General features: G+C 49.6%; 10 protein-coding genes and 2 long non-coding RNA genes across 17 annotated transcripts; 7 read left to right on the top strand and 5 right to left on the bottom strand.

The window, feature by feature from the left end:
• Positions 1-17,808: 17,808 nt before the first annotated feature.
• LOC122380454 (pre-mRNA-splicing factor ISY1 homolog) lies at positions 17,809-25,425 on the top strand. Of its 3 annotated transcripts, none has more exons than XM_043363612.1 (2): positions 17,809-18,055; positions 24,207-25,425. In XM_043363612.1, exon 2 carries the CDS (start codon positions 24,220-24,222, stop codon positions 25,105-25,107), a length of 888 nt encoding a protein of 295 aa, XP_043219547.1. In that variant the 5' UTR covers positions 17,809-18,055; positions 24,207-24,219; the 3' UTR covers positions 25,108-25,425. The 3 variants fall into 3 exon arrangements, with proteins under 3 accessions (XP_043219547.1, XP_043219548.1, XP_043219549.1); XM_043363613.1 differs by having other exon boundaries at positions 17,869-17,998; XM_043363614.1 differs by lacking the exon at positions 17,809-18,055 and adding an exon at positions 23,882-24,047.
• Positions 25,426-26,016: 591 nt separating this feature from the next.
• Positions 26,017-34,369, top strand: LOC122380453 (E3 ubiquitin-protein ligase RNF170-like). The gene is made up of 3 exons (XM_043363611.1): positions 26,017-26,477; positions 26,668-26,799; positions 33,349-34,369. Exons 1-3 carry the CDS (start codon positions 26,271-26,273, stop codon positions 33,610-33,612), a joined length of 603 nt encoding a protein of 200 aa, XP_043219546.1. The 5' UTR covers positions 26,017-26,270; the 3' UTR covers positions 33,613-34,369.
• Positions 34,370-40,516: 6,147 nt separating this feature from the next.
• Positions 40,517-80,650, top strand: LOC122380451 (SET and MYND domain-containing protein 4-like). 2 transcript variants are annotated; one of them, XR_006256335.1, is made up of 15 exons: positions 40,517-40,690; positions 46,165-46,263; positions 46,870-47,086; positions 47,372-47,552; positions 47,774-47,945; positions 48,191-48,346; positions 48,621-48,939; positions 49,235-49,524; positions 49,813-49,999; positions 50,302-50,461; positions 50,771-50,917; positions 51,296-51,452; positions 51,841-51,982; positions 79,155-79,269; positions 79,808-80,650. XR_006256335.1 is itself a non-coding variant. In XM_043363608.1 (14 exons), the coding sequence occupies exons 2-13, from the start codon at positions 46,211-46,213 to the stop codon at positions 51,974-51,976; spliced, it is 2,175 nt and encodes a 724-aa protein (XP_043219543.1). In that variant the 5' UTR covers positions 40,517-40,690; positions 46,165-46,210; the 3' UTR covers positions 51,977-51,982; positions 79,808-80,650. The 2 variants fall into 2 exon arrangements, 1 of the variants encoding a protein (XP_043219543.1); XM_043363608.1 differs by lacking the exon at positions 79,155-79,269.
• Positions 80,651-80,856: 206 nt separating this feature from the next.
• LOC122380452 (vascular endothelial growth factor D-like) lies at positions 80,857-96,527 on the bottom strand. Of its 2 annotated transcripts, XM_043363610.1 has the most exons (9): positions 96,134-96,483; positions 95,708-95,807; positions 94,481-94,528; positions 93,792-93,818; positions 87,448-87,638; positions 84,585-84,698; positions 84,027-84,208; positions 82,945-83,081; positions 80,857-81,943 (listed from the first exon to the last, which is right to left on the bottom strand). In XM_043363610.1, the coding sequence occupies exons 1-9, from the start codon at positions 96,287-96,289 to the stop codon at positions 81,849-81,851; spliced, it is 1,050 nt and encodes a 349-aa protein (XP_043219545.1). In that variant the 5' UTR covers positions 96,290-96,483; the 3' UTR covers positions 80,857-81,848. The 2 variants fall into 2 exon arrangements, with proteins under 2 accessions (XP_043219545.1, XP_043219544.1); XM_043363609.1 differs by lacking the exon at positions 82,945-83,081 and having other exon boundaries at positions 96,134-96,527.
• A 3,022-nt stretch (positions 96,528-99,549) lies between these two features.
• On the top strand, positions 99,550-101,564 carry LOC122380450 (farnesoate epoxidase-like). Its single transcript, XM_043363607.1, has 2 exons — positions 99,550-99,741; positions 100,131-101,564. The coding sequence occupies exons 1-2, from the start codon at positions 99,559-99,561 to the stop codon at positions 101,358-101,360; spliced, it is 1,413 nt and encodes a 470-aa protein (XP_043219542.1). The 5' UTR covers positions 99,550-99,558; the 3' UTR covers positions 101,361-101,564.
• A 186-nt stretch (positions 101,565-101,750) lies between these two features.
• Positions 101,751-116,728, bottom strand: LOC122380443 (exportin-5-like). Of its 2 annotated transcripts, XM_043363601.1 has the most exons (12): positions 116,452-116,728; positions 114,002-114,274; positions 108,119-108,340; positions 107,698-107,973; positions 105,557-107,329; positions 104,733-104,921; positions 104,258-104,496; positions 103,815-103,922; positions 103,262-103,394; positions 102,802-102,930; positions 102,343-102,485; positions 101,751-101,997 (listed from the first exon to the last, which is right to left on the bottom strand). In XM_043363601.1, exons 2-11 carry the CDS (start codon positions 114,272-114,274, stop codon positions 102,348-102,350), a joined length of 3,480 nt encoding a protein of 1,159 aa, XP_043219536.1. In that variant the 5' UTR covers positions 116,452-116,728; the 3' UTR covers positions 101,751-101,997; positions 102,343-102,347. The 2 variants fall into 2 exon arrangements, with proteins under 2 accessions (XP_043219536.1, XP_043219535.1); XM_043363600.1 differs by having other exon boundaries at positions 101,751-102,485.
• On the top strand, positions 113,255-155,979 carry LOC122380449. Its single transcript, XR_006256334.1, has 4 exons — positions 113,255-113,421; positions 114,032-114,294; positions 136,584-136,710; positions 155,828-155,979. It is a non-coding gene; the product is annotated as an uncharacterized LOC122380449 (long non-coding RNA).
• Positions 118,811-120,933, bottom strand: LOC122380448 (protein C1orf194-like). The gene is made up of 3 exons (XM_043363605.1): positions 120,586-120,933; positions 119,723-119,949; positions 118,811-119,208 (listed from the first exon to the last, which is right to left on the bottom strand). The coding sequence occupies exons 1-3, from the start codon at positions 120,589-120,591 to the stop codon at positions 119,019-119,021; spliced, it is 423 nt and encodes a 140-aa protein (XP_043219540.1). The 5' UTR covers positions 120,592-120,933; the 3' UTR covers positions 118,811-119,018.
• LOC122380446 lies at positions 121,804-125,529 on the bottom strand. Its single transcript, XM_043363603.1, has 2 exons — positions 123,966-125,529; positions 121,804-122,131 (listed from the first exon to the last, which is right to left on the bottom strand). Exons 1-2 carry the CDS (start codon positions 125,009-125,011, stop codon positions 122,068-122,070), a joined length of 1,110 nt encoding a protein of 369 aa, XP_043219538.1. The 5' UTR covers positions 125,012-125,529; the 3' UTR covers positions 121,804-122,067.
• On the top strand, positions 125,565-129,360 carry LOC122380447. Its single transcript, XM_043363604.1, has 2 exons — positions 125,565-127,198; positions 129,033-129,360. The coding sequence occupies exons 1-2, from the start codon at positions 126,153-126,155 to the stop codon at positions 129,094-129,096; spliced, it is 1,110 nt and encodes a 369-aa protein (XP_043219539.1). The 5' UTR covers positions 125,565-126,152; the 3' UTR covers positions 129,097-129,360.
• Positions 133,731-155,840, bottom strand: LOC122380444 (ras association domain-containing protein 10-like). Its single transcript, XM_043363602.1, has 2 exons — positions 155,647-155,840; positions 133,731-135,860 (listed from the first exon to the last, which is right to left on the bottom strand). Exon 2 carries the CDS (start codon positions 135,858-135,860, stop codon positions 134,538-134,540), a length of 1,323 nt encoding a protein of 440 aa, XP_043219537.1. The 5' UTR covers positions 155,647-155,840; the 3' UTR covers positions 133,731-134,537.
• Positions 155,980-156,901: 922 nt separating the features above from the next.
• Positions 156,902-163,453, top strand: LOC122380442. Its single transcript, XR_006256333.1, has 2 exons — positions 156,902-157,093; positions 163,219-163,453. It is a non-coding gene; the product is annotated as an uncharacterized LOC122380442 (long non-coding RNA).
• The last annotated feature ends 40,429 nt before the right edge of the window (positions 163,454-203,882 follow it).

Here is a 203,882-nt window from a genome sequence, read left to right as displayed (position 1 = left end):
AAAGAGCGTCAAAAATAAGGACGAAAACACTTCGGTCATTTTTTGGGTCAGGTCAAAGGTCAGGTCACCAGAGGTCACCAAAGGTAAAATGTTGACTATTTCAACATTTTGGAAACTGCCAACGGCTATCTCGGGAACCGATAGAGCTACAGCGCCGCGGAAAAGCGCATTCGATAGCCCTTTTACAGACCTTTCTGAGTAATGTTCTCAGATTTGACCTCAGGTCAACGGTTTAGCCTCCAGAGGGCAAAAACTCCAAAAATAGCCGTTTTTACGAAAAACGTTTTTTCGTCAATAACTTTTGACTCATAAGCGCCATGACATTACTTTTGCCAGCATCGTGTTCCTCTCGTCGAGACGCGTCGAATGAACTATTCGTTGACCTTGAAAGGTCATTTTGAAAATTTGACCTCAGGTCAAGGTCATGACCTGACCGAAAAGGGTCATGTTGCATATCAGTCGATCCGTATCGTCGAGCTGAACACATCTGACGTGTTTTCACCGCTCTAGCACGTCTCTATCAAAAGTTATAGCCAAAAAACTGCTGGCGACCAATCATGACCTGAGATGACCTCAGGGGCACACAGAGGGGTCACTGGTGCATTTTTCCTATTCAGTGTGTCATGTTTACCTATGAACCGATGTTTGAGAGCGTTTTGAACGATATTCGTCCAAAAGAGGCGCATTTCAATTTTCTCCCATTGACTTATAATGGAGAGGTCGCAAAATTGACCTGACCTTAGGTCACAGATATCAAAAATCCGAGATATACATTTTATACATACTGTTACTCATATCAATCGCTGAAAGTTTCAAAGTGATCGTTCAGTCGGTGTAGCTATAGCGAGCCTTTGAACTTTTTCTGAGGTAAGGTCACTTGACGTGACCTGGTGACCTGACCTTGAACGGCCTAGGTCTGAAATTTTCACAACATGTGCGGAAATGATGTAGGAACACGTGTACCAAAAACGGCGGCGCTGCGCGCCGCCGTTTTTGAGATATTCGCGAAAAACCTGAGGGGGGGCGTAAAAACGCCCCCCCCCCCAGCACGGCGCGGGTTAAAGTGTCCTACATATCTGGATATTTAATTGGCTTCTGGCTTTCAAATATGACGATATGGGAAAGAGAGGCTTCGTCAGTTTACGGCCGATGTTTCCAAAAATTGGGGGAGTCGTTTCACCATTTCACAGCTGGACGCGCTCAACGCTCGAGCTCGCCCCAGGAGGCCGGCCGTACGGGTCTAAGAAAGACGCGGATGAAGCTGCCCGCACCCAGTCTTAGGGCTTCGCCGTAAAACGCTGCAATGGAAGGCTGCGTTAGCTGTTAACAGGGAAGCGAAGTGGAAGTCTCTGCTGAATAGCGATGGTGTTACATAATTTGAATTGCATCACCCACCAGTTCGCGTGGGCGGCTCGGGTGCGAGTGACATAACTGGCAGGCATAATCTTTGTTCAACACCGAGTGGAACGTCAAAACGTGACGAACAGCAGAGACAGCTCAAGGGCATACTAGAAAATCGGCTGCATATTGTATTAAAAAGTAAATATTAGCCGTTTTCACGACGGGCTATCGGGAGAATGCACCTAATTTGAACAACCAAATCTCTTTGTGATGAAATGAAAATGTTTTCATTTATAGGTAAATGCTTTTCCTACCAGAACCAACATTTTCAGAAAACATCGACGAAAGCAGACCGATGGCTTATGGAGTCATAGACAATGCACATGCTCATTCAAGTGAACGACGAGCCTTACCACTTACAAGTTTTTAAGTTTAACATAGGGAATTTGCGTTGATTCTTATTTTTTGTTATTAACTTGATTATTTCAATTGGCTAGCTTAGGCCCATTGTTTCAACCAATTAAAAACGCTGGGATAAGAGGGGAAGGGAAGGCTTAGAAAAGGGATCAGGCGCCACAGCGCCTGAGCCCGTGGCCCGTTGCGAGTTGCGACTGACGTGCCCACGCGTTGTATGTACAGTGCGACAGGTTACCGAGCATTGCGAGCGCTCACGACGGAGAGAAGTGCTGCCATCACCGGCTGCGTGGTAAAGATGGCCGCCTGGTTGTAATAGCAGTGAATGATGAAGGATGGTAATGATTGTATCCTGCAGCTTGCGGTAAACTTGCAAGGCTACGCTTTTTACCTATAAAATACACTCGCTCTGAGAAACGCCTGAACAAGGACATATCAACAGGTAATGCGAAATCTGAACCACCGAACTTGAAAGGGAGAAACGGATGAACCCATTTCTATTCGGTTTTTCGCCAGTAGCTTGCGTAATTAACGGTCGTTCGCGACGGACCTTTTAGTACTCTCGAACTAAAATATTTTACGCCTGCAATGCAAGTTTCATGACCCTGAATCAAGCGAATAGTGACCTAAAAACTTAAAAAGATTAGTATGAACTTAGTTAGCGAAATCCGAATTTTGGAAGCTATGAGTTCATGTGTTGAATTGCTTGTTTCGCAGCTTCAGGCTTCTATATATATATATATATATATATATATATATATATATATATATATATATATATATATATATATATATATATATATTTGTGAAGGTAGGGAGCAGATTCTCTTTGATACATTGTTCATTGAATCATTGTTACATTGTTACATACATTGTTCATCAATCACTCGTACGCTGTATTATTCAATGAACAATATATATATATATATATATATATATATATATATATATATATATATATATATATATATATATATATATATATATATATATATATATATATATATATATATATATATATATATATATATATATATATATATATATATATATATATATATATATATATATATATATATATATATATATATATATATTTCACGATATATATATATATATATATATATATATATATATATATATATATATATATATATATATATATATCCAAACATGGAAACCGGGGCATTGAATCATTCATATTTCAGCATGTAACGTCTGTAGACGGCTGGGCAGTAGATCGTGAAAAATGCAAACAGTTCGTTCGACTCGCTATCAACATGCCCAAAACATACCTACTCACTGCCCACAATATTTCTTTTCTTAAATAAATTTCGCGGTCTTGGTGTGTCTACTGGGCCAAGGAAGGAGGAACACATGCTAAGCAGGGCTTGTCGGCCTCTTGGTCAAAGCAGGAGTTTACGGGTACACGGCAGAATCTACATAGAGTGTGTTTCAACATGCTCACTAAAAGCGGACACTGTCCAGTTAGAGCTGCTTGTATGCATATAAACGTACAAACCAGCATCGGTCCTGCCTAGCATTTAAATACCAAACACCCATTTTCCTTTAATTATTTTCTATGCATCTTACCCAAAAATGTTGTGAGCTGGCTGGTATAGTTCTAAGAAAAGAAGAAAATAAACATTTGACGGCGTAGTATACTCTGTTCCGTTTCAAGCTTGCAGTCGAAGTGCCGTGCTGAAAGCAGTGCGTGATTTCTGTATATACAGCTCTTACATTTAAAGACGCAAATTCTTGAGCGGAGGAGCGATCTGCCGAAGAAACTCCGACTGCAAGCTTGATATCGAACAGACTATAGTCATAAACCGTTTAAAAAAATACATGTAGATATAGTCTGGCAAACCTAAGAAAGAACGGAGTTAAAGCGCCTGAATCACTTTGCACGTGTTTTGATCACTCGCAATGTATGGTTCGGAAAAATTTGTGTGAAAAGTTGTGAGGGAAAATATCGAAAATATGCTCTTACAATATAAATGCACATGCATAAACGGCCGTGGCACTTTAAAGGTAGTGTGCCAGCTTTCTTGGACCGTATGGAGTTAATGGCCCAGATAAGGAGAACCGGATTTTTAGAACTTATCCATAACTTCAAAACTCATGGAAACGTCTTAAATTCTTCAAATTTTGAGTACCCCAGTGCGAAATTCGCCCCGACGGGTTGTCGGTCGTACCCCAACCACATTTCACACCACTATGAACAATAAATGCACACACTGAAATCGCTATTACCGATATGCTCATCCAATCAAGTTTCGATAAACCCGTTCATCATCATCTCCTGCGGTTTCGAACACGCCTGTTAGGTGGCTTCTGATGCTCGTCGAGGTCGGAATTTCCAAATACGCGTGGTGCGTCGGGCCGCGCGCTCTGACTTCGGCCAAGAAAAATGCGTCAGCTGTTCATTGTCATTTCTGCCACTTGCGTGTGGTGAAATGGGGTCATAACTTATAAGACGGCTTTTTCATTTCAATTATTTTACATAAAATCATATTTCAAACCATAAATAATGTTCGACAGCCAAATAAAAGAAACAATACAATACGGGCTTACAGTTTAAGGCTCGACATTGTGTTGTCTACGATTAGACAGCTGATAACTCACTCCCGTACGTCGTATGGTCGTAACACTATAATGACCTTTGCTTATTGTCACAAGTGCGCCGCATTCGCGATTGTTGCCCGACGCCTGTTTGCAGGTGAGCCCACTACAGTTGTTACACATATCTAAAAACCGAAAAACTTTTAGGCGAAAAAGGCACTATTCCAGGCCCATTTTTGATTTTTTTTGCGATATTAGGTAAAAACAGAAGCTTCTTATCCTAGGAAAAATAAAATGGGAAATCTTTCAAAGGTGGCACACTACCTTTAAACCCGTTCTTTCTTAGGTTTGCCAGACTATAGTTATAAAGCTGTTTACGCATCCTCATGAGCCACATGTAGCCTGAGATACTGCATCTACACTCCGGAGCCTTTATGGTGTTCCTGTATCGGTGATTCACATAAAGGTCAGCTGTGGTTGGGGTCAGGGCAACGGGTGGAAAAACGTCCAGAACCAATGCCTGGCCACCCCAGGACACGTCCCATCCATGCTTCCATCATATTGTCAGCCCAACAGTTCTGCGCCGGCAGAATATAATCCAAACAACAACGTGCAAGTCATTTCGCTTATACCTCAGGTCCGGTGGTTAGGGCAGGGGATGAACCATGAGACGGACGGCCGTGTCTGCACCTCAGTGCTAAGGAGCGCCCCGGGCCGTCACCCGCATCGACACAGCGCGATGCAACAACAGGCGTGTGTGGTGGACGGCGTGTGGCGATCTGTTGCGACCTCCAGTGCTGGGTGGCTGGTCCTCAGTCACCCGACAGGCTACCAGACTCGTGAGATATAGTACAGTGATCCCGGGCCGCCAGTCTCCGCCAAATAGACAGGCTGCCAGACTCGTGAGATTGGCAGCTGCATGATCCGAGGCTGCCAGTCTGCGCTAAATAGACAGGCTGCCAGACTTGGCGAGATTAGCAGCTCCCTGATGCCTGATGGGTTCAGGCCCTGGCCGGCGCCGCGCCGGTACCGCCTTACAATGCGCCCCTTCACCTCACCCGTCTTAAGCGCGCCACAAATAATGCAGCCCGGCAGCCGCGCCGCATTTATGAATCATGCGCACCTGCGCAATCTGAATGCCATCCACAGCGACAGAGCTGACAAACGGCCGGTGGTCTCTGGTTTTTGGTGCAAGATAACCATCACCAAACTTTGACACTGGACCGGTAGAATTTACGCTTTTGTGGTGCCTGACGTTCCGCTGCGACGCTGCGCCATAAGTTGGCCTTCCTCATACGTTGCAATGTACCCAGTGAACCCTTTGGAAGATGACCTTGGTAACTGGCCATCGGCGACATGTAAATGTAAAAAATCACTGCCCGGAATCTTGGAGAACCAAGATTATTGACTGGCATCCTGGCATGTAAGAAAACGACAGCATGAGATGCCTGTCGGTCGAATACACCGAAATGCGGGCGATAGTATGGCTTAGTTTCAGTATCGGTTCAGCAGTCGGTGGGTGGCGCATGGCGTAGATAAATCCCCAAGAACACATGCACCACCAGCTTGCAGAGGGAGACTCACGAATTCGTGCCGTGATTTTGCAGCTGATGGATTTGGCACATCTCTCAAACATCACAATGATTTCTGCACGCCGGCTGCTGATTGAAAATCAAGAGCCTCGAGACTTATTTGCTCGTCTGCTATACCTTGTGATACCCACGTCAGTCCGTGGTGGTTGCATGATGCGGTTGGTATTCAAAGCGTTTTTAGCATCTGAATCGTGATTCATCGTCGGGTAATTGCAAGTTACTACGATTAACTGAACTTACATTACGAGTCATCAGCAGTGAGCGCACGTACATAGTCCAGACGACCTTGGTGTGAACACTGCTGCGGCTAATGACCACGTGACTGGAGCAGCCCGGGTGGCACTGCACCGCCCCGGTTACCGGGTCGTGTCGTTTTTAGGGGTCACTGGCGAGGTGAAGCAGCCTGTGGGATAAGATATAGCGCTTCTATAAAGTTATAATTTAAGGTAAATTATTAAGTAAGATGTATTAAATGTACTTATCATTAGCTCCCCTGCACAGATATTTTATCCCAGATAGGTCGGAGCTTTATCAGTTACGCATTACGCATAATTACGCATAAGTAGTCACGCATAAGTACTACCTATCGTACGGTCTTACAAATAATTAAAAAAAGTAGATGTATCACTTTTTATTAGGTGAAGATTGGACAATCAGAATTCACAACGCCTTTGATCTGATTTAACCCTCGCCGGATCAGGGGCTTTCGCAAAAAAACGTAAAAGCAGCGGCGCATAGCGTCGCCAAATTTGGCATAACCTCTGGGGCAATTTCTTGGCACCTTCCTTGAACATTTCAGGTCTCTGTCATTTCAGGTCAGGTCACCAGGTCGCCAAAACCAGTACAATGTCAGAGTAAAATTGGACTATATTAGCGGCAACGGAATCGCTGAGTGTATCTTTTATAGCATACAAGCAGTTTACAGACTTAGCGCCACCAAATTTAAGACAAAACTTGGGGCAGCCATTTGACATGATATGGAATTTTAATGTTCCAGTGGCCTCAGGTCAGGTCACAAGGTCACAAAAACCGGTACATGGTCAAAATGGCACTAAAAATACGGTATTTTGTCAATGAAATCAAGAGTTTTCATCCATTTGATTCAAACTGGCAAGGTATGCTAAGATTACCGAGTGATATAGGTACCTAACCTATAATCCCAAATTCGGGTGGGCCTGAGGTCATCTAGAGTTCACGACAATTTTTAAGAAAAATTTTCCGAATAGCTCAAATTGTAAAAACATGCACCATTTCAACATTTTTGTGTTGTTTTAGCTCAATTGAAGATGAATTTTAGTGTTTTCTTGCTTAGCAAAAAAAAAAAAAAAAAAAAAAACACTTAAGTCACGTCATCTGATGTCAAATGAAGTCAAACTACGTTTTTGCCAATAACTTGGCAGACAAGGAAGCGAGAGCTTCAAAAATGGTGTCATTGTGTTCCTTGTGATCAGCCGAATCGAACGATTATAATGCAATATTGTTAACTTGAACTTAATTATTTATTTAAGTTCACTTAAAATTAGAAAAAAAATAGGTTCACTTAAACTGGTAAACCATACCATTCGATGCGCGTGGACGTGATGAGTTCACTAGTGCTTTTCTTTTTGCTCCATCTTAACTGTATCAAAAGTTATAAGCGAAAAACTTTTGAGCTGTTTTAGCGGAATTTTTACATTCATACCTACTCCGTTACCAGGGATGCGGAGCCGTGGAAATTTCAGACAGCTCCGTCTCCGGCTCCGGCTTCGGAGAAAAAAATCGGCTCCGGCTCCGGCTCCGGGCGAAATGTGCCGGCTCCAGCTCCAGCTCCGGCCCGCACCCCTGCCCCCAACCCCCCTAAATATTGACTGAGAGCAACCAAATTCACACAGGGGCGAGATCTCCTATGGATCTATCTAACCTGTAAGTTTGGTGTTTCTAAGTGCCATAGGAGCCAACTGCCAGGGGCGGGGGGTTGTAAACCCCCCCTCCTGGCTGTCCGCGTTATGAAAAAGGCCCTGGCCTGGCGAGGGGATAAGATCAAGTTTTTCCGATAGACCGTTTCTGACGATTCACTTTTGCGACATGAACTCAAAATTGACAATTTCCATCAAAACAAAAGCTAAGCCCAAGAAAACTTGACTTTACAGGTTGTCCGCCATAGCGCATTTTCAGGTTTATTGCGAAGAAATTATCCCGCAGTAGATACCTTTTGACCGCGCTCTGTTTTTTTTTGTCATGGCGTTTTTTTTTTTTTTGCTATTTTTTGCCCCCCTCCAGACTTTTCGATATATCTCCAGAACCGCTGCGCTGATCGTCACCAAACTTTCAGTACGCTCCCGGGCATCAATTTTACACATTGTGACCGAACAATTTTCCAAAGGCTATGATAGGTTGACCGCAAATGACGTCAGAGTGACGTCATGTTTTGCCGTTTTCGACCGAAAAAAGGTTTCGCGGGAAGAGCTGTCAGGCCTATAGCTTTGAAGATACAGAAAAACACTTTGGACAGAAAAGGTGTAGACTGTAGAATTATCATGGCTATAAACTGCTATCTCGGATTTTTTTTTGCCCCCCAAAATCAAAAAAGTAATTTTTTTTGATATACTAACCAAAAAATCCTTAAAGTTTTTTTTTGAATTTCGAAAAACGAGGTATATGTGATAGCCCTTACCGACTTCTATTCACACACCAAATTTTAGATCAATACCTCTTTTTTTGGCCAAGTTATAGCGAAAAACACTGTTCAAAATTGATGAAGTAAAATTTTCCAACTCAAGTTTTAGCAATTCTAGACCACGTAACGCAAAACAAAGACCACCATTAGACTCGCTGTGACGAGCTGCATCGAATCAATACCCATTTTATGCAAAATATAAACTTTGAAATTTGACCTTTTTTACTTGACATTGACCTGACCTCCACCAGGAACTAGGAAGTGACCTAAACCGTTCCTGATGGTCTTATAACTAACACCATTGAGTTTGAAATGAAAAATTGACCATAAAACATGCATCACACTGCCCTAGTATAATTGGATTCATGTGCGACCTGACCTATGACCTGACCTGGTATTATCAGTGACCTCTAATAGCAACATACGTACTAGGCAACTGACGCCCTATCGCTGATTTTCGATCAAATGCGTTTTACTCGATGTTACAGCGCATTCCCTAGAAGACCCGTGACCGGCAAAGCATTTCATCTTTGAACTGACCTGACGTCCTCGGTAACCCCGAGTTCAATAAAATTAATTTTCCTCGACAAATTTGACAGGGCTTTCGAACGCCGTTTGAATTTTGTGGTTCCATCCAGTAGTTTCGGAGATACGAGGGTGGGGGGGGGGGGCAAAAAATAGCCCCCCCCCCACCACCAGGTCGCGTTATAAACAGACCCCACCAGGCCGCGGTTTAAATGGTTTTGACTTTAGGAAATATTATTAGAATCATAGATAACAGTAGAACTGGATTTGACACGAAGTTCGATGAACTGCAATAGGGGACCCCAAAATATGATGTAACTTTTGGCAGCAGTTGAAAAACTGAAAAAGCACGTGCATTATGCCTATTTACCAGTGAATCTCATTGGAAACTTGGAAACGGCCACAAAATTCACCAAAAATTTGCGACATTTCGGTTTTAAACGTTTTGCTATGATTTTGTTGATAGCTTCAGTTTTACACTTATTTCATAATTTTACCATAGTGCTACTGTTATCTATGTTAGAATATATGACTTTCTCCTCGGAAAATGACGAAATGAATGACGATGATTATTTATTGATGAATTTGGTCTGCGACCGAAATATAATCAATTTATCAATAAATACCTAATCTAAATCTGGTCATTCATTTCGTCATTTTCCAAGGAGAAGGTCATATATTCTAATGAAATTTCCTACATTTATCATGCTCCTCGCAGCAGCTCTGAACGATTTACGAAGGCTTTGACTTAGTTGTAGCATTACCAACATCGTCTTTCTGCTATCGTAAATGAGCCAATTGATTGCGAGCGAGCGAGAGTAGTGAGCGTAGCGAGGTCGTCTAGATCCGTTTCGTCGACGCATCTGACCAGTCACCTGCACGGCTATCGTAATGAAACAAACGGTCGTGTGTTGTGGTTAAAGGGACCCTCCCACCTTAACATTAGTTTTGAGTTGAGATAGCCAAGTTTGCGGCCAGGCTCAGAAACCACCATTTATCCTGGTCGCAACCCCCGCAGCTTTATGGTGTTCAAGAAATTTCTTCCCTTTACTTGCAGGGTGGGACCAGCGTGGTCCCTATCTCTTAACCATTACGGGAATCTGATGACGTCATCAGGCTTTCGAACGTCCGTAAAATGTTTGACTAAAACGTTTTGTAGCACGCGGTGGTATATGCTGCTTTGCGCGCAACAAATGCCGCACTTTCAAATAAAGTCGCTAGGAACAGCGGAGATCCCAAAAAGTAAACAAAAGTAAAAGTCTAATATCTTGAAAACCGGTGAATATTTTTCGATGAAATTTGGTAGATATTCGTTTTTGCTCTTTCTGAACCGAGCGACATCACTTTCATGCCAATTCATTAACTTTTTTGAAGGTGGGAGGGTCCCTTTAATGGTTCTACCTCTATCTACATGCGTCGGACGTATAAGCCCAAACGGAACGGGATGGCGCCGCTGTTCGGCCGTGGCAGGTGATCAAGCCCGTCAGGCATAGGCGTCGCCAGAGATTTTCGGTTGGGGAGGAGGCAAAATCCAATTTGGTCTTAAATAATGCCTTTCTATAGTCATTACTCATACGTTACCATATTCGAAACGGCTGATGAAATCGCATACGCTGATTCGACTGGTGGTGTTTTCGTCGCGATCGGCCCAATAGTTCCTGAGTTATAGAATGGCTGCAAAATAGGCGAAAACGTAAAGTTGACCTTTTGAGGTCACCGAGGTCATTTGAGGTCACCATATTCGAAACACGTGATGAAATCGCATACGCTGATTCGACTGGTGGTGTTTTGTCGCGATCGGCCCAGTAGTTCCTGAGTTATAGAATGGCTGCAATAGGTGTCAATGCCAAGTTGACCTTTTGAGGTCACCGAGGTCACCTGGGGTCACGATTTTCGAAACTGCTGATAAAATCGTACCCCCTGATTCGAATGGTGTTTCGTTCGTTCCGATCGGTCCAGTAGGCAGTAGTTCCTGAGTTGAAGAATGGTGCAAAGGTGGCAGTCTTTATATTGCCGCCAGAGGCGGATCCAGCTCAGAGTTTAGGGGGGGGGGGCAAACCATAACAATTTATCGATTCTTTCCATGCATCGTCCATAGGCGTAATGCTAAAATTATGCCGTTTGGGGGGGCAAATGCCCATTTTGCCCCCCCCCCCCTGGATCCGCCACTGATTACCGCCCCTGTCGAGTTTCGAATGGGGGGGGGGCTTTAGCCCCTGCCGCACCGTGGATCCCCCAGTGGTTATAGCCATGTTTCCAATAATCACCCAGTGGCGGCGGAATAGGGGGTGCAGGGGGTGCAGCTGCACCCCCATCAAAGAACATGGGGGTGCAAACATATCTTTTTGCACCCCCAAAATTCGTACAAGGGGCCCATCGCACCATCCAATACATTTTCTCCTGAAAACCAGTGATCGGGAAACGAACACTGATGTGGAATCATCCGGGATGTCCAATTATGGTCAGGAGCGCCCCATGCTAGTCTTTGGGGCCCCCACACCGGCCTAGAAGTGTCCCGAGCCGCGTTTGGTGCTCCACGCGGCATCTGAGGGCCCACGACGGCCTCAGAGAGCCCTTTTATGACGATCTCTGAGGGCTCCCACGACGACCTCTGTCCCCTGGGGCCCTACAACGGCCACTTAGGGCCCTCATGACGACCGCTGAGGGTCCCACAGGACTCCAGGGGCCCCACTGGCCTCTGAGGGTCTCTACGACGGTATCTGAGGGCCCTCGTGACGGCCCTAGACCCAACTCAAGTCTGAGGGCCCATTTGGCTTCAGATGGCCCAGCGACGGCCTCTGAGGGCCCAACACAACCAGGCTGCAGGGGCTATGCTGGCATCTGAGGGCCCTACAACGGTCTATTGAGGCCCTAACAACGATGGCCTCTAGCGGTCTTACCAAGGCCTCTGAGAGCCCTGCAAAGGTATCTGAGGGCCCATGAAGACCCTCACTATGGTCAAGGACCCTCATGACGACCTCTGATGATCCTCTCGAAGGCTTCACAACAACTTCTGAGGACCCCAGGACGGTCCCTGAGGGGCTGAGAGCCCTGACGACGACCTCTCTGGGCCCTCACAATGGTCTCTAAGACCCAACGCAAGCTCCGAAGGCCCACGCTGGCGTCTGAGGGCCCCACGACGGCCTCTGAGGGCCTCGACGCAGGCAGGCTCCAGGGCCATGCTGACCTCTGAGGGCCCTCTTGACGGCTTCTAGGGCCTAACGAAGGCTTCAAGGGCCAACGCTGGCCTCTGAAGAACCCTACGACGGCCTCGGAGGGTCTCAACTCAACGCAGGCAGGTGCCAGGAGACATGCTGGCCTCTGAGGGCCCCACAAAGTTCAGATTCAGAGGATCCAACGACCTTTGTGGACCTTACGAAATACGAAGGTTTCCGAGAGCTCACGCAGGCTCCTGGAATTCCACACTGATTCTCAGGCCCCATGTCGGCTTGTTGAGGCACTTTATCTGCTCTTGGTGCCCCGTCGCCGGCCTCTGAGAGTCTCAATGTCGGAACTTATAGGGCCATGGGCCCTACACCGGCTTTTATGGTTCCTACATACATCGACTCTTGGGACTCATGACCCATGAAATGTGGGTCTAAGCGGCTTCTAAGAATCCCCATGCTGGTTCTAGTAGCCGCCAGCCGAATATATGGGCTCACACGCGAGCTCCTGGGACCCCGTGCATACCCCAGGGGCCTACCTGCCTCTAAGACCCCACACATACTTTTGGGGCTCAAAAGTTTGCCCCCGAAGGCCCCACTGAGACCCCTTTCCTCTATGTACTCAGTCCTCCATACCGGCTCTTTAGGCTAAACATCGGCTCCTGTGGCCTCCACCCCGGCTTTGGAGGGCCTCCATACAGGCTTTTTTGGGTCCGATGCCGGTTTCTGAGAGCCCTCAAAAGACAAAAGACAAAAAGACGAGCCTATACTGTCTTCTGAAACCTTTCAGCAACTTTCAAGGGACCGACTGTGATCGGAGGGCTCATTCAGTCTGGGGAGTCATGTAGGTCTTTGGAGGAGTCTCTATGTGGTCGGTTTCCAAGGGGCATCTAAACACGGTCTTCTTGGAACGGTCTCGTAGGGCACTCAATGGTCCACTGCGGATCCAGAAAAGTGGTTTGAGACGCTGCGGGTGGTGGCTAGACTAAAAGATTAGCCGATAAAAAACTAGCTGCATTTACTTCTTTTCTCATTATTTGAGATAGGTAGGTACTATATAATACTGAACGAGGCCGGTGTAAATAAATTTTCAAGACCGAGGTCCTTACTGAATTTTTGAACGAGGCCGAAGGCCGAGTTCAAAAATCAGTAAGGACTGAGGTCTTGAAAATTTATCACCGGCCGAGTTTGGTATGTATTCTACAGTATGCCAACGATAAAATAATTGTCTATAGTTCGTTTTTTTAACCCGCGCCCCAGTGGCGGTCTCAGCCAACTTCGCCCTAGTGAGGGGGGGCATATGTTACCACCCACCTTTAACTCAAAAACTAAGAGGGCTAGAAAGACGCGGTAAAAAGTGGTCGATAGCTCTCAATGCGTACGTTTGAAAGTATTTCGGTCATTTTTCACCTTAGAGCAATATTGGGGTCACCAGAGGTCATCAAAGGTCAAAATTTGCCAATTGTCATGATATTTTTCAGAAAACATGCCGCTATCTCAGGAACTATGATAGCTAGGAAAACGCATGGAACAGCAATCGGTAGCTTTTGAACTCTTCTTTTGAAAAGGTCATTATCAATATTGACCTCAGGTCAACGGTTTAGCCTCCAGAGGGCAAAAACTCCAAAAATAGCCGTTTTTACGAAAAGTGTTTTTCGACAATAACTTTCGACTACAAAAAGCCACGACATTTCTATTGCCAGAATCGTGTTCCCCTCGCCGAGACGCCTCGAATGAACTATAAGTTGACCTTGAAAGGTCAACTTGAAAATTTGACCTCAGGTCAAGGTCATGACCTGACCGGAAAAGGTCATGTTGCATATCAGTCGATGCGTCTCAACAAGACAAACACAATGAAACCATCCCCAGCGTTCTATCTCTTTCCAATCGCGAGTTATTGACAAAAAACTGTTTGTAGCCTCAAATGACCTCGGATGACCTTTTTAGAGGCTATCAGAAAAAATGACCCCTTGGTCGTCACGAGTGGACTAAATCATTGTGATTCTGAAATATTTGGACTGTTCCGATGCGTACACACGGATCTAGAGGCATTTTCATTTTTCTCCATTGACTTGTAATGGAAAGGTCACGCCACTGACCTGACCTTAGGTCACGGATATAAAAAATCCGAGATATACAAATTGTAGGTGCCCATAACAGCATGCAATCCACCAAGTTTAAAACCTTTCTGACAAACATTGCAGGCTGGACATGATTGCAAACTTTTTTAGGCTTGGTCAGTTAACTTGACCTGGTGACCTGACCTGACATGACCTGGGGTCAAAAATTTCACACATTGTCCAAAATTGATGTACCAAAAGCTACCCCAAGCGGCGCGGCGCTACGCGCCGCGGTTTTTTATTCACACGCAAAAAACGCGACAGGGTGGTAACATATGCCCCCCCCCACTGGGGCGAAGGTTAAGTTCGACCCTCACTGTAATCGTCTCTTTGAACACAGCACGAGAATTGCTAGCTGAATTACTGAGAAAACTGGTTGGCGCACATTGATTTCACAGACGATTAATTTTACTCAAAATGATTTGTTCCTGGCTCTTATTTTCCAGGCTCATAGCTCGTATTTGTCTTTATCTACAGCCTCACGGGGATAGACGTCTTGTCAGAAATTATAACTGAACTGATCAATAGATCGCACGGCGTTTAACAGAACGGTATATCATCGGCGATAAAAAGTTATTTGGAAAATATTATTTATGTCTCCAGTACAATGTGCGCTAACCAGTTTTCTAAGTAATTCAGCTAGCAATTCTCGTGCTTTGTTCAAAAAGATGTTTACAGTGAGGGTCGAACTTAGAAAAAACGAACTATAGACCGAAGCTCTTAGCCGTTTTTTGAACGAGGCCATCCCAAAATGTTGACTTGGTAATGCATTTTTGACCGTGGTCACTTTGCTTACACCAGTTATTACCACACCCCTCAGGCTAATGTATTTGAATAGGCCAGGCATACAGTAAACTGCAATTTCAAACCTTTTACAGAACTTGTGTGTATGGGGATAGTTTTCCAAAATCTTAATTTTTCATGAATCAATAACCCGCGCCCCACTGGGGTATGCGTATAACACGCCCTACTGGGGGGGGGGGCTATTCATAGCCCCCCCTCCTAACTCCGAAACTACTGGGCCGATCGTCAAAATTCAAACGGCGTCTGATAGCCCCGGAAAAACTGTCGAGCGAAACCTAATTTCATTGACCTCGAGGTCACCGATGACGTCACAGGTCAGGTCAAAGTAAAAATTATTAGCATTTTGGTTTGTTCACGTTTTGGGCTCTGGCCGCCGTCCTACAAGTCAGATCAGGCTCATTTTTGGTTCACACACTCGTGAACAGATGCTCTAGATACCCTGAGGGTACCAAACTTGTACTTTGATTTTCAGGTCAAGGTCAGGTCATCACAGGTCACGAAAATATTATATCATGCGTCGGTCACGTGACACATGTTTTATGGTCCATTTAGGCCAAAGATTTCGAATTTGATGTCGTCTGTGTCATTCGAGGTCATTTTGAGTCAAATTTAGCTTAGGTCAGGTCACTTTCAGGTCAAAAAAGGTCAAATTTTGAAGTTATAATTTTTCAACAGAAAAGGTGTCTATTGGATGCAGTTTGAGCTCAGGAACACGATGGTGCTATTTATATTGGCGTACGATGTCAAATACGTGGTGAAAAATTGATTTGAAAAATTAATAATTGTGAATTTTTTGCAATAATGCGTATAACTTGGCCATTTTTGAAGATATTTAGCTGAAACTTGCTAGAGTTAGTCATAATAACGCGTTCTATCACATATATTCCGGGTTTTTCGAAAAGTCAAAAACGTTTTGGAAAAAATGTAAAAATGTAAATTTTGAATTTTATTATATAAAATTTTCAAAATTTTCAAAATTTCGAAAATCCGAGATAGCAGTTTGATAGCGCAGTCAATTCTGAGTCCTCTCATGCAAAGAAATTGGATCTAGCTTAAAAACTGAGCCCTTGGGAGCGATTGCCGTGGTTCGATGTTTTGCGTCGAAATCGGCCGAACATGACGTCACTCTGACGTCATTTCCGGCCGACCTATGGTAGCTACGAAGTTCAAATTTTGACACAAGGTGTCAAATTAATGCAGCCGAAGGTACTGAAAGTTTGGCGGCGATACGTCAAGCGGTTTGGAAGTTATTGCAGAAAAACGGGAGGGGGGGCTATAAATAGCCCCCCCCCCAGTGGGGCGCGGGTTAATGATCACTCAAAAAAAGAAAAGAAAAAACACTGGAGGGGGCCCAAAACTTCCAGAGGGGCCCCTTGGGAAAACTTTGCACCCCCATCCAAAATTACCTTCCGCCGCCACTGTAATCACCCTCACATGTTCAACGGCCGTCCAATATGTATATGTTGCAGGCACTTTAGAAAATCAGTCATTTTGTAAAATGCCTAGGTATTTTGCAAAATGCCTGATTTTCCAGGCTTTTTGCAAAAAGCCTAGGCATTTTACAAAATGACTGACTCTCCAGTCATTTTGCAAAATGCCTAGGCATTTTACAAAATACCTAGCCATTTTACAAAATGACTGAGCAGCGTGTTGTAGATACGAGTATACCTAATTATATACGTTTTGGTAGCGTGTAGGTGGACCGAGGAGTCCAGCATTATGACCAGAGGAGTCCAGCAGTGAGAAGTCCATACCTACCTCTATTTTGAGAAGTGCAGGCCCGCGACATTTCCAACCCCCTCTTCAGCGACGCTGCTGGATTTAGAATGATCAATCTGGAGCGTCAACCAACGACTGGCCCTATGCCGGCCTGTATTTGTGAAACTATTAGAGGTCGCGAGGATTCGATCCCACACACTCAGGCGTTAGTGTCTTCTGAAACCAACGCTCTCGTCCTACGCCAAGCGACCTGATGATTCTCCCGATGTGTAGCTTGATATTTTTAACTGGGACCATGCAAGTAGGTACTCAAAGCTGTCAAACAAAGACACAATGAAACAAAGACTACACTCATTTGTTTACATGTAATTGTACATCAACCGGGCCTGCCTATTGACTAGGGCCGGTCTCCGGCTGGTTTTGTTAGGTCTAGTTTCAGGCAGAACATGAACGGCGTTGATGTACTTGGGAGTTTTTACAGCGTTAACTAAACAATGCTTTATGCTACAGCCGAGTCTGCAACTCAACCTGGTCGTTACTCAGCATTGTCGTCATCACAGAGCTTCAAATCGATCAGCTACAGGCTGAACACGTACCTATAGGGTGTAGGAAGACGTCCAAAAACTGTTGGCCATAGTATCTGTAGTGGGATCTACGTTCCATGCTGGTCAGGCAGTTTGCAAAATGCCTAGTCATTTTGTAAAATGGCTAGCCATTTTGAAAAAAGCCTGGTTGCGTTCAGTCATTTTTCAAACAGCCGTCTTTTTGTAAAATGCCTAGGCATTTTACAAAATGACTGATTTTCTAAAGTGCCTGCAACATATATTTTTTTAAAAATCAAACTTGGTTCGACAATTGCATTGCCGATGTTAGGAAAGGAAATCAGCTGATGGAATCTTTCTAAGACAAATATAGCGCAGATAAAATATGTCTCTTCACTGTTTTGAGGGATCACAAATACTCGCAAAAGCGTTTGTTTCCATAGTAATCCGCTTACTAGCGAATCAAAAGCATCAAATTATTCTGCTAGCGTGCTCCGCCTTACCTCAAGAACACGGTACAGATGAATTTGCTAAGAATCCTAGAAGTTGCTGTGTCGAGGTAAATAATTTTGAACGTGATATAACTTTGGCATAACAATAAGTTATAAGGTATAAGGTAAGCAGAGGCAGTATTTCACTTCTGCGCAATGATAGTGGGGGCTCAAGTATACATGGTGTTTGCGCATACATCTCTGAAAGACTTCAAGTTGAGGATGTTGATTCATCTTACCCCAATGTCATCATATTTCATCTGTCCGCCCTGGAATTGCATGTGGTTGCAGTATACAGGCCACCCTCGAACTCACCGGAACAGAATGACATGCTAATGGCATTCCTGCGTCAAATATGTACTGGCAAAGAACTCATTCTCATTGGAGATTTGAATCTACCGACCATCACTTGGTCACTTGATTCTATGAAGCCCATCTCTTCATCAGACTCGAAGTTTTTGGACTTGTTTGACACACTTGGACTCACCCAGTGGATCCATGAGGCAACATTTCCACGATCAGGGAACATACTGGACTTGATTTTGACAACAGAATCAGACAGGATAAATGAAGTAGAGGTGAGGCCCCCACCACCTGGCTGTGACCACTGCAGTATCCACTGTCAGTACACATTCGACAAAGAAATTTGCTCATCATCACACGCACCTGGTCACATACTCTGGCACAAAGGACAATACAATAATATCAACAACGTCCTCAGCGAGGTGGATTGGGATGTTGAACTTGCGCACCTGAACGCAGAAGAGGCCTTCAACAGGCTCCTTCAAGTCCTACAGCCACTGATACGCCAATATATCCCCATTTCTAATCGCAACAAACCAAAGAGCAAAGTCCCCTGGAAGACTAATCCTCCGACATCTCTCAAGACGAGACGTACCAGGGCATGGCAACAATACAAGCGTGCTAGATCTCTACATGGTCGTAAATCGCACATCACTCAAGATCTCCTCTCTTCATTTATGCGAATCAATAAGGAGCTTCACCTCTTCACTTTCTACTCGCAAGTGGAATATGAAAAGTCGCTACTTCTGAAGATGAAGGAGAACCCAAAGCTACTACATGCTCACCTCCGCAGCAAGAAGAAGTTCCGCTCCTCAGTAGGACCAATTCGACTTCCTGACAGCACCACAACTGACAGTCCAACTGAGATGGCAGAATGTTTTGCCGAAGCTTTCGCCAGTGTGTATCGACCTGAAGTGCCGTCACACCCAGCACCTCACCAACAGTGTGATGGAGCACTTGAATCCGTCGATTTCGACTCTGCGGAGGTGAAGAAGGTGCTGATGGATCTCGACGTGAATTCTGCTATGGGCCCAGACGGTCTTCATCCCCGTTTTCTGAAAGAGTGTGCAGCTCACCTGGCTCGCCCTCTATCCAGGATATTTCATCTCTCACTGGAAGAAGGATCACTCCCCTCACTCTGGAAGCTATCGATCGTGGTACCAATCTTCAAGAAGGGGTCTCACGTCGATCCCTTGAACTACCGGCCGATCTGTTTGCCATCAGTCCCCGCAAAATGCCTGGAAAGACTGATCTCTAATGGTTTGAACATCTTCCTCAATGAAAACAACATCTTCATCGATCACCAATTTGGTTTTCGACCAGGGATGTCTACGGAGGACCAGCTTCTGTCCACTTACGAGTATATATCAAGTGAGATCGACAAAGGGAAAATAGTTGATCTTATCCTCTTCGACTTTGCAAAAGCATTCGACGTTGTCTGTCACCATATTCTGCTAGACAAGCTTGGGCACATAGGCATCGGGGGAGACCTTCTAAGGTGGCTCAAAGAATTTCTATGTGACAGATCGATGCAAGTGGTCGTCAAAGATGCGTACAGCGCACCAAGATACGTCAAAAGTGGTGTACCCCAAGGGTCAGTCCTCGGCCCAGTTCTTTTTCTAATATATATTAACCACATCGCGACAAACCTTAAATGCCACTACAAGATATTCGCAGACGATCTCAAAATATACACATGCATTGATAGTTCGAACATCGGCCGTGACACTGCAAGTCTGCAATCTGATATCAACCTTCTCCACGCAACCGCCAAGTCATGGGGATTACACATGAATTCAAAGAAGTGTGTCACTCTTCGTTTCAAGAGACGCTCACACATCTTGGATAGACCCAGCTATACCCTCGATGGACGTCAACTTCCCGATTCAGTCGCCCAGGTTGATCTTGGAATACTCGTTGACGACCAACTGAAGTTTCATGAACACAGCAGAACAGTGACAAGGAAAGCCGGCGGCGTAGCCCACAACCTCCTGAAAGGCACAGTATGTAGAGAACCTGAATTTATGATACACATACTTAAAACGCACATCAGGCCTATTCTGGAATATGCGTCGCCTGTCTGGAACACTGGATATGTCCAGGACAGGAAAAGGCTGGAATCAGTGCAAAGGCTATGGACCCGCCAGATAAAGGGACTTGAAGGCAAAGAGTATGGGGACAGGCTACGAACGCTCGACCTTTACTCCATAAAGGGACGACTACTGAGGGCTGACCTGATCAAATGCTGGAAAATCTTCAACGGAAACTGTCCAATACAACCTGCAGATCTATGGGATATCTCCCGTGACACTCGTACAAGAGGTCATCCGTTCAAAATCCGAGTGAGCCGCAGTCAAGTTGACGCCAGAGCCCGCTTCTTCTCCCAGCGTGTCGTCCAAGACTGGAACTCCCTGCCGACCTGGGTGGTCACATCCAAGACACTGAAGGAGTTCAAGTCTGCCTTGGGAACCTGTCTCGGAAGTCGACTATTTGATTATCTCCAGTAGCTGAAAAAGAAACACACCCAATCAATCCTGCCTGTCCCTGGTAGGCGCCCCCTCTTATCAAGCAAGAGTGGGGTTATACGCGCCAGGGACTCCCATCCCCGCCCTTGTTCCTAATTCCCTCCCCAAATCCTCACTATCTTGTCTATCCATTCTGATCCATCTCATTCTCCATATGTTACTCACTTCATCGCACATCTTAGTCAACACTTCTTTTGTTGTTGCAAATTGCACAAAGACTACCTCCATCAGCAACAACTACACCCAAGCAGACGTACCATTCCAACCCTTAACAATTGCACAGTCCAGTTCTGAATGTCCTGCTTATCTATTGTCCGGGTTGGCACGTCTCTCTTCGACACGGTTTCCTGTCTCTAATAACCCTACCACCATCTGGGCAATGAGCAAGGAAACCTAACAGGTGAGTTCAACAGGTGAGTAAGGTGAAGAAGCCAACCTACTTAAATTACTAGGAATTGCTCCCTTAATTTGCAAAGTGGTTTGGTTGGCCCAAGTTCGGTAAAAGTATACATTGAGTCCGAGTGACTGTAAAAAGATAAAGTTTTCATATTCTTACATTATTTGACATCCTGAATCCAAAAATGATACTTATATGTCCTGGAAATAAAAGAAAAAACATAATCAAACCTGACCTAACCTTTTAATTAATGATTAATGACCTTACCCTCGTAGTTTGAAAAAGTTAGATCAAAACACTTGTTTATTAATAATTTCGAGCACAGCTCTTCATCAGAATACAAAGCTAATCAGAATACAAAGCTTTGTATTCTGATGAAGAGCTGTGCTCGAAATTATTAATAAACAAGTGTTTTGATCTAACTTTTTCAAACTACGAGGGTAAGGTAATTAATCATTAATCAAAATGCTTTAATATGATCCTCGCACAAGCACTGAGAAACTTAAAGAACTGACCTAACCTTACCTATTTACCTATAACCTACCAACCTACAACCTAACCTAACCTAACCTACAAACCTACCAACCTACCAACCTAAAACCTAAAACCAAAACCTAAAACCTACAACCTACAACCTAACCTAACCTAAAACCTAAATTTTTTGCTGTTGCATATTTGTATCAACTGCGTCACAATTGTCCACTCGGACCTAATATATACTAATACCCCAAGTTCTTCAGCGAGGCATGCTTGCTAAAACAGTTGTTTAATCTGATTCAAGATGCCTAGGTACCACTTTATTCTTCAAACGGTCTTGTACCGGAGTTGCGTTTGGTTAAGTTAGTTAAAAATATTGCTGGTGAAAAAACCACAGTCCACACTATGTGTTACCATGATAGGGCATAATATTAATAGGTTAATATTAATAGGCTCAGAACCAATAATGTTAATAGGTTTTCTTGAAGTCAAATTTTTGCAGTTTTTTTCTGTCATGTGAATAATTATTAAGCTTATCTTTGATAAAGATTCCTGCTCATGCTGGATATTGGTTGTTTTCATTTCTATCACAATTTATCAATTTCATTTTGATTAATCATGAAACCTGCTAATTTTGGCATTAGTAGAGCAGATGTCACATGATGGTTTTCCAATCAAGGAGAGGTGCTGCAGGTTTGCAAGTTGTATGTTTGTAGGTTGTAGGTTGTAGGTTAGGGCAGGTTAGGTTTGGTTTGGTTTGTTTTGGCTTGGTTAGAAAGAAGCATCTCTATGCATAGTGCCTCTCCTTGGTGGGAAAACCTTCATGTGATGTCTACTGTACTAATACCCTAATTCTATGTATTTTTCATGTTATTTCATTTTCCAATTAGGCTTGCTTAGTCTTAGTTTTGTATAGTATAGTCTTGGCGGTGCACACAGTTCAAATTTGTACCGATGAAGGGTGCACAGTACACACATTCAAAATTAATACTATGGGGTACATGGTAGCAAGGTGTGATTTAATTCCATGAACCTCTTGATTCTCTGGGTAGGTCTCAATTTTTAGTTATGCAAATTGGCAATCCAACACCCATATATTTCTTTTTTTTTTGGCTGGCTCAACTTTGCAGGCTATGGTTATCTCTCTAAGCAGCTCTATTATGATTACTGGAGATGGATCACAGCCCAGGGTATCAATTAGGACAATACTTTTGCAATCCCTACAAATGTCATCAAACCTGATTGATGGAAATAGTGTGCATGCTCCATCTGAACTTCAACCAATTATTATTATTACATGGCTCCTGTGTTAATTTGGCATGAGATATTTTTTACTATTGCCCGGCATCAGGTTACTGACCTTTCAGTGTCAGGTTACTGACCTTTCTGAAGGTGAGAAGCGGTTGCCATGTCAACGGTCAATAGTAAGTTGCTCGCGCAGTGGTGTTTGAACAAAAATTCAAATGTCGTAATTTTATCGTCGTTTTCTCAGACTGTTCAGTTTGATTTCGTGATTGGCTAGTCAAGTCATCTAGAACTGGGCCGTCATTTGAACATGTCCGTTCAAATGCCCCGATTTAATTTGTTGGAGCCGCATGAATTGGATGAGCTATTTTCATCGCGCAGGGCTCAGGGCACTAAAAAGGTAATTAAATCAGCAGAAGACGTCTTCATTGAGTTCTTACAAGTAAAAGGCATATCTGTTGAAAGCTGCATGCACAGCAACGATGTCCTGGACAACGCTGTGAAGGAGTTCTTCATTACTGTAAAACGCAAGGACGGCGAACGCTACAAATCGAAGAGTCTCCACACTCTCAAGTACGGCGTGAAACAGAAAACAGAAACAGAAAACAGAAAACAACTAAGTGTGTGCCGTAGACATGTGACGTGGCTATGATTGTATATCCAATACATTCAATTGTACCATGATATTTGTGTTTGGATATTTTTTTATTACGGGATGAATGAGTAGGTACTAAGTAAAGATTCCGAGAGTTGGCCATGTAATAAAACGAATACTGCATGGGGGAGCGGGCAATAGCAAAAATATTGCCCTCTGTACCGTCACTGTCGCCCTCGGGTGAAGACCTCCACAAGTGCTATTGCCCTCGGCTTCGCCTCGGGCAATAGCACTTGTTTCGGTCTTCACCCTCGGGCGACAGTGACGTCACATCGGGCAATATTTTTGCTATTGCCCGCTCCCCCATGCAGTATTCGTATATTGTAATCCCAGTCCCACTCATGGTTGAAAGTTTTCTGGGCCCAGTCAGCCACATATACAGGGTGATTTTTTTTAACTGTTTACAGATGGTAGAGAATTAGCCCTGCCCAGCACCTACTCACTATGCATCAAGAAAGAATCAGCACACCAGTGGTGTCAGTGTTCTGAGCAAAATGCTGGTGCAAACTGACTGTGTAGGTCAGGTTTTTACATCAGATTGAGGATGACTGACTACATTGTACTTACGTTGTCATGTTCACCTGAACTTTTGTTTAGTGGAAGATACAGGGAGTCAATAGTACATCAATACAGCGTCACAAACATCCTGTAAATAATTCCTGTTTTTTCCACAGATAACCTGTTGTGATGGCGCGAAACGCGGAAAAGGCGATGACAACGCTGGCGCGCTGGCGGCAGGCGCACTCCGAGGACGCGCCGGAGCGCGCGCGGCGCCCGTACCTGGCCTCCGAGTGTGACCAGCTGCCCGACGCCGAGCGGTGGCGCAATCAGATCGTGCGCGAGGTGGCGCGTAAGGTGGCGCAGATCCAGAACGCCGGACTCGGCGAGTTCCGCATCCGCGACCTCAACGACGAGATTAACAAGCTGCTGCGCGAAAAGGGCCACTGGGAGGCGCGCATCAAGGAGCTGGGTGGGCCCGACTATGCGCGAACCGGACCCAAAATGCTGGACCGCGAGGGTCGTGAGGTGCCCGGAAACCGCGGTTATCGTTACTTCGGTGCCGCGCGAGATCTGCCCGGAGTTCGCGAGCTGTTCGAGCAGGAGCCACCGCCGCCGCCGCGCAAGACGCGCGCAGAGCTGATGAAGGACATCGACGCCGACTACTACGGCTTTCTAGACGACGAGGACGGCGTGCTGGTGCCGCGCGAGCGCCAGCAGGAGCGGCTGGCCGTGGCCGCCTGGCTGGCCGACTGGCGCCGCCGCAAGGAGGCCGGCCTGCTGGGCGACGACGCCGACCCGGCCGAGGTCGAGGAGGCGCCGCTGGACGCCGACGATAGTGACGAGGAGGCTGAGCGGCACGCCTCGGCGCCGGCCCGGTTCGTGGCGCACGTGCCGGTGCCCTCCCAGCGCGAGGTGGAGGCGGCGCTAGTGGAGCGCAAGAAGCGCGAGCTGCTGGCGCGCTACGCCTCGGACGCGCTCAGAGAGGAGGAGGACCACGCGCGCCAGCTGGCCGGGGCGGCGCCGGCCTCTCCCAAGGTCGAGAAGACTGAGACGGAGACTGAGGCTGAGGCGTAGCACCCAGCCGGTGGGTGAGCCATCTTGGGTGGTCCGTGTTTGGTAGGGAGGGAGGGAGGAAGATGGGTGGGTGGGTGATATAGGGGGAAGTGTCCGTTTTTTATGCTGTGTTGTATGGAGAAATGGAGTATCGGCAAGCTGAGGCACGAGGAAGTGCAGCTTGCGGTCCGTTGAACTGCTCATTGTTTCCATGATCACTGAACGCATTGTTGTCGGTGGTGAAAGACTCCGATGGGCGAACCTGGCGGATATGTAGACATCATCGTGTCATGACTTGTATGAATTTTGCATCTAGTTGTTAATAGACGCTCATCTTCAGAAATGTCTGTGAAACGTATACCTCTGGTAAAATTTTTTATCCGATACAGTCTGTCGTGAAAAGGTTTTCACATCATTCTCAATAAATAGGTATTTCGGCACGCGCACGTATGTGTTTCACGTGCATATATTTCCTACGATTCCGTTAGCAACGGGGTCGCAACTTATTAGGATGGAAACACGAAAGAATGAGATATTGCTCAGGAAGAATGTTTGATGTTTGGTATGTTCCAACAATTAGTGTGGCCTCACGCTGATACGTTGCTCTCGATCGCTTTTCTTGCGATACTTCCTTGGCTAAGCGTCATCACTCTTCTATCGGTGACTCAGTTGCCGTGTGACGGAATTTGTTTTTTTTTTATCTGCTGGATAATGGATATTATACAACAGTGGACACAATATTAGGCACGTTGAGCCGCATTTTTCATTTAATTTGACGCCAGACGACTCACAAATATGAGCAAGTCGCTCACTGTTACGCCATCCGATCCAACTCTTGTGTGTGTCTCAGAAGTGTGTGGTGAGATAAAGACCGTGCAGCTGAGCGGAACTGTATCAGTATTCAAGGCGAACGCAAACCGCAATCAAAACATTTTTAGCGTCCATTTCCGGTCTCTAGACCTAATTCGCTATAACCTGCTCTAGGTCCGTTTTCATCACTTGAATAGTAGAACATGCTGTTATGGTGCTTAAACGCTCTTTAATTCTAACCTGCGTTAATGTAAGCATTTAAGATGCACCGAAGAATGGAACTGGTTTACTCCGTAGTCTCGATGTCGAAGGTCAATGTACTCTATCGGTATGGCCCCACGCGGTGTCCCTGAAGCTCGCTGGGCGCTGCTCTGATGCCGGAGCGGGCGGCCTCGTCCGGCGGGAGGCGTCGCCGCTCCAGTGTGACCGGCAGCGACCCGCTCTGTCCCATCTGTCTGGAGGGGCGCCGCCACGCCGTGGAGACCAGCTGCGGCCACCTGTTCTGCGCCAAGTGCCTCCTCGTGCACCGCGAGCAGAGCGAGCCGCTGAGACCCATGCTCTGTCCCCTCTGTCGGCAGCAGGTGAGCAAAGAGGCGAACACTAGGGCGAGCGCACTGACAAATAGCGTTGTGATTGATGGTGGCTCGCCAATGGATATTCGGGATTTTAATCGCCTTTGAAAGTTATATGCGCTAACAAGGATACCATCACAGGCCTGCAGTGCTTCAATTCGGGTGGCACTTTTCACACACGGACACCTCACCTGCACAGGTGACTCTGCTGTTCCTCTGCTACACTGACACCGAACTGGCCTGCACAGAACCGGAGGCGGTCTCGGTGCGGTCGGCGACCCGGCGCACCGTAACAGAGTACAACCGGCGCTTCTCCGGCCTGCCGCGACCGGTGAGTGACTCCAATTCACACCGGACCGGGCTCGAATAGACGAGCACGTCCCCGGCCCGGCCGGTGCAGGGCAGTGCCAGGTGCCCGTCGTAAAGGGGTGTTTGTTGTCTGTTGACTGTTGACCATGTTGACTCTCCAAAGTTGCACATGCAATAGCCCGGCACACCCTAGCAAATAAGGCAATAGCCGATGCAAGGCGGTTAGATACCCATTGCCCAAGCCACAACAGCCGTTGCCCGTGAATCCATAGCCGAGAAACCGAACACTGCACTGACCATTGGCTGTCGCGCAGCAAGGTAGTGGTGTAGTTACGTTGCCTGGTGCGCCACCTGTCTGTCAGGAGTATGAACGCACCCGGTCTTGCAGTAGGTGGCTCTCGTGTACCTGTGACTCATTTGAGATAATAGGTTTTGCCAGCTCCGAGCTCGTGCACATTTAACGCATTATGCGGTCTTGCCGTATAATGCTTTCAAGGTAAAGTCCACAGCAGAAGTAATGTGCGGTTTCAGTCATGGGTATGTCCACAGTGTATATATGTATTTATATAATTATACACTGTGGGTATGTCCTGCTTCTGAAGCTTAGGAGCGGTTAGCCAGATTACAATGAATGTAGGTCGTCACCCTTGCAGCTGCAACGCAGCAACTTTATCTATTGACGTCTTCTTATCGATCACTCAGCATTAAAATATCGCCAGTCAAAGCCATCCGTTGAGATTGGTAAAACCGCACTTACTTTAGCGGTGGGCTGTAGCTATGTATGTACATACCTAATTTGCTGAAATCAAAGCTGAAGGCGTTATAGATGTTTACGCTAAATCTTGACTTTTGTTACATAGATCTTACGGTGAACTTATAAAACGTTCTCCAAAGCGTCTAGCAGCTACATTCGTCTTGGTTTGTATATCCAACACTTTCATCTCCCCGGCTATAAGGCTTGCCGTTCATCTTAGTTTACGACGGCTTTCGCAATGGACGCCTAATAGATGCTGTGCCGCACGACACGTACTTACATTTCAGCCCATAGATGGCTCTCGCGTAGAGCGCCTGGTAGATGCTGTGCCGCACGACACGTGCTTACATTTCAGCCCATAGATGGCTCTCGCGTAGAGCGCCTGGTAGATGCTGTGCCGCATGGCACGTGTTTCCATTTCTTCCCATAGATGGCTCTCGCGTAGAGCGCCTGGTAGATGCTGTGCCGCACGGCACGTGTATCCATTTTTCCCGTAGATGGCTTTTACAGATGCCGTGCCGCAATGCACACTACCCATTCCATCCGTTAGATGGCTTTAGCCGTAATTTTTCAGACCGGGTGGTGCATGCTCTCAGTGAGCTGTACAGTAATGATTATAGATAGCTATATTTGAATGGAGGGATTCACAACTCCAAGCAAGTGAATGGCGCTCCGCCGACCTGTTTCATGACCCCATGGATGCAAATCTGTCGACGATCGGTGAGCTTTCGTACGTAATCGGTGTCGATGCCAAACTCGGGATTCAGCCCAGAAATGGAGTAGGGACTATGTCGTGCTAGGTATAGTGCTGTCGCACAGACACAGTTCACCGAGAACGGTAATATGTAGTCTCGTTGTCTCAATGAAAAGCAATTGTCCTAGCACAGCGCTCACTGTAGGTAAGGACAGTGGATTATATGTACAATTTTGAGCGTCGGATAGTAATGAGCCTGGTAGTGAATAAGGACATACAGGGTGCTCAATAAAGAATGACGTAAAGTAAGCCCCTGCGGGACACACAGTATATCTTTCAACCCTCGCCGGCCGAGGGGGAGGGGCGGGTGCCGCCCCCCCCCATAGGGATTTTTCGCGATAGCTCCCGCCGGCGACAGAGAGCTGAAACTTGGCATACCTGACCCTTGATTCAAGCCGGATCTTTTGACACCAATCGCATTTTCGGGTCAAGTCAGGTCACTGGCCTATGACGTCATAAGTAAACCTCTGCATGGTCTTCAGATGTCGCAACTTCGCAACGCCCTCACTGCCAGAGGAGTTTTCACAGGGAAATGAAACTTGCAGGACCTACACCTAGTATCCACTAGGAGTCTCACCACTTGTACATCTCGGATTTTTCCTCAAGGTCATATGAGGTCAGGTCATTTTCGTGACCTCATAATCATAAGTCAATGGGAAAAATGAAAACTGCTATTCTGGCGCCGCGAACGAACTCCAACTATCTCATGCACACATAATCGTGATTTCATGCACTCCTTGCAAGGGTCGATGCGTTACTCTTGCAATGTTGACCTTGCGTGACGTCATTTATGATGTCATTAGGGTCATATAAGTTTTTCGTCAATAACTCCCGATGAAATTCAGCTAGCGGGCCAGGAAAGCCACTAATGGACTCAGGAAGACCTGCCGAATCGAATGATATGCGACATGACCTTCGACCAATTTCGTGACCTGGGGACACTGACCTGACCGTGACCCGAGGTCAACACCCTAAGGTGACCTCACCCAAACAAAAGTATATCATTCGACGCGCCTGAGCAAGGCGAACACGATGCTTCCAAAAGCGTGGCTCTGCGGCCGTTTTTTTTGCGAAGTTATTCACCAAAAACGGAACCCTACCTTGGGGCACTTAACCTGACCCCAGAGGTCACCGGGTGACCTAGGACATTTAAATTGGTTATCAATCTCTGCGTCTCGTAGCGGCGCACACGCTCCTTTTTCCGCGACGTGCTAGCTCCACCAGGGGCGAAACGGCGAGTGGGGGGGGGGGGTGTCGTACCCGTCCCCCCCCCCGGCCGGCGTGTATGTAGAAAACCAATAGGTCCGGCGAGGGTTAACGCTCTCTCGCGTCGCTGTTTTGCCAGCCGCGAATGTACATATATGTAGGAGGGGGTCCGTTGGACCTCCTTGCCGTTTGGCCCCTGATCAAGCTAGAGTAAAAACGAGCGTATTGCCCGTGACGAGAGGAAGCCGATGCTACCCAATTTTAAGGTCCTAGGTCATTGGTTGACCTTCCAGGTCAGGTCAACGACCCATAAGTCAGGAAATTGGGACCTGTTAGAACGTCGTTAAGTGTGGCTGCTACTCGTATGAGGTTCGGCGGCGCGGAAATAGCGGAGCTCCGTGCCACCGTTTTTGGCACACCTGTTTATGCATCTTTCCGCACATGTTGTAAAAACTTCAGACATAGGTCTCTTAAGATCGCCAAGTCACGTTAAGTGACCTCACCTCAGAAAAGGTTAGAATCTTCGTCATAGCTACATTTGAACGATCTATAGACCTACACTAGAGACTGAACGATCGCCTTTCAGTCTTTTTTTTAACCTTTCAGAGATTGATAAGAGTAACAGTTTGTATGAAATGTATATCTTGGAATTTTGATATCGGTGACCTAAGGTCAGGTCAATTATGCGACCTCTCCATTATAAGTCAAGGCCTCTTTTGGACGAACGTCATTTCAAACACTCTCAAACATCGGTTTTCAGGCAAACTTGACAAGCTGAACCGAAAAATGGCACTCTTGTCCTCTCTTGGTGTCCCTAAGGTCATGTTATGTCATGAAAGGTCCCCAGGAGTTTTTTTTTTTACAATAACTTTTGATAGAGACATGCTAGAGCGATGAAAACACCTCAGATCCGTTCATCTTGACGATACGGATCGACTGATATGCAACATGACATTTTCAAGTCAGTTCATGACCTTGATCTCAGGTCAAATTTTTTAAAATGGCCTGTCAAGGTCAACTAACAGTTTGTTCGACGCGTCTCGACGAGAGGAGCACGATGCCGGCAAAATAAATGTCCCTTTCTGAGTCAAAAGTTATTACAAAACGTATTACCATAAAACTGCCATTTTTGAAGCTTTTGTCCTCTGGAGGCTAAACCGTTGTCTTGAGGTCAAATCTGGGGACATGTTTGCAAAAGAACGTTGAAGGAGCTATCGAATGCGTTTTTGCGGCGCTGTAGCTCTATTAGTTCTCGAGTTATGCGCCGAGTTTTCCAAAATTGTTGGAGTAGACAAAATTTGACCTTTGATGACCTCTGGTGACCTGACATTTGACCTGACCTAAAAAATGACCGCAGAGTTTTCTTCATTATTTTTTTTACGCCCTTTGGAATTCCGCTTACCCCGTGTCACTACGTGGCCCAGGAGCCGAGTTAGACGAGCTGGTATTCAGACACCCCACCCACCCCCGGCCCGGGGCAGTTGGCGCCATGTTTGCGCCGTATACCGGCACGGCGCGGGTTACAGGTGTCCGTGTAAGCACCACGCCACTGAGCCTCTGCCGGCTGTGGTCCCTTACCATTTTCCCCTTCCCGTCTGCACTAAGATGCTAATGAATGTCTTCCTTGCCTCGGAGGCTCAGCTCCCTTTGTGCGGGTCCAAGGGGACCCGGCCCAGCAGAACAATTTATTTTGTATCGAGACGCAGGAGAGTCAACATGCCCTTCCGAAGCCCTCCGCTGACCCCGGGGCCCGGCGTCACCATCGCCGGAGTTGAGGGCTCCGCCTCCGGGGACACTTTGTCATCACATCAGCGACCGCGGGGTCACCGATCCCGCGTTATACGCCTGACCCGCCGCTCCCAGATCATTGGGATGTGATCATCGACGAGCAGCGCCAAGAAATCACGAAAATCCAGGTTGACAAGGTGAGTTACTTGTTTGTTGTTGTATGTTTGTTGTTGGTCGATAAAGTTCTCCTGTTTATGTATTGTTCCAGAGCCTCCCATTCAGGATTTCCGCTTTTTTCTTGTTAAGCGCTAAACCTTTGCCCGACAGCTATTCTTATTTTAACGTTTTTAAATGTCTTTTTTTCTTTGGCTCATTCACTTGAGATATGTGGTCGATTTGTTGGCTCGGTACTCGGTTGGTGCCCCCTACCCTGTGTTTCTTCGCATCTCTTCCTTACCCGTAGTTTATTTATTTCTCCCGTTAAGACGCTGTGCAATATTAACCAATATCCTCTCATTTCCAGGAGACCACCAGGCGAGAGATCCCGCGACTACGTCTCGAGGCAATGCACCTGCGCCAGGGGCTGGTGTCCGTGGCGGCAGACATTCAAAACCCCCAGCCCGAGGATAGGCCGTTTATGCGTTGGGCCGTGCTGGACGGTGTTTGCCCGCGGGGCACTTGTCGGGCTGTTTTTTTTTTTACGTGACTTTTGACGTACGGAGTTTGGCTGATGTACCAAATACATAACCGAACGTGAGCTTCTTTGAAAGCGTTTTGGCTGGGATGGAGGAGAAAAAACGTGCGCGGAACGGAAAGGGAGGAAATGGTTGGTACAAAATGGTTGGTAAGCGAGGGAAGGGGGATGGATTCACACCCAACAAGAGAGGAGAGAGAGGGGGGAGAGAGATAAAGAGAGTGGAGAGAGAGAGAGAGAGAGAGAGAGAGAGAGAGAGAGAGAGAGAGAGAGAGAGAGAGAGAGAGAGAGAGAGAGAGAGAGAGAGAGAGAGAGAGAGAGAGAGAGAGAGAGAGAGAGAGAGAGAGAGAGAGAGAGAGAGAGAGAGAGAGAGAGAGAGAGAGGAGAGAGAAGGTAGCAACTAGCAGTTTGGTGTCGGGTGGAGAGAGCAGTTTGGTGTCGGATGATGACCAGACAGAGGCCATCCCAGCCGCGAAAGATCACATCATCACAGATGATGTAAACTGCACATGCACCATGCACATATTCCACAAAGCACCGTGTTCCGCCGGGTTTTCGGCTCTCTGACGCTTGGATTACAAACACTTCCCAGTTGGGGAGAGTTCGGCAAACAATCACGTGATTCCCGGGCTCCATCACTCGTGTGCTGTTTGAGGGGCCGCCCGCCACCTAACCTCCCTGGGTCACCTCCACCTGCCGCCCGGTCACCCCTCTCCCAGGCCCTACCCGGGGCAGCTGGTGTTTGTCGGGACGGCCTCGTCCGACGCCGGCTATAGCGGCCATTTCCCCTCTCCTCCGACCGTCTCCGGCGCTGGAGACGGATCTCGTGCTCTGGTGCTAATGGCCGTTAGCAGTGAGCTGTGACGAGCCGGGGAGTCGGCAGCGGGCGGCGCGTCGGTGTTATGTGCCGGGCAGGCACAGGTGCCCCTGACTACCCTCTGACGGACGCCGCTCGCCGGCCGTCCCACGGTACCCGCGCCGGCTTGACACGGGTCGTGGAAAGGAAGGATTGTAACAGTCGCTGGGAGTTGGCGTTGATAAAAATACAAAATTTAGATCTGGGTATAAAAGTAACAGCCACAATCGCGCAACTGTTTTATTTGTAATGACTTTTAGAAGTTCTTCCGTGCACATACTATCCAAACTTCGTCAGTTGTCAAGTCAGATCATAAACATTTTATGATGTTTGTGACATAAACATGTGATGTTACGTCCTTGGCGCGTGGCTGGAGCCTGGAGCACATCGGTGACGTGCTGTCTTTACGTTACAGTGGCTGGAGCACATCCGTGACGTGCCGTGTTTGTGTAACAGTGTTTGGAGCACATCCGTGATGTGCCGTATTTGTGTAACAGTGTTTGGAGCACATCCGTGACGTGCCGTATTTGTGTTACAGTGGCTGGAGCACATCCGTGACGTGCCGTATTTGTGTTACAGTGGCTGGAGCACATCCGTGACGTGCCGTGTTTGCTGCGCCACCTCTGGCGCGAGGCGGTCAGTCCCGGCGGCGTGCTCCTCCTGCTGCGTGTTCGCGTCGTCATGTGCTTCCTCATGGCGCTGGTGTACCTGGTGCTGCCGTTTGACCTGCTGCCGGAGGCCGTCTACGGCGCCATCGGCCTGCTGGACGATCTCTTCATAGTGGTGGCGATGCTCATGTATGTGGCGGTGCTGTACCGCTGGTATCTGGCCGCACCGGACTGACCAGTGAGGGGTGAGCGTACCGGACTGATTGTAATGGACTGATTGTACCGCGGTACCGGACTGGCAGCACCGGACTGACCGTATCGGACTGGCCAGTGGCCGTATCGTACTAACCGTACTAGACTGACTGTGACGCACTGACTGTAACGGACCGATTGTACTAGACTGATCCTACTAAGACTGACCGTACTACAGGCTGTCCGTACCGGACTGACCGTATGAGACTGACCAGTAAAGACTGAGCGTACCGTACTAGCCTTACTAGACTGACCGTACTGACCGTATCAGACTGACCGCACCGTATAACTGACTGCACCGTGTAACTGACCGCACCACATAACTGATTGCACCGTATACTGACTGTACCGTATAACTGATTGCACCGTGTAACTGACTGCACCGGACTTGATGTACCGGAAAGATAGTATTGGATGGTCCGTTCTGTTCTAACCTATGACTACATCCTATTGAACAACAGACTGAAACTTCTGGCTCCCTAGCCGTCAGTCTCTATACGAACGGCGGTGAATGGCGATCCAAAAGTGTCAACGTCGGAGGGGATGGTCAAGGGTTTCAGGGTTTGACCGTGCAGTGTTCGGCGAGTGGCCTGTTTTATCTACCGCTGGATATTGTTTTATTGAGAAACACTTTCGAATATGTGACAGTTCCGTCCTTGGCGCGTGGCAGCTGTGCTTTTTGCTGTGTTAGCCTGGCCGTCATGTGTCAATATTGTATACAATTGACTTAAAGGGACGCTCCCACCTTAACATTAGATTTGAGTTGAGATAGCCAAAATGGGGTCCCTGGCTCACAATTACCGGTTTCGGCACTCACAACATCGAGAAATGCCTTAAATCGGAAATATTGAATTTCAAAATTGCAGCATTTTGATTCAGAGGGGCTAATGCTTAGGAATACCCCTCTGAATGTGTGACGTCAGCGCAAATATCCAACGATTTTTAAATGTTTGACTAAAACGTTTTGTAGCACGCGGTGGTATATGCTATTTGCGCGCAACATTTGCCGCAAACGCCGCACTTCTAAAATAAAGTCGCTAGAAACAGCGGAGATCCCAAAAAAGTAAACAAAAGTAAAAGTCTAATATCTTGAAAACCGGTGAATATTTTTCGGTGAAATTTAGTAGATATTCGTTTTCGCTCTTTCTGAACCGAGCGACATCACTTTCATGCCAATTCATAAACTTTTTTGAAGGTGGGAGGGTCCCTTTAAGGGAAGCAGTGTCTCAGATCAATAGGAGGCAAACTCATGCCTGCTTGCCTCAGAGCGAGGGCGGTTAGCAACAATGGACAAATAAAGCCACGGAAAAGACTCAACCGCTTTGCTCGCCCTCTGTCATAACCATTTTAGTTTGCCGTGTCCCGCTATTCATAAATTGATGGTCAGGACAACGGCCATCCTATGACATTTCCTAATTCATTTTTATTCTCGTGCGGTGTTTGTGGAAACATTTTGTAACGTTTGGATATAACGTTTGTGGAAAACGTTATTTCCGGTGACAAATGAACAAAAAGCACGCATTAGTGTTCACATTACGGCCACGTCTGATCGTTGCCCATAGGCGTAGGAACAGGGGGGGCCGGGGGGGCCATGGCCCCCCCACTTTCGGAGGTGGGGGGGCCAGCAATGTTAACTGGCCCCCCCACTTTTTGCTGACTTAAGTGTCTGTCTGTACCTACCACCCGGTACCCTAAACACCAGAACTTGACAACTATTCAGCTTGCCCTTTAGTGAAGATTCCCTTTTGTTTCTACAGCGTTATTGACCGCAATTGCCTTAACTAAATGAAGAAAACCATATCAGAGACAAGACTGTGAGTCCTAGTGCCGCAGCATTTTGTTGATAATGATGCGCGGGACAGAGAGCACTGAAAAGGTATAAGACAATACTAGCACGGTGCAGGAGAATGCGTATACAAACGACCAACGCTTGACCAGATCTGCTTGGGGTCGGCATAGTTCGTCAAAGGCGTACTAGCTGGGGGCCAGGGTGACCGTGCCCCCGCCTCGGTTCAAACAGGCTGGGGGCCAGCAATGTCTGTGTCTGCCCCTCCATTTGCCCCCCCCCCCCAAACAAACAATGGGCCCCCATGGGCGTATGGGGCTCTGGCACTTATTCGATTGCCACGAGGCTCAAGAATCCAACGCCAGCTATTAACAGCTCCCAAATCAGCCTTTGAGGGTCCTACACTGATCTCGGAGGGCCCTTCAGTGGCGGTCAAGCGCCCACATTGACCACTGAGAACCCACATTGATCTCTGAGGGTCCTCCACTGGCGGCATTTGAGGGCCCCTAAACCGGCCTCAAGGGCCCAGCCGGCGTCTGAGGGCCTCACATCGGCCTCTGGTGGCCTCATTTCTGTCTCTGGGGTCCCAAGACTAACCTTTAGGTGCCTCTGAGGGCCCCGTACTGAATTCTGGAGACCCGATGCCGGCCTCTAAGAGTCCGCATCGGCCTCTGAGGGTCCATCTTGGCCTTAGGGGTCCAACGCCGGCCCACGCCGGTCTGTTACGGCCCCACACTGACCTCTAAGGGCCCATGCTGGCCTGTAAGGACCCACATTAGCCTCTGAGGTCCTTGCACTGGATTCTGAAGACCGATGCTGGCCTCAGAGGCCCATCTTGGTTTTTGAGGGCCTTCTGCTGGCCTCTGGGGACCAACGCCGGCCCATGTCGGCATTTTAGGGTCCCATACTGACCTCTGAGGACCCATGCTGGCCTGTAGGGACCCACATTAGCCTCTGATGGCCCAAGTCGGCATCTAAAGGTCTCAAACTGCTCTTTGCAGGCCCTGTACTGGGGTCTCTGATGGCCTTAACCCTCGCCGGCCGAGGGGGGGGGGGAGGTGCCGCCCCTCCATAGTTTTTTTTTGCGATAGCTCCGAACACGCCGGCGATAGAGAGCTGAAGCTTGGCATATCTGACCTTTGAATCAAGCCGGATCTTTTGACACCAACCGCATTTTCGGGTCAGATCAGGTCACTGACCTATGAGGTCATAAGTGAACCTCTGCACGGTCTTCAGATGTCGCAACTTCGCAACGCCCTTGCTGCCAGAGGAGATTTCACAGGGAAATGAACCTTGCAGGACCTAGTATCCATTAGGAGTCTCACAACTTGTACGTCTCGGATTTTCCTATAGGTCATATGAGGTCAGGTCATTTTCGTGACCTCACCATTAGGTATAAGTCAATGGGGATAAACTGAAAACTTTTTCTGGCGCCGGGAACGATCTCCAACTATCTCAAGCACACCGAATCGTGATTTCATGCACTCCTTGCAAGGTTTGATCTGTCACTTTTGCAATGTTGACCTTGCGCGACGTCATTTATGACCTTATAAGGGTCATATTAGTTTTTCGTCAATAACTACCGATCAAATTGAGCTAGCGAGTCGGAAAAGCCACCAATGGACTCAAGAAGACCTTCCGAATCGAATGCTATGAGACATGACCTCATTCGACCAATTTCGTGACCTGGGGGCGCTGACCTGACCGTGACCCGAGGTCAACACCCTAAGTTTACCTCACCCAAACAAAAAGCATATCATTCGACGAGCCTGAGAGAGGCGAACACGATGCTGGCAAAATCGCGGCTCTGCGGCCGTTTTTTGCGAAACTATTCACCAAAAACGGAACCGTGCCTTGAGGCACTTGACTTGACCTCAGGTCACCGGTTGACCTAGGACCTTAAAATCGGGTATCGATCTCTGCGTCTCGTAACGGCGCACACGCTCGTTTTTCCGCGACGCGCTATCTCCACCTGGGGCGAAATGGCGAGAGGGGTCGTACCTGCTCCCCGCCCCCTCGGCCGGCGCGTATGTAGAAAACTTATAGGTACGGGCCGGCGAGGGTTAAACTGGCCTCTGAGGGCCCAGACCGGCCTGTAAAAGTCCCACACCGGCCTCTGACAGTCAATCAGCCCAGTTGCAGTGGTCGCTAATATAAAATCTCTTAAAAACGTTACAGGCCTGGCTGAGCTTAGCTGGGCCGTTCATGCTAATTTTTATAGGTATATTGAAAAGACTCGCTTTACACATTTCACGCTTGCTCGTAATAAAAAGTTGCTGGATGCCTATGGAATTTCTATGGGTGCCAACGGCTGCGGAGGACAGGGGAACGCGTTCATCAGTTTGAGTTTATGGACGGGAGTCTCCCTGAAATTTAACCAATTTTATTTTTGTATTTGTCTCGATTTTTTTCTTTACCTCTGAGCATGTTTGCGAAAACAAAGTGGCCGAAATCCGAGGAGAAATTGGATTTTGGGGGTAGGTTAGGTTTTAGACCTCTGGGAGCCTGGCCCCCCCACTTTCGAAAACGTTCCTACGCCTATGTCGTTGCCCAAACGGTGAACATGTATTCAACCGTTTACCCGAAACTCGCAGTCGCATCTCGTTTGTTTATTTTAGTTCGATTGAATTGAGATTGGCTATTTTTAAAACGTATGTATGTATGTATGTATTGTATTCATAAAAATCTCCACATCGTGGCTCTTCCGATTTCAGAGTCAGTACATTAGTTAAACACAGTGAACATGTTCATAAAACACGAAAAAATGATGGTTTAAAAATCACTATAAATTGCTAAAATGCGATAAAACTGAGCACATCTACTCCCCATGTCTCGCGATTCACCTCCGTGGGTGACACAGTAAACGACTCCTCCTGAGCTCGGCTGGCAGGCGGTTCCAGGCGGTGGTAGCCCGGCACATAAATGCACGGCGAGCGAGTTCTGTGCGCACGCGTGGCATTTGCAGCAGCATACTCTCCGATCCCCGCGTGGTCCTTTCTGATACATCTGAACGGGACACAATCATCGTGCGGAGATGCTCAGGCGACTCAGGTGACCCCAGAATCCGACAAAGTGCCGCCAAGTCACATTTAGTAATCAGCTCATCAATTTTGAGCCATCCCAGTTCTTTTAAAGCGGGAGTAATATGCTGAGACTTCTTTAGTCCGGTGATGATCCTGGCACCAAAATTTAGAACTTTCTGGATCCTATACTTTTGGGTTTTGGTGCAGCCGCCCCAAACGGTCAGACAGTAAGTGATGTGGGGATAAACAAGCCCTTCGATGATAACTTTTTTGGTCTCGTGTGGTAGTCGGTGGCTCAGCTTTGCAAGTCCCACCAACATGCCATAACAGCGCCTGATGACGGCAGATATCTGGAGGTCCCAATTGAGATAAGAGTCCAAAGTTATGCCAAGAACCTTCACAGAAGGAGAAGGACTGATGAGCTGTTCCCCAAAATGAATTTTAAATGTTTCGTTGATTTCTAAGTGAATTCGCTTAGACTTCACGACCAAGAGATCTGTTTTTGAGGGATTAATTTTTAAACGATTTTGAGTAAACCAATTCAAAACAATTTTGAGCGTGTTCTCTACTCTAGTACGGAGGTCACCCACGTTGGCCGGAGCATCCGCATCGATAAACTGCGCGTCGTCGGCATACATGATGAGCTGTCCGTGGCGAATAAAAGAAGGTAAATCGTTGGTAAATCGTAAAAACAAGATCGGTCCCAAAGTACTCCCTTGGATCACGCCATGTGTCACCGCCACTGGCGTTGTACACCCCGCCACACGCTGCGTTCGGCCTTCGAGCCAACCGCGGAACCAATGGTCATCCACACCATACCATCCGAGCTTTTCCAGGAGCCGGCAATGCTGCACGCTGTCAAACGCTTTGGACGTGTCTGTCGTCGTCAACGTGGAGACGAGGCCACGGTCCATGCTGCTGACAAGCCTGTCAACAGCGCACAGCATCGCCGACTCCGTGGAGTGGCCCGGGCGGAAGCCATGCTGTTCAGCGCAAAGTATATGATGTTCGCTTAAATATGACATTAACTGATTTCCAACTACACGCTCACAGAGTTTACCTACAACGGACAAAATCGAAATTGGCCTAAAATTATTTGGCTCAGAACGGTCACCACCTTTGAAAAGTGGAGTAATGACGGCAGATTTCCACGCTGTCGGCACCGTGCCGGACACAAGCGAGTCGTTCACAATATACAGCAAATGTGGCGCGATCACAGGGAAGGTCAATCGGATCAACTGCACAGTGACACCATCCTCGCCACACGCCCTCGACGAACCCAGCTGGCTCAGCGCAGCCGACAGCTCGGGCAGAGTCGCCGGTTTGACACGGAATGAGCCGGCGCACACCCTCGGAGGTCGGGGCGGTACCGTCTCACCCGCGTCACAACGCTGTTATAACCATCCCATGGTTAAATGATTAAATCAATTGACATCTCATAATACGGTAAAATCTCATAATACGGTAAAACAGCATTCAGCGTTGCTCGGACAAGTATATCTGATATTTCTTTTCTATAGTACAAAGCAAGCGCTTTTGCTATTGGAACCGGCTAAGTCTGTCTCAAATCGAATAGTAGCTCGGCGTTATTAGGTACCGGGAGCCGGGCTCCGAGAAAGCTGTTTGGGTCAGCAGCGGTGGACCATAGAAAGGGACGCTTTACCCATTGGCGGCGCTAATGGACCCCATTTGGCTGTACAAACGCCCCGTTGACCAGCTCACGTTCCGCAGCGGGATCATTAACACCCCTAGGTCGCACATATCAAAGGGTGCCGACGTCTGCGTCAGGAGGCTCGATGGTCGGCTTTGTGAGCAAATATCTCTATGTGCTCTGTGGCAGAGGCACCGGCACAGTTTTCAAAAAAGCGGCAGAACCCACCAATTAGGTACTGGCACTGAGAACCGGGTGAGACCGAGACGGCTGCTCCGCGCCGGTGCCTGGAGACGCCTCTGCTGACCGGGGGAGCGAGTCGCCCTGCGGCGGCCACGGGCGCGTCAGCGACCGAGCGTGGAGGAGCGAGAGAGCCAAGCCCGAGAGGCTTCAGGGGCTTCAGTTGGTGGAGGCGGGGCCGGCCGGGTGGTCCAGTGTCGGCGGGGGGATGCCGGTCGGCCCAGGGAGCCATGCTGGCCGGAATCGTGGAGAAGACGGCAGCTGCAGAAGAGCACAACCTCGGCCCGAACGCCACTGAAGCCGTCAACGAGATGGACGAGCCCCGGCTGAATAGCAATCTATACATCAGATGATCATACAGGTGCGTAGGATGGTCATCGTACATTGGTCCACTAACGTCGAACGCATAGTTGGTAGCCTTGTGTCGAACTACTCTGTAAAAATTAGCGCTAGCCGCTAATAGCTAATAGCTAATTAGCGCTAGGTAGCGCTAATTGGCAGAACTGGCTTTGGCAGAGGAGTCTAGTTGATCTCACCAAGGTCACAGAAGTTTAATGCATCAGCCTAAATAGCAATTTAAAAACCAAACTCAATGAACTTTCTTCAATTGCGATTTCTCGTTTCAGCGATCTGTCGAGGCCCTCTTGCATCGCAGGACTGAAAAATGGCAGTTGAATAATCTCGACCATTTTCAGACAGATGCTGCGTCAATGCGACTTTTGATGGCGCGGACGCTGCCAACGACCGCGTGTTTTCGACGTTCGAATAATTGCATGCAGATTGATATCAATCTCGTACATGCAGATTCCGGACAATTTCAAATCGGCTCAAAATGGGCATATAGACCAAACAGGATACGCTGATCACGAATCCGAAGTCCGTTCCGCGGCACATATGAAACTTTTCCCGGAATTTCCGAATTCCGAATCTGCATGCAGATTCCGGACAGTTTCAAATCGGCTCAAAATGGGCATATAGACCAAACAGGATACGCTGATCACGAATCCGAAGTCCGTTCCGCGGCACATATGAAACTTTTCCCGGAATTTCCGAATTCCGAATCTGCATGCAGATTCCGGACAATTTCAAATCGGCTCAAAATGGGCATATAGACCAAACAGGATACGCTGATCACGAATCCGAAGTCCGTTCCGCGGCACATATGAAACTTTTCCCGGAATTTCCGAATTCTGAATCTGCATGCGGATTCCGGACAATTTCAAATCGGCTCAAAATGGGCATATAGACCAAACAGGATACGCTGATCACGAATCCGAAGTCTGTTCCGCGGCACATATGAAACTTTTCCCGGAATTTCCGAATTCCGAATCTGCATGCAGATTCCGGACAATTTCAAATCGGCTCAAAATGGGCATATAGACCAAACAGGATACGCTGATCACGAATCCGAAGTCCGTTCCGCGGCACATATGAAACTTTTCCCGGAATTTCCGAATTCTGAATCTGCATGCGGATTCCGGACAATTTCAAATCGGCTCAAAATGGGCATATAGACCAAACAGGATACGCTGATCACGAATCCGAAGTCCGTTCCGCGGCACATATGAAACTTTTCCCGGAATTTCCGAATTCTGAATCTGCATGCGGATTCCGGACAATTTCAAATCGGCTCAAAATGGGCATATAGACCAAACAGGATACGCTGATCACGAATCCGAAGTCCGTTCCGCGGCACATATGAAACTTTTCCCGGAATTTCCGAATTCCGAATCTGCATGCAGATTCCGGACAATTTCAAATCGGCTCAAAATGGGCATATAGACCAAACAGGATACGCTGATCACGAATCCGAAGTCCGTTCCGCGGCACATATCAAACTTTTCCCGGAATTTCCGAATTCTGAATCTGCATGCGGATTCCGGACAATTTCAAATCGGCTCAAAATGGGCATATAGACCAAACAGGATACGCTGATCACGAATCCGAAGTCCGTTCCGCGGCACATATGAAACTTTTCCCGGAATTTCCGAATTCTGAATCTGCATGCGGATTCCGGACAATTTCAAATCGGCTCAAAATGGGCATATAGACCAAACAGGATACGCTGATCACGAACCCGAAGTCCGTTCCGCGGCACATATGAAACTTTTCCCGGAATTTCCGAATTCCGAATCTGCATGCAGATTCCGGACAATTTCAAATCGGCTCAAAATGGGCATATAGACCAAACAGGATACGCTGATCACGAATCCGAAGTCCGTTCCGCGGCACATATGAAACTTTTCCCGGAATTTCCGAATTCTGAATCTGCATGCGGATTCCGGACAATTTCAAATCGGCTCAAAATGGGCATATAGACCAAACAGGATACGCTGATCACGAATCCGAAGTCCGTTCCGCGGCACATATGAAACTTTTCCCGGAATTTCCGAATTCTGAATCTGCATGCAGATTCCGGACAATTTCAAATCGGCTCAAAATGGGCATATAGACCAAACAGGATACGCTGATCACGAATCCGAAGTCTGTTCCGCGGCACATATGAAACTTTTCCCGGAATTTCCGAATTCTGAATCTGCATGCGGATTCCGGACAATTTCAAATCAGCTCAAAATGGGCATATAGACCAAACAGGATACGCTGATCACGAATCCGAAGTCCGTTCCGCGGCACATATGAAACTTTTCCCGGAATTTCCGAATTCCGAATCTGCATGCAGATTCCGGACAATTTCAAATCGGCTCAAAATGGGCATATAGACCAAACAGGACACGCTGATCACGAATCCGAAGTCCGTTCCGCGGCACATATGAAACTTTTCCCGGAATTTCCGAATTCCGAATCTGCATGCAGATTCCGACAATTTCAAATCGGCTCAAAATGGGCATACAGACCAAACAGGATACGCTGATCACGAATCCGAAGTCCGTTCCGCGGCACATATGAAACTTTTCCCGGAATTTCCGAATTCTGAATCTGCATGCGGATTCCGGACAATTTCAAATCGGCTCAAAATGGGCATATAGACCAAACAGGATACGCTGATCACGAATCCGAAGTCCGTTCCGCGGCACATATGAAACTTTTCCCGGAATTTCCGAATTCTGAATCTGCATGCGGATTCCGGACAATTTCAAATCGGCTCAAAATGGGCATATAGACCAAACAGGATACGCTGATCACGAATCCGAAGTCCGTTCCGCGGCACATATGAAACTTTTCCCGGAATTTCCGAATTCCGAATCTGCATGCAGATTCCGGACAATTTCAAATCGGCTCAAAATGGGCATATAGACCAAACAGGATACGCTGATCACGAATCCGAAGTCCGTTCCGCGGCACATATGAAACTTTTCCCGGAATTTCCGAATTCCAAATCTGCATGCGGATTCCGGACAATTTCAAATCGGCTCAAAATGGGCATATAGACCAAACAGGATACGCTGATCACGAATCCGAAGTCCGTTCCGCGGCACATATGAAACTTTTCCCGGAATTTCCGAATTCCGAATCTGCATGCAGATTCCGGACAATTTCAAATCGGCTCAAAATGGGCATATAGACCAAACAGGATACGCTGATCACGAATCCGAAGTCCGTTCCGCGGCACATATGAAACTTTTCCCGGAATTTCCGAATTCCGAATCTGCATGCAGATTCCGGACAATTTCAAATCGGCTCAAAATGGGCATATAGACCAAACAGAATACGCTGATCACGAATCCGAAGTCCGTTCCGCGGCACATATGAAACTTTTCCCGGAATTTCCGAAGTCCGAATCTGCATGCAGATTCCGGACAATTTCAAATCGGCTCAAAATGGGCATATAGACCAAACAGGATACGCTGATCACGAATCCGAAGTCCGTTCCGCGGCACATATGAAACTTTTCCCGGAATTTCCGAATTCCGAATCTGCATGCAGATTCCGGACAATTTCAAATCGGCTCAAAATGGGCGTATAGACCAAACAGGATACGCTGATCACGAATCCGAAGTCCGTTCCGCGGCACATATGAAACTTTTCCCGGAATTTCCGAATTCTGAATCTGCATGCAGATTCCGGACAATTTCAAATCGGCTCAAAATGGGCATATAGACCAAACAGGATACGCTGATCACTAATCCGAAGTCCGTTCCGCGGCACATATGAAACTTTTCCCGGAATTTCCGAATTCTGAATCTGCATGCGGATTCCGGACAATTTCAAATCGGCTCAAAATGGGCATATAGACCAAACAGGATACGCTGATCACGAATCCGAAGTCCGTTCCGCGGCACATATGAAACTTTTCCCGGAATTTCCGAATTCCGAATCTGCATGCAGATTCCGGACAATTTCAAATCGGCTCAAAATGGGCATATAGATCAAACAGGAAAATTTTCTGATGATAAAACATATAAGATAAAGCCTATGCCGATGCCTATGCCAATGCATTGTTTACTAAACAATAAGCATTGCTGTTATTCGTATTTAACTCTGAACTCAAATAAAAATTGTGCTAATTTGTTGTTGAAATACAATTGCTAATTCTGATTTCAACTTAGGGACAACCTAATACAAAGTGAGAAACGCATATTTGAATTTAACTTGACATTTTCTGGTGCTGCAATGCTGGATAATGGACTGCTTTTAAAGGAAACAGTCCACTTTACTGAAATCAGTATTTTGCTATTGATTTATGATTTTTTATGCTCAAAATAATCATGAAATAAAATAAAACCTTTTTGTAAAAACAATTATTTTCTATATTTTAATATAGGACGAACTATATTCTATGTAATGTATGACTTAAGAGTCATGTTACCTTTTCCTCAAGTTATAATGAATATGAAATAATATTTTCGGAGTTTCTTGATATGATATGAGTGATCTTGAGTGATATTTCTTGAGTTTCTTTTTCACTCGCATTGAAAAAGGTACCACTACGAGTATCGAAATATTTGCTATCAGTTTTTCAATATATATCACTCAAGAAACTCCGAAAATATTATTTCATATATTCTATGTAAAATAATGTTTGACGCGGAAGCTTATTACGCATTGACCAATCATATTGCGTAGCTCAAACCTACGCATACTGCATTGGCTGTAAGCAGCACGCTGATTGGCTGACGATGACGTGGCTGCATTCCTGTGCAAGGCACGCATTCCTCTACAAGGCACTCTTTTCGGAACGAGAAATGGAATATCTTCGTCTAGGGTGATCGTTGAGCCGTAAAAGCTCCTGATTTGTGCTAGTCTCAGCTCAAGCTACGAAACTGCTATTCCAGCTCAAAACCCCATGTTAAAAGTGAACTATTTCCTTTAAAGGGACCCTCCCACCTTCAAAAAAGTTAATGAATTGGCATGAAAGTGATGTCGCTCGGTTCAGAAAGAGCAAAAACGAATATCTACCAAATTTCATCGAAAAATATTCACCGGTTTTCAAGATATTAGACTTTTACTTTTGTTTACTTTTTGGGATCTCCGCTGTTCCTAGCGACTTTATTTGAAAGTGCGGCATTTGTTGCGCGCAAAGCACCATATACCACCGCGTGCTACAAAACGTTTTAGTCAAACATTTAACGGACGTTCGGAAGCCTGATGACGTCATCAGATTCCCGTAATGGTTAAGAGATAGGGACCACGCTGGTCCCACCCTGCAAGTAAAGGGAAGAAATTTCTTGAACACCATAAAGCTGCGGGGGTTGCGACCAGGATAAATGGTGGTTTCTGAGCCTGGCCGCAAACTTGGCTATCTCAACTCAAAACTAATGTTAAGGTGGGAGGGTCCCTTTAAGTATCTAAAAACCATGAGTGCCCAATGATGATAGATAAACAATTGTTTTTATGGTTCCTCTCATTCATAAGCTCTCCTTTGCTGATTTTCAGGCAATGATTGGTTGATGCTCATCCTTTATGTGAAGCTGATTTTAAAATGATCACTGAAGAAGACTACATAGTCAGGTTTTTCCAGGATGCAGTGATCAGGTATGCTTGCTGACTGCACTGCTGCCTTAGTCTGGTTTGCTTTTCATATTATTGAAACACTAATGGGCAGTTTGGTATGTGCTTTTAACATAGCAACACAATTGTTTCCATCTCATGTCTGAACATGTCAATGAAAAGCATTAGGTGTTGTACCTATTTGTTTTACACTTAATGGGCACAAAAAAATAAATGATATCAACCCCGCGTTCGATGTCTCTCGGACGACGAAGATTCTACGTCGTGCGGCCAATCCCGTCCAAGGTCAGCGGGGGCTCGGCTGCGGTTATGGAACGTGATTGGCCGGACGGCGTAGAATCTTCGCCGTCCGGGAGACATCGAATGCGGGGTAAATGATACCTAACAAGTATTTGCCCAGGTGAACGATTTCAATGCCTCTTCTTCACTCCTTTGGTTATGATGCATACCTAACGAAGAAAATATGCTCAAACTGAGCCCTGTGGTCATCAATCTAAAACTAATTCAATATCATTTAGCTGAATGTCAATTGTAAGACCATGTGAAGTAGCTCAGCCAATCTCTCCTTGAAGCTCCAGTAAACAAACAAAGTGAAATATGACCATCTGACAATAGCTATTCATCCCACAGAGGGAAGCTGAGCAGCTGCCAGTCAGCGCCGCGGCGGAAGGACGATTCCCTGGCGGTGTCTCACCGGGAGCGGGGTAACGCCAGTTTCCGCTCCGGCCGGTTCGCGGCGGCGCTGCAGCAGTACGGCGAGGCGGCTCTGAATGCCGACAGCGCCGAGACGCTGAGCGGCGCGCTGGCCAACCGTTCGGCAGCGCTCCACCGCCTGCAGCGACACCAGGTGCGGACCCGGCCGGCTTCACGATCTTCTCGTGCATTTGACCGTGCACCTTGTGCATTTCTTGTTTTCGTTTTTCTTTACTTATCAACTTAATTCGTTTTTACTTACCGCTTACTGTTAAACTGAAACTGATGTTTAAACGAGCTAATCTGCAGCTGTCCACATTTTACTTTCTCTCAGTTTGCTATGCAGCACCCCCTTCTTAAAGAAGATGGAATGAATTGAATCTATTCAATATTCATCCTCCCTGAACTGTGTGCATGGCTGCTGCACCGTGACCTGCAGGACAGCCTCGATGACATCGCCCACGCGCTCGAGTCTGGCTACCCGGCGGACCGGCACCACAAGCTGCATGTTCGGCGCGCCCGCTGCCTGCTAGTGCTGGGGAGGCTGGAGCAGTCTCGTGCCGCCCTGGCCCAGTACCGGTCGGCCCTGGACAACATACGCCTGGGACCGTCCGCCAGAGGTCAGTGCGGCAGCGTGAGCTGGGAGTGCTAGCAAAGTTTTTTCTTCTTCTCGAGATCCAAAAGGTCAGAGCTACTAAGTTAGCCTTTTTTATTTTTAATCAAGTATGTTGCGAAAGTGCTCAACGCTGATGCCTTTCAGAAACCTTCAAGCCGGCCAAACATCAATGTCGTGTCTTTAAGGAGCCAGTTTACCCACTTTTGATGATGTCCTGCCTCGTAGATAAGCTGACCGCGGAGGCGGACGCTCTGTCGGCGGACATTGATCGGGCGGCGACCGGAGACGGCCCTGACCGGTGTGCTGAGACTGGGGAGGACGAGAGCTCCACACCGCGGCCGGCGCTGGAGGGCGGCAGCGGGCCGCTGGTTGGCGCCTCCAGCTCCCTGCAGCTCAGGTGAGTGGAGTTTAGGACATTTCTGATCGAATCCTGTATTTTAATCATGTGAGAAATACCCGTATATTTCATTGTTCCAATTTTTTTTTAAATACATAAATAAAACGATATTGATGTCGGTTTATCAAGCTCAGTTTTAAAGTACCTTGATTTCATTATTCAGCTTGCCATCTCATCATCTTGTGTTGAGACTAACTCTCACTATCTGAGCCACTGAATACGCTCCCGTACCGTTCCCGCCGCAGGCAGAGCGAGCGGAAGGGGCGGCACGTGGTGACAACTCGCCCCGTGGCCAAGGGTGCCGTGCTGTTTGCTGAGGAGCCGTACGTGTGCGTCCTGCTGCCGGAGCGGCGGCTGGACCACTGCCACCACTGCCTCCGACACACACACGCGCTGCTACCGTGAGTACGATGGCAGACTGGAGTCTGGAGAACCGAGGTCGATGTAACTGGATGAATGTGCGCGGAGATAGTGCGCCCATATGTATTCATTGACCATAAATGTGCTAATTACTGGATCTAGAACAGAAAGTGGCTCTGGAGCTGATATATCGATATGCACCAGCATTTTTTCAATTTGATATTGCCCGCTAGTCATTGGTTCATAACACTCCTTCAGTAAGAGTGTCATTGACTGCGTCTGGTTTATCTCCAACTGCGTCTGACCGTGCCACAGGTGCTTGCGGTGCCCGGACGTGGGTTTCTGCAGCGCCGCCTGCCGGGACGAGGCCGGTGCCGTCTACCACGCGGCCGAGTGTGGCCACGCCTCCTTTCTGGAAGCGTTCGGTATCGGACGGGCGGCCGTGCGCGTGCTGCTGACTGCCGGCTGGCAGCGGGTGCTGGCGCTGCGGACGCAGCTGGCAGCTGTGGGCAGCAGCTGCCGGGCCGACATCTGCAGCTGCTACCGGCCCGATGGGGACCGGTACCTGTCGGTTTTCCACCTGGTGCATCACCTGGCCGAGTGTCACACAGAGGACGCCTACCACTACGGACGGGTACGCGGGCGGCGGGAGGCAGGCGGGAGGTGCGATGGAGACCAGACTGGGGTGTCACAGTGGGTGCACTAAAGTCGATATTACTAGATCCATTGGTGCTCTAGGCTTGTTGGACGGCACTATCGCTAAGTGCATAACGTGCGACCTGGCGATCTAGTTTTTCTTTCGCACAATTTGCGATTATATCGGCATTTATTTTCGACTACTTTTCGTTTGTCTAGCGTCGCTGTGTAACGACGCTCAGACTTACCTTTCGATGTCTTCCTTGATTGCTGACTGACTGTTCTCCCGGCAGGCGGCCGCCACTCTGGCCGTGTTCCTGGCGGAGCGGACGGCGTTTTTCGGCGCCGGCGCCGGGTCGGCCGGTCCGCCGGACTGGGCGCTGCGCTGGACGGCGGCGCTGCTGCTGCGACACATCCTGCAGCTGGTGTGTAACGCGCACGCGCCCACCAAGCTGGTGCCGCTGCCCAGCGATGGTGATGGTGACGGAGGGGTGGTGCAGCTCTCTGAACAACGTATCGCCACGGCGATCTACCCGTCGGCCAGCTATATGAACCACAGCTGCGACCCCAGCATCATTAACAGGTAGGGGGATGGCCAGTGGTTACTTGTCGCGCGCGGCAGGTCTCTGGACAGTTATAGCATTGCGTGTGTTCAGCTGATCTCTGGCTCGTGGACAATGGATATTGCCTCTCGGCTTTCTGATCTGCAGGACTTGACAAGAAGTGGTATCATGTGGTATCAAATGCCAATGGTACTAAGCAATGACATTAATTTGGAGGACATAGCGTTTATGACCAGCAACGTCTCGGATGGTGCTTTTTGATTACGTTTGCCGCAGTGTACCGATGTCTGTACTCCTTTCTCCGTCAGTTTCTGGGGCAACACCCTGATCGTGCGCAGCATCAAGTCGCTATCAGCGGGCGCCGAGGTGTACCACTGTTACGGACCCCACTATGCGCGCGGTGCGCCATCCGAGCGGCACCGACAGTTGCTGGAGCAGTACCACTTCACCTGCGACTGCGAGCACTGCACGCGGCCAGAGCTGGCGCACCACCTGGTGGGTAGAACCGTGGGCTACTGCTGATTTGTGGCTCTGCACTCAGCTCTCGGCGACGGTCTAGACTGGCATCCCGGTTCCACTTAGCTTTTTGTCTGTCATGGGACTCAAACAGAGTTGGATATTGTATTGGAGTTGTGATACTGAGTGAAAAAAAAAAATGGTGCAGGGTTACTAAGGTATATGCCAATCTAGTTTGATGGTTCGGTCTAAATCTAATGGTTGTCATTTACATATGCTTCATTTACCGAACTACCACTGATAGTCATAAGAGTTATCTGAGCACTTGTCTGTCTGTTCAGGAGCGGCTGAACGCCCTCCGGTGTGCGGACTGCGGTGGAGCGACCCTGCCTGTTGGTGAGGCCAGCGGGGAGCGGCGCCGCTGCCTGAAGTGCCGCCGCACACTCTGCTACAGCGACCGGCAGCAGCGGCTGCAGCGGATCGAGGCTGAGGCTGAACAAGGTGTGTGCGACTTTGGTCATTATATGTACTGTGTGTTAGTTTGCCATGTGTATACAGAACATATATGTTTACTGGATAGTTGCGTTAAATGAATGTTTCGCTTGGCTTTCCATTCTGTCGGAGCTGTTGCGCTTAGCTTTCTATTTAGCTTAGCTTTCCTTTCCGCTTAGCTTTCCATTCTGACGGAGCGGAAGGCGTGTCGTTGCTCAATACTTCTCGTCCGATCAGATCAGCTCCACTCTATTCCTAATCGAGGTCTCTAAATCAAGTCCCGTCCCCACTAATCGCGTTCACCCGACTGACCGACAGTGGCGAGTTCCGGCGGAGACTCCGGCGATCGCCAGGTGGTCTGCAGACTGGACGAACTTCTGAGGGAGGCGGCCGCACTGGCCCAGCCGAGCCACGAGACTCTGTATATTCTGCACGACCTGCGTGCCAACACCTGCACCAGAATCGGTTAGTTTGGGCGCTGGGAAACATCTGGTGCGCCTGCTAGGTCATGAGAGTTGAATGGTATAGTATGTAAATAACCAGATGCTCCTAGTGTAAAGAGAAGTTAGGCCTTGACATGTATGCGTGGCTTCCTTATTGCGTTATACGCAAAATATGCACCTACTTACTGTGAACGGATATTCGAATTTTATCACAGTCGATGTTTTATGGGCCTTGTGGCACGTGTCAGTACCATCCTATTGGCTGTTTCTGGTGTATCCTATCTCAGACATTGCTGCTTTTTTATTTGTCCAGACTTGTCCGACTATTTACTATTTACTATTTACGACTATTTACTGGTCGGCCACACCAACTAACCGCCCGTGTCTCCGCGGCCTGCAGGTGATCCGACGCGGGCTCTGGAGAGTCTGCGGCCAAACATGGCCAGCGCAGAGGCGCGATACGGCGCTGACAGTGTCGAACTGGGAAACCTGCTCCTGACTACCACCGATGTGCTGGTGCTGGCTGTCCGCGAGGCCCGGACTATAGAGACGCGCAGGTAGGGCAAAGGTGGTGGTCGCTCAGGGGTGGGTGGGGTACGCTGAGTCCGGCGGCCGACCCCGTACGGCTGGGTGGTGCAGAGGAGAGGCAGGGGTAGCTAAGGCTGTTGCAATAAGAGGACTTGACGGTGCTGCTCTCTTTCATGCTAGTAACGTGCTAATATGTTTGCTCTACATGCTCATAACAGACTAAGCACTAGTTGCCAACCTAACTGTATGCTTTTTATCCAAAATCGCCTGATTCTGCGTCCCCTATATTTTTCCATTTCTGGATTAACTCCATAATTTTCTATGACGAGTGAACTGCGTGGGGCAGTGAGAAGTGATGTGTCTGGGCGGGTGTCCTACTGGTTGTTTGACAGCCCTTGCGTCTGCGTTGTTTTACAGAGAGCTGTCTGACGAGCTACAGCGGCTCGCCGAAAACGGACTGGGCATTTTCACCATCCACTACGGCGAGTGGAGCCCCGCCTACCGGGACCTGCGCCGCAAACTGGCAGACGTCCGCCTGGAGCAGCCCACCTGAGCCCAGGTAACGGGCAGACAGCCCGCCTCCGCGCTGCTCGGGCCGAGCGTATCCGGGCGAGAAATCGGCCAGGCTGGGTGGGATCGGACTTAGGCGAAGCCAGACCCGACAGTCGACACGCTTTATTTAATCCACCGATTGTACTCGCACCGAGCCCTTACTCTGCTTTGGGCCATACCTGCCGGCAAGGAACAGTCCATCGCAGGCAATTCGTCGCCTCTTACACGTGAGGCTTTGCGTCTTTCTTGGGAACACTTGGAGTATGTTTTGAATGTCCTCCACAGTTTATCTTCGCGGCACTTTGAGTCCAATGAACATGTGGCCGCCCATCGCCGCTGATCGCCGTGTCACGTTGAAGGCACCGTGGCGGGATGGTTACCTGATCTCGACACTACTTGCCGAGTATATTTGTGACGACACAACAGACGACTCCCCCCTCCCAACTAATTGATGCATTCACCGACCGTCAGCACTGCAATTCGATAATATGTAAGCCAAAATACTGCGCATTTAAAGGGCTTTAGGGTGTCACCATGAGGTACAGTTTTGCCTCCTCGGCGATCTCGGCGGCCTTTTCGTTGAATGGCAGCCCACAGCGCCCCAGCACCCGCTGCGGGTGAACGGCCTGACCAGGCGCGCTGACACAGTGTAGAGCGCTCTGCATCAACACGCAGCATGAAAGCACACTCGTTTTATTTTTCAAATGCTTCAGCCTCCTTCTCGATTGATCTCAGCTGGCTCTGGGAGAGTGTGTGTCTCGCACAGTTTGTTCGTGTGATTCGTGGTCATTCACGAAGAGTCTGCGTATCTAATCAAATCGTTTCATGAACCGGAGGACTAAAAGAGTTATTTGATGAATGTCTATTTTTTTATTGTTCGTCACACAATGCACGTCAATCGTATTGTACGAGGGAGCCGCGCCGTCGTCGTCGTTTCGCCGCGAACTGCCGAGCCGGCCGGCTGCGGCCGGCCCGGCGCGTTGGGGCTGGTCAGCACACATATGTGCTCCAGATGACCCCGCGGGCCCCAGAGGACCACGTGGACGGTGAGGCTCGGCTGTGCCCGCCGCGCGCTGCCGTCGCTCCACGGCACGGTACGTTTTTTCTCGAACACACTTTCTCTTTGTTTTTCCTTTGCGAGTGAGCGTGACGTCTCGCATCTTGGCAGCACTCAGGGTCTTCCGAAACCGAAACTGTCTGTTCCACTGACAGGCTGTGCTTGTAGCTGAAGTTTGTTGAGACCCAGCAACATAGCCACCCGTGCCTTGAAGAGCACTGCTGTGGCTGTCTCGGGCTGCCGTCGGTATTGTAAATTCCCTCGTACTGTTGGATGAACGGATGCATTCACGCTGGGCTGAACAGTTTCGCGCGTGTCCGCCGCGGTCCGTCGTCGGTGCCGAACTGCTCTGGCGGGCGCGACGTCGGGCTACGTGCGCGCCCTATAGCTGCCGGAACCCTGTCTTAACTCACCGTGATCTCTGAACCTACCTCTGAACCTGACCGACTGAGGGGGGGGGGGGATCCGCAGGTATTCAGTTTGCCAAACAGACCAAAAGCGGTTTAGTCGTCTCTATCTCACACGTGCCCTGTCACAAAGCATCTTGGCCTTCACTGCCTCCGGATCCTCGAGCACTCTCGACTGAAAGCCTGTGCCGCGTCCCGTCAAAAAATGGGAGGGCGTCGGCGGACTGTCACCCTTCAACGAGTCGGTCATCGGAGTGAGCGGTCGGGAATTGATGCAGGCCTCAACCTCACCGTGTCGCCAGCCGACAGTCGAGTAGCAGCGCGGTATCCGTAGCTGCTTCAGGAAATCAACACCTCACAGCCAATCTGAAAAGATCTGACTACGGTCTGCCGGGATGACCTGATCCCAGGCGAGCCCCAGTTGCCAAAGCTCTTGGAACAGACTCTTGGCCACTGCCCACTATACGGAGCCACAAACTCCAGCGGGTCGAAAAGCCGAGCTATGCAACTGGGCACTACACGTTTGGTCGGCGTTACATCAGCGGGGACTGTGAGGCCCTCGTACGAGAACACGTCCTCTGGCCATTCTTATAAAGAAAAGAACGGAGGGACGCTCCGTCATTTCTGAGATTACTCGTAGATGGAATTTGGTTATCATAAAAGGACGAAGACGCAAGACGGAACCCATTAAAAGAACGAAGCCAGATTGACGCTACCCCCACCCAAAAGGACGCGTTTCCGTATCATAAAGAGACAAAGACGCCTCTGGTGACGTAAGACTTTGCGTTGTTCGTGAAAAATAACGCATCAGAAATAGCGCTGCTCTTCACGGCATTGGTACGACTTTTAGCTGTTTGCAAGAGCAAGTTGTGCGAAATATGTTTCAGACTGCATGCTAATCGATATGTGAACTGTATGACATTGGTCGGGAGTTATTTCACACGAAAATTAGTCAATTTGACATGCAGACCAAGTACCTATAGACCGCCACCTTATCGTTCTGCAGCTATCGTTGTTTATCAGGCATACACATGAACAGGCAGGATTGGACACATTGAGATGCAATATCCAGTAAGTGGTAGGTGTTTGCAACTGCCTCCCAGTAGCTCCACCCTCACCTGGCCTGTGTCCTGTGTCCGCCTCGACTGATATCACGGTTGGAGGTCTGAATCACGTGGCACTACAACTTCTCGTTAGCACTTAAAGTTCTTGTTTGCACGCAGAGAAATTCGTATACACTCCGCCAGGCTCAAGCGCTCTCGCTGGACTGTCCTCGCTGTCCCCACACAGAGATCCACAGGCCATTTTTCCCCTACTCCCCCTCCCCCCTCTTTAGCGTCAGGTCGTCAAAACAACACCTGCGCCACCCGTCTCTCTCTACCTACTCCTTCCCTCTCTCCCTCCCTTTCATCCCGAGCCGCCGCGCGCGTTCGCCGCGCGCCGCGTCGTCCCCTAGCTGATAAGATGCCGTATCAGTATCCCCTCCTCTTTTATCTCTACCGCCTGTCCCGAGCCGCCACGCTAACTCAGGGTGTATGCGTTGTTCCCTTACGGCTTATTAGACACCCTATCACTGAGTAAGACATAGGCATTACCACATTTATACGCAAAAAAATCTGGTGGGTGTCAGCCTAGAAGGAAAGACTACAACATATTACATACTTCGCTTATCTATATTATCCTTGATCGTAGCCAAGGCTATGTATCGTAGCAGACAACAGACCCCGGTCCCATAAAAATTCAAATATGATCCCAAATAATTGCAGGTTCTCATTTTATTATACCTATATAGCGATCACACAATATTTTCTTAGCCTTATTGCATTCTTTGTGACGAAATTTATAAGAAAATATTGCAGGAACTAGTTCCTGTTTCATTTACTAAAGCTCTTGATCATTTAGACGAAAAACGCATCCTAGCAAAACAACGGAGGGGGAGGGATAGAGGGACGGAACCTTTATGATAACCAAAAAAGACGGAATCGCTTAATTCATTGAGTTCTTTTTTTCCTTCCGTCCCTCCGTCCTTTTTCTTTATAAGAATGGCCTCTTACCGCTGCGCCACATGACCCCTAGAACCTTAGCGCTGTCACGCTCGCCTGAGCCGTTAGCGGCGTGAGTCTTGTTAATACAACTGCGCTGTTAGAGACACACTTTGTCAGAGTCATTCTCGCTCCAGCCATCATGTCCTGGGCCTGACTAAGCAGCGAGCTGGCCTGGCCTCCTCCCGGGTTTCGGCACCAAAACACTCCCTCCCGGGCTTCGGCACCAAAACACTCCTCAGCCGAGGATAGCCAGAGTATAGGGCGGCATTGACCCGCGTCGCCAGTGGCGGCCGCACCCGGGACGCACCACCCACAGGCCGACGACGCTCGGCAACATGATCGAACGGCGACGCGAGCACGTCCGCAGTGACGTCATACCCTGCACGGGCGCACCGTCGCCGCACCCCACCGCCGACCCGCCGCCAGCTCTAACCAGCTGTTCAGTCAGCAGCCGGCAAGCTTCTTCTTTCTATCACCATTGGCGATCTGATAGTATGGATCAGGAAGCCTTCTTTCGTATACGGTGAGCTTCTCCTTATATCGCAGCTAGTCCACTTCACAGATAGGCTCGATGCCATGCCCTTGAACAGCCGTAATGCCTTTTAGCAAGGCGATATCCATTCCAAACACCACCGAAAAATGCTCAGTCCTCAGCTCACACCAAACTTGCGATTCTCGCCCTTGACCTTACGACGCCTGTCGCTATCATCACTCTACCTTTTTTAATACAATTATGGTGCAGCGTGCGTCACGATTGCCTCCTTTAATGACGTATTCTAATAACACTTCAACGGAGGGCTCCTTTCCACCGCTGGAGGCATGTTGACTGTTGAGCCCAGCTTCCTTGCTGATAGCGGCCGCCATGGTGCTGAGCTTAGCTCAACCTTCTTTTTGAACTTACAGTTCCATTCGCATGCCCTACTGGTGCAGCTCTTTTCTGTCCGGCCCATTATCACTGCCGTTTGGATCTTGAACAGAGTGGCAGCGGCATGACTGCACACTTCACCAAGGCCTGCTTTGCAGGAGCGGTGCGCAGCCCTCACGGACCTGTCATCAGTATAGAACACTCAAATAGATATTTCACACTGGCCTTCTGACTCGCCCTTACCAGTGACACGAAATCTTTGTCGGCATGAACCATATCACGGTTTTCGTCACCACCTAGAGGTCTGCACCGGCCGGCTGCAGCCGCGGCTGGCTGCAGCCCCACGGCTGTGGGCCGGGGCGGCTGCAAATATCTCCAAGAACACGGCTACGGCTGTGGCCACGGCTGTGATATTTCAAGCTCAATCTTAAGTACTCAAATATAAAATTTTAAATCCTTAATCTTACATTCTGATAAGCAGTCTAGCCTGTAAAAATCATGCAAAGGATGCCCAGCAACATTGAAAGTGGTGAAGCCTTTGAGAACCTGTAATGGTTTTACCATTTGCTGTAGGGGAGTTTGCACTCTGGTACAGAATACTAATAATAGAAAAACACGGAACAAATAGTGCATGGACGCGTTTCGATTATTAAATCTTCATCAGCATGACATAATCACAGAGAAAACAAGATATCTTGTTTTCTCTGTGATTATGTCATGCTGATGAAGATTTAATAATCGAAACGCGTCCATGCACTATTTGTTCCGTGTTTTTCTACTTGTCTATATCAATATACTAATAATAGGTACCAATTGTTCCTTCATCATCAAGAGCTTGACAGTTTCAGAAAATGCAACATGTTGCATTGTCACATCCCTCTCAAATCAATCTCACCTGGTCACTAGGAGAGCACCTTACAGCTATTGAAGACGAGCGTTCAATAATTCTTTCAGGTAATAGAAAAAGAAATCATGCCTAGGTAAAGGCAGGTAAAGGCTTTACTACCGAGACTACCTTTACTACCGGCAAGACTACCGACACTGCTCGACCACAGTGGTTATCACTCAACAAGGAATCTCATGATCGTCGCCATTTGCAGTGTCCGTCCAAGCGCGAGCACCTCGGAAACACACGCAATCGATCGAGAGCCGCAGCAGAATGTACTTTTTCCAAACATGGCATCGGCACGCTAAGGTACAACAGTGGCGCGATTGCCACAAAGTCTGGCGGGCTGGCGTTACTTATTGAAGCCGTTACGATCGCGTGCACTACACTCTGTGCTCGAAGAGTGTTTGAACCGTCTGAGCCCATCTACCTTCTTTGAACCTTGTGTTTGAACCTTGTGAACCTGTTCAGGATGTACCGATACCATTGATTTTTTCCCAGTGGTTTCGAAGCGTATGCTCAGGGCCTCTTGTAACTCCTTCCATGTCTTCTCCTTTCCTTCTGCCTGGAGTTGCTCGGCATGTTGTCCCGCCTCCCCTCGGAGCCGTAACATAGCTGCCTTATAAGTAGCCTCTTCTGTCCATTCTGCCAATTCTGTGGCTCACCCAGTCATCTGAACTCTGAATCAGGTCCTTGATACTTTGCCGTCCGCTGAAGTTGTCGATGGACACGATGATTCTAAAGCGTTCCATGGTCCTGGAAGGCTCACAAGTTTTATCAGAACTTTATATTTTTGATTACACCATCATGTTTACACTTCTGTCATTGATCTTATTTTTGTTTTCGTCTGGGTGCAAGCCGAAGTGTCAGGTGTGAGACAGGGAGCGCTGTCGTGGGCATTTCTATGATCGACCACATGACCACATTAAAAAATTTCAGGTCAGTTAGTTACTATTGCTTACTATTGCTTGGGTGAACTCATCCACACCCAGCTTCTCCTCGAGTCTCCGGAATTCCTCCATGGAGGTCAGAGGCAGGGCAGCTCCGCCTGGCAGCCTTTCCGCCGTGGCTGGGACGGTGCCGCTGCCGTTTAGTCGCCGCTAGATGGTGTGCGGCAGGGCGCCGTGGATCTGCTGTGTTTCCTGGATCTCATTTTGCCGCTGTTGATAACCCTCGAGTATCGTAATTAGGTGTTCGAATAATCCACGAACTGAAGACTGGTCTGAAACGGCATGAAAGCAAGGAACGTATAACAAGTTGCGCAACGCTTGATTCCTGCTAGCTGGTCAGTGTTCATGAGTTAAAAAAATATTTATGCCATCGATTGGGGACGACGTAAGTGACGTCCGTAACCTTGTCTGTTACGTTTGGGACTAGGTTCTGCAATTCTCAATGTGTCCTGCCCCTGAGCATTCACAATAAGTCACATTCATCGCTTTGTCCACTCGTCCACAGCCGGAGTCGTCGGACAAGCTGGGCACAGAGCCGGTCTCGGCTGGTCTCGGCCTCTGCTGAATAAAAATTTATGAATAAAGAATGTCAGAAAGGGCGAGACAGGTCAAAGAAATAAACAGGAAAGGGAGATCCCAAAATGGGAAAACCAAAGACCACTACAACTAACAGGAGGATTGCTTCAACACACATACAAGCATACCTCACCTTTCAACGTGAAGATTCAACATTCCCCTCTCTCTCCCCTTCGCTCTCGTCGCTTAGTCTCCGATCCTAGTTAATCCTCCCTGGCGCCGGTCAAAACACTCAAGGGAGCCGCGTGGGTATTTATTGAAGCCGAACCGACATGATTAGTACGGTTAAAACCCGCACGCCGGGGCGATGTCCGGCGCCGTTAAAACTCCCCGACAACGACCCGGGCGGGCAGATGCCGCCCAGCACCGCCCAACGGAGGAGGGGCCGAACCCCCGGCCGGGGGTTGGGGATGTCGGCGGCGACGTGTAGTAATATCTGCCGGATCCGCAGCAAGTCTAGCCGCAGCCGAGCTACTTCTTTCTTCGCCGACTCCTGGAAGAGAGGGAGAAGGCGGTGAGGGGTGTACAGAACCTAACACAAAAAAGGCAAGGGAAAAATTAATTACGGAAAAGAATGGAAACCCAAGGGTAAATATGAACAAACCCAGCTGAATAGGACTCTTGCCCAGGCATCCTGTTTTTAAGACCTACAGGCTTCATCGATGAGAACAACAAATTTGAGCTGCGCACCTGGATGTAGGGCAAATTAAACAAATAAATGGAGTGTTCAAAGAAATTCTGCAAGGTTAAAAAAAGTCAATAACATTACTTCAGCTTTGAATCGAAGCCGGAAACCCAACTGAGGCGATCTGTGCGCACAACCCTGTGAGTCTGTGACCAGTCCCAATACAAATACTTACGAACCAAGAGTTATGGCGATGAGAGTCGGATCAAATACCGAATTCATATCGGTAACGCCACCCAATCTAGAATGAAAACTAATAAATTTCCACAATTATCACCGAATCCACGCTGCGGCGAACCCGCCCATAATTTCAGGTCTCTTTCCTGTTAACCGACCACGCAATCCACCCCTCTTTCGATATCTTCCCGAATCCACTTGTCCGGCAGACCACCTTTTTCCGAATTCCATTAGGGTCAAATGCCATTTGATTTGATTCAGGTATATTCGCCGACTGAGTCCGACCTATCAAACAATTCAGCACTGTGCACGAGTAGAACATGTCAACAGTCATAACAATCAGTGGATGATTGCAGCCCTCTCCTCTTCGGAGTCGCTATCGGCTGCCATATCGCGCGCGAGGCGGGCTAGGCGGGCTGCGGTCCGGGTGGCTCTCCTCCAGTTCCTTCGAGCTTCCTTCTCGGCGTTCTCTGCTTCTCTGAGTTGAGTCTCGGCAGTCCGCAGGGCGTCGCGGGCCCGCTCCAGGTCACGGCGGGCGATAACCCGGACGATCCCACTTTGTCTCATAGCTTGATAGGCCGCGAGTGCGGCAGCTGAGGCGTGGTGAGCCGCCTGGCTAACTTCGAGTCCGGGGGGCTGTGGTTCATCAAGATATACCAGCCGGACACGATTTGGTAGCCGCGGTCTGCGATATCTGCCGGGCGTAAAGTTTTTCCTTCACCACACAGTTGAGTAAATTGCTAAGGGTCTCACCTCCTTTATATGCAGTGAGGTCTCCAGCTCCAACACCTTGCGCCGCAGTTCTTCGAGTTGTTTCTCCCGGGGGTCCGGGAGCGGCGGGTCCGGCGTATACCGGGGCAGTGACCCCGCGGTCGCCGAAGACATGTTGCTCGGCGACCTCGGCTCCGGCGACGGGGATGCAGGCGCGAGGGGTGGGGTTCGGAGCGGCATGATGCTTTGTCGACATCTCGATACAGAATGAATAGATCTGCCGGGCCGGGCCCTCTCGGACCCGCCCAAAGGGAACTGAGCCCCGGGCAAGAGAGCCATTAACACCTCGGTGCGAACGAAAGGGGAAATGGAAGGAGGCCACGACCGACAGAGGTCCGGTGGTACATGTCAGACTCAGTCACAAATAGTAACTACATACACCCCACCGCTTCCAGACCCCCTGGGGGCATCACACCTATTTATGTTGACCTGCAAGTTTTCGAGCGCAACTTAGAATAAATAACGCGACCGGATTAAGGTACAGAACACGGGATTCAAACTCAGTAAGGGGACTGAGGAACAATACAAACAAACAAACAATAATTTTTTTTTGCCAACAACAAACTACCAAGTGCCTCACCTCCCTAATCTGCAGCGCTGCTTCCAGTTCTAGCACTCGGCGCCGCAGCTCTTCCAGTTCCGCCTCCCAGGGGTCCGGGGGCGCCGGGTCTGGCGTATAGCGGGAAAGTGGTGACCCCGCTGTCGTCGATGACAAAGTGTCAGGGGACAACGGCTCCGGCGATGGTGACGCCGGGGTCAGCGGAGGGCTGCGGAAGGGCATGTTGACTCTCCTGCGTCTCGATACAAAATGATTTGTTCTGTTCATTTCAGACGATCAGTTCAGAAGGGCATAGGCGTACGGAGATGCCCGGTCGAAGCAAACATCCGTCAAACGAACCTGTTCATCCTTCCTTTCTGCCCAAAGACTGGGCCAGGCGTTCCAAAAGGTCCAGCTTCCGCTGCCAGTTCTGTTCACTGTTTTGGTCTCTCTCTCTCTCTCTCTCTCTCTCTCTCTCTCTCTCTCTCTCTCTCTCTCTCTCTCTCTCTCTCTCTCTCTCTCTCTCTCTCCCTCTCTCTCTCTCCTCTTCATGACATCCTTCATCTCCCGCAAGGCGTCTGCGGTCTGATTGGCAGGAGAAGTCTCGGAACGTTTGCGCTTCTGGCCACTTGTGCGCGTTTTCTGCTCTTCGCTTCCTGTCCGTTTGGAGGCATTTTCCTGAGATGTACCCTCTGAGCCATTGTCCTCAGCCTAGTTAAGGCTGCGCACAGCCAGCGACGCTTTTGAAAGAGGAGTTGATGACATTGAATGCTGTGGTGCGACTGTGGGACATTTTCGCACGAGGTTATCGAGTAACTAAAAAACTTTTATTTTTTGCCCCCAGCTCCACTTTTCTTTAGAACATCTTTCAACTTGTTATACGTAGCCACAAGTCGGTGCCATTTCGCTCGACACATCCCCCAGGACACGTCGTAGCCATAGACGGCCATTTCGTCACGCCCCGCCGCCCATTTTGAACGCAGGTCCCCTTTAGATGAGGATCCACCCAGCACGTGCTTACCATATGCGTTGATAAGCAGCAGTGTTATCATACAACCATGTCACTTGGCTACTCCTCTCACTTGGGCCTGTGCCACTTTGAGATCCTGTTTCTTCATGTTGACCCTCGGGCTTCGCCGCCATATCACCAACTCTTCATAGCTCTGCTTGACTGTTTCTCCACATTTATGTACCAGGAGGGCATCTTTTACTCTACTTACGTTCGTTCTCGGCGGTCGGGCCGTCCACACAGCACGAGCTCCATCACCAGATGTGTGTATTCCACTAGAGATGGCCACGTCACTTTGTCTTTGGCTCTCTCTGTCTCTGTCTCAGTCTCTCTCTCTCTCCCTCTCTCCCTCTCTCTCTCTCTCTCTCTCTCTCTCTCTCTCTCTTCCCTCTCTCTCTCCGTATCCCTCGCCGCCCCTCCCTTGGTGTCTTCGCCGTTTCCCTCCCCGTCCCCCCTCGTGCCCTGCCAATCTGTCCCCCCGCCTCCTCTTCCCGTCCCCATCACTCTCGCTCGCACTCCCCCATCTATCGCTCTCTCCCTTCCTCGTCGCTCTCGCCGTTCCTCTCCGATCCAAACCATCCTCGGTACAGGTCAAAACACTCAAGGAGCCGCGTGGGTATTTATTGAACCAACCAGTGAAGTCAATTACGGAAAAATTCGGAATACGGATACCAGACCGAGCACGAACATAAACCGTGAAGAAGTGATTGACATCGTTAAACCGAACAACCGTTACGCCGGGACAGAAAAAAAGAAACACCAAAAGAATCCGCCCGCCGGGCCGGTGTTCGGGGCGATCTAAAATTCCCCCGACAGCGATCCGGGTGGGCAAATACCGCCCATCACCGCCCACTGTAACATGGGCCGAATCCCCGGCCGGGGGCTGGGGATGTCGGCGGCAACGTATACCAGGATCTGCCGGATCCTGGTTAGTTCCAGACGCAACCGCGCCACTTCCTTCCTTGCCGACTCCTGGAAGAGAAGGGGGAGACAGTGAGTGGTGTACAGTATCTAACACAAAGACCACAGAAATTTAATTACAAAGAAGGGAAAACAGGGGTAAAGCCAGACGATTAGGGCTCTTGCCCAAAACTCCTGCTTGTAGACCCGCAGACCTCCTGAGCACCGAAAAGAATAACTAACGGGACCGGACGGCAGTATCAACAGGGGAAAAACGGGAGGGTTAAATACGAAACGCACACAAACATTTTTTTTCTTCAAATTATTCTTGCCCAGTAATAAATTACTGAGTACCTCACCTCCTTCTTTTGGAGCGCGGTTTCCAGCCCCACGACTCGGTGCCGCAGTTCTTCGAGTTGTATCTCCCGGGGGTCCGGGAGCGGCGGGTCTGGCGTATAGCGGGGCAGTGACCCCGCTGTCGCCGAGGACATCTCACTCGACGGCGACCACGGCTCCGGCGACGGGGATGCCGGCGCGAGGGGTGAGCTTCGGAGCGGCATGATGCTTTGTCGACGTCTCGATACAGAATGAATAGATCTGTCGGGCCGGGCCCCCTCGGACCCGCCCAAAGGGAACCGAGCCCCGGTCAAGAGAGCCATTAACACCTCGGTGCGAACGAAAGGGGAAATGGAAGGAGGCCACGACCGACAGAGGTCCGGTGGTACATGTCAGACTCAGTCACAAATAGTAACTCAGCCCTATGGCGCATGACGAAGCATAATAGCTCCTGGCGGACTTCAGTGCTGAATTGTTTGATAGGTCGTGACCAGCTGACCAGTGCTCACCTCCATCGCTAGTCTTTTTCGATTCTGTTTGGCTGCTTGGCGTATATTGTGGTAGGGCGACCCTGATCACAACGTCAATGACTACAGCGTTGCAAACCACTTCAGAAGGCAGGCACATCATCAACGCATCGGTGTTGACCACACCACACATATGGCGGAGCGGAAGGTCCACTTTGACTACCTGATCTCGCGTAAGAAATATTTAGCAACCCCGGCAACGACGAAACATAGGCTCTGCACCCGACAAACTCAGTACGTTGTGAAAAGTGTGACTTTTTCCGGTTGTGGCTTTTCCCGTGTCCTTGTGTGCAGCAAACGCTTCCTCCTACAACAGCCCGAACCCAGCCCTACAGCCCCTTCGCTTGAGATCAGCACTTCGCGGCACGGCGAGTACACACCTAGCCATTTGGAGGCTAGAGCTGATCCTCGCGCATTGCTTTCCGGCAGCTCCTGTTGCGTGAGGTAGGTAGTTCCTGAGAACGGCTGCTTCAGCTTCATCATGAAGCCCTCGTAGGGGAGCGCCGAGACCGCCCACAAGGGGCCAAGGCTCCGCACGCACTCTCAGAGATGCAGCAGCGAATGCGCGTTGCTGCTCATGTACTCTTTTCCATACAAGTTCTCAGTAGGTACCTTTCACGAAAGAAGTAAGTGCGCGCTCCGTTTCAACAACGCTATCAACATGGATATCGTCCAGAAGGAGAGGATACATGGCACCGACAAGCAAGCACCAGTGCTCCACGTACTTGGATGGCATGATGCCCAGCATCGTAGGGACGCTGTAATAGAGCAGCCAGTCTCGACATTCGGATGCCTTCCACTGCTTGAAGTCCGACACGGTTCTCGGAGTTCTTGAAAGGTCATGTGGAGGTCTGATGTCCCCTTTCGTCGACTTGCGTCAGGGATCCTCTAATGGAGAACGGAGCGGCACTCCACTTAGGCCCAAACCAGAGGTCCAAGAGCATTCTTACGGCACAGAACAGCATGCATGTAGTCTACAGTGAAACTGCGTACCACATCAGCCTCACAGCTGTCCGGTAGCAGCAGAAGAGGAGTTGCCTTTGTGGTGCGTCAAATTTTGTTCCACGAGGGTTTTGGCAGAGGCCTCAACATTTGCATGGGTACGTCGGGGCACGTCACGCTCTTACTTGTGTACGCGGCAAATGCCATTTCCCTTGAAGACAATAGTGCCCTTTTGGAGACACCATCCACATTCCACACCCAAATGCACCATTGAATTGACGATGCCTTGAACCATACATCTAGCTGGAGCATCGCTTGTGATGGTATGCGGTGACGGAAAGGAGAGTAGCCGGTCGCCGGTAGGCGCGCGCTGAGGACCAACTGAGGACCATAGGGCACCCGACACCGAGCTGATCACGTCACCTCCTTCGCTGGTGTGACACCTTCTCCTTTGTTTCTCCCTCGAAGTCAGGAAGACAAACTAAAAGTCACATCCTTTACAAATCGCCCGACAACGCCCCGGCTGACAAATGCCGCTCAGCAGGGCCCAACGCATGCGAAATTTTTCTGCAGGGACGCCACCTGCTGCATATGGCCTATGAGGCCCGAGGCGTCCGCCGGATGGACGGCAGGGTGGACGGCGGCGTACCGCAGAGACGCGGTGCACCATGCGCCGAAGTGTGGGACGGGGCGGCGCGGAGCAGCGGCGGGCCGGAGACGGCCGTCGACCAGGCTGAAGGTCGGGCCGGCGCCGACACCGAGGGACTCATCGTCCAGGAGGGACCCGATATCTACATAGGCATGGCTTGTGATTAACGCCGCGGTCGCCGCCGATACCGCCGCGCGCATGGCGAAGTCGGGGCCCGTCTCAGGCGACGTGCCGACGCCAGCCGGGACCGGCGGCGGCGACTCAACGGGCGTGGCAGCGGCGGCGCCCGGCACGGCGAGCGCTGCCGGCAGCATAGGTAACCGTACCGGCGATAGCTGGAGCGGGCGCCGGCGGCGGAGGAACTCGGCCGCAATATCGGCCGCCACGAACACGAGTTCCTGGCGCATATGCATCAGCTCGAACCGCAGACGCGAGATCGCCCTCTTAGAGGTCTCCTGGAAAGAGAGGATAATGGTAATTGAACAGTGTCAAAAGGGGAAACTACGGGCAAGGACGGACGCTCAGGAACACAGAAGGAAAGGGGCATTTACCGGCCCAACAGATTGAACATCTTCTCAAGGGAAATATGACATTTACAAAACTCACACCGAGTGTCCAGGAACCACTCCCTCATTCCATCACAGGTGTTCAGGAACTGGCCCACCGGCAGTCGCTCCCTGAAGGTGTAATCTTTGGTTACGTTGTTCAGAGACTCCAGTCCATTATTCGTGGACGGCGATTCGCTGTCGAAACCCTCGTACCACGAAGAGTTCTTTAACAGCCACTGGCGCTGAACATACCCGGGGAACTCCGAGCCGGGCCAGTCCCGTTCCCACTTTATCAACATTGCGGCGCTCGCTTTTCGGAACTGGTCTTCGCCCTCTGCCAACTGAAGGATTGATTTCCTGATTTCCTTTAAGCACGCTTTTTCATCGCTGTGTCGTTCCTAAGGTGACTCTCAACGCTCTTCTTCACATGAAATCAGCATACGCGTCGAAGCGTCCCATACTCTCAGAGAGCACAGCCTCTGCTGCCAGAGTGAGGAGGGCTTTGGCAGCATCAGCTACCAACGGTCTTGGATCGAAAGCTCCTCCACAGACTTCCTGTTTTTTTTTTTATGACATGTCAATCATAAAAGCCAAGTGTTTATGGACCGATTGCACGATGTAAAAACATACATAGATACAGATAGACAGTCTGGATGCCCTCGTTCATGGCACGAAGGACAAACTCATATCCTTGAAGGCGTGAGGCAGACGTCGTTTGATGGTCCCTGGATCAGGCCAGCGCACGAGTCTCCGCAAACAATCAACCATCACCGGGACGAGACGAGCAAACATCTGCTCACTGCACTTTTATCCACGCCAAATACGTCAGCGACCGTGTCATGTGGTATGTGCCATGTATCTGTGCGAATGCGGTATAACACTAGCATAACTGCTTTTTTTGTTAAGCCATCCGTCTTCTGACGGAATGAAAGATCTAGCACAAACATGTTACATGGAGGAATTCCTGAGTTCATCAGCACTGCCGGAGTCCGGCTCATAATCACGACTATTTTCAGCATCATGACCCTCGCCATCACTATTATCACTCACTGTGTAGTGCCACATGGACATTCTTGGGCTGTCTTCCGACTGCAGCTCGCATACTGACCACCGGCTGGGGCAAAGGGATCATCACATTCATCAGTGTAAAAAAATGATATTTGCCACACTTCTGAAATGTGAATTTCGTGTGTGACTAATCACCAAGTTGACACGTGTTTTTTATCAGTAAGCCCACGGATCATCACACAAGATAAAAACATGGCAAATCTGGCATAAATCCTGAACGTTTCATAAAAGCACCGAACACATCAGAGATGCAGCAGATTGTTCGTATCAACACAGATCTGGAACTCAGCAAGAGCAGAAACACACTTTGCGTTAATATAGGTAATAGGTATGTATGCTCAGTAACGACAAGAATCTGGCGACAGTAAGGATGACAAGAATCATGAAACAGCAATACAATTGAGCGCAAGACAAGACCATACAACCAGTGTTATCCAGTTATCTTTCTCTACACGTGACACATTTTAATGATGTAAAAAATGCTGACTTACCTTTAGGGTCAGAACTCTTTGTTGAAATATAGTTTTCAATGCTATTTTCCGTCGTGGACGAAGGGGAAGACCGGGATGCCATCGCTGATATGGCGAGCCAGATGTTTTCGCAGGCCGTTGTATGAACAGCCCGGATAGCCGCATATAATCTTGTCTTCATTTTCTTGGCTACTTGAGTTGAGGTGCTGACCTCCCTAAAAGTGAACATGCTCACTTTTGACCTTTGACATGACCTTGACCAGTCACATGACATCTAATGTCAAATTTTAAGAATGCTTTTGGTGCGTCTCGGCGGGATCTTTCCAACGCTGTCTCGTGCGTCTCGATGCGATGCTTAGTTTCGGAGATAATCTGGGGGACAAAAAAGCCCCCCCCCCTCAATCAATGGCGTTCAGCTGAGGGCTCAGTCAAGCGCGGGTTAAACTCACTTTGTCGAGCAAAAAGACATATTCGATGAACATTGACGTGCTGAACATGATGGTACCTTTAATTTTGCTCTATTTGATATATAAAGAAGTAACGAGCAAAAAGAAGAAGAAAACTTTTTGAGCAAAACAGTGACCCTGCGACCTTTCGTGACCTTTGGAACTTGATATATGAGAAATAAGCAAAATAATCCCATCGGCAGTCGCTCCCTGAAGGTGTAACTTTTGATGACGTTGTTGAGGGACTCCAGTCAATTATTCGTGGACGGCGATTCGCTGTCGAAACAGTTGTACCACAGAGTTTTTTTTTTTTTTTACCAGCCAAAGATCTAGCACAAACATGTTACATGGAGGAATTCCTATGTACCGCATATAATTGTTCAGGATGAGTTCATGGACAATGCGTGCAGCCATCTTCCTATCAAACTCGAGTTCCTCATCAGCACTGTTGGAGCGGCGGAGCCCGGCTCACAATCAGGGCTATTGTGGGCCGGCCATTTCGGCCGCCCTCGTCGGAGCCGGGGTCCGCGGATGGTGTTGGCGTCACAGTCGGTAGAGGAGAAGTGAGAGAGTGTATTTAGAGAACATAGGTTTTATGGTGGGTGTCGGGACGCAAGCACGTGACCGGACGGGCAGCCGGCCAGCGAGCCGGCTGTCCCGTGTCGCTATGCGCCCCAGACACCCAGACAGATACAAAAAATAGGGACAGACATTTGGGGCCTCCATCGGGAGTGGGAGGCATGATTTCCTTCTCCACATATCTTTCCTCCCCCAACAAGCCGACAAAAGGAGGCGACCAATAAGCAATCACGATCCTAACTGCATAGATCCACGTATGACACCGCGCATGGAACGCCAGGTACGACTGCTGCTGCTGCTGCAGGTACGGCTGCTGCTGCTACTGGTACTGGTACGCCTGTTGTTGCTACTACTGCTGCTGCTGTTGTCGCTGCTCTCCGATTTGGTTGTCTCGTCATTGTAGTCGTCGCTGTTATCATCGCCGCGATGGTGTTCCGTTGTCGATGCGTGGGACCAGACACCTCTGCTTGTTGGGTGCTGACGTCTGAGCTGGTTGTGAAGGGGCAGCGGCCATGGTGCGCCGTGACGGTGTGGCCTTTACCGTTCACGAGGCGTTGGCTGCCGCCGCACAGCACCGATACCGGAGACGTCAGCGTACCGGAAGCTGGTGGAATTGGCGAGGGTGTTGGTGACCTCTTTGATCGACAGCGCGTTGATGGCGGCGATGGTGCGCTCAGCCATGGTGATGGCGGCTGGCATGGGCGACGAGAGTGACGGACGAACGGACGGAGAACAGCGAAGCACGATGAGCAGATGAAGTAGCAGCGACGGCAGGCGGCCATGTGGGTCAGCCAGGCGTTGGCTTTGGACCTAGGCCACCTGCTGGTTGCAGTTGCAGCCGTTGCAGGCGGTGATGGCGTCCGCAGTTGCAGTGTGTGATTCGTGGATCAGATGCAGAGTGACTAAGACAGCCAGACGGGTCGGCGATGAACGTCCGATCCCATCATGACTATCATCAGCCAGCTTTTGCAGACCGTGATGCGTATCGGCGTTTCTCCGTAGTCGATGCTCGGGGAGTCAGATAGCGGCCACTCCCAGATGGGTAACAGAAACGCAAGGTCTGTGAACGAAAGAAAAACGGATCAAAGTATGCCAAAACGATGCCCCATACAAACATACATCATACAGCAAATCAGTCATTCATTGGCATTATATGTACAACATATTTACCAAAAAGCACATACATAACACTGGGTAACAGAGGGAGAGAGAGAGAAAGGCAGCTCTCTGTACGACACCTCTATTGTGTTGGTTACCCAGGTGTGCCACGGACCCATTGACTACGATAGTCACAAACATTCGGATCCGTCAACAGTCAGAACTACTTTCCGTAAGTCTGTAAACAAACATCCACATTCACACACATGTAGTTTTTTTTAATGTTGTGCTATCGCTGTGTCACCAATATACATTTGCCGTTGCGTTGTAACATACAGTCATGGTAACAGTCATGGTAACATAGAAATATACATTTGTAGAGGCGGAAGACCATGGAAGACGGTGTGACAGAAATGACAGAAAAGACGTTTTTGACACAGCTGATAGCAAAACATTGCGTTGTAGTTAAAAACGGGCAGTACTTCCGGTCAGTCGATCAAAAGATCGTTAACGTCTAAGCAAAGTGAGTAGTAAGGAGAAAATAAAAATCGCGGCTAATGAGCCAATGACTAGCAAAAGACCGGTTTTGATAGTACTGCCAATTGATTCAGTTGAAGCAATGAAAGAATCGAAGAGTCCAGAAGATTGTAATAGAGCAATGGACTGAGCTGAACTGGTGTTGAGTTGCGACAAAGAAATAGAGGGTGCATCCAGACAGAAAGAAATTGGTTCGCAACTTCTCAGCTCATTGTGAAAGAGGCAAAGACGTTCTTCGTGACATGGGGTAGAAGTAACAAAGTGAATAGTCACATCAGAGACGTCAGTATTCAGATGAACGGAACGCGTCGATAATGGAATGTTATTGAAAGAGACTGACGCAGATCCAGAAAAACACAATGATTTTGCTCTGATGGTAATTTTGGCAGCTAGATGACAAGAATGACATCCTGTTACCGACTCTACAGACACAATTTGTGGGCAAATTTTGGTATGATGCAGGGAAATGCGCATGTTTTTGAAACGGAGATGAACAACAACAGGTGCGCTTCTGAGAAGGGTGGATTCTAACGTGCCGTCCGTGTTCAAGTAGAAGTGATGATTATGGATGGCACGTGGAAGAACGTTAGGCTTCTGCTGCTGCAGAATGTTGATGTAGCTCTGCGGAATATGACAGTGGACAGTAGTTTCGTAATTAGTACAGTGTACCATATTCGGATTGTAGATAAACGATGTAGTGTCAGCAGAATGGCCTTCGTCATTACTATTATCGCTTACTGTGAAGTGCCACATGGACACACTTGGGCTGTCATCCGACTGTACCTCGCATACTCGTTAATCTTCCATCAAATCGTTTTCTGTGTTTGAATGTTTCGACTTTTGTACGTTTCCTCTGCAGCGCATATTTGGAGATCGCGCCATGCTGGCCTTGGCCTCACATACACCAAATATGGACCATGCTTTTGATGACATTGCGCGCATTGTTTGCTGACCTCGTCTTGCTGGATTTGTTTTCTATTTCTGTTGGAGTCTCATTCGTCTTTTTTACACAATACACATGGCTGTTTGATTGATACCCACATTTTTTGCCACTTACAAAGTGTTTTCTTGTGACAAGTATCCATTGCACGGTGTTTTTGCTTACACTGGCAGTTAGTGTGGTGCTGAAAATTCAAAGTTTTTCCTTTCTTCCAGGCCAGTGCCTCATTTTGTTCCTTTTGGAAGATAATCACTGTGTGCAAAATTTGAGAGCCTTCGTGCTTCATTAACCCGTGCCGCACAGCAATCAAAATTTTCCCTTATAAACATATATTTGCATACAGTCACAAAAAGCGAAATTTCGCAGCAAAGCCTACACACATGGTAGCGACGCTTGGCGCTCAGCAGTAAGTGCTATCGTAGAACGTTGGATGAGAAGTCTGATAAGAAGTCATCAGTGGACGACAGAAGTGGAAGTGGACGCGGCGGCGACTGTTGACTTGTTGGCATTGGGGAATCGCTTCCGGTGCTCCGTCACCACATGGAGAAGTGCCTGCTTTTGGCTCTCGTCTTTGGTGAGGAGCGCGTTGTAGTCTTGGATCAACTTCACGCCGCGCTCGGCCCTGTCATTGACCGTGACAAGGGCAGACGCAACCTTCTTTGCAGTCTGGAAGGATACATCGTCCACCCAGTCGTCTGGCACCTTCTCCATCCACCCCACTTCGGTTCCCAGGATCTCGAAGAATCTTTTACTTCTTGCCGTCACGAGATCGGGGAGTGGCAGAGAGGCGGGATCCCCAAGCTTTGGTCTCTTGGGCGGACGACCGTCCATCTCCGTCTTGAGGGCTGCTGCCATCTCCCTCTTTGTCTCTGAGGGAACGCGAGGGTCAAAAAAGGCGAGGGCCACGGACTCCTCCCCAAGATACCATGTGTGGCGTCCCATGGCCTCTGCTGCTATCTTTGACGTTTCCGCGTCGATAGCATAAAAAGATCGAATCTTCTTGAAGAGGTTCAAGTCGTTGAGTGGGGCTTCCAGAACCTGGGGAGCACGGAACCAGGCCTCAGTGTACACCAAGGTGACGAAGAGACTGAAAACTCTCAGGGCCGTGGTCTCCTTCACTGTCAGCTTGAGTTGGCTCCGGAGCAGGAAGATCTTCAATCCGTAGATTGCTTTGGCCATCCATCGGGCCTGGTGCATGGCTCCGGGTGCCATGATCCGAATGCCTCTGGGAGGGACTCCGCCAAGGTAGACGATCGTGAGCTCCAAGAGCTCGCGGAAGTCGTCGCGCTGGTGGTCCTGCTCCACAGTCTCCATGGCATACTCCAAAGCAGCAGTCTTGAGATCCTGATGTCCAGCGAGGATGACGGCCGTTTCTTTATCCAGCGCACCCTCCTCCGGTCGATCCCGACAGACAAAGGACCACTTTTCCTTGAAGCGTTTGAAGATGGGGATCTCCGGGCCAGAAGTTGGCCCGAAAAGGGACTTGAACACATCCGCCAAGACGATCTCCAGAATATGGTGACGACAGGGGAGGAACAGCAGATCTCTGCCCAGCTTCCCTTCGATCAAGACAGCTGCACCTCCCCGAACTCCCGAGTTACTGGCGGTCGTGTCGAAAGACATGGCCTTCACGTGATCGGTGAGACGCCAGCTCTTCAGCGAGGCTACGACAGCGTCCGCCATTGCGTGACCAGCTGCGCTTGGCAGCTTAGGAACGTTGAGCAGCTGCTCCCGACTGGAACTGGAGACGATGATGGGGAGACGATCCACCTTCTCGTGTTTTCCGGTTCCCATAAGATCAGGAAGAAGCTTTCCGTCCCAATGTACGACCAGCGGACCATTGACAGTTTCAGCAAACTCAGCTTGTAGGTCCTCCATGACTTGAGTCCTATGAGCTCGCCTGCTTCGATTGATGGTCCACTTATTTAGAGCTAGCTCTTCGGGGTTCACTCCCTGAGCTCTGGAGATGGCTGCGATGGTGTGCACTGCCATCCGATCTGTTGTCTTTGTCCTGTCCAGACTTGCGGCCACTTCCGGGAAGATGATGTTGATGGGACGTTTCTGCTTAGGCGGAGAGGCCCCTTCGTACTCGGATGAGGAAGAGTTGGTAGAAGATGCGGAGTCGGAGTCCGAAGACTCCGCAACAGCCCCGAAACTACTGAATGACTTCCTTGCTGCTTCTTTCTTCTTCCGAGCATCCTCGGCGGCTACCTTGTCAGCTTTCCTCTTCATCTTCTTTTCAAACGTTTTGTCCAAGGCACCAATAGTTGCCCTTCTTTCGGAAAACTGGTCCTGAAGGAAGACCCGATCTTCTTGGCAGATCACCAGAGTCCTCCAGTCCTGATGGCGGAGATCCAACGTCTGGTTGAGAGTGGCCTGGAATTCCTCTTCCTTTTTCTTTTGCGTCGGGCCTCCTCTCTTGGCTCCCTTCTGCAGCGTCCTCCAGGACTCGTAGAACTTCTCCACTCGTGTGATGCTATGCTTCACCTGGCACATTGGGAGATTAGCGCGTGTCCATGTCTTTGCAACCTCTTCTACCGTTGCCGCAGCACTTCCCCGGACGGAAACTTTGTCTTCCTTGAGTTTCCAGTAGAAGAAGGATAGAGCCTGACCAACAGTAGGAAGTTTTGCTCCAAGGATTGCTTCACCAGTCACGTTTCCCAGTAGGTAAACAGTATGGCGCGATCGAGTTTTGGCATTAGCAGCCATAGTTACCTGTGGGAGAAACAGAAGCGGAGCAAGTTAGACATTAGTAGCCTACAGCTGATCAAAAAGGCAACTGTGGTATCAAACAACCTTCTCAAACAAACCTTCCGTTATTATTCACAAACGGCATCTTCAACCGAACCAAACCGACATAACTGACCGACCGACCGACCAACACTTTCTCTCAAATCCACATAACCGACCGACCGACCGACCGACATCACACACAAAATTCACCAACCGAACCGACCGTCCGACATCTAAAAAAAAACTCCCCTAATCTCTTAATCCATCTCTGTTTCCCTCCAAAAAGTATAAACATTCAGCTGACGACGAATTCTACCGGTTTCTACTGGCCGCGTCGCCATGACAACGGTTCTCTACCGTTCCGCCGCTCCGTAGTATGGCGGAGCCGCCGCTCCCTAGTAAGTTCAAGACAGGCCAATAGATGGCAGCACGCAAGGCCCTATAACAACGCAGCACGTACCGGCGCGGCTCGGCGGTAGCGGCAGAGTCCGCGACAGCAACATCATTGAGGTACTCTTGAACCTAGAACGTGAATATAAACGGTTATGGTAGCCTTTTGTGCTGCTGTTGAGAAAGGAAACCCTCATTCAGGGAAGACTTCAGCCAAGGTTCGATGCGTACCGAAAAGGTCGATGCGGCAGGGGTAAACAACTGAATATCGCAGTGAAATTTCTGTGACACACTCACGTTAGGGAAAGGAACAAAATTATCACCTGGCCTGACAAAAATTACTAAGTTGATATTTTGCCTACCACCCTACTGGCAGTACTTGTGATGCCATTTCTTATGAGTTCATCCCTTCATCGAGAACCAATGTTCCGAAATATACGGACAAGTAAATCACACACCTTCACGGCGGGGCGCGGCAAACAATGGCGATAACATATCTGATTATGCCTACCCTTGCACAAAGAACACCGAGAAGCACAGCGCCTTGCCCTATAACCTGCCTTTAAGCACACAAAACAGAGACCTGACACTCTAATCTTAGTTAAACGCTCAGGGATGGTGAAGCCACCCAAAGCGGGACACTCAGCTGCAGGATGATGCTGGTCGCAGAACGGGCAGCCCCCGGAGGCCCGGGAGGCTGACTGGAGAGCAGCTGTAGAGCCCACTGCAGGCTCTCTGGCCCCTGCAGTCTTGTCTCGGCAGCCAGCACGGGCACCAGTGATGCCTGATTCTTAATCTTCGGAGTCGGTGTCGGCGGCCGTTTCTCGTGCGAACCGGGCTGAACGAGCCGCCGTCCGCGCAGCCCTTCTCCAGGATTTTCGGGCCTCCTTTTCTGCGTTCTCTGCCTCTCGTAGTTGGGTCTCGGCTGTCCGCACAGCGTCGTGGGCCCGCTCCAAATCGCGGCGGGCGATAACCCGGGCGATCCCACTTTGTCTCATAGCTTGATAGGCCGCGAGTGCGGCAGCTGAGGCGTGATGGGCTGCCCGACTAACTTCCAGTACGGCTAACTCCGGCTCGTCCTGATCTTCTGCGTTGTGAAATAGATCAGCCAGGAGCTATGCTACTTTCCGCCTCCCTCCAGAAGCTAGCGTATCAACCCCCTTGAGACATTTTATGATCAGCACTCGAATGATACCGCACTTAATTTTAACAACCAGCGGCAATCTTACGTTAATTGTCAATATATCTCGAGAAGTGAGTATTCATCAATGGCAGTTGATACCGTGATGCTGATTTAATTGACGTCACCATAGGCTAATTTGATAGGCCGGCAGTCGATGAGACGAACATTCGAAATAAAGTTTTGTTGATTTTAAGACTGGGACTAGCCGACCAGCCAAGCGCTTATGGCTCCGTCATGGTGACCGTCGATCTTGCCCAGACCTGACCGACCGTTCAGCACAGTACTGGTCAAATTCTTAACTGGTGAATCGCGCTCGAGATTGCTAGCTAGTCAACCTCGGTTCTCACTTAAACCCAGAGTGACGTTATGGGCGCAAAATGACCTTCGCAGTCGGCGCGCCCTAAAGCCCCAATAAACAAACAAACAAACGTAATGTAGAAGGGAAAAGGGGAAAAGTAGAAGGGAAAAAGATGTATATTTGTCATATTTGTCGACACTGAAACTAACGTCAAAGGAGCCTCTCACTGTGAGGCATGACAGAATTAGTGTTTTGAGCCTATTGGAGAATGATGGCCAATCGTAATGCAAGGGAATAGCAGCACGGGCACACCATGTGCAAATAGTTTCTCCCAGAAAGTATTTCTGGCATGGTTGATGTCCATATGAATAATGGTGAGTGAAAGGACATAGACAGCTCCTGACAGAAACAGCTCCTAACTCATGTAAGGGTACTTTTTAACATCACGCCCTAGGAGTAGCAAGTAACTTCCCCCTTTCGACAACTCGCTGATGTGCTCGGCTGCTGGTTCTCTTCATCTGAGCTAATCACATTAGCTCTTTTCTTCTTCCTCATGCCAGGTCTCTTCGTTCTCTTTTTCAGACTCAAGGTCTGCGTCGATGCTGTCAACTGCTGTCTCCATTTTCTCCTTGCACCCTGCTTAGAGCCAATCCATAGATATTAGTATAATTGGTCAGCACATAACAAGCTTCCTCTACAGGGTGCGCCATAAAGATTTACCCATCGTTTCTTTCAATTTATTCGCAAACAAATAAAGGTATAGAAAAATGGCCACGACCACACATTCTGCCATCCTTCCTCGGTCGCTCAACACGATTACTTTTCGATGTGTCCGGCCTTTGCCCTGACCAGGGCCTTCAGTCGTGATGTGACTGATAGGCATGAGCGCCGCACCGTTTCTTGGTCAACATTTGACCAAGCGGTGGCAAGGGCTTGCTTCAGGGCAGTGACAATGCTGTGTGAGATCTTTGAGACATCGCTCTCCAAAATGGACCAAATAGAAAAATCCATTGGGTTAATGTCTGGGCTCGAGGGAGGCCACATGTTCTTGTCCCAGAATCCTTGGAAATGTTCCTTGCACCACTTTTGTGAAACATTCGAAGTGTGTGCGGGCGCACCGTCTTGAGTGAAATTAAAGTAAATTAACAACAACTAAGATAACTAAGAAACTAAGAACAACTAAACAACAACTAAGAAACCAGCCTCTCCCATACTTGGCCGTAGCCGTGTCTCCGACCGACACTGACGCATCTTCGACAGCATCAATACTTTTTATAGGAAGGACATCCCACTTTGGTGGGTCCTCGCACCACCGGACGGCTGCCTAAGCCATCTCGAGTACAAAACACTGATGCAAAAACAAACGACCTCGCTTTAAGACGTCGTACGCGGCAAAATCGGTAAAATATCCAGAAGAATTCATAAATTTAACACCAACAGCAAACGCGACCCAAGCCTGGTCCGGGAAGGAAAATGGCGCCCTAATGGTGAAGATAACTGGAATCTAAGCGATAACAATAGCGTATTTCTCAAGGAAAATATTTATTAAATAAATGCGTTTGTTATTTGTAATTTGGTCTATGTCAAATATTGTGTGTCGCAGTAACATCCTTCATGTTACTGTGCAGAGCCTACGATAACCTTAACGCTAGCTTAATTTAGTGACAGCACCGCGCCGCATCGAGTGACACATGGTCAAAGAGGGTTCGTTCGCTGCCGGCGCTGGCCCGACGGACAGGGACCGGGGGCCCTGTCCCCCGGTCAGCCCTGTCACTTGACCCGGTTCTCCTCCCACGCCCCATCATCCACCGCGATCGCGTACAAGAAGTGCAAATAACCCACACATGGTCCCCGCTCCTATACGAAATTGTAAACTGAGCCCGCGCCACTCGCTAGCGAGGCGGGATACGGACGCAGTAAAACCATTACTCTGACCCTCTGTTCTCAGCTGTCCCTAGTCATTCCTGACCCTCCCATTATTCTATCCCAATACCCACTCCGCTGCCACGGCGGCACCAATGAGCGCAAATGGTCTGACATAGTCCCACCAGCGCCGGTACAAGCGAAATGGGCCATTGCCGCACTCTGGCGCGACGGCGTGAAATACGAACGCCGTCGAACCATTACCCTCACCCTACGCAACAGCTGTCCCTATCCGCTACTGGCCGCGCTTTCCCTACCCTCTAATGGTGGCAGGACTGACGCTATGGGACGGCAGAGCGAGGTTTGAGGGTAGACGGCCGTTAGAAATAGCAGAGGGGAGAGAATGTGTCCGTGGTGGGCATGGTGGGGAGTTAGACGAGCAGCTTTCAGAGCTGAGTTAGACGGGCACTGGCAGCTGTCAGCTCTGACAACTCACTTGAGATTATCTGGTCGGAGATGGAGATTCTTGCTGGCTCTTGATGGTGGTTGCACTGGCAGACAGAGAAGAGAGGGCACTCTGGTCCAGTCTGGCAGAGGCTCCCCGGGTGTTTTATCCCTCTCCTCCTCTGTGGCCCGGTTTTATTCTTTCGTGATACAAATTACCGGTACCGGAGCGGAGGTCGGTTCTTGTGACCAAATCGGCATCTAGCAGGTGTATCCGGGGCGGAAACGCGCCTGTCGTCCCCCGGTGTGTCTCCTCTTAGCTGTTACCTTGCCGGACGTGACGTTTTCACAGTCGATATCCGCTGGGGTCGGTCCTTGGCTGCACCAGACGCGACGTCCCCCTCCCTCGGCATCGGCTCTTCTCTCCGGTGTCCGCTCGAACCTTTCAGGCAGGATGTCTAGTGCCAGAGGGTCTGGGACTGGCTCGGCATCGGATACAGGTGTTTCCGAGGCGCGCCGGGTCTGTCGGCGGCGGCTGCCCCGGCACCGAACGGCCGTATTTGTACTCCTGTCGGCGGACCTTTGATCTCTGCGGCGTCAGCCGCTCAATAGGGGCAGCTGTTCGGCGGGCTGTGACCCAGCTGCTTTCTTGGTTTAGACGTCCCAGCAGATTGATCGCTATATGAGAAGTTTACGTATGAAACGATATGATTTTGGGGTGTGAAAAAATGTCAGCGCTCAGCTGATACAGCAGGAGGCAAGAGCGTTGGTGTCACTACGCCTTGCTTGGTATGTGCCATCGCTCGGCCGATTGCATGACCTCGTGATGAAAGGTCATTTGCTAAATCATCCCTCGTGGAAGCGACCTGGCGGACTGGTTCACCTCTTTCGCCGGTCTTCCCTCACGACCTGTGTCGGGTCGCCTCACCGGCGCGCAGCCCACAATCATTGCTCCCCCGACCCGGACGGGGTCACGCACACTGTTGGCTCTGCATCCGAACTGTAGTACCCCCTCAACAGTCAACACATAATAACCATCGTACCACCGAACACTGACGGTAGCAGCCACCCAGCAGACAGCTGGCAACAGAAAGGTTTATTGGACGCTCGCACTCCTACGGCACATTCTGTCAGAAGTCGCACACAGTTCCGTGCCTTGTAATTGCCCACGTAGCCATCCTCCCACTCTTCGCTCGTCTGTCATTACCACCAGACTGTCCGTGCAAGCAGGCCATGTCCGCGGGTAGCTGACACTCCACCAGCCGTCCAGTCAGGTCACCAGACGAGGGGGAGTGACACCACTCGGTCTCACTAATCCCGCCACGGCCTGCTGCGCTGGAGACCAGCGCAACGTCCAGCGCAGGGGAGGCTTTCAAGGTAGGTGTGATACTGAGCGACACGGTTACTAGGCTGTTTTGTTGTGACTTTGATTATTCATTTTTACCGGAATACGGTGTAGGGTGTGATCTCCTCTCCTCTCGCGGTCGCGGCCGCTCCCCGACTGAGCTCCCCATGCTATTGCCCGCCCGTCCTGTTTGCGCGCGTCCGTCCCCCGGCTCAGTGCCGCCGTGGTCGCGGCTGGAGCCCTCAACGGGTCTTATCGGCGGCGGCCGATAAGACGGTCATTCATTTTTACCGGAATACGGTGTAGGGTGTGATCGACATAATGAATTTTCATAATTGAGCTTCATAGATATCGCTAAACGTAATTGTGAATTATAATGAGTCACCACAGCATGGTCCCAAATTGTGTTTTACGTGCTCATCTATAAATGCGTGTGGTTCCGCTGGACTTTGTTTCTGTAAATGTTCTCGTTACGTCCGGTCAGGATCACTGCCCAGTTTTTTCGTTCTGTCACTCTGTCTTTTGTGCACGAAGTGTTTCTCTGACGTAACCACCTTTTTCTGTCCGCAGGTGGGTCTCGGAGTCCCGTACTCATGGCCCAGGAGATCAAAACCATCCGGGAGCTCCTGAGCTCGGCACATGAGATCCAATCGGCCCATTCGAGTGCTTTTTCTGGGAATCAACGGCAAATACACAGCGTGTGACATTGGTGGAAACTTTCATCAATGCCCCCTACATGTGTCGAAAAGTCTTACTGACCCCCCACATGTGTCGAAAAGTCTTACTGACGAGTTTGTGGATTTAGCCTTCATGGATACAGGGTGTGGCTATTTTCGTCAAGAGGTGACTAATTACAAGCCTTTCTTCTGGTCCTGTTGTTTGTTCAATTTAGTTTCGGTATGTGTTGTTCGAGCATTCTCTCATACCGAGACTGTTAGTCGATTTAGATGCGGTGAGCTTCATAGATGTCGCTGCGACGACATTGCCAAAGGCTGGACTTTACATTATAGTGTTCATACGTGCCGTTTTGATTAGTTGACTTGTGTAATTTTTCCTCTTATATGCACACATTTTTTTTGCACTAAACAGCTGTTTTCAGTGCATAAGTTTGGGAGCCGTTTTTTTTTTTTTTTTTTGGTGTGTAAAGGTGTGTCTCGAGACGATGTTTCTTTCACTCAAGGATTGTATTTGTATGTCAACATGTTTGCGTTGTTTTCGAATCGAGTAACAGGTCATGACACCGAGCTGCAAAGTGTGCTCGAGTTTTTCATATTTGATGTCAAAGATGAATGTAATTGTTAAGGTTCTGCTTATCTTTTGTTACCACTCTTTGGCCTTGATGACTGATTTTCATCCTGTCATGAGAAAGTGCTGGGCCATCTGAAATACGTGTCAATACACGATCCATTTTGACCCCTTTTGTCTATGCGAGATCTTGATGGCGCGGTCACAGGCACAGAAAAGGCAGAGACAAAGTGCTTCGAATTGCTGCAATTTCTCGTAATAATCGTCATTAATTATGCCAAATAATGGAAAGCATGACGGAGTTGAGTAGAATGATTTGTGCGGGCTACAGTTTTTGGACTATTGCCTGTTTTTTTTTTTTGTAAGCTGTCAAAGTCGTCTGTACATATATTTACATCACATCTTTACCAAATAAACTATCATGCAAACCCTCGTTTTCAGAAACTTTCAACATCACATAAGCATTACGAGTACATGCATACAACAAAGCTAAATCGCAAAGGCTCCGTATCCGGATCTTTGCCGAGAATAAACGGGAAATGATCATATTTGCTAAGATCTGTTTCATTAACTGATAACTGTTTATTTATTAGCTTTCGGGAATTGCTTCATCCTCTTGCAGCGGACCAATATTACGAACGCTTGTGAGGGACCCATTCGGTCTGTTTTTTTTTTCATCACACGAAAAGCCTACCATCTAGCCACCCTGGTGGATTCAGTGGAACCCAGGTGGTTCCCGCCGAGTGCGCCTGGCACTTCGCCGGGCGCACTGCTTGCTAGAGAATCCAGTGTCTAAGGACCCTCTATGAACGACTAACCGTCCTTGTACACGGTACACACAGATCAACTGCGTCTCCTCTGGGTCAACTATCTCGACCCCGACGGCAGTTCAACGTCCGCCACTAGCTGGCGACACTTGACGCACACGGCATGTCCTCGACGGTGTTCCAGACACTCTATATCGTCAGGCTTGGCAAATAAGCAGACACTCTGCCACCTGGCGCTACACAAGGTACTTTCAGCAGCATCACAATCACCCGGCGTCAAAGTCACGTGACCGCAGGCTACCTTACAATTGACAGACACCATAGTCACATGACATCAGGCCACACGCCACATATCGTTTCAAGTATCACTGAAGTTCAATACCGCCTCCCGGAGCGTCCCTGCCAATCCAGCCTGTCGTCGTCGTCGTCCCACTCGTCCCTGTCCTCCTCCTCGTCCTCCCGTTCCTCTCCGTCGTCCTCCCGTTCCTCCGGGTACACCGCGTCAAAGAAGCGCCGCAGCGGCAGCTCCTCGGCGTAGACGGTCTCGACAAAGTCGCCCCAGCCGTGGCGCCGTCTGGGGTAGGTCTGCGCGGGCCGGCTCAGCCGAGCTGTTGCCCTCTTCGCGCCCGCTGGTCGTACCGGCTGCTGCGCTGGGGCCCGCGCACGCGCACGGTCGGCCGAGAGGTTTGGGCAACTGAAAGGGACAACGCTCGTCAGATGGGCTCACCGGGAGGCAGACGCTGATGGGTCTTGGGAATTTAAACAGAACGTTTGACATTAATCTATAGCCAGTCTGATGACCAGTGAGGTCACCCATGCCCATGCGGCTGGATATGACATTTGTGCTGATATTTTGAGACTCCTAAATACACATTTCTCCCTTGTTTGCATGTCTGTATGTTAGCCATAACTTTTCAAGCTATTAGAATGTCTAGAATCATGCTTTTGGGAAAAGATCGCCACGATAGATATCTGATGAGCCAATAGTAGAAGATGCAAATACGATATCTGATTTGAAGCCTTTACGACTAGACATTGTAGTTCAACGTATACGTTTTTTCGGCTACGTCGTTTGTTTTCGTTCCGAATTTTCGACCATCGAGGCTCGAATTTTCGACCATCGAGGCCGTTGTCAAGAAACATGACAATGATGTTTCTTGACAACGGCCTCGATGCGAAGGTCGAAAATTCGAAACGAAAACAATAAACGACTAGTAGCCGAAAAATCAAACGTTGCACTACAAATACGATATGATACGATGCAAGAATTATTCATGCGTCAGTAAGTTCAGTTCAGGATTAGTAAGAAGGCATGCGGACAACATTCATTTGGGAAGAACTTTGCGCAACCGTTTTCGAACTACCTACGTATGTTTGGGGTTAGTTGAGGTATTTTAGGTTATTTATGCTTTGTCGTCACATGTGAGTGCATATTCGAACCATCATATCATGCATGAGTTTTACGATGGTGGTATTTGGTAGGCAGCTACTGTTAATCTTTCTGCTATGATATTTAGTAGTTCGGTGTCATCGACTATCGCTGTGATAATGCATGCTCGGTTAGATTTTGTTTCTGAAATGTCATATGTTAATTGAATTCCCAAAGGTTAGTGCATGTGATATCAGACCGGTTTGGGATGCGTATGAAAAAAAAACCCTCCATGCAATTTAGTCCCGCGTGTTCTTGTGGGTTACCTGTCGGCCTGGCGTGTCTGGCCTCCTGGACATCGCTAATGGGCGTGCGGTCGCTGCTGTAGAAGTTATGGAAGGACGAGAAGAAACGGGTGCCCTGGTCGAAGGGTCGGGCTTCTCGCGAGGGCAGTGCGGTGCATCTGGCGGCCACAGGGGTGGACCGAGTCAAACGCCGGCGCTCATGGCTAATCCCATAGCAGCAAAGAGTCACTAATCCCACAGTCGGCAACTCTGTGCAATGTGCACAGTGCATGACATGGCGCTTAGTCGTGCTTTCCGGCGAGTTACTCCTCAAATGTCACGCTGAGATTTGGAATGTTCCACACCTAGGTCCAACGGAAACAAGGGATATACCAGTGAAATGCGAAGGATAATGATCCTGAGTGATGATAATGTATGTCAGCAACCGGTGATCATGAGCCCTAAAGTAAAAATCCGCTATAAACTATGATCTGTGACCTTGGTTGAGCTGTAGGGTCGTGTGTCACTTCATTCCGCAAAAACTTTGACGATGTGCAGTACTGTAGGTACAGTGATTTGACTGAACCAGATGGCAAAATGTAGTGAGTTTAAAATCAGTGTGTCCTTTGCCTGGATTCGATTATTTGGTAAGAAAAGAACAAATATTGCTTTCAGAGTCGAGATGTAGAATGAACTTCGGTGATCGGTAATGCCATTGCCAAGTGCACTTCAGCAGATCTCTATAGGATCCTAACCAACACTTAAGCCGTGACGGCAAGAGTCGCCTCTCCAAAGGACTGATGCGTGCCCTGCAGGGGCTCGATCAGATCTTCTGACCCCTGGGTGCTAGCCAGGGACAGTGGCTGCTGCTTTTGAATCAGGTTGAGCCTTGTAGTTGTCTGCTATTGGCCAGCAGATTATCATTACTTTGGCCTCTGCATATCCGTGGGTGCTGACCATGGCTAAAACAAATACTGGATCCAACCAAAGACGACATCTAGCCAAGTATTAATTTTAATTTTTGAGCATACGAAGGCCGACAAACTTGTTTGAAAAAATGTTATGATTGTGAAACTGGTTTATGATAAATCCGACACAGATAATCGCCTCGCCGCTGGACTTACGAGCAGGTGTTGAGATCGAAGTAGTGCCCGGTGCTGCACTCTCGCTGCTGCTTGCACTTGCACTGGCATGTGCTGGGCTCCCAGAGTTTCTGGCTGTTCTGCGAGCACTTGACGTAGTCGTCCTTGTTGACGCACTTGCAGCGACACTCGCTCTCGACGTACTCCTGGAACTGGTTGCAGTCCTGTGGGAAAGGGGGAGGGGTTCAGAGTCGCACTGCGACATTTGGGACTGTATGTTACTACAAGCGAAGTTTATTTATGATATTTTTTACAAAATATCTAGAAAGATTGTCAAACACCTTGGTTCGAAAACTTTCTTCCTAATTAAATAATAGGGATTCGTGGGAGTTAACTTCATTTCACAACCACCAAAGGAATCAGCGCATACCACATGGATGTGTCACGCTGCACTGTAGTACTGTCATCTGCTACAACCCTGAGACGTTCCACTCATTCTCTCACAACGTGGGAACAAACTATTTAAAAATCGACACTTAATCATACACTGCGGTCTGGTCGCAGACGCTCCTGGTGAACCGGTTATGCGCGCCGACTTACGTTGGCGGTCAGCTTGCAGCCGCACTCGCAGGCCGTGTGGATCTCCAGGGGTACCATGATGGTGTCCGTGTAACCCATTCGGCTGGAGCCGTCCTGGTACCCCATGCTCACCACCTGAAAGGCATACGTGGAGCTCGGTCAGTAGTGCCGAAGGGTCTCGGTCAGTAGTGCCGAGCCGTCCGGTCAGTAGTGCCGAGCGGTCTCGGGTCAGTCGCGGAGCGCGCGGTTCGGCTAGGCCGTGAAACGGTCTCAGTGCGGCTGGCCTCGAAGATAGTGTGGTTTTGTGGTTGGATTAGTTTGTCTTATTGGGATAGCTCAGATCACATCGATCAGAATTAGGATGGGTCAAGAGGTCAGATCGGTCTGATTCTGAGCGGTTGTGTTATTTGACACGGTCATTGGCTGCACCCTTGCAGAAGTTGACAGTCGATCTGAGACCAATACCAGACGAGAGATACTTCTCCACGGGCCTCATAGCGAAATTTTCCAAAACTGCTGCTAAAAAAACGGGACCAGATTTGCAGCTTGCTGCGGTTGAGCGGTTTGATCCAAACAATGGAGCCGGGTGTCCCGGGTTATAGGTCTGGACTGCATCAGACCGACCAATCAGTGAAATCCCCGGGTCACGCCGTCCCTGAGAGCAGCCGGGCCTAATCCGCGTCCACTCCCAGGCGGGACTCTGGCCCCGCTGCAGCTCTCTCCCACCGCCATGACTGCAGCGTGAGAACAGGAAACGTTCTCACACGGGACTGGACGGGCAGGGCCCTGCACAAAATCGCCTGATTCAACGGCCCCGCTCGACTACGTCTGAGCGAGCGGGTGCATTGCTCATCTCCACCGGCAATCTGCAAATTCTTTTGGGGCTGAATAATGCAGGCATGATTCAAGTCTCAAGATGGATAAGAAGTATCTTCTTATGAAATCTGACGGGTCCGAAAATTGTCAACTTTTGCAAGCCTACTGTCAGGTCTGCCCTGCCTCTCGTTCAATAAAATGAGTAAGCATTACGGGTTTAGGCCACATCCCGGCATTCCTAGAACTAAAGCAGGTCGCATTTCAGCAAACAGTCTTTCATGGAAGATGTTAACCCTCGCATGTGTAGGGGGGGGGGGGGTCGGATGGACCCCCCCCATGGTTTTTCGCGAATAACTCGCGTAAAAAGCGGCCGATCGCGACGAAACTTTCAGTACCCTCACATTGATCAATTTTACACCTACCCTGAAAATTTCATGACCCTGAACCAAATGACCTTTGACCTGTGACCTCTTTTCCGAGACCATGTTTGGCCGGAATCGCGATTCTGCGTATGTCGGCTCGCATTAGCCGCGCGTTTGCAAGCCTTTCGTGGTTTCAAACGTTCAAACATGTGATTTGATGTTGCTTCCATGCATTAAGGTGGGTGTCAAGGTCACCTGAAGGTCAGGTCAGGTCATTGACCTTTGGTGACCTCGGGTGACCTCGGTTCACTTTTTCGAGCTGTACATGTTTCTAGGCTAGTTTTTGGAGCTGAATTCGAATTTAGCAACCATTTGAACATTTACGAAGTAGTTTTGGTGCCTTCGTAACATGTTACGAAGCTGTCAGAGGCGGTTGACACGTACTACGAATACCCGTCACGATGCCTACTGGTTGACCTGACCTGACCTGACCCGACCTGGTCTAAATGCTTAAAGACATCATCTGTGGTCAAAACTAACACGATATTCGTGATCAGCACCCCGAAAAACCCCTTAGCAGCCACACTTTACGACTTTCTAACAGGTCCCGATTTTCCCGACTTTGGGTCATTGACCTGACCTGGAAGGTCACCCAATGACCTAGGACCTTAAAATTGGGTATCATCGGCTTCCTCTCGTCACGGGCAACACGCTCGTTTTTTCCGCGAAGCTCTAGCTCGATCAGGGGCCAAACGGCAAGGGGGGGGGGTCCAACCGACCCCCCCCCCCCCCCTACACATTAGAAGCTGGCAAACGCCGCACACATGCGAGGGTTAAATTTGTAACGCAAAAATTATCGCTTAATAAAACCAAGGCCATATATTGGCCATAAACCGTCAATTATGGTGCAGCCTCCAAGTGAAGAGCCGCTTCCGATGTACTAACCCTGACAGAACAAGTGCAATGTTTTCCTCTATTTTCTCCTAGCGTCTGTACTGGAATGTGCCCAATTTGCTTCCACAGAGCATTACGCAATGTTTTCAAATTGCAGCGCATTTGTGAGAAGGCTTTCGCTGCGAGATGGCGTGATTGCGATCGAGCGCTTCAACTTCTATTTAATTTGCTGGGCAGGAAAAACAAAATGAACGCATGTAAATGCATTGAGTGGCCATACTTTATTGCAATCTGCTTGATCAACAATGTAAAACAAGTCAGTCGACCTGATGGTTTTGGTTTTGATGCGCCTTTCGGCAGTTTCTCTCAATGGGCATTTAGATCTGCCGTAAAATCCTCTCTTAAATGTAGTCACCTAACCTAAATCGGTAATGTTTGAGTGCCTACAGGTGTCAGTAAACGTTGTTTTCCACTAATTTATGCCTCCTACGCCTGCAGCATCTCATATTGTGCTGAACATTTCAATGGCACGTGGCTAGAATATGGAACTGAATCTCAAGGATTGTATAAAGGTACTTCTGACAAGGTAAATTGACTTTAAGGGGAACCACATGATTATTCAATAAATATTCATGAAGTTTCGCTGCCATGTCGAGGATGCAGGCATTGCTAAAAATGCATCGATGCATTCATCATTTTTTGACTTGCAGCCAATACAAACGTTTTAGTCTTAATCATGAACCAATTCCATCAAATGCGAAAACAATGCATCAAAACACATAAGGTCACCCCGTTCTCTGGCGCCACCTCACCTGCACGTGGATGGTCTTGGTGGCGGTGGGCTTGCAGGAGAGCAGCTCGTGCGAGCAGCAGCCGCCGCAGCGCTCGACGCGCGTGCACGACGGCCAGTAGATGGTGTTGCTCTTCTTGTTCTCCTCGGCGATAGGGACAGTGGTGAGCTCCGGCTTGCAGACGGCCGCCACCGCCATTTGGCCGTTACGGTCTGTGGGGGAACGCAGATGGGGTTACTGGGGTCTGTACGGAACGGAGGGAGTTACGGGGGTTTGTAGCAGACGGAGGGGGTTACGGGGTTTGGAGGGAACGGGAACGGCATGCGGCTCTCTTAGGACAGAGCATGTCACAAGATAAATGGAAGGGAATGAATGGGCTGTATATGAAGTGTTTAGCTGTAGCCGGTGGAAGAGACGTACTATTGGTCTCAAGATAAGGGTCCAGGCGACCTGTAGGTTTGATGCGGTGAATCCCCCCACCTCCGCCACACTCGCTCGGTGCTACGGAGCTCCGATCTCGCGACCGGTCACCTGTACTTGTAGACTGTGCCGCATGACATAGCAGTTGGGCGGGCCAGCGGAGCTTAGGCGGAAACTAGCGCCGCGTTTGACAGAGAAGGACGCTCACCATTCCGGCGGGAGGGCCGCTCGCCATTTTTACCCTCGCATGTGTGCGGCGTTTGCCAGCTTCTAATGTGTAAGGGGGGGGGGTCGGTTGGACACTCCTTGCCGTTTGGCCCCTGATCGAGCTAGAGCTTCGCGGAAAAAAAACGAGCGTGTTGCCCGTGACGAGAGGAAGCCGATGATACCCAATTTTAAGGTCCTAGAGCTAGGTCATTGGTTGACCTTCCAGGTCAGGTCAATGACACAAAGTCGGGAAAATCGGGACCTGTTAGAAAGTCGTAAAGTGTGGCTGCTAAGGGATTTTTCGGGGTTCTGATCATGAATATCGTGTTAGTTTTGATCACAGATGATGTCTAAGCATTTAGACCAGGTCGTGTCAGGTCAGGTCAGGTCAGCCAGTAGGCGTCGTGACGGGTATTCGTAGTACGTGTCAACCGCCTCTGACAGCTTCGTAACATGTTACGAAGTCACCAAAACTACTTCGTTAATGTTCAAATGGTTGCTAAACTCGAATTCAGCTCCAAAAACTAGCCTAGAAACATGTAAAACTCGAAAAGTGAACCGAGGTCACCAAAGATCAATGACCTGACCTGACCTCCAGGTGACCTTAACACCCACCCTAATGTATGGGAGCAACATCAAATCACATGTTTGAGCGTTTGAAACTACGAAAAGCTTGCAAACGCGCGGCTAATGCGAGCCGACATACGCGGAATCGCGATTCCGGCCAAACATGGTCTCGGGAAAGAGGTCACAGGTCAAAGGTCATTGGGGTCAGGGTCATGAAATTTTCAGGGTAGGTGTAGAATTGATCAATGCGAGGGTACTGAAAGTTTCGTCGCGATCGGCCGCTTTTTACGCGAATTATTCGCGAAAAACCATGGGGGGGGGTCCATCCGACCCCCCTCCCCGGCTGCACTCCTGCATTGCACGGTCCTGGCCGCAGAACATGAGGTGACGAACGGACCTCGGGTCACGGATCACCGAGCTACGGCCAGCTTCACAGATATTGTCCACCTGAACGGCTGCATCGCTACATAAAGGGAGCATCCAAGGGAGCATTTATCAAGGGAGCTGAACCAGACAGTCGGCATGCTCCAGGCCGAAATGACACAGCGTGTCATAGCTGATTGGTTGGGACATCTGCCTGTTGTTTTTGTTTGCAAGTCTTAATTATGGACGAACTGCCTGCACAGCCCGGTGTTGGTGGGATAAGCATACGGTTGCTGGCAGTGTTGCTGATCGTTCCAGTTTGCCAGCGTGCGCCTACCATTTCAAACGTTACATAAATCGCATTGAAAAAGGCGGCCGGGAAGAGGGGCCAGTAGTTATCGACAAAATTGGCCAAGCGGCTCGCGCTGAAGCGCTATCACATCTCCAAACAGGACCGTGAGACGCTATTGGAAGAGCTCTCCGAGGCTCATTACCTACCTTCGGCCCAATACTAAGCCAACGCATGGTCAATGACATGTTGACATGCATTTTCAATCAGGACGGCGCGCCAGCTCATCGCTCTGCCAAGGGCTAGCGGTGGTGCGAATTGAACGTGTCAGACTTCTGAAGGAAAGAGATGCTAGCCGGCTGCCATTCGGACCTCATCCTGATCGACGAACTGCAGGCTATCGTCCAGCAGGACCTGGACAAACAGAAGCCGGCGGCCAGCCTCGGCGCCTTGTCGTTACAGCTCAAACGGGCATGATATTAAATCCAGCCGTATTTACTGCACAACCTAGTTACCAGCATGCAAATTTGCGTTCGTATGTAAATCCCTGTTCGTGGGAAATAAACTGAGCGCTAAAGAGAATGGCTGTCCCCTATGTAGCAACTTAGAGAGAACATTTTTTTAGAGGATAAAACTTATGCCGGACCATGTAGCTCACACATCGTTCATTGCAGTTTCACGTTCGACTGCAAGACGTGGCAGTTTGTTTAGGACGTAGCAATCAATGTTGTCATGATCGGCAAACCGCCGACAACGTCACTAATCACTATTTATATCATTATCTTAACGGTTGCATATTTCAACCTTCATAACTTTTAATTTCCTAAGTTGTTTCATATCATTTCATTTATTGCGCTGAACAACTGTTGAACAGTTCATTTCAATAACTGCATTGTTAAAGCTTCGGTAGGGTTAACCAGTAAACAATATGTTAAGTGTTACTCTCGCCCCGTTCGCTATGTGTTCGCTTTATACTTCTATCGAACGTGATATCATTCCAAGAAAGCACTAATAGTGTAGAGTATAGAAGCCATTCCCACCGATGGGACTCGAAGCGATGCAGCTAGGTAATGCATAAGGCTGATTGGCGATTTCAGCTTATAGACAAGACAAGGAAACGTTCTCAAAAATCAAATCCACACGGAACAAACATATTTCAAGAGTGCACGTGTCTCTTTGTCGTTGTATCCGTTATTCCTCGTTGGACCTATCGGCCTTCTGAATACCGGGAGGGGTCTGGAGTGGGGGGGGTGCTTGACCCCCGCCGCCGTTTCACCCATACTTAAGCTAAAAGCCTTGCAAACAAAAAACAACACCCAGCGATTCACAATCAAGTTAAAAGTGTCAGAGCAACATGTGACCTCTGAGGTCAGGTCACGTGCACAGGTGCAGGGTGTTCATTAGCGAATAGTAAGCCCCCGCTGGAGGCCCAAATGATCGCCGGCCATCGTGCAGACGAGGCCTTCGACGACACACGGCAGCGTTCAGTTCATCAAGGGTCTTGGACTCTTGAGTTCGCTCCGCAAATTGAGTTGCTTGAGGTTAAACGGTGAAGTCCAAGCAGGAAAAATCCAGACTGTAGAGTGACCAGGGGTGCTGGGATCTTGTTCAGTTGCTCGAAGGAGATGAGAGTCTGGCAATTCTTTAATAATCTGTCCAGTATTCACGCTCGCGATGGATTAAGAAACCCTGGGAATGTATTTTTAATATATGGACTAGTGATGTCAATTACAGAAAGTCGTGATACCGATACCAAACCAAATACCAACAGGAACCGTGGGAAAATATCAAAACCGAACCGACTTCGGAATATCAGGGAAATGCCAACTTTTTACCAAAGTCACAGTCTCTTTTACATTAGCGAGGACTCACAATACCTACCAACAAAATACCAAATGTGTTCGAAACGCCAATACCAAGTTGGTATCGGTTTGGTATCGGTATGCCAAAAAGTTGGTATTCGATTTGACATCTCTAAGATGGACAATCATCCACAAGAAGAAACTAAACTGGAAACATTATCGCCCGATCCTAATGACCGTCATCTACCCTGACAGCATGGTGTCGAGGCTGGAAGCGTGCACCTTTTGGCTCACGGCTCAGTGAATCGGAAGAATGGTTCGAAAGGGTGATATTGAGTGACGAAAAGTGGCTCGCGCTACAGCAAGCACCCGCAAGAAGAATACAGGCTCCTTCGCCGAAGAATCCACAAAAGTTGATTCCATACAAGGATGTGCACGGAGCGAAGGTCTTGGCCGAGGTCTGCCGCACGGAGAAGCAAGTTTTCTTCGAGCGACACAACTGATTTCTGTTTGTGCGATGTAAAATGTCTAAGATTTATCATTCCAGCTTTTGCTGGAGTGAGCTGCTTTTGCATTATGTCTTATGCCTCTGGCAGGACTGACTTTATGTCATCCCTTATTGATCACCCTGTAATTTAGAGGATAGCGCGTGGATGTTTAAATGCGGTTATCCCGCACCGTAGACAGCGTTTACAATTGCTTTACGTGAGAGAAAATTATCAGATGTCGTGTAACTGATTTGTTAAACGTCTAGAGATTAAGAAACTGTTAAACGTCCAGGCGCGGGGGGGGCCATGGGGGCCATGGCCCCCCCTTGGCCGATTTTTTTCAAAAATAAAATAAAAAGTTAAAAAGCTGAAAAGGGGGCCTCCTGAAAATAAAGTGGCTATTCATGTTGAGATGTTGCCTGAACAGCTAGATAAGCTCAATAGACGCAGTTTTTTTGGGGGGGCCAACAAGTGGGAAGATGGGGCCTCCAACAGGTGGGATTATGGGGGCCTCCTGGTTTCTAATGGCCCCTCCCTTGGAGATTTTCTGGATCCGCCCCTGTAAACGTCTAGTAGACATTTCGTCTAGTCTGAAATGTCGTATTTTTATATAAAATGAATTCTTTACCATTAAGCATCCGAAAGATATCGGCGGTACGGGATAAAATTATTAAACCGCTCGTAGGTGGAAAAAATCTTTTGAACGTCGAGACGTTAGGCGAGACGTTTAAAAGATTTGTTCTAATTAACTACTTGAGGTTTAATATATGTATTTCAGTAAATACCGTTCCCTGTATTTCAGTTGGAACAGTAGTTAATGACAAAAAAAGCTCCAATATCTATGTAATGTCGTTTATGACGTTGCACATGGCTCAAAACGCAAAAGTTGAGCATCTATCTTGAACGGAGTGAAGCGATACGAGCAAGACTCCATGTGCAAACGATAGTCTTAAATCATTTTTTGTCATCAAAATAAATTTTAATGTCCCTTGTTCCTTGTTGAATTACGATGGTGAGGTCACGTCATTGACCTAGATTTACGTGAACTTTATAGAAAATTACGAAACAGAAAAGTTGCAAGGTCTCGGAAGAATATGAAATCATGTGAATTTTATTTATCTGCAGAAGTGGACCTAGCAATGACGGAGTTGCCAAGCCGCAATATTTTAGGACCGAGTGAAGTCTTTTATGACGTCAAAGGTCAGTGACTCGACGAGAATTGAAAATGTAATTGGTCGTTGGTGTCACCAGAGAATCGGCTTGAATCAAGTCAGTAGTACTATTGTTGAGAGTTGAGAGCAAGCGCAAGAATTCTGGGGTAGGTAACACCCGTCAACCTCAACCATGGAAAGCTATGCTTTTGCGGAGTGAGCTTTAAAGCTAGTGCGCCCCATGCACTGTCGTTTTTTTTTCCGCTTGCTGTCGGTTTTCCAATATATGGAAGCCAGTTACAGGCGTCTCTTAGTCTCTCATTGGTCAATCGCACACACCACGTGTGGTTCATCAATGACCAATGAGAAGATGAGAAACGCCAGCAAACTGACAGCATGCTGATTTGGTGATCAAACAGCGCCCTGACCACACCCCCTCCCATCTATCGCTGACACCCTGCTCGGTAAATCGTCTCGAGACGCGACTGAGCCAGGCCCTTCGACCGGTTACCGCCGCCGGCATAATTCCGCCTGATTCCGACTGCACCGCTGGACACCACACTGTGGCGAGCGACCCCGCTGTCAGACTCGGGCCGCACGCACCCCCTCCCCTACCCCCACTCCAGCTGTGGCGAGGGTGAGGGTATTCACCGCATCAAACCTACAGGCCGCCTGGACCCTTATCTTGAGACCAATAGTACCTAATGCGAGCCCATTGGGGACTGTCTACTTTCTGAAATGGGTGGATGTGAGCCATGCCACTTGCAGGGTAAGGGAGAACGGCAAAGTATCCGAGGGGAAGGCGGAGGGTCCCATGGTCTGTATATATGTTGTTAGTACTGACTACTGAATATGAGTCAACTGTAGGCCGTAGCCATAGAGTAAGTAGGAACTATAAGGGACGTCGTGACATAAGTTTTTTCGCCATTTAAACGTTACTGTGTATGCTACTTTATTAACCTACATAGATAGTATGTGCTGCCATTTCTTTGCTTCAGGAATATCGATACACATAGTGTCAACTCAGATGTGCCATGCACGTTTGGGTCGATTGATCTGCTTGGTATGAGATACTTACTTCCCGATTTTGTGTCCAGATTTCCGCCTGAAAAAGAAAGATAACTGTTAGTTAACAATTAACATGATAACGGATACAGCCATAGCTGTTAATCCTACACAGCTATTTAAGTATCAAAACTGATATGTTCTGCGTGTTTAGAAATTTCTAGATTTATACTGAAAACCGTGGTGAAAAGGCAGGAAAACACCGTCCTAAGTTAAGTCGAACTTCACACTGTATGTACCTATCTGTATCCAAGCATCACGCAAGGACACACACTAACACCGAAACTTATCGAGAAAGATAATGATAAATGACTCATAATTTGCTGATGCTTAATGCGTCAAATTATATCGACATCTTATAGCTTCTGAGTTTACAAAAAAAAATGAGGGCATACGTGCATTTTGCATTAACGTTATTGGCGGCTCCAACATTTCGTCATTAAATAATGACTTAATTCACGTAGCTAGAGAAATACAATATGGATTAAGACTCCAGCGTGCTGTGCAACCTTTTCAACAACCAACTCTGTGGGTACATTATACATATATGTATACCTGTAATAAATTATGTAAACAATAATGAACAATAAATGAATTTGTAACGTGGCTTTGAGCGTAATACCAAAATAGCTTAATACTTAATAGCAAAGTACTTAACGTAGCTCTGAAAGTTAATAAGCGAATGATCATTTACGTACTTACCACCAAAGCGAGTAGCCAATCCACCAGTGTCAGCGTTTCTTGCCATGGCTGAAACGAAGATTATTCTTAGTCAAATGTCCGTGTCAAAGCTCAGTTGAGATTCCCCAGTAAACAAACAAGAGCCTTGGAATTTCGCTGGTATAGCCCAGATTGGAGCCGTTCTGCAGAGCTCGACGTATTGATGTTGATGCCGACTCAATAGAGGGGACAATGGAGTCATATGGTGTTCCATCCGTCAGCCTCTCAGACGTCAGTTGACTGGAATGGTAGACTGTACCGGCATACCGCTTATTGCGCAATTATGCACGTCTGTTCTGTGCAGAATGTGGGGTCACAGCAGAAGTTGTGTCATTTGAACGTTAAGTTTTAACCTGCGTGATGAGCGACACAGCTTGTCGTTCCAGTCAACTGGTTTCTTGCAAATGGACTGAACATCATTCGCAGTTGATCTATATACGCATTATATTACAGGACGTCTTTATATTACGAAACGTTTATTGCTGCTTTTCACTAATTAAGTTCACTAATAGATTTAGTTGGAAAGGGGGACTGGGCCAAATCGCCCTGCTGCAGTGTCCAAAGTTAACGATATTATGTTGTTTTCTTCGAATCGAAAGAAAACGTAAAATCTTGCATGAAAAATACTTAAAATTGCCCCGAGTTTTTTAATTTGAATATTTTGAGGGAGAATGGCTCAATAACACCTGCGGGAACATCAGTCCCAGTGTTGCTATTGCGTTCATGTAGATTACGGATGGTTACTGGCTAGATATGTTTTACAACTTATGTACTCCACACAATTGACGGTGAACAATCGAGACGAGCAGTAAGTTCTACATATAATGAGAAAAGAGGCAATCGAGCTGTGGCTCATCAGTCATCATTTGAACACACGCATGGAATATCACAAGCGATAGTTATTCGGAAATGGCGGTCCGATCTGGCGGCGCACACCACTCTCCAATGTTTATACAAGTTTTGACGTCACTTGCCGGGTCCAGACGCATCGGGAGACGTCACAGAGTGGCAGGCGCCGGAATCTTATGTCTAGCCTGACGGAAATGTGCTGAGGGAGGGAAGTCTGCAGGCTCATATGAGCTATGTAGATAACTAAAATATGCGCAATAAAATGGGTAGACAGCTTTGTGCCTAAGCTCTGAAGCTCTGAAGTTTGAACCATACGGGATAAACCGATGGCATAAACAAACGCTGGATTGTTTTACTTACTTTGAACGTCGTATCGGAGACGGCTGGGCTGGTCGACCAAGCGCTCCAAGTCGCGGATGTTTTTGGCTTTGCTCAACGCCTCAGCCATGTAGATCGGAAGCTGGAAAATCGCGCAACGTATTAAACAACCGTGTAAACAAACGTTTAACTGTATTGTTAATGATATTTAAGGTATTATGAATTCGTTTCAGGATAAATGACAGAACGATAGATGACAGATGACACTAGGTACTTACACGGAAGCTAGGCGGTACTTAAACTTAAGTTGGAAAGTAAATTGCCTAATTACAAATTCTTCTTTTCGTAGTTCAATAGTTTGGTCTAGTATCCTAAAGATGAAGCACTTACACGCGCAAAGCCTCACTTGAGTTGTCTGATACAACATACGTATTATATTTTTGTCAATGAATAAGAGCTTGTACTCACCCCCTCGAGCCTGTTGGATCTGTCGAACTCATCCCCCGGGTAGTTGATGGATTGTGACGGCTGCCAGGTGGAGGACCCGTACCTGGTACGGGGGTCACCACAGACGGCACCAATCACCAGCACCAACACCGTCGAGCGCACCATCGCCGGTCTCATATCGACTGTCTGCCGCTCTGAGTAGATCCAAATCTACCTCGCCTCTCGCCTATATCTACCTCGCGTCTCGATCAGCCTGTCTATCTCAGTCCCAGATCCGAGCCTCTCGCTCTCGCCTCCACTGCGGTCACGACTTGCCAGCGATCACTGAGCCGCCGGCGCCGGCGTGCAGACTTTTGGTCCGAGTGAGAGGGGGGACGGGGTCCGGTCGGGGAGGGGGGGGGCTCGCTCCAGGCTCTCAGCTCGCGGCGGTGCGGGGTCTGTGTTTACAGTGGTCGTGACGAAATGCAGAGCACGACGCAGTGCCCCCTGGCATTTCTCCGAACGGCGGGTGGAGTCAGGGCGCCACGCCGCGCTGCTCGGGTTTCGGCCATCCCAACCGAGCCGCTGCCGGCAGGTCGGCCGAAGGCCGGGACAGAGCCGGCGATGACGAACCCTCTCAGAGCAATGACACTCGTTTCCGGACGCATTGAGTCAGGATGTAGACAAGGGCCTCGGGCGGGGGCGGCGGCGGGGGCGGGGATAGGGAGGATCAAGACAGCTAAAACCATCCGCTTTTACGGCGCGATTCACTGCAACGGCACGTTTTCCTTTCCGACACGTGTGACACGTGCAACATGTATCTACACGTGTCTACAAAGACCCACCCGTCCGTGCATCGGCCCCTCCCCTCGGACGTGCCCGCCCGGTCCCCCCATATTACCCCAATACACCATGAAGTGAGCTGACGTGACGCCCGGCCGGTGACGTGACAGCAGCCGACACCGGGGTGACGGCGTCATTGCAGCGTGCAGCTTGGACGTGCCGTAATACAAAGCCGAGGGGCAGTCGGACGCGACTCAGACTCACACCGACTCAGCAAAGTGCGGCTGCATAAACCAATAAGCGCGATCAAGTGCAGGAAAATCCGCGTTCCGTGCGCGTACGCGCGGCCGCCGTCTGACATGCCTGATGTGAACCATTCCACGTTCCGACGAAGTAGACTGGCAGCACCCGGAAGACGGTGACCAATCGAGTTACGGTGAACGCAACTGGGCCGGAAGCGGCACGCGGGAAGAGCTCTCCCGATAGCACGGGAAGTCGACCGACCGCGGCCCGCCGCGGTGTTGCATCAGTACGGTTATACGACTGCGGTACGGTTGCGGGTTCGGGGGATGTTCTTTTCGGGAATGTGGGCGAGTGGAGAACGGGTTCGGATGTGTGTTCGAACACCTTGTGGTAGCTGTGAGGTAACGGGTTGATCGATGTTATCTCTGAGAAATGGGGGCCAGAGGAACCTGTTTACTTTGCAGAACATCCCGTTTTCGTATGTAGCATAATTTTGTTGGTCGGGGCCTGTTTGAAATTCACCGGTTGTGTAAATAATTGGGACTGGTTTTGCGTCTCCCGTTTGCGACCAAACAAACCCGTTTTATGATTCAACAAGTTCAGACACTGTTCGCAGAATTATATTTCTAGAGACGCCCTTTTGCGGAATTGCTGTTAAAACATCCGTTTGCTATGTGACTCACTTGTATATGCGTACATCACATTCGGCTCTTGACTAATGAGGGTTGAAATGGGAGTCTGTCATAGATCAGTGGGGAACCGCAGTACGATGCTCAGGTCGGGTGTTTGCACAATGGTGATTATGCCACGGCACCGAACGATTATCTTTGATTATGGGTTAGATACGAACTTGCTGAACCGGTCGAACGGACGAGAATGCGGTTTTACGGCGCAGCCTCGTTATTTGTACTGTTTTACCCAACAAACCTGTTTTGTTCTTAGGGAGGAAAGGCCGCTTTGCAGATAACTATTCGGCTTATAGCGAATATCATGAATCTTGCTTTGCACCTTCATAATATTGTCGTTACTTCATTGCGAATTGCTCTATTGTGGGACAGGGCTATGATATGATCATCGTTAGGTAGGCAGAGGATGTAGGTATGCAGAGTGATTCGATGCACTATAAATAGCTCGACCCACCAACCGTGGATAACTCGTTTTATGCGAACTTTTATCCCAGGTAATAATTTGGTTTTTCTTCAAAGTTCAAACCACTGATCTACGACTTTCCCAGTCGAGAAGAAAACCAAGATGATGGGACAATGGCGACCTTTATGCTTATAAGCGTTTCCTTCCGAGTGGCGACTTTATTTCAGAGAGCGCATTAATACATTGCTCCATCTCCTGACGCACCCAGGGGTACGTCACCGCATATTACCCTGCGTCAGCGCAGTCCTCATGTGCCGGCCGTATTAGACCAATTGGGACGGATTAAGCTAGTTGTGGAGCTGGAATTGTGACAAAGCCGAGGGCTTTTACGCGAATGACGCCATACGGCAATAAGGTCAATGAACTAAGTGAGTTACAGAGTGTGGGGGCAGGGCTATACTCGTGTGCTACAGCTCGCTTTTGTTTTATAAGGCGCACGAAAAAAGCTACTCTCATGTGTACATGACTCATAAGTGTCATGCCTATCTAGATATAGGTATGGGTGCTGTGATGTAATTGAAGGCACGAAAATAAAATGCAAAGCGAAATAAAAGACGGAATCTGAATCGTCGGAAACCGAGTAATCCACTGATATCATTTATGCGTATACATACCTACCGTTACCTACTTATTATGTTCTCCGTCTTGCGGTATCGTCTAGTTTAACCCCGCGAAAAACATTCCCGACATCCGAATCACAGTCTATGACCACCAATTTAGCTCTATTTTGAGCGCTACCGGCGTCGGCGTTCACCTGTGACCTGGCCGTGACCTGTGGGTCAGGAGGGGGACACCTCAGTGTGGGCGGTGTCCCGGTGTGTCCTGCAGCGATCAACACCTGCAGTCAGTAGAGGCTCAGAGGCCGGTGCCGTCGGTGGTCGGTGGTCGGTGCCGTTCCCGATCCCGGTTCGACGCACGCTCCCTAGTGACGGTGACTTGGCGAGGTCGGACTCAACACACAGCCCGCTGGCGCTGTATAAAACCGGCCATGCTGCACCTGCTGGTGGTCCTGGCTGCCGTTCTGGGTGTCGCAGTGGTAGTGAGAATATTTCTGGAGAGCAGGAAAAATTATGCACCCGGTAAGATCTGCTAATTCCGCAGTTACAATAAATGTTACGAAACGCTTGCGCTCATCAAATTAACATCCCTTTACCTCTGTGCTCAATGAGCCAACGAGAGATCGTCATTTGAAACCTACGCAGTCTTGCCACATACTCTTCTATCCGTAAAAACATAAATTCATGAGGTACAAGCGGGTATGGTGAATGGTCGTCCACATTTGAAACGTTTCCATGGCTGATTTCGCAGGTCCGTTCAGCTTTCCATTTCTGGGGTACTATGGCCAGGGTAAGCTCATCAACAAGCTCCTTCACAAGGAGTTCGAGACCTTGGGCACCAAGTACGGCAACCTCATCTTCTTCAAGCTCTTCATGGACCAGCCGGTACTGGTTGTTCGTGGATATGATTTGGTCAAGGTGAGCTTTACACCCGGGATAGCAAATCAACGTTTCCGACCAACGGAGCTTTGCAAAAATGTTTTGTTAACATAACCCCTGGGTCCTCAGCTTAGTCATAAACTCGCATAGGAAATGTCAGCAAAGAACGAAAACGAGGTGTGGAACAGCAACTCATTAGAGATGTATCGCAAGCGAAAAGGATTGTAAATTTCGTCCGCTGCCTATCATTACACGCGAGGCGAGAGTAGGATCGAAGAATGTACATGTATAGATACTAGTATAAGGATGCTCAATACGGGGATCAAATCTCAGAAGTGTATCAAACCTGATCAGTAGAGCCTGCTGGGCTTCCAATATACCAGAGCACCGTTCTAACACCACATCCCCCACCCCCCGCCCCCTGACAGGAGGCGACGTCTAGCCGCGCCTTCTCGGGCGTGGGCCAGCCACTCATGTTTCGGGAGGCGGCGCTCCACCGGCGGCTCGGGCTCATCTTCTCGGACGGCGACAACTGGGGTCAGATGCGCCGCTTCACCGTCCGTGCCCTGCAGGAGCAGGGTTTCGGGCGCAGCCGGCGCTCGGACAACATCAACTCCGAGCTGGGAGAGGTACTGGCGCGGCTGTCGGCGGCGGCAGGCGGCGGGGGAGGAGTCCGCGTGCGCTACCTGTTCACGGCCCCGGCAGCCAACTCGCTGCTGCAGCTAGTACTCGGGGAGAAGATGCCGGCGGACGGCCGACTGCAGCGCGCGCTGTACCTCGTCGACAGGAACACGGCCGCCTTCAGTCCGTCCTACCTGCACCTGGAGCTGTTCCCCTGGCTGAGACTCGTGGCGCCGCGGGCCTCCGGCTTCCTCGAGCTCCGACAGAGCATCCTCGAGTTGGTACACCTGTTTGACCCGCAAATCGAACGCCACAAGGCTGCTTTGGACGACGCTAAACATCACGGGCCGCCCAGTGACCTGGTTGAAGCGTTTTTACGAAGACAGCGCGACTCCGTACCGCCTCACGCCTTCTCTAACGACAACCTCAGGGTTCTGGTGCGCGACCTGTTCGTCGCCGGTATGGACACGGCCAGCACGGTGATGGAGTGGGTGGTGATGATGCTGGTCCAGCACCCTGACGCGCAGGAGCGAGCCGCCGCTGAGGTCGAGGACGTGATCGGTCGGGATCGCGCCCCATCCATTGACGACATGCAGACGCTACCCTACGTCGACGCCTTCATCGAGGAGACGATGCGGATGAACCCGGTCCTTCCTGTGATCCAGCACTCGACGACATTCGGCTCTGCTTGGCTGGGTGGTCACCACGTACCGGCCAACTGTCGGGTCATCTTCGACTTCCGCAGCGTGATGCACGAGCGGTCCTTCTGGGGCGACCCGGACCAGTTTCGACCGGAGAGGTTCCTGGGACCGGACGGGCCGCGGCTGAGGGGGAGGATGGCCGCCTTCGGGATGGGTCTCCGGCGCTGTATCGGAGAGACGCACGCGCGACAGGTGCTGTTCCTGTTCACGGCCGGGATTCTGCAGCGGTTCAGACTGGAGTGTGTGGATGTGGGGCGGTGGGAGACGAATGGAGATCAGCTGAGCCTGGTACTGAAGCCGCCGGATATCGCGGTCACCGTGGAACGCAGGAGCTGAGGATTGGGACCCTTGGGCGTCGAGTCAGAAGACTCATCTGATGTCTACCCACGGCAGAATGCTCTTTTCTTACCACTAGATCGCTAGATGTGAGGATTATGCGGCACAGTACGCGAGCTCCGAACCAGTCAGATCAGTGTTGAAAGGTTGCAAAGTTATTTGTTCAACGGTGACGGGCTTTCACGATGAATACACCATGATCTTTTAAACCATCATCAGCTTGTATATAATAAATAATTCTTGAATTCAGGAAAAGCGCTTATCTTGCCTTGAAATACAATTTATGATGTTTCGAAGGTCAATCCAACCTAGCAGATCTTCGCCTAAAAATTACGGTACTGATAAGCACTTATTAGAAGCAACATTCCAACACATCACAAACATCTCACGTCTCATGACAGCACGTGTATTGGACCACACTTCACAGCTCGCTACAGAGATGAACGCTGGCACTTGGGCAGCCCTGGGGGCCATATCAGCTGTTGCTCTTGAGTGTCCCACTGGGCTACATCAGCCTTTATGTAGGTGTGCAACAGGCCCGGCCGGCCGTAAAGAGTCACACAGCGGACGAGAGATCAGAAGACGAAAGCCATACTGCCCACCACACAATTCATCGCTCAGCACGTCATAGGAACCACTGAAACACTCGAGAGAAGAGGGAGGCAGGGAAGAGCGTCAGCGGACTGGCAAGGAATACAGATCATGATTCGACTGTTACACGGTTCTGGACCAAACACATGATTGTTCCGGATCGATAGATACCCGCAGCACCCGTCCTGTCCTGAGTATGCGTTACTCGTTGTATCTGTTGCGCCTGACGCCGCTCAAAAGGCCCGGGAGACTGGTCGACTTGACTGTGAGCCACCCACACTGACTCTCAGAGTTCCTGTGACCACCCGTGGCACTTCCCTCCCGTTTATCACACCATCACGATATGTAAGCGCATCTGCCACGTGTCACACGTGTGCCACGTGTCACTTACACGTGTCACGAGTCGCCGAATAGATCGGCCAGCGAGACCATGTCGACGGCGGCCCGCTCCGGTCTCGTCTTGTTCGGCAGGGGCAGGAGATTCCTGATGGAGGCCTTCTTCTGGAAAAGCTGACTGAGACTCCGACTCACCAGCTGACGGAAGACAGAACGCAGAGTGGTGGTCAGAGGTGTTTGATCGCAGTGGTAACAATATTCGGTACCTACCGAATCAACAAGGGAAATCAAGGTGAATATAACTCCTTGGCAACCATTACGTAAGAAATAGTACAGAACCTGTACTATTACGCTATTTAGCTAGGATATCTGATATCCTTGCTAAATAGCGTATCAAGTTAAGAATATGTATTGTAAGATGAGTGGTTGGCAAGACAGGTCATACTGGCATGAGGCTCACTCTCTGAGGCGTAATTACTGCCGTATGAGCAGGGTCGTCAAAGCTCTGACGTACCGGTTTGATGACCCGTTTCACCTCTTCTTTCTTCAGTTTGTCGCTGGCGGCGATTTTGGGCGTTCTGAACACCCTCTCCTCGAGCGTGCGAACCATCTCCGGGGTCACCTCCGGTATCTGACTCATCACCTGGGAACGTAGGACGAGACGTTAGCGTGGTGAATGCAGGCATGTATTGAATCTATCATGTAAACAATCCACCGTTATGAGTGCCGCGTTCCCGCCCGATTGCACCATTCGCCGGTAGCTAAAAAAAGACTTTTCATTCACTAATGCACAACGACATTCCGCTTCCTCTATGCACATATACATTGCACATTCTTTAAAACTAGTAATTAAGTAAGTAAAGTAATTCGTCGTCCAACTTTATCGCTTTATAGCAACTTTACAGCTAATTATGACTTGTGTCACACAGTCGTTAACCACACCACACCGCCGAAGTGCGGACACAGTGACTGACCGTGTCGACTGCAGTGGTGTGGTTGGGCCGCAGCCGCACGTAGGCCGCCGTGATGGACGTCACCAGGCTGGTAAAGTTGGCCGTGTGGTGACCCTGCACCTCCAGACCGTGCAGCAGCCAGTACAGCACCTGACTGAAACGGCGACACACGGGGTAGGGGTCAATGAACGATAAAAACTGTAGAGATGAGTTCACAAAAGGGCGTGCATAGACACATTGTTTATTGTTTATTGTTTATTAGGCATTGTCAGCCCACATAACACCAGTAGACGGGAGAAGCGCTGAAGAGGGGACCCCAAGTGACAATCATGACAGGTACGCAGTCGTACCTGTCATGACCCTTCGTTAACCCTGACGTCATGACCCAGCGACCAGCAGTGACCTCAACTGACCCGTTCAATAATCCGACGTAACAACGCCCGACCCCAGCAATGCTCCTGACCTCGAATGACCTATTCGTGAGCTCTGACTAGCCCGAACGGTGACCCGCAAATCAGTGACCCCGACCGACCCTTGCCATGACCTTCACCACACTCAGTGACCCCTGACTGACCTGGCGGCGGCGTCATCGACCAGCTCGGCGTCCGTCATGGCCTTGACCAGCAGCAGGGAGAGGTCGGAGGCCTTCTGGGCGGCTACAGAGTCGCCCCAGCCCACCGTCCTGCCGACACAATCGCCGAACAGTCAGAGAACGCGGGTCAAACAACAAATACCAATCTTACCAATGCCGTAAATAGGATTTGGCAGCACTGACCGGAGTTACCACACTGCACTGCCACAGCCAACTGATACACCGTAAAAATAAAACAGCGAAACAGTAAAGGTAAAAACGGTCACAAACATCTAAGAAACTCGGGGATCATGGGATCGAGTCCCAAGGTCCCCGAGTCCCCACAATAATACATAAACGAAATGTCATCAATAAACGTGCCATAAAACCGAACGGTGACCATCATACCTGGTTACCATACCTGGAAGCCATCCCATCCCGCTCACCTAAACACCAGTGTGAGCAGCGGCCGGGCCAGCTGGGGGCACCGCAGCGCCGCCAGCCCCGCGGCCGAGACCGCCGCCTTTCCCGGGGCCGCCGGTGCCGAGGGGGCGTCCTCTTCCATAGTATCATCGTCAGCGGAGGTGATGGTGGTGGCGCCGGTCCCGGCGGCCGTCAGAAGACAGGTGGCTAGCTGGACCGACTCGCGGGTCACCTGACGCAGCAGCAGCTCGGCAATCACAGCCTGGGGTGAGGCAGGGGAAGGGGAGCGTCAGAAGCGGAACAGGAGGACGGTATTTGAGCGAAGTGAGTTATGTGGTATTCTGCGTTAGATGAGAAATGAATATTGAAGTTCACATAATTTGTGAGGACTTTTGTCTTGCTGAAAAACTGGACGCAAGATGTCCTACTCGTGTTCCATACGTTTCTCGGAATTATGGGCTTGCAATGTCTCAACTCCCTGCGTTTCGTATTATTTACCTCGGTATCTTCCTCCTCCTGTTCCTCTCCGGCGGCGGGCGCGGCGGCGGCGGCCGCCTGGACGGCCGCCCAGCGCGTATCCAGCCTCTCCACCAGGTGGTCCAGCAGCACGGCCAACGGCGGCAGCAGCTGCTGCTCCAGCAGCTCGGCCGGACAGCGCAGCAGCAGCGTGCGCCACAGGCTGCGCAGCTGAACGACATAGAGACACACACAGTGTCAGGCACGATGGCAGGGGGTGCTGAGAGCGTGCATCGCTCAGCTATTACAGATGGCGGTATACAACAGATGACAGAAAGTCACAGCTATTGATAGCGGTGAGCCAGACTTTGTGCCTATTCAGGGTACTTCGACAGAATATGCCTTCATTGTTCGACGATTGCAAACAAACATATGTACGCCCACGAAGGTCAAGGGCATCAGTGTCACAGAGAGGCAAACAAAAACAGTTCGAGGGCCATCAGATGGAACAAACTTGGCACGTTACATGAAAAGATGACTGGTGTTTTTTTGTGGCCACACCCATACAACTAGTCGCTGTTCAATGGCCAAATGCAAATGTCCTCGCATAGACGGAGCGGGCTGGGGACCAAAATACACACCAATAGATAAAACCAAAGTAAAAATCGTACAGTGAATACATTAAAAGAAAATGGCAGGTGGCGAGGAGACCACAAAAATGAGCAAAACTTTTCTAACCTCCAGAAGGTATTTGATGCTCTTTCTTCTGTACCCTAACTCTAGCACTAAACTCTACCTTAAGTTTCTAACACTAATCCACTCAATCCTTTAGAACAGCGCCCCCTCCTCGCGGTTCCTCAACTGACCTGCACCCTCAGCCGATGGTCGGAGAGGTGCGGCAGGCAGTGCAGCACGCTCCCCGCCAGGTAGTCGGACAGCCGAGGCACGGCAAACAGCTCCGCCGGCAGCGTGTTGGCCGCGTTCACCAGCACGCCGTGGCAAGTCTCGTACAGGTAGCTGATGAATCCCTGGATCCGCTCCAGCGGCGAGCGCTGTCCGTTAGAGCCGCTGTCACCGGGCGCCTTCTCTGGCTGAGCAGAGAGCAGCGCGAGTTTCACAGGCGCCGACAGCTGCAGAGCGCCGCGCAGCTCCGGGTGTAGGCGCGCCACGTGCTCGGGAGAGTCGAGAGCCGACAGCGCGCGCAACAGCTGGAAGATGAGCGGCAGGCGAGGGAGGATGTGCGGCGCGCACGGGTTACGCACGGCGCCCGTGGCCGGGTCAAGGAATCCGCCGTCTCGCCGCTGGTCCGGGTCGTCAGGCACGCGGCAGCGCAGCAGCACGCTGCTCAGTAGGTTCACCAGTAACGTCAGCTGAGAGCGCGCCTGCTGGCGCTCCACGTCCGCCGGCGTCTCGGCAGAGCTCAGCAGAGGCGGCGGCGGCGCGTCCAGCCCCACAGCAGTCATCAGCGCGGCCGGTGACCGGCACACCTCGGCCAGCGCCTGCCAGGCAGCCAGGTGCGGCTCCAGCAGCGCGCCGATCAGCTCACTCTGCTGCTGGTAGTCGCCGATCCGGGCGTGCACCAGCACCAGCAGCTCAGTCAGTGTGACGCCCTCCTGCGCACCCAGCCGGCCGGGCTCGGCCAGCAGCTCGCGCACGCGGCCGGCCAGCAGCGCCCAGTGCGCGGCCAGCGCCGCCGGCTGGCGCACGGCCAGCGCCAGCAGCGCGTTACAGCCGTGGCGGCGCAGATCGCGGCCGGCCCGGTCCGTCTCTGACTCGGGCGGGAAGGTGACCGCCTCAAACAGACGCTCCAGCACGGCGGGCGTCTGGTGCGGGCAGCGCGGCAGGAACGCCGTCAGTGAGGAGACCAGCGACACTAGCAGAGAGAGCACCTGCGGGTCGGCGGAGCGGCGGCCCAGGCAGACACCGAGCAGCGCCGAGCCGCGCTCAGCCTGCTCCGGCAGCTCGGCGGCGCGCGGCGACACGTGGTCTGTCAGGTAGACGGCAGTACTCCAGTCTTTGAGAGCGTCTGAGCCGGGCGGCAGCCGCGGCGGCCCGGCGTCCGACGGCAGAGGGGCAGACACCAGCTGCGACACGCTCTCACAGAGCAGCGCGAACGTGGCGGCGGGCGCAGCGGCTGCCAGCGAGCGCAGCGTCTCTATCGCCTCGGGTCTCGCTCTGTCTGCGTCCTCCTCTCCCTCCAAGTAGCGCCACGGCTCGGCGGCCGGGTCAGCGGGGCGCCGCGCGCGCCGCTGCAGCCAGGCGAACAGAGCCGGCGCCACGGCCAGCACGGTCTCAGAGCGTCCCGCCTGACTGTGTCGGAGCAGCGCCGTCCAGGCGGGCAGCAGCAGGTCTCCCACCGAGCCGCACAGCAGCCGGCACAGGGTCAGCAGCACCTGCAGGAACCGGCCCAGCGTGGGCGGCTCGGCGACGGTCAGCTCAGCGCGGCCCCAGCAGTAGGTGAGCTGGCTGACGGCGCCGGCCAGCGCCTGCGCCAGCAGCCGCAGGGTGGCCAGCAGGGCGTCTGAGGGCGGCTGGCCGCAGCAGATGGACACCTGCTGCTCCAGCAGGCAGACGGGCTCGGAGCGAAACACCACCAGCAGTGGCTCCCGGTCCTCGGCACGCCCGTGGCGGCTGAACAGCTGCAGAAGAGGAGGAAGGGGGGTTAACGAGGAGCAGGGGCGGCTGAAATGCTGCACAGTGGGAGACGAGCATTACAGTGGAGAGGGGCGGCTGAACAGACGCGGGGGAGGCGCCAGACGTTACCGCGAGGAGAGAAGACGAGCAAAGAGCGGCAAGTAAAGAACGACGTGAGGGTGGCGAAGCTGTTCGAATTTCTGCCTGCCAACTATGCTATCACATATATAATGCACATGCTACTGCAGAAAAGCCGTAAGTTATTCTTACTATCCACAACATACCAGCACCCCACCATTTCATGGCAAGAATCCCTCGACATCCCTGGCTTCTCCTCTCTGCCCCGTTCCCCTCCAGTCTCCCCTCGACTCACCACCACCAGACACTCGGCGGCCAGCTGCTGAAGGCCGGGCCGGGTCACCAGCCGCAGCAGCAGCAGCAGCAGCGCGTCACCCATCACGTGCTGTACGGCCGCCCACTCCAGGTAGCACGCCAGCGTGTTGAGGCACATCTCGGCCAGGGCGGTGTCCTGACCGTCCGGCGCCGACACACACGTGGTCAGGGTGCCCATCAGGAGGGAGAAGACGTCGTCCATGCTGCCGACCAGGCCGCGGTAGATGTCCCGCCGCCGGCTGGGCACCTCCAGAGTCTGCAAGGCACAGTAGTGGATGGTCGCTGGTCCGATCAAAAACACATGAGAAGAGCGGACAGACAGAAACAACGCAGACAGACCAAACCTCCAAGTCAGACCACCAGATCGTCGTACCACCAGATATCTCGCACCCCAGCCTTACCTGAAACGTGGCCACGTCCTCGGCCAGTCGGAGGAACACGCGCAGCACCAGTTCGGTGTGCAGGGCGCCGCGCGCCGCCAGACGGCCCATGTCGGGCACAAACTCGGCGTACTGCTGCGGCCACTCGCGCTTCACCATCTCGACCAGAGGTCGGCAGAGCGCGTCCCGCAGGTGGGCCGGCGCTGACGGCTCCACCGAGGACATCAGGTCCAGACAGGCGTCCTGGCGCGCAGGGACAGGCGGGGTGAGAGGTCATGTTATATAGTGCACCCGAAGAGGCGGCTTAAATAAGCCGCGAGAAACTCCATCACGCGCTGTGATAAATTCTAGAAGAAAAAAGCTAAAGATACATTCGAGCGGCTCGGTCAACTTTAACTTGAGCTTTAACCGATAACCTAACGTAGCGTTCTCATTCGGTATGTTTTGTCTCTGCTTGATATGTCGCGATAATATATAATATCTGTTTCTAGCCTTATCTTCCCCGTTCCGAGATAACGACCGATAACTAAACATGGCGCAGCCGGCAGGATCGGGACAGGAAGATATTGCTTCAAAGATGGCAGAACTTCTGCAACAGCAAGCAGCTGCCGCACAGCAGAGAGAAGAGAGACTCGCTGCTATGATAGCCCAGCTTCTAGAAAAAGACGCTCGCACCAGCAGCGACACAGCTCAAGCAACAAACGGTGATACATCGGAGACGACTCGAACGAGACCGGCCAACACAGATGGCCGAAAATACAGCGTAGCTCCAGGCACCATACCCGTCCCTAGACTCTGCGGTACAGCTAACCTTCGAGACTTCGCAACATGGAAAGAAAAATATGAAGGATATGCTAAGCTCACTGGCATAGAAAAACTGCCTTACGAAGAGCAAAAAGCAGTGTTCTACACTTTACTAGACGACGATTGGCTCAGAATAGTAAAGTTCGGCCTAAATAACGGCACAGCCACGGGAACCGGAGAAGGTGACACAATCTCGAAGCTCATCAGCGAAATGGAGGCTCATCTTCGGCGTCAGAGAAACGTCATCCTAGATCGCCGGGATTTCTATCTGCGTCGACAGGAGCCAGGTGAGCGATTCGACGATTTCTTCATGTCTCTGAAGGAGATTGCTCAGTTCTGCGACTTTTGCGACAGTTGCACGGAAGACAGGTTCCGCGATCGAATCCTAACAGGGCTGGGAGACGAGGAAACAATTCGCCTCCTTCTGAGCGAGAAAGATTTGAGCCTGCAGAAGACTTTGGACATCTGTCGCGCCCGAGAGAATGCTGCGCATGATTCCCAAGCTCTCATGTCTCACCGCACAGAAATCCAGACCGTCAGACAAGCTAACAATTATCACAAGAGCAAAGAGTCTGTCAGAGCCTGTAGCTATTGTGGCGGATCTTGGCATGAGAGCCTATCCAAGTGCCCTGCACGAAAAGCCAAGTGCGAAAATTGTGAGCGAGTGGGGCATTACACCGCTGTGTGTCGTAGAGCGTCGCGCAGTGGAGAAACGGTAAAGACGCAGTCAGACGGCCGTACTCGCAGACGTTCTCTCAGTCGCAAACCAGAATCGGAGTCTCAGAAGCGTAACGTGCAGCACGTTACCATAGCTGACGTGACACGCAGCCCGGCGGCGCTGCTGAAAACACCGCAGATTACTGTCGGCGTGAAAGTCGCCGACGGGGGCGGCACTCTCCTATGGACTCCGGACACTGGCGCTGAAGTCAGCGTCATCGGCGAGCGAGAAGCCAAGAGCATCGGTGTGGATGTAACTCGCCTAACACCGCTGAACGAAAAACTATATGCGGCTGGAGGAGGACAGCTAGATTCAGCTGGAACGTTCTCATGTGAGCTGCATCTCGGAGATAGGCAAGTCACTACTGAAGTCGTGGTCTTAAACAGATTCGATGGAGCACTGCTTTCGTGGACTGAATGCATCGGACTGGGGATACTTCCCCCGGACTTCCCACGCCAGATCAAGTCAACTGAGTACGCGGCAAGTGGACAGACACAGTCAGCCCGCGGAGCCCGCCGTGACACCAGCCGGCGGCGCTCACGCTCGCTAACTTCCGATCAGAAAGATGAAACTGCGGTGCCTACGGTGCTGACCCGGTCGGGCGGAGGAAATACACTCCCTACCTGGGTTCTAGAGCGCGCGCCTACGGAACATGAGCGCAACAGTCACGCGGAAAGTCTAAAAGAAGCATTCAGTAGCGTGTTCGAAGACGGAACTTTGCGAAAGATGGCCGGACCACCAATGCGAATCCAGTTGAAAGAGGACGTGAAGCCGGTCGCGACAACTGCGGCTAGAGCCATACCGTACGCCTGGCGCGACGACATCAAGAATCAGCTGGATGCTCTCGCACGTCAGGGCATCATCGTGCCGGTCAGCGAGCCCACCGAGTGGTGCCACCCCATGACGCCTGTAGTCAAAACTATATCCGACGGAACGCAAAAAGTGAGACTGTGCGTCGACCTGACACGACTCAATGAGCACGTCCGCCGTCCGGCTTACCCTATGAAGACGCCTCACGATGTGGTGTCAGCCATCGGAACAGGGGCCAAGTACTTCACGAAGCTGGACGCAAAAAGTGGATATTTCCAGATTCCGCTCCATGAAGACGATCAGCACCTGACGTGCTTCATTACACCGTGGGGCCGGTACATGTTCACGCGCGCAGTCATGGGTCTGTCGTCTTCGGGCGATGAATACAACCAGCGAGGCGATCAAGCACTAGCAGGGCTGCAAAATACCTGCAAGATCGTGGACGATATTCTCAACTACTCAGAGGACTACAACAGTCATCTGAAGCAAGTTCAAGACGTGCTCAGGAGATGCGAGGAGCACGGAATCACGCTGAACGTTGATAAGATGGCGTTCGCCCAAGCAGAGATCGAATACTGCGGCTACACCGTCGGAGAGCACGGGTTCAAACCCGACGAAAGGAAAATACGAGCGATAGCTGAGTTCCCCGCTCCAGCCACACTCACAGACTTGAGAAGCTTCCTCGGGCTGGTAAATCAACTGGGTGAATTCTCGGCTGACATCGCGAGGGCAGCTGCACCACTGCGCGACCTCCTAAAGCCGAGTAACGTCTGGACCTGGACTGAAGTGCACCAGAACGCGTTCAATGACGTCAAAAAGGCGCTGACGTCACCGCCGATACTCGCGTTCTTCGATCCGGCACTCCCCACTGTACTTCAGACCGACGCATCCCGCCTGCATGGACTGGGATTCGCGCTGATGCAGAAACACGGAGATCGGTGGCGGCTCGTGCAGTGCGGGTCAAGATTTCTGACGGACACAGAGAGCCGTTACAGCGTCATCGAGCTTGAGATGCTGGCGCTCGTGTGGAGCGTGCGTAAGTGCAGAACGTATCTGGCTGGCCTCACATTCGAAGCCGTGCTGGATCATCGCCCACTGATCCCAATCCTGAACAACAAGCTGCTGGCGGACATCGAAAACCCGAGGCTCCAGCGCCTCAGGCACGCGCTGATGGCCTACAGCTTCACTGCCTCGTGGAGGAGTGGTAGCAAACACTGCGTACCGGACGCACTGTCTCGTGCTCCAGTCGACGAGCCGTCTACAGACGATGCGGAGGCAGAAAAGGACCTCAACAGCTACGTCAGAGCCGTCGTCGTCGGCGCGGCAGCGCACGTCACTGACGAGCACGGTCCGACGCGGTCGCAAGAGAGGTCACCAGATCTGATGTTGACAAGAATCAGAGATGCAGGGAGTTTGGATGATGAATATGTCAGCCTGCGGGCGGCAGTAGAAGAGGGATTTCCCTCCGAGAAGGCGGACCTACCGACTGGGCTCCGTCCGTACTGGCCCTACCGTGATCAGCTATCTGTAGACGGAGATGTACTGCTCATGGGCGCGAGGCTGGTCATCCCTGCTTCACTGCGTCGAGACGTCCTGGCAGAGCTACATGCCAGCCATCAAGGCATCGACAAGACAAAACGGCGCGGTCGCCAGTCAGTCTTCTGGCCTGGTCTGAACAATGACATCGAGAACACCGTGAGAACATGCCGTCCATGCCGCGAGAATCTCCCCAGCCAGAGGAAAGAACCTCTAATGGATGACCCGGCACCAAAACGCGTGTTCGAGAGCGTATCAGCTGACTTCTTCACCGCGGCTGGCAAGCCATTCTTGGTGTATGTCGACCGCCTGTCCGGCTGGCCGGTCATCGCTACGTTCTCACGTGACGCCACAGCCCGTGATCTAGTGACGACGCTTCGTAAGATATTCGCTTCGACTGGAGTGCCGAACGTGTTACGCACGGATGGGGGGCCCCAGTTCAGTGCAAAGATCACCAGAGACTTCATGAAGAGATGGCAGATCGATCACCGGATGTCGACGCCGTACTATCCACAGTCCAACGGGCACGCCGAAGCAGCGGTTAAGTCGGCAAAGAGACTCATTCTCAAGACCACTCAGAACGGGAACACGGACTCGGATGAGTTCGCCAAAGGACTACTAGAACTGCGCAATACGCCAAGGGCAGACGGGCGCTCACCTGCTCAGGTCCTGTTTGGTCACCCCCTCAGATCCGCAGTTCCGGCACACTATCGTGCCTTCGCCCCAGAGTGGCAGAAATCAGCAGCTGAGTGCGATGAAAAGGCGCAAGAACTAAGGTCGGCGACCCGAGAGAGGTACGACGCGTCTGCAGGGTCGTTGGGCGCGTTGAAGACAGGAAACTATGTGGACGTACAAGACCCCATTTCGTGCCTCTGGACCCGAACCGGTATTGTCGTCGCCGTCGGTCGCCGGAGGGACTACCTGGTTAAACTGCCAAGTGGTCGGATCATGTGGAGAAACCGCAGGTTCCTGAGGCTGCATCATCCCCACGCCCCGGTTCAGCGACCGGAGGGACCGGGGGTGGTGGACGATAGCCCTAATGTGGCGCACGGACCGCGCGTAAGGTTCGCAGATGAAGCGTCCGTACGCCTGCCTGCGCCCCCGCGGCGGAGCAACCGTACTATGAGGCCTCCAGAACGGCTACAGGTCGACCCGAGGAGGCGTACCTACCGCCGAGACCGCTCAACTTGAGGGGAGGTGTTATATAGTGCACCCGAAGAGGCGGCTTAAATAAGCCGCGAGAAACTCCATCACGCGCTGTGATAAATTCTAGAAGAAAAAAGCTAAAGATACATTCGAGCGGCTCGGTCAACTTTAACTTGAGCTTTAACCGATAACCTAACGTAGCGTTCTCATTCGGTATGTTTTGTCTCTGCTTGATATGTCGCGATAATATATAATATCTGTTTCTAGCCTTATCTTCCCCGTTCCGAGATAACGACCGATAACTAAACAGGTCAGGGCAGGGCGTGGTCGTCTGTGGAAAACGGTATGGCGTAAGTAAAGCGTGAGGGATACTGTCCGCTCCTTATCATCCTGCTTCGATGTTATAATCAGAAACCGTTCCGTGCTTCTATCCTCAGGATACTGAAATCCTTCTCCTCCACGCCGCAACCCCCCTCCGGGCTGGACAGGCAACTTTATCTCATGCGGGCTGCTCCCTTTGAGCGGCACCGCTGCTCCCGAGGGAGCGCACCCCGTAGCCGGGTGCAGTGAGTGCCTTGGGGCTGGGTGGCCTGTCCTCTGGACGGGCTCAGCCCCGGCGACTCACTAGGGTGCCTGCCCAGACCAATGTCTCCCCCTATATCCTATCATCCTCCCGGCTCTGAAATGGTCTCATTGGACCGAAAGGGCCTAACCCAACAAAAAAAAAAAAAAATAATAATCAGAAGTATTAAGCCAAAATCTGTCAAAAAAAAATCGAGCAACTCGGAATCTTGGTATATCATATACCGAGATTCGGAAATCTCGGTATTCACCGAGATTCGAAAATCTCGGTATTCGCTCAGGGTCATCCATAAGAACAAAGTTCATACCTTCACGAACACCTTCTCTTCCACTGATAGGTCATTCCAGCGGAACTTGATGGTGTTCTCGATGATCTGCAGCCCGAGGTATCGGACCATATTCGGCCGGTGACTGGCAGACAGATAGACCCCGCACTGCAGCGCCATCGGCGACTCTTTCAGGCGTTCGCACAACTCGTAGGTGCGCTGTCGCTCGCCAGGTGGCAGTGTCGGCGACATGAGCGCCTCCACGGCGGCGGCGGCCTCCGCAGACATCGCCTCCACCTCCGGCATGAAATTCATCTGCAATCGGAGAACCAATGGTGAGTGTGGAGGACTAGGAGGCTCTGTATAAAAGACATGTGTTTGATCACGGGTGTGTATCATATATGCCACATGGTCCGCATCTCACGATGCGTCGCATATGTCTTTTCAAAGTAAATATTGATATCAATATAGAACAAAACAATCAAAGTTGACCAGACCTTACCTACAACCTACAAAATCTGCTGTGACATATACATGACAAATATGAACTGTGGCACAAATTGTTGCCTCCTTGATCACAATCAATTTCTTATGCAGCTCAGAGTTCCACAGTTGGCACTTGACAAACATTTTACAATGGCCTGTTCCAGCGCCTCCAGAAGAAAATATTGACTGGAGGCTTTACCAGAAGTTTTACGAGAGGTGCTAGAATGCAATCTGGAGATTTCTGGAGATTGGTGTCATGAATACTAAAAGGATGATGATGGTTCACTCTTAAAAACCAAATTTGTCTTTAATTTTAGTAAGAAAGATATATGAAATTATGAATTATGAAAATGTAATTTGCTTTACATTTAAGTTGTAAAATTAACAGTCAAAAGCCCTTTGTTTACATTCATAATTGTCATATGTGCGCCATAATTATGGACCAGTGCCTCCGGAGAAATGTGGACCTCTCGCTCTCTGGAGAATTCTAGAGCTTTCTGGAGCTTCTGGAGGTTTCTGGAGGCACTTGATACAGCCCCCTCCCCCAAAGGACATTGGCAATAGAGCAGGATCGTGCATGATGCTGCTACACTGACACAAGTCCTTTTAAAGTGAGATCAATCTGGCTGGCCAACCAAATGCAAGTAGAAGGAATAGTAGAAATTAAAAAATAGTAGCTTTACTTCTGTTGAAAACATATAACTGATATCTAACATAGGTTAAAAAAAAACAAATATAAGAATCTGATCAAGGTCAAAGGTGGTCTAATATCTTAAAACAAGATGGCCAGTCATCAGAATTGGCAGGCAAATATTTTAAGAAAAGTTCCTGCTAAGCGGCTTGTGATCTGATCCTTATCATCCAACCCCCATTTGTTCTAGGAAGAAAAGCAAACAAAATAACCACACTAAACTTATCAGATCCAGGGAGAGCTGTTTGCTGTGGGGGATTCTGCAGCTTCTGAAGCATGAAAAATGGCTGCTTTTCTCTAACATAAATAAAAAACTAAGCAAAACAACTTTGTATGGTTAAAATCTAATTCCAGATGCTCAACAATCAGCAGTGAGCAAAACATGCAAAAGTACAAAATCTTTGAAAACTTTAAGGCCCCCCCCCCCACCAATAGGCCAATACTACCATTCTCCACCTGCCACTAACTCCACTTCAAATTGAGATCCATTCCAAATTGTGTATGACCAGATGTAACCAGGCAACAAACAGCATGTATGTGGAAGAGCATGAGAATGGTCACTGGTAAATTATCTGAAACATTTGGGGCATTTTGATTTGCCTCTCATGCAGCATTTGAAGACTAGAATTGAAATGGACACAACTTTGTTCATTTCCAAGCATGGGAAGAAAACTGAAAACATTGCACAGGACAAGTCTGCTATTAGCTGTACAACAAAACCCAACAAGAGTGACTTATTGGGTGGAATCTGAAGCAGGGCGCCTGGGGCAATTTGATCATGGATCTTGAAGTTCACTTGAGATAATAACATGACAATTCAATTAGCATGTTAAATGCATCAAAAGGGGGATAATATCCCAAAAATTGTGTGACTAAGAATGCCCTCTGGCGCCCTGTTTTCAGATTCCACCACATACTGAGAAAGCCTATGGCAACTAATACCCACCTTTGACCAAACCTCAAACTTGGTTTAGAATATAGTAACACTGTCTCTAAGTTGGTATCCGTAAAGCTGGCGTCACCGTTGTAGGTAGCTAGGTAGGTAGGTTGGGTTGTAGCCTGTAGGTTTGTAGGTTGGTAGGTTTTAGGTGTGTAGGTTGGTAGGTTGTAGGTTAGCTGTAAGGTTAGGTCAGGTTAGATTATGTTTTGTACTCTAACTTCATCTATACATTTACCGGTTAGAAGCGACAGTGACACCAGCTTTACCGATACCTTAAGTTAACTACCTATATCGTGGGTTTCGAGGCAGTTCCCTTTACCAGTAGTACAATTCAAAAAAGCAAATCAAATATTGACGTTGTAAAATCGCACATACCTTTGAAACTGAAACGACTGTAACACAATTTGAAGTTGAACTGGTTGATGTTGAATGCGGGGCTTTTGCGAAAATCAAACTGACAACAGAAAAGGTGACAACTGACAGAGGATGAGCTAAGCATAAGCCGCTGAAAAATTCAGGCGCAACCGCCACCTTTTTGTAATGCAGATTTGTGTCTCGATCTAGAAAAAAATAATGAGGACCTTTGAATAATCCAATGCCCGGAGGAAACCCGAAATAACCTATCTAACCACATGAACGACGCCCGAAATTGAAATGTGTGTTTATAGTCGCCGCAGTCGCCAAATTTACGAAATGTTTCGTCGCAGCTGCGCCGTTTCCACTTGCTTTTACTCAAGCACTCTCCGCTAGTAAATCATTGATGTGGGGATCCAATATAAGTAGCGCTGTTTTATCCTTAGTACATTTCATGTTTTATGGCCATATCACCTACTTACTTAAAACCTAATTGCAAGTGTAAAAAATTGTGCGATATAGATTCGATAAGGAAAAAGAGAAGCATTTGCTTTGTAGTTTGTCCACGTACAACACTGCGGGCGTGTGAGCCGAGCCCATTCTGATCATGAAATAATAGAAAGAAATAAGGTTATCAACCATAAGCGTAGGAACCATGGGTGCAAGGGTGCAGCTGCACCCATAATATTTCTCCAGCGGGTGCAGACAATGTATTCTGCACCCACAATAATCTGAACCAAAAACCCCTTTGGCCTTTTCTCATCAACACACTTCCCATGCAGCACGGCAAATTCGGGATATGTTGCCTACTATCCATCTTTCGAAGCATTTGCTACTGTGATGATCTACAAAACTTGCATGTGTGCTGAAGAAAAAAAAGGAAATGGAGCATGTGATTGAACACATAGGCCGAACCGATGACCCACTGTCAAAACTTTTAGCCCGATATCTTCGAAAATGGCTAAGTTGGCCGCTTTTTTGCGGTAGTCAATATTGACAATATTAACCCTCGCATGTGTGCGGCGTTTTCCAGCTTCTAATGTGCAGGGGGAGGGGGGGGGGGGTCGGTCGGACCCCCCTGCCGTTCGGCCCGGCCTGATCGAGCTAGAGCTTCGCGGAAAAAAGGAGGGTGCTGCCCGTGACGAGAGGAAGCCGATGATACCCAATTTTAAGGTCTTAGGTCATTGGTTGACCTTCCAAGTCGGGTCAATATTTCAAAAGTCGGGAAAATCCCGACCTGCTAGAACTGCGTAAAGTGAAGCTGTTATCGGGTTTTTCGGGGTGCTGATCAGAATATCTGATGCTAGTTTTGATCATAGATGATTTCGTCGTGCATTTAGGCCAGATCGGGTCAGGTCAGGTCAGGTCAACCATTAGGCGTCCTACCGGCTATTCATAGTACGTGTCAACTACCACTCATGACGGCGTCGTAGCATGTTACGAAGGCACTAAAACTACTTCGTAAACGTTCAAATGGATGCTAAATTCGAAATCAGCCCGAAAAACTACCCTAGAAACATGTAAAACTCGAAAAAGTAAACCGATGTTATCAAAGGTCAATGACCTGGCCTGACCTTCAGGTGACCTTCACACCCACCGTGATGCATGGGACGAACATCATTTCACATGTTTGGACGTCGACAATCACAAAAAGACTGGAAACGCGCGGACAATGTGAGCTGACATACGCCAAATTGCGATTCCGGCCGAGCATGGTCTCGAGAATCAGTTCACAGGTCATAGGTCTTTTGGGTCAGGGTCATGAAATTTTCATAGTAGGTGTAACTGATCAACTCGAGGGTATTAAAAGTTTCGTCGCGATCGGCCGCTTTTTGCGCGAGTTATTTGCGAAAAACCATGGAGGGGGGGTCATCCGACCCCCTACACATGCGAGGGTCAATGCTTCCAAATCCACTTATCGGTCGGTACCTTTTCAACATGGTACACCCTCAAAGCTCGTAACGAGCCTTCGCTCGGGTGTCGCTCCCTACACCCCCCCCCCCCGCTTCACCGGCCATGGCTAGATTTCTGCACCCATGCACCCACAATGTTCCAGCCGTTCCTACGCCCATGTTATCAACACACACCTCTGCTGAACAGAGGGCTATTTAAAGACCCTTATAAGATGTTTGGTGCAGTTAACCCGTAAGACACCTTTTTGGTGACAAACGAGCGAGCGAGACAGTGTGGAAAAAGTGTGTCGTTGAACGAGCTGAGGCACTGCAAGTAGGTACCTGAGTGCAATGCGATACTGGATACAGGATACCTGCGCTCAACTGACTTCTGCGTGCCATCCCTTCTTGTTTATTTCTCCAGATACCTCGATAGTCGATGGTATACCTAACAATTTCCTGGGTAAAATATAGGCACTTGCAGTGGGTAGCTTCAGTTCCGTTTATTGAAACGTACGCAATGATTGTGGAACACTTTTGTTTCGATTGCATATTTTCATGTTTACAAACGGTAATTTCACCTAAGAAAATTTTCACAAATTCAATTTTATCCACGCAAACACGTCCGTGACAAAAAGTGAAACTCTGTCGCTGTATGATCAGGGGACATAAACCGTTCCAAGACACGCGTCATGTTCAGGTGGCGAAGGTTCCTCCGTTGGGTTTCCGCGAGAAGCCGGCGTTGGTCAGTGTGGTGTGCGGGTTCTCGCAGGCCAGCCGGACCGAGCACGGATGGATGCGCCTCTGCGCCTCCACCACGCGCAGCGGGTGACCCAGCAGAGGCTGCTCAGGGGGCACGTACTTGACACGGTGCTTCAGGGTTTTGCTGTAATAAAGCATAAGAATAGTTGCGTTCTAATAGATGGGTATAATAGAATTATGGTATTGTTGCCTGATATCGACACCTTTTTTAAAACCCCACATCTGCTCTCCGTGAATTTCCGGGAGTCACGAAAGATCTCCCTTTTAAAAGTGTCCAATCGTCCGATCCTGATCAAATATGTGTGTTCGTAGGCCTGTTCTGGTATTGCTTTATCTGCCAAGACAGACAAACTTGATAAAAATCGAGTGATTGTACCTTTTTTGAAGGTCTCTAACCAACTTGTCTGAAATTCACCGGAGAACAAATGTGGGGTTAAAAAAAGGTGTCGATATGTCTTGATATGCCTCGATATAGCTTATGTATCATTTACGCAAATGAATTCTTATAATTTACAAAGTCCTGTTCACCGTTTTACTATCGTATCTTAGCGGAGAGGACAACCGCCTAAAACGGATGTATGTCGCATATGAGTCTAAGACTTTACATCGTGACAATTTAAAGGTAGCGTTAGTCTCACCTCCTGTCGCCGTCGCCGCATGTCTCGTGCTGCACGAGGACCAGGTGTTTGGACGTGAACAGCCCCGTGGCCTGGTCGTAGATGGCCTTGATCTCGAAGTCGAGCGCGTCGAGGGGTGCTTGCGGGTCCGAATGGTACACGGAGTGGCGGTGTGAGGACAATGTGCAGTTCTTATGCAGCCGCTCCCACGGACTGGAGGCTGTCAATTTGTTCGGGGGCACCGGTTGCTGAAATGGGTTTTAGGGAGGCTGTCAATTTGTTCGGGGGCACCGGTTGCTGAAATGGGTTTTAGGGAGCATTTATCATCCGCCAGGGCACACTTGCCTGTTTTTACTTTGTTTACGTACGCGGCACTAAGGCGGATCCAGTTCAGAGTTTTGGAGGGGGCAAACCATAACAATTTATCGATTCTTTCCATGCCTCGTCCATAGGCGTAATGTTAAAATTATGCCGTTTGGGAGGGGCAAATGCCCATTTTGCCCCCCCCCCCCCTGGATCCGCCACTGGCACTAAGTCAGCAGCCTCGAATACACCGTAGCGCTTTTCGCTTTTCAAGCCACGCTAGGCGCGAGGTAAGTTCTTTGAGTTTAGTAAAAATGCTTTTATAAATACCTATAGGTAGGTTTGTCATTAATGTGTACTGAAATCAATCACACAGGCGAAATGCATGCCATTCACTATTCAGTGTATGGCGATCTCTACCGCTATGCATTACCTACACATTGAATTAACTTAATCAGCATTGTAGCGTTTTAGATTTATCGAATGAGCAGTGTATTGAAACGCTCGGCGAAAATGATTGGTACGATAGGTGCTCATGTAATAACGTTTTGTGTTGTAATTACATGTCTTTTTGGACTTACCCACATGTTATGGATCCAGGTTACGTTCTTGTTACGTCTACTTTCGGCCTTCGTTGACACCGATTTTCTCTGTCAATATCTTTCACTTTTTCACTTTCTTAGTTTCACTGCGTCTTTGAATGAGTTTCCGCCGAGTCCCTTCCCTGCCCAGCGCCCGAAGCGGCTTTAAACCATAGCCAGGTTATCTATGCTAAGTTTTACTTTATATTGACCCTTATGACCCCACCACCGTCCAGCTGTGCTCGGCGCCAGCGGGTTTTCTACACCCACGGTGCTGTTTATCGCATATCGATTTCACAACCATTCACAACCGTCATAAGCAGCCAGCGAATTTGGTCGATAACTCACGGTTTCCATGGTTACGCATCATTGATGAAGAAACCCTTTCATTGTGGGATAACCTGCTTTTATGGCATTGAATGTTATTACGGAGCGAGCGAAGCGAGCGTAGTCTTTCCTTAGATTAAAGGGACTCTATCCCACCTTTAACATGGGGTTTGAGTTGAGATAGCCAAGTTTGCGGCGAGGTTCAGAAACCACTATCTATCTAGGTTGCAACCCCCGCGGCCTCTTGGTGTTGAAGAAATTCGTTCCCTTCATTTGAAAATGGGCCTTGTACAAGGCCCTATCTTCAACATGGAGCGACCGTTAGTGTGACGTCACGTCGTTTAGTCATTCTGATTTAAATGGGTTTGTTCGTTGAAAAATCGCTTAAAACTTGGTCTGAACTTTGTTTTGGTGCCTACAGAGTAAAAAAAAAATCAGCTTTATGACAGTAATGTGGCCTGGGGAAGGAGGTAATTTTGGGCTGTGACGTCACATATTTGAAAGTTTGTGCTTGGAATATGGGAAGCCTAAGATGTTTAATGAAAAATAAATGCCAGAACCGTGTTCCTGGTCATCCAATCTATAAAGTGGGCACAATTTAACTGGTTTTAACAACATTTTAGAAGATTGGTAATATTACTAAGTGCTCGAGCGAGGAACATATTGAATATAATTAGATAAATAAAAGAAGTTGACCTTTTCCTCGACATCAAAAATGTAAAAAGCCGAATAATATATTTAAAAAAAACGGTGAGCTTTCGGCCACTGGCCTTTATCAAACCAACGTGATAACAATGTTAAAAGACGATCCTGTGAATAATCTGGCTGCCATTTTTCAAAAACCGAAGATCGTGATATTTTAGAAAAGGCGCTACTCATAAGGGCAAACTATTTGATCGATCGATTGTCTACATAGTGTCCGATGTACGTAACATACATAATATACAATTGTACACGTAGCTGTCAAACACACATCGTATGGAAGGTATGTACACTAACGCCGATGTACATCACACACATAACAAAATAATATACACATACACATATTAATCGATTGAGTTGAAAAGGCTACACGCTCACAAGATACACATGATACAGGCGCTTACATGATTGGCCACGACGAAAGATTTGAGTTTATGTGCGGGCGGTTTGCTTTTATAAGTAGGGATTCTGCGATTTTTCTGTCCGGGTGGTCTTTGGAGCGATAAAGGACGCGAACCTGAAGAGGAAGGGATGATTTGTTTAGCGGCGCGCCGGGGTGGTGCTCACGGAAGTGGTCTCCCATCGGGGTCCCTTCGGATGCGCTCAAGGCGTCTCGTAAATGTTCGTTAAATCTTAGTCGAACAGGTCGTTTTGTCTCGCCAATATATGTGCCGTCGTCACCCTTTCCTTCACACAACTTACAATTTAGCCTGTAGACGACGTTCTTCTGTGTACAATCACCTGAAAAATCTGATTTACACATGTTGCATCGTGGGCCTCCAGGGCAGATAGGTTTAGATAGTGATGATCTAACCAGTTTGTTTCGTAGCTTTTGGGGGTTCCTCCATGCTATCCTGACAGCTAAGCCAGATTTCCTAACTTTACTTTGAATTTTGCATAGCAGTTCTTCATCTATGTACGGTAAACATAAGAAGCCATCTTCGCCCTTGTCTCGACTAACTTTACCCATCCTGGATCTGGACCCTTGCTGTTTGACCTCCCACAAGAGCCTTCTAAGAACTTTCTCTGGGTACCCATTTTGAACCAACAATGTCCAAATCTTGTCTATACTCGCCCTCTCTTTAGCACTGCTCGAAGAGTTCCTGATCGCTCGCCGAAACTGACTACGGACTATGTTTTGTTTAGTAGACTTCGGGTGGGCTGATTTATAGTGCAGGATGATCCCTGAGTTCGTAGGTTTTATGTAAAGTTCGGTTTCAATCTTCGTAACCTGGCCCTGGGTCACTACTGTCACTAAGGTATCTAGGAAGGCCACACCCGACTTTGTACCGGAATGCTCCATGGTAAAGCGGAGTGTCGGATGAAGCGAGTTTAAATGCGACAGAAAATCTACTAAAGCCTGCTCTCCATGGGTCCACACGCCTGCGTAATCGTCAATGTACCGAACCAAAAAGGACGGTTTCTGATCCAGGTTTTCTAACGCTTTGCGCTCAAAACGATCCAGAAAGAGAATGGCTATGGGAGGGGCACATGGATTGCCCATAGCGATCCCTAGTGTTTGTCGGTAAAATTTATCATCAAACCTAAATACGTTCTTGGTGAGACAATGCTGAAGGAGATGTTTAATATCATCCTGGGAGAGACCGAAGGTATCCACCTCATCCTGGTGAGCCTCTAACTTCTCCATCACCGCATCGATAGCCTCAGGGATGGGGATGCTTCCATATAAATTCACAACATCTATGCTGAAGAATATAGATCCCTCGGCGAGCCCCTGTCCCTCTGAGTGAGCTGCTAACCGCTGTAGGAAATCACTAGTGTCCCACAAGTGCGTTTCCACAAAGTTCAATAGCTGCTTAAGTATGCGTTCTAAAAGACACGATGTTTTTTCCGTAGGACCCCCACAACCAGATATAACAGGCCTGAGTGGCACTGACTCCTTGTGGTCCTTAGGGAGACCATAAAATACCGGAGTCCTGCTATGGGCCGGTGTCAGCTCCTTAATGGTGTTCTCCGGCAACTTTCCTTGTGACACAGCTTTAAAAACTCTTTTAGTCTCGGCTTCTACCTTGGGGACAGGATTTTTCTCAAGAACCTCGTAGTTTGTGGAGTCGTCTAAAATAGCAAGTGACTTGTTCACATAATCATCCCTATCCATGATCACGAAGCCCTTGCACTTATCGCTCTGCTTGAAAACTACATCATTAGATTTCTGTGCCTTTTTAAGAAAATCTAACTGCTCTCCTGTAACGTTACTTTCATGCACTATATGACTTTTATACGTTTTCACCACATCGTCTTTTAGCTGTTTCAATCTACGCTCCACATCTACACTGGAGGGTGGTGGGAATTTCTTGTCAGTGTCGGGGAAACGGAACGTAAGACCCGACCTGGCACGTGCTGATCTCCGGCTGCTGGTATCAGCTGAAGTTGCAGGTGCCACACGGTCGTCCAGTGTGCCGCCGTTGTCGTTGGCCGTCGCTGATGACCCCGCGATAGCCTCACTGTTGTTGACCGGTGGGGCGATGGAGGTGGCCACCGCCGGAGGCGCAGTGCTGGCTTGCGGACCGGAGGCAGGCGCTGTACCAACGGTCGTAGTCGCATCAGTCGCTGTAGTGTTCGCCGGTCTCGTAGTTGTAGTCGTGCTCGAAGTTCTGGATTCGTTGTCGTTCGTTAAAGTGGTCGGCGCAGCACTGTACGCAGATGGTTTCTGTCTGCGAATGGCATCTTGCCACCGTTTGCCATAGGCAAAACGCTCGATCCCCTTTTCAGCTTCTAGAAGTACGTCCTGGGATATCTTTTGAGAAATGGCAAAATTGGGCCCTTTCGAAAGCAACTGTAGATCATCTTCTTTAAGCACGAGTGAAGATAAATTCACAACCCTCCTTGTGTTTGAGAACAGAGCTGCATTGTCATGTGTAGACAGACGAAGCCGATCAGCCTGTAGCTTGCGGAACTTCTGAATCAGTCTTGGTCTATTGTCACGCAGAGTAACATGAAAAACTTCCTCGCAAGTCGAATAAATGTATGAGAGAAGCCTATCATCGTGAACACTTTGAATCTCTGCATATTGACGGTTGCGCTGTCTAAGAAGATATGCTTTTCTTCTGTACGCCTCGGCGATAGCTTCGTTTAATATCGAATGGGCGAAGGTCTTGCATTTCGTTTGTACCCTCTCAGAGTCACAAAATATCTTTTCTACAGGCTTTAGAGCTTCTTCTATGAAACGGGGATTGATCTTCTCTTTTCTGCAGGCAGTTAGGAACTCTATTCTCAGGATTGTCTTCGCAAGTTTTTCCGGATTTTTTAATGTTTCAACGAGCACTCGGCGACGGTCACTGCTTGGTTCCAGATTGGTAATATTACTAAGTGCTCGAGCGAGGAACATATTGAATATAATTAGATAAATAAAAGAAGTTGACCTTTTCCTCGACATCAAAAATGTAAAAAGCCGAATAATATATTTAAAAAAAACGGTGAGCTTTCGGCCACTGGCCTTTATCAAACCAACGTGATAACAATGTTAAAAGACGATCCTGTGAATAATCTGGCTGCCATTTTTCAAAAACCGAAGATCGTGATATTTTAGAAAAGGCGCTACTCATAAGGGCAAACTATTTGATCGATCGATTGTCTACATAGTGTCCGATGTACGTAACATACATAATATACAATTGTACACGTAGCTGTCAAACACACATCGTATGGAAGGTATGTACACTAACGCCGATGTACATCACACACATAACAAAATAATATACACATACACATATTAATCGATTGAGTTGAAAAGGCTACACGCTCACAAGATACACATGATACAGGCGCTTACATGATTGGCCACGACGAAAGATTTGAGTTTATGTGCGGGCGGTTTGCTTTTATAAGTAGGGATTCTGCGATTTTTCTGTCCGGGTGGTCTTTGGAGCGATAAAGGACGCGAACCTGAAGAGGAAGGGATCCGAAGGGATCCCTTCCTTGAGCGCATCCGAAGGGACCCCGATGGGAGACCACTTCCGTGAGCACCACCCCGGCGCGCCGCTAAACAAATCATCCCTTCCTCTTCAGGTTCGCGTCCTTTATCGCTCCAAAGACCACCCGGACAGAAAAATCGCAGAATCCCTACTTATAAAAGCAAACCGCCCGCACATAAACTCAAATCTTTCGTCGTGGCCAATCATGTAAGCGCCTGTATCATGTGTATCTTGTGAGCGTGTAGCCTTTTCAACTCAATCGATTAATATGTGTATGTGTATATTATTTTGTTATGTGTGTGATGTACATCGGCGTTAGTGTACATACCTTCCATACGATGTGTGTTTGACAGCTACGTGTACAATTGTATATTATGTATGTTACGTACATCGGACACTATGTAGACAATCGATCGATCAAATAGTTTGCCCTTATGAGTAGCGCCTTTTCTAAAATATCACGATCTTCGGTTTTTGAAAAATGGCAGCCAGATTATTCACAGGATCGTCTTTTAACATTGTTATCACGTTGGTTTGATAAAGGCCAGTGGCCGAAAGCTCACCGTTTTTTTTAAATATATTATTCGGCTTTTTACATTTTTGATGTCGAGGAAAAGGTCAACTTCTTTTATTTATCTAATTATATTCAATATGTTCCTCGCTCGAGCACTTAGTAATATTACCAATCTGGAACCAAGCAGTGACCGTCGCCGAGTGCTCGTTGAAACATTAAAAAATCCGGAAAAACTTGCGAAGACAATCCTGAGAATAGAGTTCCTAACTGCCTGCAGAAAAGAGAAGATCAATCCCCGTTTCATAGAAGAAGCTCTAAAGCCTGTAGAAAAGATATTTTGTGACTCTGAGAGGGTACAAACGAAATGCAAGACCTTCGCCCATTCGATATTAAACGAAGCTATCGCCGAGGCGTACAGAAGAAAAGCATATCTTCTTAGACAGCGCAACCGTCAATATGCAGAGATTCAAAGTGTTCACGATGATAGGCTTCTCTCATACATTTATTCGACTTGCGAGGAAGTTTTTCATGTTACTCTGCGTGACAATAGACCAAGACTGATTCAGAAGTTCCGCAAGCTACAGGCTGATCGGCTTCGTCTGTCTACACATGACAATGCAGCTCTGTTCTCAAACACAAGGAGGGTTGTGAATTTATCTTCACTCGTGCTTAAAGAAGATGATCTACAGTTGCTTTCGAAAGGGCCCAATTTTGCCATTTCTCAAAAGATATCCCAGGACGTACTTCTAGAAGCTGAAAAGGGGATCGAGCGTTTTGCCTATGGCAAACGGTGGCAAGATGCCATTCGCAGACAGAAACCATCTGCGTACAGTGCTGCGCCGACCACTTTAACGAACGACAACGAATCCAGAACTTCGAGCACGACTACAACTACGAGACCGGCGAACACTACAGCGACTGATGCGACTACGACCGTTGGTACAGCGCCTGCCTCCGGTCCGCAAGCCAGCACTGCGCCTCCGGCGGTGGCCACCTCCATCGCCCCACCGGTCAACAACAGTGAGGCTATCGCGGGGTCATCAGCGACGGCCAACGACAACGGCGGCACACTGGACGACCGTGTGGCACCTGCAACTTCAGCTGATACCAGCAGCCGGAGATCAGCACGTGCCAGGTCGGGTCTTACGTTCCGTTTCCCCGACACTGACAAGAAATTCCCACCACCCTCCAGTGTAGATGTGGAGCGTAGATTGAAACAGCTAAAAGACGATGTGGTGAAAACGTATAAAAGTCATATAGTGCATGAAAGTAACGTTACAGGAGAGCAGTTAGATTTTCTTAAAAAGGCACAGAAATCTAATGATGTAGTTTTCAAGCAGAGCGATAAGTGCAAGGGCTTCGTGATCATGGATAGGGATGATTATGTGAACAAGTCACTTGCTATTTTAGACGACTCCACAAACTACGAGGTTCTTGAGAAAAATCCTGTCCCCAAGGTAGAAGCCGAGACTAAAAGAGTTTTTAAAGCTGTGTCACAAGGAAAGTTGCCGGAGAACACCATTAAGGAGCTGACACCGGCCCATAGCAGGACTCCGGTATTTTATGGTCTCCCTAAGGACCACAAGGAGTCAGTGCCACTCAGGCCTGTTATATCTGGTTGTGGGGGTCCTACGGAAAAAACATCGTGTCTTTTAGAACGCATACTTAAGCAGCTATTGAACTTTGTGGAAACGCACTTGTGGGACACTAGTGATTTCCTACAGCGGTTAGCAGCTCACTCAGAGGGACAGGGGCTCGCCGAGGGATCTATATTCTTCAGCATAGATGTTGTGAATTTATATGGAAGCATCCCCATCCCTGAGGCTATCGATGCGGTGATGGAGAAGTTAGAGGCTCACCAGGATGAGGTGGATACCTTCGGTCTCTCCCAGGATGATATTAAACATCTCCTTCAGCATTGTCTCACCAAGAACGTATTTAGGTTTGATGATAAATTTTACCGACAAACACTAGGGATCGCTATGGGCAATCCATGTGCCCCTCCCATAGCCATTCTCTTTCTGGATCGTTTTGAGCGCAAAGCGTTAGAAAACCTGGATCAGAAACCGTCCTTTTTGGTTCGGTACATTGACGATTACGCAGGCGTGTGGACCCATGGAGAGCAGGCTTTAGTAGATTTTCTGTCGCATTTAAACTCGCTTCATCCGACACTCCGCTTTACCATGGAGCATTCCGGTACAAAGTCGGGTGTGGCCTTCCTAGATACCTTAGTGACAGTAGTGACCCAGGGCCAGGTTACGAAGATTGAAACCGAACTTTACATAAAACCTACGAACTCAGGGATCATCCTGCACTATAAATCAGCCCACCCGAAGTCTACTAAACAAAACATAGTCCGTAGTCAGTTTCGGCGAGCGATCAGGAACTCTTCGAGCAGTGCTAAAGAGAGGGCGAGTATAGACAAGATTTGGACATTGTTGGTTCAAAATGGGTACCCAGAGAAAGTTCTTAGAAGGCTCTTGTGGGAGGTCAAACAGCAAGGGTCCAGATCCAGGATGGGTAAAGTTAGTCGAGACAAGGGCGAAGATGGCTTCTTATGTTTACCGTACATAGATGAAGAACTGCTATGCAAAATTCAAAGTAAAGTTAGGAAATCTGGCTTAGCTGTCAGGATAGCATGGAGGAACCCCCAAAAGCTACGAAACAAACTGGTTAGATCATCACTATCTAAACCTATCTGCCCTGGAGGCCCACGATGCAACATGTGTAAATCAGATTTTTCAGGTGATTGTACACAGAAGAACGTCGTCTACAGGCTAAATTGTAAGTTGTGTGAAGGAAAGGGTGACGACGGCACATATATTGGCGAGACAAAACGACCTGTTCGACTAAGATTTAACGAACATTTACGAGACGCCTTGAGCGCATCCGAAGGGACCCCGATGGGAGACCACTTCCGTGAGCACCACCCCGGCGCGCCGCTAAACAAATCATCCCTTCCTCTTCAGGTTCGCGTCCTTTATCGCTCCAAAGACCACCCGGACAGAAAAATCGCAGAATCCCTACTTATAAAAGCAAACCGCCCGCACATAAACTCAAATCTTTCGTCGTGGCCAATCATGTAAGCGCCTGTATCATGTGTATCTTGTGAGCGTGTAGCCTTTTCAACTCAATCGATTAATATGTGTATGTGTATATTATTTTGTTATGTGTGTGATGTACATCGGCGTTAGTGTACATACCTTCCATACGATGTGTGTTTGACAGCTACGTGTACAATTGTATATTATGTATGTTACGTACATCGGACACTATGTAGACAATCGATCGATCAAATAGTTTGCCCTTATGAGTAGCGCCTTTTCTAAAATATCACGATCTTCGGTTTTTGAAAAATGGCAGCCAGATTATTCACAGGATCGTCTTTTAACATTGTTATCACGTTGGTTTGATAAAGGCCAGTGGCCGAAAGCTCACCGTTTTTTTTAAATATATTATTCGGCTTTTTACATTTTTGATGTCGAGGAAAAGGTCAACTTCTTTTATTTATCTAATTATAACATTTTAGAAGGTGGGATAGTCCCTTTAAAGGGACAGTATCACCATTTTGATGAAATTTGACATTGCATAGGCCCCACCTTTCTGGTCCGGGAACTGAAGACCGATCCTCGAAGCTCCACACCGTTATCCCGCTATCGCCGCTCAAAGTACGAAAGGTGTACTACACTTTGAATCGTGCTTCACTATCTTCACTGTTTAAAGGGAGATAATGAGCTTTCTTTTTTCTTTAATAAAAATTACTCGACATCTATACTATTTCTACTGTAGTTTCTATAAAATATGAAAATTTCCTAGCACATTTTGTATGTGAAAAAGGTTTTTATTTTTGCAAAAAAGAAGCAGTACTTGCAGTACTTGTAACACCCACCGAAATGCGTTGTCCTTCTTGTCCTTCTCTATAAAAAGTCGCAGTATATGGCGCTTTTGTTTCAAACAGCGACGCTTGGGTTTTTGTTTATGTTATCGCCTTGTCGTTGCTTGGTTGTAAGGATTCTAATTTGAATTAGACAGGCGCGTAACCACGAGTCTGAAGTTACTGGGGACCATATGAAGGGCCGCGGAGACCAAATATCATATTTCAAGATCAGCCTTCGCCCGAGTGCGGGGAGGGAAGAGGACGGGGGCGTTTTTGGCCACTTCTGCCAGTTGTTTTTGTTGCGCGTGTAGGGAAAACCGCGGCTCGCACCGCCGCGAAACTTGGTATAGCTTATGATATCTCAACTTTGCATCGTGTGTGAAAATTTTGACCCCAGGTCACCTAAGTTCAGGTCACCACTCACCAGGTCAGTAAAGTAACCATGCCTCTAAAAAAAAAAATGTGGCTCTGTTATTCCTTTAGGATAACTGATTGGACTAAATTTACTAAAAGAATTAAAAAAAAATCATACAGTTTACATCCCAGAAGTTTGAAACTCGAGCTTTTGCATGAGGAAATCAGTATTAACAATTTTTATATCTCAAAGTTTTCACATCGGTGACCTAATGTCAGGTCATTTTTACGACCTCTTCATTATAGGCAAGTCATTGGGAGAAAATTGAAATGCTCTTCTTTCATTCGACGCGTCTCGACGAGACAACCGCGATGCCGGTAACATCAACGTCATACAAGTTTTGAGTCCAAAGTTATGATACAAAAAGCTTGTCCGCAAAAACGCCAGTCTGGAAGATAAACCATTGACCTTAGGTCAAATCTGAGAACATTACCTACTCAGAAAGACCTTTGAAAGAGCTATCGAATGCGCTTTCCTGCAGCACTGCAGCTCTATTGGTTTCTGACTTACGTGCTGTTTTGTGAAAAGTTGTCAAAATTAGGAACAAAAGTTCGTGAAAATTTCACATTTGATGACCTCCAGTGACCTCAGTGATGACCTGATAAAAATGATATAGGTAATTTTGAAAGATACTGTAGCAAGCTATCTGTTGCTTTTTACCGCATCTTTCTAGCTTGCTTACTTACCGAGATAATCTGGTGTGGCCAAAAAGCCTCCCCCCACCATGCGAAGTTGGCTGAGAGACCCACCCGGCGCTGGCTAAACAAAACGGGTGCGTATTATTTAGGCCAGGGTTCATAATGTCCCATCCATGGATGTTTTGTTTTGTTAACGGAAGACAAAACTATGGATAGTTTTCTCTCCCGTTGACTACAGATTACTCTTCACGTTGATTTAGAGACAATATTTCGCTAATCAAGCAAATTGAGGAGGTCGTCGGTTTTACTGGGGACGGTCCCCAGTAACCCAAAAGTTACTGGGGACCGGTCCCCAGTGTCCCCAGTGGTGGTTACGCGCCTGGGATTAGAGCTAATTCGGTTTAGAATTAATTAGATTCGTACATAGTGCCTACTCTTCTTTGTTTCCAAGTATTATTTTGCGCCACAAATGAACGGCATGCGCCAGAAACGCAGCCAAATCTTGCGATTGCGACTACGAAATTCATTATTTTGGCCTCAGAGCCTGAAGCGAAAAATACAAGCATATTTATTTCAAAAAGACTTCAGGTTTGTCGAACGGTGTTATGAGAATTTTGATAACAGTACTGCATAAGTTTTTCAGTGATGCCGCAAAAGTGTTGTATCTATCTTCTTTTATTGTGCAGTCGGCGGGACCGATTCAAAATTGAGTCGTTGCTACTAAAATAGCAGCATATGGCCTCAGATGATGAACAGGAAAAATAGTTGCGTAAATTTAGACATAAACCACCCCCAAACCATGAATATCTTTTGAAGGCACTATAGACGACCATTAACTAACTAGATGTGATGAAGATCAAATGTAAGGAATACGCTCATTTTACAAAATTACATGCAAGTACCAAAAAGTGATGTAAGTACTTATTCAACGGTCATTTTCAGCGCTCCCCGCTAACGTGACTTCAAGTTGAGATATTTGCGGCAAGGTACCGCATTGAGCAAAATGGTTTTAATTTACATTATAACTTGTTGTGTTTTGTCAGAAAATGATCCTAACTCAGATTTTGTGGAAAAAGGTCATTATCTCCCTTTAAATGTTTGCGCCGTTTTGAATTGACCGCCAGTAATAAAACTTTTACCCTGGTCATTTCGTCAAATTTTATAAAGCCAAAACGTTTTTCGCACTTATTCATCACCGTAAAATTCATTAAATAGTCGTAGGCAATTTCCGCTGTTTCCTTCGGATTCTAGCGGCTCAACAAAGGAATTCCTCCAGCTTGAATCACAATCTCCCTCCAATGTATGACGTTTATCACGTGATTGTCACGTGATATTTTCTCCCATTGTCAACTGTCACGTCCAATTGTCACTCCCTCCAATTGTCACGTGATATTTTTATAGGCAATACCTAAGGCTACCTCTCCCTAAGGACAACTCAATCAGAAGAACGACCGCGTAAGCGTAGCGTCAATAATGTATTATCTGCGCCAGTTCTGTAGTAATTTTGCATGCTTCCAAATTGGCGGCCATGCTTGTATAGTGGTGGTTCGCTCATGAAAATGAATCATGAAAATGAAATGTGGTTGCAATATTTTTCACCGAGTTCGGTCCTCAAACTATGTTTTTCTGATTCAGAAAAATAAGAAATGCTAGTTAAAAAAAATCAGCTCCATACATTGATTTTTTTTCGATGATACGGAAATTTCTTTAACGGAACTTTAACTTTTTACGGAACCCTTTAACCCTTTAACGGAAATTTCTGAGTATGAGCGGCCGGCCGGCCGTGGTCACGATTCTGCGACGCTTATATCTCAGCAACCACTTGACCGATTTACACGCGGTAATTTTTGTAGGGTAACTTCATTCCTTCTACTAAGTATTGGACTATTCCCGATGCATGTGGGTGACCCCTTATGCACGTGCCACGTGCAAAACGAAGAGGTGTCACTTTTGTAATTGTTGCAATATCTCGGTAACTACTTGGCCGATTGCGCTGAAAGTTGGCATGTAGGTAGGCGCCCACTAGGCAATGCATATCCATGTGCCAGAGTTGGGATGCTGCTGCACGTGCGCACGTGCAGGGGTCGATTCCAGATCTCGAGAACGGCTGGACCGATGGTGCTCTAATTTGGCACATGGTTAGGGACCGGTTAGTAGGGTGCCGTGCAAAAGTCAGTTGGGACCCATTTTGCACGTGCGCGCGTGCAGGGTGCCGCTTCCAGATCTCGAGAACGACTGGGCCGATTGTGCTCAAATTTGACACATCGCTAGAGACCGGTTAGTATGGGTGCTGTGCACAAGTCAGCTGGAGGTACCCCGTCGAAATTTCGCACGTGCAAGGCTCACCCTCTTGCTCGCTCCGTTAGTCGCCCCAAAAGGCGTTATACTGGTTTGTAAAATTGAAGGTTTGATTGAAAATGATCGCAAAGCAGAACATCAACACTACCGGTACCGGCCACGGGACGCAGTGTAAAAGTAAAAAGGAATTCATAATCACCCCTAATGTCAAGACTTTGTGAATGAAATTTTCAGTCGTGGTTGTGAGTACCTACTTGGGGAAGTTGGCCGGAACGAGAACTGGCGCCATCACAACTCATTTTCGTATAATTATTCTAATATATATTATATGCCTAAGTTTCATGACGAGCTGTTCCCTCGATTGTAGGTATAGGTATGCACGCCATTCCTACTTGCACTCAGTGCCTACTGCCTATCTGTTAAACAAAAACATGCGAAATAACACGATGTTTGAGGTTTATTGGTAGGCGAATTGTACACGAATTGCACACAACGCACATTCATATATTTCAATAAGCATGCATGCACAATAAAAATAATTGCGGCGAGCATCACAGGTGATATCGGACATGTCTATTGCAACAGTGCACACGACAGGCAGGTGACAAGTACATAAAGATAGGACAAGAGAAGAAATCGCATTCAGATTCGTGGCGCAGACTAGCATGAGAAACGCATCCAAAAGATGCGAAGTTTTGATTCCAGTTGTGCGCAAACGTCGCGATATTTACACTTGCAGTTTGATACTTGTAATGAGTGGCAGTGCTAGGATGATGCTAGGTTTTCTTACGTTAAGTAACGATACTGGCTGGAAAGCAACCGCGTCATTTGAAAAGTGGCATTATGTTGTTATCTAGTTTTGATGTAATATTCTTACAAATATTTCAATAAGACGAAAAATCGAACATTCGATTCGGCAAGTCAGTCTAAACACGGTGGTTCCGTACACCGTTTAGCCAGATTGATCGAATGGGGACCACATACAGTGAGTGCAATTGTTTACCTACATCTGTGCAATGACGTAGCACACAATTTCGTCAACTAAGTAGGCTGTTCGGTACTGCATTGCCCGCCAGGAGCCCATTATTTCTCACTCCACTGCGTGAGGCAAGACATCTGAGTCATCAGCATTCGGCAAAGACAAAACAGGACGATTCACTGACGCTACTCACGACTCGTCGGGCTTCAGTCCCTGTCACAACGACCGTGGCATGCGTCAAAAATACTCGGTGCTAGAATAGCGTCTCTACACTAGTGTGTCGAGCACATAGCCGACGGCCGCCTCGTCACTGCTGCTGTGCAACGAACTGAGGCCGGTGTCAGAGTTCGAGTCGCCGTCGGCCAACTCCTTCGTGCCCCCGGGCGGCGGCAGGTTCGTGTACACGGGGTTGGCGTACCCGGCGGGCGCGTGGTGGTCGGAGCGCTGCGAGACCGCCAGGCGCGGCTGGTCCGCTGGCGGAGTCCGCTGTTCGACCGTCAGCGTCTGCTCGTCCGCCAGGCGGCGCCGCTCGTCCTCCAGGAGGCGCTGTCCGTCGGCCAGCAGGCGCCGCTCGTCTGCCTCCATCTCGTCCAGCTCGCACTCGAGGTAGCGCGCAAAGCGCCGCTTGTCCTCGAGCGCGTGCTCGCACGCCATGAGCGCGCGCTCGTTCTGCTCGATCTCGGCCGTCTGGCGCGCGCAGACGGCCATCAGACGCTGCAGCTCGGCGCGCGAGATCTCCAGCTCGAGCACCGTCTGGGAGGTGTCTTCTGGGGCGGTGGGCGCGGCGGCGCGGCGCACGCGCTGCGTCAGCCGCACGGCCGCCTCCTCCTGCTCGGCGATCCGGCTGTTGAGCTCGACGATCCGCTCCAGGTACATCAGCGTCTGCCGCAGGTCCGAGACGGCCTCCTCCTCGCTGACGTCCCGGCGCGGCGACTCCGGCGCGTCGGCGCCCAGTTCGGCGCCCACGCCGCTGTCGTGGCTCGCCTTCTCCGCCTCCGCCGGCTCGCCGTCACGGAGGTAGGTGCGGAGCAGGTAGTCCGAGCCGAGACGGTCCTCCCGCATTCGGTGCATCTTGTGCTCGTAGTAGCCGATGAGGTCCTCTCGCTCGTGCAGCCGCCGCAGCTGCGCGGCGATCGTCTCGCCCTGGACGAGGATGGTCTGCATCAGTCGCTCGACCACGTCGTCCCGGGCGCTGTCGTGGTCGGTCGCCGCCGTCAGTTTGCGCGGGTGCACCGCCTCCAGACTGCTGGAGCTGCGCCACCGGTGTCGCTGCCGGCGCCGCGGCGCCTTCACCTCCTTGGGCGTCTGCGGACCGAGCCGCTTCAGCGCGAACCGCACCTCTGCCGTGTCCTCGCCCCATGTCCTCCAGACCTTCTGGATGCGCGCGGCGGGGTCGAGCGGCCGCTCCACCTGTCGCCACCGCTCCACGAGGCTGTAGGCCCGCAGCTCGGACTCAGTGGGCGGCTCCGATCCAGCCTCGGCGCTGAGCAGGGCGCGCACCAGGTCGGCGCAGGTGGTCCGCCGGCCGACGCCGGTCACCCACTTCTCCACACCGTCCACCCACACCGGGATCTCAGAGGTCATCGTCATCTGGAACAGACACAGAAACACGTCAGGTAATGTCCGGAGTGTGCTGGAAGGGACCTACTGGGTGTTGAATGGGTGGTGTGACACGGCATAAATGGAAAGTGAGATGCCTGCTTTTACCAACAAATCAAACAAACGTTATGCAGATCATTTCTGTTGATGTGCTCCATGCTGTCACTCAGGACGTGCAGTGGACACTGCACAGTGCACACTGACCCACACACGGAGATCAAGAGATCGGGTGAAATATAACCAGTTACGCCAATGCCTCATGGAATGAGGTAAAAGGCTTTGTCGAAACGCAACTCAGCAATTTACCCAGCATTCATCTATGCGGTTTAGTGTCCCGCACGCACGTCACAGGTCCACCTGTGACGTCAGTGGTCCTGACAGCTACTCGCAACATCACTAAAGAAATGTAATTAAAGCCTGATTGATTTTCAAGTCTGTGTGAAAGGTGTGATTGAATGTCGGTGAGCCGGTGGCTTATCACGCCAAGGTAATCCCGCAGCGGCAAATAATGTTGGCCTTGGGCGCTTCACAGTAACTTATGGCTGTGACGAAACACGGCGCTGGGTGGCGGATTTTTATTGTCCATTATCCCTCACCCGGAATGCAGTTACCTTTCCTGGCTGAATTGGCATGAGTGCCAATATAGCAATAACGATATGAGCGGAACAGCTGTATGAAATGGTCGTAGATTTAGAAGCATCGGTTCTTTTCCAGGTCAAGGCAGATGCAGAGCTTGGAGTCTTTAACCAGCATGCCCATGAGTGAGTAATTGAGAGGATAAGTGCATCAGAAGAAATTGAAACGGAGGGAAAAGGCGGTGCGATCCTGAACTCCACTCCAGGTGAGTCCTTTGAAGTATTATAATGGCTCTCCCTCTGTTTCATTATCTCATATCCCTCTCTTCGCAAGGGCTCCTCTCACTTTCTCCTACTTAATTAATCCTCGTCATTCATATGTCACGCGTCAGTAGTAACTTGTTTGAGCCGCTAGCCCAATAGATCAGTCTTCACTCTCCGCCAGCTGCCGTACCCCGACCGGACATCTGTCTGACGTTATGGATGCACGTCTCAACCGTCACCATAACGCGCCGTGCTCTCCAAAGTCTGTCAATAATTAGGCCACCACGCGGTATGCAGGCCGGCCTTCTGTTTGTCTGTCACCCGTCTGGCATCTATATGTCCACCATTCATCCGTCATTCGTACGTCACCCATCCGTCATTCCTCCAGCATCCATCAGTCGCCGTTATTCGTCAGTCATCTGTCCGTCTTTCGCTTCTCATATCGGCTCCAGCCACCTATCCCTCCGTCGTCCTTAGCCCATCCCTCCGTCCTTCATCGTTCCTCATCCGCCCGTCTCTCGCTCATCGCCATTCACCTGTCATCCTATCGTCCACCTGTCGTCCGTCTCTCGTACTGTCGTCCGTCTCTCGTCCTGTCGTCCGTCTCTCGTCCTGTCGTCCTTCCGCCTCGTCACTCCGCCCACGTCGCGTCAATCGCCCCAAGCGCGTCACCGACCTTGCCAGTCGCTGACAATCGTTGACGCCCCTGTCTGTGGTTCATTAGTGGTGCGATGAGCGCAGAGATGCATATTTGTCTCTCTTCTAATGGACACCGGAATTTGAATTGGAGAGTGCCGAGGGAGCGGTTCACACGCCCTGAACGTGTGAAGGTCACTGAAATGAAAAATGGAGGCCCACGCGGATGAGGTTTTGTTTAGAAGGACGGACCGACCATGTGGGCCTTGTGTTTTGCCGTGGGATTGGAGAGGCGTTTGGACTATTCCAGGATGAGCAATAAAAACGAAGCCATCGTCGCTAAAAACATCTAATGGTGAAAATAGTAGACAACTACGAGGGTGCTAGAACAATTATCCTCTGTTATCATCCTTATTCTCAACCGATGTTAATTGAGTTTTCGATGTAAAATGGTCTTCCGGCATTAAGCGGTATACAATGCGAAAGTGATAGTTCGGTGCATTAACACAGGCAAAATGCATCTCAGTGGGCAGTCGACGCATGTGGCATGGAGCAAATTGCAAAACGATGTTCATTTTTTGGTCACCTCATGCACATGCTTGCAGCGCTCATTCGGCGCTCTTGTGCAAAAAAAGGGGAACGTGGGAGCAAATGATAAGCGTTAAATGTTTGCCACCCATTCTCATAATAATACAAAGCGCACTTTGCGTGCCAAATACACACGTTGGCGCTTGTCAGTGGCTGCGATAAAATAAACTTATTACAGGCGTTAAAGGTCCATAAGAAAGCGGACAGAGTTGTTCTGAGTGTTCACACCGGTGTGAAGGTGTGCTGAACCTCTTCACTCCATGATTCCTCGCTGTAGACGGTCTGCATCCCACATGACTCACTGTTATGGCGTCAATAATGACTCAGCTTGTCACATATGAGCCATAAGCCCGTGCTGGGTCGGCCGAATGCCGCGTTAAGCCGCCGCACCACGAGCCGGGCACCCTCTGCGGTCTGCGCCCTCACCGAGCCCACGCCCTTTGGATCCATGGACAGTCCGTGAGCCCCTCACACGGCCCATTATTGGAGCGTATGATGGTCGCGTGTGTCAGCAAAAGGAACCGCCGATAAATGCACGGGCCGACCGCCGAGATTTGTGGACTTCCCGTGTGTGCATTTTTCACGGCTTCGTCCAGTCATGCCGTGTCGGTGAGAAAATTCGGAGGCCTGGGACTGCCCCAGCCGTGTGGCCCCGGGTTTGACGAGCTAGCTGTTGTTGCAGCGTCACTCGGCATGCACGCCGATTGTTGATGCAAGTGGTGGACACATGCATAAATAGCGCTCACGAGGGAAGCTATCCGTCATACCTGGGAAACATGTAGCAGCCGTTTTGTAGCCATCGTTATGGATACAAACTCAGACACCATGACCGACAGCAAACGCATGCATTCACTGCAAATGCCTACTCATCACCGGACCGACAGTTGCTCCTGCAGCTCTCAACCGGTGGAGCTCATCATAGCAGAGCCATCACTCCCAAGGCCACGGCGCCCATCTTATCCCGAACAGCGGACCGTGAACCGGCGCCTGGTTAACACTGGCGGCCTCCACAAAGGCTTTCGACCAGCTCGCATTTGCATGCCTGGCCAGGGCACGTCTGAGCGGAGTCGGCGCAGCTCGGCCGCCGGCGCGCCGACCGGTACTGACCTCTGACCTGACCAGGCAGACGGCTCGGCCGCCGCTGCTCACCACGGCACGAACGCGACGTCCAGGTGTTTACGGCAGCGGTCCGTCGGCCGCGCGGGGTGTCGCTGGAACCAGCTGAGAGCCACGGTTACACCAGCCAGGGCTCGAGACGGTAGTGGTATACCAGTGACTGCGTGGGCCGCCCCCGAGGGAGGACGAGACCGGGGAAACGGTAACACTTGACAATGGAGGCATTTCTGAAAGAGCTTCAGCGTCTCGTCTCTTGTATAGAGTCTGAGCTGTGTAAGCTTGCTCTACAACGACAATCATTGGCGATATGTGAGGCAATGACGATCGTCGAATGCAGCGATTGTACATTCATTTTTTCATCGAAAGCAAGAGCAATATTGTAATTTGTAATCATTGTCTTTTCATAGCAGAATGTCCAGATTATTTTTCGGTATGATATGCACTGACGGAGTAACGAGATACCTTGTTCAACAATGCCATTAGGCGAATGGCATGGGAACATCAACGTGAACCCAGCAAAACCTATTGGTATCTCATCTTTTCATAGCTTACATACCTAACCACCGTGTGAATTCCTGCTCAAAATCGTGCGCAAGGCCTGCATTACGACATTTCAAGGTTCGCTTTGTTTTACTCATGTGAAAGTGCGAGTAAACCTTGAGTGGGCACTGACCAAGCTGCAGCTTGATAACCAAATCACTGACAGTCTGTCAGATTTGGTGGGGCCTTCCGTTGTGGCATTGTTGCGGGTCTAGCTTTACTCAGCACCGTGTGCTGGACGGAAACGTCCATGCATGCTAAAAGTGACTAATGGTAAGTACATCAAACATAAGAATTTCATGGCTCTGGAGCCCTAATTCATTTGTCTTTGAATTCACATGACCTCGTGTATTGCAGCATTATTTCCATGTTTGAGCCGTCACAAGTCACGATCAGCCTTGTAACGTTGCACGTAACGTCACGGCCGCGATGTGACCGTGACGGTTTTTCAGTCAGTCACACTCGGCCGAGCTGGAACGCGGTGTCATACCTGTTACCTGTGTGGCACAGCGATGCTATGCAGATAGTTGAAGGAAGTCGTGCGATGCAGCAGGGAACATGGTAGCTGCTGATCCCTACGGCGTTAAAAAAGATCCCTACAGCGTTTGCATTGTGAATGCTGACGAGTGCTGTCATGACGAGCGATGCAAAGCGTAAATAGTGGTATTTCAGCTGTTTTCGGTTCTTTCAATGTAACGTGCCTAGGAAACAATGCCAGATACGGTGTCACGTAGGTAATCTAGGCCTGATAAGTTTCATTGTTTGTACCGGATGACGAATGCTTGATTCTCAGAATGGAAATTGCAAGACTGAATCGGCTTACCTAATAGTTGCTGAATAATTATCATTGTCTTTTAAAACTTCACCTGCAGTTGGGGCAATACATGCTCAAGTAAGCCTAATATGATGTTGTCATCATTTGCAGCTTTTATTACATCGCGTCGGTTCAATAGCATGCATGTACTCGATTCGATGAGTCAGAAGGTCGTGCTTTGCATGGAGTCCAACATAAGCATATTCCATAAAAATGAATGCGTTCCGTGCTTATGACGCGAACGGGTACCCGTTTGAAACGGTTACTGATGTTACTTATCAAACCAGCGGTTATTTAACCGAAAATTTCGTGTTCCGTTTGCTCACAGCTCCTCCGAGGGGTAATGAACTTCGTCCTCCGCCGACCACAGCCGAGCTGCATTCTTCTTCCCTTTTTTGTCCGCATTTACCCTTGCCCATCCAACTTTTATTTTCACCCTTCTCTCGCGCTGGGAGGAGTCCGGTGAATTATAGGCCCCTGAAAATGAAATTCCTTCCTTCTCTGTACATTAGGCGGGTGTAATGTCGGCGGTGCTGTCATATTAGAGCGTTATCGCCCGGCGGAGGCGCCTTTTGTGCTGCCGCTCTCCGCGCTCCCCCGAGAGCAGGGACGCCTGAACCCTCCCCACCCAACCGCGCAATCCAATCACGAATATTACCCTCCCCTCATTAGCTCTCCGTCACGGCGAGTTAAAGTTGGGCCCAACCAGTCAGGAATGAACACTTTTACCGGAGTCCCATGCGGCCTCAACAAAAATGTCTGCAAAGGTGTGATTAGCCAGCCGCCGGGGCACCCAACCCAAGGGCACAGGAGCCGTGACTCACGGTAGCTGGAGGTGATGAGGGCCCTCAAACCCCATCTGGCACGAGTCTTACTACCGGCGGCGGGCTCGGCGCCACGGTAGCAATAAACGGTAGTACGCCGCGCGCGACGGGCGCAAAACATCCCGACCGCGGCCGGCGGCGGCGCTGGCGGCGCGGCGAGGCAGTGGCGGCGCGGTGGCGGCGGCGCCTCACGAGGGCCGTTTTTAGGACCGTCGAGTGCCGTCAGCTGCGTGAAGGCTCAGGAGGTGACGCTGCTAGTGTGATACGTGCTCCTCTCGGAAACCGGTGCAGCGGTAGAAGGGTTAAACGCCTGGGCTCCGGCTTCTTTGGTCTATTTCTGAACATCATGGTCGTGATTTATCATAAGGGACAGGCCCATAATTGAAAGAGATTCAACTAATTGACATGTAACGTAACATAAAACTGAACGGCAAGGACGAGCCGTTCAGACCTTTACGTAGCTACTCTTCCTCGTCGCGTCTCATCAAAACAGGCCATTCAGAAGTCGGCCTCTGATCGGTGGTGGCCCGTCTGCCTCTCTGCTACCCGTGCCTACCGAGGCAGTGGAGTGTGGCGGCCCGCCGCCGCGCCGGCCCGGCCCCGCCCCGGCAGGGTCGACCGGACGGGTCAGAAGGTCGGCACACGGCCGCGGCGTGAAACCTCCTTCCAGAGCTGGGTCAGCACGATGAGCGAGTTGGATCGACACCATTGACCTCACCGGGACCTTAATTCAGCCGACATTAATTAGAGCATACATGTTAATCGGTGGTTAACTATAGCCGCCGATCGCTGTGAGAACTCGCGGGGAGGAAGATGACCGACCCATATCTTCCATACATCTCGAAGTGTTCAGCCAAAGCTTCGTCCGCTCTCGAAGACAAACCCGTGTCGTCCCACACCAGCCGTGATGGAGCACGGTGCCACCGGGCGTGGCCACGACTCGTGGCTGACCTCCGGCCGACCCGGAGTCGGTGTCGGGAGGAGCCGGCTCGCTCGGGCGTACCCACCGCTGGGAGATGTCCCACATCGGTGGGACGGTGGCCGAGCTGTGCGCTCCCGCAGCAGACCAGGCGGCGCGCGCGGAGCCGTGTAGGCGCCGACCCGACCCGGCGCCGTGTAGATGATCGCGGTATGATAGCCAGCGAGAGGCGACACACCGGCGCAGTTGGCGGAACAGGAAACGGCAGCACGTGGCTGAGGAGGTGATGGAAAACGGTGTTTATTCGGAATTTGTGATTGAATGCAATGAGCGGGTGAACATGTATGGCAGAAGCTGAATCGACAGCATTCAAAGAATAGTTGTCCAGCCAGGATCATCCTTTGTTCCAGTCTCCTAGAATCTGTGAAACTGCAGACCAGAACATGTTTAATCTATCACACTATCGCTGAATAACAACTTCTGGCAATTCAAAACAGGGCAACCGGGACACTCTCTTTTGTTTGGCATCGTGGAAGCGGTGGCGGAGTACAGTCCGGCCTGCAATCGTACATTGTCCCCGTCCTTTGCAGGTCTTCTCACACGGTCACATTTGCAGTTCGGCGAAGTGGCCAATGCTTGGCTAGCGTGACACGTGCCTGCATGATGACCGATGTGTGCAGAACGATGTGAATGATGTGAATGGCAGATACATATACCAGTCATGAAAAGAGCATTCGTGCTCCCCATAGTATGACTCACTGGAGCAATAGAAAAGGTCGACTTTTCATCAGGCCGTCTGCCGTATTCACAAGAAACACAATTCGCTTACTGCACATGTAGATAAATATACGACCTTGCATCGTGTCTTCTTCTACTTTACCAGCCCGAGTGGCTCAACCCTCTTCCCGAGCTCCTCAAACTCCACCAGCCCTGTTCGCTGAGGAGATTCTCTGACTGTAGGGACGCCAGAACCCGCGGTGTTGCGGTTCGCCACCGAGCGCCACCGCATACTTCCCGGACTGACCAATCTACCGGAGCACGGAGCCGCCTCAGCGGGTGGTGTAGCCGCTCTTCCCCGACTGGTAAACAGGCCGTACACCACAGCCGGGACGTGCGCCATCCGGTGGGGGCATAACGAGCCCCGGCGCCGTCTGTGATTCCACACAGCCACCGGCCAGCGTCGGCAGCCTGCAGCTCGAGCGCTGCTCTCCTTACCGTGGTTACAGTCGCATCTGAATTCCGGCGCCGCCTCCGAGAGCGCCATATTAAAATTCATGGGCTCTTTGTCCGTGAGGTAGGAACGATATCATTTCACTATCCCGGCTACTGAACGGCCCAGATCTGTCGGGTCGCCAGAGTGGAACGATCAAAAGTGCGTGATAGAGATCGGCACCGAGCGCCTACATTACTGGACGCATCGTGCCATGGTCCGCGGCACAGATCTGGGACTCGGAGATGGCCACATGTGCATCGTCAGGCACCGTGACGCTAAGATGCGTCTCGGGTATCAAACACCGGGCAGGTATGCAACGGCTTCCTCTGCACTTTCAAATTCTCCGGGCCTGCGAGCACTCCAGTTCGGCCGCCGTTGCACCCCTGCTGGCCAACTTTGACCTCTCGGTGACCTCCAATACCCGTCGGTGATCTCCCGATGACCCGGCGTGACCTGCGGCCACCCGGCCGGCGGTGTCTGGCCCTCTCACGCCGACTGGCAGATGGCGCCCCCCGCCGAGTGCTCCGACTCTCTCGCTCTCTCTCTACCTCTGCCCGGGCACGGAGCCCCAGGAAGGAGAGCCGATCTCTGTGCGTACGCCGGTGTCGCCGACGGCAGACCGGCGCCGGCTCGTGCCGGCCACTTCCGGGAGCTGGCGGGCCGGAAATGGGCACCGTGGGAGACTGGTGGGAGCCGCACACCGGCGGCACGTACTGCGGCACCGGCAGCACACCGGTCGGCCGAGGTGCCACCCAACCAGGGCAGAGGTTCGACGTCGCATGGAGCGGAGAGCCACCGCTCAGCATGGGCTGCTATGTGCTTTGGATGCATTCTGCACCCGCATCCACTGTTCTGGAGAGAGGGAGGAAGGAAAGAGATAGAGAACATTCGCGAGTGAAGAGTAGAGAAAATGTCTAGTGGAAAGAGCGAGCGATATATGAGTGGGTCAGTGATAGACAGATGAGTTGTCTGGACAAAGCAATGAACAATGAGCATCAGTACTGAACAGCGGGTCGAAGGGTGAAGGCTGTAAGAGACGCGACTCGCAGCTGAGGCCACACAGATGTGTCGGTGGGTCGGACAGGCTGAGGTCAGCCGTGCTGAGGTCAGATGGGTTATTACGGCGGTCAGAGAGGCTGAACGTGGTCAGGTCGTGTATGGCCGACCGAAACCTTATTCTCCGCCCATCTGGGCTGGAGAGTCAACCTTCAGCCATCAGCAAGCGTCTCCAGCCTCTGAGACGAATAGAGGAAATGAGACACAGCGGTAATGACTAATGAGACAGTGGGACAGCGAGACACACACTCTAAATCTCAGCCGAACGATCGGCCCCGTCACAATGGGACAGGTGCGTCGGTCCACGTGCAGGTGACATAACCAGCCATGGAGCCGCCCTGCCGAGTTAACTCACGACTTCAGACAAAGGGCCGGCTCTTCGCTTGGCTGCCCCCCCCCCTATCACGCCGCCCCCACCAGCCAACAGGTGTCTGCTGCCAGGCGTATCGGGCTGGGAGGGGAGGAGAGGGAGGGAGAGACACCTCATCGCGATCGTGGTGAGGGGGAGAGACCGAATACGCGGTTCGCCGTGTGGCGTATACATCAAGGATTGCCGGTTACAGAAAAGCTAAAATTATAGTCGGTAAGTGATGGAATAGAAGTACATATCACATTATAAGAAGGTAGAGGTTCAAGAAACATTGGCATCTTAGGTGCAAAAATCATGAAGACGTGTACCAAACAAACCTTTATGCACAGCAATTGATGGTTTGCATCATGCAAGCTAGCACGTAATTTAGAAGGATTGAAATCAGCAAGGCAAAACACAAAGCCTATCATTTCCAGCCGCCCTGGCTGCCTCGTTGTTGACCCTGACCATTTAGCACCCTCCTGCACGGCTCCCCCGCCGGTCTGCGGTCGGGGTGGGCCGCGTCCGCCCACCCAGACACCCTACCCTACCCTCCACCCGCTGACGGCAGTCCTTAGAGCCGATCGGATTCATCGTTCCCACGCAGCAACACCGATCAAAAACGCATTACATAATGGCGTGACCCTTGTGACCGGCGCCGGGGCCGGTCCGGCGGCGCGTCGAGCCCTCACGCGAGCCGGGCCCCTAACTCTCAGTGTCGGGAAGGCCGTCACGACTGGGCCATCTTGGTCGGCGGCCGCGCCGCTCCGTCGGCCTCTGCCTTTTTGCCGGTGCAGATTATGCCATTAATTACGTGAGCGCCGAGCAAAAACAGACGGCCTGGTCAGTCGTCTGCAACGGGGGAGGCACCGTGCGCCGCGCGCCGCCGGAAGGCAGCGATATCCCGGCGGGAACTGGCCCGACGACGGTCGGATGACACTCAACTGTGATGGATTAGGATGTAACGAGCTGGAGGGGGAGTAAATCGGGAAGGATAAAGGAGACGTGGTACATTTAGAGCTCCTGGCTGGCGAAGGATTTTACCCTCAACTTATTTGGGTAGCCTCTTGCACATGCTGCTCGTTGCGCCTTATTCTGAGAGCATCACTCGCTCTCAGTCATACTTTTCAGCCTGACACTAAGCATGCGAGAATCTCCCCACAAGCGAACTCCCCTACTTTCGGTCCTCTCGCAGGAAAACAAACGCCATCCGGCGGCGTGCACCCCAGCTGATGCTCCTCTCCTCTCCTCTGCGCGCAGCCAGTCGTTCTGTTGGTCCAACTCCACTGGTGGTCATCGTTAGGCCACGGATCGTGCTGTGCAAAAGCGTTACATTGAAATGGTCTAACCGACAGGGCCGATTCAAATCTGCCCGGGCCCGCCGGCAAGATGAGCGAATTGCGCGCGAACGCTGAGGGTGGTTATTGGAGGGATCAAAGGCGAGCGCCAGTGATTGTGTGCGCTGTCTAAACGGCGTCTCACCTGCTAAACACGCGATGTGGTGTGATTAGGTGAGAGAAAATAGCATATGTGATTGAATAATTTGGAGGTGTTGCGTACCATACACATCTCGACCTTTTTAAGTGCGTACCATACAGCACCGATGACACGTGTATATCTCCCTACCACATCAACAAGGTAAAAATGAAATCAGATAGAGTTCCATCACGCACGCAACGAGCCACAACACTCAGTGCCGCACACGACGACTCTTTTCTCCACGAGATGTGAACCGAGTGCTCACGGACCCGCACCGTGACAGGCTTCACGGACCGTTTCGTGCCCGACCGTAGCGTCTTGCCGTGCGTCGACCGACGGCGTGCTGCCTGCCGGGACGGCGTGACAAAACACTGTCGAGTATCACGGAAAAGGCTGCACATTCTGATGGAGCTTCCACATGCACCAACTGGTGCATTGCACGTGACGGTACGGATAGCGTTATTGCGTGCCGTAATCTGGGAATAACTCATATATTAATAATGAAAAATGAAACATGTTCCACCACACAGTTACCTCATAGTCATTTTTTTGGTAGATGAAAGCATAACTTTCAGCCGCATATTATCTCATAACACTAGTTTCCTAACAAATGGGAAGATATTTCACAGGTAAGGACTCCATTCTTCACATTAAATGAAAGGATAAAAATTGCAAGGTGGGGATGAAATTAAATATTTATGAATAGCTCACAACGCTTACCTTTATTTGACTTGTACAAGGCAAATAAGGGTACACGACCGCATTATCCTGAACCTTGGCCCTCTCCGTCAAAAACAAATAAGTGCAGAGGCGAGCCGCAGCGAGATGTCAATTCTCACCACAGATCAGCTCAGTGCACTGCGGCCTGCCGGGCTTCCGAACATTCACTTATCTTATTGCTTGATGTATTACTTTTTCTACCGTTCTTATTACACTTTGGTATTGTAGTTTGCATTATCATATCATTACTTAGCATCGTTATACTTGCTGCACAATGGAAATATGAGCCAAACAAAGAAACACGGACAACACAATGCCTGTGTAATGCCTGTGTTAACCAGCTAAGAATGCAAATGGCCTTGCCTGGCGATACCGTCACTCAATGTGTTCATTCATTCCATTCGAGTGGACGTTAGCGGCCGGCGAGTGCCTCCGAGGGCCATTGCAGGGTGCTCAGGAGCGCTCTGCGCCGACGTTGTTTGCCTATGACTCGGTGGGCACCCGGCACAGTTCAAGGAGGCTCAACATTCTCCCCGTCACTGCCGGCGAAATGATTCAAGACCGCACGTTAACGCGCGCACCGGGTGGGCGGCGACTCCACCCTCGGCTCTGCCCCCTGAGACGACACAAAATCTGCATTTACCGGCAAAAACGCCACTTGGGGCCATCACTGTCGCGCTGCGCCTCCCACGCCTGGCGCGGAGAGGCACCCCATACCAGGAGGCCCGGTAAACACTCCTGCAGGGCTGCTCCGCTCGACACGGATCGGTGTCCACACACAACGCCACTAAATTATGATATCACCCTCAGAGTGCACGGCGAGACAATGCTGGCGCAGCCGCGCCGATGGCGGCGCACCGCTCGGAGGTACCGTGACCGGCCGATACCGTAAGCTGGTAATGGCGCCGGGTTAAATGTTACCGCCTCAGGTCAGGGGTCACCTGCCTGTACAGTTCCAAGGGCAAAAAGTAAAAATGCGCCGGCTGCACGCGCTGGCCGGCGCGACGGCTGAGCGGGCAGAGGTGGCCATTGGCTGGGGTGACCCGAGTGGCGCGGTGCACGCACGGTGGGGTCAGCCCAGGGTCGGACAGGGGAGCCGGCGGGTCAGCGGGCCAGACTGGTCAATGGAATGTGACCCGACGGCCGATACTGGCACCTCGAAGGGAATACGTGATGTGAGGGAGATCGGGTTAGGTATTGCTACACATGATGGTGCACGAAAGCCACAAAAGGCAGCAAACCAAAATCGAAAGGTGCCGAAGACGAATCTATTATGGCAAAGAATCAATCTGCAAGAGGTGTTCTGCAAAGTTCTGCAATAGGAAAACGGGTAATAGGTCATTGTCAAATGGGAATGCACGCATATCGTAAGCGACTTGAGATAGACAGAGCCGGTATTTGGGTACCGAAACTACCGCTGCCCATCTAATGGTCCCATCACGAAGCGCCTCACATGACCACCACCATCGGAGAATGCCGTTCACTGGCGGCCCGTGGCGAATGCACACGTCGGAAGCTCTGCCATTTGTCGGGACAGGCCACATTCACTGGAACTGTGACGTACAGTAGCGGGTAATTTTCGGCAACAGGCTGGAATTAGCGTGCCTCCTGGCGGGCCTGACGGCGGTCCCTCATGAACTCCGCCGAGTTCGTTCACTGAACATCCGGCCCGGCGGGATCAGGTTTTTGCATGGACCACTCGGCTGCTACCGTGGTGCGCTCTGCCGCAGCGAATTAAGACGCGGCCCATCACCCACCGCCGACCCGGCGTGGCAACATGCACCGCCCAGTTGGAGGCGGGCTGCTTTTTCAGACAGCCAGCCGTGCCGCGCGTAGTTTCGAGCCTGGCAGAAGTTGCTGGCTCTCAATTTGGATGACGTCCGAGCTTCCATAGACTGACGTTTGAGCGGTCGTTTGACGGTCGGACAACACATGGCGGCCAATTTCTCTGGTGGGCCGCGGCGCCCCCCGGCCGGTCGGTGGCGATTTTCTCTGCGCCGGGATTGCCGCGGGCGCCGCTTGTGCCGCCCATCACCTGACGCCCGGCTGACCGGCGCCCGTCACTTCCGTCCGTGGTGAATGGCGCCGTTCGCACCGCCGGGATAAATGAATGGACCGCGCCGCTCTGCCGAGCTGCACTTTGCACTCACTTAGCGGGCCGGTTTCTCAGTCGATTTTACAGGCCGGCTCGCTTCTGACTGGGAAGTCCGACCCGCAAGCACGTGCCTGATTTCGACAAAGAGACAGCCTCCTACGCGAGTCTCGACATGCGATGATATTTTGAGACGTCATCTGTCTCCCTCTCGGCACGTTGGCAGAAGGCTGGTCAATATTGACTCGGAGACCGAGACACCTACGCCGGTGTCACCGGCCCGGCGCAAAAACTGTTGACCGATGACGTGTATGCTGCCCACCGAGCGATGAGAAAGCGGGCGGAGCCGGCGGAAATGGCAGAGCTCAGGCGTCCCCTGCGATCTTCAAACTGTCGGCGTCATTGTCGAGCAGTCAGTTGGGTACACACCCCGTATCACCAATCACTATTGTGTACCGTGCGCTGATATATTGGTATGTCCGGTCCAGATGGGCGCGTCAGCGGTGGATGACCTGTGTCATTGCTGCACAGGCAGTTTGCAATGTAAAAGGAGGGTGACATAGGTCTTGAGACGTCTGAACTATTCCAGCGCTGGTCCTTTGATGTCACGAGAAGTTTCAATGGAACCCTTGTGTCGGCAGGATAAAAATTGTCATCAAACGTAATCGTCAAAATTTTCCCGAATATCGCTTATGAAGGTTGAACAGTTCTGTTGACACATAAAACCGTCTGATTTCTTGAAGTCATGAAACTTCTCTGTTGCTATCGAAAAGTTCGCTTCCATTTCCTTGAAGTCAAATGCAATCGTTTACGTACATATCATCGTTTCGATGAGGCAGCTCATGCACCATTAATCGGTTAAGGTCGTTAAGTCGGTTAAGGAAGGAATTAAGGAAGCCCGGTTAAGTCAGTATTTAGCTTTCACTTTCACAGAAAAAGGAAACCTTGACATGTCATGACAATTGACATAAATGAGTTTAGATATCTTGAAGGAAAATACCACTATTTACCCGTGAACTGGCGTTGTCACCGCACACAATAGTGCCCAATTAGGAATGCGCTCCAGTGGTGCGCGGAGCCGACACGACCTCGGAGAAAACGTCCTCGCGGCGCGCAGCGCGTCACGACGCGTCACTTCGCGCAGCGCCACGTCGTGTCGCGTCACGCTCGTTACCGGCGCCGTGACGGCCGCGCGGCGGCGAGGTCGTCTCGCGCGTCACGCAGCGCGTAACGGACACGCGTCGCGCGCGCGGCACCGGTCACGCGGGACTGCCGCCATCGCCGCCGCCACCGTCATCGGCTCTGCTAGACTACCGTCATTGGCGCCGCCACCGTGGCTATGCACAGCTGGTAGCCGGGCGAGGCCAGTTAGGGCGATACATATTCCTCAGTGATGTTTTTTTTTGACTCCATGCAAGATCTGGGCACTCCTGAGCATTCCAAGATACCCTTTGTCTCAAATACCTACATATGTTAATGACTCAAGGAGGTTGTAGACCGCTGGTTCGCCCAGTTCAGCAACTAAAAAGCTTCGTCTGACACCCTGACCGCCCGGAAAACGCCAAGACCCGGACATTAATTTCGTGACGGTAATCTTTTCCATGAGTGTGGCATTTCCATCTCGGTATCTACGATAACGCCAACATCAGACACGATAGCCATTTGTTCCTGTTTGGATTAGAGTTAGATTAGAGCTGACTCCGAGACATAGCCAGAATTCTGAACAATAGGCGACCGACAAAGGTTGTCAGCAAAGCCACAACACACGCCTGTGAGCCAGTTCCTCCAGAGCATCCGGAGTAGCACCGTTGGTATCACAAGCTATTAAAGCGGCCTGGTACTTTATTTAGCACTACTGCCAAGGGAAGGCTATATGGCACATCGAAGGTCACAGAGGGATTTTGGCGGTCCCTGGGTAACTCTCCCACGGGCCGTGTGACCACTTGTCAAGGAGAGAGGCCACCCGTGGGGATTCTGAAGGACATCAAGCCCTTGATGGAACCGAGACCCACTACCCTATCAGGGCCAGCGGCAGCAGCGACCTAAAGTCACCTGAGAGTCACCAATGACACACATCACATGATACTATGACCTGGTATCGCCCTGGGGTCACCGACAGTACAAAACACGTGACACTAGCAGTCCCAGTAAATACCAGTTGAGTGTAGGTGGCGTGACGTCTTTCACAGCGCTCCCGGTGCACGTGTCAGGCAGCCACGCCTCGGGGAAGGGTGTCGTGCACTCTCTCAGCTCCCGAGACAGGGACGTGAGAGAACCTCACTGCCCAGGAAGGCCAGCGTGATGCCAAGGTGATATGGCTCCAGCCCTTTGTTTTGCGATTTATTCGTGGTCCGAATTTCGAGCAAATAAGAAATAAAAATTATCCAAAGTACTAGATTTCACTGTAGCGAGGAACTTGCAAAACTTCGCCACTAATTAATACAATTAAACATTTCACTTTTCCATAACCGTCTTCAGCGGTTGTCAGCCCTTTTGTTCTTCAGGCATAATATGAAGGTCAAGATGGGATTGTGGATAAGCAGACATTTGTTTTTCAATAATTCCTACGGATTTTACGCAACTAAGCACAAAAGGCTAAATGCCATTACACATTAGGTCAACTAATGCTTTTAAAGTTATGATTATCCGAATGTTTCAAAGAATCTAACGGCATTGTTTTCAGCAACCCATAACGACATATTATTAAACCATTCCCACAAGCCCTTGTAATTCAGAGATAAATAAGCAAATCCTGCATCGTAATCAAAGCTTGCAAAGCCACTTACATGGCTGCTGACATATATAAGCAGGATAATTAAGTGTAACCGGATTTAGGGGGATAGAAGAAATCACTTTCTCCAGTTCGACAATGCCACTAGACCATGACATGTGCGGTGGGAGAGTGCTATTCCAACAGTCGCTGACGAATCAGCTGAGAAAATCCTGTGTCTGGTTCTCACAGAAGTCAGATGTATCAATCAGGGTTGCAGTTGATAAAGGTGTCAGTTTGTTAAATATATTGTGCAATGTAAGTCACCAGTTTCTGCAACCTTCAGTCCGCTCCGCTCTGAGGGATCTCTGAATCTCTCGTATCGCTGGTGTATGTATGTACCCCGTGGCGGTTAATGGATCGATCGGTGTCGTCGTGGGGCGGATCCCTAGACTGTCGCTGACCACCGCTCGGCCTGACAAACTCTGATTAGATAGCGTAATGAATTTAGCCGACCACCACAATCGTCGCCCTTATCGTCGCCCTGTCGACCAACTACACACGCACGTCGCGACACACACGCCTGTCCAGCGCGGATCATGACAGTAAATTCAGGAAAATATTTATCACCAAAAATTTTGTTTTGGACGGTACCTGATTGACCTTAACGATGTCAACCTGTAACTGTACCTTGAATAGTTTTTTATGACACTAGAAGTACAAACATGCACAGACGAATTGTATAGCAATGTTCGCGGTTTAACTGTACATCGTACAGCGTACTTTTAACAAATTATGCTCACTTGGTGCCTCAAATTGAGTCATCTGTCTCTTCAATCTTCGCTAGACAGGCTAAAACAACAATAATTGGATGTGTAAGTCCGGTTCACATCTGTCCGGCATCTGCATCGCCGCCCAGTAACTGTCCGGTGGCCAGACGCACGGTACTCGTGAGAACCGCCAAGCACGAAGGCTTGCGCTGCGACCCAAAACACTTCCTGGTCCGGACTCACGGGACAAATAACGCGGCGTTTATCATGGCGATGGGTGGAGTCTACTACCAACACGAGAGGTAGGCTCTTGGACTGGAAATTCTTAGTAAAGCCGAGTCTTGGCTGGCTCTAGCGCGTGAAGTTGGTGAGATATGCGCGCTATCTGACATCTGAACACAATGCTGCGTACGCAGATTTCGATTTGCTCAGAAATAAAGATGCAATTGGGATGCGTTCTGGAGGATTATGACCCAACATCCGCCGTCCCGCCCAGATAGGCTCCTCAACCAAATCCGAATGCATGAAGCTTATCACCGCGTCCGTGAAAACCCACCGTTTAACGTATTTACGCCGTCGTTTTTACACAAAGGCAGCTAATCAGCCCGCTGTCGGTTTTATATGTCACGTGACAATGCACCGGCTGGCTACCATGAAGCCTCTGAAGCCTTTAAAGACTCTCGCTCAAGGTCACGTGATCGTCTGTCTGCGATCGGCTGCCTCTCAGGAGGGTCTGTGAGGAAGGAAGTGCGGTGAGCGGTCCTCCAGGAGGGTTCGCTAATTGGGAGTCTCGGAGGAAGGGATCTCGAGTACCGGTCCGCTGGTCCACGGCCCCACCTGGTGTTTACGGGCCGGAGAGGGAGGAGGGCACGCGGCCCAGCTGTCTGCCGCACACTTCAGACAGCCTCCGCTCTCCAGCGATCAGTGGGGCATCACTCGGAGACTGTCTGCTGAAGGCAGTCAGATATTCTATATGACAAACATTTCTCAACAGATGGCATAGAGATGTCGCTGAATAACTGCATTACAGAGGATGTAAAGCCGTTTTATAAACGCTAAAAATAATAGCTAATTTTAGTTTACGGAAATGCGTTGAAAGGTGGCGACGCTGGTTTATCCGCTGAGTCCAATGCATGCAAGCAAAACTGGCCCATTCATTGTCAAAATAATCATAAAGCATTTCTCCTGTCGCCAATCACGCAAACCACTCGAGGAATCCCAGACATATCTATGTAGACGATAGTTGGTTTCTTTACGACAATGTCGCATTTTGCCACGTTATCCGATTGTGCTGTTGTTGTTTGGACATTGAAGGTGTTTTGAGATGGCCTTCACCCAGTGATAGAGGTGAACCGGTTTGTCCACACGTCTCACACTATAGCGGGGGGAGGGGGGGGGGGGCAGACGACATATGTCAGCTCCAGAAGGCGTCACAGCCACCTCACAGTCACATCAGTGATACGTCACGGTCACATCAGTAACACAGCACGGTCACATCAGTGGTACAGCACGGTCACAGCTCTGTGACACAGTACCGTGTTTTGGCGTGAAATCTGCCGAGATGTAATTACCGACTTTTGAATTGGCCTCTTTTTAATCCCCACCGTAATGAACTTGGACACGGGAATCACAACACAATGTGTCCAGAGCCCTAAGATTATCCGTGGTAGCCAGGCCTCACGACAGCGCCACCCATGGTGATTGCTCACTTCAGTCATGCCGTTTGGAGCTTGCGTCATGGCTTCGGTTTCAAGGCTGTCAGAATCCGATTGATGACATGAATAGTGTGTCCAAGGCTATAAATACCGTCCTGAAAAGCTTACGGATGCTGCCATAAAACGGTAGTCAAAGTCTAAGATTTGAAAGGATCTCTAGAGATCGGTGTGGGCAAAATTTATGACGCCATTCGTGCACACGTACACAAATGCTGAATCGCTTATCTCTGTCATTATGATTTAATGCCGGCTCACATAACGTGCAATGCACTATAACTTATTAATTTTCTACTGTTTTATAGGGGCCATTCACGTAATGTTGAAATTCACAATGAATGTATGAATGCTGAATGAGTATGGAAATTAGCATAGCGCTCTGAGCTCTAACCAGTGCAGATCTGGGCAACGTGGTAGAGTGCCACTTCTTAGTTTTCTTGATTTATTTCATAAATTGGGTTTCAAATTATTCTGTTTGTAAATGCAGCTTGTTGCGTCAAGAGGCTGTGCTGGTTCGTTCGTCAATAACCCTTTGATATTCCGTGAGTTATTCGTGATGCTTATAATGCATTAGCGGCGTTTGGACAGCCAGCGATGCTATGACGCAATCCAATCAGGCGCCGGCCTGCTGCTACCGTACAGCTGCTAGCGTACACAAGCCACTGTCATATATTGCTGCCTGCCAGGTCAAAGGAACAACATGTTTTGAGCCGGCGCGGCGCACCGCGTATTGATAGCAGATTCAATTAGTTCCATCATCATTTGTGGGTCAATCCGATTAATCGTTTCTTCTGACCTTGGCCATTTCATTGTGATGTTATTGCTGTATCCTTCACGAGCTCTTTCTTCTATGGAGAGGTTAGCCTTGCATGAAAGGAACTTTAACGATCGCCAGCAAGGAGCTCTCTGATATACCTACTTGACGACAGTTTTCTGGTAATTTCTGGAGTCAACTTTTTTTTGGTGGTGATTTTTTTGGTGTCGCTCACATGACAAGTACATAGTAGGACGTAGGTATATGTCATATACCTACCTACTCTGAAATCACCTGTCGTTTAGGAATTCCTGTGCATACAGAGGAGGGTATTTCCTATCCAAATACGTCAAGGAACATTGATTTCGTGCAAATAGGAGCGTGTCAGCCTGACGTGCATTTTATAGCAGGCTGTCTGACATTTTCGCTCACTTTGTTGTTTGGGATGCAGACCGCAGCATCTGCCTATCTGCAAACTCTATCTACGATTGGCTAAACACGGGCTTGCTTGGATAGTGGAACACGCTAGATTCTCCCCAGATCGGAAAGCTAGATAGAACTCGCGCAAGCACAGCATACATTTTTAAAGTAAACAATGCAAGTAGTCCGTTCAGAACACGAACGGGGCTCGACTATTATTGCTCACCTGATAATAGCTGTCCAACTTTTAGCACTGGCCCTGGCTGCTGCTCGCTGATGTCACTGGCAGTCCAGACGAACCTCTATCCATCACCCAGCCGCCTCAGTCTGCTGTTCTGCCCACGTAACTCGACACGCACCGTTCTGTCACAAGGAGCCGCGCTTCACACACCCTCCCTGCTCCGCAGCTCCAGCCTCACTGCCGACCGACCACGCGTGCCACCCGAGCGGCCAGCCGCGGCGCGGTTCAAACACGTGTGCCCCCGGTGGCCGACGTCGTCGGCGGCGCTGCAGCGCCGTACGAGAATCAAATAATGGGATATAAACGCGCCGGCGCCGGTCTGCAGGAGGTAATTGGAAGGCGGGCTCGTTTGCGACGCACATCCGGCGCGCAGTGTAACGAGGCGGCGCCGGACAGATTGGTGGGGCCGCCCCGCCGGCCTCGGGAGTCAGATGCCGCCCTAGTGGTCCCCCGGAGTTGGATACCGTGGTCCTCCGGTATCAAATACCGCCGATAGGGGAGGGGAGGAGAGTGAGAGAATCAGGAGAGTCTCCCAGCTTCCGGTGGAGCAAATACTACCCACTGGACCGCTCGTTCTCACACTTAGTGCGGGCGTTGGGCTCATAGTAAAGTGTGTACCGTGCTGATGGATCTTCTTAATTACGGTGGACGGTTGTTGAAATTATTGTCATCATGGTTTGTAGTCAATGACAATCGTTGAACATTGTGTGGCATTTAACCAACTAATTTTGAATGTGCCATATGTAAGGCATAAAGGTAGCATAACATTGTCACTCGCCGTTTTATTCACTCGTTAAATACTGCGGCATGGCAATTAAGCATTGTGGTTCACTTTTGGAATGTGAAGATAGTGGCCAGCCTGCCTTAACATCTTCATTAGTGCCGTAAGCTGACAGAAACAGTAGAAAAAGCCGTCCAAACTCTTTTTAATTAAATCATGTCTGGAGCTTCGTTCCGTCAACGCACATGTATGTAAGAAACACAAAGGCATTGTAGTCCCTCTCGATAAAATCACACATGTACCGCAAAAGTAAACTAATATTACATACATTCCAAAGATAGCATCGTTCCATTTCACCGAATTCCTTTCTTACCACAGCAGACGAAAATGTCAAAAAAAGACTTTAGAGTTTTGTCCCGCGTAAGCAGGATACTCTGCTACTCCCCATCGCAGTCTCTCAGTTACTGCCCTATGCTTCCGTCGCAGTCTCGGTGTTACCCTCTATATCTTCGTTGCAGTCTCCAGCCACCCGCCTGCCGGCCGGACGGGGTACCGCGGGTCAGTTGCTCAGTGGTGACCGGCGCCGTTCCCGTTACCGGCCCGGTGGGTGGCACACGGTCGATGACGGGTCGTCAGATCGCCCCAGGGCAGACTCGGCCACCCGCCTCGGCTGGAGAGGACGCCGCCGGCAGTGCCCCCAGGGCCCAGTTGGTGAGTGTTTTGGGCGGGTCCACCGGGCTGGGTGGCTGATGGTGTGGTGGGCCGCAGGCACTGCTGTTGGGTGGTCAGTATTGAAGGCGTGTTCTTGTGGTGCTTTGATGCATTGGACGATACATTGGGTAAGTGTTGTGAAAAGGTTTCCAGTCTACCACGATGGTACAAGCATTTGAGTGAGCTTATTTAATTTTAGCTATTGTGTCTGTAGACCTTATTAAAACCCACTGTCAGCCAGACAGACCTTTCCAACAGTCTCGATCATTGATTAGGGCTGGCTGGTCCTGGAAGCCGGTGAGGAGGGGGAGGGAGGCTGGCCACGCGTCACCGATTGAGAGGGGGGGGGCACTGGAGCGTGGCGCCAGCTGGGCCGGTCACCGGATGGAAATCACGCTGGGGAATGGCGCGTGAACGGCGAAGGAGGGGAAGAAAGAATGTCCATAGCGATACTGAAGAGCGGTCGCGCCGTTTTGTCTTGCCTCTGGTATGTTGCCAGCACATTATTTCGCTATTTGTTAACTGAAGCAAATATTTTTTTGCATTAAAAAATTGTGTTTTCAATTTTTCCCTAATGATTCAGCCGTATGTAGATAATGATGATTCTCATAGGTCATAGGTAGACATAGACTGCTTGCAACATTCCCTCATGATAACTCGTGTTTTATTAGGACAACTTACAATGCTCTGAATTTTTATGATGAAAACAATATCAGTTTTCAGTTTTGAATTAATGGAAGGACAAACACGAGAATGAGAACTGAGCACATCGCCAAGGATGTGATGCACCTCGGCATCTAATGGCCATGAGAAACTAAGCCATTAATACCTGTGATGAAAACGTCACTCTGTCATTTATTTGGATGCTGAGATACGCATAGCGGCAAATAATTAATGCGAATTCCCCACAATTAGTTTTTTAGTCGTCTGTGTTATGACCTTTTTTGCACATGCCGGACGATTTGTCTGGGAGGAACCGTTGCCGGCTGTTTTAACAAATGAGACGTTCCAGGAATGTCTGAGAGAGCCGTTGTCTTTTTGTGAGTGAGGAGGATAGATTGTTCCACGGCCGCAGTCCGTTCGCATATGATCGGCAATACTGCCGGTTCAAAGAGCCAGGCATGATTACAGCCTCGTTATGTTGCGGAATTAGCCCAGCTAATGAAGGAAACATTGCTGAAGTCACTCCTTCATTTAAAGAGGCAGAGACTTAAACTCCAGGAGTTACAGGCCCGTTGAACAGTGAACAGATGAACACGGTGCATGAGGTCGTCCAGTTCACATCTAACCATCCAAACTCAGTGAGTGGTCAATCAGTGCGAGTGAGTCATGAACAATGTGCAAATTTCAATGTGCAATGTTTCACTTTATCAGTGGTCGGCATAGTGTGTGGCTGGACTCCATGTTGGAAACCTGTCAATAGGTGATTTAGTGTATTCAGAAATATTTCATTGCAATCAGCGATGCCGAGCACCGACGTCGTACATTTTGACTCTAAGCACCAAAGCTGCACTGACCTGATGCCCAGTTTTGAATTGAATAGGCCTAGCATGACTCAGTATTTATATGACCTGGTAGAACTAATGCTTTACATTCAACGATCACAAACATAAAGTTCACGATAAATGCAGCTTTTGGATATTTCGAAGGCGTTTTTTTTTTATCTAACTCAATTAAAGTAACAGCACATGGCAAACCTTACACCAGCAACAGCACACTTTTCTCGCAAGGTAGGTGTGAGTAAAGAAAATATAAATTTCAAGAAAAGGTCCAGGTACCGCTAACCACATGCAGCTGCGCATGTGGTGAGATTGTCAGAAATCCAGTGGTGAAATGGTTGTCAAATCTTGCGGTTTGCCAGTTGGTAGACAGACTGGGACGAATACAGCATAGCTGATGTATTGTTCCGGGTACTATTTGCTTCGGATCATGACTGCAGTTATTGCTGAAAGTAACCGCTCAAATCCATGAGCATGTTACGGCTTTATGCTGCCTAACCACGTTCCATCACAGTCCTGAATGTTTGAGTATAAAAAGGAAAAGTTTGATTACGAATTTCATGTAGCTGATGAAGGTATTTTTAATGAATGTTTTCCTTAAAGTCTGAGTATAGAACACACATGGATCACTTTCAACACATTCTTCAAGGTATTTGATTAGGCTCACTGCTGTCTATGTTCAAGGATGGTGCGTTTGAAGCTCTATACCCCGGACCACCGAGACCCCTAGACAGCGACCGTGCTAGTCACCGTCGTGCAGCGTCGCCATTTGTGGTGTCTATCTCGGTGATGAAAAGTGCCGACAAAGCTGACGCCTTCGCTATTTGCACGGATTAAGGTCCACGTGCGGCGAGGGTGACAGTGAAAAACACGAACAACATCGCTCAACATGGTTTTGCCGCGTAAGTCGAAAGTGAAACAGAGGCAAACCATCCGTGTAAATCGCCAAATACCCACCACAACCCGGATATTTTTGCGTGCAGTCCTGGTCTAATCCGACTGGAAGCGTTCGTGAAGGACATGCAGTGACATTGTCCGCACGGTCAGAGGCGATCAGAAGGTATAAGTGCGTGTTTTATCACGGCAACATGACTTTTCGGGAAACGCTGTAGATAATCATGCCTTTTATTTCAGTTCTTCTCTTCTATAATGCTAACGGTCTTTTCCCTAAACGCATGCCTCTCAGGCAATGTTACTGCGACGAACGGTGGCTGAACGCCTAGAGGTGCCTATTTGTGTATGCATTTGTGTGCGCACAAGTAAAGAAAATTTGCCACTTGAATTTATTTACATTTACTTCAAACAATAACTGCTACATAACTTATTACCTGTAGTTCATTAATACCGCCATGTGTTGGCGGCTATCGGCATTCGGCTCTACTCTGTTGATGTTCAGCCTCCTGTGCCGCAGCTTCGAGTGCGCCGTATCACCTCCATCGCCCCCCCCCCTTCCCCCGCCCTATGTGTGCGTCTCCCCCTCGTCTCCTTGTTCCCAGCGGACGTCCATCTCGGCTGGGATCACCGCCAGTCCGGCCGGCCGGCCTCCCCGACCGTGTCCCAGTTCCCGTGGCACCTCCTCTCCCCTCCCCCGCCCTCTGGCCGTTCCGGTCCCCCACCCAGAACCACTGACCGGTAGAGGTGTAACTCTGAGCATGCCCGGTTCCGCCTCAATGAGTGTCGCGTGCTAGATGTTGTCTATATATGGAATTATTTTACGCATTGTGCTTTGCACTATATGATTAAGGTAATTTGGAAATTCGGCTTCATTCAATAGTGCATTCAATTTTTCCTTTGTGTTGTGTAACTACTACACATTCGGGTGTAAACGAATTAAAGAGTATATGATTGTGTTAGGCATCAAGCATACCGTTAGGTGATATGACTTCATTAATATCCGATTGAGAAGGCGCGTGCTGACAAGCCGAGGTGAGCGTAAAACGACAAAACCTACAAGAAGCAACGATCACGGTATCGCACCATCACAGCGTGACCTCACGCAGCGTCACGCCACGCGGGTGCACGCACGTCTCTGTGAGAGCTGGGGTGAGTTCGAAACTCCGCCGGCTTTGTGCAGTGCAAGCAGCGCGCGCAGTCTTTATGTGTGCGCTGATTCCTGCATACGCTTGCGTATCGTAGCCTGTCAGGCGTCTATCTGGGCCGATAAGAAGTCAAACGCTCTGCTGACAGGACCTAACTAGTATTGTGACGACTCGGCGGTCCGCTCCTCGCCCGGATCAGCTGCGATGCGTCGCTGGTGACGCGGTCAGCGGCGGCCGCGGCGCGGGGCGTGCCGGCAGAACGACGATGAACGGTGTTTGGGTGGCGGCGAGACGGAATGAAGCAATTAGGGGGCGCGCGGCGCGCGCGGCCGGCCGCCACCCGGCCTGGCGTCAGATTAGAGGGTGCACGCCCGCCGCCGCCACCGCCGCGCGAGCATAAACAAAGCAGCGGCGGTGACCGAGCCGCTACGGTGGAGGCACTGGCGGCGGCGGTGGGCTCGACTTGTGTAGGAGCCGGCTGGGTGGAGAAGCTTATGCCGAGCTTCGTTATGCTGGCTTATGTACCGAATATTTGGGTGATGTGCTTCTTTTTAGAATGCCGGCTAAGATATTGAACACTATAGAATGTTCGCATAATCGTGAAAAAGTGATTAATACGAAGGTCAGAGTAACCCAGCTTTTGATAACTGTTTTGGCTATGGAAGGCATTTTTCCAGATTAGTTACTCAAGCAAGCCGTAAAATAACGCTTAATAAGTGTTTCTTTGATGTCCTTTTTTTCTCACTTCTTTTATTGTCATTTTCACTGCCCGTTTAAAATCATCATGAGTGAGGATTTCGACACTGGTATTTATGGTATCGAATGTCGTTACTATGGCCATAGTTTCCATTCATCAAGTAATCGAATGATTGGTGCTATTATCTCATTATAAAATGACCACAAATGTCAGTTTCTCGATAATCATGAGAAACTTTCAGTGGTAATAACGAAATTTGATCTTTGTGTTTGAACCATTACGGTTTACTGGTATTCAGTTTATTGCCAACGCAAACTTTTCCTCAAAGATGCGAGGCTTTGGTTAAAAAAATCGAAGCAGAAGTCGAGCGGACAGCCGGACAGAATGCTTTTGAGAAATCAGTGCTATATTGGACATCTGCCGATATGATCTATCTGAGGTTTTTGTCATTTCATTCTGCATTGTCCTTCCCCTCCAGATGAACCATATGGGATGCCTCAATTTCAGACGAAACATCAGCTAGCAATAATTCATGATACCAAGTGAATCTTTTCGTCATTTCTTGTGTACATTTCTTCATGCACCTGAATCCACCGTATTGGCATCTCCTAAATAGACAATGATCCTCTCAGTTCATCATGCGGTGATCTCGTGTGATCACCGGGGTTAAGACCACGGTTACCGAATTTATGGTAGCCTGGAAGGGCGTCCCCATTGTCTGCCGGCGCTCTAAACCGGCTCATTGAGCGGAGCGTGCTCGTCAGCAGCACCCCGACCCTCGGCTGGCTGGGTGCGTCCGCCCGGAAGTCAGAAGGAAGACTGAGGATCGGCAGACGGGCCAGCGAGCTGCCTGACCAGTTACCATAAATTTCCATCGAGACGCGGGCCCGGTCAGGCAGCGCTGCCTCCCACCGATCCCGGCCGATTCGAACCGATTCGAAACGATTCAAGCTAAACAAACCATCGGCAGTGGGACGAGCTGCCCACAGCGACTCGGACACCCGATACTGAGGGCTGTTGTCACCGGTCCACGTGGAGAATACTGATGATTCGCGCCGCCGGCGACTGGTAAATGAAGACGGGCAGATGAGCCCGGGATAAGAGTGAGGTAGGACAGGTATATGGCTCACGCGGCTCGTGCCTAGCATTAGGAAGCACCAGCATCCGGCTAGGTGTTCACGCGACAATGACTCGGACCAGCACAGTGCCGGCGGACAATGCCGAGGGCCAGCAGGGTGACGGCCGCCCTAAACAACGCCCGTGCCCAAACTGTCGCCGGCTGGCAGCGAATTAACTGCACCGGGTTCATTCAGAGGCATTGTGGCGCTCGCTGGGGTGACAGGACGGAGCCAGCGTCGTTTCGCTAATTTTTGAGCGGAGGAGCGGGGTTCGATGACTTCAGCTGGAGGCGAAAAACAGTTCCTCCGGATGTGACTCACATCCGACGGCTAGCTTACTGGAATTGCTAATTCTGCTCGGAGCAGTTAACGAGCTATGCGGTTGCATTTGATAATTGCATAATGCACATCTAACTAATCAAATTGCTTCTATTATCCTCTTAAGTTCTAACCCTCGCTTTAACTGGATGAAATAAACTTAACCATATTATAATTAACGATTTTGCCAAACGATTCGTACTTCAATGAAAGGCACGTTTCTACTTGCCTAACCATTAGGTGTACCTTTGAAAACAAATGTTTCCTTCATACATGAATGTAAACTATGATGGCTAACATTCAGCTCTTAGAACTATCGACACCGCCTCGTCACCTGCTCCCGCTCACGTGACCTGCTCTACACTACAGCCCCATCGGGCGTCTCCTATCACGTGACAGTGTTTACGTCGTTCCTCTGTATCTCAGTGACAGCTGTGACTGTCTTCCCTCAAAGGTGAGCCGCCACACCGGGTAGGCAGCAGCTGGACCGTGCCTGTGCTATCGACTGATCGGAGACTCCGCGGGGTCGTCACCTCGACTCCCGGCGCCGGCGCTCCGGCGACCGGGTGAAACTGACGTGACAGACACCGGTCGGCGTGCGAAAGGATGTGGCACTTAGGCCCCGCCGGGCCGCTGCCAGGAAGGAGCGCAGAAAAGCGAAAGTTAATGAGGTGCCGGTGAACTACGCACGTGAGGTCCAGGTTGAGGCGTGAGAGCGCGTGCGAGAATTGTTTTTTGTTGTGTGGTGTTTGGACAGAGTCGATTAGGCTTGAAATGTGACGGTGAAATGAGAAAAAAAAGTAAATAGCCGACTAGTTCTGGTGAAACTCGGGGAAAGCACTTGAAGTTTCAGAACACAATTGTGTTTCTTATGAGCAATTTTCTTCTTAAGACCATAGATGTTCTATGTCAGTTGTCTGGCTTATAAGCCATACAACAAAGAGTGGCATAAATGCCACCCACTAACTCTTCAAACTATGTACTGTTTGATTTTTGGCTTACGAAAGTTGCGTCGGCAGCACTGGATTTCTATGTGACTAAGAAACAAACGGAGTTTTTCATGCAACTCATATCGCAGCACGTCTGAATGAACCATGGCCCGGCTCAGCTGACGACAGGCGGCTAACCCGAACGGTAGCAGGACGCAGGTCAGGTCAGCCTGCCGACGTGACCTCTGCTGGTTGACACCGGAAGGCGTCAGGCGGTTATTGGATCATTGTCGAGTCCATAAAGACGCCGGAACTGTCCCCGCGACTCAGAAACATTCCCACAGCGTGGCCTCAACTGCACACACACGACCGATTCAAACCGTCCCCACCAATCGAGCACCACCCCGGGCTGACCTCGGCACCAGCACTGGACACCGACTTCCTGCGCGACCAACCGTCGCCAACGGCGGCGGCAGCGCGTCCCTAACGACCGACGCTGACCGCTGCCGCGTCAGTTGCCTGGGAGAGTCCTTCGTGGCGCTCTCAGAGCTCGGCGACAAACGCGGCGCGACAGGGACAAACAGTGGCTGCTACAGAGTGCCGCCGGCGGCGACTCAGCGCGGTCAGCCGTCTATAGACGGCTGACTCGTCCCGTTCGTCTGTGGTTTATTATAATAGACCACAGACGAACGGGACGAGTGACGACAGCCAGACGGGACGAGTGACGACAGCCAGACGGGACGAGTGACGCCGTCGGCCGATGGGCGATAATGAGGAAGAACAGTGGTGGTGACGGTTTTAACTGTGCTTTGTTCGACGTGCGGTGACAGCGGTGGTGGTCGCCGGTGGTGGCCGCTGGTCTGTGGAGAGGGTACGTGGCCGGTGCAGTGGGAACTGGGACAGACACCAGTGAAACGAACTGGTGTCGGGATCTGCTGTGTGGCCAGGGGTTACAGGACACCAGAAACCTTTTCGGGCGACTGGTTTACCTTGGTTCATTCACCCGTTGGTTGTCACTACACGAATACTGTCACATGACAGAAGCTATACATACTCGACGGTTATAACCATTGACCATTAGGTAGGCAGTGACCAGTTTGTAGGCCACTTGACTAGTCTGTAGGCAGTGACCAGTCGGTAGGCAGTAACTATAGTTTGTAGCCATCGACCAGTTTGGAGGCAGGGACCAGCCGGTAGGCAGTGACCAGTTTGAAGCCAATTGCCAATCGTAATTGAGTGATAATTGGGCCCTGGGAACCGTTCAGCAACAGCAGCAGAGGCCGCTCGCTGTAATAGCAGTATAGCGGCAGTGGTGGCGTCGTGATAATAGCCACGGACTGAAGACCAGTAACGGTGGCGATGGCAGAGGGACACCTGTAGCGAAGTACCGGGAGAGAGGAGAGAGATCCGGGGCAGGGCGGGAGAGGCGGGTGGCGAGGAGGGAGGTCGGGAGCGCGGCGCTGATTGAGCCGTCACTCCTGCCGCCTGCCGCCGGGGACTGACAGCCCACTCAGCACACCTCAGTGGCCGCCAGACAGCTCTGCTTACCAGCTGTTCCGGGTAGCGGGACCGCCGGCAATGTTTTGGACGAACGCAAATTAATCAGAGGGATCGCTGACGTGAAACCACACAAATTCGCTCGTATCTAATTACGTGGGACAGCGATCGCCGTACGGTAACGGCCGAAGAGGGGCTATATTGCGGGTAGGACCTGTTACGCTGGTGTAGATTGACCCAACTGACGGTTTAGGTGTGCTCTGTGCGCCGTGTGTGGACTGTGTCCCGCTAAAAAAGACTTTCAGTATCCATTGGACATGGTTGGTACTTACATACTTCATGAAGTTGGGGAACACTATTCCTCACACCCCGATCCAGGCTGCCCTTTAAATTGGCCCCTGGTCCGGGCTCAGAATCTCCCCCCAGGAGCGTTAGCCCCGTGCTGACCCCGCGGGACTGTCCATATGCGACCGACAATAAAGTCGGTCGCATAGAGATGCGACCGACTTTATTGGTCGCATCTCTATATCCATTTACCTCCAGGGAGGCACTAAATTACACTAATCAGAAGATATCATGTGAAGTGGCTCCTCTGCAGCCAAAACTGGCCCTATTATTTGTTGGCGCCTGGTTATGGGCCATGCGGCGCTGCTGCGTGCATTTGTAGCGCTCTGCGGCGTTCACAATTAAGACGGTGTAATTTTCCTGACGCGGTGCTGGAGAGCGGGAAGAACCGCCGTGAGAACAGCGCCACCTCGCCGTGCCGCCGGTCTGCCGGTTGTACAGACCGGCGCCGCAGCTGAGAGTGGAGAATGGAGATCATTTCGGCCGCGGCCGGCACCGAGCCATGTTTCAGGAGCAGCGGAACGTTTATTACGTGCTGCTTGTTTTCATCTACCTAATTAGCATGTTCAATGCCTTTGACAATAACGCTTCCTACTTACGGTATGTAGGTAGGTACTGACATAGGTACTCGCACGCTATAGCTGACCTACTCGTTGCGATCCTCTCGCCATTCATCTTCAGGTCCTTTGGTGGCGCTCGCTGCCCGGACTCTGACTCTGACTCGGACCCTGTCCCCGTGTCTCAGATGTATCCGGCCGTCCCATTTCTCTGACGTCAATGGACACGCCTGAGTTACGTGTGAGACTCACCGGCTGAATGGCAGTCCCGCTAAGACCGACTGAATGTGGCCGGTGAGCCGAACTGGACGGTCCGCGCAGCGCCGCAACGCTTATCACCGCATCTGGCCGCCGCTTAGGCCAACGCGTTTGCACGCTGACTGGGCCGATGATCGGCCTAAGATTTGGATTATTCAAGCCATAACCATATGCATCACGGGTCAACTGGGCTGAAGACCAAGAAACGGCCGCTTACGCTCGGATAATGGGCTTATTCCATTCAAGCGTTGGTTGAGTCTTATTGCGTAGGCCGTAAATGGTTTGCAGGTTTCTTCATCTGCTTTCGGTTCCTTTCGTTGACCGGTTGAAGGACGAGCAGTCTCTAAGAGGATGAACTCGCACTGAAGTCAGTGCGTGATAGCCTTGTGCGCGCTGCGCGTACTCTTTGAACCGGCAAGTTTGAGCTGTTAGAAGCTCGCTTCCTAATTCACGACAATGTATATTATTTTACGCTTAGGAGTTCATTTGGCGTCATCTCGGCTCCTTTAATTATTAAATGAGCTATGCAATTAAAATGATAACTGCCTTATCGGAGACGATTTCTAGTCTGATGCTTAATTATTTTGTTAGTTCCTATGCAAACAGGCTGCTTTTCGACCGTTCCCCACTCCTCTGAAGACCTCCACTACTCACACTACTCACAGTACTCCACTGTACTGGCATTTCCACCAGGCCGGCAGTGAGCTCGGTCTACCCCGCGCTCGCCGTCTGTAATTGAATCCGCCGTCGGCCGGAACTGAGCCGCAGAGCTGACCCGCTCGCCGCCCCGGCCCATTTGCATGGGTAAAGATGGACTTTGTTTTTGGGTGTCCTGCTGTGCGGGGCGCCCGCTCTGATTTCAGATGTAAATGGGAGGCGGCTGGCCGGCCAGCTACCGCCTCTGTGGGTCAGAGCGGCCTACCTCTGTGGGTCAGGCTCAGGGCAGTACCTCTGTGAGCCAGGGCAGTACCCGGACAGTACTGTGGTTCAGGGCGGTACCTCTGTGAGCCAGGGCAGTACCTGGACACTGGACGGTACTGTGGGCCTGGGCAGCACCTCTGTGAGCCAGGGCAGTACCCGGACACTATTGATCAAACAGCTGACATTTCTACTGTTAATTTCATGCATTGTAACGGTAGATGATGATTAACAAAGAAAGCGCAAGATTGGTTATACCCTGCGCAGCTTTGTGCAAAAGAGCGAACAGTGGTTGCAATCACCTCGCTGCCGACGACACTAGTTATGAGCCGCAATGACCCGAGATTGGCGCAGTGGCGGTGGTTGTGGCGCGGTAATGGCTAGTCGTCGTTTCTGAGCTGCTGCACAAGGTGTGCCTGCACATTTGAAGCGCAACAGTGCATCGCAGCACGGCGCAAATGATACCTACGGCTGGCCAAATCCCAGTTCAACGTACTGGCCTAAGTCGATTCCAACAACCATGGGAGCAGGAAGACGAGCGGGAAATTCAAAGGTAACAATGCATAGCAATCACTCTGCGCTGTTCAATGTCCATGTCACCATACGAATGAACAGGTACACAGATGAAGAATGAACATTGCCTACGCTAGCTTCCTGCATTCTACGATTGATTCTACGGTCATTTCTGGACATTTTTGGTGAGCTATTTGATCAAAGCATTATTATTTTGTACCACGAGAGATTATGTTTTTCGTACTCCAGCGTAGATGGGTAGCCATACGGCTTCCACGGTTGACAGTGATGACATCAGTCATCCAAATGATAACCTTCAAAAGGAAAATATTTCTTATAAAGATGAAGCTATGTCCTGCTTTATGTACCTATCCCAATCAATCCGAACTTGTAGGTGCAGTTCTTTGTCTGAACACGTTATACATTAGATTGGAATGATTTGGTCCTAATCTACGACCGAATTTATCAGTTGATATATTGTTCACACACAAATTCCAGGAGACCCATGCTTTTGTGAATCATTTCACCAAAAATGTAGTGCGTGAAAGAAAGGCCTCGTGGGCTCCATTAATTGTCGTCAACCAGGGGCTCAATTCGTATTCACATTGCGTGGACATTATGGTCGATGTATCGTATTGAAGCATCAACCCAAACAATCCTTAAACTTATGACCAATGAGCCAGAATTGAAAACATACTGATCCTAGTACTTACTATTAAAAACAAAACTTTTTTCCGTTTTGTGTTTGCCTGAAATACTGAACTAACAAGTATTCATTTTGAGTTGCTAACCGACCTTGACTATAGCTCGAACCTCGAGTGGGCACTTGCGACTTGCGAGCCGATGAGAACCGTAAAAGAAAAACGGCACCCCATCCGTTTTTCAAATCGACTCCGCACGTGATGCGTTACCTTGAGAAAGCTCCCACCGGCGACAGCCATCCTATATCGGGACGGCGGCGACCAAGGTTCCCGCGAGTCACACGCAGTTCATTGGACGCAAACGTTCCCAGACACGCAGCGCAACGAGCTCGTGGTGTTTGTCACAGTTCGTTTGAGTCGACCACGCTTCACGACTTGTTTGTGTGTCGGCGCCAACTTCACCAGAACCGATTTCGTGTTCGGCGATTGTAGCTAGGCTCAGATGTGATCGGCGACATTCTGTTACAATTGTGATGATGGATGCGTCTTTGTCTTTCGGCGACCCCCCCCCAACGATGTTCTGTCATTTTGCAATACCGGTTTTCTCAGTTTGCAACTCATTCTGTCCCACGTTGGGATTTGCTGCACACGGTTTTATTACACCATGGAAATCATGTAGTCATCGATCAGAAAATCGAAAGCTAAGGTGTTAGTGAACACGTAGCTCGATATGAGACAAAATGAAGGCGTGACATCTGATGGCCTGCGCCGTATGCCTACTGTGTAGCGCACAGACCCGGGTCCGGCGGTGACCATCTGATCGGGTCGTGGCCGCCGCGCGACTGACCCGGCCGACCCGGTGACCTGTCTCGTGACCTCCTGGGAGCAGTCGCGCTCGATACGAGCGCTGGCCACCCTCCGTGAGCTGCGGTCTCAGTCTGTCGCCGCCGTGACCTCAGTGACCCCGGCCGGTGCCGCAGGCAGCTCGAAAGAGAGACGTCTGTCACACGGAGCGAGCACGCTGAAAAGACGCGTCACTGTGCTATTTTTGTCCCAGAGCGAGATATGTCCACTTCCAGAGTCGTGCTGCCCCCCGGCGGCCGAAGGACTTCGATGGGCTATTTTCAGATCGACGCATTCAGTTACTGGGCGTTGGCCGTTGATGAAGCATTAAATGAGTTGTCTCCAGCAGTTTTTTTAACAATAACTTTAAATGGAGATGCTAGCTAGATGAAAACAGCTTGGATGCCTTCAGCTCAATGATACGAGTTACCTTGTACGTAACATGACCTTTCCCGTGACCTTGACCTGAGGCTAAATTTTTAAGTTGACCTTCTCAGGTCAGGTTATAGCTCATTCGACGCGTCTGAACAAGAGAAAGGCGATACCGACAAAGTGAACGTAAAACAAGTTTGATATTAAAAGTTATTGCAGAAAAAAAAAACTTTTGACGCCAAACCGTCAACTTCTAAGATTTTTTTGCCCTCTGGAGGGTTAACTGTTGACCCTAGTTCAAATTTAAGGACATGAATCAGCAAGACTTGTAGAGAACTATCGAATGCGCTTTTTTTGCAACGCTGTAGCTTTATTGGTTCTAAACTTATCCACCGATTTGTGCTAAATTGCCAAAATCGGAATAATTTTCGGTGATAATTTTACTTTTGGTGACCTCAAGTGACCTCACCGATGACCTGATCGAAAAATACCATGATAATTTTAAAAGCGCTCATAGCAAGTTGTCTATTGCTCTTGTGGCGTCTTCCTAGCTTTCTTAGTTTTTTTTTTTTTAGATAATGGGATGTGATCAAATACCCATCGTGGCGAAGTTAGCGAGACCCCAGGGCGTGGGTCAAGTAAAAATGAACTTTTCTTGTAAAGGGGAGCATTTTAGAACCACAAGATCCCTGTCTGCGAACATGTTTTACACTTAATCTTCTTGGCAGGTGGTGCGATTATTTACAAGCATGCTTTCTAAACAAAAATAAATTTTTACTGAAATAAAATTAATGAAACTCACCTGCTAAATTTAAATCACTTAATTGGCAAATCGGGAATTGAGTCGGCTGTATTTTCTTTATTTTTGCTAAATCTCTCAGTCCCCCAAAAGTAAGCATGCTATTTTAAAAGAAGCTTTGATTTGCGTCGCTTAGTTACGCGATAAAATGCTAAAGCATATGTTGTGCTGGTTCCAAACAGTTATTTGAGTTGTTTAGCATTACAATTTCTAACTACACAGCAAGCTGATGAAAATAACATTTCAGCTCTTTGCTAACTAGCTGCTTTCGCTATGCCTTTTAATCGTATTTTGCCGTCCCGATTACCGCTGTTTCTGCTTCTGGTGGTGGCTGCTCTGCTGAATGGAAGGTGTTCGGCAGCCGATAAGAGTGGCGCCGAACAGATTCGCCTGTCCTTCACCGATGACGCCACTACCATCCAGGTCACCTACAGCACCTTCCAGCCGGTGAAAGCCTCTGTTAAATACGGCAGAGATGGTGCAGAGCCCGAAACACTAGCCGAAGGGTCATCCAGTCTTTTCTATTCACCGACTGACAAAGAAAAGACCCATCGGCAGTACATAAACCGTGTGAATATGACCTGTCTGGAGCCGGGGGAGCGTCATGTTTACCGGGTGCTCGGTCCGGCCGGCTGGTCCAATGCGATGTGGTTCAACGCCATACCCGAGGGAAGCGACTGGAGTCCAAGAGTAGCCGTGTTTGCGGACCTGGGAGTTCAGGATGCTACTACAGTCCCTTTCCTAACAAAAGACGTGCAAAGCGGCATGTACGACGCAGCGCTGCACGTCGGCGACTTCGCCTATGAACTGGTCAGGGAGGAGGGCAAAAGGGGCGATAGGTTCCTACGTCAGATGCAGCCAATCGCCGCCCACGTACCGTACATGACGTGCGCAGGCAACGCTGAGCAGTACGCCAATTACACCGACTACAAGCACAGGTTCAGCATGCCTGGTGGAACAGAAGGCATGTACTACAGCTTCAATATGGGACCCGTCCATTTTGTTGGCATAAATACGGGCTTCTACTACTTCAAGCATTATGGCCACGATCAGCTGGTCTCCCAATACTACTGGCTAAATAACGATCTCAAAGAAGCGTCGACCCGATCAAGGAGAGAGAAGCGTCCTTGGATTGTGCTTTTTGGTCATCGACCCATGTACTGCCAGAAAGATGTGGAAACATGTCAGGCAAACTACGTCACTAATCCCGTACCAGGTGATCAGAAAAACCCGAGTATTGAGTACCCATTGAATGAGTATGGTGTTGACTTGGCGCTCTGGGCTCACAAGCATGTTTACCATCGTACCTGGCCCGTCTCCTTCACCAAAGTGAAGAACGGCACCGGGGCGGACCCCTATCGGAATCCCGGCGCCCCCGTGCACATCACTGTTGCACAGGCTGGCAACAAGCACATCAGGAAAGAACACCCGGAACCCAAGCCCTGGACGGCCTTCCGAAATACCGCCGACGGGTACACGCGCCTGCACTTCCACAACCACACCCATATGTCCATTGAACAGGTGGCGGTCAGCGAGACGGGTACCGCATCGGTAATCGATAGAGCTACCATCGTCAAGGAGGCACACATGCCCTACTCGTTCCTTGAGCCAACCGACCGCGGCTATATGCCAGTCAAGGAAAAGATGATGGGTTCTTACGCCTTATGATTTTTTTGTTGTTGGTGTATATTTTTGAATATGACCGAAAATAAAGCCAACTCTGTAACAAAAAAAAACTTTAACTGTATCCGCTGCCAGAGTGAGAAAAACGACTGAGTGTGAAGCATTACAAGAACACAAACGCCAACCTCAATCTAACACAGTTCACATCATAGAGATCTTATAATCATGGGTGTAGGAGCGCCAAAAATATTGGTGAAGGATGTCACCTGAACCTTCTGAGAAGGTACAGGACTTTGCCGCAGTGGAGGGGGCGAATTTCGTCAACCCCTCCTGTTTTTTCCCAAATATCTCACGCCATTATCATCTAATTAACGTCAAATTTTCAGTACATGCCTAAAATTGAATTTTGCATCTTTCCATGAAATATGTAAATCGTAAATGAGTAAATCGGTCTGCAACTTCTTTTTAGTAACAGGGGTGTAAAGTAAAAAATCCCTCCCGAGTGGCGACACGGGCGGTGCCGGCCGATTTTCACTGGCGGCGCCGGACAGTTACGTCTTTGCGTTGCGCTGCTTACCGCTGCTAATGCTCGATTCGCGTCAATATATCATTGCAAACTTAAAAATGTACGGACAACAAGCAATGTTACAGTGAAAGAAATACGAAAATCAGCCGGTAACATTTTGAGTCTCGTGTGTGCAAAGCAAACACAAAACTGACTGAAACGCTTCCCGCGTCGGCTGTTCCCACCTCAGCCCGAAGACATCTTATACTTAGAAGAATTTTAACTTCTAAGTGCCATCATTATGACTGGATTAACTATAGATTTTCAATGTATACTCAAAAAGGTATGTGAAATCTTGTCGTGGGAGAAATATGAAAATTTGCTGATAACATTTTGAGGTATGGGCGTGTAAGCACAAAATAAACCCTTATCTGAAAAATTTAACAACGGTTGACCTCATTTGACCTAAAGATATTGACCTAGTGTCATGAAATTAACACACAATACAGTTCCAAACTAGTGGTGCCAATCGGAACTGGGACCTTCGAAATTCCGATTCTGTCCTCCAATGTCCAATTCGGAATTTGATTTGACAAAGGCAGCACGCTTTGGACAACATTGGACAATCACTTGCTACACCTCAGCATTTCTATTAAGTGATCGTGCATAGCATTGATTGAAGAATAGAAAGTTCAGCTCTCGATATGATAAACACTTTTTGAGCTGGTAATAGTTAGTTCATTAAAACCAAATTAAATGACAGTGCTCAGTGTTAATTATTGCATAGTTTTCGTACACCTTTCGGACCAATGGCTGGCTTGAACATCTTTGGACGGAGAGTCGACTTAACTACCGGACGTTGGACGGACATTGGACATACATTTTCTGCAACTGGCAACACTTTTCCACACCGTCCCCAACCACCCTATGAATTTCGTCTTTTTGACTTCCGTAGGAGCTGAGATCTTGGGGTGGCGACATTCGCTGCCCCCTTCCACTGGGCATAGTTCTCGGAACCCTTCCACTGCGCATGTTAAACGTACCTGCCCGAAACTTTTTCCCATCCTACTTCGAATACTATTTTGTATTTCACAAAAGAAATACGAAACCTAAAATGTTTGAAGAAAATCTAAAACCCCTCTGTATAAGGGATCATTTGTTCCAAATGCTGCCCCCCCCCCCTCCCCTAGATCAGCCAGTGCGTCGGTCTGCAAACTCTTGGGGCCTACGTCAGCCTGAGAGCCTCACACCTGTCTCAGAATCGCAGGTCGGATTCAGGAAATATGTTGGCCTTAGTGAGGGTCCCGTGCCAGTCCAAAAGGGCTCCCGCGAACCCAGACTCCTGGGGTCTCTGAGGGCTCGTTCTGGTCTCTGACGACCCCGTGCTTGTACCTTCCTGGAGGCCCATACTGACATTTAAAGGCTGGCAATGCTGACGAAAACCTCTGAAGGTTCTCACCGGAATCTATGGGCCCTGGATTGTCCTTTACATTGGTGCCAAGGCTTACATAATTGTCTGAAAGGGTTTATGCTGATCTGGGTGCAGGTTCAGCCATCTGTCTCACGCGGGCCTCTCACACTGACCCAGTGGTCTGAGCCTGAGGGCCGGAGCCAATGAAAATGAAATGCTAAATCCTTGATGTATGATACTTGAGAGACCAGCATAAATCCTATCTTACGAACATGAACTCCTTTGCGATTGACGTAAACCGGTCATGTAAACGGGGCCGCTTTTGGACTATTGAGGGACCTAGATGCTACACACGAGTGCTCTTATGCCTAAAGTTATGCTCCATTGCTCTTCTTTCGTGACCAAAGTCCTACAAATTTTCCACGAGTAAAAACAAGCCAATTCATTTTGATATCATTTACTGAGATCCATTTACACGTTTACCAACTTCAATTTAGTTTTCATCTTTACCTATCATTTATAAAATGGCGTGAATTGTGAGGAACTGCATAACGCTTCATAACTAAAAGGACGGGATAATTCGGTGCCTGTTGCCGTCTTAGCCTTTTTGTTCATCCCTTTTGGCCTTGCTATTCCTTTTCTTTAACATTAGAACAACCGTCGTACCTAGTCGTTCTAAGCATTGGTGAAGACCCTCACATGCATTGCTTAAGATTGGTGAAGGATCCTTCACCAATCTAAAACTTTGGTGAAAGCTATCCTTCACCAAAGAGATACGTTGCTACACCTATGCTTATAATATTACCAGTAAAACGCCTTATAGGGCGACAAACGGAGCGTGCGAGACGGTGGGCCTTGCACGTGCGACATTGTGAGGGGTACCTCTAACCGACTTTTGCACGGCATCCTACTAACCGGTCTCTAGCAATGTGCCAAATTTGAGCGGAATCGGCCCAGCCGTTCTCGATATCTGGGAGCGGCACTCTGCACGTGCGCACGTGCAAGTTGGGTCCCAACTTACTTTTGAACGGTACCCTACTATCCGGTCCCTAACCGGTTACCAACTTTGAGCGCAATCGATCCAGCCGTTCTTGAGATCTCGAATCGACCCGTGCACGTGCGCATGTGCAGCAGCACCCCAACTGTGGCCGGAAATGCATTGCCAAGTGGGTGCCTACCTACATGCAAAGTTTCAGCGCAATCGGCCCAGTAACTCCCGAAATATTGCAATTGTTACCAAACTGACACCTCTTCGTTTTGCACATGCCACGTGTATAAGGGGTCACCCATATGCAGCGAAAATAGTCCAATACTTGGTAGAAAAAATAAAGCTACCCTACAAAAATTACCGCAAGTAAATCGGTCCAGCGGTTGCTGAGTTATGAGCCTCTCAAAAATTCGTTACAGGCCAGGTCGGGCCGGGTCTGGCCGCTCATGCTGAGATTTTCCGTTATATGGGAAAGACTCCGATCGCTTCGCTCGCTCCGTAATAAGATTTATACACTGTAAAAAATATTGACTAGCCCCTCGTCAAATGATTCTCAACGCTAAATGTCGGGGGTACAGACTAGTTTTGCATCATACTTTTGACACACGCTGCGAGCCCCTGGCTTGTTTTGTGTTCGTCAGATGACAGTTACCAGGTGTCGGTTAGTTTTTACCACGTCCCAAAAATAGCTGGAGCGTTTCTGCCTTGTTTTGGAAGCAGGTCCTCGTTAATGCTGTGTATGATAACAAAGTACCTAGTAACAATAGTAACGAAAAACAATGTCAAAACGAGGGCGGCTTGTTTAGTGACGATGTTCAAAAGAAGCATCGTCTTGTTCCTACTTAACGAATGAAGCTCAAACTAGGTCAAAACTAGGGGCCCAACTAGGCCCTAATCAACCCATAGTCAGATGACCAGCAGATCCTACGCCGCCCAATCCAGCCATCGAATTTGCCAGCGAATTCGTTTGAAGACCATCATATTATTAAATATCGGTGGTCTTCAAACGAAATCCCTTACCAGTTTGATGACGAATTCATCCGGCCCATTCCAAAAACGCTCAAGATAAAATGAAAGTGTATTTCTGAAATAATGTGCTTTCTTGCAATGCACCTTTCGTATATCAAGCGAACCTTTCACTTCCAGCGCCCGTTTACAGTTATCAATCGAATCAGAAGCATGCACATACCTATCGATAGATCTGAACCTAAGAACACAGAAGACATTTTGTAGAGTACCTGTCTGAGCCTATGCAGTGGAGCCCGTGAGCCGCCCAACCGCAGCTGCCTCATGAACTTGATGATAGGTCTGAACCTCAGATTGGCCAGAGCTTGGCCGTCAATAACCAGCTTATTTATATCCACAGTTGTAGTGACTTAGGGTTTGGAATTTGCCAAACCTAAGTTTTGATTACCAAGAGAAGTTTTGTACTTCTTGCAGTTTGCCTTTTCTTCATAACTTTGGCGGAAATCGTCGTAGTGAAACTTCAGTGTTCCGTTAGCTGTCGGTTCTTGAGAGAGTTGGCCAGGCCGGACACCGGGGGCGGCTCCACAACTTTTCGAAAAATTAAACCTAAGTCCTATTGCACTGCATGGAGGGCAATTCATTTAAAATCGCTCTTGTCCCCCCCCCCCCCCTCGACAACTTTGCAACCGTCTCTGCGCGATTTGGTTGAGAATAATGGCTTATGACAAGTTATTGAATCAGAACGTCGATCACTGCAGGTCATATATCGGCAAGCAATTCTTCATAACTAGACACTGCACAAATGGAAATGATACAGGTTTGCCCAGTGATAAACACTCGCACTTCACAGACGCGCGCACCCCCGACCGAACGCGGCACGGCACAGCGCAACTGGCGCCGGGAAGCCGGGAACGCATTAAGTGAAGGATTCACAGGTGTGCAACTTTATTGCGAACAATAAAAACCTACCGCAAACGATTAAAAAAAAGTTTTAGGGCAATCGGAAATACAAATGTATTGACTTATAGAAATAAAATTGTCATTCACCTTCCAAATAACCCAACAATTTATTTGCCGTAAAAAGTGTCTGGAAATGGAAAGTTGCAAACATGATTCAGCAAGTAGGGAAACGCAGCAGCTACCTGGCGAATAATCTCAGGCTGGTTTAGTGACGAGTGCATTGCTACGGCTTGTTCCTCACCCTTCACAGATTACTATGACAAAACTACCCCTAGTATTTTGATCATCCTGAGGCTGGCTTTCACCTAATAATTTGATGAGGGTCTTCCTCGTTTCGGATTGAGGCGAAAACAAACGTCAAACAACCTTGATAGTTAATTCAGCACTTCAAAACAAAGGTACACCTAGGGTATCATTACAATACCGGATCATAACGATATGGATAGTTCTCAGCCTGTAAGCTAACTAAGCGGTAACTAGTCAAGTGGTAGGTACCGGAAGCATTGACAACCTGGTGACTGTTTCGAGACCCTTGTTTTGACACATAGCTCGTCAATATTTTTTACAGTGTATATGCTTCACATGACCTGCCAAAGAAGGAGAGCATCGAACTCGCACGTTTCATTTTAATGACGGGCTCGTCACCTGGCCTCCGCCCCTGTTGAACGTGCTGAGTGCGCCTGTGAAAGCCAGCCTGGTCAGTCCGGCCCGGCTCTTGGGGCTCCACCGGGGAGCCGGAAACGGGAACAAATCCAGTCGTAACGGGTTTGCTGACTTTATCGCCAAGTACCCAGAGGACGATCGGCGATAATGCATCGCACTTCTTGGACACTAGCTGCGATGGCGTTTCACTCCGGTTGTTACCGGTTCCCGGAGTCAGACTTGGAGTTGGGTTTGCGCCTGCAGTACTGCAGTTTATCATGTTGATCGGGCTCATTTGACCTGAAGTAACTCTGGCGATTTTCTCTGCGCTTGGACATGTTTAGCGTCACTAGCTTGTTCGGTTGATATGCAGACAATTTGTGTATTGTGTATTGTGTATTCAAAGGCCGTTCCACAAAGTGGCTCTTAGGGCCCAGTCAATACAAATTCAATGAAACAAAGCACATTAAAAAGGACAATTTGAACAGAAATATCAGTTATTTTACGAGCCCAAGTATTATTTTCATGAAATTGTTCAGTTAACAGATGCGAATAGTCTAGGAAGCAGTACATCGTTGAGTAGTTGTTTGTTTACTCTGCTTTAACTTTTTATTATACTCTACTGACTTTTTCAGATCGGAGAAAAAAAAACTGTTTTGCTGTTGAAATCTGAACTGTCATTGCAAACGTCAAGCTAGGGGATCCTCATTGAGCACTAACAGTCTAGGCACCAAGCCATTTAGGCTGCAATCGGCGGAAGCCAATTGAGATAGCACCTTGCAGCAGTGAACGGTCCATTACGTTGCACTAGTGGGAGCGCCCCGCAGCGCTCTCTGCACCAGGTGCGGCCGCTGCGATCAGAGACTGTGCAGTGTGCGCCGCCGGCCGCCGCTACCGGAGAGCAGTCAGAGGCCCGGCCGGCCGGCCGGCGGCGCACGGATAACTCATTATCGGGTTTAATTGGGTCCATTGTGGTGGCGGCGGCCGTGTTGTGATGGAGGCGGCGGCGGCGGTAGGTCGCCCGTTTTACGGCAGCGGCCGCCCTCAGATGTGGGCCGCCGGCGGCACGGACGCGCCGCCACCCGCACCCGCTGGCGCTCCCGCTCGGCTCCGATTGACCTGCACCCAGCGGTGTCCTTCGGTGGCCGCTTTAAAGCTCCGATTTGGTCCAGCCCGAACGGGGCTGCCGGAAGATCATGAGTTCCGGACCGATTTGGGCTTGGAAAACCAGTTCTCTGCGAGAGTGTAAAGGTAAATGGGTTCAAAGGTCAGTATTAGACGCTCATAGCCGGCAGGATAGAGATTGGTTGCAACGGACTCACTCAGGGGTAGTTTTTCAATTGTTAGAGGCTAGAGCTCCCTTTGAGCCGACAGTTTGGAGCGACTAAAGCTCACTGTTGGCTCAAACATGATATTATACTTATGTCTATATAGGAATGAGATTGGTGCAAGGTATCACAATAGGTGGGGCACGCGGCAACCATCACCTACGCGAACTGCCTGCATTTACCGAGCACGTGTGCAAAGTCTATGTAAGACGAAATAAACTCAAGTCTACGGCCTTATTGTTTCTATACGCTTTGTTCTAAAGTGCACTCCTAGAAATCGAACTAACACATGTTCGTCCGGTAATAATCATCAATTACTATAGGTATGCTAGCATCCATTTTTCCTAACTGCAAGCCTGGTCTTCACTGGAAACATTGATGTGTTATCAATCCCGGAAGCCTGTTTTCATCATCAGAAACTGCAGTGTCACACTGGGTCAGCTGTACGCACCGGAGCGATACGATCATCGGCGTGTGTAACGTTACATCATATTCCTTCAACCGGTTTACGAGTGTTCACTCCAGTAAGTCGGTGCAATCATTCGTCTTTTTGTTCTGATGCTTGGCAGACCAGTAACCTAGTTTTTTTAGTGAGGTGGGTAGATTGAGGAAGATATTATTTGTACAAATCAAGGTATTTTCATATTGTTAGGCCACAGGCAGCGTATCCATCAGTCGTGTATTGGTGCTCAATACAGGCGTTGCACCAGAAACAGCAGCACCAGCGGTGGCACCCGCGCGTGGCGGCTCCCCGGTCCAGAATGACTGGCGACCGCCGCCCCCGGCTGCGGCCGTGACCCCGCGCCACTGTTCGCAGTGGCGCGTTCAGCGGGGGGTGGTTTGCAGAGGCGCATTCAGCGGGAGGCGGCCCACAGAGGCGTGCCCACAGAGAGGTCCACATACACTGTAAAAAATATTGACTAGCCCCTCGTCAAATGATTCTCAACGCTAAATGTCGACATTTAGCGTTGAGGGGGTACAGACTAGTTTTGCATCCTACTTTTGACACACGCTGCGAGCCCCTGGCTTGTTTTGTGTTCGTCAGATGACAGTTACCAGGTGTCGGTTAGTTTTTACCACGTCCCAAAAATAGCTGGAGCGTTTCTGCCTTGTTTTGGAAGCAGGTCCTCGTTAATGCTGTGTATGATAACAACCTACCTAGTAACAATAATAACGAAAAACAATGTCAAAACGAGGGCGGCTTGTTTAGTGACGATGCTCAAAAGAAGCATCGTCTTGTTCCTACTTAACGAATGAAGCTCAAACTAGGTCAAAACTAACGTATTACTCAACCCATAGTCAGATGACCAGCAGATCCTACGCCGCCCAATCCAGTCATCGAATTTGCCAGCGAATTCGTTTGAAGACCATCATATTATTAAATATCGGTGGTCTTCAAACGAAATCTCTTACCAGTTTGATGACGAATTCATCCGGCCCATTCCAAAAACGCTCAAGATAAAATGAAAGTGTATTTCTGAAATAATATGCTTTCTTGCAATGCACCTTTCGTATATCAAGCGAACCTTTCACTTCCAGCGCCCGTTAACAGTTATCAATCGAATCAGAAGCATGCACATATCGATAGATCTGAACCTAAGAACACAGAAGACATTTTGTAGAGCACCTGTCTGAGCCTATGCAGTGGAGCCCGTGAGCCGCCCAACCGCAGCTGCCTCATGAACTTGATGATAGGTCTGAACCTCAGATTGGCCAGAGCTTGGCCGTCAATAACCAGCTTATTTATATCCACAGTTGTAGTGACTTAGGGTTTGGAATTTGCCAAACCTAAGTTTTGATTACCAAGAGAAGTTTTGTACTTCTTGCACTTGCCTTTTCTTCATAACTTTGGCGGAAATCGTCGTAGTGAAACTTCAGTGATCCGTTAGCTGTCGGTTCTTGAGAGAGTTGGCCAGGCCGGACACCGGGGGCGGCTCCACAACTTTTGAAAAATTAAACCAAAGTCCTATTGCACTGCATGGAGAGCAATTCATTTAAAATCGCTCTTGTCCCCCCCCCCTCGACAACTTTGCAAACGTCTCTGCGCGATTTAGTTGAGAATAGTGGCTTATGGCTAGTTATTGAATCAGAACGTCGATCACTGCAGGTCATATATCGGCAAGCAATTCTTCATAACTAGACACTGCACAAATGGAAACGATACAGGTTTGCCCAGTGATAAACACTCGCACTTCACAGACGCTCGCACCCCCGACCGAACGCGGCACGGCACAGCGCAACTGGCGCCGGGAAGCCGGGAACGCATTAAGTGAAGGATTCACAGGTGCGCAACTTTATTGCGAACAATAAAAACCTACCGCAAACGATTAAAAAAAAAGTTTTAGGGCAATCGGAAATACAAATGTATTGACTTATAGAAATAAAATTGTCATTCACCTTCCAAATAACCCAACAATTTATTTGCCGTAAAAAGTGTCTGGAAATGGAAAGTTGCTAACATGATTCAGCAAGTAGGGAAACGCAGCAGCTACCTGGCGAATAATCTCAGGCTGGTTTAGTGACGAGTGCATTGCTACGGCTTGTTCCTCACCCTTCACAGATTACTATGACAAAACTACCCCTAGTATTTTGATCATCCTGAGGCTGGCTTTCACCTAATAATTTGATGAGGGTCTTCCTCGTTTCGGATTGAGGCGAAAACAAACGTCAAACAACCTTGATAGTTAATTCAGCACTTCAAAACAAAGGTACACCTAGGGTATCATCACAATACCGGATCATAACGATCTGGATAGTTCTCAGCCTGTAAGCTAACTAAGCGGTAACTAGTCAAGTGGTAGGTACCGGAAGCATTGACAACCTGGTGACTGTTTCGAGACCCTTGTTTTGATACATAGCTCGTCAATATTTTTTACAGTGTATGCATGGCGGCGACACGCAGCTCGCAAAACATCTAAAACAATCCAACAATATATTAATAAATTTGCTAGACAAATGCAAATGTTTGGTGGTCAAGAATTATATATAAAAGTATAGTGGGTATAGGCAGAACCGACACGGCCAGTGTGCAGTGTAAGGAGGTGGGTACTGGGTAGTCGGCTTCCGTCCATGGCACGTCCATGACAGGTGCGAGAGACGGGACGGGCTAGTCCGAAAGTCACTCAGATCGGGGCTGTTTCGTTGGAGAAAACTGGATTAAGCGGGGGCGAGCACATGAGATTCAGAAGCCTCTGTGTTCGCTCGGATGCGACCTGCAGACTCAGCCCTCGGCTGTGGGCGCCGGCCGCTGAGTAGATGAAGCGCGGTCTCGGCAGCGTGGGAGTGCTGTGGTGGTTGTACCGTTGGTGACCGGTCAGGCCATGGGAGCAGGCAGTCACCCGGCGCGTGAGCTCCCTTGGGATGCGCACTGAGCTGCAGTGAGATGAGACAAGGTATAACGGTGTGCGGTGGCTGTGGCTACCGGCCACTTGACTGGACTAGCACCAGAGAGTGATAAGCTGAGCTCAGAGCAGACTGACATTAGGAAAAAAAATGCATAAATGCAATGCAGCTGTTTTCTAGTATTGGTATTAATTACGATAGGACGCAATGCGTGAATGAAACAGGGTCCCGCAAACTTCCAACCATAAATACTTCACTACACACTCACAGCCTTTGTCTGCTCTTGCGCTACGTATCTATCAAGCTCATCTGGGACTTTTGGACGGCATTTACTCCGTGACAATCTCTGACGCCAGTCTATATTCGTCCATCATCACGAATCATTAGGTACCGATCCATCAAGGCGCCTAATAATCACATCACTGGCTGGACTCAGGGTAAACAAATCCGTAACCGGACCGAGCTCGAGCATCCCATTGGGGAAGGTGAGACCTCCGGCTGGCCTGGGTAATATTGGGCCACCTCCGACACAGATCCCCTAATTGTACGGGCCACCTTCTGAGCACTGGTCGCCATTGGGCGCCGTGGGAGCGTGTATCCCGATAAATCATGGGTGTGCGCAGGGCGTAATGAATAAACCCGGTGCCGCCCCGACGGGCCCCATAATTTTGCTGCCAAAGTCATTAGGCCGCGGCCGAAATGGGTCAGCCGCGGCGCGGCGAGGCCGACGCGTGGGGACACGCACAGCAGACAATGACTCGGTCTCAGAGATGGATGTTGTGGCATCACACCGGGTGACGAAAAACAGCGGCTCGCTGACAGCCTCTCCGTGTCGGCACGGTGCGTGGCGCAGAGGTGCTTCCTGCCCTGCGCGGCTCTGCGTGGGGGCAGCCGTCGGGAGGGCGTTAGTCAGCGCTGTTCTAGTCATGGCCGCTGTGTCAGCACCCGTTTGCGCTGATACGGTGACGGGAGCAGCAGGTGTCGGTCGGTGCCCTCGCTGAAACGCCAGTCAGCGGTGAAGGTGACAGAGACCGTGAAGTTAGCAGTTAGCGCTGGCTAAGCATCTATCGAAACAGCCAGGTCAGCCAACCGCGGGGACGATCAGGATACATCAAGAGAGCTAAATGAGCGACATCCTTCGGAATCTGTCGGTCTGGCATTGTTCGTTTCGTTTGGCATGGCATTGTCCGAGGATTTTTTAATCAAGATCCATCGGTGGCAAGTTAATTCAGCTTTGTCGGTAACAGTGGATCTGGCCATCGGTGACAACATGATGTTAGCCTCGTGGCTGTCACGTTAGCACTCCTCAGTGACGGTCACATTATGATCTGTCGGTAACGGTTACGTTATCATCCATTAGGGTCACACCAATGACACCGAGCGGCAGACGAATCGCTCCGACCGTCCTGTGACGACTATATCACCCAGCGGGCTCCGACCGACGGTAAGAGTGGTGTCACTGACAGTGGTGGCCGTCACGGAGGTTTCTCCCGGCTCGGTGTGGCGCCCCCGCGGCGCCCTGAGCGCCCCGGGCGCCCCGTGACGCCTGTCAGAGGCCGGGGCGTCGGAGAGCCGCTCAGAGAGTCGAGGGAAGAGGAGCTCCCGCCGGCAGGGCTCAACTTTCTTCGTCAAGGTGATGGGTGGTGCCGCGGCCACGCACCTCACAGATAGCGCTTTTGCCTGGAAACACACCCAGCTGCCGACGTTATGGATAGTGGGCAGAGAAAGCGCGCAGCGAGCTGGATACCGTGTTTATGTTCCGAGTTCGGTGACCTTGACATTTGACAGAGCAGATACATCGCTTGTAAAATGTGAAGCGACCAATCAAAGCATTTGAATAGTAATTTCCGTGTTACAAGCTAAGATTTTGAGAAGTGGTATGACGGCAAAACCTTTCATAACAATTGTATGTCGTGCATCACCACTGCATTCTTCAGTTTACATTCTGCAGTTTCTGCGTGCATTGATGATTGAGCTCATAAGTGCAGGTCTACATACTCGTATTTAGCCATGTCCGAAGCGGAAACTTTTTCCATTGGATAGTTGTCGCCAAACGGTGGCCGTGATATAGTCCCTAGTGACTGCAAAACCATCCACTCACACGGAGCCGGCTCGTAACTATTTCATCAAATTTTCCCAGTAATGGGTTTGATGAATGGTGCCGACCGGCCGTTTAGCTAATCACCAACCACTGATTGGCTCATCTGATTGGCTCATTTAATCCAGCACCTCAGAATGAGGTGATCAAACACGCATGAAATAACAGCTGGTATGCAACTGAGCATTGCATGTGTATATCTCCAGGCTTTGGTCAAATGATGTCCCGTGAGAAACTTGTATTTTGATATGCGTCGTCTAAATTGGTTTAAATCACCAATGCAATGTGTGCTTAATGCTAGACGGGATCACAATGTGACTGCAGTGAGGAGTGACAACATAACCCAGTCACAACAACAACAGCCATCGTATCTTTGATGTTGAATCACCCATGCACATACGCCTCATTTATGATCCTATACTAGAACATAACTACATTCGGGATTTTTGGCGATGGCCATCAGTAGGCATGGTTCCTGATCCTCCCCTCCTTCCCAGTCATCAAACACCGGGGTTGTGCTTCCCCAGCCAATACGCCGTGACCGTTGACATGCTCAAGACGTCCCCGGCTATTAACTTTACAAAATGTATGACTGTTATTCAATCGTGATGCATGTGTTCGAATGCAATCCGACAGTAAATAGGCCAAGCCGAACAGCAATTAAAGCTAATTAACAGAGCAAAGAGAAAACATGGGAACACCTGAACAGTCGTTTAACTTATGATATCAGTGGATGCATGAGGGAAAGGCATAACGTGCTATGAGTGTCTGAACCAAAAATTATAGTCGTACCGCAATTTTCATCCCTTTCCGTGTGATTGCGGCTCTTGCTGAATCTTCGCTACGTCAGACATGACGAGTCTTTTTATTTCAACGAAGTTCAAACTTGATGGGGTTTCTACCAGGATATCTTAGCTCTTTGCAATATTCTGGCTTTCCGGCTCCATGCGTTTGTAATCTGATTAAAAATGGTTCTGAGTGAAGTGCAGTATTGACTGATTTATGTTGCATTCATTTCTAGATCGGTTGCTTATTTTAGCGGTCACCACTTGTCATTTGTCATTAATGCGTTCCATGACGCTCCTCCAGCCCACCCTCTCCCCTATCCTCTCTCCATCCCTCCCTCCCCACCCCGCTCTCCAATCCGTCTCCGGCCAATCAGGGTGTCGCCGGTCCATCACCGGCCAATAGGCACAATTAGTCGTATCGGTCCACAGATCGAGCCGTCCACTGTGCCGCTCGATTTATGGACGGCGTGCACTGGGTCACAGCCGTGATTTGATCGCCGGCTTTCATCGCCCGCCGATGGGCTGCGGTGCCGAGGAGACTGTTCGGTTCTAGTCGATCGGTCTCGGCACCTTCGCACGCTGTCAGGGGGATGGAGACGAAAGGGGCCGTCACGCTACGGTAGGTGTGGTGACGGGGCGGAGGCAGTCGCAGGCGAAAATGGATGATCGGCTAGAGGCAGGTAAGAGGGAGTGAGCGGGCGCCGGGGAAGCCGGAAGCGTGCTTCCTTCCTGATGAAAAAGAGCTAAGCAACGAAGATTATGACAGAAAGACAGAGACAAAAACCTTCTGTAAAAATAGTAAATGTTCATTGAATAATGACTTAAATGTAAAAGATATAATAAATATACGATCACTGATTGATGAATTTTAGCTTTGCCTATCGATCAAACTTCAGCATAGTTTGTAAAACTATGTATGCTGATCGCAGCAAATAGGTCCGTCCCATTTTTATGCCTCCATCGACCTTCTTTTTCCAGTCAATATTCGATTGTTCGTGGCGTTTGATGCATGGTAAATAGCTACTAGAAAAGTTACCACGCTGATAATACCGCCACCAGCAGCTCTTTCATCATTATTCATGGCTGACATTTACTGTCTATGCCACTGTGTACCAGAGCGTAGACAGGACATTCACATCGTCATTATACCTTATAGTGCGAGCTGCCCGGAGGCCGGAACAGCGCGGTACACACCGGAACTAACGCGCAGTGCACCGTTGTCCGTCGATACTTCTTGCCGTATTTAAAACCATCGCTGTGTACCCAACTGGGGAAAACGACTTCGAAGAGAAACCACCGAACGTAGCTGCGGTCTACGGACTGTAAAACATCAAGCATAAACTGTACGGACGGGCGAGTTTGGTTTTGTGCCTCGTTGGTTCCATTGGGACTTTGAACTGTTGCTGAGGACTTCAACTGTCGGTTGAGTGTTATCGCGACTTCACTAAGGTGGTCCTGCTCCACTTATCTCCATGGGACTGAGCGGGTCTCGCAGTCAGAAAAACAAGATCCATTAAGTTTACTCCTTGAAGTTATTTACTGAGTCTCAGATTGTGATCTGGCCAATCCCGTAATGGCTGGCGCTTGGTCGGCCGGTTCCAGTGGGAAGAGCCGTTCGATTGGGGATGAGCCGATTGGGAGCGGTGTATTGGACGCGACCTTACGGTGCTTCGTGCTGTATCGCTGTATCATGTCCCTGCTCTAGGCCGGAGACTTGGAGAGTGTATCAGTATACAACAGCCTCGTAGATAATTATCGTCTGAGGAAAACTTTCGTTATTGGAAAGTTTTCAGCATTTTGTGCATACATATTGCTCGCCCTTAAATCAAACTCTGGAAAAGTTATAGCAAATTGATGAATTAACTGAAAGATCGACTTTGAAATGGAGAGCTCTGAGACTTTCTGTAGTTACCAGTTGTTAACGGAGCGAGCGAAGCGAGCGGAGTCTCATTACGGAGCGAGCGAAGCGAGCGTAGTCTTTCCTTAGATTAACGGAAATTTCTGAGTATGAGCGGCCGGCCGGCCGGCCGGCCGGCCGTGGTCACGCTTTTGCGAGGCTTATATCTCAGCAACCACTTGACCGATTTACACGCGGTAATTTTTGTAGGGTAGCTTCATTCCTTCTACCAAGTATTGGACTATTCCCGATGCATGTGGGTGACCCCTTATGCACGTGCCACGTGCAAAACGAAGAGGTGTCAGTTTTGTAATTGTTGCAATATCTCGGTAACTACTTGGCCGATTGCGCTGAAAGTTGGCATGTAGGTAGGCACCCACTAGGCACTGCATATACATGTGCCAGAGTTGGGGTGCTGCTGCACGTGCGCACGTGCAGGGGTCGTTTCCAGATCTCGGGAACGGCTGGACCGATTGCGCTCAAATTTGGTACACGGTTAGGGACCGGTTAGTAGGGTGCCGTGCACAAGTCAGTTGGGACCCATTTTGCACGTGCGCACGTGCAGGGTGCCGCTTCCAGATCTCGAGAACGGCTGGGCCGATTGTGCCCAAATTTGGCACATCGCTAGAGACCAGTTAGTAGGGTGCCGTGCACAAGTCAGTTGGAGGTACCCCCTCGCAATTTCGCACGTGCAAGGCCCACCCTCTCGCTCGCTCCGTTAGTCGCCCCAAAAGGCGTTATACTGGTACTGAATTAAGGGAAAATCCTGAGTATGAGCGGCCGGCCGGCCGGCCGGCCGGCCGTGGGGACGCTCTTCAAAAGCTAATATCTTAGGAACGGGACATCCGATTGACAAGCGGTCTTCTTTACTGAATGTCACTTGGACGTAAAAGTTATGTGGTGTGATGGCCACCATGCGTTCTTGCCAAACACCGCACGTGGCGCGTGGTAAAGTTGGACATTTTTTTAAGAACCCCCAAAATTGCAACCTCAATAACGGCACAACGGTTGGGCCGATTGAATTGAAACTCGGTACACAGTTAGGTCTCCATCAGATAATGCATCTGCATGTGTTAAGGTTGGGGTGCTACAGCACGTGCGCACGTGCAGGGGGCGCTCCCAGATCTCGAGAACGGCTGGGCCGATTGCGCTCAAATTTGGTACACGGTTGGGGACCAGTTAGTAGGGTGCCGTGCAAAAGTCAGTTTGGACCCGCTTGCACGTGCGCACGTGCAGTGTGCCGCTTCCAGATCTCGAGAACGGCTAGGCCGATTGCGCTGAAATTTGGCACATCGCTAAAGACCGGTTAGTAGGGTGCAGTGCACAAGTTAGTTGGAGGTACCCCCTCGCAATTTCGCACGTGCAAGGCCCATCCTCTCGCTCGCTCCGTTGGTCGCCCAAAAGGCGTTTTACTGGTAGGTATTTATTTGTAAACGTCACACATCGACTGCGGATCCTCATTGTTGAAATTTCTACACCTGCAGAACTCTCACGGGTAAGCGGGTCACAATTATCATCCGGAGGTTTCCATGAAGCTGCGTTCTGTCGGTCTCGAGCTAATCACAGGAGCGGGGCTGTCTGCAGGCACATAACATCAGCTGCACTCTCTCCCGCCGCGCCGGACGTTCCAAATATCCTTCAGCCGCTTCGAACATCTGTAGAACCGCCCGGTCATCGTCTCACTCAGCCAGCTCTGCTGAGACGAGCACCGACCCTCCGCCGGGCCAGTGATCCTGCGCGGGTCATGCCCTCATCCAGCGCCCTTTGTTGAAGGCTAGTGACGCCACACTACCCTTCCTCAGCAGAGACCCGCTGATCTGACCCAGCCGCTGCACGGTCTCCCTGTCCGCCGGACAGGAAATTGGGGTGACCTGGGGTTGCAGCGGCTACCATTTCTCTACAATTATTTCAATTTACGATTTAGCGTAGTGAAACACGGCTGGTGGGTGGGCGGGTGGCGGTGCGCGGGGGTCGGGACAGAACTGTTGCCGACTGCCATCAGCATAGGAAGCAGTGACGCGAGGAAAGTGGATGATACTCCATGACAAGCGAATAAATGAGGTGACGACAGCCTCGTAATGGAGGGTACTACCGGTGGTGATTCTATGGCACACAGCGGTGTGTGAGAGCTAGGGAGCGGTCCCGTGACGAGAGGTGACTCATCAGACAATGATGAAATCGGAAACGGAAATCGTAAATAGCACGTCTGTGCTCTGTGCTGGAACTAGCAACCAGTTGAGAATGGTTGGCAGGAAGACATTTCTAAAGTAAATTATATTGAGCTTCACTGCATAGTTAATTGCTTCTTTCCTTGGTGGTTCTTTAATGGTAATGATATACCCAACGCTTCAAAATCATTGCAAGCCAGCTGTAATAATTGTGGTTAAGCTGATGCTTCCTCTGTTTGATCTTCATATAAAAAGAAGCATGCATTACATTTACAAACGACAGTGAAACTGTAGAGGATAAAGTCGGACAAAGAATGGCCGAGCTTTTGTCCTAAACAGCGTGGGTCACGCTAAGCCACCTCGCCGCCAGAAATTAACCCTACTCACTTACACGCCGACAATAAATAACACCCCTAGCGGCGGAGGAAGCCGACGCTCGCGACATTATTCGCTTCCTCGTTTCTGCCTCACTTGTGCTGGGAAGAGGGATGCCTCGATCCATCACCTGGTGAAAAGGCGCCGGCACCACCGTGTCGCGCATCGCGCACAGCCTGAATAGGAGGCAGCAAACAGGCGCGATTTCGCCAAACACGGCCATAAATTTGGCTGAGGCGCGCGACACCAGATGACCTTGCACGGTGACCTTGCTCGGTCGAGCGCGTGCCTTGGGTCAGGGGCCGACGCAGCCCGGACTGATCGAATCGCCTCACCAGACAGGGAAGACTGCCACTGTGACTGGTGTGGACGACTTCCTGATGAAGCGTGGTATGTTTTGTCAGAGGTCTTTGCGGTGGAAAGGAATGCGCAATTTGCATGACTACCTGCGTGCAAATGAGGAAACATGGGATTCCATTCAGGTCTGCATTCTTATGTTTCACCTAGCTTGACAGTGCATCATGCATTCACGCTGCGGTAAGCCTTGGTGACCAAGCCAGTTTCGTCGAAGTGGTTCGCAGCTTTTTTGGCTTGTGGCATAGAAAGAACGCGACATGGTGGCATGCCCACGCCTTCGTGGCTCTTAGGGATTACCCTTCACTTGTGCTTGGAATAATTAAGCAAGTATCTTTATTTAATTCGGTCGGACAAATGCGGTCGGACAAATGCTAATGGACAATTGTAGGAGATACAACTGCATGAGCAATTAAAAGACAAGTGAAGCGGAAACACTTGAGGATCATAGTAACACTGACCGTGCATGACATCATTACTACAAACAAGTTTTATGATACGCATAACTTAACTTAAGTCAATTGCGCATAAAGAGAAATAGTAACTATTCCAACTATGTCACATGCCCACACCGTTCTCCTCGCACTTCTCGGTCCAGCTACCGCTCAGTATCGGTCCGGCACCCTCCTAACCGGCGGCGGCTCTCATACGGAGGAGGGTGGCGGGGCTCACTTTCACCTGTCCCCTGTCCCCGTTCGCGCCGACCCACGTCACTCGCACCACTTACCCCGACACCTGTGCCACGATCTAGATCACGAGCGGGCACCCCTGGTCGTCGGCGCGGCCTCCCGGATACAGGCTGTCGTCCGGCCCTGCGCCGTCCTCTTTCCAGGACCCTGTGACCCCTCTGACCTCCGCGCCGACCGGTGTAACCAGGTGTGAGGTGTCACGAGCTACCCTTTCCGATTACGGGAGGGTGTCACTGCACTTACAGCAGGACACGGTGGGAAAATGTGCTGCAAATGAACACTGCATAGGCGCTGGTGAAATTTCATTTGGGTCATTCGTGTTGCTCGGCCCTTAGCACTCGAGACCGAGACGCTGGATACAAGCTGTTCCAGCATACAAGCTGCGCCAGCTTGCGCACATGCACATTCCAGCTTCAACAGGTTCAGCAGCTCACATACGTTAGGCAGAGGTGCAGCTACAGTTACAGCAGGTTACGCTGACCTAATAACCGGCAATGACGCCGTCTTCCGATTCAAATGAAATAGTTTTGTTCATATATTGCCTCCTCTTTGAAAGTGCTCGATTTTTGAGATAGAGGAAGCAACATATGCACACACAAAAAAAAACCTCAGTAAAGCGGCGAGCAAAGACTTTCCCTCCGCTTACGCAACTATTTTCCCACATGTATTAGTCGCTACAACGTCCAGCGAACAACTATTCATCCATTACAATACAGAGCTGACTCATTTCACCTGCATTATAAAACAGCCGAGCAGGGGAGGATTTCGATTTCTCACGAGGTACACTATCACCCATACCCGGTATTACCAATTACTACGCAAAACCCGCCCCGTGTCTCTCCGAACAGAAGCGCTATATTATCGATTATAGGAGAGAGCTGACCACTACTACTGGCAGTGAGCCGCGGCGGTCACTCGTTTTTCTCGGCCTTTTTACAGCGGTGTCCGTGTGAGCGCAGCAGCGCCAGTGTACCGATCAGTTACGCCCAGGCGGCTGCCGTTTGTTTTGATGGAAGTGTCGTGTCCACTGATTGCTCTGTCGGTGAGGGGTTCGGCCCAGTTGTTTGTCGGTGATGAAAGGTCATGTTTGGGAGACCGACGTACCAAAATGGTCCAGTGGCTAGTTGACGCCGCGCGCTATCACCCTCGGGTGACGATGACACAAGAGAGACGGGATGGCAGGTTTGTAACCGTTCACGAGTCATTCAGTCACCGTTAGTGATCCTCAGTAGGGATTGCGAAACATGTCCCAACTTGTCGTCCATATATCCAAGTCAGAATGAAAAACGACGGCTGTATCTCAACACGCAAATGTATGTATAAAGTGCTAAAACTCGAAGCAAAAACGTCCATCATAATTACCTATGCTGGCTGGATTCATAGCTTCATAAATTTTCAAGTCGTGATTTGCCAAATTTTCTACATCTTTGCTGCGTAATCATACCATATCTTTTACGCTTTTGATTTCTTGTGAAGACACGCGTATCCCAATGAAAACCCGTTCGATCGCGTTTCACAAGGCTGATGATTTGGCGCTGAGCCTCGCCGTCACATGGCTCCGGCAAATCCCGGTTTTAATTGCCACCTGTCTCGGCACCTGGCTTTGGCGGCGGTGGGCCGCGGGGCCTCTCCGGCCCGCCAGGAACCCCTGCAAAAACGGCCGAGCACCGATTTAATCATCGAGCTTTAGCCGTTAATTCCGACCGCGGCCTGTGATCGCGCTTTTTTAGGGGACAGAAAAACATGTCGGCTCGGGCGGCCCCACCGCGGCCTTGTCAGTCGAGAGACAACACGGGGAAGACGGCTGAAGGCAACAGAGATGAAAATAGCGAGGAAATCCTGTTTTGTAATAATGGGGCGGCTGTTCTTGCGAACATCTCTGATAAGTTTGATATAGCTACATTTTGGTAAATATTTCATTACGGAGCGAGCGAAGCGAGCGGAGTCTTACGTAGAATAACGGAAATTTCTGAGTATGAGCGGCCGGCCGGCCGGCCGGCCGGCCGGCCGGCCGGCCGTGCGGACGCTTTTGCGAGGCTTATATCTCAGCAACCACTTGACCGATTTACATGCGGTAATTTTTGTAGGGTAGCTTCATTCCTTCTACCAAGTATTGGACTATTCCCGATGCATGTGGGTGACCCCTTATGCACGTGCCACGTGCAAAACGAAGAGGTGTCAGTTTTGCAATTGTTGCAATATCTCGGTAACTACTTGGCCGATTACGCTGAAAGTTGGCATGTAGGTAGGCACCCACTAGGCACTGCATATCCATGTGCCAGAGTTGGGGTGCTGCTGCACGTGCGCACGTGCAGGGGTCGTTTCCAGATCTCGAGAACGGCTCGACCGATTGCGCTCAAATTTGGTACACAGTTTGGGACCGGTTAGTAGGGTGCCGTGCACAAGTCAGTTGGGACCCATTTTGCACGTGCGCACGTGCAGGGTGCCGCTTCCAGATCTCGAGAACGGCTGGGCCGATTGTGCCCAAATTTGGCACATCGCTAGAGACCGGTTAGTAGGGTGCCGTGCACAAGTCAGTTGGAGGTACCCCCTCGAAATTTCGCACGTGCAAGACTCACCCCCTCGCTCGCTCCGTTAGTCGCCCCATAAGGCGTTATACTGGTTATAATGCATTGAAATGAAACCAAGCACCGTGGTGGTTATTTCTGGGATTTTTCCTCAGTCTTGGCCTTTTTGTCAACCACCATCATTCGTCCTATTGGGTTAGTTTGTCAGTCGTAACATCAGAGAATCGCCACGCACTTTGTATGTGGAGTGGATCGCTCTTAAATTTAAATACAATACAAATACAAATACAAATACGGAGATGATGCCCAGTTCTTCTTTTTTTGCAGTCCATATAAGGTGGAATTATTCATTTATCGATTGCACCTCTTTTTCACATTTCTGGGTCAGTCAGCCTGATGACACAAAATTCGAGACATATGACATACTTGAACCAAACACTGTTTTGCACCTTACGTTGCAACCGGTACTCAAAGCCAACTGGTTACGGAGCGAGCGAAGCGAGCGGAGTCTTACGTAGAATAACGGAAATTTCTGAGTATGAGCGGCCGGCCGGCCGGCCGGCCGGCCGTGGGGACGCTCTTCAAAAACTAATATCTTAGGAACGGGACATCCGATTGACAAGCGGTCTTCTTTACTGAATGTCACTTGGACGTAAAAGTTCTGTGGTGTGATGGCCACCATGCGTTCTTACCAACCACCGCACGTGGCGCGTGGTAAAGTTGGACATTTTTTAAGAACCCCCAAAATTGCAACCTCAATAACGGCCTAACGGCTGGGCCGATTGAATTGAAACTCGGTACACAGTTAGGTCTCCATCAGATAATTCATCTGCATGTGTTAGGGTTGGGGTGCTGCTGCACGTGCGCACGTGCAGGGGTCGTTTCCAGATCTCGAGAACGGCTGGACCGATGGCGCTCAAATTTGGTACACGGTTAGGGACCAGTTAGTAGGGTGCCGTGCACAAGTCAGTTGGGACCCATTTTGCACGTGCGCACGTGCAGGGTGCCGCTTCCAGATCTCTAGAACGGCTGGGCCGATTGTGCTCAAATTTGGCACATCGCTAGAGACCGGTTAGTAGGGTGCCGTGCACAAGTCAGTTGGAGGTACCCCCTCGAAATTTCGCACGTGCAAGGCCCACCCTCTCGCTCGCTCCGTTAGTCGCCCCATAAGGCGTTATACTGGTGTATAATGCCAAATTATAGGTCTTGTGTGGCTAGACGAAATGATTATGTCTTACGAGTTACCTTACGAGTAAGTTACTTTACGGTAACTAAACTTACGGGTTACGTGGCGAAACCTCCTCCTCACTAAACGCAAGTTTGGAAATAAAAGCCACAAGTTAATCGACTCAAGCACTCGTCCAACTCAAAGATTTATATTGGCATTGCCTGTCAAAGCTATGGAGGACGCGGTTTTGCTAAGAAATCGTAAGTGGTGGTAAACACTTCGGCTTACATTCACAAACGTTCACAATACCACAAAGAAAACCTCAAAGCTTGAGTGGTTCTTGGTATAACTTATTTGGGATGTCAGTCCATGTGTCGGTTCGGATACACTCCCATACAACTGTAGCTGTATAGAGAAGCAACGATAACTCGCATTTTAAATTACTTGCGCAAAGTGAAAGGCCATTATAGGCAGAAGATAGTTTAGAACACCGTTCCCGTATAACAAACAATTGCCCACGAGATTTTCAATGGCAAAGTTTGGTGTACTGCAAAATAGACATGGGATGCAAGTCCATCTTGGCAACATCTCTATGGTATAGCTTCCATTTTTTATCCGTTCTTATGTGCCCATTGGTGCGCTCTTTTTCCGCCAGCATTATATGTCACGATGCCTGCAGCATTAATAAGCATCACAGAACATTGCTAGTGATAGTAGGTGTTAAAGGGAACTTTTCGACTATATGTGGTCATGCGATATTAATTGCTCACAATAAATTGATTCTAAAAACCGATCCTATTTCAATTAACCAAGGAAACCGAAAGCGCAAGAAATGACGAGTAGGTTAGTACTAATACGCCCAACTGATTCCACTCGTCTCATACGATTAGACACGGGATGATTTTCTAAATCTTCCAACTGGTCACGTACTGCTGACGGTTGGCCTCGCCGACGCACCTGGTGACCCCGCCACCCACGTGACGACCGTCCCCAGCCGTCGGTCATCTCCGTCCCCAGCTGGTTTATCGGACCTGAGGGGATGGAAATGATCCTTCGGGTCTAGCCACCCATCATCGCTTTTCGTCCACATTGTAGCCCATTTCCCGTCCTCTAGACGTCAGTCTCCAACCGGTCCTCATCCTCCCCACCCAACCCTGTCCTCCCGGCTCCCGACGCAATCCTCCCCACCCGATCTTGTCCTCCCGGCTCCCGACCCAATCCTCCCCACCCGATCCTGTCCTGCCGACCGTCTGCTCGGACCGGACCGTCGCACGCGCGCGTGACCCGTCCCGAGCCCGTCCGGCGCACACAGGGTCACGCGATAATAACACCTCATTAACAGACCGGGTAATAACCCGGCGCTAGGCTGCGGCGCGCACGGTTCAGCCCGCTATTAAGACGTGCCGCGGTGCCGGCGGCGGCGGCGGACCGGCGACCACACAAGGTGTCGGCGGTGCCGCCAGGTGCGTCATTGCACGCCGCACTTACAGAGTGTGACGAGAAACGGCGCAGAGAGCACAGAGGTGACCCAGAGCCTCGGAAGTAGCGTCATAAGAGGAAGCTGTTGCGGTCGGTATGAAATTTATTGAAGCGTAATATTGAGACAGGTGTCAAAATGGCGCGAAGTAAAGTGGAAGTGGCTGGTAAATCAAATGTAGTGGTAATGATTGACGATGTTTGCAGTGTGCAATGGAATGCCCACTTAGGCAGTTAAGAGTGTCAGTCGTGATGTTTGAAGAGGCCATGAACAGAATCACATCACGCTCGTGATATTACCATGGACTATTTTTAGATGAATATTCAGCAGTTAGGTCATTACTAGATACGTGAGGTGTTTTAAATGGGCGATAAGAAGGCTACCTACCTGCATGGCTTCGGCGCCCGCCTCGCGCTATGAGATATGACCTTGACATACATCAACTAATGCACAGGTGTTAGCAGAACATTTCTACCGCAAGTTTACTTTGAAACCACGTAACAGCTGAAATTGCATTTAAGAAACCGCTGCTTACCAGCTTAAATATAAGACGTGCATAATTGTGCATCAAGTCTTGTGCAGCTGTAACATTCTACTGCCATTGAGTTCAATTACAGTTTAATTGGGGTGAACACACATAGAACAATTGTTTGCGGAACGTGTCGCTGTCGTAGACAGCGAACAGTAAACAAAAAAGAAAACATTGTGTCTAAGCAAATACGCTATGTGTCATCGGTATAACTTCCTCTCCCATCGAACGACTTCCAAATGCGTCTTTGCAGTTGACAAGATTGCAGCTTATATTTGCGAGAGATCCGTGGTTTGGTTTGGGCGTTAGACAAACACTCAATGTCCAAGAGTGTGGTTTACAGATTAGCACATGCCACGTGAACACGTTGAGGGTGTGTTCTATAGATAAGCACTTGTCACGTGAACACGCTGTGTGCGTGTGAAATTGGGTAACAAACCACGACAGTCCAAGGCCTTCCTTGGACACGGCGTGACTGGGCGGCTGCTGTTGAGAGGTATATGATTGGCATTCCCACCCTTTCCCCACGCTGCAGGTATACGATAACCGTGAGTTTCCAATTTGGGCCTGCTGGTTATCAGGGGCACGCTGAGCCCGACACACGCGCACGAACACGACAAGGTAACGGACCTCCTCGGCGCTGGATTAGCAAGACGTAAATTGAGCTGTCCCTCTCCCAATCTAACACCGGACGATCAAAAGCCCGTCACCGTCACTGCGCCGCGTCCTGTGAGCCTCTTAGCATACGATAACCGCTACTCAAAGTCAGTACAATCATCAAAAAGACATTCAAAGGCGCCCTGTGCGCGTTCTGGATCCGCCTGCCTCATCCGGGGACCGTTAATGATCGCCTCTCCTCCGATTGAATCGGTCCCGTTTGGCGCAGGCGTTCGTCCCTCCTTCGCAGCGGCAGTGGAGCGTGGGGAAGGAAAAGGCAGTCGCAACTGGAAAACCGCGGCCCGAGTGTGAGTTCGCCGACCCGACAGTGCGGCGTACGGCTGCGTGCGCGATCGTAAATAGCTCTGCAGGCCAGGGAGCTTCCTGTGGCGCAACAGCCACTAAGTTATCGAAGGAAGACACACGCGTACACGAATATGGAGCAGGCGGGCGAGCGCTGGCTCATCTGCACCACCTCGACGCAGATTTCCACCGCTGTTTACGACCAGATATGATAATAAAGATCAGTTGGTTGGCGTTTATACCCTGATGGAAGATGCGATTAGAATGCGAGTGACTACGCTGGAGAAACTCGTACACCTTATTGTAATAGATAATACGGCAAGAAGGGAGAAGAGAAGGGTGCGAGATAGGAGGTGAATCGGTGGCCGGCTTTGGTGCCAAAGTGCCGCTACTTTTTATATGCCTCATTCTAACAAATCACAGGTGTCTCTGAGTGTGCCGCAGGTGGCTTTCCGTCTACATCTGCAGCGAAAGCTGAGCGGTTTGGGCATTTTCCTCTTGGGAGCTTTCCTTTATTTATGGAAGACACATACCTTTTCCTGTCACGCTTTCTGTTTTATCTCTCCTTTCTTTCTTTCTTTCTTTCTTTCTTTCTTTCTTTCTTTCTTTCTTTCTTTCTTTCTTTCTTTCTTTCTTTCTTTCTTTCTTTCTTTCTTTCTTTCCTTCTTTCTTTCTTTCTTTCTTTCTTTCTTTCTTTCTTTCTTTCTTTCTTTCTTTCTTTCTTTCTTTCTTTCTTTCTTTCTTTCTTTCTTTCTTTCTTTCTTTCTTTCTTTCTTTCTTTCTTTCTTTCTTTCTCTCTCTCTCTCTCTCTCTCTCTCTCTCTCTCTCTCTCTCTCTCTCTTCTCTCTCACATATATCTTTCCATGACTATGCAATAGTGACGCCACGGTAAAGCTGGGATTAGAGCAGCGAAGAGCTAACCTATGTAGCTGCTACCTTGATATTTACCTGCTCTTACACGTTTTGCTGCTAACTGAAGAAAAGCAGACTATTTAAAAAATCAAAAGCCTGTCAAAATAAGCCCGTGTCGTCATAATGGGCTCACTGATTCCTGGGACTATGATATCGTAGCTTTATCTCCCAGCTCTTACAAAGTATCCCACTGGCTTCTATCGTGGCTAAATCTCTACAAATCGCACCGTTCTGGTGAAAGCCCATAGCGTCCTGGTTAACCAGATCACTCCGGCAGATTCGGGCCGTTTTCCATTTTCACACAATGGCTCTGTAATCGGAGCGCAGCTCAGACACCGGACCCAGGCGGCGGTCACCTGACACACTCACTGACACTGACACTGACACCGCCAGAGAGATCAGAATCACTGCTGTGAGGCTAGCCGCCGCCTGTCACCGGGACAAATGGGATGGGAATTTGGGCCTTAGGACGTTTTGAGAGGACAGAGTCAGCGTTTTGAGGCGACAGAAGAGACTATGGTAACGTGACCTGGAGGAACATGACCTTTTAAAAAGTGGTCTAACGTTTTTCGTGCAATACGGTATTTCCGTACGAGTCATTTATTGTTTTGAAAATATATCAAAATAATGGAACTTTGTTTTTCGATGACCTCTGATAACAGTTGTCAACCGGTTAACTCAAAATGTAGGCAATTAACAATAATCGAGCAATGTTTTTTGGTATATAACTTCGTAAAATGATTGACAAATATGGTGGTATCTCAGCGGCTGTAGCCGCCGAGCCGCTGTTCGCTGTAACGGACATTATTTTCGATTCGTTGGGTGAGATGCTTTTGGTGAAATGCGAAACTTCAGCTAATGATTTATTCAAGTCTTAGTTCATCTCTATGTCATGTCATGTCATGTCATGTCATGTCATGTCATGTCGTTAAAGCTTTATGCATCTTACGGCTCAGAGCTAAATCAATTAGTATACACAAAACTACGCATCGTAATACAGCAATCGAAAACCCACCAATTTTAGCCTTTTTCGATGACCTGGAAATTTAAATTAAATCTCGCGGGCATCGCACGCGAATATAACTAACGGCGCCGCCACATGACAGACTATTTACAAATATGTGCAATACCGTATCCGAATAACGTGATGAGGCGGCAACACTCCCCACCTTGACCCGATCAGGGCTCAACACTCACTACACAACTGCACATGCCATTAAAGCTGACCACTGTACAGCATACACTTACGTCACCTTTGTGGCATCAACTTTCTAACGCGCCATGCAAATGAGCGCCTGCCACATTTGAGCCCTATTTGGTTCAATAACAGGTCCTAAATACTACCGCGCTAAACAAACACTATTCAACTGTTAGAACGTCAGCATGACAAGCACCAACACAAGGCTCATCACCGATCCATCAATTGTCTCAACTATTTCTGGTCACCATCGCGATCGGTGCGGCATGGTGCTCTGACGAGTAGCACCTTACAGAGATGCTATATCTTTGTGTTCTCACTATTCTGCCTCCAAGATGAGAACGAGCTTCGATATCGGCCTCTTCAGAACTGACGTCTCGGTCTGTACCATTGCAGATCGGACGAAGCCTTTCCGGTCCGGGAAAGTCTCTTTGATTCGGCCCAGAGGCCACCTGGAGCGTGGTGTGCTCGTATCCATGACAAGCACTACGTCATTAACTGCTAGATTTCGTTTCACCTTGTTCCACTTGTGTCTCAGTTGTAATAGCGGCAAATACTCCCGAATCCATCGTTTCCAGAAGATATCGGCCAAATACTGCATTTGTCTCCATCTTCTGCATTTGTGATGATGCACCAGGTGGGTTGAATATCCACGTGATGCCCTCCTTCAGGAGAAATTCGTGGACTTTCTTCTCTTGAAGTCTCTTCAACTCTTCGCGCAATTCTTTCTCGGCCGCCACAAAGTTGGTACCGTTGTCCGACCGTATAAACGTAGCCTGACCTCTCCGAGCCTGGAAACGCCGCAATGCGTTGATGAATGAACTGGTGTCGAGGCTCTCGCATAGCTCTATGTGTACAGCTCTACTGGAAAGACAGCTGAATAAAACAGCATATCTCTTGAGCTGTTTTCTACCGATTTTCACATAAAATGGACCAAAGAAGTCCGTTCCAACTTGACTGAACGCACCCATGTGCGCTGTCGTTCTTTCAGAGGTAAGGGAATCTCGTAATGTCCATCGATATAGCGTGTTCCCGCTTTGACCGTTTTCAACCACACTCTGTCCTCCACTGACAGTCCCACGTCGGTGGAGCTGCCGTTGTCTTCGAATTCCTTATTATATAGCGCGACGAACTTCTCATGAATATCAGAATCACCTCTGAGTACACTGACTCTGTTTACTCTTGCCACTCCATGATCTCTGGTGGATCGGAGTTCTCGGGGTCCATACACAGCCCAGCCCAGCTCTGAACGGAACGCAAATGGCTCGCCTTCACCGCCTCTCCTGACCTCAAGTGGACACAAAGCCTCGGGACAGTTTCCGCCAATCATGAGGCCGATCTCAGCGTCTACTTGTGTCACAGGAATTCCCTCGAGATGCATCCATTTACCGATGTCGGCTGGGGTTGCGATGTCCTCGTGTTTAACTGGTATCCTTTCAAGTGTGTAGGTGGGTGGCAGCTGAACAGCAGTTGAAGAATGAAGGCCTGTAATAGATAAGCCCTCGACTACTTGACATTGTACGGACTGATTTTCAGAAGCAGCAGTCATCATCGTCAGCCTTGTCGCTTTTCCCTTGACGTTCAGCCTTTTAAGCAGAAGATCTGTGCAGAATGTTGCACTTGACCCGAGGTCCAGGAACGCATGAGTGACGACCGATCGTGAGCCGTCAGGTGATCGAACTAACACGGGTATCACTGCCATCATTGTGGACGAGTCTCCGTGAGCACCAGCCGCCACTTCTGCGCCGTCTATTTCCAATCGTCCGTTTCTTACGACGGCTGCCGGCCCTGCACTGCTACCACTGCTTTGCTTGCTTGTAGCAGAAAATTCGGAAGGAGATGCCTGCTTGTCGTTGTGCAGCGGAGTCGGATGGCGACCCTTGCAGATCTTGCAGGACAGCCTTTTTGTGCACACACTGATCTGATGCCGCTGCCGAAGGCACCCGAAGCAAAGTCTTTGTTCAACGATGAACGTTCTTCTCTTTTCATAGGGCTCATGATTCAGCCTCTCACAGGAATCCGTTGAATGCTGCTCGGCACAGTACAGGCACGTCATCACCCGAGGAGATGCGTCCTTATTGACACCTGTTGCAGACACGATGTGAGGCTTCTTACCGCTTCCATCTGGCTTGGTCAGCTTCCCGAAGGTGGGATCTGTGATTTTTCTCACTTCTCTGTCAACGAAAACTACGATGTCTTCAAATGTCACCTTCCTGTTTGCTTCTTCCTTTATTTGTATCACTCTATTGCGCCAGCTGTCCTGGCAGTGATAGGGAAGCTTTTCCACTATCTTGCGCATCGTTCTTGGATGGTCGGTCTCTCTCGACCCTGGAGGTATATCTTTCATCACGTTGAGACACGACGTGAGCGCGATGGAGAACTTGTCCAGGCTGTCCACATCACCCGGCTTGATAGAATTCCAATCAGTCAGAATGTCGACAAATGCTGAAGACACCGAATCAGGGTCTCCATATCGCCTGTTGAGCAGGCGCCTGGCCTCCAGATAACCCGACCCATCTGACATATGCGCGCATCCACGTACGATATCAAGAGGCTTCCCGCGCAAATAGGTCTGAAGATAATAAAGCCTCTCGTCGGGATCATCAGTTTTACTGGCGACTCTGGAGTCGAAAGCTCTAACAAAACTGCGATACTTCGTTACATCGCCGTCGAAGACCGGTATCTCCAGCTTAGGCAACTGGCCCTTCTGAAGCTGAGTGAGCAGCACCCTTGAGTAGTCTGCCTGCTGTGACTGCTGAGGCTCTGTATGACCCCTCTGCTCTGTCGCTGCTCCTGCTGCCTCCGTGTCGTCTATGCTCCTAGCCTCGTGCGTGGTGGGCTCCCGCGATCTCCCAGACGGTCCATCAGAACAGCGACGCTCTTGGGTAGGGTTCCTGAGCCCTGTTTCTGGCTCAGCATTCCCAGAAGTCAGAGACTGAGAGGACGGCTGGTTTTGTCGGTCGGAGAAGGATGTGACTGGTCGTGCCGTGGCCGCCATGCCCTCTGGCTGATCAGCTTCCGCCAGGATCTTCTCTCTTGCCTCCGATTCTGCAAGCTCGGTTCTTATCATTAGTTCCTCTCTACGAAGCCGAAGATTCAGCTCCTCCAATTCGATTTTACGTTTCTCCTGCAGAAACGAGGCTCGTGCCAGCAATGCAGCTCTTTTTGTCGCTTCAATAGCTCGCAGTGAGCGCACTGAGGCGGCAGAGGCGGAAGTGTGACAAGAGACAACTGACTCGCCACACACGGATTGGTCATTCAACGCCGCCTCAGTTATGGAGTCGTTATCTTGTCCGTTGTTGTAATCGGCGTCTTCTCGGTTCCTGCTAGAACCATCGTCCTTTTCATATCTCATAAGCTCTTGCAAACGTCGAACTAGAACGGCCTTCGTGCCCTTAATATTTGCGTGTCTCTCCCTCAGTCGCTCTTTCAACTCACTCACGGTAAGTCTGTCAAGCTTGTCCATTTTGTGACTTCCGCCAGTTGCGTCCGATTAACCAATCAAATGCAGCACAGTGCACACTGGTCGGAAACGCCCTCACGAGAGGCCACGGGCGATTCCGGAGTTTCGGATTATTTTTTATATAGATCGATTTGAAATTGATCAAATTATTATACTTGGGCCAAAAAAACTAATCCGGGTGACCAAAAATGCCTGTAATCAGCCCCCGAAGATGGGGTATCCCAGAACTCGGAAACTGACGCGGAGCAAGAGGTTTCTTGAGCCGGATATTCAGAGTCTTATTGCTGATAGACACCAAACTGAAATCCCACACATTATGCATCAAAATGTTCGTTATGAAGTTGCCGACTGGTCAGTGCAAAATTTTTGGTATACTTTTTCCCTAACTAAGATGTACTATAGTTTTTTAATAAGGCTCTCCTACAGTGATTCTGGAATATAACTGCAAAGTTTAGGTAAGGAAACAACAGGTAGTCCCATCTAGTTCCACTCTGATTTTTTGTGAGATGAAGTAGGATTTAAATTTACACCAGGGCAACATAAAAGCTAACTGCGCATATTTGCGCAAAATTTGCAGGAGCCGCTCTTCCTACCCAACTACCGCCCGCCCCGCCCCAGTTTCGGCTCGGCCGCCGCGCCCGGCTTACGCTGACCTGTGTGGCCTGCACGCATCCATGCGTAGTTGACTGGTCATTAAAAACAGATGCGCTTGAGTTTATGAATTTTGTGAAAAGCGCGTTTTATGTATGCATTTATGTATGTATTGACATCAAAAGCCTTCCACATATTGCGTGGCGATTACGGCTTGCATTTAGAGAGCCTTGCTATTGACAACCATCACTCGGCTGAAGAAAGTGGAAATTGAAACCTTCGTGAATATAAGACGCTGCAAATATAGGACACCTGTCACTGACGTCGGGTTACCTTGGGCCGTCTTTTTACATTAGATCATAATTCCGGTATTTAACCCTGGCCGGACCGATTGGTTTTCTATATTGACCGGGGAGGGTTGGTACAACTCCCTCACCGTTTCGCCTCTAATTGAGCTAGAGCCTCGCGGAAAAAAAAGCTTGTGTG

The sequence above is a fragment of the Amphibalanus amphitrite genome, unplaced genomic scaffold (genome assembly GCF_019059575.1).
Source record: "Amphibalanus amphitrite isolate SeventyFive unplaced genomic scaffold, NRLGWU_Aamphi_draft 000098F_arrow, whole genome shotgun sequence".
In the NCBI taxonomy this organism is placed as follows: Eukaryota; Metazoa; Arthropoda; class Thecostraca; order Balanomorpha; family Balanidae; genus Amphibalanus; species Amphibalanus amphitrite.
Note: the sequence above shows the minus strand (reverse complement) of the source record. Positions and strands in the feature narration are given on the sequence as shown.

Coding starts and splice junctions, on each gene's coding strand:
- LOC122380447 (XM_043363604.1), top strand. CDS start 126,153: ATGTCGAGGAAAAGGTCAACTTCTTTTATTTATCTAATTATATTCAAT. Junction 127,199..129,032: donor CGGAGATCAGCACGTGCCAG/GTCGGGTCTTAC, acceptor CTTCCTCTTCAG/GTTCGCGTCCTTTATCGCTC.
- LOC122380450 (XM_043363607.1), top strand. CDS start 99,559: ATGGCTGATTTCGCAGGTCCGTTCAGCTTTCCATTTCTGGGGTACTAT. Junction 99,742..100,130: donor GTGGATATGATTTGGTCAAG/GTGAGCTTTACA, acceptor GCCCCCTGACAG/GAGGCGACGTCTAGCCGCGC.
- LOC122380446 (XM_043363603.1), bottom strand. CDS start 125,011: ATGTCGAGGAAAAGGTCAACTTCTTTTATTTATCTAATTATATTCAAT. Junction 122,132..123,965: donor CGGAGATCAGCACGTGCCAG/GTCGGGTCTTAC, acceptor CTTCCTCTTCAG/GTTCGCGTCCTTTATCGCTC.
- LOC122380443 (XM_043363600.1), bottom strand. CDS start 114,274: ATGAATTTCATGCCGGAGGTGGAGGCGATGTCTGCGGAGGCCGCCGCC. Junction 104,497..104,732: donor AGGAGGAGGAAGATACCGAG/GTAAATAATACG, acceptor GCCTCACCCCAG/GCTGTGATTGCCGAGCTGCT. Junction 103,395..103,814: donor GTCGATGACGCCGCCGCCAG/GTCAGTCAGGGG, acceptor TCGCCGTTTCAG/TCAGGTGCTGTACTGGCTGC.
- LOC122380452 (XM_043363609.1), bottom strand. CDS start 96,289: ATGAGACCGGCGATGGTGCGCTCGACGGTGTTGGTGCTGGTGATTGGT. Junction 95,808..96,133: donor GATCCAACAGGCTCGAGGGG/GTGAGTACAAGC, acceptor GCGATTTTCCAG/CTTCCGATCTACATGGCTGA. Junction 84,209..84,584: donor GCTGCAAGCTGACCGCCAAC/GTAAGTCGGCGC, acceptor CCTTTCCCACAG/GACTGCAACCAGTTCCAGGA.
- LOC122380454 (XM_043363612.1), top strand. CDS start 24,220: ATGGCGCGAAACGCGGAAAAGGCGATGACAACGCTGGCGCGCTGGCGG.
- LOC122380453 (XM_043363611.1), top strand. CDS start 26,271: ATGCCGGAGCGGGCGGCCTCGTCCGGCGGGAGGCGTCGCCGCTCCAGT. Junction 26,478..26,667: donor GTCCCCTCTGTCGGCAGCAG/GTGAGCAAAGAG, acceptor TCACCTGCACAG/GTGACTCTGCTGTTCCTCTG. Junction 26,800..33,348: donor TCTCCGGCCTGCCGCGACCG/GTGAGTGACTCC, acceptor TTTGTGTTACAG/TGGCTGGAGCACATCCGTGA.
- LOC122380451 (XM_043363608.1), top strand. CDS start 46,211: ATGATCACTGAAGAAGACTACATAGTCAGGTTTTTCCAGGATGCAGTG. Junction 48,347..48,620: donor CACACACACGCGCTGCTACC/GTGAGTACGATG, acceptor ACCGTGCCACAG/GTGCTTGCGGTGCCCGGACG. Junction 50,462..50,770: donor CGAGGCTGAGGCTGAACAAG/GTGTGTGCGACT, acceptor ACTGACCGACAG/TGGCGAGTTCCGGCGGAGAC.
- LOC122380448 (XM_043363605.1), bottom strand. Junction 119,209..119,722: donor TGCGGCGACGGCGACAGGAG/GTGAGACTAACG, acceptor GCTTTATTACAG/CAAAACCCTGAAGCACCGTG.
- LOC122380444 (XM_043363602.1), bottom strand. CDS start 135,860: ATGACGATGACCTCTGAGATCCCGGTGTGGGTGGACGGTGTGGAGAAG.